We start from the raw sequence: 288,358 nt of genomic DNA on the forward strand, positions 1-288,358 counted from the left end.
ACCGCTGTGAGCAACAGCATACTCTTGCACACACTCTCACTTCTCACCAATTCAAAGTTTGCTAAAAATGTTATGAAACTCATTGTCATGCACAATGCCAATAACTCAAACTTTAATGCTGCAAGACCTATTGCATTGTAAATGCTTGTTTATCTTCGTCATCGGATTTCCCCCAGGACTTTTTCAGGCCTTTGCATTGCTTTTTCTCATCACGTACAGCCCATTAAACCACATGCTACGGTGGTGGAGTGTAGCTGAGGAACTGAGTTTGGCTGGCAGGAGAATCCTGGATCCATTTGCCAAGCATGGGTTGATTTTAAATTAGCCTTCTGCACCAGGGTTGGTATCGTTTTCAAGTAGTCAAGTATTGGGAGAAGGGGTATCTAAATTGGACCAGTTCCTGGACATGACTTGAGGTCTGGCTGCCGCCAAAGAGGGTGTTGAGTGAGTCTGAATTTAAAAAGGCACTATAAAGTGGTTCAGCCAGAGGAGCAGCAGGGGAGGGTCCTTGATGAGGCCTTTAATGTTCTAGAAAATGGTATCTAAAAGAAGACCAGCATTATGTGTGGGTGCTAAATTATTTAAATCAAGGTTAAAAGTGATAAGATCCTCTATAATGGGCCGGCCTGAGTTGCACTTGGGATGTTCCACATGAATATTCAAATCCTCAAACAGAATGAAGTTGCCACCCTTGAGAATATAAGGAGGGAGCGAACAAGGAATCCTTGAACACCAATTCCCCACATATCCAGGAGGATAGTAAATCAAGACACCGGATACTGTAAAGTTATGAGTGAGACCAAGTGAAAAAAACAAGGCTTCGCAGGCAGAGATGTGTATCTCCTGTGCTTTACATTGGTAAATCTCCTTTAAAACAATGGCTATCCCGCCTTCTGGCTTGTCCTTGAGATCCATTCTAACAATACAATAGTTATTGGGCAATGCAGCAATAATATAGGGTAAAGAAGCTTCATGTAGCCATGATTCTGTCAGAAACAGGGCATCAGGGGCATTATCCAGTAGGAAATTATAGATATGCTTTTTTTTTATTATTAATATGTTTATTGGTATTTCAAAAATAAACAACCACAACAGACATTAGCAGTAATTGGCGACATTAGATATACAGACATCGTTCAAAAATGAATGTAATGAGACTAATGACAAAAAGCATTACTTGTACATAGTAATAGTTAAGGGCGGCATGGCTTGAGGTCGGGCGACTCACCGAGTTCAAATAATGAAACCTATTTGTCCCTTTCCGGGGTTATTACTGTCCATCCCTCCGTGAACAATCTATCCATCTAGGTTACAATGCGTTAGGGGGACTACTCTACGAAATGGTGTAAGGGTCCCCTGCCAGATCTTCCCCCCCGTGTACGTGTGTCTGCCTCCTCCTTCTCCGCAGTGTCCCGTGTGTACCTCCTATTTATAAACATAGACCAGAAAATCTTAGGTCTATTACGAGGGGGCAATAAATCGCTATAGAGTTCAGTTTGTGAGCTGCAGTAAGTCATCTCCCTGGTCCATTGTGATAGAGTAGGGACCGGGCCTCACATCCATGAGAGCGCTACCCACCTCTTAGCTAGAAGGAAGGCCATGTCAACCAATCTCCTGTGTTCACGTCTCAGAGGCTTAGAGTATCCCAGTATGGCTAATAAAGGATCCGGTACCAACGTTAATTGTGTGATCACGCTCACCTCTTTGTATACTTTGCACCAAAATGCAAAGATGTTCGGACAAGACCAAGCCACGTGCAAAAAGTCCTCCACCTGCGCCCCGCATCTCTAGCAAGTAGGGATTGCACGTAATCCGTATCTATGTAGCCTCTCAGGAGTATAGTACATCCTGTTTAGGTATTTAAAATGCATTAGCCTATTACGGCCGTTCAGAGAAATTATACTCGTACTTGAACAGCAATATTGCCATTTCTCTTCCGGCAGATCAGTATTCAAGTCGGCTTGCCATGCCAGAGGTGGCTTAGCGTAGTCCGCCGTCTTCTCTGGGAGGGCAATTCGGTACAAATTGGTTATTAATTTAGCAGGGGACTTAGCGTTAATGACGTAATCGAAAGCTGTGACCACCGGGGGTTCCGCCATGTTCTCCCCCAAAAGATCCCTAAGGGCGTGCCTCACCCTGTGGAACTGGTAGCGCGTTAAGAGCGGATAGGAAACATCCTCAGTTTCAATCTCTCGTTAAGTGCGTGCAGTGCCCTCTGCAAACAGGTCGCCCATGCTGTGTATATTCAGCGTGCCCAATGCCGCCAATACCCCTTTGTCCTTGTATGGGGTCAACCATGAACACCAGGCGAGAGGGGCCTTCAGGACATACAGTAGATTGCACGCTTGGGCGTCCATCATATGATGCCATGCATGAGTGACTGCATTCAGTGAGTCCAGATACCCGTACGTCGGTTCCGAGGTCGGGCGAGCAGCGCTGGTAAAGGGACCGGATCTGCAACGATTGATTCAATGCGTATATGTGGAATGTCCGCTGGGTCATGTATCCAGTGGTAAGCATGCGCGCATTGCGCAGCACGATAATAAAGTTCTAGATCTGGGGCGTTCAGTCCGCCCGCCGCATACGGACGTATAAGAATTTTCAACGCCACTCTTGGCTGTTTCCCGGCCCAAGCCAAGCGAACCGTTAGTGATTGTAGCTGTTGAAAAAATAGGTTCGATGGCACCATAGGGATGTTACAAAACAAGAACAAAAAGCGCGGCAGCACGATCATTTTCATAAGTGAGATTTGTCCCAACAGCGACAGTGGCAAAGTGATCCACTTTTCAACATCATCCTCCAGTTTGGAGACAGCCACCCCATAGTTCTCCTGGAGGACTATTTCCGAGTCCGTATGGAGTCGGATCCCCAGATACCGTACCGCATCAGTAGTCCACTGAATAGAGTATTGCGGGTCGAGCCTCTTTGTAGCCGGTGTGAGCGGGAACATAAGGGATTTGCTCCAATTAACATGGATGCCCTAAAGAGAATTAAATAAGAGCACTTCGCGCAGCACCGCCGATAAATGCACCTCTGAGTCTCGAACATATAAGAGAGTATCGTCCGCGTACGGGGATACGATCAAATTATATGTGGGGAAACGTGTACCCCTGTGCCCATGGTATTCAGGTAGGGCACAAGCGAGAGGCTCAGCCGAAAGTGCATAGAGAATAGGGGAAAGGGGGCATCCCTGCCTCGTGCCTCTGCCGATCTGTATGGAGTCCGTGACCAGCGATCCAATCCGTATACGAGCTGTAGGGGAGGTATACCGTGTGGCTAGAAGCTGAAGAAGCAGCGCCCCCACACCTATCCGGCTTAGGACATGTCTCAGAAAAGGCCATTCGACAGAGTCGAAGGCCCTTTCCATGTCCAGGAAGACCGCGACAGCCGGGACTTCCGGGCGTGTATGCTGAAACGCTGCAAACACCGTCCTAAGATTATACGTGAGGTTGCGGGTAGGAACAAATCCCGCCTGTTCTGGTGCGACCATCGAAGTGACCATGGGGCTGAGGCGGTTGGCAATCAATTTGGCAAATATCTTCACGTCCACGTTTACTAATGACAAGGGACGATACGAGGCACAGTCCCCCGGGGTCTTTCCAGGTTTAAGAATAGCTACCAATATCGCTTCACGCATAGTGAGAGGTAGGGGTGCCCGTGTCCGCCATGTCCTCAAATAGAGTGAGTAACCGAGGGATCAGGAGGGCTGCGTACGACTTGTAAAAGGCAACTGTGAGGCCGTCACTTCCCGGCGCACTCCCGGCCCTCATGGCAGATAATGCCCATACGATTTCTTCTCGCTCAATCGGTTTGGAATGAGTCGACAGTGCCCACGTTGGTGTAAAAAAACTCTTCAATTGCTGTAGCTAACTCCTCCTTAAAGGGGCCGTCCAGTAGGGAGTAAGGGGGAAAACACCAAGCAAATGGTGGAATGCGTTTCGCCGGTGCGGAAACTGTCAGCAACAAGGGTGAATGATCTGAATATGTACGCGGGAGTATAGTGCAAGCCTGAACTCTGTGAGTTAAATGAGCTGTGACCAGCCAGTAGTCTGTCCTAGTATGTATGTTATATGGATCTGAATAGTGCGTGTAGCCCCCCAAAGTGGGATGTCGGTGTCTCCACACATCGCGCAAGTCCAACCGGGTCATTTGGATCTCCAGCGCCCTAGCAGAAGCCGAGGGACGTCGTTCAGGGCCGTCTGATCTGTCTTTGTTGGGTTGTCTCGTCATATTAAAATCGCCCCCCCCCATAGGACACCATCCCCCGAGTGCTCTAGGATCTTAACCGCTAAATCTGAATAGAAGGCAGGGTGGTCATAGTTAGGACAGTAGGTGTTCCCTATGCATAGCTTCATACCCTTCCCGCAACATTTCGTGATCGTGTACTGTCCATCCCTGTCAGTCTCTAGTGGGGTCATCTTCAGCAGCGTCTTCGGGTTGACCCATGTGAGCACCCCCCTGGCATGCGATGTAAATCCCGCTGCATGTATTTTACCCCTGAATCCCCTATATTGCAAGATGTGGCTATCTGGGTGCAGGTGCGTCTCCTGCAAGAGGGCAATATCAACCCTGTGTCTCGAAAATTATTGCAGGACCTTCCTATGGTCATTAAGACGCCGGACATTCCAAGTTATCAGCGTCAGTGTATCCAAAGATTCCCCTGGTGGAGTCATCCCGTCTGCAACTGTCGGTGTACACGTCTCCGCAGTGTGGTCTGAACATATGTCCTTACATCACATCTTGCTGCGTCTAAGCCTAATGCCCCGTGAAAACCACCCTCAAACTGCAGACAATCCCCCCCAGCCCATGCGACACACCACTGTGTCACCCCTCCCCCCTCCCCACACCCTTCCATGCCTGCCCATCCCAAACTAGGCCGCGAACATCCGCCCACCCCAACAAAACCTCCCACTCTTCCCATCCCATCTCCAAAACCCTGGAACCAAACGGCGAAAGCAAAACCTTCTTTCCGAGTACAGTGGGATTCACGCCGGGGCGAAGGTAACCAGCAGAAAGCAAACTCTATACGAAACAAAGTCATGTAGCCGCCCGCCCCTCCCTCATCCCAGTACCAAGGTATCATGCGTGTAATCACAATCCATACCCAGGAGCTCGCCAGGCATGGCAATATCAAGAATGCACGCAGATAATGTCTTAGTCAACAGTGGTTTCAACCTCAGTGTCCTTTGGACCCCCTCGCCCACAAGAGCCTACGATTACTGCACTTTGCAAACTTTCAATACGTTGGACAGCCACTCATCTAAATTAGAACGGGATACACCTGTATACCATGACCCAACTGTTATCACACCATTGTATCATGTCATTAACATCACTACAAAACGGCGCCCTCCCCCTTAGCCCGCAGCTCACACTGTACAATCCAGCCAAATGGAAGGAGGCACAAAGGGACCCCCATTCCGCACATAATGAGGCATCCCTAGCTCGAGCCACCCCGCCTAGGTTAGTTCAAACTAAGCAACCCAGCTACAAGTAATACGGTTAGTCCTGTTCGTCCAGGGGGCCTCCCATCTCCTCTGCTTCTCTATTCGGGGAGGGGCGCCCCTCTCTGCGCCAATCTCTGAGTTCTTTCTGTAGAGCCTTAGGGTACGTGAAGATCATGGACTTCCACTGCCTGTTGACCCGCTGCTTCACGGGATAAAGCATTGCATAGTCGGTGGCCATCTCTCGTAGTTGTACAAAAGGGGGTGGTGATGGACGGAGCATCTGAATCAATCAAACACTCACACCCAGTCAAAAGATCTGGGTTTAATCCATCACCGTTCTTTAGCCCACTCTGCCACCCCAGTTCAGACATTGCTATATGCAAATCAGTCTGACCCTGTGCCTCATGGGAACAGTCCAGCCCGAACTGCCAAGCCATGTCTTCCCTGGACCGGAAACAAGCTACCGAGGACCGGTTTCTGGCATCCCAGCCGTCTTCAGCCCGGCTTGCATGAATCCAGTGGCAAAGTGAGCAAGGGACTCACGTTTGAGCATACCCTGCCACACTTATGGCGGCCAAAAGCGGTACAAAAGGGGGTGGTGATGGACGGAGCATCTGAATCAATCAAACACTCACACCCAGTCAAAAGATCTGGGTTTAATCCATCACCGTTCTTTAGCCCACTCTGCCACCCCAGTTCAGACATGGCTATATGCTAATCAGTCTAACCATCTCTCATCTCTCGTAGTTGACGTTTCATCGGTACAAACTGCCTCTGGGCCTCTTGTACTTTAGCAGTGAAATCCGGGAACAATGTAAGGACCGATCCCTCGTATTGTAATGGCTATTTCTCTCTCACCAGCTTTAGTGCCACATCGCGGTCCCTGTAATTAAGCAACTTAGTGATTATAGGCCTTGGTGGTGCCCCCGGTTTTGGTCTCGGGCCAAGAGAGCGGTGAGCCCTCTCAACCACAAACATTACAGAAAAGGCCGTTTCACCAAGGAGTTTCTTTAATAGATTTTCAACGAACACCTCCATATTCCCGGTCTGTGTATTTTCTGGCAGGCTTGTAATACGAATATTGCACCTCCGAGAGCGAGCTTCTAAATCCTCCGTCTTGTCCTGTAATATCTGCATCACTCTGCTCACTTGCTTATGGTCGGAGTCCAGGGAAGTCTGTGCCTCTTCTACCTCGGTGAGGCGGCGTTCTGACATGTCTAACCGCTCCGCCTGTTTGTCAAGCCTCTCTGCCATGTGGTCCATCAGATAGGTAAGTGCGTCCATCTTGGTCCCCAATGAGGCAATCCCCCCCTGCAGACTCTTCTCCATGGCTAGTAATAGGCTACAAATATCTTGTTGAGGTAGCTCCTCCGCAACCTCCCGTTCTCCAGGGTCTTCTCCTTATGTAGACTCGCCGACTCTGGTCCTCTTAGGGTCAAATGATAATTTGGGTTGGGTCCTGTCCGTGCGTCCCATCTTGGCGGCTCTATATGGCCTGCTACTACTTGGAGTGAGGGTAAACTCTTGTTAGGTAGCCCCCCGGGTCGCTATGGCTCCACTACCACCGCAGAGGTACCATCGCAGGGGTGTTCCATTGCTTTCAGTGCGGTCCCCTCATGCCTCGGCTCTTCCAAGTGTCCACAGCCGACCAGGCACTCAGACGTGGGTCCAAACCGGCAGGTGCGCCATGTGGTCCCTCAGACAAGCTGTACGATCCAGCACCACTCTCGAGGCAGTTAGCAGGCCTATAGCTGCGGCAATGCCAACGCCCCGGGGAATCCTGCTTCTGCAAGGCTAGGTGGCCAGTCTCTCAGCTCAGGGGGGGCATGCGCCGCCAAACCACTGCATCGTCTGAGGCGGAAGGCAGACCACCAATGCCCCTGGGGGCACCCCCTTTCTACCGCTGCCGGATCTGCACAGGGGGTAAGCTCACCGCCGTCTTTTCTAGCCCCAGAGTGGATGCCACCACCTTCCCGCCTCTCCACCAGTTTCCTCCTCTACTCCTTGGTGCCACTGCGCGAGTATAGGCCCCTAGGTGATTGTAGTTCATGCCGGCCTCAGCGGCGTTCCTCACCTCCAGGGGGACACTCAGCGGACAGATCAGGCCCCCGCTGCCGCAGTGCGTACTCACTGTGAGAGTCCTCGGTCCCTGCCGGGGGAACTGCCCGGGCCTCAGCCGAGCTCGAGTCACCACTGTTGGGCCCGACGATCTCCCAGCACCTCTCCGGGACGCTGGGCCCGCCGACCTCCTAGTGTCTCTCCAGCCACTCTCCCCGCAATCGGACACACGGCCATGGTGAGCGGGGGCACCAGCACAGCTCCCCAGGTCCAGTTACCAGCGCGGTCCCCGCCGCGGCACAAAACACCAAAACACACCCCCCGGCCGCTGGGGGGTCAACCTCAGCTTCCAGACACAGGCGACCCCGTAGGCCACAGCGATACGCTCCGCAGTGCAGGCCCAACAGACCGCCCAGGGGACCGGATCCGAAAGTGCCGCCTCGGAGCTATCTCCGTCCGGGCGGGAGCAACGCAGCAGGCGGGAGGGTGAAGGTGACTCTCTCAAACCCCCCGAACGCAGGCGCGCCCTCCAGGTGGGTCAAGCCGCCGCAGCAGCGGTGTAGGCGGCGGCACCGCCCCTCAACAAAAGCCACTGGTCTCAGTCACGGTCCGTGCAACCAGGTCGTACAGGGCTTTCCAGTAGCAGCAGGTGAGTGTGAAGCTCGGACTGGCACCCACCGAGGTCCGTGACTGTCCAGTGGCGCGGGACTGCAGATATGGGTCACTGGTAGTAGTATCACACGCAGGATAAATTGAGGATAGCACTCGAGACAGGGGAGCTTTCGGCTCAAGCAGCCATCTTGGTTGCGAGCTAGCTCCGCCACCCAGGAAATTATAGATATGCTTTTGATGGCTTGAGAGGGAGGGGAAATTTCCATTACATTGCAGTCATTACATCGCACTGCTTTTACAACGCAACTGTTACAACGCAACTGACTTTACATTGCATGCCATTACAATGCATGCCATTACAACGCATGTAACTACAACGCATGCCATTACAACTCATACCATTACAACGCATGCCATTACAACATATTATAAGGTACGTTAAGGAGATTTTTTAATTTTAGGATTGGTATGGGTTTTGGGGTAGATGGGAATAGTAATTTTTACCCCTACACTATCCAACACTTACCTTACTGTTGCACTCACTGGAATGGGAATAGTAATTTTTACCTCGCCGCTATCCAACACTTTCTCTACTGTTGCACTCACTGGAGTGGGAATAGTAATTTTTACCCCTACACTAACCAGTAATTACCCTACTGTTGCTGTAAAAGTATTGTGCGTTGTCATGGTACGCGTTGTAATGGTATGTGTTCTGATGGAATGTGTTGTAATGCTAGTGTTTAAAATGCATTGTAATGGCATGCATTGTAAAATCATGCAATGTAATGGTGGTTGCTATGTAAAAAACGCGTTGTAAAAGCATGTGTTGAAATTGTTTGCATTGTAACGTTATATATTCGAGAGGGAGCTGCAACTAATGCTGAAAAAGTGGAACATACTATTTAAGGTACTACATAAGGTGGTAGGATCATTGCTCCAAAATCCCGGGGAGTGAGTCATTTCTTTGCTGGAAGATCTGAAAATGTTGTCAATTGGCTACATGAGAAGTTGCAGTGGTTGCAACTTTGTAGGCCAGCTTGAGGATCTATGGAAGACTAAAAGACCTGTCAGCAGGCGGGACATAGTGCCTTGAGTTGGTCAATGGAAAATACTTTTCTAACTGGCTTGAAAGATGCAGGGTTGCAGGCCCCGTTATGGTGCAGGAGGGCTTGCCTTGAGCACGCCTTCAGGGCGCCTGCGAGGCATCCGCTGCGTGCGTCCACTGCGCACCCACACCACGGCCACTCCTAAGTAGAGCTGTGCGTTAAGAAGAGCTAGACCACCAACTAAGCAGTAAAAGCGGGCCAAGCCAATATGGCCCCATATCAGTAAAGAGGTGAGCGGGCTACCATGCTCAACAAACTCTCCCAAAGTAAATAAAAAGTTAAAAAGGGCCCAGGTCCCTCCAACACAATTAGTAACATAATGTGAACGAAGAAAATGATTTTTAAAAAGCCTAACATAGCGGTGCCAGCAGACACCTCCCCTGAGCCTTGAGGATGTCCTGAAAATCAAGTATAGACTGGTCCATTGCTGAGAAACATTGGCACATCTAGACTATTTGTTTTCCAAAGAATAGAACTACAAGTGCCATACATCGTGCTACTACTTTCTTTCCAGGTGACACCTGGTCCTTAATTTGTAAACCCAGAGGTACATAATCACTCCTTTATACCTCGTCAGGCTCAATCATAGTTCACACACAACCAGGGTGACAAATCAGTGCTGGGAGAGGAGGCATGTAGACGATCATGAGAAACTAGCAAAATGCATAGCGTAGGAAGTCAGCCAGAAAACTAGGGGCTAAGTATTCTGTATTCTCCTTGAGATTGTAATCGGTAATCTGTAAACTGTTCTACCCCCCCACCCCCCAGCTCACTCCTCTCCAGAATGCAGAAACAATAACTCGGAGAACGAGTACTGGCAAGTGGCCGCGGGCACGTACAGGTTCTGGATACAGGGAATAAACAGTTTGCAGATTACTGACTCCTTTTTTTTTTTAGAAGAGGAGTAAATTAAACCAGCATTGGCAGAGCCAATTGGTCTCGCTTTTGGGACCTTCTAAGTATTTATTATGCAGCACAATATCCTTGGTGCAACAACATCAACTGTTGCGTGGCTAAACACTTATAAGGTCCCAAAGGCGAGACCTATTGGCTATGCCAATGCTTGTTATTTTTTGTTCTGGGGGGAAACTGGGCTAGTGCCAGGAGGGTCACGGGTGAATGGCAGGGAGGTGAGGAGTGAATGCCAGGAGGGACAAGGGTGACTGTCAGGCCATGGGGGTGAAGGGTGAGTGCCAGAGAGGTGAGGGGTAGCTGCCAGGCCAGGGGGGGTGAAGGGCTAGTGCCACAGAGATGAAGGTTGAGTGCCAGGTCAGGGGATGAAGGGTGAGTGCCAGGTAGATGAAGGTTGAGTGCCATGGAGGTGAGACGTAAGAGTCAGGAGGGTCAAGGGTGAGTGCCATGGAGAGGAAGGGTGAGTGCAAAGGGTGAAGGGTAGCTGCGAGGCTAGGGGGATGAAGGGCTAGTGCATTGGAGGTGAAGGGTGAGTGCCAAGGGGGCGAGTAGTGAATGCCAGGAGGGACATGGGTGAGTGTCAGGGAGGTGAAGGATATGTGCCAGGGAAGGGAAGTATGAGTACCAGGAGGGTCGAGGGTGAGTGTCGGGGAGGTGACAGTTGAGTGTCACAGAGAGTCAATGCTGAGTGCCAGAGAGGGAGTAGGGTGAGTGCCAGGTGCGAGGAGTGACTGCCAGACCTGAGGTAGGAAGGGTGAGTGCCAGGGAGGTGAGGGGTGAGTGCCAGCCTGCAAACAGTAGTGAGCTGGGGTCTAGAAGGAGGTGCGGAGATCATCACCTGGTGTGTGCCAGGCTGGGAAGCACCAGTGCAGGGCCAGGCTTGGGTGGATGCAAGAACCTCTGAAACGCTGGTGCCAGGTCACTCGTAACCTTAGTACAGGAGTGGGGTGCGCAGGAGAGAGTAACATCTTCATACAAGAAACTATTCAAAATCCTGAAAACTCCACTGTATGGTCTTGCAACCTTATGTGGAAAATAATTAGCAAATTAATGGGCTTCCGTAGCGGACTTGCAGCTTGTTACAGCAACTTATTGAGATAAAGTTTGCATTGCAAATAAGCCAAAGCTAACACAATTTTAATTAGTAACGGAAAGATTCGCAATGAACTAGAGACTAGTTAAAAAAGCACCCCAGTATTGAACCGAGGATACAGAATAATAAAAATGGGGCAATATTGGTCTCCTTTTCACAGCAGACAGCCAAAAAAACAGGGTGTTGTGGAGGACTCGGATTCTGGTGGAATCCGAATTTTTAAAAGAGTCAATTTTTCATAAAACTTTATTTTTTAAACAACTCATTTGGACACACTAGCATATAGTGCCATGCGAGTGCTACCGCCCTTCTCCTAAGACACAACCTCTGTGAAACAAACCGATTAGAATAACTGTTTGCTGTTTAAAACTAAGTGGGGGGAGGCGTGGCCAAGATGGCGGGCTGAGAGGACGCTCATGCTGTGAGCGCCCGAGCCCCTAGAAACCCTGCACCGTCTTACGCCGCTGATCTCCCCCGGATCGAGCGGGAAACACGTCCAGTGCACCCCACGGTGTTGTGGAGCGGTCCGCAACCCCAAATTTCATTGCTGCAGCGGCGGTGCCGCAACGGGGGCGGCCCGCGGCGAGAGCAATCTGAGGAGACGCCGAGAGGCCGGAGAACCATCGACCGCAGGCCTCCAGAGGTCCAAGAGGAGGCCTTGAAGCACGGAGAGGTCCGGCGGCATACGGGTGCTCCGACAGCGAGACCCCGGCGTGGCCTGGACGCAGCCATCCCCTGCGGAGCGAAGCCAAATTAGCGGAGAGCAGAGGGGCGGAGCCGGCAGGAAGCAGCTACACAAACCCGGGGATCAGGTAGGCCACGAGGCCTGTGCTGTAGGGCCCGGCCCCGAGCCCCGCCCTGCGCCCCTACCGGGTGACTCCGGACTACCGAACGCTCAGAAACATCCCCGCTGCCTACGGGGCCTGACCCTTCCCCGGTCCCTGCCGCTGGAAAATCTATTTGGTCGGACTTGGGACAAGTTGTGATCGAGCGGGCCCGGACCCCAGATCGTGAGTTGAAGGGACCCCCACCCCTCGCCTTCCCCACGTGGAACTTTGGCTGGCTCGTGTGGACGACGGATAACTGCAGAGAGCCCCAGGAGAAGTGGCTGTCCACAGACGCGGCCCAGACGGGGTCGGAGACCGTGGTGCTGGGCGACGACCGGAAGGGGAGCCGTCCGGTGGCGCCTCTCCCTGTGGCGGAGGGTCTCGGCCTCGACTCCGGCCGGAATGGGACGCCACACATATAGCCCAGAAGACAAGACTGCGCCATAATAACGCTGGCCCTCGAGGACGAGGCGGATCGCCATATTGGACGAGGGCGAATCGCTCACACCGGACCCGTGGAGCAACCATCGCGCCCAGCACTTGGAAGCACCCAGCAGAGCTCCAGTTTGAATCGGCGCTCCGGAGTCCGGAGACCCCACGAGCTGTGAGGATTGCCGCCCTGCGAAAGATAGCTGTACGGGCCCTGGCCCCTTCCTCGCCATAACGCGTGGGCCTTTGTGATACCCCACCCCCACGATGTCGAATGCCAGAGGATCGAAGAAGGGAGACCGGACCTTACCCGACATGCTGGGCAGAGGCACCCCGAGACAGGACAGGAACCAGCCAGCCCCGAACCCCCCGTCCAGCTCTCGGGGTGCGGAAGGCGGGGAACCTCCGGTAACTAGATCCTTTCTGGAGTCGCTGTTCAGCTCTTTGAGGGAGGATTTTCAAGCCTTAAAACAGGAGGTGGCTGGGGAGGTTCGAGAAGTTCGAAGAGAGGTGGACTCCCTGGGAGAGAGAGTGAACACGGTAGAGGCGGCTGGCCACTCCAGGGATGAAGAAATCACGCACTTACAGCAGGAGGTCCTGAGACTAAGAGATCAACAGATCGACCTACAGGCTCATGCCGAGGACCTTGAAAACAGGTCTAGACGCAACAACATCCGGGTCCGAGGCGTTCCATCCAGTGAAGAAGGAGAAGATGTGGCTGCATACCTGGGGGCCCTGTTCCGTGAAATCCTGGGAGAACCCGAAGACTTCACGGTCCGAATTGATAGGGCGCACAGAGTGGGCCGACCCCGGAGGGCCTCGGTGCCTCCTCCAGACATTTTAGCCTTCCTGCCGGACTTCCCTCTGAAGGAGCGGATTCTCCGTGAGGCCAGGCGACAGCAGCCTTTACGTTTCCGAGACCACCAAGTGGCTCTGTACCAGGACTTGTCCGCAATAACGCTGCAGAAACGGAAGGCCTTTAAAATTGCCACGGATTTTTTTGAGGGAACATGACACACAGTACTCTTGGGGTCATCCCTTTCGACTCATCTTTCGCTGGAATGGGGCTCTACACCAGCTCCGATCCCTCCAGGACGTTTGCGGAGTGCTGGGAATCACCGCAACGGACACGGACACTCCAGCGCCTCGTCGTAGGCGAAGCACACGGGACGGCTGGCAGCTAGCCAGAGGACGGCGCTCCCCACCGCCGCCCACGAGGCCCGACTCTCCTACAATTCGGGCGGAAATGACCAGCGCCATACAAGAGACTTCCAGGACCATGGCGGCTGGTGATGTGGCCTTGACGGCTTGAACATACTCCGGGGGAGATTGCAGTAGCCTTATCTTCATTGCAGGTGCGGGGGATCCGGGGGCGGGGGGTGGCCGGAGCACTGGAGGTTGTGGCTGGACGTCCACTTGACTAACTTTCCACGGCCTTGTCCGTTGAGGACCAGACTGGGACAATGAAGTACTATGCATGGTTGGGGATGGAGGGGATGGGTGAGAGAGTTGAATGGGGAAGTTTGAGGTTTGGGGAGTTCACTAGACGGTGGGGAGAATGGGGTGTTGTTGGGCTCCAGAGAGGGAGTTTTCACAGTTGGGGGGGGGGGGAATACGTGGACTGTACTGTGCTATGATGTCATTTACTTTCATTGCGTGCTGCGGCTGCGTTCTTTTGCCTTTGACCTTCGCTATGCGGGCCGAGCCCGACTTGCTGAGCGCTACTGGTACTCTCCTCACTGATGGTCCTTAAGGTTGTCACCCTGAACGTGAAAGGGCTGAATAATCCGATCAAACGAAGGGCTGTACTGTCCCTACTTGATGACACACAGGCGGACATTTGTCTGCTGCAGGAAACCCACCTTTTAGCTAAGGACTGCCACAGACTACGGTCCCCAAAATTCCCCACACAGCTCTTCTCTTCCTGCACTTCCAAAACAGCAGGGGTGGCGATCATGGCGTCTAGAAGGTTCAAGGGGGAGATACTACACAAGGTAGCGGAACAAAAGGGGAGGCTTCTAGCTTACAAGTCAAGGTGGGAGGTCTGGTGTTCACGGTAGGCTCGATGTATAACCCCAACGACCATCAAGAACAGTTTTTGAACAGTGCACTGGAGGAAGTGACAACCACCCCTGACAGACACATTGTTATTGGAGGGGACCTGAATATGGTCTTTGACACGTCCCTAGACAGGTCAGCGCAAAGACGCCTACAATCAGGGGAGCTCTCACACTCGATTAGGTCCCGCTTGGAGGAACTGGACCTGCATGATGTATGGCGCGGCCTCCATCCCACGACTCGTACCTATTCCTACTACTCCCACGCCCACAAATCCTATGCGAGACTGGACCATCTCTTGGTGACGGGTCCGATGTTTGAGCTGGCCTCGGCCGCTGATATAGGGGTTCTGTCCCTCTCTGACCATGCCCCGGTGGAGGGCACTTTCCAACTACCTCCTGTGTCTCCCTCACGAGGGGTCTGGCGTCTCAGGGACACTCTGCTGCACAAACAATCGGTAGTGAAACATATCTGCGAGTCAATTGACGAATACAAGCGTCACAATGATAATGATGTAACCACCCGCGCGACACAATGGGCCGCCTTAAAGGCGGTGCTCCGGGGCGAGTTTATTGCAGTCTCCTCAGCAGAGAATAGAGACCGACAGCTTAAAAAAGACGAACTCACACGCAAGGTGAGGGAGCTGGAACAGGTACATCAGCGGACAGGAGCCCCTCGAGTCTGGAGGCAACTTAAAGCCGCCAGGAAGCTCCTGTCTGCGCTCGACATGGATAGGGCGGAGTACGCAGTACTACGCCTGAAACACAAATACTACACTGGCGGAGACAGGTGTGGCCGGCTCCTTGCGAATAAGCTTCGCATACAACATCAGCAGCATCGGGTGAAGGAACTGTCGGTTCCCGACGGAGGTACAGTCACGGAGGATGGCCAGATTGCGGAAGGCTTTCGTAGATACTACGCCGATCTCTACACGGGTGTCCCCCCCTCAACGCAAGCCGAGATTGACTATCTGGAGTCAGTAACTCTCCCCTCCCTCACGCCGGACCAGGCCCAGCATCTTGAGCGGGAGATTCGGATTGAGGAGGTGATCACGGCCATTTCCCGACTCAAACACGGGAAGGCTCCGGGACCCGATGGTTTCATACCTCTCTTCTACAAAACATTCTGCCAAGACCTGGCGCCACTGCTGACGCGCCTGTTTAACTCGTTCTCTGAACCGGGTGCCATCCCTCCGGAGTTCCTCCAGGCGACAGTGTCAGTGATCCCTAAACCGGGCAAGGACCGGACCGAGTGCGGCTCCTACCGCCCGATCTCGCTCCTGAACGTGGATCTGAAGATATACACCAGTATCCTTGCGGCGCATCTGGTACTCCACCTACCAGGTATGGTTGACCCGGACCAGGCCGGGTTTGTCCCAGGCAGGCAGACAGTTGATAATACTAAACGGGTGACCCACATACTGGAGAAGGCCTCCCGGATTCCCGGGGAACGCATGCTCCTCTCTATAGACGCGGAGAAAGCGTTCGATAGAGTGCACTGGCCTTACCTAGAGAAAGTGTTGTGTAAACTGGGCATAGGAGAGAAGTTTCGGCACCTGATATTCAACTGCTATAGATTCCCGTCCGCAGTGGTGAGAGTGAACGGTTGCAGCTCCCAGAAGTTCGCGATAGAGAGGGGCACCAGGCAGGGGTGCCCGTTGTTGCCGCTGCTCTTTGCCCTTTATATGGAGACGTTCGCTCAGAGGGTTCGCCAGAACCCTGATGTGACAGGCGTCCGCATGGGGGAGTTTGTCCACACCCTTAGTCTCTACACGGACGACGTGATCTTGACGCTCGATGAACCTAGGAGGTCGCTGCCTGCTTGTATTGAGGAGCTGGAAACTTTCACGACTGTGGCGGGATTTAAGGTGAACTTTGGGAAATCAGCAGCCCTCGACATCTCGTTGTCTGCCACCACTAGAGCTGACCTGCAGAGGCTCTTCCCTCTGAGCTGGTCTAAGGACCAAGTGCCCTAACTGGGAATTCTCCTAGCGCCCTTTCTTCCTGCCATGGTCACGGCCAATTACACGGCCTTAAGCAAGAAAATTAAGGAAGAACTGGCCCAGTGGGACAAAGGCACATTGTCTTTGCTGGGCAGAATAGCCGCAGTGAAAATGACCCTTCTGCCGCAAGTCTTGTATCTCTTTCGAGCCCTTCCATTACAACCCCCTAAGGGGTGGCTCAGGCAAACCCAGTCTGATATCGCACGCTTTGTGTGGCAAGGCCGTAAACCTAGGCTCAAAAGAACCTTATCCACACTGGCGCCTGAGTCCGGGGGGCTTGGCATACCGGACTTGCATAAATAATTCCAGGCTGCACAACTACGTTACCTAGTAGAGTGGAGTCGATGGGAATCTGATAAACACTGGTTGTTTCAGGACCAAGCGGTGGCGGGCAGAACGCTGCAGGAAGTGCCCTTCCTACGCAGAGCCCACCGACCTCCCAACCTCTATGCGTCTTTCGTTACAAGGGTTCCGCTCCAAGTGTGGGATGCCGTGTCTTCCAAACATGAACTTACCACTTTTCCTTCTCCGTTTACGCCGATACTCGGAAACCCGGACTTCAGCCCTGGTATGGAGCCTGGAGCCTTCGCGCTCTGGCGTGCGGCCCGGTGCTCTGCCCTATTTCATATGTACGGCCCGGAGGGTGTCGTTTCCTTCCAGGACCTTCGACGGGACTTCGACCTGCCCGAGACGGAACGCATGAGATACATGCAGGCTCGTCACTGGGCGCTCCAGCCGCAGATACGCGCCTTGGCGGACCGGAAGCTCACGCCTTATGAAAGATGGCTAGTTACACGCTCCTCAGATGCCAAGCTTATCTCAGACCTCTATAAACTCTTGCAGCCCCCCCCTTTTCATATCTACAATCCCGGACGGGAACGCTGGGAACGAGAGCTGGGACGATCGCTAAGCCACACTGACTGGGACCACATCTCTTACCGGGCACGACACTCTGCTTATCACTCAGGGCTCACTGAAACATTCACCAAACTATCCACATACTGGTACCCCCTGAGATCTAAGAAGGGTAGGCAGATAGTGATTGCCTTGGGCTCGGCGATTCAGAATATACTCATTCACTGGCGCACTACCACGCTCCCTACTGTTGTTGGTTGGCTACATAGATTGTGGCATGTCCTAGGCATGGAGAAGATGTCCCTGGTGGTGGCGGGAGAGGTGGACACATTTGAAGAGCTGTGGCTGCCATTCCATACATTGTTACAGTCAGAATTTAGGGAAATTACCTGCCCTAGATACCTCAGACTGCTACGGCTGACGTCCCAGTCAGCCCCGTCCACCTGAACTGCCTGAGAGGATAGCTAGAGGGGAAGAATGGATGACTATGCTGCTATGGTGGGGAGAGGAGAGATCGTTAGCACAGTACAGAGGGTGGGGGGAGGGACTCGGGAGGGACGGGGGGGCAGTTGGTTGGGAGGGTGTTGTTTTTCTTTTTTTGGTTTTGTCCCACCCACAGGAGCACTTGCCATAAGGAATTGGAGCGGGGTGTGCCCAACACACTGTACGAGCGGATTGCACATCTTTAACGAACTGTTTGCACTATTTCCGGTGGGGCACCTGTGGTTATTTGTTTGTACTGTTTCCTTTTTCTTTCATTGCTGCAATAAAATACTTTAAACCTAAAACTAAGTGGGACATGAATGTAGTTTAGCATTCTGGTTATTGCTTGAAGGAAGGATAAGAAACCTGGTTACCTTTGTCTGTACCACTGATATGTATGTGTATCGTAGAAAATGCATGGAGTGGAATGGTTGACAGGAGACGTGCAGGCTGCTTAAATATTGTAGGGATTGGATTGTCAAGCACTAGGAAATGAGTGAATGCTGAATAAAACTAGAAACGTGAACACTTTCACGGCGAACCAGGTGATGAATGTGAAACTGATTGCATGAAAGTGAAACTGATTGCGTGAAAGTGAAGCTGATTGTGTGAAAGTGAAACTGATCACGTGAAAGTGAAACTGATCGCGATCGCGCTACCTGGCTGAGAGGAGGCTGAGAGGCAGAGTGGCTGGGGGCAGGGTGTGTGTGTGTGTGGTTGTGTGTGGTTGTGTGTGTGGTTGTGTGTGTGGTTATGTGGCTGTGTGTGTGGTTGTGTGTGTGTGGTTATGTGAGTGTGGTTGGTTGTGTGTGGTTGTGGTTGGTTGTGTGTCGTTGTGGGTGTTGTTGTGTGGTTGTGTGTGTGTGTGTGGTTGTGTGTGTGTGGTTGTGGTTGTGTGTTTGTGTGTGTGTGGTTGTGAGTGTGTGTTTGTGGGTGGTTGTGGTTGTGTGGGTGGTTGTGTGTGTCTTTGTGTGTGGTTGTATGTAGCTGTGTGTGGGTGTAGTTGTGGGTGTGGTTGTGTGTGCGGTTGTGTGGTTGTGTGCGTGGTTGTGTGTGTGGTTGTGTGGTTAGGTGTGGTTGTGTGTGTGGTTGTATGTGTGTGGTTGTGTGTGTGTGGTTGTCTGTGTGTGGTTGTGTGTCTGGTTGGGTGTGTGTGGTTGTGGTTGTGTGTGTGGTTGTGTGTGTGGTTGTGGTTGTGTGTGTGTGGTTGTGGTTGTGTGTGTAGTGGTGTGTGTGTGGTTGTGTGTGTGTGGTTGTGTGAGTGGGTGTGTGTGGTTGTGTGTGTGTGTGGGGGGGGTTGTGTGAGTGGTTGTGGTTGTGTGTGTGGTTGTGTGAGTGTGTGTGTGTTGTGTATGTGTGGTTGTGGTTGTGTGTGTGTGTGGTTGTGTCTGGTTTTGTGTGTGTGTGGTTGGTTGTATGGTTGTGTGTGAGGTTGTGTGTGGCTGTGTGTGTGGTTGTGTGTGTGTGTGGTTGTGTGTGTGGTTGTGTGTGTGTGGTTGTGTGTATGGTTGTGTGGTTGTGTGTGGGTGTGGTTGTGTGTGTGTGGTTGTGTGTAGTTGTGTGTGGTTGTGGGTGTGGTTGTGTGTGGTTGTGTGTGTGTATGATTGTGTGTGTGGTTGTGATTGTGTGTGGGTGTGGTTGTGTGTGTGTGTGTGTTTATGGTTGTATTTGTGTGTGGTTTTGTGGGTGTGGTTGTGTGTGTGGTTGTATGTGTAGTTGTGTGTGTATGTGTGTGGTTGTGGTAGTGTGTGTGGTGTTTGTGGTTGTGTGTGGGTGTGTTTGTGGTTGTGTGTGTGGTTGTGTGTGTGGTTGTGTGTGTGGTTGTGTGGTTGTTGTTGTGGTTGTGGTTGTGGTTGTGTGTGTGTGTGGTTGTGGTTGTGTGTGGTTGGGTGTGTAGTTGTGTGTGTGTGGTTGTGTGTGTGGGTGTGGTTGTGTGTGTGTGTGTTTTTGTATGTGTGTGTGGCTGTGAGTGTGGGTGGTTGTGTGTGTGGTTGTGGTTGTGTCTGTGTGTGGTTGTGGCTGTGTGTGTGGTTGTGTGTGGTTGTGTGGTTGTGATTGTGTCTGTGGTTGTGTGTGTAGTTGTGGTTGTGTGTGGTTGTGTGGTTCTGTGCGTGATTCTGTGTGTGTGGTTGTGGTTGTGTGTGTGGTTGTGGTTGTGTGTGTGTGGTTGTGTGTTGGGGTGTGGTTGTGTGTGTGGTTGTGTGTGTGGTTTTGGTTGTGTGTGTGGGTGTTGTTGTGTGTGGTTGTGGTTGTGTGTGGTTGTGGGTGTGGTTGTGGGTGTGGTGTGTGTGGTTGTGGGTGTGGTTGTGTGTGTGGTTGTGTGTGTGTCTGTGGTTGTGTGGTTGTATGTGGTTGTGGTTGTGTGTGGTTGTGGTTGTGTGTGTGGGTGTGCATGTGTGTGGTTGTGTGTATGGTTGGGTGTGCGTGTGGTTTTAGTTGTGTGGTTGCGGTTGTGGGTGTGGTTGTGGTTGTGGGTGTGGTTGTTGGTGTGAGTGTGGTTGTGTGTGTGGTTGGGTGTGGCTGTGGTTGTGCTTGGTTGTGTGTGTGGTTGTGTGTGTGTGTGGTTGTGTGTGTGGGTTTGGTTGTGTGCATGGTTGTGTGGGGTTGTGTGTGTGGCTGTGTGTTTGTGTGTGTGCTTGTGTGTGGTTGTGTGTGTGGGTGTGGTTGTGTGTTTGGTTGTGGGTGTTGGTGTGGTTGTGTGTGGTTGTGTGTGTGTGGTTGTGGTTGTGTGTGGTTGTGGGTGTGGTTGTGTATGTGGTTGTGTGGGTGTGGTTGTGGGTGTGGTTGTGTATTGTTGTGTGTGGTTTGGGTGGTTGTGTGTGTGGTTGTGTGTGTGTGGTTGTGTGTGTGGTTGTGTGTGTGTGTGTGTTAGACGGGGACCTGGAGGGTCGGCCGAGGACAAGGGGAGAGGCCTCCGGGGAGGGCCGTCTCCAGCGATTGTACAGACAAGTAACTTCCCCCCCACAGATGGACACCACACAAGGATAAGGTTAACGCTTTTTATATGCAGTTCTTGAAGCAAAGTATCACGGTACAGTGAGATCGGGACACGAGGGTCCCCTCAATTCTAGTCTCTGGAAGGGAAAGGGGGTAGCGGGACAGTCTTGATACCGATCTGGTATTGAGGTGGTATGATGGGTAGCTCACAATCCTCGAGCTTGGAGTTCTGGAAGGTCGGGCCGCGGCAGCGCCAGCAGGCTCGGATGACAAGTCTCACTTGAGGAGGGCCGCGGCAGCGCCAGCAGGTCCCGACGAGGAAGAAGGTTGCAGAATGCCGCGGCAGCGCCAGCAGGCAGGACGATGGTTCACAAGGCAGGGCTGCGGCAGCGCCAGCAGTCCGTCAAGGATGAGTTCTTCTAGGTGTCTCTCGACTCCAGGATACAACTGCCTTCCTGCTCTGGAGCTGCCCCAGTTATAGGTCTGGCCCCCTTTGATGTCCGGGCCCTCGCTCTTGGAGGTCGGGAGGTCCGGGATGAGGGAGTCCAGACACCGAGCAGGGGTGGAGCCAGCGCCCGGGGAGGCTGGGGGCGATCGGCACCTGGCGGGGGAGAGCCATCGACACTCCTCTCTCCCATTGACCTGCCAAGTGGTCCGTTCACCTCCTGGGTGGATGGTGGTGCCGGGATGTCGGGGCCTGGCCAGGCCCAGGGTTGGGGTCGAGCTGAGGCCACGCGGCCTCGTGGTGCAGTGTCCAAGATGGCGGCTGGGCCGGGCAATGGTGCTGGCGGTGGCCCGGGCCAGTGATACAGAGATGTCCGGGAGCAGGCGTCCCATAGGGGACGGGTTGCGGGTTGCTTCTGTGGGTCGTCGGGGTTGTTCTTCTGGTGGCACCGGGAGAGCCGGTGTCCAGGCTCTGTCATGTGGGGAGGGAGCGAGTCCTTCACGAGGCCTGTCCAACATGCGTCCCCCGCAGCTGAAGGCGGGGAGAGTCACCCATCCTCTTGGGGACTCTCCTCGTCGAGGCGGAAAAAGCGTGACAGGCCGTCCGCGTTAGCGTGGTCCTGGCCTGGACGATGCTCCACAGTGAAGTTCATCCCCTGCAGGGAGATGGACCATCGCAACAGTTTTGGATTCTCCCCCCGCATCTGCATCAACCATTGCAGGGGTCGATGATCTGTTTGTACCCGGAAGTGGGTACCGAAGAGGTAGGGCCGGAGCTTCTTGAGGGCCCACACTACTGCAAAGGCTTCCCGTTCGATGGTGCTCCAGCGCTGTTCTCGGGCCAGCAGGCGTCGGCTGATGAAGGCCACTGGCTGGTCGACTCCCTCGGGGTTTAGTTGGGAGAGGACTGCCCCAATGCCATGGTCTGAGGCGTCCGTCTGGACGATGAACTCACGGCTGTAGTCGGGGGCCTGGAACACAGGGGCGGTGCACATGGCGGCCTTTAGTTTCTCGAAGGCCGCTTGACAGTCCGGGGTCCAGTTGACGGTTTTGGGGTGTTTCTTGGATGTGAGTACCGTGAGGGGCCCCACAATGCTGCCATAGTCCTTCACAAACCGCCTGTAGTATCCGGTGAGCCCCAAGAAGGCTCGGACCTCGGTTTGGGTGACGGGTGGTTGCCAGGACTGGATGGCAGCGATCTTGAGCTGGAGAGGGGCCACCAGACCGCTCCCCACTTGGTGCCCGAGGTAGGTCACGGACCCCTGGCCAATTTGATACTTGCTGGCCTTGATGGTGAGGCCGGCCTGTTGGAGGGCGTGCAGGACATCTCGGAGGTGGTGAAGGTGGTCTGCCCAGTGGTGGCTGTACACAGCGATATCGTCCAGGTAGGCGGCGCTGAATTCTTCGAGGCCCGCCAATACCTGGTTCACAAGTCGCTGGAAAGTGGCGGGGGCGTTTTTCATGTCGAATGGCATCACTTTGAAATGGTAGTGACCATCCGGGGTGGAGAAGGCGGATCGTTCTTGGGCTCTGGGGGTGAGGCCGATCTGCCAGTAGCCCGCTGTCAGGTCAAAGATGCTCAGGTAGCGGGCAGCCCCCATGCGGTAAACCAGTTCATCTGCTCGAGGAATGGGGTGAGCGTCGGTTCAGGTGACAGCGTTCAGGCCCCGATAGTCGACGCAGAATCGGAGCTCGGGGGTGGTGCCCGGGGCAACAGCTTTGGGGACCAGTACGACTGGGCTGGCCCAGGGGCTGTCGGATGGCTCGATGACTCCGAGTGTGAGCATTTTGGAGACTTCGTCTTGGATGCAGGCGCGCACCCGATCTGGCACTCGGTAGGCCCGGTGTCGGATAGGGGGACTGTCCCCAGTGTCCACGTCGTGAAGGCACCAGGGGGTGACCCCGGGGGTGAGGGAGAACAGGTTTGCAAATTGCAGCAGGAGGGCCCGACAGTCTTGGCGCTGCTCCGGGGTCAGGGCATCGGAGAGTCAGACCCCGTCCACCGAGCCATCTTTCTCACGGGTCCTCAGTAGGTCAGGGAGGGGCTCGGAGTCTTCCTCTGCCCCACTATCTGTGGCCATCAGTAGGCTGAGTTCCGAGCGTACGAAGTGTGGTTTGAGTCTGTTGGCGTGAAGGACCCGGAGGGGGTTCCGGGGGGACTCCATGTCGATTAGATAGGTGACAGGGCCCTTGCGCTCAACCACCTTGAAGGGTCCTGTCCATTTGTCCTGCAAGGCACAAGGCTCGATGGGAGACATTACCCATACTGGCTGACCAGGCTCGAACTCGATGGAGGAGGCATGCTGATCGTACCATTTCTTCATGTCCTCCTGACTGACCTCGAGATTGGCTTTAGCGAGTTCCCTGAATTGCCGGGTCTGGTTGCGGAGGGTCAGGAGGTACTTATACACGTCCGGAGGGGTCTTCTGGGGGGCCATTTCCCATTCTTCTTTAACCAGGCTGAGGGGCCCCCGGACAGGGTGTCCGTACAGGAGCTGGAAGGGGCTGAAACCCAGGGATTTCTGGGGGACTTCTCGGTAGGCGAAGAGGAGGCACGGGAGCAGCACGTCCCACTGGCGACGTAGGGGTTCCTCCAGCCCCATGATCATCCCCTTGAGAGTGCGGTTAAACCGTTCGACCAGTCCGTTTCCTTGCGGATGATAGGGGGTCGTGAACCGGTACGTAACCCCGCACTGCTGCCAGAGAGATTTCATATATTTGGAGATAAAGTTCGTGCCTCTGTTGCTGACCACTTCCCGGGGGAATCCTACTCGAGAGAAGATCCCCATTAGGGCTCGGCCTACCACTGGTGCTGTTACAGTCCGAAGAGGAATGGCCTCGGGATAGCGGGTGGCGTGGTCCACCAGGACCAGGATGAATCGATGCCCTTGTGCTGTTCGGGGGTCCAGGGGCCCCACAATGTCTATTCCCACCCGTTCGAACGGGGTGGTTACGACGGGGAATGGTTGCAAGGGTGCTTTGATTTTTCGGCCGCTCTTCCCGCTGGCCTGGCAGGTGGGGCATGCCCGGCAGTGGTTGGAGACGTCATTTCGCATTTTGGGCCAGTAAAAGTGGGTTACCAGGCGGTTATACGTTTTGTCTTGCCCCAAGTGCCCAGCAAGGGGGACATTGTGTGCCAAGTTCAAAAGGCAGTCTCTGAAGCGGAGGGGCACCACCAGCACCCGACTGGCCCCCAACTCTGCAATTCTTTGCTCGCTGTATAGTAGGTCATTGTCCCAATAGATCCAGTGGGCCCCTGCGGTGTCTCCCGCGCTCTGGGCGAGTGCTTGCTGTCGGAGTCCCTCGAGGGAGGGACAGGTCTTCTGCTCCTGCCGGAATTGTTCCTGGGTGGTACCACCCTCTTGATGCCACTGAGCCAGTTCTGGAAGATCTTGGAGCGGGGTGGGCCCTTCTTGGGTTTGCTCTGGGGGATCAGTACTGAGGGTGTCTTCCTCTGGGGTGAGCGGGGGAGGAGGTGCTGGCCATTCGGGCTCTTCGGGTCTGGGGATGGCACGGGCGGCCATGGACCGGGTTGTTACGCACGCCCAGTCCGGGAGGCCCAACATCCCCAGGTGCTCTCTTCTCTCAACAGCCGCCCACTGGGAACTCTCGAGGTCGTTTCCCAGGAGGCAGTCCACGGGGGCATCATCGCGGACAGTCACTTTTAGCATACCGGACACTCCTCCCCATTCGAAGGGGACGCAGGCCATCCGACACAGGCTCTCTGAATTGTCGGCTGATCGGACGGGGCAAAGAACGTTCGGCAGGATTTGTTCCGGGGTCACCAGGTGACAGCGGACCGCCGTCACACTGGCCCCGATGTCGCGCAGGGCTTCGGCCTTGCGCCCATTTATGTTCACCCACTGGCTGTATTTTCTGGTGTTGGCGGGTAGGGGAGCCCGCAGGATTATGCCTTTTTCCCCCAGGCAGGCCAGGATCATGGCGGCAGGTTCCCACTCGGGCTGTTCCTGCTCGTACTCTTCATACTCTTCGGAGGTTTGCTCCTCTCCTAGCGCGGCGGCAGCGACCTGGCGGGGCACGGGAGTCTGGTTCTTCGGGCAGCTCGGGTCGCTGGCATAGTGTCCGATTCGCTGGCACCGGTGGCAAGTAACGTTGGCTCGGAACCCTGGGCGCATCGGGGGGTTTCCCCGACCGGCCGGGGGCGGGGTGTTGCTGGCGGGAGCTGCCGGGACGGCATCTCTGCCCCGGCCCTGGCCTCCTCCTCCTCCTCGGGGGCGATGGAGACCTTGGTTGTTTCTGTTTTGTTCACTTGGCCCACTCCGGGCCACTCGAGTGCTTTCCCATCGGTCAGCTTCAGCGGCGAGCTGCCGAGGTTCAGTCAATTTACTGTCGAGAAGGTGCTGCCTGAGCTCGACGAAGCAATTGTTGGAGAGGTGCTCCCACACCATGAGGTTAAAGAGTTGCTCGTAGGTGGTTACGTGGCTGCCCTTGATCCACCCCTCGAAGGCTCGGCTGAAATAGTTCACATACTCTACCCAAGTTGTACCCGGGATCCGTTTGCAGTCGCGGAACCTCTGGCGGTACATCTCGGGCGTGAGTCCGTATCGAGTGAGAAGGGCGGCCTTCATGTGGTCATAGGAGGTCATCTGATGGTCCGGGAGCTGTAGCAGGGCATCGCGGCCTTCATTGACGAACCTTCCCCATAGCCCGGCTCCCCAGTCACTCCGATCAATCCTGTGGGAGGTCATGGCGATCTCGTAGGCCTTGAACCACTGCTGTATGTCGTCGTTCCGATAATATTCTCTGACGACATCCTTGGGGATGTGGACCTTTGGTTCGGTAGTGCCGGGGGTGTGTGGCCGCTCGGGCACCCCTAGATCTTTATTCTGTTTCCGCAGTTCTATTTCTGCTAGCTTGCGCTCGTGTTCGTATGCCAGTTTTTTCTCTTCGAGTTCTCTCTGCCTTTGTTTCTCTTCCCGCTCCTCTCGGAGCCGTAAGTGTTCTAAGTTTATCTTTTGTTCCGCCAGTTTCAGCTCTCCGTCCAACCGGAGCCGTGCCAACTCCAATTCATGGAGCCTGCTTTTCTCTCGTTCTTGGATCTCTTCCAGGGAGAGACCCGCTCTCCTTTCTTCCGTCGGAGTGGTGTTTGTTTCGGGTGCCTCGCGGTTTTGGTTCCGGGGTACGGCCGCACCTGTTTCTGCCCAAGATTCTAGAGCGTGTTTGAAGTCCTCTTTCGTGCTCAGCCCGGTGGTAGAAATGCCCAGTTCCATGCAAAATTGCTTTAGCTCTCGATGGTTGTACTCTTCTAGTTTCTCCATCTGGAATTTCTCTGCGGATCCGCTCTCTTTTGTTGTCATTGTGGTTGAGTCGTGGGGTGAGTTACTCTCTGTACGATTACGCGTCAGTTCGGATCGCGCCGCTGGCCACCAATGTTAGACCGGGACCTGGAGGGTCGGCCGAGGACAAGGGGAGAGGCCTCCGGGGAGGGCCGTCTCCAGCGATCGTACAGACAAGTAACTTCCCCCCCACAGATGGACACCACACAAGGATAAGGTTAACGCTTTTTATATGCAGTTCTTGAAGCAAAGTATCACGGTACAGTGAGATCGGGACACGAGGGTCCCCTCAATTCTAGTCTCTGGAAGGGAAAGGGGGTAGCGGGACAGTCTTGATACCGATCTGGTATTGAGGTGGTATGATGGGTAGCTCACAATCCTCGAGCTCGGAGTTCTGGAAGGTCGGGCCGCGGCAGCGCCAGCAGGCTCGGATGACAAGTCTCACTTGAGGAGGGCCGCGGCAGCGCCAGCAGGTCCCGACGATGATGTAGGTTGCAGAGGGCCGCGGCAGCGCCAGCAGGTCCCGAGGACGATGTAGGTTGCAGAGGGCCGCGGCAACGCCAGCAGGTCCCGAGGACGATGTAGGTTGCAGAGGGCCGCGGCAGCGCCAGCAGGTCCCGACGACGATGTAGGTTGCAGAGTGCCGCGGCAGCGCCAGCAGGTCCCGACGAGGAAGAAGGTTGCAGAATGCCGCGGCAGCGCCAGCAGGCAGGACGATGGTTCACAAGGCAGGGCTGCGGCAGCGCCAGCAGTCCGTCAAGGATGAGTTCTTCTAGGTGTCTCTCGACTCCAGGATACACCTGCCTTCCTGCTCTGGAGCTGCCCCAGTTATAGGTCTGGCCCCCTTTGATGTCCGGGCCCTCGCTCTTGGAGGTCGGGAGGTCCGGGATGAGGGAGTCCAGACACCCAGCAGGGGGGTGGATCCAGCGCCCGGGGAGGCTGGGGGCGATCGGCACCTGGCGGGGGAGAGCCATCGACACTCCTCTCTCCCATTGACCTGCCAAGTGGTCTGTTCACCTCCTGGGTGGATGGTGGTGCCGGGATGTCGGGGCCTGGCCAGGCCCAGGATTGGGGTCGAGCTGAGGCCACGCGGCCTCGTGGTGCAGTGTCCAAGATGGCGGCTGGGCCGGGCAATGGTGCTGGCGGTGGCCCGGGCCAGTGATACAGAGATGTCCGGGAGCAGGCGTCCCATAGGGGACGGTTTGCGGGTTGCTTCTGTGGGTCGTCTGGGTTGTTCTTCTGGTGGCACCGGGAGAGCCGGTGTCCAGGCTCTGTCATGCGGGGAGGGAGCGAGTCCTTCACGAGGCCTGTCCAACAGTGTGTTGTGTGTGCGAGTGTGGTTGTAGTTGTGTGTGTGGTTGTGGTTTTGCTTGTGTGGTTGTGGGTGTGGTTGGGTGTGGTTGTGTGTGTGTGATTGTGTGTGTGGTTGTGGTTGTGTGTGGTTGTGTAAGGTTGTGGGTGTGGCTGTGGTTGTGTGTGTGGTTGTGTGTGTGTGTTTGTGTGTGTGTTGTGTGTTTATGCGTTGTTGCTGAGGAAAGGCTAGGCAGGGAAGAGGGTTGCTACAGAGGAGGAGGGCTGCCTGGGAGGGGGTAGTGAGGGCTGCGTGGGAGGGGGTAGTGAGGGCTGAGAGCAAGGGGTGGAGGAGCATGCTGTAAGCCTTAATGAGCCATGAAAGAAAAGAACAAGCAACTTAATGACCCGTGACTGAGGAGACAGATGGCGGCTGTGCACCTGCACGCTCGCGTGAACGCAAGCGCTAGGCCAGCCTGTAGCACTTTGAAAACTCACCTATTAAATGTCTCTCCATGCAGCACTTGCGCTGGCTCAGCGAGACCTAAAAAAATGATTTCTGGTTCAGAAAAAGAAATGGTTACAGAGTACTGGACCCTGCCTTGGAGGAGTTCGAGAATCTTAATTACAGTTTCTCAGAGAAGAGACAGGTCCCAGACCACATATTCCTGGTGGGAACACTTTACATGTGCTGTTCCTAGGCTAGGGACAGAACAGTTTGAGGTCTGTAATTCCACAGGACAGTAAAATAGGTTTGCCCCTGTAAAGAATCTCTTGCTCAAGCACTTTCGCTTGATTTTATGTTCTCTCTATAGACTGTTCGAATAGAGTGACTAACTTGCATTATCTTGTTATCCACAACTGTATGGCGCTAATCACAATCACCATCATACCACATTCAATAGCCGGGTGCCATTTTGTGCACATTAAGGAAGGCCATCATTCAGATAAGAGACAGTGTCTCCTGCTTTGTTGTGCTTCTACGTTATCTGGGTTTCGTGGCTCAATTGACTAATACATCCATTCCAGGAACCTTTGATCGACTTAGTGGTCACATGTTCAAATTCCGGCTGGTCCACTCATCCTTGTGAGGTTGATTAAATAAGTGCTATTGAGTTGGGTAACAAATTAAGTTTTGGTTATGTATAATCAAGAAGTCCCAAGGGGGTGAATGTATGCTTTACAGCTATATAGGTTATGGTTAGGAGAGAGTTTATTTGATTTTAAGTTTCAAAATGGTTTCTGTGAGTTAGTGTGAAAGTAAAATATGTTCAATCTAGGAATATGTTTGTGGCGTTGCGTTCGCACGCCTGGGTACGCTGAAGTACTTCCTTTTTTCTCTTTGTTGAAACTTATGAGATCAATTCTCCATTGCTCACCCCTGAGAATATAGTGCTTTTTATCCATGTATCACAACTTAGATGTGTGCTTTTAATGCGATATTGTGCAAGTGAGAGTTCATGCTAGTATTATCTGTGTTTCTATGATGCATGTTGATGTGGTGCATGATTGTGTTGATGTGGCAGTGCTTTGCAAACTATTTGGCTTTGGTGATATTTTGCAGTCATAATGGTTTGGGGGTTGCTGCAGTCTGTGCGGAGAATGACCACCAGAAAGGTACTTGGGACACCAGAGGTTGTAATTGGGTATAGCACACACCCCAAAGGAGGACTGCAAGACTTCCGGGTGATGTAATACCTTGTGTCTCGGTTGAGCAATCTGTGCCTTAATGTGGAGAAAGTGTTCTTTACCGTGAGTGAAAAAAGCTGTTTCACATAAGCCAGACATCTGAATAATCCTGGTCTAAGCTCCCCTAATATGTTTGGCACTGTGTTTAGTACCCTTGAACTAGTGACGATCGCACCCGAGTTCCTTCTGTAGCAGGGAAGTTTGGGTTTTGATTAAAACATTAGCATTAGAGGTGGGTGAACCAGCGCTTAATTTGAGCCAGTGGTTTCCCGTGCTCGACACCAGCACCTAATTATCAACACTGGCACTTCTAGCAGTGTGTCACATGGTGGCTCTGTTTGACTAATTTTGGGTTGAGTACAACAACAGTTGTTTGATGTCTGAATATACATTAAAAATGACTAATACCTGCAGCCCTAGCCATTCTTATAACTATAGGTGGCTTGGAGTAGCCAGAATTGTCACACATAGAGTGTGAAGGTTAGTAGTTGTGTTGATACTGTCATTTGCAGCGCTGGCAGTGGCAATGGGTACTGTGCTGTTGGCAGGGGTAGGGACCACCTAGGCCGCAGAGTGGGGCCTTACTAGACTGGAGCACAATAAATGAATACAGACACTAGCTAGCATTTAGGGCCGAAGACCCCGAGGTGGTCTCGCGCCCGTTTATTTATACCTGGGGCGTGACCCGCCCTCAGGCTGTGTGCGTGCGTGCGTGCGTATGTGGACGGGCCGGATGGCTTCGTCAGTACATCCCTCCAAACTCACAGTTCTTTAGTCCCGGTTACTTTACAGTCCCAGAGACGCGGAGACCCCATGCATAGTCCTTGAGTCTCTGACTGGGGTTTGGGTTGGGTCGGAGATTGTACCTCTGGCTCCGCGGCTCTGCAACGGACTCCTCATTTTCCGGTTCCACTGGGCTACTTGCTGAGCTTGTCGGACTGTTACCAGGATCCAAGGCCGGTCTGGGCACCGGTGTTTCCCGAACGGACGGCTCCGTCGGCGTCCCAGGGGGCGTTAGGTCTTCGTCGCCTCCCTCTCCGTCCTCGGACTCTCCTCCCCTCTCGATATCTTCTCCAGAGAATCGTTTGAACCATGACACATTCCTGGTCACAGCCCTCCTGCCGTGTATGGCCGATACCATTGTGCCGTGGATGTTCACGACCTCCCATATCTCGGGTTCAAATGTGGTTTGATATTTACAGTTGTGTTGACGAGTCTTCAGTACCACGCGGTCACCGACCACGAGTGGTCTGACCTGGGCACGTCGTGCTCGGCTGGCCCTTTCATTGGTACTTCTCCTGCGGTTCTGGGTTGCTTCGTGGTCTAACCCTTCCATGCAGGGCTCGTCGGTATACAGTCTCGCGGGGTCCTGCGAAACATGACGTGCGCCGGCGCACACTTGGTGGTGCAGTGTGGGGTTTGCCGATATGCGCTTAGGCTCGGTTCATTGTTCTCATAAACCTCTCGACCTCGCCGTTTGCCTGCGGCCACTAAGGAGTGATCTTCCTGTGGTTGATTCCTCTCCTGCTGAGGTATGTCCTGAAATTGCTGCCTTCAAAAGGCGGTCCATTGTCCGATTTAACCTCGTCTGGGAAAACTAGCATGGCAAAGATACGGTCGAGTGCGGGCTTCACGTGGTTGAATGCAGTGGAGGGAATCACCTCAACTACTGGGAACTTGGAGCATGAGTCGATGAGCACCAGGGCCTGTCGCCCATCAGGGAATGATCCGTCCATACTGATCTTTGACCACGGGGTCTCACACAAGTCCTCTGTGATGACGGGGTGTGGTGCTGGTTCTTGGCTGGTGATGGCACACGAATGACAGTTTTGGACTTCTGTTTCCACCGCATTGTCTAGTCCAGGGAACCATACCCGACTACGCAGGTGGGCTTTTGTCTTTGCTACACCTTGATGCCCTTGGTGAGCGAGGCGAACTACTTCCTCCTGCAGGCTCGCTGGTATGACAATGGTGGTGCCTCTCAACACCACGCCATGGGGCCCCATGCTTAGTTCACTCTGAGCTCGCCACATCTGTTGCCGGAAAGTCTGTTCTTCCTGCATGAGCGCGCCGCAGCCCTCTAGAAAACGCTTCCAGGAGTGGCTTTCAAGTGTGGCCTTTACCCTGCTGAGGCATTCATCTATTTCCGTGGCAGCACCTATCTCCTCCAGCGTGAGCGCTTTGGGACAGGCATCCTGGGTCAGTGCCCTGACAAATTCTTCCACGTCTTCTCCGTCTTCTAGCTCTGATGCGGGAGAGGGTTGCCCTGGGTGTCTTGACAAGAAATCCGCCGGGTTATCCGCTCCAGGGCGGAAGATGACTTCGAACCGATATGGCTGAAGCTGGACGGCCCATCTTTCGATCCTGGGTGGTGCCAGCCTGGCAGAGCCCCCGAATAGTGGCACGAGCGGCTTGTGGTCCGTGATGACTTTGAACTCGTGGCCGAACAGGTACAAGTGAAAATGCTGGCACGCCCACTTGATTGCGAGCGCCTCTCTTTCTATTTGCGCATACCTCATCTCGGTCTGTGTCAGTGCTCGGCTCGCATATGCGGTGGGAACCCATTCTTGGCTTTCCGTCCTTTGCAGCAGGACTGCACCTAGCCCCACCGGGCTGGCGTCCACGACAACCTCTGTTTGTCTGTGCGGTCTGAAGTACGCCATGACCTTGTCGTCTATAAGGGCGTCTTTAACTGCTTGGAATGCTTCGTCCTCCTTCCCCGACCATGACCACGGATGCCCGACTTGGTGAGTGTGCGTAAAGTTTCCGACAGGGACGCCAAATTGGGGATGAAGCGACCACAGTAGGTGGCCATCCCTAGGAAGCTGCGGACTTTGGTCGCAGACGTCGGCTTTGGTGCTGCCCGGATGGCGTCCGCCTTCTTCGGGTCTACCTTCAGGCCGTCTCGGGAGAATATGTAACCGAAGAATTCCACCAATTCATTGTAGAAGGAACACTTCTCCCTGTGTAGGGTGAGGCCGTGCTCCGCAAGCCTCCTGAGCGTGGCCCGAAGGTGTCCGTGGTGCTCCTCAAGCGTCTTGGAGAAGACGACGATGTCATCACTCAGGTTGATGATGCCTGGAAGTCCCGACAGTGTCTCCCTGATTGCATTTTGAAATACTTCGGCTGCCGAGGAGACACCGAAGCTCAGTCGCTTGTACCTGTGGAGGCCTACGTGGGTCGAGAAGGTTGTGATGTTCCCACTGTCCGGGTGTAGCTCGAGCTGGTGATATCCAGCATTGAGGTCCAATTTAGAGAACCAGCGGGCTCCATTTAAATCTGCCACTATATCGTCCATCGTTGGCGTGAGGTACCTCTCCCTCTTGATGGCCTTGTTGGGGAGGCGCATATCCACACATGGTCTTATGGCACCTGGTTGCTTTGGCTTGGGGGCCACCACAAGGGGCGACACCCAAGGAGTGGGCCCTGATACTTTCTCTATCACCCGAGTTCCTCTAGTTTCTTCAGCTCAGCTTCCGTCAAAAGGGGAATTAGTCCCTTTCTGTGGTTCCTAAATTAAAGCGCGAAACGCTTTGAGGAATACGACACCAAAAACATTTCTGATCTCAATGATATATATCCTAACATGTTCCACAATTACCTCAAAAAAGCATAATTTTCATTAAAATCAAATTTATTAAAAACTTAATCAAAAACAGCATGATATATAATCAACAGTTTTGCATATAAAAACAATCACAATCCATCGACATTCAGCACATATACATATTAACTATGGTTAAAAGTAGCCAAGTTGTCGACGCGTTTCGGTGTTTAAGATTGATAATACACCTTCCTCAGGACTACAGTAAAATTCTTCAATTCAATTCGCAGTATTCAATTTGCGGTGTCAGTCTAAATCCTGGGGATAGATAAATCTTATCCACTATTATAATTCTGGTTTATTCCTTTGAAAGACTTTATATTTTATGGTAGGAGCGTTGGGGTTTCGTTCTCTGTGTTGATTTCAACCATATGGAAAAATTCTTGTCCACTGTTATAAATCAGGTTGGTTCCTTAAAATAACTATATAACTAGTAGTGGGAGTGTTGGATTTCATTCGTTATACTGAAGACTCAAGGTAATCATCGGGTTGGCGTCTTTTACTCCTCGCTCTTGCTTTAGCGTGATGGAGATGGAGTGCTTCTTTTTTATAATTGAAGAGAGTTCCTTTTGTCTCCGTAGTTAGAGCTCCACGCCGCCTGCCTGGTAACCCGGTCTCCAGCATCAGTTCAACGCTGGAGACCGGGTTACCAGGCAGGCGGCGTGGAGCTCTAACTACGGAGACAAAAGGAACTCTCTTCAATTATAAAAAAGAAGCACTCCATCTCCATCACGCTAAAGCAAGAGCGAGGAGTAAAAGACGCCAACCCGATGATTACCTTGAGTCTTCAGTATAACGAATGAAATCCAATGCTCCCACTACTAGTTATATAGTTATTTTAAGGAACCAACCTGATTTATAACAGTGGACAAGAATTTTTCCATATGGTTGAAATCAACACAGAGAACGAAACCCCAACGCTCCTACCATAAAATATAAAGTCTTTCAAAGGAATAAACCAGAATTATAATAGTGGATAAGATTTATCTATCCCCAGGATTTAGACTGACACCGCAAATTGAATACTGCGAATTGAATTGAAGAATTTTACTGTAGTCCTGAGGAAGGTGTATTATCAATCTTAAACACCGAAACGCGTCGACAACTTGGCTACTTTTAACCATTGTTAATATGTATATGTGCTGAATGTCAATGGATTGTGATTGTTTTTATATGCAAAACTGTTGATTATATATCATGCTGTTTTTGATTAAGTTTTTAATAAATTTGATTTTAATGAAAATTATGCTTTTTTGAGGTAATTGTGGAACATGTTAGGATATATATCATTGAGATCAGAAATGTTTTTGGTGTCGTATTCCTCAAAGCGTTTCGCGCTTTAATTTAGGAACCACAGAAAGGAACTAATTCCCCTTTTGACTGTTGCTATATTTCCCAGTCCTTTCTGGGTTTGTTAGGGAAAACTCTCTCTTTTGTTCAATTCAGCTCAGCTTCCACCTGCGGCCGCAGGTGAAAAGGAACCCTTCGATGTCGCAGTGCAGTTGGCTTCACAGTGTGGTCGATGTGCAACTTGAACATCTTCCCCTTCAGGCAGCCTAACCCTTGAAAGAGCGCTGGGAACTCGTCTAGCATGGCATCCGCGTGTCGTTCATGTATCTGGTTAGCGAAGAACACCAGTTGCAGGTCCTCCGCCGTGTGGCAGCTGAGGAGCGTGCCGCGCTTGCCACCAGTGACATGGAACTTGGTGTTTACTTCCTGGCCATTGCAAGCAACTGTTACGTCAATTACACCTCGCAGGGGTAGTGGATCATTGCTGTCATACGTGTATATTCTTGCCTTTGAGGGTGACAGTGGTGGTCGAGGGGACAGTTGCTCATACTGCACGTTGTCCATCACATTTACCGATACGCCGGTATCGATTAGTGCCTTCACCGGGGATCCGTCAATCTGAACCTCGCACATGGGCCGGGGCCTCCTCCTCGAACCTTCTCGTCCCACAAATGAGACAAAGAACACCTCGTCATCTTCGTCGTCTATTCTGCATGCCGACTGGGCGGCGTCACCATCGGGGCCAGGATCCTCCAGCGATAGTTGGCGCACCCCTTGGGTGACGCTTCTCCCCCTTTGGCCAGTCCTTCGATTGCCATTGCTGCGACACACCTTCGCGAAGTGGTTCAGTTTACCGCAGTTTGAACAAGTCTTCCCTCTCGCAAAACACCGACCATGCGATGGGTGATCCATCCCGCAGTTCCCACAGGCAGAACGCGGTGACGTAGGCTATTGGGTCTTTTGCGTGTTTTGGAAAGGCCTTCTGCGGAGGGCGTCAACGTGTTCCTCCTTCACCGACACGTGTTTGGCTGGAGCGGCAGGCCTGTCAAGCGCAGCTACATCGCCTCTGCCCGGGCATTGGAGAGTTCATGTGACCTTGCTAGGACGAGGATCTCATCAAGACTTATCCGGGGCTGTCGTAGGATGAGGCGTCGCAGTTGGACCGATCTACAGCCTTGTATGAGTTGTGCTCTGATTTCCAGAGTCCAGTCCGGCAGTTCGCAGGAGGTAGCCAGCTTGCGAAGCCTCGCATAATATACATCGATCGACTCGCCTTCCGCTTGACGGGCCTGGCGCAGTTTGAACTATTCGTAATCTGGGTTGGCGCGTGGGTCGAAGTGGCGATTGAGCGCCACGACCGCAGCCGTGTAGTCATCTTCGTCACCCCGGTCCGGCAGGGTCTCGAACAGCTCGTACAGCTCGTCACCTCCATAGCACATGAGTAGGGAGCGCTTCACTTTTGCGTCAGTCTCCCTCACACCTACGAAGTAGTGTTCTAGCCGCCCCAACCATAGGCGCCACCGCGCAGCCGCTGTGGGCGGATCCGCCAGCTCGCTGAAAGGTGGGAGCGGTGCGGCCATGGCATGTCCTGGCAGGGCGGGCGAGGCGTTGGCGACGGGGGCCGGCGCCTGCGCTTTAGGAGGGGCTGCTTGTTGCTGGGCCGGAGCTTGAGGGGCCGGGGCCGGGGCCGGAGGAACCGCGTTGCCGTCCCCTTGCACGTTCATTCTCTATGTGCGGTGGCGCGTGGGCCACGCGCGGACGCGAAGCTCTGCGCGGCGACGTGCGTCTGTCTGAGGCAGTGTATGCGAGCGTGTGCTTCCGCAGCCGCCAAGGGGGGGGTGTCAGGCGTGCATCCTCGCGTAGTAGCTGGTCACAGGTGGCTGTAGAGCCTTGAGGAAGCAGTGTCTGGTCACAGGAGTAGCCCCAATCGCTTCCTGCAGTGGAAAAACGGACCTCCGCGAGATGCGTGAGGAACAGCAGGGCGGGAAACACGTGCCCGCGAGATGCGTGAAACAACGCTGGGGCAGGCAGTGCACATCCGCGAACGTTGAGCGCGGAGGCGGGGCACGCGTCGGGGGCCGATGCTTCCCCCCGGCTGACGCTCTTCAAGCACCCGCGTGGTGTAGCGTCCACAGGCCACGCGCAGCTGCACGGACCCGTTGGGGATGGGGGCGTGAGGTGGGGGCCCCTTCCCAGGACACACGGCGGGCGGCAGCTGACAGCAAGGTGAGGCCCCGAGGATTGAGGGTGGGGGGGGCTCACCTGAGCGCCGAGGCAGGCACGATGCTCACTTCAGCGGTCCGACAGGGCCGACCAGGCCCAGGCAGCAGTGCCACCCACGTGGGTGACGACGTAGGCCACAGCCGCAGGCTCGAGCGCAGGCAGCGCGGGCGCGCGCCCAAAACACCGCGGGGCACAGCAGGCGTGTCCGCGGGGCGAGGCGTGGGCAGGGTACCCGCCTCGTCGCCAGTGTGCTGTTGGCAGGGGTAGGGACCTCCTAGGCCGCAGAGTGGGGCCTTACTAGACTGGAGCACAATAAATGAATACAGACACTAGCTAGCATTTAGGGCCGAAGACCCCGAGGCGGTCTCGCGCCCTTTTATTTATACCTGGGGCGTGACCCGCCCTCAGGCTGTGTGCGTGCGTGCGTGCGTGCATGTGTGGACGGGCCGGGTGGCTCCGTCAGTACAGGTACCACAAGCTCAGTGTCCTTCTGACAAGGGACCTGGCACTTTTTTACAAATGAAACGGTGGGGTGAACCATTGAAAACTCGAGCCAGGCTCGAGCCTAAAGCCTGGCTCTGCTTGAGGTGCTGTTGAAACCTAGAACCCATAACGTGACAAACTCTCATGTGACTTCTGCCTGCCTTCCCCCTTCTACCCTGGATGTGCCAAAATGGGCAGCGCTGCAGACTGTATAGGTGTGGAACCAGGTTGGAGTCTCGGCATCAGTTCAACATCCTGTACCTAATCTCCCCATGCCTACAAACAATGCATGTGACCTTGTGTAATGGAACTGGTGCTCACGTAAAGCCCTCCAGTACCTTCTGGTTGAGTTTGCACTATATTTCTGAAAATGCACTAAGAGGTCAAAAAACACAAAGCCCTAACATAAGGGAAGACAAATAGACATTTACTGGGTGGTTTGCGCAAAACGTAGCTGGACAAATTTGCAGTTTCCTGCCTAAAGTGTGTGATCTTAGCAGAGACGGCTGCTACCAATACCAAGTAATGCAGCAGCACAAGGGAGCGGGGGAATATATATAAAGGGAAAAAAAGGACTATACTGCCGATGTTGGTGTCCAGCTTCTTCCAGGATCATGTACACTGCACAAGCTCCCAGACTCCACGCCCAATCCAGACGCTGCTTTAATGCTATAACACAAACGATGGATTTAGGCCCAGATCTCTGTACTGGGGTGAATGTATGACATTGTTCTGCATTCTGTCCATCACCTGTGGTTTTTGCATTTGTCACCCCGAGTGGGATGGGTATGCTCAGACGTGAGTCCCATGCACTCCACACCACTGGATTCAAGCAAGCCGGGCTGAAGACGGCTGGAATGCCAGAAACCGGTCCTCGGAAGCTTGTTTCCAGTTCAGGGAAGGCAGGGCTTGGCAGTTCGGGCTGGACTGTTCCCATGAGGCACAGGGTCAGACTGATTTGCATAGGGCCATGTCTGAACTGGGGTGGTGTGGATTGCAAAAAAACGATGGATTTAGGCCCAGATCTCTGTACTGGGGTGAATGTATGACATTGTTCTGCATTCTGTCCATCACCTGTGGTTTTTGCATTTGCCACCCCGAATGGGATGGGTATGCTCAGACGTGAGTCCCATGCACTCCACACCACTGGATTCAAGCAAGCCGGGCTGAAGACGGTTGGATTGCCAGAAACCAGTCCTCGGAAGCTTGTTTCCAGTTCAGGGAAGGCATGGCTTGGCAGTTCGGGCTGGACTGTTCCCATGAGGCACAGGGTCAGACTGATTTGCATAGGGCCATGTCTGAACTGGGGTGGTGTGGATTGCAAAAACGATGGATTTAGGCCCAGATCTCTGTACTGGGGTGAATGTATGACATTGTTCTGCATTCTGTCCATCCCCTGTGGTTTATGCATTTGTCACCCCAAGTGGGATGGGTATGCTCAGACGTGAGTCCCATGCACTCCATACCACTGGATTCAAGCAAGCCGGGCTGAAGACGGCTGGAATGCCAGAAACCGGTCCTCGGAAGCTTGTTTCCGGTTCAGGGAAGGCATGGCTTGGCAGTTCGGGCTGGACTGTTCCCATGAGGCACAGGGTCAGACTGATTTGCATAGGGCCATGTCTGAAGGGGTGGTGTGGATTGCAAAAAAATGATGGATTTAGGCCCAGATCTCTGTACTGGGGGAATGTATGACATTGTTCTGCATTCTGTCCATCACCTGTGGTTTTTGCATTTGTCACCCCGAGTGGGATGGGTATGCTCAGACGTGAGTCCCATGCACTCCACACCACTGGATTCAAGAAAGCCGGGCTGAAGACGGCTGGAATGCCAGAAACCGGTCCTCGGAAGCTTGTTTCCGGTTTAGGGAAGGCATGGCTTGGCAGTTCGGGCTGGACTATTCCCATGAGGCACAGGGTCAGAATGATTTGCATAGAGCCAAGTCTGAACTGGGGTGGTGTGGTTTGCAAAAAAACAAGGATTTAGGCCAAGATCTCTGTACTGGGGGAATGTATGACATTGTTCTGCATTCTGTCCATCACCTGTGGTTTTTGCATTTGTCACCCCGAGTGATATGGGTATGCTCAGACGTGAGTCCCATGCACTCCACACCACTGGATTCAAGCAAGCCGGGCTGAAGACGGCTGGAATGCCAGAAACTGGTCCTCTGAAGCTTGTTTCCGGTTCAGGGAAGGCATGGCTTGGCAGTCCGGGCTGGACTGTTCCAATGAGGCACAGGGTCAGACTGATTTGCATAGGGCCATGTCTGAACTGGGGTGGTGTGGATTGCAAAAAAACGATGGATTTAGGCCCAGATCTCTGTACTGGGGTGAATGTATGACATTGTTCTGCATTCTGTCCATCACCTGTGGTTTTTGCATGCTATAACACCCAGCATGAGAGAAGTGCCGGGATAGGTCTAAACGGGCTGAATTGACGCCTGCTCAGAGACAATGATCCTGTGCCTCTTCTCCCACCTGGCTGTGCAAAATAGCTGGGTTGGGGAAATGTATGTGCGCATGTTGGTTTGGCATTCCTAAGACGGCCGTCCTAACCGACATGCAACTCTCTTCCTCTCTGCTCAGCCTGCTATCATCATATATGATGGCCCTGTCCCGTCCTAGACTCTGGCCACTTGGCTCAGCCAGGGAAAATAAAATGATAATAGGTTTTATCATCATTTCAATTTTTTTATCTCCTGACTCTGACCAGTGGGACTACGCTCCTCCGCCATAACGAGGAGTCACTCCTGGATCTTAGGCAAATGTTTTGTTTCACCAAAACTCTCTTTTTCTTCATTATCGCTTATGAAAGCATTTTCAAATATATGAGTTCCGATTATCTGTCGCACAGAACTATCACTTTTAAATGGTAGGTACTTCTCACTGCAGTGCTATAATGTGCCCGATTAATAGTAGAGCTTCAACGTGTTAAAGAAATAGACTTTTTTAAATTTTGAAGAGACTCTATTTTGTTATATGTGATGTTTGTTGTATGATTTACATAGCAAATATTTTCAGGTCACGGCTCATGCCCGACTCTAACATCCAAGCCAGACCCCTGGCTCGGCTCTGGCTCGGCTCTCCCTGTTAATGTGTCGGCTCACCCCCTCTAATTAGCATGACCCCTAGCCAGTTCCTTGACCAGGAGACACATAGCAGAGGCACACTGATACACCTCAACAGTTTGAGAGTTATTGGGGTTGTATGTATGCATGCATAGTTAATTCAAATGCTCGAACCCAGCTGGCTAGCAAAGTAGCACTATACAGAGGCTAGTCTGGGTCATTGGGTGCCGTCCATTTTGTGAACTCGCTCTTGGACTTGCACCTAAGAAGGTGCAGGGCAAGTCACCCACGATGTCAGCCTCCCTCATCAGACACTGTTTCCAGTCCTGCTCTTTCCACCTAAAAGTGATTTCAATCAGGTGAGTAATTATATTCAGCCCAATAGGAGCCAGCCAGGACTGAAACACCCATAATGCATTAGTTTGTCCACGAAAGCCCAAGATTGGAAACAGTGCATATGGTGAAATAGAGCGAGGTAACTGCTTTAAATGGACCAATATAGCCAGGTACTCTGGGCGGGTAAGTGTTGGGTATCACTAGGGGTAAATGATAGTTTAGGGTTCCTTGTTCGCTGGTCCCTGCCTCAGTGAAGGAGCGGGTACAGATGTTACAGAATATCGGGCATTTTATTTATCCGTGGTACTTCTGGAACCACTTTTTCTCGTTCGTTCGGGTACATGTTTCTTTCGAATGTTTTCTTTATTTTGCAGAGAGAATATGGGGGCAGACCTATAGATCATTTGCGGACTGTTGGCATGGGGCGAATGTAGGTGGTTTGCACCACATTTGACCTAGAAAGCCTTCCAGCAGTCATGACAGAACTGAACCGAGCGGGCGCTAGGACCCGGCGTCGGCGAGGGGCCGACCCAGACTGAATGGGAATCAACTGTGCTGGAGGAGCAGAGACAAAACACACACAAAGGAGGGGAGGGAGGTAGGGAGCTGTCCAGGGTAGAGCCGAGGCTGCAAGAGGGCTGCCCGGGGTAGGGAGGCAGCAGCGGGGGAGAGCGGCGCAGGGGCGTCCTCTGCTGGCCGGGCACAGACTGAGGGAGACCGCAGCCGAGGACTGAGAGCGGGGTCTTACACAAGCAAAGATACGGACCCCGTAGGAAATAAAGCATCCCCGAAACCAGCCCCCCGCCTTGAAAACTGCCCCCCCCCATTGAAAACACCATCGTCCCGTGTATGAGAAGGTCGCCTCTATCTCCATCCACCTGGTCCACTGAAAAGAGGGGCCCTCTTCTGTAAGAGACGGCGCGCGGGGGGAGCAGCAATCCGACCCCCCAACCCCGGCCCCCTCCAGCCCGGCGGAGGATGGCGCCCAGAACAAAGAGGCGGCGGTAGCGGAGCCCCTGCGGGGGGCGCTGAGGCGGCGAGCCTCTGAGGCGAGGAGACACCCCCCCTCTCAGGTAAGACCCTCTCAGGCAGCGACAGCGGATATAAATAGCATCGACCCTGGGAAACAGCGTGCACCTGCACCGACCGTGGCTGGGGGAGGGGGCTGTGTGCGGCAGGGGCCCGGTGAGTGAGCCCTTCATGTGTATGTGAAGAGCACGGGGTAGCCATCCCCATCCTGTGTGTGATATGACACACAGGTACCCCCAGCGGGCACTTCGTAGAGGACATCATACCATGACGGCCTTTGATAACCCTTTCCTATGTGTGAGGGTTCCGTGCAGTAATGTCAGTATGTGGGGGCCTTTGAGGACCATGTCCTATCTCTCGTGAGGGAGAGCGCGCGCCACCAGTGAAGGCATCTCCCGGAGAGAGATCCGTCCTTTGTGATGGGCCTCTGTGGTGAGAGACGGTGCTGTATGTGTGAGGGCCCCCGGTACGAGAACAATGCCTCGTGTGTGTGTGTGTGCGCGCGTGTTTACCTGCTGGTCAATGTCTGATACACACATCTCTGATTCGAGCAACGGTGTGAGATTCACATCCCATGTTGTGAGAACGCTCCTGTGTGAGATTCACGTCATATCTTGCGATGACACCTCTTTGGGAGATTTACATCCAATGGTGTATGGATCCCTGTTGCATTCATGGCCATATTGTGAGAGCACTCCAGCGTGAGAGTCACGTCCCATGTTAGGATGTCACCCATGTGTGATACTCACATTCAATGATGCGAGGCCCTCTTTGGGAGACTCGCGTTCCATGACATGCGAACAACCCCGTGTGAGATTCACGTTCAAAGTAGTGAGCCCCATTGTCTGCTATTCACGTTCTGTGCTGCAGGGGCCTGTTGGAAATGCACATCCCCTGTTGTGAGAACACCTCCATGTTAGCTTCACATCCCATGTAGAGAGGATCCTTCTGTGAGATTCATGTTCTGAGGGTCTTATGTGAGATGCACGTCCTATGTTGTGAGAGTCCGAGTGTGGGTTGTATTTGAGATTCACACCCCATGTTGAGATTGTCCTGTGTAAAATGCACGTCCTGTGGTGCGAGGGCCCTGTGTGAGAGTCACATCCCACATTTTGAAGGTCCTGTGAGATTCACGTCTCATGTTGTGAGGATCCGTGAGGAGAATTCACATCCTAAACTGAGAGGCCCTGAGTGAGATTGACGAAATAAGAGGACCGAGTGTGAGATGCACGTCCCATGTTGTGAGGGCCCGAGTGTGAGATGCGAGTCCCATGTTGTGAGGGCCCGTGTGTGAGATACACGTCACATGTTGTGGGGACCCTGTGGGAGACTCACATCCTAGATTTTGAAGGTGCTGTGAGATTCACGTCCCATGTTGCGAAGACCCGTATGGGAGACTGAAATCCCAAACTGAGTGAGAGTGACGTCTCATAGCACGAGGGCCCCTTTGTGCGAGTCACATCCCAGGTTCTGAGGCCCCAGAGTGAGGGGCCTGAGTCGTCGGGTCCCTGGATGTGAGACCCTTCCTGTGATACGAGGATCCACAGCTCTGTCCCGTGGGCCCGAGTGTGTTGTGGGCACGCGTGACGGGAGCTATCTGTTGGTAGTAAGAACCAAAAGAATCGAATGTGTTAGTGTTTTTTGCGGCAGAAATTGAGGAAGAGGTTCCTCTAGCGGAAGGTGGGTGTGAAAAGCAGTTGCCCATCTCTAAACCACAACCGTGGGCGCCATGACTGACCCCACTCTGAAACAAGAGAAAGCAGTATTCTCTGAAGTGGACCAAACAAAGGTTACAGATATTTGTAACAAATTACTTGGAAAAAATCAATTTACAGAGGCCTGGGGCTCGATCACATTTAGATTAGCAGATTTAAAGCATTCCTAAATGCAAGCTGCACGTAGTATGTATGCAGGGCCGAATGAAGAGGCTTATTAGAAAATGTTTGGTCCAAGACGTCCCTTCCTCTTTCTGCCTTCTAGTTCTCAGCAATCTGCAACCCTGTGTCCATGGCCTGCCCTCACTCACCCGCCGTGACAGTTTCCTGTATCCTGGGATAGCCACAGTGTTGTAGGGCATGCTGTGAGATTCCCTATCTAGCCTTGCAGTGATAGGTCATTGCTGAGACACCCGTCGTTTCAAAAGAGGTTTGTGTGGAGAAATGATGTAATATGACAGCACCATCCTGTGCTGAAAGGATCTTGGATGAGAGGCCTAACCATTGCGTAAGGGCAACGGTGTCCGATTCTTCCAATCTTGGTGGTTGCGCATCCTTGAGCCCTGTCTTCCTGCTCTGGAGACTGTCGTGGAACGCATCGCGCGCCAGTGAAGCAGCGAGGCAGCGCAGCCCTGCCGCCCTGTGTGTTTACATGCTCACCCCTGCGGCCTGCGCTGTACTCCGGGCTGTCCAATCCCGACGGAGGTCAGCGGGGGGCATGTGGACGTGAGTCTGTTCATTGCCGAGGTCCCTTCGCAGTCCTCTGGCAGATGCGGCGCCAAGGGCCCGCTGTCGATGCAGGCCACATGCACCTGTCACAGAAGAAGGGCAATGTTAAGCGCAAAAATATAGCGCCCACGGGGGTCTTCGAGATCACTTGAACGAAAATAGTGCGTGCCCGGCCGTCTGACGGCGTGGATGACAGGTCTGCTGAGACCTTTGTGCGGATCTCGCAGCTTTGTGTAAGTTAGTGTGATGGTCGCCTGTTGTGACCTCTGCGGGCATCTATAGGGGTTGTTGTTTGCTGATCGTTATTCAGCTCTATGACTTTTTTCTGACAGAGTTGAAAGTCTTCTGGGCGCTGTCGGAGGCATCTGTTTCAAAGGAGCCATGTGTCTCAGCACGGCAAGGTCACATTGACGGTAGATGCCAAGACCGAAAAGATAACAATAGCTGGGCGTCTAATACCGCATCTTTGTGAGCATGTTCATTGGTGATTGCTGATGGTGGCCAAAGAGGCCAAGCACTGGATGGGCAGTGGAGACTGTATATCTCCCATAGCTTCTGGGCCTTCTTTACCGGGACCTGATAAGGACTTGTCTCATGTACAGGGTTCTATACCGAAGTTTTGAGGTCTGCAAGTCTTGCAAACGACAGGCGTCACTGTTAATCCAGTTTAATGAAAGGATTAGTACCGATCTCAGAACGATTAAAGTGTAAGTTTGCCGTGGCGTGAATCGAACACGTCGCACACAGGGCACATAGCAGATATCAGCAGTGGGTGTTTAATTTGATGGAAGGCAGGACAAATGTGTAAGTAGCTTTTTCCGTATTCTATGTTTTGTTCGTGAGAGTTGCTTGCCATCCGTTGCCCATACTATACACTTATTAGGGCTGGCCAGTTGGCACGGGCAACCTGGACCCACTCTCGGGGCGACAATATTCAGAGGGTCGCGTGGAGCTGTCTGCATTAAGGTCACGCAGCACTCTCCCTCTGACCCAAGGCTTTAAGTGGGATAAAAAAATGTGTGTGTGTGTGTAGGTCTCTAAAAGGGGCACGGCCTATGTAATTAAAGGTGAGGCTTAAGCACATAAGCTACATTTCTGTGAACCCTGTAATGTGTCACCTGGCCGGTAGTTTGGTGCAAGATGAAGTCAAACATGTAAAATATAAACAGAAACTAAGTCACTGACCTGAAACACCTAATTTATATTAATTGTTCAGAAATCAGTCAGTGTTACTTCCCTGTACAGTTAAGGACATGAATTTAGGGCCTGATAAGGACCCGCTTTATTGTACATTTCTAAATACTAACAGATCGGATATCCAGAGGGACTGGGCCCAATTATAGCCCGGTGATCCAGTGGATCCAGGGGTTTAGCCTTCCCTGCCTTTAAGTTTTACCACAGGCACCAGGCATCAGTTTTAATGCCTACTCCAGCCCCTACCTTCCCCTCCCCCGCCCATCTTCTCACTCCCTACCATCTGTTCCAAGCCACCACCACCCGACCCTCACCAACACATTGGCACCAGTGTAGAGAAGCATGGTGAGGGGGGAATAATTTGAGATGGGGCACAGCATGGGGTTGTATGACGGAGCACGCATGGCTGAACCATGCGTGCCTCTGCAGCGCAGTCTCAACCACAAATGTGTCTTAACCACACATTCCTTTACCACGCATACCTTTACCATGCCATTTTGTTGTAAAGGCATGATTTGTAATGGGATACGCGTGGTAAAGATCACGTCTACCCTGACCCCTCATCCTAAGCCCTTAAATCCTATCCCCCACCTTCCCCCCCTCCCTGGGGCCTACATCCTACCCCACCCTACCATTAAATTGCCCCTTCCCCTCCCTGAGGTCTAAAACCCTGCTCCTTCCAAAAACTACCCTGACCCCCCTGCCCTGAGCTCTGCATACCCAAAGCTTCCCTTAAAATGACCCCATCCCAGCTCAAAACCCTTAAAACTAACGATCTTCCTCCCCCCCGCCCTGAGCCCTAAAACCCATCCACCTTTCTAAAAAATTGCCTGACACCCCCACCCTGAACCCTAAAACCACCCTTATCCCCTAAAAACGAGGCCCTCAAATCCGTCCCCAGCCCTTAAAACTACCTGACCCCCCCCCCCCACTCTGAGCCCTAAAACCGACCCCCCACTCCTAAAAACTACCCCTCCAAACCCGGCCCCAGCCCTACTTACCTGTGTGCGCCCAGAGCTTCCTGTTCCGATGATTTCTCTTCCGCTCCCGGCCCATCTGGACACCAGAGCACTATCTGCCTTCTCCACACATATGCGTGCTTAAGGCATGCGTGGTAACGCTTGCGGGGAAACGGCACGCGTGGCTCAGCCCGCGTTTCCCGCTGCGTGGATATTAGTGCTCCGAGTCCAGTCCCTGCTCTGGTGTGATCAGCGAGGCACCTGTGAACACCAAAGGCCCCCTGTTGCCTGATGATACCCAGCTGGAGCTTTCAGGGCACCAAATGGGGTGCCCCCAGAGCGTTGTCTGAGCAAAGGTGGCCGTGACTGCTACTGTCCTGTCTGCTTGTGCTGCACATCCAGTGTGCCTCTGCCTGCGCCGCTGCTGCCTGTGCTCTACCTGATACATGTGTGAGGGAAGCTTGCGCTGGTGGGTAGCTGATGGTTTATGTAAAGCCAGTTCTGTTTGTGTGTGTCGTGGAGGGGCTCACCCTGATGCTGCCGGCTGTGCACGTGAAGGGTGGGCACGAGTGTGTGTTGGAAGGGGGTGCCTGTGTGGAGTTGGGTCTATAATTGAAATAGCATTGCACTTCTGCTGCGGTTAGCCCTACCCTATCAGAAGGGCCACTGGCATTAAGGGACTGTGAGGCCGTGGCGTTTTCTGCATATTTATAGATGTGTTGCCTTTGCCCCATTATCCATCATGTGTGGCTTGATCTGCAGATTTTAACAAAACAAAATGTTTGTAGCTCAAACAGATCAAACGCTACTAAAAACCCTCCGCAAAGGTTAACTGGTCAGATTTCAATTGCTTTTTGCTGTCTGTGGGTATTTAGCGCCTTGAGACCCTCTGGGTGAGTAGTGTGCTATATATATGCTTTGATTGATTAAACAGGGACTAATGGGGTGAAAGCTTTGCCCAGTGTTTACGGGTAAAAATGACACAGTAATGAAGTAATACCATCACAAAATAGACAGCATAATGGTGCATATGCATGCATCATACAACCCTACCGCATAATTTGGTCCTCCCCTGTCACATAACTTCAGTGGCCCTTCATATCGGTAAGGGTCCCAGTGCTGACATGGTGGCGAGGGCTCTCCCAGGGGCCGCTGTTGGACTGGTTTATCGGGGCCAACCGCGGGCCCTTGGCACAGTCCAGTGGCAGACGAGTGACAAGGAGGTACCACAAGAGGCGGGGGCAGGGGACGCTTCGCTATTTTTACCGTGAGATGGTGGAACGAGGGGCGGCTGGCGGCCTGACAGATCCGGAGCAGGGAGACGGATGGCAGGAGCCCAGCCACATCGCGCCGGGAAGCGGATGGAGAGATTAATTACAAAGCGTGAAAAGGGCGCTACACGGTTAAAACGAAGACGTAACCTTCCTTGAAGAATCCGTCGGCGGGGGGGCGTCGTGTCTGCTCTGTACATTGCCTCACTGACTCCCGGCCCAAGATCGCCACCCATTATGGTTAGAGGGACCAGGCCACGAAAACCCAAAAACCGAGATGTTTTACAAACACAAAAGAAGGACTGAAATTTGGCATCGACTGCAGAGCACAGAATGAGTTAAAAGCCAGCGCATATCTCGATAGAACAAAGGCAACGAGGTAATATCAAGAAATTAAACGCAATTTTTACACATATCATCTGAGTTAACGAAACTGCTTTCTGCTAGGAGCTGCTACATAATCTGTACTGGACAGCGCTTGAAATGGAAAAATAGAAGTGCAGGTACTCTGGGACAGAGTACCTGCCTGTTTCTGAGAATTGCTAGTACTCCCTAATTAAAAGTATTACGTTTTTCTTGAGAAGTGCAGGTACTGTCCTTCTCAAATAAAAAGGACCCAGTGCTCAGTACCGGACAATACCGGCCCATTTAAAGCACTGGACTACTGGAAATATGAAAACGTGCCTTCCTGTGTATTCTGTTGACTCTCTTTGAAAACCGTAGACGTGCTGAATATACTGAAATCTGCGAGGTCAAGTGCGTCCCACCTGAGAGATGTTCTCTCCTATCTTTATTTTTGTTGTTGCCTCTGTTTCCACGGTGTGCCTCCTTTAGTGGTGCATAGACAGGATCGCTGGAATTATGTAGCAGGGGAGGACCAAATTATGCGGCCAGGTTGACTAAATTATGTGGCAAGAAAAGACAATTTATGCCACTGCAGCATTTTTGTGATAGTATCACTTACTTTTTTTCTTATTTACACATAGTTACACTGGCCAAATTATCACCTTATAAGTACCAGTTTAACACCCAAATACAACAATAAGCAATCCAAAATCAACCTTTGTAAATTACTTTCCACTATGGGGATGTGTGTGTGTGTGTGGGGTGGGGGGGGGGGGGGGGGAGAACACACGTCACCACATTTTAGTAACTTTTGATGTTTGAGGCAGGAACATTTTTTTGTAAAATCAGAAGATTATGCAGCAGATGATGGATTATGTGACAAATGCTGAAAATCCATAATTATGGAGAAAATGCCGCAGCTGCAGAATCTCATTATTCCAGTGGTCCTGTTTAGAGCGGGTGCTTATTTATATGGATTTTTCAACAAATGTATTAGAGACCTTTCCATAAAAACAGAAGTCATGAATTACAACAAATTGATAATTTCAGTTGTTCTGACATGAGAAAAAAGGTATGCACGTATGACGCTGTTGGGGACGTTAGAGTAGATTAAGTGCGGGGCACGGCCAGGAAAGTCCTAAATGGTGGTGGTGCATGTTAAGTACAGATGTTAGCGTGTAATCCCAGTGGGTGGGTTTCAGCGGTGTGCAACCAGTATGTGGACCCTACGGGTGGCAAGACATTGTTGGAAGCAGGTAGAGAAGTCCATCAGGGTTTGGTCTACAGTGTCAGGAGTTGGTGGTTTTCAGCTATTTCTTGAAGGACATAAAGTATTGGTCAGCTATAATATTTAAGGGGATATCATTCCTGACCTTTGGAGCAAAACCTGAAAAGGATTGTCTAGGGGTGGGGGCTTTGTTACTCCAGGTGGAAATGCTGGTGCTGGGCTAGTCTCTCCATCTGCCTGGCAGTATTCATGTATTTCTCTTAGGAGGGGGATGTTTAGTTTGATAAAACTTTGAATATACATAATGATTTGAAGGTGTAGAGGACTTGGAGTGGCAGTCAGTAGAGTTTACTAAGTGCAGACGTGATGTGGTGATATTGTTTTGTGTCTGTGTCCACGCTTACAGCTGAATGGAAGGTTGCTTTTAATGGGGCTATCTCAATAGCCAGGAGCCGCCCAGCTTCTCACCCGGCCTTTGCCACTGGCTGCAAGGGGCATCACTGTTCCGTTGTCAGGTGCAATTGTCTCTGCTCCAGATACTGTTTCTGTGGCCGCAGAGGTACTTTAGAGAGATTTCCTCCCACCCTCTACACCAAATGTCACTACCTGCTTATATTACGCCACTCTCCGATTTCATGTCAGACAACAGGGTCATCCCCTTTTGTGCTATGATTTGATTAATAAATCTGTCTCCAGGGGACACCACTGACACAGGCCATCGGGAAAGGGACAAGAAAGAGGTGGCATTTCCTTGTGGTTATGGTCAGTTTTTAGGTTTCACCTGCACCGTGCTTGCGCTGTGCTTGAGAAATCTTTTGCTCTTAATATAAACTAAAAAAGGACTTTCATCCCACCTCCTCTCTTTCCTGGTTTTTCATTGGTTCTTCTGTGTGCCACTTCCCTTCTCTCCATTTCTATTGACTGTAGCATATTATCATGCATTTACCAATGCTTGTTCCTCATCTGCTTCTCTTATCAATTTCCTGCCGCCGAAATACTGTTAACATACACATTGGTGGAACTATATTTTCATAAAGTTGTGCCTTTTACTCTTGCAGCATATTTATATAACAGTTTATCACCCAGAGAGATTAAGGGATTTGCATAGAATCACAGGATGTTGTATGTGGCGCTGCCGAGAGTCGAAATGGATCTCCAGCTCTCGAGTGAGAAGCTCTGATCACTGCACAACATCCTCTCCACTCCCGTATTCTCAGTCAGGGAGCTCTTTCCTTCTGCCGGATGATGATTAAGGAAAACCGCTCTTTATTCATTGCATACACGAAAGAAATGCATTACGAATGCTTGTTTGTTACTTGCTACAGGCGTGTCGCCCTCATACGTCTCCCAGTGTTGGGGAAGGGTAACTTCCAAAAACGGCCTGTGAATGTAAGCATGGGGGTGCGGGGTTGAGGGGGGATTCGACAGACGACCCCAGGGAAAATGAAAATAAAGAATTAATTTTACCTGGTTTTCGTCTGTTGAAATCCCCCCTTCCCAGCTCCAACACTCTTACCTGCACGGGCCGGTGCTGGTAATTTCACCTGTCCCTACTCCGGCTACTACTTCTGCCTCTGGGGGGTACCACTCAGAAGTATTGGGGGACAGTGTAGGGGGGGGTTCATTCTGTCTGTGCCTTTGTTATTACCTCTGTCAGAAGGGTTACCAGGGGCGTTATAAGGCATGGGTGAAATGTGCAATTCCCCAGGGTATCCTATCCATATTCCAAAGGACCCCCTAGGAAAATGACCTTTCTCCGTACTTCACTTCTATTACCGTGTCTTGGCCATTTGGATAGAGTTTACTATTGTTTTGCATCAAGGGACTTGAATTAGCCGAAAATAGGTAACAGCATTTCGCTGTTCCGACCAGGGACCCCCAAAATATATCCTCCCTGGCCACCAAAATACTTAAGATCACACTGGGGTGCCATTCAAATGGAACGGGCCGAAGGCTTCTATCACCAGCGTGGGATTGGTAAGGCGGGCACTCAGGCAGTGGCTGAAGGGCCGGTATCTGAGTTCCACCTGTGGGATGTTTTTGGGCAGCCTGAGGGCTGTCTGTGCTGTTTGGATGCAGCCAGCGGCCCAGAGGGTGCCTGAGTGACCTTTCAGGAGACAGATGGGCGGAGGTGTCACTCCCTGTCTCTCGCTGGGCTGGCCCATTAATGTATGCTTATTGAGTGGGGGCAGGGGGCCTGAGCAGACCTGGTCTCACTTGCATTCATTTGGGGTTCAGCAGTGTGAACTAATCCATGCATTTTTTTTTTAAATCTAAGTGAAATTAAGAAAAAATCCGCAAATGTGGGCCACTTTTTTTAGCATGCCCGGGCCCATTTTTGATCCCAATCCAACCCGGTCTATCACTGCTCACTCAGACTGCCACCTCTTGACATGGCGAGGCCTGGGTACTACTTCCATTTCTGCCGGGGTTGTTACCTCTGCCTGCAGGGGGCGCGGCCTCAGAAGTCACGGGGCATGGGTCCCATCTCGCGCAGCATCCAGTGCAGACGCCATCAGGCTCTAAGCAGGTTAGACGGATCCAATGGGATGCCCGGATTTCTCGGAGGCCGCTAATCCAAAATGCAGCCACGCTTTCCCGGTAACATCTGTTATCAGCGCTTCGAGACTCGGCGAGTTAACGCTATATGAAAGATCATTATTATTATTCTGTATCCACAGGGAAAAATACCCGAGCAGAGTCTTGCATTATGCACGCGGCGAAAAACTGAGTAGATTGATTCTGCCTCAGCGTTTGGGCCTCTGCCAAGCAGCCACAGACGGAGCGACCGGATTTTGCCCATTTGCAATCCCATATTTTAACTGTAAAAATGGCAAAGAGTCAGCTGGTTCAATTCCCTATTGAGTTTCAGAAAGGGTTCAACAACTAGTCTGAGGCAGCTGCGCCCGTGCAGCTATTGCGCACACCCTCGCGCCTCCACAGGGACCATACTTCGGTGTCTGCAGGGTTTCTCAAGTACAATACCTTAGCAGTTTTACCTGCGTGTCTTCCAAGGACGTCTAATAACCAACATGGCCGACGTAGCGGAAGTGACGCCACACATCTTTTGACACACCGTGACTTTTTTTTTGCAGTTTTAAATAACCCATGAGTTTCAGGGCGCTTTGCCTGGCTAATAGATTAAATAACACCTCTTTTTAAGGCAGCTGGACATTAAGAGATTTGCCCATAGCGGAAACCAGGACTCAAATTCGGTTCTCTAGTTCCAAAGTCAGCAGCTCATGGCGTTTAGCACTTGTCTAACCCTTTAGTGTCCTCCTCATAGGCTGGGAGAAGGCCACAGACAAGACATTGCACAAGCCAAACGCCTGTTAGAGCCCTGTTTACTTTCTGTTCCTGCCATTGCCTTCAGGACTCCTGAGATCTCGGATAAAAAGAGCTGGGTCAGGTTTACCAAAATAAAAGACAACAGAAACAACAGCTAATTCTGGACATCCCTCAAAACGAGTTCGAAGTCCGATTGACCCAGTCCCACGTCACCAATCACAACCCCTCGTTGTCTTAAGGGTCCAAAGTTGGGTAGTATGTAGGGCCTAACCCTGGGTACAGATCTATGGTTGCTGCTCTGCCCTATAATAATGTCTGGGACCTACACCCAACAAAATAAAAGCACAATCCCATTGCCAAGAGCTGTGATGTGGTGGTCTGGCTGGGCGCTTGGAAGTGTCTGTTCTGCCTGGTGCAAGGTACTCTTGGGTTGTGACTTCCTTCTCTGTTATGGTGCAGTGTTTGGGCAGACCCCCTGAGGGGAACAGATCCTGGGGTTTCCTCTGCAACACATGCCTTGTACAGGTCAGTCAAAGTTACTTGAAAAGGTGGCATTTACACACATGGAGAGTTCTGCGTTATATATGCTATGGGGCGGCTGGTGACATTTGAAAGTGATGGGGCGTAAACTAATTTGCATATTGCACCGCAGCGAGCAAGCGCAGCGAGCGAGCCCAAACCACCTTGCTTCCATCCATACATCATTCATGCATCTATCCATCCAAAATCCTGCCACCCACCCATCCTGCATCCATACATCATTCATTCATGCATCCACCCATCCATCCATCCACCCACCCATCCATCCTGCATCCATCATTCAAGCATCCATCCACCCATCATGCATCCACCCGTCATGCATGCATCCATCCATGCACCCATCCACCCAACAATCAATAATGCACCCACCCTGCATCCATCCATCATTCATGTATTTTTATGACCATATAACTTGCACACAGCTTGTCAGTGTTCAATACCAGTCTCGAACCTTGTACTCCAGCACCAATGATACATGATTAATATTAATTGTTTCTAAAACATGTATTTATTCGACACCAATTTCACACCTTAGTCGGAACATAATTTTTATTTGTTTTTTAAAACATCTATTTATTTAACACCAAAGTCATGTATACATTTTTATGGCTCGATAAGAGGCTCAAACCTGGTTTCACAGCACCAAAGTCGGCCGTGCTAACCGTCAGACCACATCCTCTCACCTTTGGTGTGGCCCTGCAGTTTTGATGGTACATATTCACACCAAAGTCATGTATACATTTTTACAACTTCACACCAAAATCGAAACATACATATTGAGCCCAAAGTCATTTATAAATTTCTACAACTTCACACCAAAATCGAAACATACATATTGAGCCCAAAGTCATTTATAAATTTCTACAACTTCACACCAAAATGGGAATCCCCGCTTTCTCCCATGCGAGCTCATTTTGTAATCCGCTGATAGTCACTGAAAAGGGCAGCGTCTGATGCTACTTGGGAGGCAGAAGCGAACCCCCCTCCCCACACACACACAGTCTGACATATGTACTTAATGTATGTTACTGTAGCGGATGGCGCGAAGTCACACAGTGATTGGCCTGCACGTGGACCACTGGACCAGCCAATCCTGGTGCTGCATGCAGCGCCAGGATTGGCTAGGGGGCACCATGACTGCTCGCCCAGTCGCCCTTTAGAACCCCGGGGGCTGCGGCCCGCCCCCTGGTCCTCTCTATAAAGGGGGACTTCAGCAGGGAAACTATCTGCGCATGCTCTGGCTAGTTTCTGCCCAAACATTCACTTGCGCAGTACTTCTGCAGCTGAGTGGACTGTCACTCAAGCTGCAGCCCAGCCCCCCCCCCGCCCCCTGCGCACTCCGGAAAAGTCGGGTGTCTCCCGGATTCCCGGCCGGCGGGTAGCACGATCATTCTATATTTTTATTTTTATTTCAGTGACGGCGCGGTGGGCCCATGGGGCTTAGTGGGGCTACGCCCCAATGGACGCACCGCGCCTGTATATGCTGTCATTATTGTAAGTGTAATATTAAAGCCCTGTGCCATTTTTGGTAGTCGTTGCCACACTGTCTCTGATTAGGCGTGTACTGTGCTCTTGGCAAGGTGCCCACCTCTATCCATTTCACTATGAACACCGGTTCATTTCTGAGATTTCACACAACAATCATTGCTCTCGAATGTTAGTCTAATTAGTTTGAAGGAAACAAAGGAAAGACTACGGCACTGAAAACGATTTAGTTTGTCTAGTCTTCATCTTGGTCTGTTATCTATGTGTTGTTTGTCCTCTGTGCTGCTCCCACAGTTGTGATGTCATGTGTGTTAGAGAGCACGTGCTCCAAGTGGGTCAGTTGGTGAGGTCATTTAGATCAGTAGTCTGAGAACTATAAAATGGATACCGTTGGAATTGGTAATAATTAGCATCTACAGACAAATCAAACGGTATTTTCTTTTCTTTGTTGGCTGAAGTAAAAAAAAAGAAAAAAACAGGACAGCCACCGCCGCCCCCTTTGTGACACAGGAATGAAGTGACTAGGTGGATACTGTCATTTGCCACTGATGTCTCAGAACCTGAGATATAATTTTATTGTAATTCCATCACCAAATTATGGCTTGTTTTAAAATGTACCTTTGTCACGTATTGTATTGCCTATGGTGCCATATAAACCATTAGATAAATATCTTATTGCCTGGTGATTTTGGTTATTTTTTATACAGTTAAACTCTATTTATGATTTTGTTCAGCACAGAATTCTATTTCACTTGCATATGGCCACTCCTTTGGTTACACAGGCCACACCCTTGTTGAGGTTCCATAGATACACTTCTTAGGCCAAGCCTCTTGCATGAAGCCTCTTACCACATAAAACCCTGCCATGAGGCGATTTATAGATCTCAGCATATCACATTCATCTTCTCTAATCAAGAACCTTTAAGTTATGTTATAAAATTGTATACAATACACAAATACTAAGCGGTGTCTTGGCGCTAACAGTCTAGAACAGGCTGGAGCACTATTCATTGAACAGCCAGGTCTTAATGGCTTTCCTGAAAGATGTCAAAGAAGGGAGACTTCTGATGGTGATAGGGAGGGTGTTCCAGAGCTTTGTAGCACCCACTGGGAAGCTTTTTCTGCCCTAATTAGACTTGAAAAATCTTTGAGAGAGTATTAGTTTCGCCCTTTCTGACTGACCGCATCTGTTTGGAGAGTACCAGTGCAGTGACCGCCTCAAAAACTGAGGACCGGTACCGTGTGGTGCCTTATATGTGATACACAAGACCTTGAACTTAATACGGCTCTTGACTGTCAACCAATGCAAACTCCAAAGGTGCTTTCACACTGATTGAAATTTGGGGATCCCCAGGAGGAGCCTTGCAGTCGCATTCTGGATCATCTGAAGCATAGTGATCCTTCAGGTGCTGTCCTGCCCCAGGGTCTCTGATCTTTCAGGAGTCATTGGCGAGGGCTGTTCTGGAGCACTGTACCCAGTTCTGGAGCCTCTCTGCAGATGGCGAGGATGGGTGCTGGACTGCCCAGCGTTGCCTACAGAATTACACAACAAGGCAATCCAGGGATCAGGGCGTAGGCGCTTAAGATTTTTAAATTACTGGCTCTGGGCACGCTGATGCATCAAAAGTTGCTGAGTAGCTATCCTGATGTGGATAAAACATCACAGAAGACGATGGGGAGGCATCGAAGGTACGACAAGGATGAGGTGAGCGGACGCGCTGTGAGGCTCGAGCGATGTTCAAAAGTATGAGAATGGCAGTTGAACTGCCATTGAGAGGTGCACCAGAGGCTATCCAGAAAATGAAAAATAAATAAATAACTCACCCCCAATGTCCCGAACAAGCGAAGAAAAGAGGTCAAAGAGTGCAAATACTGAATAGCTCTTACTGACAGTTCTGATCACGTAAATGGTGGAATAATCTCAGATCAAAGCAGGTACTCTTCCAAGGCACACAAACACGTAGATTTCTTCTCTATGAAGGCGGAAGCAGGGCAGAGGAGATTGGGCAGAGTACGAAACACTGGTCACAGAATCGTGAGACAGAGCAGGTTACTGAGGTCACAAATTCATATGATCTTCCATCAATCTGGGCTCTGTGTGATACACTGTGCAACCCGATCTAGTCCTCATAAGTAGACAGAAACGTTTGTTCATCAAAGCACTCACAAGGGGCAAAATAGTATGCCAAGGCAGCAGTAAAGGCAAGCAGGCAGTAGAAGGGAAAATCAAGCAGAGACAGGCACATCTGGTGTAGAGGGCGACCGGTGGAAGGTCACTGGTGGGGCTCGAGTGGCAGTAATCTTTGAAATGTACAGCTTTAAATATGTAGATAATTCTTTACCTTTGAGCGTGGCGGGCTACAGGTTTCCACAGCTACTTGAAGTTAAATGGTGGCTTGATGCTTGAAGTGGGTTACTTCCCAGACTGAAGTCCAACACTCCTGGTACCAAAATGTAGTATTGAAGAAAGGACGCTCCAAGCCAGGTAGTTTACCACGTAGATTTATTTAAGTGGTAAATTAGATACATAGACAGGTAAAGTAAGTCTTAGTAGGAGCCCACCAGGAGCAGCTTCCCTGCTGCCCAGCCCTTCATCCAACGTATTCACGCACGTACACATTCCAAACACTAACATTCCATCAGGCAGTCATTCTAGCTGAGCAGCAGGATATCACAATTACTGAAGAGGATACGAGCATTACACAAGGTGGACCTTTTCAGCTTCCTGAAATCAGACAGGGGCCAGGAGGAAAGGCTCTAAATCAAGCAAGATTTTGTTTTGGAGCTCGGTCATCAGCTCACTGCACAGAAGTGTTATTCAGATGCCCGGAGAGTGGCTTTGTTATTGAATATATAACACCCCAGTTGTATAAGAGGGTACATTAGGGTCAATCTGAAGACTGAGTAAGGCGTGCAGTGTCTGAGCAGTTAGGAAAGTGGGCAGATAGTCCCTGTTTGGCGCCAGTTTCTAAGTTTTGTGTAGGCTCCTGGTTGAGATGTCTCCAGGGGCACACTTTGTGGGCTTTTAATAGGTTGTGTAGGTGGCTGGCTGAGATGCCCCCAGGTCTACTCCTTATGGGCAGTTAATAGGCCGTGTAGGTGCTTGTGGGTAGTTAATAGGTTGGTGGTTGCTGGCTGAGGTGCCTCGAGGCACACACTGTGTAAGCAGGTAATGGGCACAAAAAGTGAAGAATTAAATGCCTGAATCAATCTCGGTCCCTTGCAACTATTACGGGCTACTTTCCAATCCTTGGCGTTTTATCTTGTCTATACCCTCGTGGGCAGTTGATCACATCTCTCTCTTCATTGGTTGGTTGGTGCTAATGGAACCAGTGTGATTGAGACACGATGCGACAGGGACACTCACTGAAGGGGCACATAGTGATAAGACACTCTCTGATTGGCCGCTGTCACACATGTCACAGTATGAGGTGAACTCATTCTGGCATGACACACTAATATGAAAAAAGTGATGGGTGAACAACCTGATGGGGACGCAAGTGCTACTGTGAATGAGTGAGTTAACAGAAAAGATATGTTTTTAGGCAAAATGTGTTTCTACGGCAAAGCTTCCCTCCCCTCTTGTCTCTATATGCGTTCTCGGTTCAACCTAAGTCTGTATTGATCACGTTAATCAAGGAAACGCGCTATAGTTTATATTGGTACACAATTTCAGCATAAAGCCACAGATCATCTGGTAGTGCTGGCAAAGCTCCTCGCAGATGTGTCATGACAGTGAGCAGAGTCCTGTTTACTCGCCGTCGCCTCGTTTAGCACAAGGGGACCAGCCCACTCCCTTGCCTCCAGCGCCCTCCTGCGAATCGCTGCCAAGAAACCACTTGTGGTGGCGCGCGCTAGAGACATAATTAGCATAACGTAACATAACTTCCTCCGCTGAGTGAGGAATAAAATATTCCATTAAGATGCGCCAGCAATAAAGCTTTTCTGGCATAGCTTGCGATGATTTCCTGGCTTTAGAGATCACTATCTAGCATTTTGTTGGGTGTACCCAGCAACCCCTCGGACCCATCTGTGTAGGCCTGGATGACATTTTAATTATTTTGGCAAAATGTTTACATTTTGTACTACGTGTATCATGTCCTGGCCTTTGTAGCCTCTTGAAACAGCAGCTAATGGGCGGTACGTACGTTCCCTTGGAAAAGTGGCAACCCAAAAGGGTAGAAGTCTGATAAACATGGGTGAACGCAGGACGTCACTCAGCGTGACGCCATTGCGCACTGCCTATGCTAATTAGATCCCTTCACTATTTGTGTTAGGACTTGTGCCCTGTACATACCTGTTAAAAACAGCAGTGGTGCAGGCTGTGCCTGCCAGTGGACATGTGACTCCATTGAGCAGAGGAGGGAGAGGGGGGTGCGGGAAGCCAGATTTTCCAGGAAACATCAAAAGTCTATTCTTGCTGTTCAGACACCCCAGAGACATCTGAAAGCCCGGCCTGAAGGAGTGAGTGCTCGAGAGTGGCGAGCAGCGGAAATAACTAACAGCCCCAGTGGAGAGTTGGCGTTTCATGATATGCGCAAATAAATACCTTTTGTCAGCGGCTGAGCAGGTGAAGTGACCTCTGGAGTCAATTCCAAGCAGTTGCGAGAATGTAGACGTCAGCAAAACTATCATGAGGTTACAAAGGTGGCCAATTGTGCGATCAGAAACTTTTGTCGGCTGGTTTACAGAGTAGTGCTCTGCAGCCCAAGAGTTTAAATCTTGGCAAGACCATCTCCTCTTTAGTCTTTCTCAGGTTGCTAAATTTAGCATCATTTCAATGGGTAAAAATAGCCCTTATACACAGAATGGTAGTATGAAGTAGTGTGTAAACAATAAGTTATTATCATGGTTAGTGGTATTTATTTTGCTAACATACATTAGATAGAATCACTGGTAATCCATTATTTTCGTAGGCCCTCCACTACACACTCTCTGTTGTACCCACTATTGTGGAGGAGGGGCGTGTGGGGTTTGCAGGAGAAGGGGCGCACTACGTAGGTTTGGTAAATGGGTGCTGTGTAGTCGATACTGGCGTCGAAACAGGCAAGACTAGATCCAAACTCAAATACTCACCTTTCCAGTATACTCACATTATGCTACTCTCTGTTTTACCCAGTTTCTGTGTGCGAGGCAAGGGCGTATCACAAGTCCTCGCACCCCCTGCGATAAAAGGGGGTGGGGACCCTTTAGAGGGGTCCGGGCACCCTTCAAGGCGCCCCCTTTCAGTCCAAGGACTTTGAATACCTGTGTGACATGGGAGTTGGTGGGGCCCCCAGGAGTTGGACCATCATTTTGCATTATGCCACTGGTCCAAGAGAAGTGTGCACTGCTCTTGCATGTGCCATCTTAGACGTGTCCTGCCTACCCGTTCTCAGTGCATGAGGTTCCTTGGACCCAGGGGCGAAGCTTCCATTGGTGCAGCAGGTGCGGTGGCATCTGGGCCTAGATACCCAAGGGACCCACTGAGCCCTGATTAATGCTATATTTTATAATACAAACAGAAGCCCGGGGACCATCCCCGTCCTAGCACTAGGGCCCATGACACATTGGTTACACTGCTATTTGGACCACTGCTGTCCGTAATGTACCTAATTTACTTGAGAGAAGTTTGCGCCATGTTTTCCTGGTTGGACCATTTACATGATTGACCGAAGCCTGCAGCGCTGTATAGGACGTTTGTGTTGATGCTCCATACAGTGTTCCTAGTCCATCTAGATAAGGGACCTTGTACTGTCGCTGCCTTGTTGTACCTACTGTGTGTTAAGAAGCTTGCACTGCTGCTGCTGCTGTTTGTACCTGTTCTTTTTGGGAGTGAAGCTTGTGCTGTTGCCCTGTGCTGAGCCTCCTCTTTATGAGTGTTCATGCACTGCTGTGAGAGAAGCTTGCACTGTTGCCCCGCCGTACTGAGCCTCCTCCTTGTGTGGGTTTATGCACTGCTGTGAGTAAAGAGCTTGCCCTATTCTCCAGTGTTGACCTTCCTCTGTGAGAAGGACAATGCAATTCTGTGAGCGAAGCTTGCACTATTGCCTGGTGTTGATCTTCCGATGTGTGAGGGTTCATGCACTGCTGTGAGTAAAGAGCTTGCACTGCTGCCCCGTTTGCCCCATACTGAGCTTCCTCCATATGTGTGATCATGCATTGCTGTGACTGAAGCTTGCTCTGTTGTCCCTTGCTGAGCCTTCTCTGTGTGAGGGATCATGCATTGCTGTGAGTGAAGCTTGCTCTGTTGTCCTGTGCTGAGCCTTCTCTGTGTGAGGGATCATGCATTGCTGTGAGTGAAGCTTGCGCTGTTGTCCCTTGCTGAGCCTCCTCTGTGTGAGGGATCATGCATTGCTGTGAGTGAAGCTTGCTCTGTTGTCCTGTGCTGAGCCTTCTCTGTGTGAGGGATCATGCATTGCTGTGAGTGAAGCTTGCACTCTTGTCCCTTGCTGAGCCTCCTCTGTGTGAGGGATCATGCATTGCTGTGAGTGAAGCTTGCTCTGTTGTCCTGTGCTGAGCCTTCTCTGTGTGAGGGATCATGCATTGCTGTGAGTGAAGCTTGCACTCTTGTCCCTTGCTGAGCCTCCTCTGTGTGAGGGATCATGCATTGCTGTGAGTGAAGCTTGCTTTGTTGTCCTGTGCTGAGCCTCCTCTGTGTGAGGGATCATGCATTGCTGTGAGTGAAGCTTGCGCTGTTGTCCTGTGCTGAGCCTCCTCTGTGTGAGGGATCATGCACTGCTGTGAGTGAAGCTTGCTCTGTTGTCCCGTGCTGAGCCTCCTCTGCGTGAGGGATCATACACTGCAGTGAGTGAAGCTTGCTCTGTTGTCCCTTGCTTAGCCTCCTCTGTGTGAGGGATCATGCACTGCTGTGAGTGAAGCTTGCTCTGTTGTCCTGTGCTGAGCCTTCTCTGTGTGAGGGATCGTGCACTGCTGTGAGTGAAGCTTGCTCTGTTGTGTCTTGCTGAGCCTCCTCTGTGTGAGGGATCATGCATTGCTGTGAGGGAAGCTTGCTCTGTTGTCCTGTGCTGAGCCGCCTCTGTGTGAGGGATCATGCATTGCTGTGAGTGAAGCTTGCTCTGTTGTCCTGTGCTGAGCCTCCTCTGTGTGAGGGATCATGCTCTGCTGTGAGTGAAGCTTGCTCCGTTGTCCTGAGCTGAGCCTCATCTGTGTGAGGGATCATGCATTGCTGTGAGTGAAGCTAGCTCTGCTGTCCTGTGCCGAGCCTCCGAGGTGTGAGGGATCATGCTCTGCTGTGAGTGAAGCTTGCTCTGTTGTACCGAGCTGCGCCTCCAACGTGTGAGGGATCATGCACTGCTGTGAATGAAGCTTGCTCTGTTGTCCTGTGCTGAGCCTCCTCTGTGTGAGGGATCATGCATTGCTGTGAGTGAAGCTTGCTCTGTTGTCCTGTGATGAGCCTCCTCTGTGTGAGGGATCATGCATTGCTGTGAGTGAAGCTTGCTCTGTTGTCCTGTGCTGAGCCTCCTCTGTGTGAGGGATCATGCATTGCTGTGAGTGAAGCTTGCTCTGTTGTCTCTTGCTCAGCCTCCTCTGTGTGAGGGATCATGCATTGCTGTGAGTGAAGCTTGCTCTGTTGTCCTGTGCTGAGCCTCCGACGTGTGAGGGATTATGCACTGCTCTGAGTGAAGCTTGCTCTGTTGTCCTGTGCTGAGCCTTCTCTGTGTGAGGGATCGTGCACTGCTGTGAGTGAAGCTAGCTCTGCTGTCCTGAGCCTCCGACGTCTGAGGGATCATGCACTTCTGTGAGTGAAGCTTGCTCTGTTGTCCCGAGCTGAGCTTCCTCTGTGTGAGGGATCGTGCACTGCTGTGAGTGAAGCTTGCTCTAATGTCTCTTGCTCAGCCTCCTCTGTGTGAGGGATCATGCATTGTTGTGAATGAAGCTAGCTCTGCTGTCCTGTGCCGAGCCTCTGACGTGTGAGGGATTGTGCACTGCTGTGAGTGAAGCTAGCTCTGTTGTCCTGTGCGGAGCCTCCTGTGTGTGAGGGATCATGCACTGCTGTGAGTGAAGCTTGCTCTGTTGCCCTGTGCTGAGCTTCCTCTGTGTGAGGGATCGTGCACTGCTGTGAGTGAAGCTAGCTCTGCTGTCCTGTGCCGAGCCTCCGACGTGTGAGGGATCGTGCACTGCTGTGAGTGAAGCTTGCTCTGTTGTCCTGTGCTGAGCTTCCTCTGTGTGAGGGATCGTGCACTGCTGTGAGTGAAGCTAGCTCTGTTGTCCTGTGCTGAGCCTCCTGTGTGTGAGGGATCATGCACTGCTGTGAGTGAAGCTTGCTCTGTTGTCCTGTGCTGAGCTTCCTCTGTGTGAGGGATCGTGCACTGCTGTGAGTGAAGCTAGCTCTGTTGTCCTGTGCTGAGCCTCCTGTGTGTGAGGGATCATGCACTGCTGTGAGTGAAGCTTGCTCTGTTGTCCTGTGCTGAGCTTCCTCTGTGTGAGGGATCATGCACTGCTGTGAGTAAAGCTTGCTCTGTTGTCCTGTGCTGAGCTTCCTCTGTGTGAGGGATCGTGCACTGCTGTGAGTGAAGCTAGCTCTGCTGTCCTGTGCCGAGCCTCCGACATGTGAGGGATCATGCACTGCTGTGAGTGAAGCTAGCTCTGCTGTCCTGTGTCGAGCCTCGGACGTGTGAGGGATCGTGCACTGCTGTGAGTGAAGCTTGCTCTGTTGTCCTGTGCTCAGCCTCCTCTGTGTGAGGGATTGTGCACTGCAGTGAGTGAAGCTTGCTCTGTTGTCCTGTGCTGAGCCTCCTCTGTGTGAGGGATCATGCACTGCTGTGAGTGAAGCTTGCTCTGTTGTCCTGTGCTCAGCCTCCTCTGTGTGAGGGATCGTGCACTGCTGTGATTGAAGCTTGCTCTGTTGTGTCTTGCTGAGCCTCCTCTGTGTGAGGGATCATGCACTGCTGTGAGTGAAGCTTGCTCTGTTGTCCTGTGCTGAGCCTCCGGCGTGTGAGGGATCATGCACTGCTGTGAGTGAAGCTAGCTCTGTTGTCATGTGCTGAGCCTCCTCTGTGTGAGGGATCGTGCACTGCAGTGAGTGAAGCTAGCTCTGTTGTACTGTGCTGAGCTTTCTCTGTGTGAGGGATCATGCACTGCTGTGAGTGAAGCTAGCTCTGTTGTCCTGTGCTGAGCCTCCTGTGTGTGAGGGATCATGCACTGCTGTGAGTGAAGCTTGCTCTGTTGTCCTGTGCTGAGCTTCCTCTGTGTGAGGGATCGTGCACTGCTGTGAGTGAAGCTAGCTCTGCTGTCTTGTGCCGAGCCTCCGACGTGTGAGGGATCATGCACTGCTGTGAGTGAAGCTAGCTCTGCTGTCCTGTGCAGAGCCTCCGACGTGTGAGGGATCGTGCACTGCTGTGAGTGAAGCTAGCTCTGTTGTCCTGTGCTGAGCCTCCTGTGTGTGAGGGATCATGCACTGCTGTGAGTGAAGCTTGCTCTGTTGTCCTGTGCTCAGCCTCCTCTGTGTGAGGGATCGTGCATTGCAGTGAGTGAAGCTTGCTCTGTTGTCCTGTGCTGAGCCTCCTCTGTGTGAGGGATCATGCACTGCTGTGAGTGAAGCTTGCTCTGTTGTCCTGTGCTGAGCCTCCTCTCTGTGAGGGATCATGCACTGCTGTGAGTGAAGCTTGCTCTGTTGTGTCTTGCTGAGCCTCCTCTCTGTGAGGGATCGTGCATTGCTGTGAGTGAAGCTAGCTCTGCTGTCCTGTACCGAGCCTCCGACGTGTGAGGGATCATGCACTGCTGTGAGTGAAGCTAGCTCTGCTGTCCTGTGCTGAGCCTCCGACGTGTGAGGGATCATGCACTGCTGTGAGTGAAGCTAGCTCTGTTGTCCTGTGCTGAGCCTCCTGTGTGTGAGGGATCATGCACTGCTGTGAGTGAAGCTTGCTCTGTTGTCATGTGCTGAGCGTCCTATGTGTGAGGGATCATGAACTGCTGTTAGTAAAGCTTGCTCTGTTGTCCTGTGCTGAGCCTCCTCTCTGTGAGGGATCATGCACTGCTGTGAGTGAAGCTTGCTCTGTTGTCATGTGCTGAGCTTCCTCTGTGTGAGGGACCGTGCACTGCTGTGAGTGAAGCTAGCTCTGCTGTCCTGTGCCGAGCCTCCGACGTGTGAGGGATCATGCACTGCTGTGAGTGAAGCTAGCTCTGCTGTCCTGTGCCGAGCCTCCGACGTGTGAGGGATCGTGCACTGCTGTGAGTGAAGCTAGCTCTGCTTTCCTGTGCTGAGCTTCCTCTGTGTGAGGGATCGTGCACTGCTGTGAGTGAAGCTAGCTCTGTTGTCCTGTGCTGAGCCTCCTGTGTGTGAGGGATCATGCACTGCTGTGAGTGAAGCTTGCTCTGTTGTCATGTGCTGAGCTTCCTATGTGTGAGGGATCATGCACTGCTGTTAGTAAAGCTTGCTCTGTTGTCCTGTGCTGAGCTTCCTCTGTGTGAGGGACCGTGCACTGCTGTGAGTGAAGCTAGCTCTGCTGTCCTGTGCCGAGCCTCCGACGTGTGAGGGATCATGCACTGCTGTGAGTGAAGCTAGCTCTGCTGTCCTGTGCCGAGCCTCCGACGTGTGAGGGATCATGCACTGCTGTGAGTGAAGCTAGCTCTGCTGTCCTGTGCCGAGCCTCCGACGTGTGAGGGATCGTGCACTGCTGTGAGTGAAGCTAGCTCTGTTGTCCTGTGCTGAGCCTCCTGTGTGTGAGGGATCGTGCACTGCAGTGAGTGAAGCTTGCTCTGTTGGCTCTTTCTCAGCCTCCTCTGTGTGAGGGATCATGCATTGCTGTGAGTGAAGCTTGCTCTGCTTTCCTGTGCTGAGCCTCCTCTGTGTGAGGGATCGTGCACTGCTGTGAGTGAAGCTTGCTCTGTTGTGTCTTGCTGAGCCTCTTCTGTGTGAGGGATCGTGCACTGCTGTGAGTGAAGCTTGCTCTGTTGTCTCTTGCTGAGCCTTCACTGTGTGAGGGATCATGCATTGCTGTGAGTGAAGCTTGCTCTGCTTTCCTGTGCTGAGTCGCCTCTGTGTGAGGGATCATGCACTGCTGTGAGTGAAGCTTGCTCTGCTTTCCTGTGCTCAGCCTCCTATGTGTGAGGGATCGTGCACTGCTGTGAGTAAAGCTTGCTCTGTTGTGTCTTGCTGAGCCTCCTCTGTGTGAGGGATCGTGCACTGCTGTGAGTGAAGCTTGCTCTGTTGTCTCTTGCTGAGCCTCCACAGTGTGAGGGATCATGCATTGCTGTGAGTGAAGCTTACTCTGTTGTCCTGTGCTGAGCCTCCTCTGTGTGAGGGATCATGCATTGCTGTGACTGAAGCTTGCTCTGCTTTCCTGTGCTGAGCCGCCTCTGTGTGAGGGATCATGCATTGCTGTGACTGACGCTTGCTCTGCTTTCCTGTGCTGAGCCGCCTCTGTGTGAGGGATCATGCACTGCTGTGAGTGAAGCTTGCTCTGTTGTCTCTTGCTCAGCCTCCTCTGTGTGAGGGATTGTGCACTGCAGTGAGTGAAGCTTGCTCTGTTGTCTCTTGCCCAGCCTCCTCTGTGTGAGAGATCGTGCACTGCAGTGAGTGAAGCTTGATCTGTTGTCTCTTGCTCAGCCTCCTGTGTGTAAGGGATCGTGCACTGCAGTGAGTGAAGCTTGCTTTGTTGTCCCGTGCTGAGCTTCCACTGTGTGAGGGATCGTGCACTACTGTGAGTGAAGCTTGCTCTGTTGTCCCGTGCTGAGCCTCCACTGTGTGAGGGATCGTGCACTGCAGTGAGTGAAGCTTGCTCTGTTGTCTCTTGCTCAGCCTCCTCTGTGTGAGGGATCGTGCACTGCAGTGAGTGAAGCTTGCTCTGTTGTCCTGTGCTGAGCTTCCTCTGTGTGAGGGATCGTGCACTGCTGTGAGTGAAGCTACCTCTGTTGTCCTGTGCTGAGCCTCCTGTGTGTGAGGGATCATGCACTGCTGTGAGTGAAGCTTGCTCTGTTGTCCTGTGCTCAGTCTCCTCTGTGTGAGGGATCGTGCATTGCAGTGAGTGAAGCTTGCTCTGTTGTCCTGTGCTGAGCCTCCTCTGTGTGAGGGATCATGCATTGCTGTGAGTGAAGCTTGCTCTGTTGTCTCTTGCTCAGCCTCCTCTGTGTGAGGGATTGTGCACTGCAGTGAGTGAAGCTTGCTCTGTTGTCTCTTGCCCAGCCTCCTCTGTGTGAGAGATCGTGCACTGCAGTGAGTGAAGCTTGATCTGTTGTCTCTTGCTCAGCCTCCTGTGTGTAAGGGATCGTGCACTGCAGTGAGTGAAGCTTGCTTTGTTGTCCCGTGCTGAGCTTCCACTGTGTGAGGGATCGTGCACTACTGTGAGTGAAGCTTGCTCTGTTGTCCCGTGCTGAGCCTCCACTGTGTGAGGGATCGTGCACTGCAGTGAGTGAAGCTTGCTCTGTTGTCTCTTGCTCAGCCTCCTCTGTGTGAGGGATCGTGCACTGCAGTGAGTGAAGCTTGCTCTGTTGTCCTGTGCTGAGCCTCCACTGTGTGAGGGATCATGCATTGCTGTGAGTGAAGCTTGCTTTGCTTTCCTGTTCTGAGCCTCCTCTGTGTGAGGGATCATGCACTGCTGTGAGTGAAGCTTGCTCTGCTTTCCTGTGCCGAGCCTCCAACGTGTGAGGGATCATGTATTGCTGTGAGTGAAGCTTGCGCTGTTGTCCTGTGCTGAGCCTCCTCTGTGTGAGGGATCGTACACTGCTGTGAGTGAAGCTTGCTCTGTTGTCTCTTGCTGAGCCTCCTCTGTTTGAGGGATCGTGCACTGCTGTGAGGAAAGCTTGCTCTGTTTTCCTGTGCTGAGCCTCCTCTGTTTGAGTGATCATGCACTGCTGTGAGTGAAGCTAGCTCTGCTTTCCTGTGACGAGCCTCCGACGTGTGAGAGATCATGCTCTGCTGTGAGTGAAGCTTGCTCTGCTTTCCTGTGCTGAGCCGCCTCTGTGTGAGGGATCATGCGCTGCTGTGAGTGAAGCTTGCTCTGTTGTCTCCTGCTCAGCCTCCTCTGTGTGAGGGATTGTGCACTGCAGTGAGTGAACCTTGCTCTGTTGTCTCTTGCTCAGCCTCCTAAGTGTGAGGGATCGTGCACTGCAGTGAGTGAAGCTTCCTCTGTTGTCTCTTGCTCAGCCTCCTCTGTGTGAGGGATCGTGCATTGCTGGGAGTGAAGCTTGCTCTGCTTTCCTGTGCTGAGCCGCCTCTGTGTGAGGGATCATGCACTGCCGTGAGTGAAGCTAGCTCTGCTGTCCTGTGCCGAGCCTCCGACGTGTGAGGGATCATGCACTGCTGTGAGTGAAGCTTGCTCTGTTGTCCTGTGCTGAGCCGCCTCTGTGTGAGGGATCATGCGCTGCTGTGAGTGAAGCTTGCTCTGTTGTCTCTTGCTGAGCCTCCTCTGTTTGAGGGATCGTGCACTGCTGTGAGGAAAGCTTGCTCTGCTTTCCTGTGCTGAGCCGCCTCTGTGTGAGGGATCATGCACTGCCGTGAGTGAAGCTAGCTCTGCTGTCCTGTGCCGAGCCTCCGACGTGTGAGGGATCATGCACTGCTGTGAGTGAAGCTTGCTCTGTTGTCCTGTGCTCAGCCTCCTCTGTGTGAGGGATCGTGCACTGCAGTGAGTGAAGCTTGCTCTGTTGTCTCTTGCTGAGCCTCCTCTGTTTGAGGGATCATGCACTGCTGTGAGTGAAGCTAGCTCTGCTTTCCTGTGACGAGCCTCCGACGTGTGAGAGATCATGCTCTGCTGTGAGTGAAGCTTGCTCTGCTTTCCTGTGCTGAGCCGCCTCTGTGTGAGGGATCATGCGCTGCTGTGAGTGAAGCTTGCTCTGCTGTCTCCTGCTCAGCCTCCTCTGTGTGAGGGATTGTGCACTGCAGTGAGTGAACCTTGCTCTGTTGTCTCTTGCTCAGCCTCCTAAGTGTGAGGGATCGTGCACTGCAGTGAGTGAAGCTTGCTCTGTTGTCTCTTGCTCAGCCTCCTCTGTGTGAGGGATCGTGCACTGCTGTGACTGAAGCTTGCTCTGTTGTCCTGTGCTGAGCCTCCTCTGTGTGAGGGATCGTGCACTGCAGTGAGTGAAGCTTGCTCTGTTGTCTCTTGCTCAGCCTCCTCTGTGTGAGGGGTCATGCATTGCTGTGAGTGAAGCTTGCTCTGCTTTCCTGTGCTGAGCCTCCTCTGTGTGAGGGGTCATGCACTGCCGTGAGTGAAGCTAGCTCTGCTGTCCTGTGCCGAGCCTCCGACGTGTGAGGGATCATGCACTGCTGTGAGTGAAGCTAGCTCTGCTGTCCTGTGCCGAGCCTCCGACGTGTGAGGGATCATGCACTGCAGTGAGTGAAGCTTGCTCTGTTGTCTCTTGCTCAGCCTCCTCTGTGTGAGGGATCATGCATTGCTGTGACTGAAGCTTGCTCTGCTTTCCTGTGCTGAGCCTCCTCTGTGTGAGGGATCATGCTGCTGCTCCCGTATATTCCGTGAATCAGAGAAGCTATGACATACCTTTACACAGCTGTAACGTCTCCTGCTGCTGCTCCCACTGCTGGGCTGTTGCTGTGTGCATGAGGGAGGCTTGCTCCAATGATAACTTGGGTCGTAACTTCACATGTGCAGCGGATTCTTAGCACCAGTACCATGGGTCCTATTCCTAGTTTTGAGAATGGATTCCTAGTCCCCATTGGTGTGTAATAAAAAAAAAATCACAGCTGTACTTGTAATCTTGTATGCCCTTACAATCGGGGGTGTAGGTGCCGTGCTACCACACCTGTTGCACTAGTGATAGCTACGCCATTGGTGTGAATGTGAGCGTGAGGGAAACCATCACTGCTGCTTCTGCTCTCGGGCCCGGTGATCCTTCCGCGCTATCTCCTGCTCCCTTCCTCACCCACAAAATGTAAGAAGCAGACCCCGCCCACCCCGGCTCGTCAGCCCGGAAGATTGATCTGTGAATACTCTGAGCGCTCTCCAGGGCCAATGCCGAGGTCGGAATTAAAAGGCTGCCTGTCTCTTAATGGCCATCATCTCCCTGCTGTGATTGGCAGGCGGCAATGGGGAGCGAGGGAGGAGGGGCCGCACAATGCGAAGATCAGAGGGCTGCCGCGGCGGCTGCCTGCAGCCTGCTCCCGGTGTGCAGGCAGGGAAGGCCGGGCCCGGGGAGGACCACCGCCACCACAGGGCAGAGAAGATAAGAGGTGGGAGGGGTACTGAGCCTGGCTAGGCCCATTCCACCGCATTGACAGAGGGCCGAGCCTGGGGTTCGCAGCAGGCCCAGTTCTAGCGGGTGGGCCAGGCCCACCCAAACATGAGCCTTGGCCCTGGCAGTGAATCTGCCACCAGTGTACAACAATAAAACAAGCATTTACAGTGCAACGGTCTCACCTTGGCAAAAGTTAGAGCTATTGGCATTGTAAATGACAACATTTTTATTTATGTGTTGGTTTTGAAAACAGATAAATAAATGGCATTGTCATTTACAATGCCAATAGCTTAATCTCTTGCAAATGCCACACACAGACCCACACACACATACAGAGCCCCCACACACAAACACACAGAGCCACACACACAGCTTCACAAACACACAGACCCACACACACAGAGCCTCACACACAGACACAGAGCCCCACACAGACACAGAGCCCCACACACACACACACACACAGAGCCACACACACACAGAGCCACACACACAGAGAGCCACAACAATGCACCCACTGTTTCCTCAGGGGCAGAACGCTAAGTTTCAAACCAAATCCTTTTCGTCCCTGCCCACCAACGAGAGTTATCTTCCTGCGAGTAACAAGCACCAGTGTATTAAATAATTGCAGTCACATGAGAAAATTTAACAGTACGCGTGAAAGGTAAAAGAAAAAAAAAGTCCGCTACTGGTCATTGCCGCTGGAGCAACGTTAAAACTGTGAGGAGGTGCAACCACATTAAGTATGAATCGCAAACACAAACCCTCAACAACCACGAGCATGAAGGTGGCTGGAAAACGTAGAGCAAGCTCAACTCTAGTCACCGACTATTTATTCAGTGACTGAGCCTTGTAGTGCTTCAGAGTGCTGTCAGCAAGCGAGGGAGGACAGGGGTCCAACCCATCACAAGCAGCTGCTCACTAGGCATGTATACGTCTTTTAACCAGAACAACTGCCAATTAAAGAGTAGGGAAGCTTCTACTGACCCCATAAAGAATAATAAAAACAGTTACTTAAGAATACTCTCCTGGCTACTACTTTGACAGACGCCTGCCGTCATTTATGGAGAACAGATGCACTTCACTTTATTCGCGCGGTCAAACTGCCATCACAGGGCAAATATTAGCAAGCTAGAAGGCACGGTTGCCACAAATTAAACAGCAGAACAGCAACTACAGGGGATGGCTTCACTGTAAAAATATGCTTTCAGCCAGCAAACACTGATCCTACCAGTCTCGGAAGACGTAGCAACATGGAGATGGACCCAGCAACAGCCGAGAACGCCAAGGAGGGAGGAGAGCTGGGAGGGGGAGGGATAAAGGTCACCTGCCGCTCCAAGGCCCGCAGCTGCTCCCATTGACAGGAAGAGGCGGCCCTTAGACGCAACAACAAACAGTGGCCACGCCCATCACGCGCAGCATCCTAGATGAACTGGTCAGGTTATGCCACCCCTACAGACAGCCACTCTGTTTGCTAACGTGCATTATTAATACCATTATGCCTGGGTTTAATTTTCAAACTCTTATAAACACAGGCGTTTGTAAATGATGTTCAGCTGGGTTGCATGCACCATCACTGTTTATCACATTAAAGCCTGCCTTATTGATTTTGCCAGCGCCGAGGCAAAACAACAAACAGGGTCGGAAACCTCACACTTCACTCGCATTCGAAGAATGTCACCCACGTTTCAATAGTACTAAGCACGCTCCTAAAAAGCAACATGCATCTATGACCCTCCACTAGGTCACTCTTTGGAAAACTTAAGTAATTTCAGGCAGGTTTAAAGGTGGGAGGGGGCGGGATGGAGTAGACGAACCGGAACTCGCCTTTACGAATGAATGCTGAAAGGATGTTGAGACAAGGCCTCGCCATGACGCAGCCTTTTGTCTGTAAGCCCCATCTTTTTCAGATTGACTTCCCCGACTTCCTGCTGGGATAAAAGGTTTCTTATCTTCTTTATGGAGCCATTTGGACCCATAAAGAAGATAAGAAAGCTTTAACGCCAGCAGTAAGTCGGGGAAGTCAATCTGAAAAAGACGGGGCTTAAAGAGAAAGAAGAACATCACTAGGACCTCTTCTCCAATGGCTGGCCACCGTTTAGGAGGCCAGTCAATGGAGAAGAGGGGTGGGGCTTAACCCACGCTAGTGAAGCTCTCCTTAAAACATAAAATCTCGCAAACTTGACTGCGCAAGTGCGCAGTACGCCACGCGAGACTAAAAATGTTCAGATAACTGGTTATTTTTGATCCTGCTGGAGAGCAATCATTTGTCTGTTGGTACTTTTTAAATGCAGAGAAACTGAATTTTATGTGGATAGCTCAGTAGGTTACTGCCTTTGCCACAGAGATCCTTGAGTTACTCAGTTCAGAAGTTGCAATCCTAAAATAGGACAGTGACCTATGAACTGTCATCAAAGACCTCCATACAAGCTTCGCTTTTTTATGTGTTGTGATATAGTTAGAACTAAGAAGAGTTTGTTTGGGCAGTTATATATTTTTATCAGTAAAGCCAACCCCCGACTGCTGGAGTACTCTTTAAATCCTGAGTTTGTGCTTCTCCAGACCAAACCCTCGTAAAATATATTGCCCACCAGCATGGATGACGTGATTCCTACACCTTGTAATCCTTATTGCCTTATGTGTCATTCCCTGTAGACTGATTGATTGTCTCTGTATGTGACATTCCCTGTAGACTGATTGATTCTTTCTGTATAATGTGTGCGTGAACATGTAAAGTATTGTGATCCTCTACATTGATATGAGTAGCGCTATATAACAAACGAAATGCATAAGAGAGAGGGACAACGGAGAGATGAGGGGCACTGGTGGAGGGTGGCAGTGAGGGAATCCAAGGAGGAGGTCATGGGGTGGGGGGGGAGCCATGAAGAGATGAGGGCCACTGGTGGAGGATGGTAGTGAGGGAATCCAAGGAGGAGGTCAAGGGGTGGGGGGCAGCTATGGAGAGATGAGGGGCCCAGTGGAAGGTGGCAGTGAGGAAATCCAAGGAGGAGGTCATGGGGTGGGGGGGGAGCTAAGTAGAGATAAGGGGCACTAGTGGAGGGTGGTAGTGAGGGAATCCGAGGAGGAGGTTATGGGGTGGGGGGGAGCTATGGAGATGTGAAGCACCCTGGTGGAGGGGGGTAGCGAGGGAGTCTGAGGAGGAGGTCATAAGGGTGAGAGATGAGGGGCACTGTTGGAGTTTGGTAGTAAAGGTATCTGCGGAGAAAGAGGACATTAGTAGGGTGCCAAAAAAAAACGTTCAAACCAGCACTAAAGCCGGCCATGTCATGGCCTTTCTGTTTTTGGTTATTTAATTAACAGTCGGGCCTTTCGGGGAACTGTGGAACATACTTTAAAGTGCATGCTAATTACAATTACTGCTATATTCAATGTTCCAAGTTTGAAGGTGATTTTCCTAATGTTTTTTTCCAGGAAGAATGAAAGTGGAGCAGGATGGTGGCTGATAAGGTGGTGGGCCCAAGGTCAGCTATGAGATAAGGTGCACCGGACGGGGTGGTAGAAAAGTGGATCATCAGGCCTGGAAGTGAGTGCGCTGCAGATTCAGGCGTCAGGTGGAGGTAGTAATGAAGAGGGATTCCCCCTGAAGGCTCGCACGGAGGGAGCCTGAGTGGTGTCACTTGCCTGATAATCTCACCTCAGAAACTTCCTCTTCCCATCAAAGGAACATTACAAGGAAAAAAAACACATTTTGAGGGTGATAACAGTTAGAAAGAGATTTGGAAAAGAGTGCGTTTTACTGGGCCTTGTAAGACTAAGAAGAGATAAAGGAGGGCCCGGAAGCAGGCCTGGCTAGACATATAAGAGACAAATAGGACATGCAGTGGCCCACCCGAATGCATCCTTGTCCCTCCCAAATAAAAATTCCTGGAGCCGGGCCTGGGTAGCAGTGACAGCTGGGGATGCCGAGGCTAATAGACCCACCACCACCACCGTGTAGAGCAGGGTGTGTTGCCGAGCCTCTCATAAGACCCAACACAATGACAGAGGAGCAGAGGGAGGGAGACGAGCTTCGGGTGGACTTACCACAATGACAGAAGAGAGCAAGGGGGGACGAGCTTGGGTTAGACCCACAGCCACCACAGTGAGAGAAGCGAGCTGGAAGGAGGGGCGAGCTTGGGGTAGACCCACCACCACAATAACAGAAGAGAGCTGGCGTGGGTGCGAGCTTGGGGAGGACTCACCACCATAGTAACAGAAGATAGCGGGCGAGCTTGGGGTGGATACACCACCACAGTGACAGAAGAGAGCGGGGGAGGTGCAAGCTTGGGGTGGACCGTAGAATCCACCCACCCCACAGTTACAGCGCAGGCCCAGGAGTTGCCTTTCCTGGGGAGACCTCACTACCATGACAGAAAAGAGCAGGAGGACTAGGGTGACCAACTGGCCTGGATGCAAATTCTGGACGGTGAGTTAAAAATCCAGGACAAAGGATCAAAATTCAGGACAAAAATTCAGCACAGAAGGTCAGAATTCAGGACAAAAGTTCATCCAATAAAATGGACTATTCATTACACGTTTACCTTATTTCTAGCAGGAAGTGAGCCTCTTGCCCTCCCCAACACTGTAAAATTGTCTTGTTAAATCCTATCAAGTTTAGGCAATTAATTAGCAGTCAGGTGTACTTCTAAATGCACTATTTATCACCAATGTATGGAGGCGAACGCCCATCCCTCCTGCATGATATCGAATTGTCTGCCATTCCATTGTATTCACCAATGATATAGACCGGACGTGTTTCAAAATTAGCAATTTGCCACTCATGTCCCCAAATCATCGTAGAAAACCCTGCATATTCATGTAAAAATTATATACAATTTTCCAAATTTCTGCTGTCCCAGTTTGCCGTAAAATGCACTGTCTACCACATTATCTGAAATGTGGCACTGTACTACCTACAGAACATTTAGTTAAGCGAGAGTGAGACTAAAAAACAAGCATTGGCATAGCCAATAGGTCTCGCCTTTGGGACCTTATAAGTGTTTAGCCATGCAACAGTTAATGTTTCAGTAAGGATATTGTGCTGCATAACTAAATACTTATAAGGTCCAAAAGGCGAGAGATATTGTCTTTGCCCAGAATATACTGGGAATACACTCCTGGTGGACTGTAGAACTGGCTGTTAGCGCCTTATAGACATTAAGATGTAATAATATGTGCAGTAAACAATACAGGCTGCAGAGAATCCAAATAAAAATACGAGTGCATATTCATTGTTCAAGAGAGGCATTCTGGGTAATTCCCCACCGAAAGTATACAACACGAGGACATAAAAACACAGATCTTCATTGGCAAAGAGCACGTTCAGGGCAATGTGTCTTCCTATATTAACTAAATGTGTTCTCCAGGTCCATACGACTGATCAATAAAGGATTTCCCTCTGTGCTTTAAATGGAAAAATATAAGTGCAGGAAAAATAGAAGCGCTTGTTTCTGAGAAGTGCTGCAACTCTCCAATTAAAAGTATTACGTTTCTATCGAGAAGTGCAGGTACTCTCCCTTAAAACAAAGTACAGATGCACAGTACCATACAGTACCGGCCCATTTAAAGCACTGTCTTTCTATACCAGTGCTTATTTTGTGGTAGTGGGGAGTGCGAGTATTGCTTATGATGGATTTTCTTCCCTTTTCACTGTCAGTTTATTGTGCCATGGCCTCGTTGTATGGGCTCGTTTTAGTTCATTGTTTTTCTTTGAAATATACAATGTTCGGGTTCACGTAGGTTGAATGCTTAGGCTGCCGAGTTTGGGTCCACATTTCTCACACCCAAAAGGGTGTCCACTCCGGATGGGCCGAGCCAGTGTGTGGCGAGCACCTTGGAACGACTAGCAGTTCTGGGAAAAGAAGAGGAAGTAGTTGATAATGTGGCATTCTCCTGTCGCTTGGGGTCACACCACAGGGGCGTTGTGAAAATGTCTGGGTGAGCTGATGTCACTTCCCCTTCAGAGGTGTGTCAATGGCTTGAATAAAGCATATTTCGAGAAAAGGGGAGGGGCGAGCCTACTGGAAATATTGGTAATTACCAATGGAAAACCTGGCGGGTTGGGGTATTTTTAATGTGCCTTGCACCCTACCAAAAACCATCAAGAATAACAAACATTCATGTGCACAGAAACATCATGATAGCCTAGTTAGTTGTTATAATTGTTTTTTTTAGCGAGCAGACTGATTTAGTTGCACCATACACGTTGGTGATGTTGAGAAGCTTGTCTGGAGCAGGAAACAGAGGGGGAGAAAGGGTGGAGAGATTGGGGAAGCAGGGAAAGAGTGAGGCTAGGCACAGACAAATGGGGCAAGAGAGAGGACAAGCAGATAAGACAGAGAGGAGAGACTGACAGAGTCTCTGGAAGTTTAGATGACTGCACTCTGTTTTTATCAAAAGGAAGAAAGCGGAGGGGGTAGAGAGAGGAGAATAAAGAGAGAAAGAGATTGGGTGGAGTATTCTGCAATCAGCTGACAAACTGTTTTTATTACTATATGCCAATTAAAGTTTGTGGCTCTGAGTTTGCGCGTGCACTCGCTTGTGCGCGTGCACTCGCTTGTTTGCGAACCTCGTTGGTGGGAACACGATGTACAATATTAAATGGTGCCTTTTTCCAATTTCAGTACCCACCCCTTCTTGCCTAATTTGTCTGACCAGTTACAATCACCTGGCATACATTATGTGCAACAGTGCATTGTCACAGGAAAGTGCCATATTGGTCCAAACACAAATAGTAGTGGTTAGAGGGAAAACCCCACTTTTATCACGAGGAGATAATTTACTAAAGGACGCGCACTTGAATGGCTCCATTTAATACATTGATGAAATCCCAGCCCACGCCCCCCCCCGAGCTCAGAGGCCACGTGAAGGAAGAAGGGCGTGTGGGGCGACCGTGTCACCTAAGCAGCCTGCAGCTGTACTCCCGGCTAACCCGGGATGGGCTCTGAGCCTGGGCTGACATAAGCGTGCTCTCCGTGTACGTAAACAGATAATGTGCACCCTGCCCCCTCCCCTTCTTGACACAACACACTGAGACTAATCACCCATAACTGAGGGGGCGGGCGGAGGGGTCATCTACTGTGCCTAAAGTGCATCAGCACACAAGGCGTCACTCCCTGCGCTCCTGATGGAGAAAAGGTACCACATGAAAAAAACAGTTTTCTTAAGAAATCTCCAACAAGGTACCTTAGCAGAGGAGTAAGGCGACAATTTTAATATAAATGCAACACTCACATGTCATTTACAAAATACGTTTTGTTGTCAGCTGTTACATTTTTCAAGCGACAAAACTATACGTTATACCAAATTCCAAACACAGCCACTGCAAATTGGTTTGTGAACATTGCAAATATTAGGAAATATAAGAGAAAATCAATTTTACGTAAGCGTTAACGGATTACTCTGATGAAGATCTAATTTGGCCGTTTGTAAATGTTTTACATATAACTCAGGTGAGGCATGCACTGCAAAGTAAAGAAACACCATTCTACTCCTGAGAAAACAAGCATGGCCCCGCAGCGGAAAGTTAATTAGCCCACGAGTCGTGCGCAGGCGCGCGCGATGGGGAGACAGTCTGCTCTTTTTGAAAGCACATATTCGTGCTTGTGGCACGCCGCTGCGCACTCCCGCAAGGCATATGCCGCCACAAGCACGAGTATGTGCCTTGTAAAAAGAGCTGCATAATGGCTAAAGGTCTCCTATGCAGTGCATGCACACTGCGTAGGTGAAACCTACATAATCAGTATGGGGATTGGTGCCATTCTGACCCTACTGTAAGGGGAGAGATTTGGTTGCATGGACTCGGGGTTGGGCTAATGCAGGCTCTTAAGATCACCAAAGGTGCGCAAGCTGTCCCCTGCAGTGAGAGTTAAAGAACACTCAGGCTGCTTCCAGGGCGACAGCTCGCTCTAATGGCTGAAATTACGGACAAAAGGCGTCCGTGAAGAATTCCTCACGGACAAGAGGCCCAAATAACAGGTGGTCGGTGAAATTTACAGACGGTTAGTCACCCTAAGGAGGACATGGGCAGCCAGCTGAGGCAGATTGACCTACCACAATGACTGAACCGGCAGGAGATGCCAGTGCTCGGGTGAGCCTTGGGTACCTCTTCCCCGCAGTGACAGAGGAGCGGCAGCAGAAGCCGACCACGAAGCTGCTCCAGCAAACTCAGTGTCGGAGCCGGTGGGGGGGAGACAAGATCTGGGCTACACCCCCCTTGTGACAGGTCGGATGGGTAGAGGCAGAGCTCCTTCACACGACATCCCCTCCCTCATAACTAGGCAAACAGGAAGGGCAGAGTGCTGGGTACAGCTATCACTCCACAACAAACACACAGGACAGGCAGGTGTGGCAGAGCCCGAGGGCACACAGTGACAATTCAGGGAGGTGAGGCCGAGCCTGTGAGGCCTCACTCACACCCTCTTCACACAGTGACAGGGCTAGCAGGAGGGTCAGGGGCTGTGAGGCACCCTCCCCCTCTTTACACACCGTCTTCACACAGTGACAGGGCTAGCAGGAGGGTCAGGGTCTGTGAGGCACCCTCCCCCTCTTTACACACCCTCTTCACACAGTGACAGGGCTAGCAGGGGGGGTCAGGGGCGGTGAGGCACCCTCCCGCTCTTTACACGCCCTCTTTACACAGTGACAGGGCTAGCAGGGGGGGTCAGGGGCTGTGAGGCTCCCACCGCCTCTTTACACACCCTCTTTACACAGTGACAGGGCTAGCAGGCGGGTCAGGGGCTGTGCAGCTCCCTCCCCCTCTTTACACAGTGACAGGGCTAGCAGGAGGGTCAGGGGCTGTGAGGCACCCTCCCCCTCTTTACACACCCTCTTCACACAGTGACAGGGCTAGCATGGGGGTCAGGGGCAGTGAGGCTCCCTCCCCCTCTTTACACACCCTCTTCACACAGTGACAGGGCTAGCAGGAGGGTCAGGGGCTGTGAGGCTCCCTCCCCCTCTTTACACACCCTCTTCACACAGTGACAGGGCTAGCAGGAGGGTCAGGGGCTGTGAGGCACCCTCCCCCTCTTTACACACCCTCTTCACACAGTGACAGGGCTAGCATGGCGGTCAGGGGCTGTGCGGCTCCCTCCCCCTCTTTACACAGTGACAGGGCTAGCAGGAGGGTCAGGGTCTGTGAGGCACCCTCCCCCTCTTTACACACCCTCTTTACATAGTGACAGGGCTAGCAGGAGGGTCAGGGGCTGTGAGGCTCCCTCCCCTTCTTTACACAGTGACAGGGCTAGCAGGAGGGTCAGGGGCTGTGAGGCACCCCCCCCCCTCTTTACACACCCTCTTCACACAGTGACAGGGCTAGCATTGTAGATAATGAAAATGTTGCTCACTGTTTAATGATTTTTTAACTTAACAATAACTTTGTGATTCTTTTAAACTGTGTATTATGCGAATGAAATGTTCACTGTTTTAACTATGAAAAAATAAAATATGATGTCTTTTTAGTTAGTTGTAGCTATTTGTTTATTATTCTTTATCAAACAAATTTATATAAATTTTGATTGCCTAGGTTGTTACTTTGCACATATAGGGCTAGCATGGGGGTCAGGGGCTGTGAGGCTCCATCCCCCTCGTCACGCAGTGACAGGGCTAGCAGGAGGGCCAGGGTCTGTGAGGCACCCTCCCCCTCTTTACACACCCTCTTCACACAGTGACAGGGCTAGCATGGGGGTCAGGGGCTGTGAGGCTCCCTCCCCCTCGTCACGCAGTGACAGGGCTAACAGGAGGGTCAGGGGCTGTGAGGCTCCCTCCCCCCTCTTCACAAACCCTCTTCACACAGTGACAGGGCTAGCAGGAGGGTCAGGGGATGTGAGGCACCCTCCCCCTCTTCACAAACCCTCTTCACACAGTGACAGGGCTAGCAGGAGGGTCAGGGGCTGTGAGGCACCCTCCCCCTCTTCACAAACCCTCTTCACACAGTGACAGGGCTAGCAGGAGGGTCAGGGGCTGTGAGGCACCCTCCCCCTCTTCACACACCCTCTTTACACAGTGACAGGGCTAGCAGGAGGGTCAGGGGCTGTGAGGCTCCCTCCCCCCTCTTCACACACCCTCTTCACACAGTGACAGGGCTAGCAGGAGGGTCAGGGGCTGTGAGGCACCCTCCCCCTCTTCACACACCCACTTCACACAGTGACAGGGCTAGCAGGAGGGTCAGGGGCTGTGAGGCTCCCTCCCCTCTTCACACAGTGACAGGGCTAGCAGGAGGGTCAGGGGCTGTGAGGCACCCTCCCCCTCTTCACACACCCTCTTCACACAGTGACAGGGCTAGCAGGGGGTTTAGGGGCTGTAAGGCATCCTCCCCCTCTTTACACACCCTCTTTACACAGTGACAGGGCTAGCAGGAGGGTCAGGGGCTGTGAGGCACCCTCCCCCTCTTTACACACCCTCTTTACATAGTGACAGGGCTAGCAGGAGGGTCAGGGGCTGTGAGGCTCCCTCCCCCTCTTTACACAGTGACAGGGCTAGCAGGAGGGTCAGGAGATCTGAGGCACCCTCCCCCTCTTTACACACCCTCTTCACACAGTGACAGGGCTGGCATGTGGGTCAGGGGCTGTGAGGCACCCTCCCCCTCTTTACACACCCTCTTCACACAGTGACAGGGCTAGCAGGAGGGTCAGGGGCTGTGAGGCTCCCTCCCCCCTCTTCACACACCCTCTTCACACAGTGACAGGGCTAGCAGGAGGGTCAGGGGCTGTGAGGCACCCTCCCCCTCTTCACACACCCACTTCACACAGTGACAGGGCTAGCAGGAGGGTCAGGGGCTGTGAGGCTCCCTCCCCTCTTCACACAGTGACAGGGCTAGCAGGAGGGTCAGGGTCTGTGAGGCACCCTCCCCCTCTTTACACACCCTCTTTACATAGTGACAGGGCTAGCAGGAGGGTCAGGGGCTGTGAGGCTCCCTCCCCTTCTTTACACAGTGACAGGGCTAGCAGGAGGGTCAGGGGCTGTGAGGCACCCCCCCCCCCTCTTTACACACCCTCTTCACACAGTGACAGGGCTAGCATTGTAGATAATGAAAATGTTGCTCACTGTTTAATGATTTTTTAACTTAACAATAACTTTGTGATTCTTTTAAACTGTGTATTATGCGAATGAAATGTTCACTGTTTTAACTATGAAAAAATAAAATATGATGTCTTTTTAGTTAGTTGTAGCTATTTGTTTATTATTCTTTATCAAACAAATTTATATAAATTTTGATTGCCTAGGTTGTTACTTTGCACATATAGGGCTAGCATGGGGGTCAGGGGCTGTGAGGCTCCATCCCCCTCGTCACGCAGTGACAGGGCTAGCAGGAGGGCCAGGGTCTGTGAGGCACCCTCCCCCTCTTTACACACCCTCTTCACACAGTGACAGGGCTAGCATGGGGGTCAGGGGCTGTGAGGCTCCCTCCCCCTCGTCACGCAGTGACAGGGCTAACAGGAGGGTCAGGGGCTGTGAGGCTCCCTCCCCCCTCTTCACAAACCCTCTTCACACAGTGACAGGGCTAGCAGGAGGGTCAGGGGATGTGAGGCACCCTCCCCCTCTTCACAAACCCTCTTCACACAGTGACAGGGCTAGCAGGAGGGTCAGGGGCTGTGAGGCACCCTCCCCCTCTTCACAAACCCTCTTCACACAGTGACAGGGCTAGCAGGAGGGTCAGGGGCTGTGAGGCACCCTCCCCCTCTTCACACACCCTCTTTACACAGTGACAGGGCTAGCAGGAGGGTCAGGGGCTGTGAGGCTCCCTCCCCCCTCTTCACACACCCTCTTCACACAGTGACAGGGCTAGCAGGAGGGTCAGGGGCTGTGAGGCACCCTCCCCCTCTTCACACACCCACTTCACACAGTGACAGGGCTAGCAGGAGGGTCAGGGGCTGTGAGGCTCCCTCCCCTCTTCACACAGTGACAGGGCTAGCAGGAGGGTCAGGGGCTGTGAGGCACCCTCCCCCTCTTCACACACCCTCTTCACACAGTGACAGGGCTAGCAGGGGGTTTAGGGGCTGTAAGGCATCCTCCCCCTCTTTACACACCCTCTTTACACAGTGACAGGGCTAGCTGGAGGGACAGGGGCTGTGAGGCACCCTCCCTCTCTTTACACACCCTCTTCACACAGTGACAGGGCTAGCAGGAGGGTCAGGGGCTGTGAGGCTCCCCCCCCCCCTCTTCACACAGTGACAGGGCTAGCAGGAGGGTCAGGGGCTGTGAGGCACCCTCCCACTCTTCACACACCCTCTTCACACAGTGACAGGGCTAGCAGGGGGTTTAGGGGCTGTAAGGCATCCTCCCCCTCTTTACACACCCTCTTTACACAGTGACAGGGCTAGCTGGAGGGACAGGGGCTGTGAGGCACCCTCCCCCTCTTTACACACCCTCTTCACACAGTGACAGGGCTAGCATGGGGGTCAGGGGCTTTGAGGCTCCCTCCCCCTATTCACACAGTGACAGGGCTAGCAGGAGGGTCAGGGGTTGTGAGGCACCCTCCCCCTCTTTACACACCCTCTTCACACAGTGACAGGGCTAGCAGGAGGGTCAGGGGCTGTGAGGCACCCTCCCTCTCTTTACACACCCTCTTTACACAGTGACAGGGCTAGAAGGGGGGTCAGGGACTGTGAGGCAACCTCCACCTCTTTACACACCCTCTTCACACAGTGACAGGGCTAGCAGGATGGTCAGGGTCTGTGAGGCACCCTCCCGCTCTTTACACACCCTCTTCACACAGTGACAGGGCTAGCAGAAGGTCAGGGGCTGTGAGGCACCCTCCCCCTCTTTACACACCCTCTTTACACAGTGACAGGGCTAGAAGGGGGGTCAGGGTCTGTGAGGCTCCCTCCCCCTCTTCACACACCCTCTTCACACAGTGACAGGGCTAGCAGGAGGGTCAGGGGTTGTGAGGCACCCTCCCTCTCTTTACACACCCTCTTTACACAGTGACAGGGCTAGAAGGGGGGTCAGGGACTGTGAGGCAACCTCCACCTCTTTACACACCCTCTTCACACAGTGACAGGGCTAGCAGGAGGGTCAGGGTCTGTGAGGCACCCTCCCGCTCTTTACACACCCTCTTCACACAGTGACAGGGCTAGCAGAAGGTCAGGGGCTGTGAGGCACCCTCCCCCTCTTTACACACCCTCTTCACACAGTGACAGGGCTAGCAGGGGGGGTCAGGGGCTGTGAGGCTCCCTCCGCCTCTTTACACACCCTCTTTACACAGTGACAGGGCTAGCAGGCGGGTCAGGGGCTGTGCGGCTCCCTCCCCCTCTTTACACAGTGACAGGGCTAAAAGGGGGGTCAGGGGCTGTGAGGCACCCTCCCCCTCTTTACGCACCCTCTTCACACAGTGACAGGGCTAGCAGGAGGGTCAGGGGCTGTGAGGCTCCCTCCCCCTCTTAACACACACACTTCACACAGTGACAGGGCTAGCAGGAGGGTCAGGGTCTGTGAGGCACCCTCCCCCTCTTTACACACCCTCTTTACATAGTGACAGGGCTAGCAGGAGGGTCAGGGGCTGTGAGGCTCCCTCCCCCTCTTTACACAGTGACAGGGCTAGCAGGAGGGTCAGGAGATGTGAGGCACCCTCCCCCTCTTTACACACCCTCTTCACACAGTGACAGGGCTAGCATGTGGGTCAGGGGCTGTGAGGCACCCTCCCCCTCTTTACACACCCTCTTCACACAGTGACAGGGCTAGCAGGAGGGTCAGGGTCTGTGAGGCACCCTCCCCCTCTTTACACACCCTCTTCACACAGTGACAGGGCTAGCAGAAGGTCAGGGACTGTGAGGCACCCCCCCCTCTTTACACACCCTCTTTACACAGTGACAGGGCTAGAAGGGGGGTCAGGGTCTGTGAGGCACCCTCCCCCTCTTTACACACCCTCTTCACACAGTGACAGGGCTAGCAGGAGGGTCAGGGGCTGTGAGGCTCCCTCCCCCTCGTCACGCAGTGACAGGGCTAGCAGGAGGGTCAGGGGCTGTGAGGCACCCTCCCCCTCTTTACACACCCTTTTCACACAGTGACAGGGCTAGCAGAAGGTCAGGGGCTGTGAGGCACCCTCCCCCTCTTTACACACCCTCTTTACAGAGTGACAGGGCTAGAAGGGGGTCAGGGTCTGTGAGGCACCCTCCCCCTCTTTACACACCCTCTTCACACAGTGACAGGGCTAGCAGGAGGGTCAGGGGCTGTGAGGCTCCCTCCCCCTCGTCACGCAGTGACAGGGCTAGCAGGAGGGTCAGGGGCTGTGAGGCACCCTCCCCCTCTTTACACACCCTCTTCACACAGTGACAGGGCTAGCAGGAGGGTCAGGGGCTGTGAGGCACCCTCCCCCTCTTTACACACCCTCTTCACACAGTGACAGGGCTAGCATGGGGGTCAGGGGATGTGAGGCTCCCTCCCCCTCGTCACGCAGTGACAGGGCTAGCAGGAGGGTCAGGGGCTGTGAGGCACCCTCCCCCTCTTTACACACCCTCTTCACACAGTGACAGGGCTAGCAGGAGGGTCAGGGTCTGTGAGGCACCCTCCCGCTCTTTACACACCCTCTTCACACAGTGACAGGGCTAGCAGAAGGTCAGGGGCTGTGAGGCTCCCTCCCCCTCTTCACACAGTGACAGGGCTAGCAGGAAGGTCAGGGGCTGTGAGGCACCCTCCCCCTCTTTACACACCCTCTTCACACAGTGACAGGACTAGCAGGAGGGTCAGGGGCTGTAAGGCACCCTCCCCCTCTTTACACACCCTCTTCACACAGTGACAGGGCTAGCATGGGGGTCAGGGGCTGTGAGGCACCCTCCCCCTCTTTACACACCCTCCTCACACAGTGACAGGGCTAGCATGGGGGTCAGGGGCTTTGAGGCACCCTCCCCCTCTTCACACAGTGACAGGGCTAGCATGCGGGTCAGGGGCTGTGAGGCACCCTCCTCCTCTTTACGCACCCTCTTCACACAGTGACAGGGCTAGAATGGGGGTCAGGGGCTGTGAGGCACCCTCCCGCTCTTTACACACCCTCTTCACACAGTGACAGGGCTAGAAGGGGGGTCAGGGTCTGTGAGACTCCCTCCCCCTCTTCACACACCCTCTTCACACAGTGACAGGGCTAGCAGAAGGTCAGGGGCTGTGAGGCACCCTCCCCCTCTTTACACACCCTCTTCACACAGTGACAGGGCTAGAAGGGGGGTCAGGGTCTGTGAGACTCCCTCCCCCTCTTCACACACCCTCTTCACACAGTGACAGGGCTAGCAGGAGGGTCAGGGGCTGTGAGGCTCCCTCCCCCTCTTCACACAGTGACAGGGCTAGCAGGAAGGTCAGGAGCTGTGAGGCACCCTCCCCCTCTTTACACACCCTCTTCACACAGTGACAATGCTAGCAGGAGGGTCAGGGACTGTGAGGCACCCTCCCCCTCTTTACACACCCTCTTCACACAGTGACAGGGCTAGCAGGAGGGTCAGGGTCTGTGAGGCCCCCTCCCGCTCTTTACACACCCTCTTCACACAGTGACAGGGCTAGCAGAAGGTCAGGGGCTGTGAGGCACCCTCCCCCTCTTTACACACCCTCTTTACACAGTGACAGGGCTAGAAGGGGGGTCAGGGGCTGTGAGGCACCCTCCCCCTCTTTACACACTCTCTTCACACAGTGACAGGGCTAGCAGGAGGGTCAGGGTCTGTGAGGCACCCCCCCTCTCTTTACACACCCTCTTCACACAGTGACAGGGCTAGCATGGGGGTCAGGGGCTGTGAGGCACCCTCCCCCTCTTTACGCACCCTCTTCACACAGTGACAGGGCTAGCAGGAGGGTCAGGGGCTATGAGGCTCCTTCCCCCTCTTAACACACACACTTCACACAGTGACAGGGCTAGCAGGAGGGTCAGGGTCTGTGAGGCACCCTCCCCCTCTTTACACACCCTCTTTATATAGTGACAGGGCTAGCAGGAGGGTCAGGAGATGTGAGGCACCCTCCCCCTCTTTACACACCCTCTTCACACAGTGACAGGGCTAGCAGGAGGGTCAGGATCTGTGAGGCACCCTCCCGCTCTTTACACAGTGACAGGGCTAGCAGGAGGGTCAGGAGATGTGAGGCACCCTCCCCCCCTTTACACACCCTCTTCACACAGTGACAGGGCTAGCATGGGGGTCAGGGGCTGTGAGGCTCCATCCCCCTCGTCACACAGTAACAGGGCTAGCAGGAGGGTCAGGGGCTGTGAGGCACCCCACCCCCTCTTTACACACCCTCTTCACACAGTGACAGGGCTAGCAGGAGGGTCAGGATCTGTGAGGCACCCTCCCGCTCTTTACACACCCTCTTCACACAGTGACAGGGCTAGCAGGAGGGTCAGGGGCTGTGAGGCACCCTCCCCCTCTTTACACACCCTCTTCACACAGTGACAGGGCTAGCAGAAGGTCAGGGGCTGTGAGGCACCCTCCCCCTCTTTACACACCCTCTTCACACAGTGACAGGGCTAGCAGGAGGATCAGGGGCTGTGAGGCACCCTCCCCCTCTTTACACACCCTCTTCACACAGTGACAGGGCTAGCAGGAGGGTCAGGGTCTGTGAGGCACCCTCCCGCTCTTTACACACCCTCTTCACACAGTGACAGGGCTAGCAGAAGGTCAGGGGCTGTGAGGCACCCTCCCCCTCTTTACACACCCTCTTCACACAGTGACAGGGCTAGCAGAAGGTCAGGGGCTGTGAGGCACCCTCCCCCTCTTTACACACCCTCTTTACACAGTGACAGGGCTAGAAGGGGGGTCAGGGTCTGTGAGGCACCCTCCCCCTCTTTACACACCCTCTTCACACAGTGACAGGGCTAGCAGGAGGGTCAGGGGCTGTGAGGCACCCTCCCACTCTTCACACACCCTCTTTACACAGTGACAGGGCTAGCAGGAGGGTCAGGGGCTGTGAGGCACCCTCCCCCTCTTCACACACACACTTCACACAGTGACAGGGCTAGCAGGAGGGTCAGGGGCTGTGAGGCACCCTCCCCCTCTTTACACACCCTCTTCACACAGTGACAGGGCTAGCATGGGGGTCAGGGGCTGTGAGGCTCCCTCCCCCTCTTTACACGGTGACAGAGCATAGGGGAGGGACACAGCTTCGAGCAGACCCATTTTCCCCATCATTGCCGATCGGATCTTCTGGCCAGGACTGTACTTTTTCCACTATGAAATTGTGGCACTACCTACCAGGCCCTTCATCCTCACTCGTGTAGTATTTTCATCTTAAGAGTTTCAATTTAAATGACATCTGGGGAATCACAGAGGTAGTCTTCCAGGCACTCTACGTGTGACAACCTGAGAAGTTCACAGAAATCTATGCTCAGCTGGGACAAATAGTTTCGTTTTTTACAGAAATGCACTGGTTGGAATCTTTACATGAGTTGCAGTGTAGACACGGAGCCCGACCCCAGGGTCCCTGGTACCCCCGATGTTTTCGGTAATGGGGTTACCAGGAAAGCAGCCCTGCGAGATCTGCTGCAGCTCTTCAGACCTGTGGGGTTTCACCCGAAGCCTCCACTTTCTTCAAACAGGTGGCTTCTTCGTTTGAAACCCCCCTGGGAAAAATACGAAATTACTCGGCGGGCGAGGTCGGGACTGAAATTACTGATTTCCCCGGTGATTCCTAATTTTTCAGGGATTCATTCCGAATCCCAATACATCCAACCGTGTGAAGTTATCAGTGCCCCTGGCACCTCTAACTCTGGAGGCAGAATTAGCAGAGAATATAGGGAGGAACTCAGAATGAGGCCTCAAATGTTCGAGGTGTCAAAAAACCCTGATCATTTTACCAGATATGCTTTCATTGGTTGGTGTGTGGATCGAGGCTTAAGGGGATAACACCACAACATCTAGCTGGAAATAAAAAGGTTATATAGGAGGTTCTTTTCTCACTAAAGGATGTCACCAGACCTCTAAGGTAATGTTTAAAAAACGTAAAATTATGGCAAAAAAGCGTCTCAAAAAGTAGAAATCATGTTTAAGGCTAAAAATTAGATCTTAATAGACTGACATGTTAAACTTGGTCATGATGGAATTTCTGCCTACGAGACCAGGAGGTTAAATATTCTGCTGGCTCTAACGGCAATGCTTAGACGAGAGGTGTCCAGCATAGAGTTCAGGAGAGTCACATCCATTCCAAGTAAGATTTCCTGCTACCATCTAAAAGTCATTCCATTAGATTGTTAGTAAATATCCAGAAAACTTTGCCTACATCTAGCCCTCCTGGGACTTAATTTGGTCACAATGTACTTCTAGTTTGTTTATCATGCACCTCTTTCCATGTATTCCTTCTTCTTATCCCCGAAATCCTCTTTTTCTGGCCAGTCTCTGTAAATGCGTTGCATTGAGTCGAGGTCATCAGTTGAGAGCAGTGCAAAGATTGTTTTTGATAATTCCTTTGAGTGGACTTGCTTATGCAAAGATGCAGTGTTACTTTTTTTTGCGATGATCGTCAACTGTTTATGCATTAAATAAATACATTAAAAATCCTGGGATGTGTCCCTCAACTCCCTTTCTAAGGTTCTTACTCTTCAGGGGTGGCTTCTCCGTTATTGCCACACAGAAGAAAATAATAATAATGAAACCATTCAATTTTTCTTTCCTAATCCTACAATTGCCAGCCGAGGTTAGGGCGTGGTGGTGCCATCGTGACAGGCGTTACAGTAGGGAGGAGTGGTGGGCCCTTAAAAGTGCGCATGTCAGTTTGACCGGTTGTCGTAGGCTGGCCAAACAGACATGCGCACTTTGGTTTCCCCAACCCAGCTGTGTTGTACAGCCGGGCTGGAGAAAAGCTGCAGGCTCCATGTGCCTGAACGAGCGTCAAGTCAGCCCGGTCAGTCCAATCATAGCGCTGCTTTCATGCTGGTAAATAACATTAACAGCGCTGTGATTGCCCCCTGGGATCCTGTGCAGCTTGACCAGCGTTGGGAGAGGAGCACTGAGAAGCGACTGCAGGTGAAGGTAAGTTGTTTCATTTATTTTTTACCCCCACCCCCTGGTCGTGTTGCCCCACTGCTTCCAGTTTAGAGCAGCCCCACTGTGACTCTTGCAGAGTGAAAGAGCAGGCCAAATAGACGTGGCTGGTGGAGCCCTCCTTCACCTATCTCCCACTCTGGATACTCCTCCATCATTCAAGGACAGAGGGAGCATAGCCAGCAAGTCAGCATCAGTTGGCCCGTTGCATTATGGTAGATGCAGTTCATAGTGTTTTTGCCTTACAAGTAGAATAGTGTTTGCCCCCGGTGGTGGCAGAGTCAGTGCATGCATTTCTGGTGTATTGCCTGTCTTCAGCATCAAGTAGCAGCTGCTTGTAGTATACCAGGCAAAGAGCCTGTCCTTTACCACTGTGCATCTTCCCGTGGTGAATGATTGTTTTTTTGTATACACTGAGGTGTATCTTCGTATGGGAGTACTGGAAGGATTGTTTCCTCAGAGGTGCTTTTCATGTGGTGCGGTATGGGAGCTGTCCCCTCTCATCTGTCTCTGATGGAGGTATGGTGAGTGTGATCTACTATGACTTAGATATTTGCTTGGGTGAGTTTCCTCATCTGATGGTTGTGACCATTGCAGGGTATTTTCATATGTATGGAGGCTGGGGTATTTGTTTCATGTCGTGTCTGCTTCTGGGACTGGCTACTAGAATTATATCTGCAGCCGTAGTGGTTTCTGTAAACATATAGGCTTGGCACATATAACCATATTCTACTTAAACTTCAGATTTCAGACAGAGCTATTTTCTTGCTTTAATGGGGAAGCTGTTACCATGAGTACTTCAAAGGCTGTAGAGTACAGTTCCTGATACTTTCCAAACGTTAAGTGGTTGCTCATTGTTGCATTCAGGCACTAAAGAGGTGAGAATTTCACCCATGTAGTATTAATATCCCTAATGGATGGGTTAGGATAGGCCTTTTCGTAATAGCTGGAAATAAAAACAACCTATTTAATTAAATTTAGTTGAAACAGGACACAAAGGATGATTCATTCTTTGTAATTTGTTCCACAGTGGATGACAATTACTGTTTACATGTTTACTTCTAAAGAGTCCCACGGCATCAGTTGTTTTAAGAGGGCAGTTTAAAGGTTTTTTTGTGAGGTGCTTACCTGATAAATATTTAATGTGGGATGTTTTTCTATATTGCTATTTCTTCTATGAATGAGGTGCTTCCAGAAGTCCAACAAACTGAAGACAGAATAAAAACTACATTGATTTCTAGGAGACAGGTTGTAAACAAGCCCTGGCAAAGCGAATAGTTTTTACCGTTATGACCTATTGTCTTTGTCAATGTTTTTTAGGCATGCTGTACAGCATCCCTGATGCAGAGCAGCATGGTTGAATAAAGAAGAGCCCATTGTGTCATTTTGCAGATGCACTCGCCAACAAAATGACAAAGTACCTTTTTTTTTCTTTTTATTTGCTGAGTCAACTCAGATTTTCTATTATTAACTCCATTGCTGTAATATATTATTAAACACAATTTATGACATAGCATCAATGTCTGATGATTTTCCGACTGCAACATTCTGTTAATACACAAACCACACATCAACAAACAAAAAGACACAGTGGTGGCTGCTCCAGGAAGCCGTAGTGTGGTGGGGTTAAAAAAAAAGATCACTAGCCGGCCTGCCGCCACTCTATCATCCTTTCTGTCCTCCTCCATCTGTGGCAGCACACACCAGCCTCCTCTAAGCAAATCACAACGCTGCAAAGCAGCGTTGCGATTGGTCTGAGCGCCGGACTGGGACTGGGAGCGTGGGCATGTTCTTCACCCAGGCAGTGCAATACATCCTGGTGGAGAACTTGCAAAGTGTGCATGACTGTGTGGCTGGCGAAGATGGCCGGCCAAACAGTCATGCGCACTTAGAGAGTGCCACACTTCTCCTCCCACCCCTCCCCCTTTCGCCCAGCTTTGCCAGACTGCCTCATCACGGAAAAATAAAATGTAATAGCATCGCATTATCATTTTATTTTCCTTTTTTGCAGTGCTGAAAAGCAGTGGGGCAACGCTCCTCTGCCATAGCGGAGGAGACGTCCCTGAGGGGACAATCACTACCTCTTATTGTTTGTCTTTGTTGAGATAATGTAAGACCGCAAACGTTTTTTTCTATTTACTGGATTGACACTTTAAAGTTTTTTTTCGTTTCTAAAGTACTAACGCTCGCCGAACATTCCATCCTTATGAATGATGTTATACTGATCCTCGCAAAAACCACAGTTGATGGACAGAATGAAGAACAATGTCATACATTCACCCCAGTACAGAGATCTGGGCCTAAATCCATTGTTTTTTTTTGCAATCCACACCACCCTAGTTCAGACATGCCATATGCAAATCAGCCTTGACCCTGTGCCTCATGGGAACAGTCCAGCCCGAACTGCCAAGCCATGTCTTTCCTGGACCGGAATCTAGCATCATAGGACCGGTTTCTGGCTATCAGCCGTCTTCAGCCAGGATAGCTTGACTCCAGTGGTGTGGAGAGCACGAGACCCACGTCTGGGCATACCCAGCCCACTTGGGTGACAAATGCAAAAACCACAGTTGATGGACAGAATGCAGAACAATGTGTGGAGTGCAAAAAAACGAGACGTCTCTCCCTGCCCCCTCTGACATCTCCCTATGGGGATTTTACAACATTAAGAAATGTAGGAGTCTATGAAGTTGGTAAAACCCCCTGGCGGTATCCACAGTGACACTGCATGTGTTTCCTAGTAGTCTCTGCTTCCCCAAGCAGTGAAGTCCTCGCTCCTGGGAGGTGGTGTGAGGATTGTGGCGAGGATCAGTATAACGGCAAAAACAACAATTGATGGACAGAATACAGAACAATGTCATACATTCACCCCAGTACAGACGCCTCCTCTTGATTTGTTTCTTCCCAGGCAGAGGCCCGGTGATGTCACGGTGACGTCACACTGCAGCCAATGCCACTCGCACCCCTGACTGGAAAATCAAGTTAGCAAGCAGGCCCGGGCTGCGTGCCAGACTGGCCATTCTGCCCCTTTGAGATTTTCCTGGTGGGTGTGCTGCCATGAAAGACCCCCTCCGCCCGAGTCAGGCAGTGTGGGCCTGGTTTTAACCTCATTGTGAGGGTTCTTGTTGCTTTCTAGCTCAGCCCTACAGACAAACCAACCCCAGAGGCGGCTCGGCCCCAGACCGGCGTGCCGGGGCTTGTCTGCCTGCACGTTTATTGCTTGTCAGTTGTCACTGAATAGGGCTCCAGTGTGGAGTTAAGGGACGTCCATTGGGCATAGTGCAGCAGGTGCAGTGGCACCCAGGCCCAGAGGTCTGATGAGCTCAATCCATCCTTATGAAAGCTGCCTGTTTGCTACCAAACCAGGGTTTGAGAGCAATGCTTAGGAACCACGTGATTTTATTTTACTGTCTAGACACATTGTGTTTGTAGCTCTGGATCAAAGGTTTCAGGAGGGACTATAATTCTTCTAATAATGATGAGACGTATTTTCATGAAAGCGCCTCTTGTCACAGTTCTGCAGTTTCCAAGCTCTGTAAGCAAAGGATGTTGTTTCTGCTGCCTGATTTAATGAACTGTAGTGGGGAACCGGGCCCTAAGCATTCTGCCTCGGCTCAGTAATTTATACAGCGCCCAATAGCGAGGCTGACAGTGGGTTGCATTATATTTCAAAAAGGTTGTCACAGTGCTGAGCCAAGAAAGAATACAATATTTTGTCGGTTGTCATGCCCTTTCCTTTAAGCTATTTACATTAATGTAGAAAGTGTTTCTCCCGCGAAAACCGTGAATAGTGACAAGGTAGTATATCCGGTCCGGGTAGGTGTAATGATTGCACACATCAGTGGTGAATGCGACAATGCATATATATATAATTCAGGTTACAGTCATTTTATATTATATTTTACATGCTTACAGGTCAGGCACAGGGTTGTGAAGTGATTTACCAATGCTCACAGAATGCTCTGTCAAGCACCAGTCAGGATTAGAACCTAGACTACAGTCGCGTAGTAAGGCCGACATGGGCCCTGGTGCAAACAAGCAACGTGGACCCCCTGTGTCCGCTGGATTAGTAGTAAAATATAACCATATGGTGGTCCTCAGTTTGCCTTGGTGCCACTGCACCTGTTGCACTGTTGATAGCTACGCTCCTGCCAGACATGCTGTGTGTTATGGCTACCCCTAAGCCAGGGACACAAAAATTATGCAGCAGGGGACTACCAAAATATGCAAAGGGTAGTGGTTAATTTGTAAAAAAATAAGTGCCGGGGCTCTTGTCAGGAGGCAGGTTGCACAAGCCCATTTCTCTTGTTAGCACGGCCTAAAACAGAACCAACTACTAACCATGAAAGTGGGGAGGGGGTGTGGTGTTATGGCCAGAGTTGGCGACTTTGGAGCTGGGGAACCAGGTTCAAGTCTCAGTGTCGGCTCAAAATCCTGTGATTCTGGGCATATCACTTCATTTCCATGAAAAAGAATGCGCCCTTAACTGGTGCTAACGAAAAGCCCCGTTGTTGATGATTTAGTGCTGGTGCTGAGCAATGGAAACCAACAGTTCAAAATAAGCACTGCAATGGGGTTCACTAAAATATGCAGCAAGAAAAGGCAAATTATGCAACATAATGTGGCCTATTTTGTGATAGTCTTACTTCATATTTCTGTCATTTTGACTAATGTGAATACCGTTTGGACAACGTTTAACCTCATTAGTACCACTTTAGGCAACCAAATTCAGCAATAAGGAACTGAAAATAAACCATTATACCTTGGAATGGGCCCTTTTACTGTGCGAGAACGGGCGTCACAGCAGTTCAGTAACTTTTGATCTGTTTGAGCTAGAAACAAAAATGTTGTTAAAGACTGCCTTTATGCAGCATGCAATTAATTATGTAGAAAAAGTGGAAAATCCATAATTATGCAGACAATTTTACAGGCGCAAAATAGCATAATTCCAGTAGCCCTGCTCTTAGCAGCTGGCCAACTTTGGTTTCTGTCTAAAGTCCACCGTAGCAGATACCTGTAAATTGAATTTTGAGTATTTCATTAGTGCCGCAAGGTACTCATTTTAAAGGGAGTATGTGAGGTGAGCAAGTCAGCAACTTGTAGTGAGACCTGAGCCAGGGATCATCAAGGCACAAGGACAAAAGATTCAACATGTAAAAGACACAGCAAATGTCTTGTAAAAATATGAGAACATCTCTTTCTTCAAATCAAGTTATTTCTTGAAAAGTAGTGTTTCATTTTAGTACAAAAGTTTATTTCATTGGCATCTTCTAACCTTAATACTGTTTAAATATGATATTTTCCAAGTGGCCAAGATTGGGGCCAACAGGCGGAGAAAATGGTTTATCAAAGTAGAGGGTGCCCTGCAAAATGGGAAAAGATTTGGACCTCGTGGGAATAATATAGAAACTAATACTGTAAAGTGGGAGAAGTACTGGTACAAGTGGGACTACAAATCAAGATGCGCCACCACAATGTTGTATGTGCTGAATAATTTCCTTCTGTTTACCGCCACCTGATGCCACCCTGCCTCTGTATTATTGCAAAGGTGTACCCTCAATTCTTTTATAAAAAGTTTTTTTAAAAATTGGATCTTTTCTTCACCCAGAATGCCTGATGACAAATCCATGAGTGAATTAACTCCTGTCACTTTATCCAAATATGGCCAAGATTGTTCCTGCTCCAGGAGCACCAATATTGTCTATTAAATAATTACATGAGTGAGTTTTTATATAGCATTCATCTTGCACTGAATTGCTTCAAGATGGTCTGATATATCGTGTTCTATCAGAATGAGACTCGGTGAACTAAACTGATTTTCTTGGGATCACCTCAGTCCTTAATTTGGGCCAATGGTGTCTGGTGGGACCCTCTGGTACCCATTTTTGGGGACAGGCACTTATTTTACCTCATTAAATGTTAACCCAGAGCAAGAGATAGAGAAAAACACAGAAGGAGAAAAGGAGGAGGAAGAGAAAAACACAAACATGCCAAAGAAAGAATGCAGGAATGAAAGGGAACATGAAAAAAGTGATATAGAGGGATAGGAAGTGCCTGGTGTTGGATAAAAGAGCCATGAGGTCGAACCAAGATTGCACAGCGTGGTATTCAGCACTTCTGACATTCGGTAATCGATAGCACCGTTTGCAGACTTCTGAGCATAACTGTGGGCCCAAACACTAATTGGTCTACAAATTAAGTACAGGATCACACAATTTGGCCTAGTGCGCAGCCAGGATTTGAACAATAGTTTCCAGGTCATCGAAAGTGCAATTCAGCCACTGTATGAATATCTTCTTCTTCTTACCAGCAAACGATAGAGCTGTGTGTCCAATTCTTTCACGAGCGTCAATAAATACTATTACCACATGTTAATTCAGTCAGACAGAATATATGAGAAAAATGTCAAAGGGCATTTCTTTAAAAAAAGACAAAGTTAAGATTCTTAAATAAAAGGCAAAGTTAAGAGTAACGGAAGGCTGTCGGCTGTTTTATGTTAGCTCATTAACTTGCCCTTAATGCAAGTAAAGTAAAGGAGAGAGTCATCAACTCAATTTGTAATACACAGTGATTCTGACTTCAGCGTTTGCTCACCATTTACAGATAGTAAGTGAGACCTGTGGAATTGCAGTATAGCTTGGAACGTTGTCAATTTTCTGAACTCTCCCATCACGGGCCTAGTGTCTTTAAACAGAGCGCATTACAGGATGAGGTGTGGCCAGGGCCCGTGTTTGGCATGGGCGAGCTGGGCCCTGGACCAGTGCACCAATATTAAGGGAAGCAGTGCACGGAGCTGTCTGCATTAAGGTCCTGCAAACAACAGCGCCCCTCTCACTTGGCTCCATGATTACGATTAATCTGCTTTTAATCAGTAGTCGAAGTGCATAAAAAAAGTACAGGAACTGGAATGATGCGTGCAATGGGCGGGGTGAGTGACTGTGGATGAAAAAACAAAATATTATGAAACTTTTTTCGGTCTCTCCGCTTCTGGTAACTGCATATAAAATGACACACATCCTAAATGAAAATTAAATGCAAGTTAAGGTAATCAATGGAAATGCACTATTGTATAGTACGAAAATTATATTAGTTAATGCACTGCAGGGGTCAGTGACAGTGTGTAACCAGAAAGCCACAGAACTGTATCCGGGTTGATGCAGGGGAGAATAGTGATCATTTGTTCCAGTCTGTGACAGGGAGCACTGTGAACATATAATCAATACCTCTCAACAAGAACATGTGTGTCATCAGGAAGCTTCAGATGATTCCATCAATTAAAGCCAATGCCGGCTTCCAGGCAGTTTTTGCGATTGCAGATTAACCAGTTGTGCACATTTTAGGCATGAGCGAATTTTGCGGATCTCGCGTTCGCGAATTTTGCGGATTTGCGGATTCGCAATCCGCAAAATCCGCGAATTCCCGCGAATTTGCGGATTTTTTTTTTTTGTGTTCGCCCGTGTTTCTGCCAGTTCGCGAGGGTTTTGTACACTTTCGCAAATTGCGAACTTACCTGTCGGGTCGCAAGTTTCGCGAACTTGTTGTTTCTACGTGTCCAGCCTGTTTGGGACACTCTTCTTCATCACTGCCACTCTCTGTCACCACTGCCACTCTCTGACTACTCATGCCACCCTCTGGCCCACCCATGCCACCCTCTGTTTCATCACCACACCCTCTGGTTGTCCAGTGTACATTATTTTCGGCAAAGCAAAGCACACCTTCCCTGCCTCAAGTGACCTGAATTAATTTGGGGCTGATTCATGTGTCACAGAATATTTTTTTAGCTGGCACCTGCTTCCTTAGTGCGCCCTGATTAGTGATCTTTTGCACTTGCTAAGTGCTTTCATTGTTGCAAAATTAGTTACAACACCTGCCCTGCCCCAACTGACAATAATGAATTAGGGGCTGATTAATGGATTTTAACTTCCAGCCTGGCTCCTGCTTGTCTCCCTTAGCTGTAATTCAGGACCTTTGTGGCATATGTGTAACTATTCTGAGGTTCAGAGCAGGGTCACATAATAGTTTCAACTGGCAACTGAACTCTGGAGGGGCCCCTCAGGAAGCACTCCAGGAAATGGCTACTAATGATGAGCCTGAACTTTTGAACCTGGTAAGTAGTTACTTTCAGTTTTGCTAAGATCGTATTTCTGCAATTTTGCACTTATTCGCGGGGCGCGAACTCACGCGAACAGTGCGAGCAGTGCGAGCAAAATCCGCTGCTCGCGGATTTGCGGATTTTGCGGGAAATTCGCAAATCTCGCGGATTGCGGATTTCCCGAAAATCCGCAAAATCCGCGAGCGGAACGGATTTTCCGCCCACGCCTAGCACATTTACATTTCTTTCAGGCAAGCAGGCACCCTGGCAAGAACGCTGGTTTAGCTGTCTGCGCCTCCATTGGTTTCACAGCACAGGAGGCTCCCTGCCTTATTCTTCAGCTAAAACATTTCGACAGAATTAACTGTCCTGGGATGGTTGCCTTTTCACAAAAAGTCGGGGGAACTGTCGTACACCTCAGAGCCCCCCCACACTTCGACCACTGCTTTTAATAATTTTTTATTTGCTGCAGGTTCTGTTTTAAGACACTATGGCCCACATGCATCAAGCACTTTTTCATTCGCAAACGGTGCGATTCCTTAAAATCGGCCGTTTGCGAATGCAAAAGTGCTTTTTGGGATGCATGAAGCAATTTTAGAATTCGTAACATGTTTGCGAATTCTAAAATTGCGGGTGCTTTTAAGAAGTCGCAGATGTGCGATTTCTTAAAAGCAATGCATCATTAGTTTAAAAAGTGAAAATTCGCAAATAGGGTGCCAAATTTACCGAGTGGTTGAACCACTCGGTAAATTTGGAAAAAGTGTTTAAAATGTTGAAAATGCTTTTTTTTCAACATTCATGTTACGGACACACATGTCCTTAGGACATGTGTGTGTGCAACATGATGCGAAAAATACATTTCAGGGGTGCATGGGGGGGTCCTTTGGACCCCCCCCTGCACCCATGAATTTTTCTAAGTGCCACTCGCAATTTGCATTGACTCCTATGGGCCTTTTGGCCCATAGGAATCAATGGGAATTGCGAAAATTAACTTAAGAATTCGGTATTTCTTTGGGATTCGGTAAAAATTGCGATTTTTACCGAATCACAAAGAAATACCGAAAAAAATGATGCATAGCATTTTGCACTTCTTAATTTGCGATTCCTTATTTTTCGCAAATTAAGAAATGCAAAATGATGCATGTGGGCCTATCTCTCTTCCTTCCTCTCCCCTCTCCCTCTCACCCACTCCCGACACACACCAATAACTCCATCCACCCCACCAAGACCTTGGCACCAGCAGAGACCTTTTGAGGCATTGGCGAAGTGGGCGCGTGCCCAGGGCCCCAGCCTTTCAGTGGGCCCCTGATAGAGCCTGCTCTGCAGACAGTCCTGACTTGATGATCTTGAATGGTTCTTAAACCTAGATTGTTTCAAATACTGTTTTATTTTAATGTATCTCTAATATGGGTAATGGGTGGGAGTTTTTTACAGACATTTTGCAGAAAGATTTTGTATTTATGTTTTTCAACACCATGCATCATCCATGAAAAAGTTTTTTTTTAGATCGAAACAGGACCTCACATACGAAAAATGGAAGGGGGTCACAGTGATTATTTCTGATAATATTAGTAAGCTGCTACTGCATTATGCTATTGAAAACACGTATTGCAATCCATTAATACTAAATGTAAACACATATAGGGGCCGATTATGATGGTGGATGGACCTGAGTCCGTCCGCCACCATAGAGTGCGGTGCCTGCCGATTTCTGCATACAAATGCAGGGGGGTACCATAGGTACCCCCCATGTGCAACCCCACCCCCCCCTTCTCCCAGGGGACCCGCAACGGGTCCCCGCAGTGAAGTTACACATGCTTTTCCACGGCGGAAAACCCACCGCGGAAAAGCATTTTTCACAGCCCATCCTAATATGGCTGACGGTGTCTGAGAGACACCGTCACCATATTAGAGCTTTTCCGCCGCGGTTGTAAGCTAACTGCGGCGGAAAAGCTGCAGACGGAAACCAGGACCCACCAGCCATCCTAATGTGGCGGTGGGTCTTTGGTGGGTCCCCAGAGGATTTTCCGCATCCTCCGGGCCGGCGGTGATTTCCGCCGGCCCGGAGGATGCGGAAAATCCTCCATCATAATAGGCCCCTTAGTATTTGGACTTGTGTGCCTTTGCACTGTCATTGACCTGGCCAAAGAAGGAGTGACGGAGTCCTAATTGGATCATAACTTCAAAGCTTTTCTGAACAGGTGCCCGAAGATACATTAGACCCAGGGCCCCCAAATCCTTAAAGATGTCTCTGGGCACCAGCCTGATGGAGCTAACCACGGGAGTGAATCTGACGAGTTAGGGGCGGTGCTGAAATGTTTGTTTTCAGGGTCAGTCACTACTTTGATGTAATCACCCTTGTCTCACCCATGAACACAAAATGGGCCGCATGCTGCCTCATTTTATTCACCAGCAGCAGAGAGGGCGACAGATTTCTTTCCAGCCATAGCTCTAGCTGATCAAGGAATGACTCTGGGTATGGCATAGCAGCTAGAACTGCAGACTATGGAAGTGTGGAGCCAGTTTGATCCTCGTTTCTGCTCAGCATCCTGTGATTCTGGTAAATCACTTAAGCGCCCCATGCCCAGGAAAGAAACAAAGTGTGTGTGGTGTGATCTGGTCCATTGGGACGAGTCTGAACTATACAAGTCTGTAAATAAAAATCAGTTGCTTGGCTTGGGTTTTTTTGGGTCGCCAGTCACTGTGGGGCCATTTCCGAGCCAAAGCTAAATGTTCAGGACAAGGCATGTTTGAGCTATGCCTGGCTTGCCCACCTCCAGGTGGGGGTTCACAAACATCACTGTGACACAGGAGACAAAATGGTCCAGAAATGAGGCCCCTAATCTCAATCCAGCAGCCATATCGGAAGCAGGTGCAGCCATGTGCAATTGTAATTTGTAATCGTATAGCACTTACCACCACTGACGAGGAGTTGAAGCTCTTTGCATCGTGTAGCACACTACTCCAGAACCCATGGTTAGAGATAATAGGTAGTAGATTTCTAATATGTGCTTCCATTTTACTTGTGGAATTGTAATGTTGTGGTACGTTACTGAAGTGTTTGAAAAGGGATGAGTTAATAGAATTGGATCGGTTACGAGAACACAGCATTGCTTTTGGCACAGTCATTCATAGTACTGGAGTAGAATTGTGAAAACTGTCCCACTTGTACCTGTAAAATTTTGCTTGGAGTGTGTACCCTTGCTAGTTTTTCATCTTTAAATAAGTCCAGCTATGTGTAAATGTTTGCTCAATACTCCAATGTATAATACAAACTAAACAACATATACCTATGTATGCCATGTTTGTTTTATATTATCTTCTCATGTAAAGCGCTCTGATACCTCTGGGTCTAGCCAGCGCTATATAAAACTTTTAAAAATTATGGGCCATATGTATGAACACATTTTCCCATTGACACAGAATGGGTGAAACCCTTTGATACATCTGGCCCAAGATGTGATTTGGGAGTGGTGGACATATGCGCCAGTTGTGCAATATATTTTTAAAGTGATCTAGTGCAGTGATGTCACTGCTTTCAGTAAGAAGCAGGGGCTAGTGGAAATAAAAAATGGGGTGCACAACAAGTCACCTACAGGTTTACTGGACTGACATTAAATGACGAAAACAGAGCAAGGTGGGGCGGAATATGAGCAGAGATAAAACTGCAGTGCTCTCACCTTACTGTAGGCACTTTAAAACACCCCAGTAAGAATCCACAGAGTAAAATTCCCTCTCGAGAGACATACATCAGGTCACCCAGGATTCAGAAAGAAGCATGACCTGTTTCCTCATGCTCTCAACAGTGCTTAATTTGTCCCGGTGGTTGCACTTTTTTGAGGACCGGTTCTTATTTTTTATCGTCAGACTTTCGCCGAGCAAGAGAGAGGACAGAAAATGGGGAAAGGGGGGAGTGAAAAGTGGGAAAGCTACGACGTGGGGATAACGCTGGGATGGAAAAGAAAAACCTCAGAATGACACAAAGAGACAGGACGAATTATGTGATGGAAGAAGCAAGGGTGAGGTGGAAACAAGATTGGGCGGTCTCCAAAGAAACTATTAAGGCCTGTATGCACTCAGTCATGCATGCTTGTATTTATTTGTTTATTTATTTAGCAAATTTAGCACTGGATGAAGAAGACCCTCAGCGGACCCGAGTCCTCCGAGCCGTTATGGTCCAGTGCGGAAGTTGCTACCCGCCCCATTCCATCATCTGCTGTCCTTCCAAGGTCATCCGAGATGCTGAGCAGCAGTGACCCTCGGTTCACCTCTGCTCAGCAGAGCGAGGCAGGCTGTGCAACGTCAGAGGGCCGATCGAAGCAAGACCACAAGCACATCCTCTGGGGCTCTACATTACCCTTCCGCGGTTCCTGCATCTTTGGACTGGAGCACGGTTTCAGGGGTCCAGCCGTGTCAGCATCTGGGGGACCGCTTCCAATTCCCTGTCTTCTGTGAAGGAGGTTTTTAAAAATAAGAGCGGCTGACCTGGTCAAGGTCAGCGGCTCGTACGGTGCAGGTTATGTCAAAGCAATAACCCGTGCAAAGTAAGGGATTATAAAATAAATATGTTCAAAGGGATGGAGAAAGAAAAACTATTCTCCTTTCCTGCACCCAAATCTAAGGATTATATTACGTTAACCTGGTCTGGCTATAGGACGAGTATTTAAGGGAGTGGGCTAACACTGCTTAGTTTGTGCCGGAGCTTGCAGATGGTGTGCACCAGAGCATGTTTATTTCTGGGCGTATTTTGCAGCTAAACATCGTAAAGGGGAATCCTTTTTTTCTGAGGAACGAAATAGAACTCTTCAGCCTCTCGGCGAGTTTATCCACAACAGTCAAAAACTACCAGTCAGCTTCCATCCGAAAAAAAGGTGGAGTGGCCTGAAAGGCAATTGGGAGATTTCTTAACAGGTCCTACCTTCTGAATCAAGATGGCTGGTACAGTTCCAGTTACTGGTGTCAGGTCATACCCAGTGATCGAAGTGGGGGAAAAAGTAGGGGGAACTGTGGGCAGAGAATTGGAGGGCGGGATTAACCTGAGGATTGAGTCAGAGGGCGGAGTCAGAGGTGTGGCCAGAAAGAGCAAAACATCCCCATTTTTAGTATTTGTTTGGCATTTCACTGACCAGTTACAGCTTATTATGTTATTTAATTCACCAAATGGATTCATATTTTTATTACGGTTTAATGTGAGTTAGTGACATTAAAATACATTCACAAAGTGGGATATATTTCCTACCACAGAATGTCTTAAATACATTTAAAAGTGGAATCACAAGTCATTTGTCACGAGCCATGCAGTTTCATCAGCACTTCTCTCTTTTTCCACAGAGCAGTTCATACATGAAAGGCAACATATCCTAGTCTGCAAGTGTTTGCAACATAATTATGGCTCTGCCATATTTGCCACATGATGCATCATCTGCTGCATAATCAGACGATTTTAACAAAAAATGTGTAGTTCAAACAGATCTAAAGTTACTAAAAAATATGATGTGTTGCTTCAGAGTGGATGGCCCTTTGCAAAAGTTGACTGGTCACCTTTCTCATTGCTGCATTTGATTATTACACCGGTACTAATGAGGCAAAACTCTTTGCAGAGACTGTTAGTATGTGTACAAATGTCAAAATAATCAATCAGAAAATGTACTGCCTTACGGTGCAGCCTTTTTTTGCTGCATAATTTAGTCAACACTGTCACATAATTTTGTCCTCAATTGCTGCATAATTCCAGTTGACCCAAAGCAGGCAGCACATGTTAAAATACTTGTGCATGAAGCAGAGAGAACATAAAGCTTGCAAACTTAGTTTGGTATGCGTGCAAACCCTGCATTGCCGATCCGTGGTGAGTTGCCCTACTACTGCTGATACAATGCCAATGAAGGGTTCAATGGATGAAGCAGGCTGGTCTCAAGGGTCCTGTGACCTCAGTGACAGAATCCCTGTCACTCTACGGTGTGCTGTTTCATGGCCTGGAGGTGAACTTCAGGATGGATTGTGGCGGGCAGGCCTTCAAGGTTCACCCACGCTTGCCACTACTAGGGCCCACCTGCCCGTGCTAAGACACCAGGGATTTTAAGATCTTGCAGGGCCTTCTAAGGTCTAGCAGGGGAATATGCTCCCTCATAAGAGTGGACTGGTCATGAAGGCCGAACCTGGTTCCCCAGTTCTAAATTCGGCAGCTCTGGCCATAGTTCCACATCCTCTGCCCTAATGAACTCCACACTGCCCCACTGAGAGAAACTCACACTGCCTTCAGCTACAACCCAATTGTGCCCCTCTATAAACCCCTGGATGCGGCTCAATTCAAAATATGCACTAGAAAAGAGTAATATAATGCCTGAAAAAAAAAGTAATAACATCCTGGAAAAACCAAACACTCATAGGGAATGCAAGACTAAGTAAAGCAGTAAAGCATGTGCAATGTAAGCAGGAACAACTTGGTTTCCTAAACACTTTTATACTCATTATTTAGAAACCAATTAGTGTTTTTGCCTAAAAAAGTTAAGGACTGGACTACAGGACCCAGAAGGAACCTGTTTCAATGCCCATTGCTTATACCCAGAACTAAACAGTATGGTTTAAAAAGACCACATCCCTGAATACATTTTATAAACTAAAATAAGAAAACTTGCTGATAAAGGTTTTCCATTCCACGTGTCAACCAGGTTTTGCAGTAATACCAGGAATGGTGCACTGCCCCACCCGGGGAAAAAATGGTGTTAAAAAAAAGCACATGAAAACGAAAGTAGCTCCTCATTGGCAACTTTGTTTGTTTGGGTGTGACTAAAACCAATCTGGCTACTTTGTGACCATGCTGTCTTCCTTTCTTAAGTTATTTCGTTTTCGAATTTTGAAACTTATTTCTCTCCGTTCCGAGGCTGCACTAAAGATGACCTTTGCAGCAAAAGTGTTTCTTATTTTTCTGGATCCATTTCACAGGGGAACGAGTGAAGGAAAGGAGAGGAAAGAGAGGGTGAGAGCTGTTTCTTGAAGTTACGGTTTTCAGCAAGTGAGGAGGAGCGAGACACAGACAGAAAGAGAGGCAATAAGAGGGAGGGGCAGCTGCCAGCAGCAGAGCAGGAGCAGTGGGCACTGTCCTTGTCTTCTCTAGGCAGGCAGGAAGAGGAAGACTCCTTTTCCTTCTCTGCCCACCTGCCCGTTCGCGAATGGCCAGGAACGTCCGACTCTTATCTATACGTCTTGGCTGTTTCCAATATCCTGGGACGCATTAAGAAAAAAAGTAGGGGCACAGAATGTATTAAATTGAAAAAGTAGGGGCACGTCGTGCCCTGCCGATCCCAACCACTTCGACCACTGCTCGTATATCACACAATCGACCCGGCCACTATCCTCCCGGCCTTCCGAGGTACAGGCATTGTGGGGATTATATTGGTTCCAGAATTGGCCAGTCCACCCTAAATTCCCGCATCTTCACACAATGGTAGATTTTTCCAGTCATGTCTGGGGCCCATCACAATTGTTTGGACTAGTACTAATTTATCATCCAAGAATGCAGAATAAATAGGATTTTAGCCCCATTGAAGCATTAATTTCTTCAAGACGCACATAATCTTTTTAGTGCCAGTAGGCGCTATTTCAGCATCTCATACCCACGATACGGCCACTCTAGTGCCTATAAGCATAGACTTTTTATTGTGCACTGAAAAAATAAGCCTACAAAAGAGTGGACAGCTGTGAATATTTTTGCAGTACATTTCCAGGAAAGAAATAGGACTACAAACAGTAGGCTTGAGCGGCATGCCATATAATCTGCGTGTGCAGTTTGATCCAGCAATGGGTCACTTTTCCACATCTCACTTCAGTTTTACCTTCCACTTCCTAATAATTGCCATCTGATTCTTCCAAATACATTCTTAATTAAAAAAACATTTGAGAATCAACTCGCAGGATGGAAAATTGAAAAGGTACACAGATCTCACAAGCAACCCTTATGATGTAAAACAAAACTTATAGTATCACATAGCTTAGCTCCTTGGAGGGTTTTTGAGATGTTACAGATGGAGACAGTGATTTGGAGGCTCAGGTCCCAGGCTGTGCTGATGTATATAAAGATAATACTGTCATCCTAAACTATAAATGCCTCCACATTAAATAACCACCGCAGCACCAAGTAATTGACATCTGCCACGAAGCAAACAAGCCATAACTTACTTACTGCGTGCCGACTCTGCTTGAATAATCTCTCAATTATTAACTCGAAGGAACATTTTGGAAATGCAATCATTTTGTCTCCGAGCGTCTGCCTGGGATTTTTAGGCAAAAAATCCATTTTGGCTTCAAGCATCAGCTTGCTGTCTTCTGAAAATAGACCCTCAAATTACACTAAAATGTCAGCATTTCTTTGGATAAACACCTTTTTTCCATCAATATCTCCCCCTAAACAAGCTTGTGATACCAGTATTTCTTTTTGCAGATGAACAATAAGCGCACACTATCATAAGCTCAGAATTTTCGATGATTTCATGTTTAAACGCCAAGTAAAAATGACTTGTGGTTGACACCCACATTCTGACCCCCGCCTCTCTAATTTGACGCACCTATTGCTTTTTAGTACCTCTCTAGTGCTTATGTTTTGCTGGCTGGTCACATTTGAATACTCTAGCCATTCAAAACGTATATTTAGATTTTTTTCCGCAGCTGTTTCATTAGCCTGTGAAATTTTCCATTGTCCTATTTTTTGCCTTGAACAACACAAAGCCTTGTGTTATAGACACGACTTTCCATCTTTCATTGATCTCACCATTAAACCTGCCGGATAGCCCTGATCACCGTCTGCCAGGCTTGTCATTTTCGACCTCTGGTTCTGCGAAAGGACCGTAACGCCCTTGCACTTAGCTTGATTGCTGTGATTCTTACCCAGCTCTTCCTCCGTAGCTTTCTTCACCACCTGCACTCGCTCTGAACTTTACTGTTTTGCGCACCCTGTTATCTTCCTCCATTTTCTCTCTATACTCCTGTCCCTTCTCGCAGCTGGCTGATGATCAGTCTACCCAATGATTTTGTCTAAATGTCCTCGTGAGCTGCTCAGTTCCCAAAGGACCTGATTCAAAGGCCACACATTTGCTCACCCACGATCACTCTTCTGTTTGGAGCAAATTGCTTACTTGTATGGGATTCAAAAGTGTTAAGAAGGCAAGGTCCAGGGGCAGATCTTTCACTCTCCTGGGCCCCTCTCTATGGAATAAACTTCCTCTGGAACTCAGACGCATCGCATCAAGGCTACCCCCTTATTCTGAAAAAAGCTCAAAACTTGGCTTTTTCCTAAATTCTAAGTCCATACCCTCATTCCCCCTCATTTAGGCCTCCTTCTGCATTAGCGTCAGAACACTCCTTGGAGTAACGGTCGTGCTCTAGAAATCATATACATACATACATAGAACCTAAGGGTAACTACTGGAAATATGTGCCAGTTGTAGTCTTCCATGAGTACTCACATGCATAAAGTTTATACATGCAGAGTTTCCATCATCTGGAAAATTCTGTATGTGGAAATTAGAAATGTGTATTTGTACAGTTAGCCCTTTACCCCTCATAGAGAGAAAAAAATCTCCACAGAGGAGTCTCTCGCTATTGGCAGTGCTGGAAACGTATGTTTGAAGAATAACATTTCTTGGGGATTCAACATTATGGGTCCTGTGTATTAATGGATTATATGAAGAATCTTCTATCATGATGGACTTCCTTGCACAATTTGGATACAATTTTAATGGGCTACTGATTGTTTCTGAGATAGTTTGTAGTGCTCCTTTGTGGGTTGGGATTGATTTACAGATGTTCAGGGTATATGAACAGTTAGACCTGCGTTGAAGGGTGACCATTTTAGATTGTTTGACTACTATCAATTGCGCAGTATTGTGGGGCTATTATTGCTCAATTTGGAGTTGTGTCTCCTCATATAATATTTTTGGAGAAATCTCAGCAGCTGTAGCATCTGATGCCATCTAGTTGTATGGCCTTATTTGCTTCCCCATCATTAAACAAGCAGTCTTGCTTTCTATGAATTCATTTTGCAGCAGGAGAACTGGGCCCACATGCCTGCTCTCCCTTACCTTGTGAAGGCTCTATATCTTGGGGGACTTATATACAGTATCAGGACTGGTTAGCTTCTGTGAAGATGTTTAAAACGTCATTTGACATAATCGTCTTTGGTTGATTTTGGAATTGATCATCCTTCTAATTATCTACTGACTCTCTTAAGATTGACCACTTCTACAATGTACAATTTGATCTGAAAGAGACACGTTAGTGATAGATTCCTTACCTTAGAATTACCCCCAGGCGTCTGACTGGTTCTGGAAAGTTTTCGTCAGCAGTACCCCTGCTTTTCGGAAGGTGGCATTGGCGGCTCCGCGCCCATTGTAGGCTTCATGATCGCTGGGATGACGTCGCGGCAGCTACTCAGATATCGACTTAGCGCGCTGACGTCAGTTCTTTCTTTTTCCACGCCAGCAAGTGCCGATCTGGAGAGAGCGGTTCCCCAGTCAATTTTTTACTGAGTTTTTGGGGACTTTTGTCTCTGTTCTTTTGAGTCTTTGACTCCTGGTGTATAGGGATGCTCGGTTTCAAGTCTTGCAAGGCTTGTCCCCGCACGATTTCGGTGACGGACCTGCACCGCGAGTGTCTCTACTGCCTAAGGCGTGACCTCGGCCCCAAGTCGTACCCCGACTGCTGGGCCATGGCTCCGAAAACTTTGCGGGAGCATTCCCGAAAGTTGCTTGAGGCCTGGGAGTCGGTTCCGCGCCGTTCAAGGTCCCGGTCCTGTGGGAGCTCGAGGGACTGGTCACGGAGCCGCCACCTTCGTTCGACGAAGTCTTCGCACTCGGGTTCAGGTAAGACGAAGCACAAGTCGAAGAAGCAACGTCGCTCTTCGCCTTCCCCATGCCTGTCACGTGACACGGCTGAGGTTGCGGGTGGTGCCACTCCAGCGTCCCTGGTTTCCACCGCAACATGGGGACGGTGCCGGACCAGTGTCGATCGAAGCCGATTTCGATGGGGAATTTCTATCCCTTTCTCCATCCTCCTTCTTTTCCCCCTGCCAGGCAGATTACGGAGGACGGAGAAGACTGGGAGGGTCTTCAGACCCTCTCGCAGCCCATTGTGAGTGAGACCCGGACTGGGAAGAGGATTTGGAGGACGCAGGTGGACTGGATTTTTCTCCAGAACCTGGCACACTTTCTCCTTCTACCATGGCTGCGGAGGAGGGTGGTACTTATTCAGTGGTGTTGCGTAGGGCAGCCGAGGCTCTCCACCTCGAGCTCTCTACAGTGGCCGTCAGGACTAACCTCCTGACAGAAGTTCTTCGGCTGGCTGCTTCCTCTGCGGAGCCGCTTCTGCCCTTCAATGACACACTTTTGGGCATTTGGTCCATGCCCAACCCAGGGGCTCCTGTGGATAAGAACATGGCCCGACGCAATCACCCGGCCCCGTTTTCCTCTCCCAACACCCTACCCCTAAGAGCTTGGTTGTCCAAGGCTCTGCATCCCCAAGCGCATTCCCTTCCGCACCTCTGGACAGGGAATCCAAGAAACTGGACACGTTTGGGAAGGAGATTTTCTCTTCCACCAGTTTAGGGTTGCGGTCTGTGAACACTCTTGAGCCGATGTGGGACCTGCCGAGGTGGGTCACAGGGCAAGCGGGCGGGTCAGTCCACCTCCCCTCCTGCCACCACTGCCTCCAAACCTTCCTAGTCTGGTGTTTCAGGCCCGCCAGTGGGCGGCAGGATTCGCCATCACCTGCCCCTCTGGTGCACTACCTCTTCAGACAGGTGGGTTTTACAGATAGTCCGAAGGAGCTACTCCCTACCCTTCTAGTCTACCTCTCCAGCCATGCCACCTCAATTCCACAGCATGTCAGGAGATCACTTGACACTTCTCCGGCAGGAAGTTGCGGCCCTCTTGGCCAAGTGGGGCATCGAGCGCGTTCCGACGCCAGAATTGGGCCGTGGTTGTTATTCCCATTACTTCCTGGTTCCAAAAAGGACAAGGACCTGCGTCTTATCTTAGACCTTCGGAACGTCAATCGCTTCCTCAGGAAGGAGAAGTTCAAGATGCTCACACTCTCTCAGGTCTTGTCTGCCCTAGACCCGCAAGACTGGATGGTAGCGTTGGACTTGCAGGACTCTTATTTTCATATCCCTGTCCTGCTGGCCCACCGGCATTACCTACAGTTCACGGTAGGCCACAAGCACTTTCAGTTCACTGTGCTACCCTCTGGCCTTACCAGCGCAGCTCGGTTGTTAACGAAAGTGATGGCGGTGGTCGCAGCTCATCTGCGCAGATCAGGGGTTTCAGTCTTTCCCTATCTCAACAACTGGTTGTTGAAGGCGGGCTCACCCCAGGCAGTCTTCTCCTACCTCCAGACTACAGCCGACCTCCTGCATTTGCTGGGGTTCTCGATCAGCGTGCCGAAGTCGCACCTGATTCCCTCTCAGAAGCTCCTCTTTATTGGAGTGGTTCTGGACACGGCGCAGTTTCGGGTTTATCCTCCTGAACAGTCCGGGACATTCGTGCTATGATTCCAATCTTTCGGCCCTTGTCCTGGGTTTCGATCAGGATGACCGTGAGGCTGCAGGGCCTCATGGCCACCTGCATCCTGCTGACCAATCATGCCAGGTGGCCTATGAGGGCTCTGCAGTGGGACCTGAAGTTACAGTGGGTGCAGCATCAAGGGGACCTGTCCGAGTACATCCAGATCTCGGAGGGCACTGCAGAACAGCTGCAGTGGTGGCTCACGAACCCGCATTGGGTTAGTGGCAGATCACTCTCCCTGCCCCAACCGGAGCACACTATGGTGATGGATGCGTCCCTCCTGGGATGGGGCGGCCACATGGGAGATGTGGAGATCAGAGGCCTCTGGTCTCCGGCGGAGTCCAGGCTCCATATCAACCTTCTGGAGCTCCGGACGATCCTACTTGCACTGAAGACATTCCTTCCGTCTAACAAGGGGAGCGTAGTCCAGGTGTTCTCAGACAAAACCACCGCCATGTGGTACTGCAACATGCACGGTGGGGTGGGGTTGTGGACCCTATGTCAGGAGGCTCTGCGTCTCTGGACATGGCTGGAACATCAATGCATTTCCTTGGTGGTTCAACACTTGGTAGGTTCTTTGAACGCAAGGGCGGAAACTCAACCGCAGGTGCATCATGGATCACGAATGGCGTCTTCACTTGGAGGTGGCACAAGGTCTCTTTCGACAGTGGGGAGAGCCTTGGTTAGCTCTATTAGCCACCGAAGAGAACGCCCAATGTCCTCAGTTCTGCGCTTTGGAATTTCCAAGGCGGCGCTCGCTCTGCAACACTTTTCGTCATAAGAGGAGTTGCGGTCTATTGTGCACCTTTCCGCCTATACCACTTCTACCCAGAGTGCTGAAGAAGATCAGGCGCACCCGGGCTCAAGTCATTCTTGTGGCTCCGGACTGGGCCCGAAGAGTTTGGTATCCCAAGCTACTCAGTATGAGTGTGGATCCCCCGATCTGACTACCTCTTCGGGAGGATCTTCTGTCGCAGCAGCATGGGACGGTTCTCCACCGAACCTGTCCAGCCTCCACCTCCTTGCATGGAGATTAAGTGGCGACAGTTGATTCCTTTTGACTTGCTTCCTGAATTCTGTGATATCATTCTGGCAGCCAGGCATTCCTTCACTAAATCGGTAAATGCCTGCAGGTGGAACACATTTGTGGCATGGTGCACATCAAAGGCTGTAGATCCACTTTCTGCCCCTCTTTCAGAAGTCCTTTCGTTCCTTCTCTCTTTTGCCCAGCAGAGCTCTGCTTTGGGCACTTGTATGGGCTACCTTTCTGCAATTTCAGCCTTTCTCGGGCTCCCTGATCTGCCTCCTCTTTTCAAGTCCCCTGTTGTAAATAGATTTCTCAAAGATATTATTCACCTTTTCCTTCCTATTCCTTTTGTGATGCAGCAGTGGGACTTGAATCTGGTTCTTACCTATTTGATGTGCACTCCCTTTGAGCCACTGCACAACTGTTCTCTTTGTTTATTAACTTTGAAGACTGCTTTCCTGGTTGCCATCACCTCAGCGAGGCGCGTGAGTGAGCTCCAGGCTCTTTCCTGTAAACCTCCTTTTCTGTCTGTTCATTGGGACAAGGTTGTGCTTCGCACTCGTCTGTCTTTCTTGCCAAAGGTTGTTACTGCCTTCCACATCAGGCAAACTATCACCTTGCCCACTTTCTTTCTGCCTCTGCTCCCTTCCAAAGAGGAAGAGAGGCTCCACTGTCTGGACCCAAAACATGCGCTCTCATTTTTTCTGAATCGCACCCACAGTTCCGGGTGGATGACCAGCTCTTTGTTGGGTACGGAGGAGTCAAGAAAGGCCGAGCTGTACACAAGACGACTATCTCCCGCTGGGTCGTCTTGTATATAAAAGCCTGTTATTCTCTGGCTAAAAAGGAACCTCCGGTGGGGTTGCGCGCCCATTCTGCCAGGGCGACAGCAGCTACTACTGCATTGGGACGTGGTGTCCCCCTGCAAGATATCTCAGGCAGCCACATGGGCTTTGCTGCACACTTTTACTAAGCACTATTGCCTTGACAGTAAAGTCCGGAGAGACGGCTTCTTTGGCCGTTCTGTTCTCTGTGCCTTTCTGGTATGATCTTGGTTCGCAGACCCTCCACCTGGGTTGGTATTGCTGGGGTATCTATTCTAAGGTAAGGAATGTATCACTAACGTGTCTCTTTCAGATGCACAAGTTACTTACCTTCGGTAACTATATATCTGTAAGAGACATTAGTTCGTGATAGATTCCTTAACGCCCCACCCATCTTCCCTGTTCTGCGAACTGATTTCTAGGGTTAAGGTCATCCCTTTCAGGGTCCTAGTTTCAATGCACCAGTGGTCAGTATCTTGCATGGCTCTGCGTTCCTGGCGCTGAAAGTCGTGTACAGAACTGATGTCAGCGCGTGAGGGCGGCATCTAAGTAGCTTCTGCAACGTCATCCAGCGATCATGACTCCTACGATGGACGCAAAGCCACCGACGCCACCTTTCAGCGCGCAGGGATACTGCTGAAGAAAACTTTCCGGATCTAGTCGGACACCTGGGGGTAATTCCAAGGTAAGGAATCTATCACTAACTAATGTCTCTTACAGATATATTGTTACAGGAGGTAAGTAACCTGTGCTTCAGAGCTTTGGACTCTGTTTTTTTTCTTGATCCTTTTTAAGGGGGCAACTAATCAATTGTAGTTGATATATTGTGGTAGAATACATTTAGAGTTACTTTAGGGTTTATCTCTTCCTAGGGTGTTTCGAGGGCAATCGTGTGGAATTTTGGATATTTTGACTTAAACTGTCTAATAAGTTTGGGCCCCAGGTTCGTGTGTTTGAACGGCCTTGTGGTGTGTTTAATTATGTCTAATGAGATTATAGAGTTCTGGTTGTACCATGGGTTTCAGTGCCTTGATGTTATATGTAAAAGCTAAGTCGGAGTCTCGACCTGCATGGTGTAAGGGCCCAGTCTATTTGGTTGGCGCGCATGGCCTACAGATTTTGTATGAATGTCTTCTTTTTTTTTATGAACAGCAAATATAGAAAAATGTGTTACATCATAGAAATTCATTAACAATATAAAATAGGTATGCTTCAACATTAAAATTAAAAAAGAATGTATGGCTTTGGTATAATATTACCTAGTCTCTCTTAGACATAGTAAAGTGCTGAAAATAGCTTTAAGATAGCGTATTCTGACAATAAAGAAAAAACAATATTGTTCAAGGATTCGAGGACAATAACATCCAATCACTCTAAATTACATCAGGTCTGTAACTACTCCCTCTAAATATGTTCAAACCCGCACAAACCTTCTAGTTGCTTCAACCCTTTTTGCGTAAGCTTTTTAAATGTACTTGTGTGAGTCATTTTATTACACCATTGTGTGTATGTAGGTACTCTGGAAGTCCTCCAATTCTGCCGAATCAGAGACCGTGCCACTAAAGAGGCTATTGCAATAATCCCACTCCCCCCTTTTTTTTTTGCTTTAAGACATTTTGACTCAGTTTAGAGATGCCAAAAAGAGCCACGGCGGCCTCATGCTCGAGTTGAATCGGCGGACTATACCCAATGGTGTATCCCAAAACTGGGTCAACATTGGACAAGCAAAAAAAGTAGTGAGCCCGTCGCCTGCTTCCAATTGCTGCCAGCGAAAACATTTGTCCTCCAATTCAGGTAACATTTTGTGGAGAGTTTTGGGGTATAATAAGTCATCCAGGGTGACAAGAATGACATTCGCTTAAAGTTGGCGCCCTCAAAGACTTGTGGCCAAGTTATGAAATCCTCTGCCACTCATCCTCAGTAAAGAAGCAATTTGAGGAGATTTTAACCAAAAAGTTTTTTATTAAGTGACTTACCCCTTGAGTCCACCGAAGTCTATACCAATTAACGACCCCTCTTAATTTTGTTCTAAAGAGACCAGCCGTAAGGGGAGATGACCCTGCACTAGCCACAAGATAACATTTCTTCACTGGACCCGTGATCTGCAAGTATCCAAAGAAAAATAGCATACAGCTATCACTGCACCAAGCTTGGAGTTCCTACCAGGTAATGCATCTCCCTCCCATCAGAAAGTTACCCAATTCTCTGAAACCGTGAATATTCCAAAATCTTAAATGACTAGACTGGATTGCAGCCCCACAAGTTTACATTCCCTGAGCTGCAAGTCTTCATATCCAGCAGACTTAATATTCATGGAGTATAAAGACTGAAGTTGCATCCGTAATTCACGTAGAGTCAATTTTGTATGAATGTCGATGGTAGTAGTTTGTTCACCCATCTGCCCAGTGCTTAATTTGTGCTTGTGTTTGCTGGTGTGCGACACAGGCACATGTTGATGACCATCCACAACAAGGTAGGGCTGTTGGTCTATTTTTAAAAAAGCACATCAGCAAAGTGTTAATAAAGTCAATATATAATTAAAAAAATAATAATCACAAGGGTACTCTGGCCATTCTTCCAGCCTTGGGTCACCTAGTATAGTCCAAATTGTCTGATTTGAACAATTGTAGTGGTACGTGTGTGTCCTTGGCACTGTCAGGGAATTGCAGGTGGTGCAAGCTGAAGTGGCACCTGATAAATATCTTGTGCCTGACACTTATTATTTTACAAATTAAGCACTTGATCTGTTCCTTCTCCCCGATTGATCGAAATCATCCATATCAGTCTCCTCTCTGCCTGAGTCTGAGGTGCAGTGGTAGTTCCAGGGTTTCCTCTAGGAAGGCTGTGTCGTATCCAGGGGTCTGTAGATCAATGCCACGATGACTGATTAATTAGACTGAGTGTGCTTCAAGCATGTGGTGCAAGCGTATAAAGTGTCACAAATCTCAGTGCATGCCATCTCATCTGAATGTATGACTGCCACTGAGTAACGTTGCGGCACGGTACATCACATTATGTGGCCTCGCAGTTCCCGGAGGCTTGAAAGGCAAGAGTGGTGTGAGGTCGCTGGTTAACATGTGTGAACATGAGCATGTAATCATGCAGGCATTGGTATCTGAGCAGGCAGGCATTCTGGTACTGGTGGGGAAGGATGACCAGGGCAAGTCTAGGTACAGTGGTTGTCTTGAAAGAGACACTTTGCCTGTAGGTTGACAGTCGCTTGGGTTGTGGTACATGCGTGCATGAGATTGGTATGGCTGTTGGAGGGGAGAACTGGGAGAGCTCAGGGCATATGGCGAAGGGGGTGGAGCAGGGCCCTCTTAACAGCATTATCGGTCCCTGGGCAAAGCAGAGCACTGGGCCCTGCCTACACAACTACTCACAGGAATAAAAATGTTTAACGGAAAATTTGTGTTAAATTCTGGTCTGCATGGGCCCCCTATGCTCGTGCCTCTCCCCCCCCCCCCCCCCCCCCCCCCCGGCAACAGCCCAGCGTGCCCATGCGTTAAGACGGCACTGGGGTGGAGGCAATGTGAGTGGCCTGCTGAGAGTGACATACTGCCAGGCATTGGCCTCCTGACAGCCTGCAAAATCGAATACAGAGGGTTAGATCTATGCTTGGAGATAGAATCTCATTATGTGAACACTGGGACCTTCAGAGAAAAAAAGGCCTGGCCTCTGATGTGAAATGCCTTTTGTTACTGTAAAAAGACCCTGATAATGCCAGCAGCAGGCGTGTCACTCTTTGGTTGGTGATATGCCCTTCCGCTGGAAGGTAATGCTTTGATGAGTCTGCAGGCTTTGGAAGATAAGGTAAAATAAAGCGTGCAGGTAGCGTTTGTCTTTGAAAGAAAAAGCTCCAAATAACAAGAATGCAGATAGCACCAGCAGGGGCAATATGGTTCTCAAATGACTTGTCTGTGTTGGTAATGTAGCTTGTGAAACACTCCTCAAAAGCGTATTAGCTGGACAGCATTTGTTTACATTACAGTATGGTGTTATATATGGCCATTAAGATGTTGGTTCTAGACGAGTTGCTCCGGCCATATAGCTACCCTATTGTGCGTCTGCTTAGTCTCCAGTCTTTGTTGTTCTACTTTGAGCCTTTGACTCCACTTCGCGCCCATTGTCATCATAGAAATTCTGAAATGTGTTTTGTCCACCGTAGGTGCTGGAAGTAGGGGTGCAGGTTGCGGGGGGTGCTGCAGCATCCCCAAAATAACCCCGCTGGAGATCAGAAGTTGAATGAGCAATAAATGTGCCTTAACATTTTATTTGTATCTTTTCACATTTGAGGTGTTTTCAAAAACAGATGACATATGTCAGGCTGTGTCTTATGACAAATGGCTGCTTTTTCTAACAAAGAGATTGGTGTTTACTTTTCTTCCTCAAGCTACAGGGTTAGAGGAATTTGTAAAGTGAACTGACACTTTTGAAAGGCAGAAGGATATCGGTTTTGTCTAACACACAACATTTAAATACCAGTAAAGTAACTGTGCAAATATTTCTAAATGCATCAGCAGTTAGGAAACCACAAACTAAGCATATTTGTTTGTAATTCTGCAGTGTGATAGAAACAAAGATTTTAAAAGGATCAAAACGATTTAGCGCTTTTCATTTTGTGATATCCAAATGGAAAATATTTGCTGAAAAATTATTTGCACGCATTATAGTTTGTGCACTATATAGTTTTCTCAGTAAAACTGCATGTCAGTGCGATTTGTGTGGGCATTTCAATGGAAATGTGCTGTCTGTAAATCATGGTGCAGTACCACACCATGCTTTCGTAATAGATTTTGAACCACTGTACTCCAAAATCATCACCAGCTCTATACCACACCTTTATCACTCCTGCTAAATGCACGAGACTCGTTTGCTACACATGTTCTATGTGTGACGCTTGGATTTTTCTCACTCCATATGACTTCAGTGATATAACAATGATGACAGCACCCCCACTCTCAAAATTATTCAAGGACCACTAATGGCTACAACCATGCTTGCAGTAGACCCGATTCAGGTGGGAGACTCTTGATTCTTTAAGTCAAAAATGACTTTATTTTGGCTGACTCCCACCTGTAATTGCCTTAACTTTAATAGAAGATAATAGGGGAAATACATTTTTTCAATTGTATATTTTAAATCTCCCACTTTCCTCTTCTAAAATGTTGGCATGTATGGCTACAACACTTTACAGCGTAAACAGCAGTTATGCACCCTCTACTCCAAATCAAGCCCATCAGTGGGAGTAACCAATTAATAGTAGTTTACGCCCTCTGCAAGGAATGTTACATAGCTGCAAAGGTTTCAGACTGTTTTTATGTGTGATATTTTCATAATTGCAGTGTAATTATGAGTAACATTCAATGATTATGAGTGACACTTTGCTCACGAGCAAAAGCTAGCAAAGGAGATCTTTAAACTGCTCAAAAGCACCAGAAAAGACCCCTTGTAACCTGATCGTACTGAAAAACAAAAGTGTAACTATGATATTAAACTTGAACAGCGACTGGCCTCAAGGGCAAAGAAGCGCTCACCAGGGAGGGTGCTAGAGGAGTTTCTTCTATACTTCTTCTATATCGCACAACATCCAGAAATGTAATCCAACATCATAAAAATCCTGCATTATTTGTGGAAGTCTCGTTTGAAAGCAAATTTATCACCTAATACTGCAAATATAGAGAACAGACAAAGATAAACTTCAAAAGTATTATCTCAGAAGACCCCGGCAAGTGTGGGGGGAAGCAATACAACTCCCGCAATTATTTTCCATTGCAGATGTAAATACAACTTACTTTGATCTGTGGTGTATAGGAGGGGCTTGGTTATATTTACCTGCCTCGTCTAACATCATAATTCACAAAAATTATGGAGAATGTTGCTCATCTCTGCCTCCAAAATAAGCCATGTAAAGCACCTCCTGAGGTAACCACAAGATGTAGAGACTTATTTAGGCGTTATTATTCCAACTAAAGAAAAAGCACCAATGTTCTAAAATGTTCACCATGGTAACATCCAGTGCTTAACAACGGCGAGCGCAACTATCACGCTCATTTTTTGTCTTAAAGTTTACAGGTATAGTAGTTCTCTCCAACGATTATGAAATTGGGAATGCAAGTGCCTGTTTAAATCTCAGCTCTGCGAATGATCTGGCTTCTCGACAGTGGTGGAATGCCTAAAAGCATCTGACTTTGACCCTACCATCTTTTTAGTTTCTACCCACTGATGGGCATATCACCCTACATGCTCACCTTTGGCCCCTCTCACTGCTCCAGCAAAAATGTTCTGCTAGGCAACCAAGCAAAGCATGGAGCCCGAGACCAGGTAGCCAACACTGGTATCTGAGGAGGCAGGGGCCGCCATGATAGTACAGAAAGCATGTGAGCGTCACAAGGTCAGCAGTCTGCTGAGCCACTCGCTGTCATATTGGAATAGGCCAATACGTTCAGATTTGGGAGTCTGAGTGGGGCCATTGTCAAGAATGGACACTTAAACGAGCCATGTTTGAGATGGAGCCAAACTCAGATAAATTTGGAAGACATGGAATGCTGATGATTGCCCTGCTATGTGTCCCCTAAAATTTGAAGTTGACTAAGAAAACAGAAAAAAACACCCATGTGCGACATTATGCCCTCTAAATGTTAACACGATCACACGAGTGCATTGCTGCCGCGGTTTCAGATAGCTTGTGTGGCAGCAGGCTACGGCTCTCGGCGCCAACTCTAGGGCTCCGCTCCTGTCATTTAAGAGCCGCCCTGCCGCAGGACCTTGGTGTTAATTTGGCAAAGAAACCAGAGCACACTATATTTTTTCTTTATTTTTCTTTTTTCAAAGTATCTTCTTCATCAAGTTTTCATTCATTCAGGATAGATCACACCAAATGAATATTTTTAAAAGGATTTTATTTGTGAACAGTGTCCACTTCTCAGAAATCACTGTATCAATCACTTAAGCCTACACGTGTTTCATCACAGCATGTGGCTGTGACTCATCAGGGCTGATCAAATGATCAAAACGCGTGGTCGGGGAGCCGGTGATAATTCCAACCCGGTCCTAGTCGGGTAGTTTTTAAGGCACAATTGGTGATTAAGTGTGCCGTCAGGAAACTTTTTTTCGGTGCGCAAATGTTCTTAAATAAATTTAGGCCGTATGCAGCCAAGGTCCAGCTTGCAAAGCTTCTGTCTCCGAGTGCGGAGTTCCCGGGTTGGAATTATCACCGGCTCCCCGACCACGCGTTTTGATCATTTGATCAGCCCTGATGAGTCACAGCCACATGCTGTGATGAAACACGTGTAGGCTTAAGTGATTGATACAGTGATTTCTGAGAAGTGGACACTGTTCACAAATAAAATCCTTTTAAAAATATTCATTTGGTGTGATCTATCCTGAATGAATGAAAACTTGATGAAGAAGATACTTTGAAAAAAGAAAAATAAAGAAAAAATATAGTGTGCTCTGGTTTCTTTGCCAAATTAACACAAGAGGGGGGTGGTTTAACCACTTCTCTCTACAGAGGTTAAGGTTTTCCTCTGACCAAGAAGCACCTACCTCGGTACCACGAATAAGTCAAAACCATACCGTAAGAAGTTGAGCGCCTAAAATTCTGAATACTCAAAAAACCTACCCACAGATATAAGCAGGACCTTGGTGTGCTCCCTGTCACAGCTGCCCCAACCCTTATTGACCACTCGGACACCGCGCTGCTGTAAATGTAGCTGTGACGGTCACAGCCGCTGACCTGCTTCACCCTCAGCGCGCAGGTGGGCAAAAGGCGTGATAAATGCATTTTAATGCAGTGATGCGGCCCACCACATTAAAATGCGCTGGTCTAGCACCTGATGCATGGTACTTGGCAGGGCTGATATTATCCACTGTTAACATCATGATTACCGTACTGTAGAATAAGACACATGCTTCTGTTCTTTCTTTTACACACATAACCTATTTGAAAATCTCTTTATTGCCTTATACCATAAATAATCTTACAAAAATAAATTCAGACATATATTTGTTGCCACAAACAAATCTATAATCACCATAAACTCGAATCTAACTTCTATAAATTAAAGACAGGTGTGGGCCCATTGTCTTTGCCAGGGCTAGTTTCACCTGCAATCTCGTGTTTTATTTAGTGTGTTGTGATGTTTTTAATTGCACTTCTTCGCGTGTGATGTCTGCTGTTAATTTAAAGCGTTCTTTTCAAGAGTCACCGTAACAGCGACAGAAATAGACATTATCACGGGTAGGGAGCCGATTATTTCTATTTCAAACACAGAAAAAAAAGCGTCCCCAAATTGTGCTGAATCTGCTGCCGGCGGCCCCGCACGCGGCTATGAATAACCTCAGAAGCTGCAGCGAGAAACAGCGAAGGCGAACTGACGAATCAGCCGATGGTGGCCCCGTGGCGTGAAGCACGAGCCGCCGGCGTCCACGCATCACGACCAGCACGCAAGCCCACGGGGCCGGACAATTACGGAATCAAAGGGGCTGGTGTCATGTTAGGAACACAGATGATTGCCCAGGCTTGTAGGTTTTTTAAAACGAGGCTCCTTGCATGTGCAGCAGCTGTATTGTATCTGGGATCCTGTGAGACTCAGCACGAGTTGTAGGCCTCACAATTGCCGCTGCAGCACTCTGACTGGTGTTAAAGGCGGTTCATTGTCTTGTAAGGAAGGGGCGGGGGAGGGGTTGGTGGGTGTGCGGTGCTAATGCAGTCGTGATTTTTGTAAGGAGGGTAAGGGTGTCAAGTTTTCAACAATTACAGTTAGTACGAAAGGCGAGGCGAGTGCCGCCTTCCGTGGTATTGCATTTACCATAATTTGAGTTGTGGTCCACGACAAACATGAGGCAAACAACATTGACAAAACAAGTGGGCCTGGTTTTTCCTTTATATGAAAACGCTTTTGTGTTCAGCACGAACTTGTTTTTTTTAAATATTAGGTCGTGTTTGTGGGAGGAAGGAGATGTATCATTCGATACGAAAAAGAAAAACACTACTAAAGATGTAGGTTTTGTATCACATTCAGTCCAACCAAGAGGGAAAACATTTCCCCCAAGAAAACAGCTTGATAACCACTCCGGTAGAAGTCTAGAGGAGATCTAACAACCGCCTCAAATGGAACACAGCAAGAAGAGTGCAGGGAGCATTAAAGGATAGCGTAATACGGAGAACACTACAAAAACCTATCATTAATTATGACAGTTGGCCTTACATGGGCTTTGCATGGGTAAGAAAGCTTCGGAATAAATATCAGTAAAATACAAAGTTCATGGGTGCCCTGTGACCTAGCTAACCAGATTACATAGAAAACAAGCATTGCCACAGTCACTGTTTTACAATTCTCTACGTTAGCCATAAAGTTGTGCATGTTTGTTAGAGATGGGTGAGCCAACAAATTAATGGGGCAACCCGAGCTGGAGCCAAGCCAAGGGGGCTCGACTCGCCATGGCACAACCCAAACCCAGAAAATGTTTGCAGTGTAAATCATAAAACAAATATTACCTAAAATATGATAGACTCAAGATGTCCTGAACAGGATGCTGATCTGTTACACATTCTCTGATCCTGCCCCAGGCTAGGGAAATATTGGGGTGGCATAACTACTATACAGTAGATACATGTGTCCCTGGTCTATATAGAAGGCGTAAAGAGTGCAAAGTACAGGCCAAATTCGCAGATCTGGCTTTGCTCCTTGCTAAGTGAGGTTTCACTAGGAGGTGGGAATCCTCCGTAGCTCCAAAACTGCTCAGCTGGACGGAAGAGGTGGAGAAGTGGGGACTGGCTGAAAGCGTATAGCTATCTGGCGAGAGGAGAAGAGAGGCCTAAGAAAGGAACCGATCGCTGTGAGTTGGGACCTCTTGCTGGAAGCTTTCAAAGCGGCAAACGCACTCCTTCCATGAAGCTTTGAAGGAGTCTCAACACTTTGCCACCACGCTCCTGCATGGATGAGGGCCTCTACTAATGTAGTTGCACTACAAGAATTAACGAGCTTGGGATCTAGTTTCGCCCCCCTATTCTTTCTTCCCCCTATTCACAATGTACTCACCCACCCACTGGGACAGACGCCCCACTTTCAGTTTCTTATAAGCTAGGTTTGAGCTACAGCCTTATAGATTTCGGTTTTCGAAGGACAGGTGTGGCCCGTCAGCAGGGAAGGGGGGTGGGGAGTTTTAAAAAATGTGTAATACTTGTTAAACTTTGAATTCAGAAACTGGTACACTTGATATGGTGGCAGGATGAGAAGAGTGAGCATATAAGGATGCAGGCTGTTTAGCCGGGTCCCAAATGAGACGCGCATACCAAGGTGGTACACAGTCAAGTTGTGAAGTTATTGTTTGCAATTTATTTTTAGCACCAGGTATATATGTGCTATCCTGCTACAAAGATCTAATTATTTGAATTTTCTTCTTGCTTGTACTGTGTAATTGGAGAAACTGAATACTATTTGTTTAAAAACACAAATTTGATAGGCTCTTCAAAATTCAATAACTTGTTTTTAACCTTTGATAGCTCTTATATCAATACGTCACATTACAGCACTGAAGTGAATATTGAAAGTAATCAATTTTAATCATGATATTAGAACCATTCTATCTTTGCTCCCTACCTTGGTGACAGTTCCATTAGTAAACTATGAGGTAAGATGGTTGTTGTGTGAACCCTGTATGTGGCCCAGATTTTCTAAATAGAGCAACATTATAGTCTATTAATTCATGCACAATAGGTTTTTCTACATCTGTTTTTCCGAACTAACATATTTGAAGGTGGTTTCATTTCATGGGGAGAGGAGATGGGTTAATGGCTAGGGCGGTTTCACCTCGAATTTGGGGCACACAGGTTCGAGTCTCGGCAATGAGGCTGAACATCCTGTGATTCTGGGCAAATCACTTAAACTCCCTGTGCCTAACAAAAAATGAATGTGTCCTCATGTAATACAACTGGTACTATGTAAAGCGCTCTGATAACCTATACCTTCGGGTCAAGTTTGCGGTATATAAAACACCGTAAAATAAACGTGCAATCGTGAAGGATTAGTAAAATCAAACAATTGCCTAGGATCACACAATTTTGTTAAGATTGGAAGTCATGATTATTGCAGGTTTTCTAATTTCATTTTTTTTCACTGCGTCACTTCTACGAGGCTTTTTTGCTTTGGAAAGTTCATCCTGCATAAATTATACCTGACGCAGGTATAATGTGACGCAGGGCCTTACAACGTGACGCATCTCCTTAGATGCGACACGTTGTAATTGGGCTGCATTTTTATACTGTTTCTGCGTCACAAAAAGTAACGCAACTGCGGCGCAAAAATGACGCAAGGGGCTTGTAAATCCCCCATAGTGTATTGAAGAAAATTGTTCCGTTTTCATGCCATCCATACTTTTATCTATTTGAAGCCAGACCATTCCCTAGATACCATTTCTGTTCTTGTTTCTATAGCAATAGATCAGCCTGAGGAGGAATGGCCAGTATGGCTTTTTGAAGCGCATGGACATGAAAAGTGAATTTTTGTCTTGTGCTTATACCTTTCAACAAATAGTAAGCTGCCCTGATGGGAGACAACTGAGAAAGATGAAAAAATCATTATTGGTAAATGCACTGTAATACGGGTGATAATGCTCTCTATAAGTCTATATTAACATAACATAACGTGTGTAATCTGTAATACTTTTTTTGTACTTTTTATGTATCTTCTTGTTCAAAAATATTTTGTTGATAAATAGAATCTGGTATGTATTATAGTGCAGCTATGTACTTATTTAGATGACGTTTTGATAATACGTTTATCAATTGAAATGTGTTGCTTTCATTTGGTATTGGAAGCTGTCTTTTGAAAATGGCAACTGCTTTCAGAAAACAGTCTCTACCAGATACTGAAAACAATACAGCATTCCCTACATTGGAAGCACTTTTCAGGAGTTGAAATAATATACATCTGAAAGCGAATAGCTTGGGGTTGAGATAGAAATTCTCCTTTAAGCAAGATGTTATTCAGAATGTCTTGGAGCAGTGCCTGCAGTGGTCTCACCCTAAACAATCACTGGCTAAAGCGAACTGACCCAAAGCCTGTTCTCTGTGCAGTTTTTAATACAAAGGGGCAGATTTACAAGCCTTTTGCATCACTTTTTCCATGTTAATAGTGGCGCAAAAGTGTCACAAGGGGCTTGTAAATCGGCCCCAAAGTGTTTTGGTCACCATGGCTCTAAAAAGAAAACTATGAAAAAAGTAAAAAAGAATTGCTATGAGTGACAGTTGCATAATTTCAGTGAAAATATGAGTGACATTTCAGGGACTATGAGTGACACTTTCCAGCATAAAGATGAGGGAAGCACATAAACACCAGAAAATACACTAATTTCAGCATGGAGAAACTCTAAGAAGATCATAAGCGTACTGCAGGGGACCAGAAATTGAAGGGCGCTAATCTAGTACTCTGACAGAGACTCGAGTGGGGGTGGCAAGTGGTAACTACTTTAATTACTTAACTCGGTTCTTGGTGATCCGATCTTCATCCAGGAAGTCGCAGCACTGGCCTCGGCGATTGACTCTGGAGCAGGCTAAAGACTGCCTCGTGCCATCCGTCCCCTCCCAGGCAATCATTATCGGTTTGCCGCCGGTGCCCGGAGAATTCAGGCAGCCTGTACGAGTCCTCTCCTGACAGCTGCTGCAAACGAACCAGATGTGTGACGGTAGTTCAGAGGTCATCAATCCGACCACACTCTACAATGCACTTTCCCGATCGGCCTCCCCAATACTGAGGTGTCTGTGGTGGTCCGGCCTGTGATAGCACTATACTCAGCACTGCCACACTCCTCGTACCCCCCGCTTGGCCGCAGTTTGGTTTGCGCCGCCGCCCGCGATCCCCAATGCCTCTCTTCTTGCGTGGCCATAAGTCAATACTTCAGTGTCTGTGTGTCCTGGCACTGTTGTGTCGCTGCGCCGCCACCGGTGAAATTTACTCGGGGTCATCAATTTACATCATCTGCATTTGACTCAGCCTATGCTGAACAAAACGAATATTAGATGTGTATGCCAGGCTCACCTGTGATAGCATCTTGAAAATCCAAAACTGATAGTGTTTCACATGCCCTGCTGCTTGTCGTCCAGTAGCACCCAGACTCTGTCCTGGCGGCCGCTGCTACCCGGTTGGGTTGCTCACTCCTCGAGTCGGACACTCTCAGGTCTGGCATTGTTGAATTTAGCGTGTTAAGTAAAACTGCTGAGTACAGCGCACAGCAGTGCCAGTGCGGAGCTGCTTGCAGCAGACAGCGCAACACTGCAAGTTCCATATTTGAACAAATTTGTGGAGCCGCACAAAACCCTAGGTAGATGGCACTTTCGTTTACAAACTTCCCGGACCGGTTATGGCAGCACGATGCGACGTCCCTCATGCGCCGTCCTGAAGCACACAACCTGATTGTCCGGCTGCTCCCCGGGGATTCAGGAAGGTGACACATTGTATCGGTGTGAGTCACCTTGTGAGCAGCCTTAATTTAGCTCAATTTAAGCCTGTGAGAGCAGTGGGGACACAGCGCGCTGCCACACTAAACAGTTGTTACAGCCAGCCAGCGCTTCAGTGTCCGCTGTTAGACACATGTATTATGCGTGACAACGCATTTCAGTGAGGTGATGCGGAACACCACACTGAAATGCGTTAGTGTCACACATGATGCGTGATACTTGACAGGCCTGGACATGGAGATGGGTAGGCTACACGGGTTGCAGGTCCTTATCTTCCCTTAAAATAATTTGGCTTTATTCAGCCTTTTATGAAAGGGGCCCAACTCCACGTAGGCATGCCAGACACTTAGAGCTTCATTTTGGTAATGGTTACAATTACTGATTATCTGAGTTTTAAAGGTGGTATTAGATATAAGGGACCTCATTACGATTTGTAGGGAACTGGCTACGTGAAAACACCCCACCATAACAAAAGAAACACTAACAGTGCCACAATGCTATTAGCCAATGCCAGACCTATTAACTTTGTAAATATTTGTCCTGCTTGAGTGTATTCAAACTGGCCACCTTACCCGCACCACCATTAGTTTTACTTGATCCAGCCTGATTGTCATAGATAAAAGCCCATTTTCTTTTGAAGTTCTAACATTAAACTGTGATTTCGCAGTTTTCTAAAAATGTCAGCAGAATTATTTTTCAACATTATCCCTTTTAACTCTTAATTCCACCATTGCACTTTTTCTTATAGCTAATGTAGCCCAAAAATATTTTATCTCCGTTTTCCATGTATTACTTTTCGCATTCTTTTTAGATCTTCGTTCTCCTACACTCATATTCAGTCGGTGTAGACATCTGGTCCATTGACTCTGTAATGCCACTATGCAACATTTTAGAGAGATTGCATAACATGTATTTGTTTAATAGTTGGTAGTTGCTTTACATTTTACAACATCTTTTATTCCAAAATAGTGAATACAATTTATGTTAGGTGGACAGCCATTCTATTTGAACATTAGCTTTTTACTCTAATATTCACTATTTACAGATTATTTTGTAGGAAGTCTTTAGCTCCACAATTGTATTGTATTGTGGCATACTTGTATAGCGCGACCTGTCACCACCGAGGGCATCCTGGCGCTTTGACCCATAATCCAGCGAAAACAGTAGCTCAGCCTATCCTGGGAAAAAGGTGAGTTTTCAGAGCCTTTCTAAAAGCTAAGAGATCTTCAAGGCTTCTCAAGGATATAGGCAGAGAGTTCCAGAGTCTGGCTGCCGCTACTCTGAACGAGCGGCCACCCATCCTCACTCTCTGGAATCGCGGGACTACCAGTAGCTTGGACGACGAGGAGCGTAGAGCTCTAGATGGACGATACCAGGCAAACATTCGCCGCAAAGGGATAGGGCCCAGGCCATGAATAGCCCTGAACACAATACACGCTGCTTTGTAGCGCACCCGCAGATGGACTGGCAGCCAATGAAGTTCGCGCAGCGCTGCCGTAGAAGAGCTATGGTAGGGGCGAGAGAGGGCGAGTTTGGCAGCAATATTTTGCACCCTTTGCAGCTTGCCCAGAAGTGTTACCGGGGCCTCCAGAAGTAGTGCGTTACAATAGTCAAGTCGACTTAGGATGGTACAACGCACTACTTCTGGTCTGGCTTGCTCAGGGAGAAGAGGTAGGACCTTGCGCAGCATACGAATCAGCATCATACATGTAGAGGTGGTCTTGTTTACATGTAGATCCAGCTGCAGGTTAGGCCCAAAAGTAACGCCTAGGTTGCGCGCTGATTGTGCAGCAGACACCGTCTCTGAGAAGGACGGAGGCCAGAAGTCAACTGGGAGATCTCGAGGAACTCGATCGGTGGAACAATGCAAGACCTCTGTCTTTGTTCCGTTGAACTGTAACGAGTTCAAACGGAGCCATTCCGCTGTCGCCTGCATGCACCGGTGAAAAGTCTCCAGTGTGACTGCATCCTGTCCCTCCAGGGAGAAGACCAGCTGGGTATCATCCGCATAATTAAATGCGGAGATACCAAAGGATTTAATGAGCTGGACTAGAGGGCGGAGGTAGATATTAAAGAGTATAGGGCTGATGGCTGAGCCCTGGGGTACTCCTTGTCCCACTCTCCGCTCCTCTGAACTGAAGGGGGGTAACGAAACCCGTTGTTGACGGCAGTCCAAATAGGAGATTAACCAATCCCTGGCCTTGTCTTTGACCCCGCATTCTTCCAGCCTAGAGATCAAGGTGGGATGGCTGACCGTGTCGAACGCGGCCGACATGTCGAGCAGCACCAAGAATGCTGCCCGACCACTGTCGACTCGCGCCCGTAGATTGTCTAGCACGGTCACCAGCGCGGATTCCGTCCCATGCGCTGGGCGAAAGCCGAATTGCGTCTCATCCAACCAGGTGTTCCCTTCTAAGAAGCCGGACAGAGCGCGGGTAACCAACTTTTCCATGATTTTAACCGGAAAAGGAAGCAGGGAGATTGGCCGGTAATTAGAAAGGCAAGCAGGGTCGAGCGTAGGTTTTTTTAAAAGCGGAGATACCACTGCCTTCTTCCAGCAACTTGGTACAATAGCTGTCTCAAATGACTGGCAGCAGATGGCATGCAGGGGCTGGAAGAGGTCCTCTTGAAACACCTTCCATAGTTTTGGAGGAAGAGGATCCAAAGGCGAACCAGATGAAATCGTCAGGGCTAAGTCGCCGAACTCCTTCAGGGAGGGAAGGGGGAAACTACTCAGCTGGGGTCGACTGGCCTCGCTCGCCGGAGCTCCCAAGCTGAGAGCCGGCTCCAGAGAAGAAGAAAAAGGACTACTCTGCTGGGGTCGACTGGCTACACTCGCCGGAGCTCCCAGGCAGAGAGCCTGAACCAAAATGGGAGAGGGGGAGCTACTCAGCTGGGGTCAACTGGCCTCACTCGCCGGAGCTCCCAAGCTGAGAGCTGGCTCCACAGAAGAAGGAAGAGGACTACTCTGCTGAGGTCGACTGGCTACAATCGCCGGAGCTCCCAAGCAGAGGGCCGAATCCAGGGCTGAAAGGGAAGAGCTACTCAGCTGGGGTCGACTGGCCTCAGTCGCCGGAGCTCCCAAGCTGAGGGCCTGATCTAAAAGAAGGGAAGGAGAGCTACTCAGCTGGGGTCGACTGGCTTCCGCCGCCGGAGCTCCCGAGCTGGGGGGCTGCTCATCTGGTCGGGGTCGACTAGAGCTTGTATTAAGCCTGACACCAGGAAGGCTGCCAGGGCTCTAAGGTGCACAACATAAAACTGAGCAAGCTCTTAATTCGTTTGACTTTTTCGTTTATATTTCAACCATTATTTCATCATGTTAAACACATTTCTTGAACATGCTTTCTTTCAATAAATCACAGTATGCATTTTACAAATCATTGAGAGTCATCAACTAAACATAAGGATAACACAAAATAATGATGCTTAATATGAACACATAAGAACCCAATGCATTTCGGGACCTTTCGTGGCCCCTTCGTCAGGGGTCTGTTGAAGAAAAGAAAAGAATCGAATGAAAGAAAAAATTAGTATAAAGCAAACTATTGCTTTGATGTTTACAAGTTGCTCAGCCATTTCTAATTACTTGATAATTTCTGTATCTCCAAATTTGAGATTCGAGTCTTTTTAAATTTCAATGGAATTATGTTCCTTTCTGCTTTTATGTTATTCTCTGTGCAAAACGGTCTATTCATTAAATGTATTTCAGATAGTTGTTTTGAATTCATTATTCATTTAAATTGTAACTGAACCTACCTACCGTGACTAGCAGGTTGTTTGGAACAAAAAAACGATGTTCCTACGTACAAAAGGGATGACATTGAACGAGATATTTAAAAATACCTTATGTCTAAACTTTGCTACAGCATATTTATCAGGTCTTAGAAAAAAGGAAGAATGGAATGGTTAAAAATGGTTACCTGCGAGCCGATGCGTGATGCGTTGGTCTCGCTCTTATAGCCAGTTAAATTGAGTTAATACTGAAAAGCAAAAAAATAAGATTGCAGTCTAGTTTCCTAAAATAACAGGAATATTGTCTATTTAGCGTTTACATGTGACAAATTCTTGTTGTACCTGTTGCGTATGGTGTTTCGGAATCCTTCTTGTTATTAGGCAGCCCTCACCAACCTATTAAAAGGTTGAGAGTGTTGTTTTAATATTATGATCGTTTTACTAGTCAACAAGTATTCTCGCAAAAAGGGTTAAAGTTTACCTGCGGTCCTAGGCTGTGGCGCTTCGGTTCTGCAGTGTCAGTCTTTTTAATGTTTTAGCTGTGGGAAAACCACAGAATTAGTTAATCCGATTTTCGTTTTAAAATCCCTTTCAATTTAAGCGTTTTCGAAAAAACGCATTGCGAGGCTTACCTGGAATACAAGTTTTACTGGCCTTCCAATGTTCCACTCTGGCGTGTTCTCAGTCGCCATTAAAGTTTTGGTCCTTCTTCTAGTTTTGGTTTTGAGGTTTTCCCTAACACTAAAAACGGACTTTAGTAGTTCTGCGCTATTTAGTTGTGAGCGGATTGGGGCAGCCATATTAGAGTGTTTTGTAAAATCGATCCAATATAATCTATATTTTTACACTTTGTGTAATATTGAGTATGACTTCAAACTATTATTTATAAGAGAATAATTATTTGAAACCTTTGGCTGTATTAATGCTGATTCCCTTAACACATAAAAATGGAAAATAACAGTACTAATGTATAACATTTGTATCTAAGAAAACATTTTGGAACATGTATCATCCAATAGATATTTACAATCCCTTTGTATTTTAAATCGATGCCTGCCTATTTACAATCTTCTGTTTAGTGTGTTAGAGTATGTAGAATAATGTGAATTATTGTCGCTTTGAATTTATGTGTAGGGTTATAACTAGAACGCGTGCTAGAATTCACGGGGGTTTATGTATAGATTTGTAACTAGAACGCGTATCAGAATTCACGGGGGTACCAGGACCGTCCATCAGTATTGGTTGTTTAAAGAAAACATACCATCTCAATTTTATCGTTGAGCCCAAATGGGACCAGAGTCTGCAATTTGCGTATCCAGAAGGCTTCTCTCTGGAGAAGAATCTTTGCATTATCGAATCCCAACCTTTGTGGTACCTGCTCAACTATTTGGAATCTTAGTTGCGCTATCGTATGCCTTGCTTCTGTCCAGTGTTGCGCTAGAGGTGATGTGATGTTTTTTAATCGTATCCTGCTCTTGTGTTCCGTTAGTCTCACTTTTAGTTTTCTGTCTGTTTTTCCTATGTAGAGGAGTCCACACGGGCATTTGATAGCGTATATCACGTGTTCGGAATTGCATGTTGTATTGTGCTTAAGTTGAATTTTCTCCCCTGTTCTTGGGTGTAGTATTATATTTCCCAAAATAATGTTATTGCAATTTTTGCAGTTATGGCATTTCATTGTCCCTTTAAATGACGCTTGATCTTCAATGGTGGTTACCGACTTGCTCGGTTTGTTAAGCATTTCCTTGAGATTTTGTGCCCTTTTGTAGGCGAACAAAGGTTGCTCGTGAAACAATGAACCGAAGTCCTTTTCTATTTGCAATATCTCCCATCTTTTTTTAATTATTTTCTTGATCTCCCAGGATGATGTGGAGTACTTCGATACAAATACCATTCTTTTGTTTGTATTCTTCAACTTTTTTACTAGTAGTTCACTTCTGGGAATAGTCTTGATCTTCTCTACATGTGCCTCCAAGAGTTTTTTTGGATAACCTCTGTCCAAATACTTTTGTTTTTGTTCATTGATGCTTTTATCACAAATTTCTGGATTTGATGTGATTCTCTTAATTCGCATGAATTGCGACACTGGCAAGTTGTTGATCAAATTGGCTGGGTGGAAACTGCCAAAAAGCAGGGCATTATTCTTGTCAGTTGGTTTTTTGTATACACTTGCAGGCATCAATCAAAGGTAGCACACTATTTTGATTAAACGCCCTCAAACTTGATTACTGTGTGCAGTACCCACACACATACATTTTCACATATCATTCTGCAAAACGGTGGGCACTAGCACCATAGAAAATGTCTTTTGATTCGATATCTGGAATCACGGAAAATAGAGCAAACATAAAAATATACACCACGGATGAAGCTGATCAAATATATCAATTGATAAAGGAAACGAAAACCTTTGATGCGAAAAGTGGCTCAGTTACGCAACAGCTCAAACAACTGGAATATTTGACAAAACGAGAATTGAACCAACGATTACACGCCTCAACACTAATTCAATATCACCGCGTAAGACGGATTCCAAGAGGCCTCAGGCTCGCCATCAGACCAATGTTATACAGATTGAATAACAATCCTCAATTTATGGAAAAATGGTACTGTATCCTTAATAAATGCTCGCTTGATTTGATTTTGTTACTAGTGGAAGAGCTCTCGAGAATCATCAAAGAGTTAGAAGAAGAAATATTCAATGTCAAGAAAGATTTGTCATCCAGAATGGAGTTAGAACCATGGAATAAATTCCTAGCAGATTTGGATATCAAATTAGACAAGTATGGCAAGGAAATACAGGAGACAAAATTGCGAAAATTTAAACGCGATACAATCGACTACAAGCTCAACGAAGCTTACACTTGGGCTGAAGTTTACGCCAAAAGGAGATACACAAATAAGAAACAACAACCTACAACATCAGATGAAAGTGGTGTATCTGATAGCGATACCAGTACTACAAGGCAACCCTTACATAAACAGCAAGCAACTCCTTCAACATCCACAGAAGGTGCAAGCGGCACCAACTTAAGCTCGGATTCTTTTTTAGCGGAGGGCCAATTGCCCAGCAAACCACCAGACCAAACAACTACATCACAAGTGGAAAGAAAACGAGAAGAGGAAAAGGAAAAGGAAAGGGTAAGGAAAGCAAGCCTCAGGAGCCAAGCCAAAGCCTCGTGATCAATATATCTAAATATCCTTTGACACAATTTGAAACAGATTTACTTAACAAAGGAACAACTTTCGTGAGGACATATCAAACGAACGAGCTAGAAACTGAGATAGCATTTTTCAAGTTCATGCGCCTGTTAAGGCTTAAGCATTTCTTCACTGTAGTAAATCCAATTCAAACTGAGGAAAACGATGACACTAAATTCAAACCTAAGAGTACTTTTGTAGCCCCAATATCGCACAAGACATTGGATACTTTTGAGATACTAGTCAAGGCTGACTTAAGCAAAATTCATTGTTAAAAAAACTCTTGGAGGCACATGTAGAGAAGATCAAGACTATTCCCAGAAGTGAACTACTAGTAAAAAAGTTGAAGAATACAAACAAAAGAATGGTATTTGTATCGAAGTACTCCACATCATCCTGGGAGATCAAGAAAATAATTAAAAAAAGATGGGAGATATTGCAAATAGAAAAGGACTTCGGTTCATTGTTTCACGAGCAACCTTTGTTCGCCTACAAAAGGGCACAAAATCTCAAGGAAATGCTTAACAAACCGAGCAAGTCGGTAACCACCATTGAAGATCAAGCGTCATTTAAAGGGACAATGAAATGCCATAACTGCAAAAATTGCAATAACATTATTTTGGGAAATATAATACTACACCCAAGAACAGGGGAGAAAATTCAACTTAAGCACAATACAACATGCAATTCCGAACACGTGATATACGCTATCAAATGCCCGTGTGGACTCCTCTACATAGGAAAAACAGACAGAAAACTAAAAGTGAGACTAACGGAACACAAGAGCAGGATACGATTAAAAAACATCACATCACCTCTAGCGCAACACTGGACAGAAGCAAGGCATACGATAGCGCAACTAAGATTCCAAATAGTTGAGCAGGTACCACAAAGGTTGGGATTCGATAATGCAAAGATTCTTCTCCAGAGAGAAGCCTTCTGGATACGCAAATTGCAGACTCTGGTCCCATTTGGGCTCAACGATAAAATTGAGATGGTATGTTTTCTTTAAACAACCAATACTGATGGACGGTCCTGGTACCCCCGTGAATTCTGATACGCGTTCTAGTTACAAATCTATACATAAACCCCCGTGAATTCTAGCACGCGTTCTAGTTATAACCCTACACATAAATTCAAAGCGACAATAATTCACATTATTCTACATACTCTAACACACTAAACAGAAGATTGTAAATAGGCAGGCATCGATTTAAAATACAAAGGGATTGTAAATATCTATTGGATGATACATGTTCCGAAATGTTTTCTTAGATACAAATGTTATACATTAGTACTGTTATTTTCCATTTTTATGTGTTAAGGGAATCAGCATTAATACAGCCAAAGGTTTCAAATAATTATTCTCTTATAAATAATAGTTTGAAGTCATACTCAATATTACACAAAGTGTAAAAATATAGATTATATTGGATCGATTTTACAAAACACTCTAATATGGCTGCCCCAATCCGCTCACAACTAAATAGCGCAGAACTACTAAAGTCCGTTTTTAGTGTTAGGGAAAACCTCAAAACCAAAACTAGAAGAAGGACCAAAACTTTAATGGCGACTGAGAACACGCCAGAGTGGAACATTGGAAGGCCAGTAAAACTTGTATTCCAGGTAAGCCTCGCAATGCGTTTTTTCGAAAACGCTTAAATTGAAAGGGATTTTAAAACGAAAATCGGATTAACTAATTCTGTGGTTTTCCCACAGCTAAAACATTAAAAAGACTGACACTGCGGAACCGAAGCGCCACAGCCTAGGACCGCAGGTAAACTTTAACCCTTTTTGCGAGAATACTTGTTGACTAGTAAAACGATCATAATATTAAAACAACACTCTCAACCTTTTAATAGGTTGGTGAGGGCTGCCTAATAACAAGAAGGATTCCGAAACACCATACGCAACAGGTACAACAAGAATTTGTCACATGTAAACGCTAAATAGACAATATTCCTGTTATTTTAGGAAACTAGACTGCAATCTTATTTTTTTGCTTTTCAGTATTAACTCAATTTAACTGGCTATAAGAGCGAGACCAACGCATCACGCATCGGCTCGCAGGTAACCATTTTTAACCATTCCATTCTTCCTTTTTTCTAAGACCTGATAAATATGCTGTAGCAAAGTTTAGACATAAGGTATTTTTAAATATCTCGTTCAATGTCATCCCTTTTGTACGTAGGAACATCGTTTTTTTGTTCCAAACAACCTGCTAGTCACGGTAGGTAGGTTCAGTTACAATTTAAATGAATAATGAATTCAAAACAACTATCTGAAATACATTTAATGAATAGACCGTTTTGCACAGAGAATAACATAAAAGCAGAAAGGAACATAATTCCATTGAAATTTAAAAAGACTCGAATCTCAAATTTGGAGATACAGAAATTATCAAGTAATTAGAAATGGCTGAGCAACTTGTAAACATCAAAGCAATAGTTTGCTTTATACTAATTTTTTCTTTCATTCGATTCTTTTCTTTTCTTCAACAGACCCCTGACGAAGGGGCCACGAAAGGTCCCGAAATGCATTGGGTTCTTATGTGTTCATATTAAGCATCATTATTTTGTGTTATCCTTATGTTTAGTTGATGACTCTGAATGATTTGTAAAATGCATACTGTGATTTATTGAAAGAAAGCATGTTCAAGAAATGTGTTTAACATGATGAAATAATGGTTGAAATATAAACGAAAAAGTCAAACGAATTAAGAGCTTGCTCAGTTTTATGTTGTGCACCTTAGAGCCCTGGCAGCCTTCCTGGTGTCAGGCTTAATACAAGTTTCATATGGTGTGGCAGGCATCAATCAAAGGTAGCACACTATTTTGATTAAACACCCTCAAACTTGATTACTGTGTGCAGTACCCACACACATACATTTTCACATATCATTCTGCAAAACGGTGGGCACTAGCACCATAGAAAATGTCTTTTGATTCGATATCTGGAATCACGGAAAATAGAGCAAACATAAAAATATACACCACGGATGAAGCTGATCAAATATATCAATTGATAAAGGAAATGAAAACCTTTGATGCGAAAAGTGGCTCAGTTACGCAACAGCTCAAACAACTGGAATATTTGACAAAACGAGAATTGAACCAACGATTACACGCCTCAACACTAATTCAATATCACCGCGTAAGACGGATTCCAAGAGGCCTCAGGCTCGCCATCAGACCAATGTTATACAGATTGAATAACAATCCTCAATTTATGGAAAAATGGTACTGTATCCTTAATAAATGCTCGCTTGATTTGATTTTGTTACTAGTGGAAGAGCTCTCGAGAATCATCAAAGAGTTAGAAGAAGAAATATTCAATGTCAAGAAAGATTTGTCATTCAGAATGGAGTTAGAACCATGGAATAAATTCCTAGCAGATTTGGATATCAAATTAGACAAGTATGGCAAGGAAATACAGGAGACAAAATTGCGAAAATTTAAACGCGATACAATCGACTACAAGCTCAACGAAGCTTACACTTGGGCTGAAGTTTACGCCAAAAGGAGATACACAAATAAGAAACAACAACCTACAACATCAGATGAAAGTGGTGTATCTGATAGCGATACCAGTACTACAAGGCAACCCTTACATAAACAGCAAGCAACTCCTTCAACATCCACAGAAGGTGCAAGCGGCACCAACTTAAGCTCGGATTCTTTTTTAGCGGAGGGCCAATTGCCCAGCAAACCACCAGACCAAACAACTACATCACAAGTGGAAAGAAAACGAGAAGAGGAAAAGGAAAAGGAAAGGGTAAGGAAAGCAAGCCTCAGGAGCCAAGCCAAAGCCTCGTGATCAATATATCTAAATATCCTTTGACACAATTTGAAACAGATTTACTTAACAAAGGAACAACTTTCGTGAGGACATATCAAACGAACGAGCTAGAAACTGAGATAGCATTTTTCAAGTTCATGCGCCTGTTAAGGCTTAAGCATTTCTTCACTGTAGTAAATCCAATTCAAACTGAGGAAAACGATGACACTAAATTCAAACCTAAGAGTACTTTTGTAGCCCCAATATCGCACAAGACATTGGATACTTTTGAGATACTAGTCAAGGCTGACTTAAGCAAAATTCATTTTAAGAGCAAACTAAAGAATCTGACTAAAGCTGAATACAGTGCACTGCAATCCCTAGCGAAAAATCCAACTATCGTAATCCAGAAGGCGGACAAAGGAGGGGGTCTAGTCATTATGGACTCCACGTTCTATTTACAAAAAGGTACAGAGCATGTAAGTGACACAGCTACATACGCAAAACTTGACAAAGATCCCACAATGGAAATAGCACATGCTTTGGATGAAATACTAAATAAAGCGGAAGAGTTGTGCTGGATCAATACAAGAACAAAACGCTATTTGAGACAACTGTATCCAAGGAGACCGCGGATATATTTTTTACCTAAAATTCATAAAAGTCTCCAAAATCCACCATTCAGACCAATAGTTTCAGGGTGCTCCTCAATTTTCGAAAATCTGGGAATATTCATCGACACCCACATGCAGTCATTCATACAGAACTGGTCAACGTATTTGGAAGATACTTCAGATTTCCTAAGGAACCTTCAAATAATCGACGCACAAGGTGCAACACAATGGATTATTTGTACTATAGATGTTACATCTCTATATACTTCAATACCACACCAGCAAGGCCTAGAAGCCATGGAATGGGCGCTTCTAAAAGGGGAAAAATCAGAAGAAGTCAAATGCATGACCCTTAAGCTACTGGAATTTTGCTTAGAAAATAGCTATTTTACATGGCAAAATGACTTTTACATACAACTGAACGGCACAGCAACGGGTTTTCCCGGAGCCTGTATTTACGCCAATATTTTTATGGCTAAATTCGAAGATGACCACATTTTGACAAAACCTGAATGGCAACAAGGACTAGTTCATTACAAAAGATATATAGATGATATCTTTATACTTTGGAGAGATTCGCAAAAGAAACTATTGGAGAACATTCAAAATCTCAATAGCATTGATGCTCGCATCCAGTTCACACACAGCATAAGCACTGAAGCACTGCCTTTCCTCGATGTTCTAGTGGAAATTAAAGAAGACTCCATACACACAAGTGTATACAAAAAACCAACTGACAAGAATAATGCCCTGCTTTTTGGCAGTTTCCACCCAGCCAATTTGATCAACAACTTGCCAGTGTCGCAATTCATGCGAATTAAGAGAATCACATCAAATCCAGAAATTTGTGATAAAAGCATCAATGAACAAAAACAAAAGTATTTGGACAGAGGTTATCCAAAAAAACTCTTGGAGGCACATGTAGAGAAGATCAAGACTATTCCCAGAAGTGAACTACTAGTAAAAAAGTTGAAGAATACAAACAAAAGAATGGTATTTGTATCGAAGTACTCCACATCATCCTGGGAGATCAAGAAAATAATTAAAAAAAGATGGGAGATATTGCAAATAGAAAAGGACTTCGGTTCATTGTTTCACGAGCAACCTTTGTTCGCCTACAAAAGGGCACAAAATCTCAAGGAAATGCTTAACAAACCGAGCAAGTCGGTAACCACCATTGAAGATCAAGCGTCATTTAAAGGGACAATGAAATGCCATAACTGCAAAAATTGCAATAACATTATTTTGGGAAATATAATACTACACCCAAGAACAGGGGAGAAAATTCAACTTAAGCACAATACAACATGCAATTCCGAACACGTGATATACGCTATCAAATGCCCGTGTGGACTCCTCTACATAGGAAAAACAGACAGAAAACTAAAAGTGAGACTAACGGAACACAAGAGCAGGATACGATTAAAAAACATCACATCACCTCTAGTGCAACACTGGACAGAAGCAAGGCATACGATAGCGCAACTAAGATTCCAAATAGTTGAGCAGGTACCACAAAGGTTGGGATTCGATAATGCAAAGATTCTTCTCCAGAGAGAAGCCTTCTGGATACGCAAATTGCAGACTCTGGTCCCATTTGGGCTCAACGATAAAATTGAGATGGTATGTTTTCTTTAAACAACCAATACTGATGGACGGTCCTGGTACCCCCGTGAATTCTGATACGCGTTCTAGTTACAAATCTATACATAAACCCCCGTGAATTCTAGCACGCGTTCTAGTTATAACCCTACACATAAATTCAAAGCGACAATAATTCACATTATTCTACATACTCTAACACACTAAACAGAAGATTGTAAATAGGCAGGCATCGATTTAAAATACAAAGGGATTGTAAATATCTATTGGATGATACATGTTCCGAAATGTTTTCTTAGATACAAATGTTATACATTAGTACTGTTATTTTCCATTTTTATGTGTTAAGGGAATCAGCATTAATACAGCCAAAGGTTTCAAATAATTATTCTCTTATAAATAATAGTTTGAAGTCATACTCAATATTACACAAAGTGTAAAAATATAGATTATATTGGATCGATTTTACAAAACACTCTAATATGGCTGCCCCAATCCGCTCACAACTAAATAGCGCAGAACTACTAAAGTCCGTTTTTAGTGTTAGGGAAAACCTCAAAACCAAAACTAGAAGAAGGACCAAAACTTTAATGGCGACTGAGAACACGCCAGAGTGGAACATTGGAAGGCCAGTAAAACTTGTATTCCAGGTAAGCCTCGCAATGCGTTTTTTCGAAAACGCTTAAATTGAAAGGGATTTTAAAACGAAAATCGGATTAACTAATTCTGTGGTTTTCCCACAGCTAAAACATTAAAAAGACTGACACTGCGGAACCGAAGCGCCACAGCCTAGGACCGCAGGTAAACTTTAACCCTTTTTGCGAGAATACTTGTTGACTAGTAAAACGATCATAATATTAAAACAACACTCTCAACCTTTTAATAGGTTGGTGAGGGCTGCCTAATAACAAGAAGGATTCCGAAACACCATACGCAACAGGTACAACAAGAATTTGTCACATGTAAACGCTAAATAGACAATATTCCTGTTATTTTAGGAAACTAGACTGCAATCTTATTTTTTTGCTTTTCAGTATTAACTCAATTTAACTGGCTATAAGAGCGAGACCAACGCATCACGCATCGGCTCGCAGGTAACCATTTTTAACCATTCCATTCTTCCTTTTTTCTAAGACCTGATAAATATGCTGTAGCAAAGTTTAGACATAAGGTATTTTTAAATATCTCGTTCAATGTCATCCCTTTTGTACGTAGGAACATCGTTTTTTTGTTCCAAACAACCTGCTAGTCACGGTAGGTAGGTTCAGTTACAATTTAAATGAATAATGAATTCAAAACAACTATCTGAAATACATTTAATGAATAGACCGTTTTGCACAGAGAATAACATAAAAGCAGAAAGGAACATAATTCCATTGAAATTTAAAAAGACTCGAATCTCAAATTTGGAGATACAGAAATTATCAAGTAATTAGAAATGGCTGAGCAACTTGTAAACATCAAAGCAATAGTTTGCTTTATACTAATTTTTTCTTTCATTCGATTCTTTTCTTTTCTTCAACAGACCCCTGACGAAGGGGCCACGAAAGGTCCCGAAATGCATTGGGTTCTTATGTGTTCATATTAAGCATCATTATTTTGTGTTATCCTTATGTTTAGTTGATGACTCTCAATGATTTGTAAAATGCATACTGTGATTTATTGAAAGAAAGCATGTTCAAGAAATGTGTTTAACATGATGAAATAATGGTTGAAATATAAACGAAAAAGTCAAACGAATTAAGAGCTTGCTCAGTTTTATGTTGTGCACCTTAGAGCCCTGGCAGCCTTCCTGGTGTCAGGCTTAATACAAGTTTCATATGGTGTGGCAGGCATCAATCAAAGGTAGCACACTATTTTGATTAAACGCCCTCAAACTTGATTACTGTGTGCAGTACCCACACACATACATTTTCACATATCGGGGTCAACTAGAGGGCATGGCCGGAGCTTCCTGACAGAGGTAAGTAACCCTCTGCAGGGGTCGACTGGCCGTCTCCTCCGGAGCTCCCTCCTTAGTGGTGGAATTCCGTGGGTCCTGCAGACCTGCTAGGATTTTACGGATTTTTTCCTCAAAGGCGTCCGCAAGAGAGTCACAAAGAGCTTGCGATGAGGGGACTGCACTCGCCACACACGTGGGGTGAGCAAGGTCCTTAACGATTTTAAAAAGGGCCTGTGCCTTGTTTGGGGCCTGATTTAGAGTGAGTTCAAGAAAGGTCGCTTTCGCTATCTTGATTTGAGCTTTATATTTATGCATAGCAGACCTAAATGCGATTTTCTCAGAGTCTAGGTACTGTTTCCTCCAGACCCTTTCTGCGCGTTTACAGTCAAGTTTGAGCTGGCGTAGTTCGCTCGTGTACCAAGGACTGGCTCGGTTCACCCTCCCTCGTGACTTCCGAAGGGGCGCCAACTTGTCCAGCGAGCTAGATATGGACTGGCAGAAGAGGGTATAACTTTCTTCGACTGTATTGCCAAGCTTAAAGTCCTCACCTAAAATGTTCGGCAATGGAGCGATGTTAAGGATACGGGACCAAGGTCTCTCTAGCTTAGCTAGAGGTAGTCCAGCCTTACGCGAAGTAGGGTCCTCCGAACAAAGGGAAAACCTAATCAGAGAGTGGTCCGTCCAGTATTGGCACTTGATGTCCACTAATGATATCCATTGAGGGTCCGCAAACACCAGGTCCAAAGTATGGCCTTTCCGATGCGTGGAAGCGTTCACCAGCTGTACTAAGTTGATATCTATACAAGCTTGGCTGAGAGAGAAAAACGCATTGTCCAGCGAGCTGCCTGCCCACAGATTAAAATCTCCAAGAACCAATAGCTTGGAGTGGGAGCTAGCAAGTTCATAAATCAGGTCAATGAGAAGAGGAATGGATGGTGCTGGTCCCGGGGGACGGTAACAAAGGACACCCGAACAGCAGATCGACTCCTGCTGTTTGACTGTAAAACCCATCAGTTCAAATCCCGGTACCTCTTGAATCTTTAGCTGGGAGAGGGTAAGCGAGTCTCTATAAATGTATCCGATTCCCCCTCCTCGATTAAGTGGGCGCGGTGAGTGGCTGATTTTGAATTCTGAGGGGCAGGCTAGGCCCAGCTCGACCTCACAGTCCTCCCGAGTCCACGTTTCAGTGAGAAAGAGGACATCGAGCTGTTCAGACTCAATGAGGAAGGCTATTTCCGTGTGGTGCTTGCAGAGGGATCTAACATTAAGCAAACCACAGGAGATTGGCCTAGAGGTTGGAGGCCTGACCGGGTCCTGACCAGGTCTGAGTCTAAGTAGCTCAGCCCGAGTATAAGCTATACGAATTGAACCGGAAGGGCCAGAGGTAGCGGCCCTAAGCGCGTCCGTTGCGCGAACGGGCGCAAACGGGCTCACCTCTGGCCAATGTGATGTATGTTATGCTAAAAGCAGATGCTATAGTGGAGAGGATGAACCCGCCATCTGCAAATTTACAAAGGCTGAAGGAAAGCCTAATGCAATGTTCCCTTGGGATGGTGGTATAAATGTGATGTATATTTCTTTACAGAGAGTCTCAAGTGTGGTTGTTTGCCGGGACATAATGCACTTTAAAGCTCTACATCTAAAAGATACACTCTATCTATCTTCCTCACTCTATCTTACCTTTGCCTCAAATTGTAAAGCGCTCTGATATCCTCCGGGATCACGTTCGCGCTATATAAAACTTTATAAATAAATAAATATATACATTTCAGTGTACTCAAGTCAGCTTGTGGAGAAGTTCGACTACTGGCATCTAATGGGGCTGAGTCTGCCTGGCAGAGGGCCTGAAAGAAAAATGTTTCCTAGGTAGGTTCTTGGATCTGTTTCAGTTATTAATTTTGCGTGTAGTTCTACATTGTTTGGTGAGTAGTAGTAATCTAATTCTTATTTGAAAGTTTTAAAAGAGAAGGTGTGGTGATTGGTAACTTTATACGTAAAGAATCTGGCTGTTGCCAGAAAGAAATGTCTTTCCGTAGCACGCCAGGCAAGGGATCTGAGGGTGATGTAGCCATACTTCTGAGTAATAGAGATCAGTCGTTCTTTTCCTCAATCTACGGATATTTCTTTCACTTTATAAACGCCTTTGTTTCAACACAGATTTTGCTACTTTTGATGCAACATTTTGTAATTTATTTGACTTGTCTTATCTGTTTTTCTTTGATGTATTACCCATTTCATAAAAAGATAATTTTACTAAGTTCTAGTAACTTTGTCTTCCTACAAACTGCCTCTATATTTGTGGGTAGATTACTGTTTGTGAGTTTATAGTATTTGTGGGGTTTTTCATTCCAGTGTCAATTGTACCAAGATAGGAATGAAGCGTTGGTGTTGCAATAAAGTCACTTCAGGCAGCTGCCTTATGGTTCCAATGAAAACTCTTCTTGACCGCTAGTATCAAGGGCAGAAGCAACTAGATGTTTCCAAGAGAAATGCATGTAAAGTGCAATTAATACCAACAATTGTCAAGCACAGAAACAACACACAAACTATAAAGACACGTTTATTGAGCAAAAAGACAACAAAATAATTACAATTGTAACGAAAGGTATGATTTTTTCAAATTTTAAGCCAAAAAAAGTGCCTAGAACTTTAAACGTTTGCACTATATTGATTAGGTCTTCTCCCTTTGTCAAAGTCAAGAACTGTTTTTTGCATTTGGGACAGGAGCTAGAAAGTGTAAGAGCGGCCTGGAAATGTATGGGAGCAGATCATGATTCCAATTTGGCACCTCTAAGTCAAAAGAGGTAGCATTATGGCTGTCATTTGTTGTGCCAACTGCTCCTTTTCCCCTCCCTGATGGCCAGTCCTTGTTACATGGGCCTACAGACTGGGCTACTGTCTTGTGAGAGCAGGATATTTAACTCCAGTCAGGAATATGTATTAAGCCTCTGGAGGTGAGTAGTAAAACTAGTTCGAAGTCGGTTTTAGTTTGGGCAGCCCAAAGTACATTGTTATAAAGCTGCTTTTCCAGAAAAAAATTAAATATCTTTCTTTCGCTTGAAATTGGTAGTTTAAAATTAGGTGGAAAATAACTTGGCTAGCATTTTCTCAGGTGAAAGGGGAGTAATGAAGGGTTTTAATTTTACTTAGGAGTGTTCATGCAGAATCTAGCTGAACCTACCCAGTGAAAACAGATGTTGGACATTTAGTCACTGTGTGGGCACAGTATTCCAAATATTTTGTGTGCCTCTTTTATATATATGAATTAGTAAGCACTATTGACTGAGGGCTTACAAGAAAGGGTGGACGTAACTCCCGTAATTTGGTGTAGTTTAATCACACGAAGTTACCTAAGATTTCCATGAAATTACGAGAGAGGAGTAATTCTGCCTTAAGTGCTATTTCTTAGTGCAAAAATGCCCCTTTTGCGTCCAGAATTGAGATGAGGATGCATTTTGTGCTAAGAAATAGCGCTAAATGCAACAGAAAAGGAATAGCAAGCACAAGTCGTCGCTTGCATTCGCTAAATGGGCTCTTAGGGTAGGATTTTTCCCCAACATACTCCCTGCATTTAGCTCTAATTTGTTAGTGCAAAATGCACCCTCACGTCCAAAATAGGCACGAGGATGTATTGTTGAGCTACGAAATGTAGCTAAGTGCAGCAAGACATAAATAGCAAGTGGGCTGCTCGTGAAATGTTCCCTTGCGGTAGGATTTCCCCCCAAAATTATGCAAGCATGAGTAATCGCGTGATTATCAGTAATTTTGCATCAAAGAGTAACGCAGAATTACTCCAATTACTCAGGTGTGTATGAAATTCCGCCCACACTTACTTAGAAGGCACCCTTCACGGGTGTGGTAAAATATACAAATTGTGTTTTGTACATGCACAGCTACTTCACATGGTATCCTGCAGTGCTTTTAAACTGCAGCCAAGCCAGAGCAAAGTGGTTCTGCAGGCCGTGATATTGTATTTTCATATTTGTGTTTGGTGTAAATACACACTGCAGCCCACATTTGACATTAAACTCCCATGGCACTGGTGCATTTTATAAGCGCCATCTACAGTGGCTTTACTGGAAGTTAAATAGACCAATTTACTGAAACAAATTTTATCTGTACCATTTTAGGCCCAAAGCACAAACACTGAGACTCTGAACAGGTGGGTCGTAGGACATGGAGTCCTAATACATTCAAAAAAGACAACTCACCTACAATGACCATAAAAATACCTGGTTGTTTGGAGAAAAGGAAAGCATGGAAACTTCAAAATCCTTATACAGGAGCATCAGTCTGGATGAAATGTCCCAAAATGCAGCCTTAACACTTGTTTCCTATCTTACAAATGTATTCTTTTTTCTATTTTTTGCCTCCCCGTGAAGATGACAGTAAGGTGACTTCTAAGTAGAGAAGAAATGCTCCAGCATACAGTCATTATCCTCTTGTGACATGCCAGAATTAGGCATTTGTCGAACAATTTACTTCTGCTGCAGGACTTGTGGTTGGCAGTGCAGTACTCAGCGGGCGGGATGTAATCATGCTGATTATAGAGTAAACCAGTGCTTTTTCCTTGAAAAGCTCTCTGTCTCTGTTGTATTGTGCTGGTAGTTAAGTCATGACCGCCTGCACCAGGCTGACTTTAAGTGGATTCCCCTACCCTTCTTACAAAGTTACGCTTCTATTTTTACTTATAGTACTATTACTGTCACCATTGTAAATCTTTCTGCATTCTACTTACTTTCTGATGTGCCGATTCATTACATTTTCTATTTTCCCCCATCATGGCCCAGCATTTCCTTGCCCTTCGTCTGCCTGTATCTTCTTTATCAATGTTTGCGGCTCGCCATCGTATTATTCCTGCTGCACTGCATCCCTGCAATTACTTCTTCTTTTCCCTTATCCTGCAGTCAGTTCCAATGGTGCATTGTCGTTGCAGACACATGCTTTTAGGTCAAGCCTACAGCGAAAGACATTGTGGGCTTACCAAGATCACACAATGACTCAGAGCCTGCCCATTGCTTACTATTGGTTGGCTTTCCTGTCTCTCTCCTTTCCCTGCTCGTTATTCATGCCCCAGCTTGTCAGCCTTGTGTATGTCCCTCCCGTAGTATAGCCTCTTTACTGTCTCTTTTGATTTGCTGGTTTAAATGTTTCCACTGCTTATTTTTCAAGTGCATGTGGTTTTCAGTGGTAATTTTCACCCGTGCGCCTCTCCCAAACCCCATGTTATAGTTGACTCTCTTGTCGTACCCCGTTGCTTTCTTGTCTGTGTACATCTCCACTGCCCCCTCCACGTTGGTATCTCACCCACTGTTTCTTTTCCAGACCCTGGCCCTCTCTGGTGTTTACCCCACCTGTTCACTCCCCTTCTTTGTCGCTGTTGCCTCTCCCCACGTCAAGTGTTGTTTCTCCCCACCTGTGCCCTCCATGTTACTTCCCACATCCATGCTGTAAAAGAACGCTTTTGCACATATTTTCTTTTTATTTCGTAACCTCACTCGAATCAGCAAATAGAAAGAAAAAAAAGTGGCCACACATTTTGTTTGCATGATGTGCACACATACAAAATGATGCAGCCAGCCGCGTGATATGCTTTTTTTCTTATTTAGCCATGCTGCTCAGCATGATAAAGCCGATTAGTCTTAAAGGTGAGCAGTAATGACTTTGACTAATTTTTGCTTGGCCGTACGATAAGCAGGACTTGGCACATGTTTGAAATATTTTGTACTGAGAATATTTGATTTTGATTTAGAGTGGAAAAAGCAGAATCCTTATGAAAAAATTAAAGTTCTGATGGGTTGGCCAGAGTCTCTCACACAACAAATGCAAATTTCAAAGGTACATTGCTTTGCAGCGTAAACCAATTTGGCATTGTGAACCAGAAGTAGTATTAACATGATCAGTTGGACTTCCAGTGGAATTCAAGTTTGCCAAATAAGATTACTGCATTCAAAACTTGTGCAGTCTTAGCAATCATTTCATTTGGTTGCTTCAGTTTTGTTACCCATGACAATAAATCACAATGAGTATGGCCAAGTAGTTTACAATTGTGACCAGTTCTGCGAGATGACACTATTGAGTTATTATACACGCTATCCATTCTGTACTCTTGTTTTTCCAGAAGGGTAATGAATATAGAAAGCAGTACCAGCAAATAATGTAGTAGACAAAACTAGGCTTCCCATTGGTGGAAATTTGTTATTCATTTGAATGAACACATATCTGTGTGTTATTGAAAATAATTCACAGACTTGATACTACTTTGTTGAATATATGATTTGAACCTATTGGTGTTTGTTCACTAATAATAACCAACCATGAGCGAAGTGTCTAACTTCCACAAACATAGACAATTTTTCTACACCAAAAATTTAAAGAATTTTGTTTATTTTGTTCTTTTAGTTTTGATGTAGAACCAACAAGGGTTAGCTGGGTGTCCGAGTGCTTTACATAGCAGTTTAGCATTTGAGCAGTGCAGTGATAAATAGAATTATTTCTCAACAGTATACCATTTAAAGTTTCGCATAAAAGTTTCAGGGATGACAGTAGCAGTAATACACCCGTTTGTACAGCATTACATTTGAAAGATAAGCATACCCCATTCTGTACTACAACAAAGGACAGGATGTTTACCACGACATCCATAGGCAGTAAAGAAATGGCGTCTGAGTGGCAGCTTTATATGATCCTAGTGAGGGAGTTGGAAGAATTTGATGTGTGGGTGATGGCAAATCAAACACCATGTGGCTATAGGGTCATGTACTCATTTATGAAAGTTCTTCTACAATGTATATTCGAGTACCTAGGGGTTCCTTTCATGGCATTGTTTGAGGGACCACTCGAAGGTGGTGAAGGAAGTAGTTATTCGGATATGCTGAGGGAAGGCATTTGTTACATACCGAGTATCCCATGTCTCAAGTATTGGGCATATATATGTAGGCGCTAAAATTGCATTGTGCCATTTGGCATTTACCATGGAATCCTGTGTGGTGTTATTGTAAAAGGCACACTTTGCAACAATGTAGAAGGACTTTACAAATGGTAAAGGTAGTGGAAGATGTGTGAAAATGTTCAAGTGTTTTTAGAGATTAATGATGATGAACAACATAAACGAAGACCAATACCAAATAAGATTGAACATGAAAAGTACAGACAAATTGAGTAAACCACCCAATGTGGTTTAAGTATTGGAGGGAATATAAAAATGTTAGCCGAATCAGGCAGCTTGTACACATTAATATGTGGGGAATCGTATATTGGAAATTTAAAAGGAAAGTCATTTAGTATTGCCAGATATGAAAATGGGGGGGTAAGGCGGGTAACAAATGAGTTGTTAGGAATGACATGATCTTACATAAAGTATAAGGAAGGAAATGTATATAAAAGAGAGTATGTCAAAAGTTTTAGGTTGGAGACACCAGAAAGATTTTCGTGTAATCTTGGATTTCAGTCCAAGGGACCCTGCCATAGTAATTGACAGTAATAGGGAAGTTGAAGCAACTGACTGGATTGTTACGAAATACCCTGAAGTATTCACCAGTAAGTTAGGACTATTCAATAGTTTATTCATAAGATAATATTTAAAAAAACGAGCTCATCTGTAGCCCACAAGGCAAGATACGTACCGAACTCGGAGAATGCACCATTGCAAAACTATATTGATAGATCATTGCAGGAGGACGTAATTTGGAGGACTGAATCTTTTGCATGGGTTGCCTACATGGTTTTGGACCTCAAATAATGGGGCAAGATGCTCTTATGTGTAAACTTATGTTGACGTGGTTCTCAGAAAAGAGCACATCTGAGTCTGAGTTGCTTGAATAAAAATTGGGTGCTCAACCCAATATGGATAAAGGCGAGAAAAGATGAAAACCCACATGGTTTCTTATGCACTTCCAAATCATATTGGGGTAGATGCTTAAAAAGGACACTTACAATAGTAGCATTACCACCCAAATTACTATCATGGTACACTTATCGCGTAAGCTGCACTGCCAAATCAGTAGGGACTAGTGTGACTGAAATCTGGCTTGTTTAGAGCAGGAGGCTTCTTTTGAACTGGTATCTTGAAATTACTTGATGATTTAAGATCAAAATACAATATTCAGGTATGGCAGTTCCTAGATTATGGCTGTACAGTGTGAGCACAATTAATTTAACAGAAGGCTGTGACTGAACTGCCGACCCATGAAGCTATGGAACAAGCATTCTTGATCGGTAAAGGGAAAAATTAATATCTTTACAGTACCACACATTGGTGGGAATGTCAAAAAGTGACCTACTGCATCATAGATCTAAATGGCAAATACATCTAGATAAAGAACGCACAGACCTTCAATGGAATTTTGTGACTGGATTTCCAGGAAGACAAAGATTTATCAAAATAGGACGCACTTAGTATGCCCGAGATGTCGTTATAATAATGATGTACATTTTAAACATATTGTCTGGAGTTGCACAGTTATTGAAGAATATTGAAATGTAATCACCAACTACAGGACTGACAGGGCAAGAAAGCAAGCCTAATTGTATAAAAGACTTACCTGCTGGACCACATGAATAAGAATAAGAAAGCAAACGCTAGATGTAAATGTATAGGTTTAATATTGTTACCAGCAGAAAGATCAATTGCTATGCAATGGACATACACCGAGATGGTTAGATTTGAACAGTGGTTGGCATGTCTACTGAAATGGGCAGAAACTGAAAACACTGTAATAAATAACCTGCAGAATATAAAGGGGGTGATAAGAAGAGCGTACAGAATTTGGATGAGCCTATACTGCTACTAGCAGGAAAAAACTCTAATGGCAGGCCACTAAAGTGCACACATAGATGAATGCACATAATGTAAGTCACCAGATCCAAGTGAGTGTAATTATGAAGACTGACCTATGCCCAATGGTTGAATGGCGTACATGGAGTATAGACATACAAGCACAGGGCCACCCATCTCAAGATTACGAAGATGTCACACAATTGTGTCATTTGATTCACAGATTTCACAAGAGTTTCAAAATTTAACAGATCGGGAATAAACTACTAACACACTAATTATGTATACCCATTTTAGGACAAACATGAGATGTCTCCGTTATGATTTTTTTTGTCAAATGTGTTTATTGGCATTTATGTTATTTAAGCAATACAACTAGTGCAACATTTCAAACATTAGATTTTTGTAGCTATGCTAAATGTGCAGTGCATGCACAGAATAAAATGCCACTCAGCGTTGCAACAGTACGCATGAACAATACAAAGAGCAGGGTAGGCTCCTAAGCACACCTTTTTTGCAAGGGAACCTAAGCATCCCAGTCCTGTGTACAGAAGTGATTTTTATAGAACAACTGTAAAGTCTGTTGTAACAAAGCAGAACCAGCAGACTGCGGCCTGTTCGCAATTATACAGCACATTCCGATTCCCTCCCCGTCCCGTCTCCCCCCATTGACCCTCCCCCCGCATTCCTGTGAAGTAGTGTGGCTCACTGGTTAGAGGCGGCAGACCCGAGAGCAGAGGACGGCCCAGGACCAGGGTTCGATTCCCGAAGCGGCAGGTTTCTGGACCAGGGTCAGCGGACTCGATAATTCTCTCGCCTCGGTGCCCACTCTGATCAGCGATCACACTCGGCAACTCTGGGCATTAGCTTGCCTCATCTTCACTAACGGCCCCACCAGACCGCCGGGGATGCCTGGTCTCACCCTGGAGATACCCATTAAGGGACCATCTCTCAGGGAAGCCAGGAAGGGTTTCGCAGCGGTCGAAGCGCGGAGATACTCCTCCGGGAGTCGATCCTAGCGCTATATAAACTTGCAATTAATTAATCCTTCTCCCGAGCACTCATGTCTCCAACCTCCTTGGCGCCTATGTTACAGTATTTTGTTTGTGTACCAACCTAGGTGTCCGGTGCACCGCTCGCCGCGCACCCCCCTTGTCGCCTAGTGTACATAACTAATCCCTCGCTGCCTCCCCGCCCATAGCGCTACCCGCTGATGTCTCCGTTATGATGGTAATATGTATATAATTAAAATGTTACCCAAATAAGTTGCTTTATGTTTCAGCAGCGGTGTTTAACACACTAAACATACAGCTTGTTGGGAAACATCAAGAAAAAAACACTGACTGTTTTAAAATAACAGTGTCTCCTTTTTAAAATGTTAATGAGACCATGAAATGTATTGGCCAGATGTTGAGTATTAATAAACAATATTTAAAAATGTCTTGATTTTATGTTATTATATTGAATATAAAAATAATCTCGTACATAAATATTGTTAACAAAAATATCACCATATTGAGTGTATACTTGTTATTAGTAAATCTAAAGAGGCCATATTTCTTTTGAATTATATTTAGGACACAATATTTATGTTAGAAAATATTCACAATGATATTCTAGAACTGCACCATAGTTGTATGCTATGTGGTCAAATCCAAAAAATTGTATTTATAGCTGTGGCACAACACCTCAGAGATGTTGCATTTCAAGAGTCAGGGCAAGGTTTTCAGGTTACTAAATCTGTTATCAGCATACCACAGAGTGAACCTACATGAAATTCTTAGCTCTTGGCATTGATTATTACTCTGGTTGGGCATAGCGCTACTGCATGATGTAACTTGGGTTACAATCTGTGACATTGGTATTCTAATGTTTAATGCAAGATATTTTTTAAAGGGATGAATGAACAATGTCTGTATTCCAAGGTTATGGGCCATTGAAAATGGATTCAGAATATGAACATGACTTCATTAATAAAGGTGATGGGATGGTTGGAAGAAAGGGAAAAGATGGGATAAATAATGACTGTATTTCCAAGGTTATGGGCTATTGCAAATGGATTCAGAATATGAACATTACTTCATTAATAAAGGTGATGAGATTGTTGAAAGAATGGGAAAAGATGGTAAAGAAAGAGAAATGCAATGGATTGGGAGAATACAATCCAAGATGTGTGGACAAGTATGCCAATGTGTTAGAAGCCACGAGGGAAGTAATGCATGAGAGAGAGCATTATTAATGAGACGATAAATTAAGTGTTTAAGGATCTAAAATGCTCCTAAAATGGAAATGTTTGCTCAAAATGTCATACCATTGCTACTACTGATGCCAGCGATGTAGGGATAGTAGCAGCTTTATCGAAATGGTGGATAGCCTGGGAAATATTGGTACAATTGCTGTAGGCAGACAGAATATGAATTACATTTTTTCGTTATTGAAAAAATAGCACTACTTTCTGCTAGCCATATTATTACAAGATTCTAGGTGTCTGGGAGAAAGTGATTTCAAGGTATGGAATACAGTTTTTCGATGCAGCGTATGAAAGTGTTGAAAATGTGGTTCACGTCTGCATCAGGTTGTCTAGTGATGGAGAAGGGTGAGATGAAGTGGGGATAATAGTCTGGTTGACGATGATGGTTGTGAAAGAGTTGGCTTTAAAAGAGAGTGGAAGGGCTTCATGGAAAATATGTGACAATGAAGAGAGTGTAGCAACAAATATTTGAATAGATAGGTGGATCGTGAGAATTTATATTGTGAAAGGGAGGAGTTTTAAAGAGCGAGATATGATTTAACACATGTGAAGTATGCAGAAGAGATCATATCATACTGATTACGAGTTTAAAAGATAGTGTCATTTTTTTAGCTGATGAAGAATATCCTGGTCGCAGCGCGCCTAAAAGGAGAATAGGAAAATCATGATTTGGGTGGTTGGACATGGATGAGCAAACAGGAGACATTGAAGTATTGTTAATGATATGCAAAAAGTGAGTTAGTCCTCAGTCACCTACCTTTGTCTCAGGGGATTGGTGCGTACTTTGGGTAAACAAAATAAATATATAATTTGTTTGCCTAGTTATCATTCTCTAATGGATTACCTTGAAAACCCAAGTCGTGTGACAATGGAAGGAGTAAATGGGTTTATTACTTAAGATTTTAAAGATGAGGGCTCTTCTGAAGGGATTTTGGCAGACAACGTGTTGCAATTCACCTCAAGACAAATATGTGATTTTATGGACAAACAGGAAATAGGCGTGCCCAACACAGACTATAGGCATCTAGTGGAAAGGGTAATTAGATTTGTCATTACAAGTAGTTGTCTGTAGCAAATGTGATGTCATACACGAATAATTTCAAAGATTTCTTGTGGGAATATCGAAATAAGTCAAATTTCAACACTGAAATGTATCTTTTTGTGTCCAAAGAGAGAAGGTTGCAAATTCTAAGTTGATGACTCCATGGTTTGTTAACAGTGGACCTATGTGGGTGGACAGAAGAACTACAGACCAAATGCAAGGGAAACAAAGATTGTACATAGAGAGGTAAATTAAGAGAAAAGGGATGACATTTATTGAGGTAGATGATCGTAACTGGATAATTGTGCAGAAAACTAATATGGCGGAAAAAGAGGATTCTAAATCAAACATTGTAAACTAGTGGAGAGGAAAACCAAATGTGGTTAAACTGGAGAATGGACAAACGTAGTTTAGGAGATGTGTATAAGATACCAACGAAGTCAAATTTTATTTTATGTTGCAAATACGTTTTGTTAAGAGGTAGGGCCTCTCAGTACTTGGGCATAGAGTTGCAAAATTTAGAAATAAACCATGCTGTTTGGAATGTAATGTGAAATCCCTCAGTGTGTGTGACTATAGATGGGGAAATTTGTGAGTCCTGTGGTATACCAAAATCTGATTGTCTGCTCATCTAAAAAATATAGCTAAAGATAATTTACAATAGTGTCGGGGGATCTTATCAGCTATCAATAGGCTATGGTCATTCCCTGAGAAGGTCTGAGGAAGTGAAGTTAGTCCACTCATTTATTTTTGGCAATTGGAGTAATTCATTTCTCTTGGTCAAAGCTTCATTTGGAAACTGGTCACTATTTTCCTTTCAATGTTGGGTCAGGATTAAAGCATTTCAAGATCTTGATTTGGTTCCTAGGGGGGTTCGCAAGGAAGGGGGCGTGGGGGGGTCTAGTTTTTATCCACATTTGAATCGGATGCTTCACTTCTGCATCACTATACTATGAATATGCATATAAGCAACAGTTTTATAACAAGTCATGATACTGAATTGTGTACCATGATGTATACTGATATAAAAGAGGGAAATTTCCTCAGCATGCATGAACATCAAATTCCTCTGATTGTAGTTTTATTCATGAAGGTTCTACGGACTACATTCACTTACAGGCAATGAGTCAACACCTGCAATGAACAATTGGTTCTCAAGCATATGCTTGCTATTCTTATTTGTGAGCGTTGTGGGTGTTTTCACTTGGATAATTGCTTGCTGTCATTTTTTTGCTGGCTCATTTGGTGACTATGTATGTATCTGAATAATTCTGTGAGGCTGCTGTAAGTCAGCAGAACAAGTCATTACTCATCCAGCGTCACTCTATGCCATCTTCTCTTTACAGTGGCAAGATGAACGTGGGCTCCATGGAGCAGGAGCCAACCCGGAAGCTGGCCTGTTGTGGAGTGCCCCTCATCACCGAGGACATGCAGTCTCTGGCTATCCGCACCCTGTCTGGTGCCGACATCTACAAGCATTATGACCTCATCCGGGAGCTTGGGAAAGGCACCTATGGGAAGGTGGACCTTGTATCCCACAAAGGCACAGGTAATGTGAGAAGCTAGCTGCCATTGCCTTATTAGTTTCCTCTGTTATTTTCACATGTCCACTGTTGGAAATATGTTTCTTCATACTAGCGTTGTGGGCACAGCTAGACATTTTAAGTCCTCTTATATTGTTTTCCGTGAGCAAGACCCCATATCCATTGGTCTTGATTGATTGGGAATACTTGTGTTCTAATATTAGTTCAGTTATGAAGTGAGAATTAAGGGCCTGATCTAAAATTTGGCAAATACCATAGTCTGTCAAAAATGCAACCTATATCCTGTCTGCCGTATTACAAGTACATTATATGCTATGGCACTTGTAATATGGCTAATAGGATGTACTTCATGCTTGAGACAGAGTATCCCATCTCCCCAATTCTAAATCAGGCCCTAAGTCTTGAAAAGGGATTTATTCTTTGCCTGCTTTCTAATCTTCGCTAGTTAAAAAGGTACGCAATTATATAGGGTCTAAAAAGTTCTCATTTGAGTGTTGTTTTATTATGGTGGCGGGTGGTCACTGCTTTAAGGCAATTGTTACTTTCTACCCATTATTAGTGACTACAGGAAAAAAGGTTACTATGTTGCGTCAAATTGATTCCTATTGGAAGGTGGTATTTTACTACGGCCTGTTGTTGGGCAACAGCAGAGGAACATATTTTTACTCTATCCGTAATTTATTAAAAATATTTATTTATCTGTGCTTTTATAAAGTGCTTAAACTATTAGGAATCTGTGAACCAGGATGAGAAGGCAGACTGAGGTGAGGTTATAGATATGGCTATTCACCAAGGTGCTGCAGCCAGCTTTCAATGATTGTTTTGAAGGTTTGAGGTTGCTGATGTTTTTGAGGTAGTGTGATAAAGAGCTCAATTTCCTGGGTCCCACATGTGTGATGGGTTCTCACCAGCTGTCTTCTTGTTGATCCTAGAAATAATAAGGCCCCGAATATTACTTTTGGTGGTGCAGGGGCGGATAGCCTGCCACCGCCAGGCCCCCCCTCCGCCAAGAGTCACTGCGCCTGCCCACCAGATTACAAGTAATTTTGTGGCCTGGCAAGCAGACGGCATGGCGGTTCCCGCATCGGTGCCTCTTTCAGAGGTGGAGATGCCTTAAAAAAAAGCATTGCATTCGGAACACCACACAGGTTCCTGTACAGCATGGACTTAAAGGTCCATGCCATGCAGGAACTAGGGTGTATGCATACAGAAGAACACATGTAGTGCCCCCCTGCATGCATCACTAGGCTGACGGGGCACAGGGGGCACTGTAGTGGTCCCTCCATTTCAGCATTGCCAGCTGGTCTATGAAAACGCTGGTGGTCCTAAACTTGTAATATGCATGGCAGTGCTGCAGCGTCACCACCTGCATCTTACAATGGCCTTGTCCGCTGCACCACCACCAGGAAGAAGCGGTTCCCTGGCGGAGCCAGTGGTCCAATAAGGTTCCGACAGTCCAACTCGTAATAGGGCGGTCAGATCGCCGGTGCAGTGCTGGTTCGACTTCCACAGACACACCGCCATGAGCCTGGCAGTCATCGGACCTCCATACTTATAATTAGGCCCTGAGTGTGTTTCTATTGGAATGGTGAAGATAGATGCCTAGAATATATTTGGCAAATTGGATGAAAGGATAGGATGGCACATGACCACAAATAATCTTTGGATTGGGGTGTGAAGTTTGAAAGAAATATCTGTCCGTAGTAGTAAAACACTGCACCTTGGCGTGGAGTTATTAGTTCATTTGTAGCACTTCAATGAAGGGAATTGCAAAAGACAAGTTTGAATTGCTCAACAAGGGCAGTTTTAGCCAGGAATTGCTATGACAGAAAAGGTTGAATTTATATAAAATGATGCGGAGATCTGTTGTTTGACTGGGCGTTCAATCAAACTGGCCATCTATTGACAACGTTCTGTTCAGATGACTAAGACATTTGAGTGGCCTTAAATATGAAGGACGCATATTCTGGTGAATAACCATGGAGACTGTGCCTTGACTGGGGAGTAAGAATTGAATTTGTACATGTTTAGTCTGATACAGTTTTCTTGTATACACCTTTCCACAACATTACGTTATCTACTGGAATTCACGTGCCAGCTTCCAAACAGTTACAGGATAATTATGATCACCACTGAGATTACATGTCCGACATTAGAGCGCCTTGCCACTGTCTCTTTTTGGGAGGGAGGCCCTCTTCAAAATGATGGCCCTGCCCCACTTTTTCTATGTGCTCCTTAACTCACCACACCTGATACCCGTGTCCTGCTTCCGGATCATTGACTCTGAGATATGCAGTCTCCTGTGCGACGGGGGCCCCCACGTATTGCCCTCTAAAATCTGACTTGGAGCTGGTTTGAAGGAGGTATAGCCTTCCGGCCATCCAAAAGTACTACTGGGTGGCACAACTAACGCTGATAAATGATTTGGTTCATCTATTAAGGGAATATCCATCATTCAAAACAGACAAGGATAACATAGGCCAGTTTAGAGCCCTTTACCGAGGCCCAAGAGCTGCACCTGTTCTTAGCCCCACTGCTGCAAAATAGCCCTCTGGCACACTGCACTTCACAACTTAGGATGGGTGATAAAATTGCACAAGCCCCCTCCCCCGTGGGTCAGTTTCAGTTGGGTACCCTGGCCACATGTGGTGGGTTTGACAAATGGGATTTGATAGGGATATCAAAGGTTGGCGATTTGTGGAAGGGTGGGGACGTACATTCTTTTCCTGAACTTTAGAAAGAATGCCAGTTGGCTCCCACTGAACTCTTCCTATATTTGCCAGTTAGAAGTGAACTGCGGAGAGCGATCTCTAGAGGGATGGACCTTCCAGAGTCCTTTCCGCTTGGGGATATATTATTGGATGAATATATGCCACAAGAAGCCATCTCATTTACCTATCACAAATTGATTATTAATGCCCCTGATTAGGCTTTGTGTGCATTGGGTGAATGATCTGGGCTAATTGGAAGATGACGAATGGCAAGAGGCCTTGGGCCTCCCCTGGAGAGTTGGCCATACGTTCTAGATTCAGCATGCACTACCCTGGTTAAAATGGGCAAATCGGACCATGCTGGGTGCCCTAGAAACGAAGGCCGGGAGGGTTCCTTTTTCCATATGGTATGGAGCTGCCCCATGCTTCAGGACTATTGGAGTGGGGTGCTCGACTGCCTCGGCGAGGTGGTGGGGAGGTGCTTTGACATTGTCTGGCAAATGGTGCCAACTTAATTTGTGGGAAGAATCGGACTTTACCAATATGGAACGGCTTTGGGCCGCCTTGGGACTAATGGTGGCCAAGTTAAATAGGGAAACATCCTTTAAAGAGCATGCGTTACATGGCATGTCATTACCCTGCATTTTTTACTCAGCAAAAACTTTTACTACGCAAGGCTCTACATTGTAAACCATTAAAACGCATTCCCCATTACAAGACCCCAGTGGAGTTTGAATAGTAACTTGTGTTGTAAAGGACAATGTGTTGTAATGGATTGCGTTGTAAAGCCCTGTGTTGGAAACGTTTTTGCGGAGTAAAAAACGCGGGGTAATGGCACACGTTGTAAATGCGTGCGGAGTAAAGGGTCCTATTCGGCGAAATATAGACCGCATGTGGAGGGCTGTGGTGCATCCAAGCTTGAAGGATTGGAAGAAAGTTATGGACTGGTGCATTCTGGCAGAGAGAGTGGTGTACGTGGATAGGGGCTGCCCGAATAAGTGGAACAAATATGGAGTGGTTGGAATGGATACAGGGGTGGCCTGTGTGAACATCTGACTGCTGCCGTGGATGCCAGGTTGGACTGCTGTCCCTGAAACTTCTGTGTCACGGTTTGCTCAGATACGTTGTTTGTCAATTTGATCCCTGTCGAGGGCTAAGGCTGTCTGTTTCTTTGGCTTTATACCTGAAATGCGACAAGTACAGGATGCCAGGTTGGACTGCTGTCCCTGAAACTTCTGTGTCACGGTTTGCTCAGATACGTTGTTTGTCAATTTGATCCCTGTCGAGGGCTAAGGCTGTCTGTTTCTTTGGCTTTATACCTGAAATGCGACAAGTACAGCGTCACTGGTGTTTATTTTGTATGATTGTTAAATAAGAATAATTTAAAAAGAAAAAGAAAAAGAAAATGCTGAGCGCCAAGACTGCAGAATTGTGTGGATCTGCCCTCTTTTAGTAAATAGTGGTCTTCTTGAGAGAAAGGAATTGAACCAGAAATCTGCTTACTTCCAACACAGGCAATGTTGATGCTCTGTAAGAGAACACAGTGACCAGGAGTGCTGGAAACAGCTGAAAGGTATCATAAGATAAGTAATACTTATTTGTTCAATTAAAACTAAGATGAATGTTCTCTTCTCTAGTAAGTGCATCTGAGGTCCATGGCCTTACTGTTCTCACTTAGCTAGTTTTTTTGTCCTGGTTGAGGTCATGCATTTTGTGCCACTAGCAATTTGCAAAACCTGGGCTTCACCAGTATTGCTTATCTTGTATGTGGAACAACCATCAGTGGAAGCCTGCTCATTTTGTACAACCATCACAACTCTGAATCATTTATCAAGGGTTTTGTGGGTGCTCAGGCAGCACGTTGCCATTTGCACAGCGCCTGCTGGCTTTTATAATAGCAACTAAGCAGATGCAATGCTTATCGTCTTTATGGCCCCACCTACAAAATACCTTCGTAAATAACACCCACTGTCTTTTAAAAAGAAATCCCCTTTACTTATGCAGATCGATAGTGACCGTATTTCATATTTGCTTTGCAGTCTGAGGAAGAAGTGGCGCAATGTAAGTTTAGGAGCTTAGAAACCGTATACAGGAGGCTCATCGTCTTCCAGTGCAGTAATAAAGCAATCCATCCAGGGAACATATTCTTGGGTCAAATGTATCTTTTGATATTAATCAACATTTCGAAAGCATTGGGTTGCAACACCGTCTTTCCCTTAGTACCGGACATCTTCTAGCTGGATCGTGTCTCTGATGACCAGTGAGTTAGACTTCAAGGAGTTAGTAGACCTTTGGACTTCAAAGAGTCAGTAGACCTTTGGTGACTGTCGTTCCTGACCCCTGAAACTCTGTCCCTCCTTTGGACGAGTCCATCTCCCTGTCTAGGTACCATAGCCCTGTTCTGCCACGAGACTTCCTGGTTCCTTGAGCTGTCTCCATTGAACGCCACGAGAACCCGTGTATGCAGGCACATTTTGTTTACTAAGACCACGATCCAATGATAGCGATCCCGACCTGCGACCTGAGTTTAACTTCGAGGTAATCCTGACTCAACCGGATGGCCACCTTATCGGTCCTCCTTCCTAAAGGAGGTTTGCCCACCATCCCTCTGTCCTGATGAAGACCCGTTTTGTAAGGGCGAAATACCCTACACTTTTATAGGGTCGAAACGTAGACTATCCCCTTGATCTTACTCCTACGGTGAATCAGGATCCGTACAGCCTAATAAAGGAGATACTGCTCTTTGTGATTAAAAACATTGACGAATGAATTTTGCTAAGTGGCTCCTAAACTACGGAGACCAACTCAATATGTATATAATGTAAATTGTTTATTGTTTATAAAACGTCACTCTTGTGCACTCAACTTCCTCACATCACTTCCCTCCCTTCCCTATGTGGGCACTTGACATTTTGATAAAGCAAAAGAAAAATTTCTCAAAAAATTGCATAACCATGTAATGGTTGACATAGGTACTTTGTGAATTAAAACATCGTAACCTCATTTGTTTGCTTCTTGTCTCAACTATTCTATTCTACTCTATATTGTATATAAATCAACCCTTTCAGTCCGGGACCCCTCTGTTCATGACTGCCATGAGTTTCAGCAGGTGCAAAGTCTAACTCCAGTGACATCAGAAGACAATGCAGAATTTGTTCTAGCTATCTTAATAAATCTATTTCAGTAAATGTCAGTGCGGCTTGTTCTTCTCTCTTTTGTCACACTATATGTACACACAGGTTGGGAATAAGAAAGAGCTGAAGGAGTAGGATAAACGTAATAGTCACTTCATTATTTCTTCTCCTGGGCTCTTCCATTTTCCCAAACCTTATTCAGAAGTCTTACACATGTGAATTCTTTATTAATGTAAGAATTAATGGAAGATGGAAGAGAACATGGCCGCAAGGGGATTGATTAAGCACGTATGCTTGAATATGCATGTGGTTCTTGGCTACATAAACCTCTAATTTTACCAGCCTTGAGAAGTAGTTTTCTGTTGCACTACTAAGTGACAGGAAACTCATTTGCTGGGAAATACAAGAAAGCCAATAATCTGGAAGTCGGGACATCACTTTACAGATAACATTCTGCTAGGAAGTAGTGAATTACCTTCCTGATGGTTTGGACTTTGTTCAAGAAGGATTGATGACTCTTCTGGCACTTAGTTTGAGAGGTTGTGTGCAATGCCTGGGAATTAGGGATTTATTGTGTCTATCTTTCAACATTTTGCAGATTTATTCAGTTGCGATATCAGCATTTTATATTGTGTTGCTAGTGTAGCTTTTCTTAGTTGCCATGCTGGCTTTATTGTAGGTTTGCCTGGTGCAAATGGATGCCAGCTTGGATCTTAACATGTGCCATCTTTTTTGCATAATTTCTTAAGGTGAAACCAGAGTGAGAATTAGTATTAAGAACTGCTAACGAAAAGTGTTCTTTTAAATATTCGAGGGAAGACGGATGTGTCACTTTGGTTACTAATGGAAGGCATTTGTGCAGAGATAAATTAAAAATATTGGGTAGTAGATTTTCAAGGTGTAGTGTTGTTAAAAACGCAAATTGAAATCGTTTTTAAATACTGCATCACCAGGAAGAACACATATTATTTCCTGAAAGGGTATGCCCACTCATCAGTTGAATAGAAAAATCCCATTGATCTTCTTCAAATACACACTTCCAAGCTTAGATCTAAATTTCACATATGTATTCTGGTAAGAAAAAAAGTGCTGCATTTTTCCATTAAGTAATCAGGAAGTCATGTGAAAGTGCTTTTAAAAACTCATAACGATTCATTTATAGGGAGCCTTGGCAGCTTGTTGTTTCTACATAGCATGTCCCACTCAGAATTGTTTTCTCGTCCAATCACAGCACACTTTAAGGCTAAAAGAACATTTATGAGTAGGAACACGAAGCCTCCTGGAGCATGGTCCCTGCAGTCCTTGAGATGAATGGTACCGTGCATGCCTGCCAAGGATAATCCACCCAAAAAGCATGTCTCCTAGAGATCCACTTTATCAAGATTATATCGCTTAAGAATTCGTATTCCTGATGCCTTTACATCATTTAATACCCAGTGCGTTAGGTTTCAATGTACTGAGCTGAGGATACCCCAGTCTGTCAGTCATTGTGAAACACGTGACAAGACCATCTCACCTACTCTGGTCCCTGCGGGTTCTACTGCAGGAACTATCGCTCACTCGTGATACCAGAATCCTACATTCTACCCTCACAGGTGCCCTGTCACCAACCATTCAGGACCGAGTCACTAACTACGTGCAACCTACACGCCCAAAACTATAGGCCTGTTCAGCACTCCAGCTCACAGCCTGAACCAGTACAGGATCATGGGCAGTCGGTAAAATACACCCGTAAGTGAAGGGGTATTCCAAAATTGCTTTAACTAACCTCACTGGCAGATGTAAACACCAGTGTACGTATGGTCCCAAATGGGCTGAGCTGCAAAAGAGACACATTGGGGCTGCTTAACTAAAGATTTGTACTGGTAGTTTTTTTTATTTTTTAAACATGTTTTTATTGTCATTTAAGAAAGATAATTCAATAATGCAAGTTTTAGCAGGAGCAGGTTTTTGACCTTACAATAAACACAGGTTCACAAGAGTAGCATTACATCATGAATATAGCATCGGCATTCTGATGGTCAAATAGCACATGAAGGCATTATACAGTTAAGATTTATCATCAATGTACTTACAACCTTTAACTATCCCTTCAACCAATGACGGTGCGCTCCATATTAGACGTGCCATGTTCGCATCTGTCGCACTTCAGGATCCTACAGCCACTTACATTCGCATGCCCAGTTGTCTTTAACATCCTGGTCCTCAGGGAGTCATGACTGCAGATACACGTCTAGTAAAGTCAATATAGTAAAAGATGCAATCAATGCCAGTAAAACAAGAAATTAAATGAAACCACAACTTCACCTGGTGGGCATGGGGGGGGGGGTGGGTGGGGGAGTCCGACAATAGAGTGCTACTTAACAGGAGGATTACCAATACGAGAAAGCTTTTTGCTGGGGAAAGGAGTGTAGTGAGGGGGAAATAGTTTGTTACATCAAATCATTCCTTTCTCCATCCTAAACAGACCACTCAAGGAGATGATGCCACAACCATGTCTGCCACTTGTATGTCCATTATCTATCCATTCACCACAGCAGCCCGTCGTGAGTCCCAGGCACGGAGCATCTCTGTCCAGAATTCCGCCAAGGGGCAACGCCCGAATCCATGAGCATCCTCCCTCATTAGTGCCCTCTCCTCTGCCCTGGACCATGCATCCATATGCAGCTCCCAAGCGGCAACGGTGGGGCCCGCTTTGGACATCCACTTCAGGGATATATATAAATACCCTGTTTCGCCAGGATCAAAGCAAGGTATATAAATTTAGTGCCAACCTTACGCTTCTTAGGCCTGGGGAATAGGGCAAGGTGACAAACCTCTGTGTTACATGGGAGAGAGCGTTCCAGAACTCAGTTCAGTGTAGCGATGAGCACCTCCCAGAAATTCCATAGTCTCGGGCAGTCCCACGTCATATGAGCAAATCCAACATTGAGTTTCCCACACCTCGAGCAAGCCCGGGACTCCCCCTCCATGAACAACTTGGAGTCGGTGGAGGGGTCAAGTATGTCATATGTATATAATTGAACTGGTATTCCTAGAAACACAACCAGGTCTCTTGACGGATTTGCACAGGTACTTGTGTGGCGCAAACCAACTCGAAGCATTGAATTGCTTTACTTGCTTTTCTAAAGCCTTGCAGGACCAGTTCAAAGTTATGTAGTGCAGCACAAGTGCCCACTCAACCTTTAATAAATCAAGGGCTTTGAATAGAATATGTATGGCCAGTAAATCTCCAAATATTTGGTTATTTAGTACCTTGTTGTGTAGCAAGGTCCCTCTATTTGTACTTTCCAAGTGTTCCTACTCAGGAGAGACAGTGACCATTCTCATCCTAGAATTAGCCGTTTTCATCCTAGAATTGCCCATTTTCAAATCTTTTTCTTCTGTACTCCTCTAAAAATTCAATTTTCGCTGTGCATTTTACTTGGAAGAAGACTTTTTTTCTAACCCTCAATGCACCGTTTTTTCTTTCTACTGCGGGGAGTTATCATTTGCAGAGAGCAAGAAATATGTCACAGAATGTTTTAGTCAGCTCACAGTCATCGTGGAAATTAGCAACCGTCTTGGATGGAGGCCCTGAAATGGTCAAAATAGCAACAACATCTAACAGAAACTGGCAAACTGAGTCATGAATTTGAGCAGCTGCTTCTGGGCTCCGATCCTACAGGAGGATGCAATACGCGTGCACATCCTTAAATCCCTAAAAACTACAAACAAGGACAAATAAACGAAATTGGTGCACACAAGCAGCGTAGAGATGTGCAGCACTGATCCACTGTAACCGATAGTGAATAAAAGTGCTAGAAAGATTGGCAGGGAACATGCCATGGACAATTTTGAATAGTAGTGTCAGTGCTGTGTGGAGAGTCCCAATTTGAGTAACTCACTGTGCTCTCCCATCCGTCTCCCCTTTCCTGATATTGCACCCCTTGCCTTTTGCCTCTTCTCATGTTACACCCATTCAGCCCTTTCCGTCCACCTTTCACATTTTTCGTTTGTTGTTCTTTCCCACACCTTCCTTAATGTGCCTTTTCCCTTCCATCTTTATTCTCCTTTCCCCCTTCTATGGCTACTGATTCAGGGTCCTTTTTGTCACTCCTTCCCATTTTGGATTTCCACCTTTTCCAAGCAAATAAAAACACTTCTAATTTATCTGAATTTGTGAGTTAAAAATTCAAAAAGATTACAGATATTCGCAGACAATAAACATTCCTACGTATCACTTTCATTACCATAGTCATTTAAATGCTAAGAATGGGAAAACAAACTCTCAAAGTGGATGTTTATTCTTGTAAAGCAGAAAAATGATCCCAAGACATAGGGAGTTTCCTCCATGACTGAGGAGGACATTGAGTGATGGTCCTATCCGGGGCCGCCATGCTTATCCGAGGCAAGGAGGAGTAGTGGCTTTCACCCTGACCTAAATGGGCCAGACAGATTTTTCTGTAACCTGACAAACCTTTGGCAGGTGTGCCGTCAATGCAGAGGTTTCTGATGGTGCACCCAGTAAACATCCTTTACGACTGTGTTACAACGCAGTCCATTACCCCGCATTTTTTACTCCTCAAAATCTTTTACAACGCAGGGCTTTACAGCGGAAACCATTACAACGCATTTCCCATTACAACGCCCCGGTGGAGTTAGAATAGTAAATTGTGTTGTAATGGATAATGCGCTGTAATGGAATGCACGGTAAAGCCCTGCGTTGTAAAGTAAAAAATGTGGGGTAATGGCACGCGTTGTAAACGTGTGCTGAGTAAAGTGACATATTCTGTGCAGCCAGCGGAGTTTCCGTTTCCAGAAAACAAATTTAATAGAGTGGGAGAACAACATGTTTTGCCGGATGGGAGCACCAATATACAGCAGGCCTCCTGCTCCACCAAACAACCAGAATATCATTGTTTACTACCTATTGTTATTTTCTTGTAAAAGCACAGATACTGAAGGAGTAGAAGGAATCATGCATTAAGAGTACTACCTTCCTCAATCCCAGGACCAAAAGTACCCGGTCTTAATTTTCTGTTAAAAATGACTCATTTTACAACTCATTTTTAAAACATTTGCCGGTTAATCTGCTTCCAAAAAATTGATAATTTTTATTTTTCGCTTTCTATTCCCAAAGCATCAATTTTTTGTTTGTACCTATCGTTTAATAAGAAAAGAAAATAAGCTATTGTTTATAATGGCACATGATTTAGCATTTGTATTCCCAAATAAAATAGGTATCTTCATGATCCCTATGCAGAACTGGGCTTTGGCTTCCAACCTGTAAAGACTACAAACAGAATTTGTATTTTGAAACAGAATCTTTTTAGAATTAACTGGTGGGACACACAGACGTGCTCAATCAATCATGAGCAAATGGATATACACCAAGGGAGCAAATACATGAAAATCTACTTCTGCTTTTATGTTCTATGCTCCCCTTTACACCAGTACCAACAGCATAGTCACAGATCACTTCAGGCGATTCCTTCATTAACCACACCTTTAAGATGGCATGGTAAGCATCTCATTTGACTCCAAACTGAAAATGCACAAACAAGTACAAAAAACCAAAAACATCTGGCTCCTAAACAAAATACAAAGATTCTTCGTAGGTCAATAAAGACACACAATTGTTTGAGCAATCATTGCAGCCAAGATCGACTTAAGAAATATATACTACCTGTCTATATAGTAAACATATACACTGGCTGCAAAAGACAGCGAATGCTGCTGCAGTGGTTGTTATAGGCAGTATCAAATTTTTTTGATTTCTACCCATATCTTGAGGAAATTTCACTGGATCTAAATCCTGACAGGAATTAAGTTTAAATACACAGTACTGCTGCATGAATCTAGATCTTCTCAAAAAGCGAAACACGAGGGATGCTTGTGAGTGCTGTTTTCCCCATTAGTAGCTATTTTTTGTTTATTGCCAAGTGTGCTCACCTTTCTCATTCCCTTTCACTGCCCTTCATATGCATACTGTTGTATATTTATACTTACTTCAATACCTTTTTTTAATTCCTCTGCCACCCTTTCTGCACGAACGTTTGTTTAGTGTATGGAACAGCGCCTCACATAATGTGTGTTGGGGTAAAATGTGCAGGCCTTGCAGTCTTGGAGGCGGTCCTAAAACAGGGCAACAAAGATGCTTAAAGCCTCTTGGACCACCTTCATGATACAGCTTCATGCTATCTTGATCTTAACCCATATATATTATCAGAGTCCACTCAACACTCCACGAGTATCTAGGTTTACGTTCGGTTGTAGGTGCAGTGACTATAAAAGTCTTGAAATCACAATGAAGCCCTGCACCTGACAGCCTCACCTGCTTGAAGTGTCATATGCGGAGGCTTAAGTGCTACGTTCCTGATTGGGAGAGTTTTGCATTTCTCAGGGTCGAAGGTTTTTCTGTCCTCAGATCTCTGTCAAAGATAAATGGTTGTTTTAGCAAATCAGAAATGTTTTCCCAACTTTGGAATGGCGATGTGCTTGCGGGCTTTAGTCTGTAAAGATATTATCACCCACAGTCAAACAATGGCATTTTAATCCTATATTTCAATCCAGTCCATTCCAAACTCAATAAATGATTTATTTATTAAAAGAATTGTTTACATAGTTGTGTATGACCCTCAATAGGTGTTATTCTCTCCACTTCAAAGTCTCCTATAGTTAGTCGGCTGTATTCGGAATCAGGACCTTACGTTGATCTAAAGTTGTTTAGAGCATTGTCTAGTTGCCCTTAGATGGGGCAGTTAGTCAGAAAATGTATTGTAATTACCAGTGCTGTATGTGACAACTATAACCAAATCCAGTTTGAGGTCTGTCGTCCATTAGGCCTTCCTTGATGATTGCAGGCAACATTTGTGCCAAGATGTAATGTTACTTCATTGTGTTATAATTCGACACAGTTGGGGAGCTGGATCCTAATCCCTTATTCTACCAACCTGCAGCCAGTGGATCTGTTGGTTATCAATGGGCTTTGGACGATTGACACAAGATGGTCATGTGAGGCATTCCAAGGCGATGCTGTGGGCCGGTTCTGCTTCTGCCACTAATGGGCTAAGTGACCTTGGTGATCAAGATTCGAGGTTAGTCAAAAGGGTATCTAAATTGTTGAGTTTTCAGCAGTAAATGATTGGACCTGCTCTCATTATTGGATGCAGAGCATTCGAGTGCTCTGTACCCAAAAACGGAACTACAGGAAATCTGATCTATGTTTCTGCTAGAGGTGCACAGTGTGGAGGTAGTTTCTCTAGTGTTTTGGACCTCTTTTTCTTCTCTGGAACACACCACAATTTTGCTTTCTGAGTGTTTTTACAGGACTTCCCAGCATCACCAGTTAGCATCAATATCTGAGCAATATCCTCAGCGTCAAATGTACCATTAACTCCCTATCGAATAAAACTTTGCCTCTTCTCTGAGATCAGTTTGTTGAAGTGGAGAATCAAAATGAACAGCAGAGGGTCTCCATCAACTCAAAAATTGCCTTCATTATCTGCATGAAATATATGGTCAACACTTCCTGTCCCTAGCTATGCCCATTCCAATATGACTTCCGTGAAATCTCCCCATAATTACTGTTTGGTGATAGTGATAACTGCATTCAACTCCCAATTTGACTACACAAACTCAGTCGAGGTTGGGCTACCCATACACCAAATCGTCCTTTGGATGTGATTCAGAGTAGCAAGACCTGCAGCTGCAGAGAAACCTGAGATTTCATCACTACAACCTTGAAATCCCTAGATGACCGCAAATACTTAAGAACCACCTTCAAGCTCTCTTCATCAACCACAAGAGCATCCACTGGGAGGTCCTGAAAATACCCCAGTAACATAACACATTCAAGGACGCGGCCTGTGCTTATCCATCAAAAGCCATTTCCAAGTCCTCAGAGTTCACTGCTGCTCAAAAGGATATAGGTGCTTCAGGGTCTTAAGACTCCAGCTGAGGAGCACGCGCCTTTCCCCTTCCACAACAAAGCCAACTACAGCGCCTTGAGAAAAAGAATTAAACAAATTCTCTTGTCAGAATCATTCATAGATCCATCCCTCCTATTAAAAAATACATTGCAGTGATTTTGTTTGCAGAGTTTCACTGTAAATATATTTGATTAAGACTGATGAATTACTGCATTTAACATACCACCTTAACCTGAGACGGAGGTCTCCGGGCTGATGTGCTGAGGCACTTTTAATTTAAGGCTGACTTTTAACCACTGACGCTGCGCGCTGATTACGAGCGTGTTGGTGCTTTTTCTGTTCACTTTTAACTTTTGTGTTAGAGCTGATTACTAGCGCGCCTTTTTAGTCTTTATTTCTAGATTGCTTGTGGAACTTCCCACCGCGCTGACTGCTAGCGCTTTATCTTGTTGCCCTCCCTCAGCTTTGCGCTGACTACTAGCGCGTCCTCTCCCTGCCTCTATTTGGGGTCGCTTTTGGTTACCGCTACAACGCGCTGACTGCTAGCGCTTCACTCTATATTTCTGGCCGCTTTTGGGACAGGCTGTATTTCATCTTGGGTCAGTCCTACCTTGCTGTGCTTCTTGCCTGCTTTTCCCTCTGCTTCCTGCCTGCTTCCTCTCCTGTTTGTTCGCCAGAGGTGGAAAGCTGGGCGTTCTTGTTCTTTTACTCTGCCCTGCATTTCTTCTCTCCGTGTGTTTTGGGTGGCAACAGCACCGCGGGGGAACTCCTTCTTCTCTTTCTTTGCCCAGGACGGCTGTAGAGGTGCCGCTGGGTAGCTAGGGATCCTTGTGGCGGCCATATTGGGAGGAGGCTTGACACGCTGGTCGGCTGACCAGTGGTGCAGCTCCTCAGTCACTCCCCCTGCGCGTCCATAATACTGAGCCTGGGTAAGTGCAGGGTTTACTGCATTTAACATACCACCTTAACCTGATACGGAGGTCTCCGGGCTGATGTGCTGAGGCACTTTTAATTTAAGGCTGACTTTTAACCACTGACGCTGCGCGCTGACTACGAGCGTGTTGGTGCTTTTTCTGTTCACTTTTAACTTTTGTGTTAGCGCTGATTACTAGCGCGCCTTTTTAGTCTTTATTTCTAGATTGCTTGTGGAACTTCCCACTGCGCTGACTACTAGCGCGTCCTCTCCCTGCCTCTATTTGGGGTCGCTTTTGGTTACCGCTACAACGCACTGACTGCTAGCGCTTCACTCTATTTTTCTGGCCGCTTTTGGGACAGGCTGTATTTCATCTTGGGTCAGTCCTACCTTGCTGTGCTTCTTGCCTGCTTTTCCCTCTGCTTCCTGCCTGCTTCCTCTCCTGTTTCTTCGCTGGAGGTGGAAGGCTGGGCGTTCTTGTTCTTTTACTCTGCCCCGCATTTCTTCTCTCCGTGTGTGTTGGGTGGCAACAGCACCGCGGTGGGACTCCTTCTTCTCTTTCTTTGCCCAGGACAGCTGTAGAGGTGCCGCTGGGTAGCTAGGGATCCTTGTGGCGGCCATATTGGGAGGAGGTTTGACACGCTGGTCGGCTGACCAGTGGTGCGGCTCCTCAGTCACTCCCCCTGCGCGTCCATAATACTAGAGGTCCTTTCTATGCGCAGCGTACGCGCTGGGCGGTCGCTCCGAAGAAGCGCCAAAGAAAAGCCCGTGTGCGCCCGTCAGCGTCCCGGAGGCGGACGGAGCGACGGGTGGGGCTGGGCTATTTTGACACCTTCCCCGGCCGATATCATGATTCGGTATACGGCGGCGGAGCTTCTGTCACTTCAAAAGGGAGCGTGCTCTTGTCACAGGGTCTTTCCAGGTCGGTATAAGGGTAAGAGGCGGTGTCCTGGCTGTGGGTGGTTGCCAGGCAATGCCCCGGCCACTATCTCTAACAGTGGGGTCGACAGGGTGAAGCATTTATGTCTGCTCCTAAATACAAGATCATTGAGCAGACATGCTCCGGATATTTACGATCTCCTGGTCACGGAAAAGCCTTTGTGTCTGATGCTGACAGAGACGTGGTTAGGGGAGTCTTCTAACCCGGATATTGCCATGGCAATTCCCCCTGACTATAACATCTTTTGGCAGGATAGATTGAAGGGAAGGGGCGGGGGTGTGGCACTTGTGGTGAATAAACTGGTCGCGTGCTCTATTATTCCTATGGATGTAATTACTGGATGTGAATCTTTGGCCTTCTCCATAGCGTTATCGCCTCACCAATCTTTTAAAGGGCTCCTAGTTTACAGGCCCCCTGGATCGGTGGGCTCTTTCTGTGAAGAGCTCCAGTCGGTAGTCTCAGCATTGGTGTTGAGATCCGAGCATTGTGTATTGGCGGGGGACTTTAATTTCCATAAGGATAAGTGTGGCTCAGTGGTTAGAGGCGGCAGACCCGGAGGCTGAGAGGGGCCGTGGACCAGGGTTCGATTCCCGACGCGGCAGGGTCTGGGGCTCAAAAATTCCACGGACTCGTTAATTCTCGCGCCGGTGCCTACTCAACTCACGGGGTCACACTCTGCGACTCTGGGCAATAGCTTGCTTAATCTCCACTACGGCCCCTCGCGGCGGGATGCCTGGCTTTCACCTTGTGGATACCCTGCCGGGGGTATCTCACAAGGGAATACCAGGACGGGTTCCCTAAGCAAGTGCCCTGAGACCTTCTGGTGATTTGTGCGCTATATAAGTCAAATTACATTACATTTACAAGGATGATGGGTTGGATGCGGACACAATCAAAATGATTGATGTTACGGCTCCATTAGGCCTCTTTCCTTATCTCTTTGGGCCGACTCATGAAAAAGGCCACACCCTGGATCAGGTCTTTTCCACTACCCTCGTTGAGATGTCGGCACCTTTGCCGGTGCTCTGGTCGGATCACTGGCTGGTCAAATTTCATGTGTTGTGTGCAAAAAAACCATCTAGTGCTGCTCTCCTGCGGCCTTGTCAAGCACCGAGGGCGTATCATCGGGTGACCCCGGAAATGCTGGCACAGGCATGTCTGGATCATCCCTGTCCTATGTCCCTATGTCAGGTGACCTGGAAAGGGATTTAGAGTCTCTGCAAGCATGGCTGACGGATAGGCTTGACGACCTTGCCCCTGTGGTGGCCCCCCGAAAAACAGCTAAACGGGTCTCTGCCCCTTGGTTCACTGAAGCACTGGCGACATCGCGACGGCAGTGAAAGGTGGCAGAGAGGGCCTGGCGCTCACAGTATGATTCCGCGGCCAAGCTTGCTTACAGGACATCTGTCAAAGCTTACCATCGTGATAGCCTCCTTGAAAAGAAAGGTTATTTCGCAAGGAGGATTGAGACTGCTGCCAACTCGTGTAAAGAGATTTTTACTATTGTGAGAGAATTTACAGCCCCACGCATGAATTTCGACCCAGGCAGCTCCTTCGGAGCCGTGGGTAAGTGCACTAGCTAATTTTTTTACCACCAAGATAAAATTGATCCAGGACTCTTTTCCCCTGAGTGCGGCTGGAGTATCTCCCAGCACTGAGGATGGGTTAGATTTAATAGCTAGATCGGATCCGGTTTTGGTAGAATTTCCGCCGCTCTCAGTTTCCACGTCCTTGGAACTTCTGGCCAAATTAAAATCCGGGTCGCCTCTTGACCCGTGCCCTGCCAAATTTCTGGCGAAAGTGGCGGAGGTCATTAATCCTTTGGTGAATCCTCTTTTGAATCTTTCCTTGGGTGAGGGGGTGGTCCTGCATGCTTGGAAGCAGGCGATGATCATTCCTCTACTCAAGAAGCCTGGTTTAGATCCTGAGGTTCTTGCTAACTACAGGCCCATCTCTCTCCTGCCTGCTTTTGTTAAGATCTTGGAGAAGCATGTGCACACTGTGCTCTCCAATTTCCTGGAATCCCACAATTTGCTTCATTCCACCCAATCCGGCTTCCGTACCAACTTAAGCACCGAAACGGCGCTATTGGAAGTCTCGGAGGCAATAAAGGAGGTGCTGGATTCAGGAGGCAAGGCTATGCTTGTGATGCTTGATTTGTCGGCGGCTTTTGACACCGTCCCCCATGAGGGTCTCCTCGCCAGACTTTATGAGATCGGTCTGAGGGGGACGGTGCTCAGCTGGTTTAGATCTTTTTTGGCTGGCCGCCGACAAACGGTCTGGGCCCCCCCTTGCTCTGCGGTAGTACCGCCACTGGCGGTCGGAGTCCCGCCCGGCTCAGTGTTGAGCCAGACTCCCTTTAACATCTTTATGACCCCTTTGGCGGCACTGGCGGAGTCTTTTGGGGCCCAGATCGTATCCTATGCCGCTGATACCCAGCTCCTCTTTACGTGTGGGAAGGGAGCAGATTTTGACGGAGAGAGTATCCGTGGGTGCCTTGGGGCTGTTTTTAATTGGTTCCAGCTAAACAGCCTCAAGTGCAACTCAGATAAATCTGAGGTACTCTTCTTCGGTTGTCGGTCTGATCCAGTTTGGCAGGAATGGTGGCCTGTTAACATGTTCCCTCCAGCAGGTTCTTCCCAGCTAGCCAAGAATCTGGGGGTGAAGATCGATAACGGCTTGACGTTAAGATCCCAGATTCTGGGCCTAACGGGAACATGCTTTGGCCTCCTCAGGATGCTTCGCAAGTTTCTTCCGTTGCTCCCGGCAGAGCATAGGAAGATCACGGTTCAGGCCTTAATTGGCTCGAGATTGGACTATTCCAATGTCCTTTATCTCGGCCTGCAGGAGTATCTTTTGCAATGGCTGCAGGTGGTCCAGAACTCGGCGGCACGGGCCTTTTTTGGCCTACACGGGCGAGCCAGAACATCTGACCTCCTGCAGTCACTCCACTGGCTACCTATCCGGAAGCGGATAGTTTTTAAGGCCTTGACGTTGGCTCATAAGGCTCTCTATGCCTCTGGAGCGAAATATCTTCAAAAGAGGCTAGCTTTCTACCATCCTGCCCGAACCCTGAGATCCGAGTCTTTGTCCCTGGCCGTGGTTCCTCGGGTAAAAAAGGCACGTATTAGGGGCCGGTCTTTTAGGCTGTTGGCTCCACAGTTGTGGAACACTCTGCCCGTGTCACTGCGCAGCACTTCCAACCTGCTAGCATTTAGGAAGGGCCTTAAAACTTGGCTTTTTGTTCTCTAGATTTGCTCTTTCTTTTGATTTCTGGTTTCTTTTTCATTTGCCCCGTTGTGTTTTCTGTTACAGGTTATAAATAAAAGCGCCGGGACACTCCGCGGAGTAGCCGAGCGCTATAAAAGACACAGTTAACATAACATTACATAACATGAATGAATTCATTCATTCAACACTTGCAGATTATGTTATGCACCAAACTGAAGTCCAACGTGCATGCCTCTGTGTTCTTTGTCTGACAAACATTTGTTTACTAACCTTTTTATAGCTATTAATAAAATTAAGATTGTAACAAGTAATTATTCCACATTGCATTCGAAGAGGTTTATCTGATTTATCCAAGACTTTATCAGACAGTATGCATTTTAGTCTGATAGACTGTATCCTAGTTTAAAAGAAGATGCAGGCTCAGTCTCATACCAGTCCTATGTTTTGTTATGCATGGCAGCATCTGTGTATAGACACACTATCTTTTTATAGATTGCACCATCTATTTCTAGATCGCCCATTTTTTATAAATCACACTTTCTTTATATAGATGGCACCATTTCTCAATAGATACTTTTATAGACCACATCTTTTTATAGTTTGCACCCTTTCTATACACAACACCATCTTTTTATAGATTGTGCCACATTTATACTTTGCACCTTCCTGTATAAACCAATGCATTTTTAAATAGAATGCCACATTTCCATCCATTTGGAATTTAAGTCTGTTTTTACCCTTTAAATTGCTGGCCTCCCCTCCTTTTTTGTGTTTCCTGTCACTCCTGTTGGAATCTTTTGTACCTTCTCAGCATGTCTTTCATTGCCCACCTTATGCATTACTTCAGTTTCCTTTCTCAGTCCACTTCTCCTTTCCCTTTTCTGTTTTCGGACAATCACCCATCATTTTATTCCCTCCATTATCTCTCCCGTCTTCTGTTGTAGCCTTAGAGCCTAATGTATCATGCTCGACCGGCCATTAACGGCCCGCTCCTGTGTTAAAGACCCGAACCAAAGGCAAGGGCCTTTAACAAGGGAGTGGGCCTTTAATGTTCGTTACAGCCCGCTACGGAGGGCTCTAAGGCTACTAGAACACTCTGCCCCTAGAGGACAGAATGTTCTAATTTGGAAAACTAGGCCTCACGGAGCCCGAAGGGCTTGAAATCCCCTTGGTTTCCATGAGGCCTTTGTTCACAGCAACAGTTGTGCCAAACATTGGAATGTTGATGCTCCGGACTTCTACCAGCCAATGGAAGCCCGGAGCACTCCATTGTCTTTAACACCTTGGATGCTTGAGAGATTCCTCTCCTGTGCTGGGCCCTAATAGAAATGGGTGTGGTCATGACGAGCTCAGCTCGTCATGAGCACACGAGCACTGTGCCTCATGACGAGCTGAGCTCGTCATGAGCACCGAAGGAGTTAATGGAGCGCTCAACATTCCAAGGTTCTAATGAAAGAATTCACTCTTATGTCTCCCTTCTCTATCTCTCTTTTTCTTCCATAAGTGATTACCCATGCCCTTGGCAACACCACAGTGAGCCCTTATGTTTCATTTGGCTGTTTATCGCCGTCCCAGAGAATGCTTTTTGTGCCATGCTTCACCTATATACCTTATTAATTTAGTCCGTTCCTTCTCTCAATCGCTAGACCACGTCATCCATCACGTCCCAAAGAATAACAACATTTATTCTGCTTCTCTGCCTGGTACTTCCAAGCTTCCAGGGGGCGAACATTTCCTTGATCACTCACTATTCCAGCTCCCTTTTACACTTTGTTGTTACTCTTTCACGCCTCCCCTCAGGCCTCCTCATCTACCTTCATCTTTAAATTTAAAACAAACCCTTGCATGCCATAGAAATAACATTGAACTTTTCTGTTTCCCTCTTCTCAAAATAGAATGCACCATCTGTCTGCAGTACTATATTACCGACCACTTCAACACCATTCTACCTCACTACAATCTAACAGGAGACATGGATCGGCCGGAAGGACAAGTCATACCAGCTAGCAATGTTTTGCCACACACCCCAGAGTAATTGCAAGGGAGGATGGAATGAGTCTCCTACTTTCAAAGCACTTTCAACCATCAACCACCTCATGCCAGATTCCCCTCTCTTATCCCATGAATACTACACTAGCACTGTTATTTCGTCGTTCAACAGAAAGGTCTTTTTCTTCGGGATTTATTGGGTGCTTCTTGAGGACTTCTAAGCCATAGTGGAATAATTTCCCCAATCTACCCCACCTGATTATTATTGGCGATCTTAACCTCAACCTAAAAAATCACAAGCAAAACCTAATTCTGCTACCTCCAGCTTTCTTTGCAGAAATTCTTCTGTTGCTCAATAAATACAACTTCAAGTAGACACAACAGTACATCTCATGTTTACCAGCCTCATTATTATGTCATATGTTCACCAAGTTAATGTTTCATAACAGGTACAATGTTTCTGAACAGGCCCAATCATTAGCAGGAAAAACTGATTACAACAGAAGGCATTCTTTCTTTTAGAAGTCTACTAGTCAGATTGCTTAAAGCAAATTTGAATTTGTCAATGCGGATACCCATTGGAAATCGGCCATTAATGTAGTATTTGCAGCCCATAGCAGCCATTAAATCTCTTTAACTTACCAGTGCCTCGTCCTCCCTTTCCCATTATCCTGATTATATTTTCATTAGACGGCATTACACTGCTCAACCTAATTAGGGCGGACCGTGTGATGTCTTTGTTTTTCTGTCTGGTGAGGAACAAAAAAATAAAATAAAATAATAACCACTACACCCAGGGAAAAAACTTTCAGGCTGTGGGTAGTCATTAGTTTTTTTTGTTTTTTTTTCAAAAACAAACTCACACTTCAGTAGACAGTTTCTGAAAAACAAAAAAATTGTTAGAGTTTGGTGGATAGCCATCCAAACCGATGTCAGCTACACACCAAACTTTTTGTCGTTTCTGTCAAGGTACGTGGAGAAGTGTGGCTCAATGGTTAGAGCGGCAGACCCTGATGCAGAGGTCTGGCCCGGGACCAGGGTTCAATACCCACCTCGGCGGGTCTTGGGCTCAATTTCCTTGGACCTGATCATTCTCGCCTCGTGCCTATTCTAATCATGGGTCCCACTCTGTAACTCTGGGCAATCGCTTACTTAATCGCCCCAACAGCGCTGGGTTGCCTGGCTTCACCTTGGGGGTGCCCAGGAGTGGATATTTCACAGTGAAAAGCCAGGAAGGGTTCCTAAGCGGTATACGGACAGCGCCGGGACACTTCTGTTGGAGGTAGCTGTGCGGTCTACAAATGCTGGCATTTACATTTACAGAGATCACTGCTGGGACAGCGGTTATCTCTAAATTTGGCAGATGGACCTCAGGGTGGCAGACGTAATGTCCTCTTCCACCACATAGAGTACCATACGCAAAACTGTAGATATGGCCCCTTATCTCCTTGCAGTGGGCGTAATTTCTGTGAAAGTGAGTGTTTTTTTCTATTGAGTTCACCACCTGCACAGATCCATTCTGGAATGGACAAAGTATATTGTGAATTGGGTTGTGGTGGACCACTGTAAAGCTATAATTGGTATTTCGAACACAGACTTTCTGCTAATCAGATCCCCTAGTACACTATCCATCATCATGGCAGTCAATACAGCTCTCTTTCTCCAGGATCATACGGTGCAAAGGATTGCACACTTGAGGGCCCATTCTGAGTCAGAGGCAGCGGTGTTGGTGATAGGCCTGGTGGTGGTGGATGTGTGTGTGTTGGGGGGGTAGGGGAAGGGGGGTGCGGGTGATCAGAACCATACAGCTATTCCAAGTTTTAGCTGTAACGGAACGCACCTGACAAAAGTCAGGGAAAACATTTGAAACCTGACCCGGTTCAGCATATTATTCCCATTCTGTGCTTGATAGTGAGAAATACCTGGTAATTGGAATGGAGATACTGACGGGTCACCAGTATCTCCCCGTCTAATTACTGTCCAAATTTGAAGAGGGCCTTGTTCACAGTGTGCAAATGCTACATGCCCGAGATCCCTCTTTGGTTTCTGCTGTTTTCAGACCTTCATAATTGTTTTTCCTTCCTTGCTATATTTACCCCTCTAATCATTTATTTTGAACGCCACATGCAAAGAGTTGCGTCAAAGCGTTGCCTCTGCCCAAAAAGCATGTTGTGGGGGCTGCTGAGCTGCCGAGCCACCAGCAGCTATTTGGATTGCTTGTTCTGTTTTTTCCTAATTATACACACATCCCAGATCTTGGTCGGCTTACCGCCTGCAAGCGCACTGGCATACTGCATGCAGAGGCCTGCGTCCGCTTGGTCTTCTTGCGTGAGGATTGATTGGTCAGATACAGCACTGGCAGCGCGCGCCACTGTGTCCCTGTGGTGACAGCTTAGAAGGTCAGACCTTGTGTAAGTGTCAAACCCTTGTACAGACTACCTCATCCTTCGTGACCGCGGCCCCACGGACACAAAGTGCGTGCTATTATGTGGGTACTGCATAAACAGGCTGGCTTCTGTTTCTTTAATTGTGAATTTAAAGTTTGAATGTTATTCATAGCGCCTTGAGACCCTCCCGGGTGAGTAAGCGCACTTACAATTCCCTGATTGATTGATTGATTGATTACGCATTGCAGAAGACCCCTGTTTATCCTTCAAACAAGTTTTACATTAAATTGGCGGTGCAGGCTTTAGCCCCAAATCATTGTGTCTTAATATAGTCGGATCCGTTTGCCCTTCTCCGTAGAGCATCACAACCAGCAAGATGGAAGTGGAGCCTGAGCTGAATGCTTGTAGCTAGTGGTGTGATGTGTGACATATGCCTTTGTATGCATTCAGTCATTGAGCTCACTCTTAGGAGAAATCCACTATCAGGGGGGTGAAGACGAGTTTCAAAGCCCGCACACTACTTAACCATGGATCACTTGTAGAGGTAGAAGCGAGGCCATTCATCTTATGTAGCTGATCCTCTCCTGCTTGGCCTATTGACTGGCCCACCAGCAAAGAAGGTAGAGCACTCGGCCTTTTTGCCTACTGTTCAGTTGCAGATGCAGTTCTCAATACTCATTGCATCAGTGACCTCCCAGAGTGATTGCCTCTCATTATAGGAGGGAAGAATAGGAGCCGTTTAGATTTGCTCCGAAGTCACAAGTGCCATTGAATCTCTCTGGCATCAAAACAAACTGAAGATGCTGAAAGCTGCCCTTGCTGTGTCTGTTAGATATTTCAGGCTGCCACCTGACACACGCTTATTTTCTGAATGGTTGTGTTTACCAGCACCTGTTTTCGTTTACCCAGTGCAACTGCTGAATGCTCCTTAAAGTTTTTGCATGAAGGGTTTGAGTGTACCCTGGGAGTCGACTGTCGAGCTTAGCGTCCACAGAGAAGACTCAGAGCAAAAGCATAAACATGTTGGTGATGCAATGCATTGTAACACAGAAACAACAACCAGAGGGCTCGAAAGCAAGTCACAGGCAGACACTGCATTAAAAAACACAATGCATGCAGACAATGAAACCCCTGTCCCTCGCTGCGCGTGCCATTGAGCTCTGCGTAACCTTCATGCACTTCAGAACACTGCTGCTCCAGCCCTTCATTTTAGAAGACACCGCTATGCTTGTTGTCCAGAGATCCATTCGGTGTCATAGAGGAAATAATACACTGCTTGCTCTAGACATCCACGACTGAAAGACCACATTCAAAAGAATTGGGCCTAAAGTAGCAGCGGTTCCTCCATGGGGAGGAGGAATGACCCCCCACCCGCTGCAGAAAGCTGGAAAGATAGCATAGTAATACAATGATTTTATTACTATTTTATTTTTCTGGCTTTCTGCCAAACGGAGTGGGCAGGGCAGGGCTAGTGTGTCATTGCTGCTGATTGGCAGCAATGACGAGTGGCCCCTTCAGTATGAATTGCGCATGTCGGTTTTGCTGGCTACCTTGCTGTGGCCAAAATGTAAATGTTTATTTGTATGTTTTTTAATTTTAATTATGTCGACCCACAATACTTGTAGGTCACCAACCGCCACTGGCCTAAAGAGATGACAGAAAAAAAAGAGAATTGCGAGGGACCCTTTATTCACCAAAGGAATAGGGTGCCGTGTTCAACTAAGAAGAGAAATATTTTCTTTGGCAGACCATTTATCCTTTCATATTGAAGTCAAAATTGCTTCATTGACACACAACTCTAATTCAAACGCCACCTACCTCTCCAACAGTCAAAAAAAGAGAAAAAAGTATATCCGTATGGTTGTCCTCATTTGTGAATATGAGGACCTCTTAAATCATATAGAGGTTCCTTATAGAGATATTTTTCCCAGTTGTAGATAAAACCAATGAAATTCAATGATTTCTTTTTACAGGCCCTTTTACTAGATGGGGTGTTTTTCATTTATTCCCAGTGTCATAAAATTTCCATGATTGTGGAATTATGCCACACTCTTGTTGGGCCTCCGTCTAGAGTTAACAGCGTTTCTTCATGTCTAGCTGAAACAGAGTGGATTTGAAAATCAGTGTTAACTCTATATAGTTATTGGTGAGTTGAAGGTGTTTGCCAGTGTAACTCATTATTTTCCATAGAAAGGGATGTACACTCAGCATGCCAAGCTGAAAGAAGGGCTCGAGCCGTAGTGGTGAGATTTTATTCAAGAAGTAGTTTCTTTATCTTGCAGAAACGTTTTAGGAGACCATATAATGTGTTTATGACCTGTATTGCCCAAATGAAAGAGATGGGTAAAAGTGGACACCACATCCCAACTCTTTTTTCATACAAGCACACTTCCCCTGAACTACCCTCTTCCGCCTTTACAATTTGTAATACCCATTGGGCTGCTATCTCCATTACTAAAAGTAAGAGTTTAATTTTTAAAGTATTTGTTAAGTAGTTGTGTAATGCTGGGTTTATGTGAAGCACGTAATGTCAAAAATTCCAGGATGTGGGCACACAGCCCACTTTTCAGTTTAGAAGTATTAAATGGAAAGAAAGAAAATTACATTTTTTCCAATGCTAACTTTGCATTTGGCCAAAACTCTGCACCCAGGAAGAATACAAGTCAGTCACTGGTTGATCAATAACTGCATCCATCCATCATCCTAGCGCTTTATTTTACAATAGCTTTCAACTGCTCACAAATCTCTGTACAATGGTAATACACATACATGTTCAGATAAATGGCTTGAAAGATATTATATAACCTTTAGCATTTGTGACTGTTTCTAAAACTCATTTCTCAACCTTAGTTGTTCGCAGGACATCCACACTCTCTTGCTGTTTTAGAGCACGGACCTTAAATTAATCTTTCTTTTTTCTCATTCCTTTCTCTCCAGGGACCAAAATGGCACTGAAGTTTGTGAACAAGAACAAAACCAAGCTGAAGAACTTCCTGCGGGAGTTCAGCATCACCAACACCCTCTCTGCCAGCCCCTTCATCATCAAGGTGTTTGACGTGGTCTTCGAGACAGAGGACTGCTATGTCTTTGCACAGGAGTATGCCCCGGGTGGTGACCTGTTCGACATCATTCCTCCTCAGGTACAGCCATGCTACCCAGACCTGCTGGAGTAATTGTAGCCGCCTCAGATACCGCTAACTCTTGAGACTCTGCTACTAAGCTCCTCCCTGTTTCACACCACACCCTATTGACATATACAAGAGTATTTTCAATGAGGTCAAGGGCGCTTTTCTTCAAAACTGCACACACTCGTGAACACATGATAACGCTGTAGCTCTACTTGAATGGCTCACCTCATTGACTAAGGCTCGATCATTGATACTGAGATACGTTTGATTTCTGCTTCCATTTTGGGGAGAACTCCACATATACGTACCTTAAAGATAGATATATATAAGTTCGAGGCATGTGGGCTGCTGAATTCATATCTTGTGCATAGATCGCCGCCTAGTGTTGGGTCCGGATGATTGCACCTTGTTGTCCTGGAAGAGTTAGTTAATGTTAATGTTATGTAATATTTATAGAGCGCGACACTGTCGGTCCGAAAGGAGCATCCTGGTGCTGTGGAAAAAAGGTAGAGCAGCACTGTGGGGGGCGGGCGCTAGATGATGGTCAATACATAGGAGTCAGTCAAGTTGTATAGCCAAGTTTTAAGCCCTTTTCTGAAAACGGCCTCAGTGGTCTGCATCCTAAGATCATTTGGCATCAGATTCCAGGCCTTAGAGGCCAAAACACCTAGTGTTTTGCCTCCTTTCGTTTTGAGAAGAAATTTTGGAATGTTAGCGAGATTATGCCCTGCTGACCTCAAAGCTCTGATTGGATTGTAACAGGTGCATCTATTTATTAGATACCTTGGTCTGATGTCATTTAGAGCTCTAAAATGGTCAATAAAATCTTTAAAAGAATTCTTTTTTGGATTGGGAGCCAATGCAGAGTTCTAAGAGCTGCAGATGCAGAGGCTTTTCTAGGAAGTTTGAGCACCAGCCGAGCTGCTGCATGCTGGACGCTCTGTAGCTTCTTTATCGTTTGTTTCTTTACCCCTGCCATCAGCCCATTGCAATAATCGAGGCGAGAAAGTATAAGTGAGACTGCAACCGACTTTCTGGCTTCAGTAGGAAGAAAATCAAAACATTTCTTCAAAGATTTTATGATAATATAGCAGCAGCCTGCCATGTTTCTTACATGGAGGTCAAAAGATAGAGAGGAATCATAGAGAATATCTAGATTCCGTGCCGACTCCACCAAGACAGGGGGCGGAGTGGTGCCATCAGGCCACCATTTGCTGGGGCAGAACTCACTAGTTTTTCCAATAGGCAGGATTTCCGTTTTGCTTGAATTGCATTTTAGGTGGTTGTTTTCCATCCACTGGAAAATCTCTGTCAGGCAGATTTGGAAATTTTGTTCAGCTCTAATTGATTTTTTTTCCAGGGAAACAATCAGTTGCGCATCAGCGGCGTATGAAGTAACGCATATACCATGTGATTCAATGAGGGTAATGAGGGGCGCCATATATATGTTAAAAAGAAGGGGACTCAACATCGAGCCCTGAGGGACTCCCACAGTAATTTGTTTCTCCTTTGAGGAAAAAGATCCTAATGATATAGTTTGGGTTCTCTCTGAGAGGAAGGACCCGATCCAATCGAGAGCTCTGTCCGTTATACCATTTCCTTTCAATCTATCAATAAGTATGTTGTGGGAGATGGTATCGAACGCCGCCGATTAGTCAAGCAATTTCAAGACGGCATTCTTTCCTTCATCTTGAATGAATTTGATAGAATCAGTTAATTCCATGAGAGCCGTTTCCGTGGAATGCTTAGGCCGGAAGCCAGATTGTTGAGGATGAAGGATGTTGTGGGTTTCCACGAAATTAGAAAATTCTTGATGGACCATGGCTTCAGTTATCTTACCAAGTATTGGTAAGAGGGAAATGGGACGTAGATTGGAGAAGTCGGTCGGATTTTTATTAGATTTTTTCATTAAAGGTTTAACTATGGCTTTTTCCAATCTCTGGGTACGGAGCCTGAACTCAATGAATCATTAACTATTCTGTTAATGCAAGGATTTACTATGTCCACGATTTGATGGAGAATAAACGGCAGACAGGCATCTGAAGGTGATCCCGATTTACAGGATATAATGGCCTCCCTTGTAAGGGCAAGAGTGGCAGGCCTAAACCTCCTAAGGGGTTCATGCATCAAGGCAGAGGTGTCTTTGAATTCCTTTAGATTAGACAAGGTTATTTGAGGAAAGACCTTCTGAATGAGGTTTATTTTCTCCTCAAGGTAATCCGCGATCTGGTCGCAGAGCCCCTGAGACCTCCCCTGACTACTCCCCTGGACTACAGTGCGCATGGGCATCTTCTCCATCCTCCGATTGTTTTTTTTTCGCCATTGGGTTCGGATGTTATTCCTCTACCCCAAATTCGGAACCAAAACTAAACTTCATTAAAAGGCCTTCGACTTTGACGGTATTGTTCTCGCTCGGTACTTCTTGACTCGACCAAACTTTCCATCTTGATCCGGTCGTTGACGCGGGCCGTTGGACCTTTCGATGCCACGTGGGCCTGCTGTCGATGGAAAGGAGCCCATTTAAAAGGAGCCCACAATGCCACTCCAAATTCCTCCATACTGACAAACATACAGTATGCAACAAGTGCTTATCACCGGAGCACAACAAAGAAAATTGCCCAGCTTGTGCCCAATTCCGTTCGAAGAAGACCATCCGGATTTGACGGGCTGCTAGGCAAGAGATGCAGCGACCAGCACCGGAACCAGAGAACATCTTCGATGATGAACACAACCTCCCAGAAGCGGCGGACTCGGATCTAGAGATCGTCACCATCGAGGACCAGTTGGACTCCGATGACCAGATCCCGCCAGGGCAAACCGTGAGTACACAGCCCCCAACACCGCTTATCCCGAAACTGAAGGCTCTGGTAGAAGTACCGCCTAAAGGCCTTAGCCGAGATCGACATGCTCCTTCAAAAGCCAAAAACAAAGCCATCTGATAGCCCAGGTCCAAGTAACGTTATCCCCAAGAAGGTTGTCGAACCCAAGAGGGTTGTCGAACTGAAGGTCGTCGAACCAAAGAAGGCCATAGAGCCAAAGGTTCGCCGAACGGAAGAAAGACGTCGAGCCAAAAGTCGTCGAGCCAAAGAAGGTGGTCGAACCAAAGAAGGCCGCCCAACCCAAAAAGGTTATTGAGTCAAAGGCTATCTAGCCAAAGAAAAGCCTCGAACCAAAGCGGGTCGTCGATCCAAAAGGAACACACAACCCAAAAAAGGGGCCATCCATCCTAAAAGGAGGGAGGATCAACAAAAACAGGATCACACCACAAAACCCGTCGAACCGAAAAAAGTCATTGAGTTGACGAAAAACATTGAGCCTAAGAAAGCCGTCGAGCATAAAAAGCGTATCGAACCAAAAGCTCCGATCAATCCGAAACAGGTTGTCGACCCAAAGAAAGCCGGCGAGCCAAAAAAGACGGCTAAACCAATAAAAGACGTAGAACCGAAAAAGGTTACTGACCCCAAAGCAACAGTCAAGCCAAAATAGACTCCACAACCAAAGGCCCTCGAGCCAAAAAGTCACAAACAAGTCAGTAAGCCAAAAACATCGGCGCCAAAGACATGGACAGTGGAAGAAGAACTCTTCCATCCCGATCCGGAATCAGAGGAACAATCTAAACTGTATATAAACCCTGAGACTGGCAAAGTTACAGTTTATTACCGGAAAAAGAGACCATTGGACACAGACACTCCTTCCCATGCTCCTCCGCAGAGAAAGGACTTCGGGACTTCTCCCTCTAGGCCTTTTACTCCTCCTCCTTTCTATCCCAATATACCTTTTGTGCCCTATGCCCCTACACATTCATACTATAATGATGAGGATAACATGGAGGAAGATCCTCAAGATGACTTTAACAAACCAGAGGATCCACATTCACAGGATGACACATGGGAGGATCAGAATGATCCATATGACACACAACCCATCCCTGATACCTCCCCATACCCTACAAAGCCGTCGCCTACCGACGATACCATTGTGTTTAACCAACTGCTAGATAGGGCAGCAAAGTACCACAAGGTCGACATGCACACTGACTTAATAGAAGAAGATTTTCTATTTGACACTTTTCCTACCTCTGAGAAAAATGTCAGGACACTTCCTATGCTGAAAGGGGTACTAAAACACGCGCCAGATGTATTCAAAGATCCAGCCAGATCACGTGTACTCAATCCCAGGATTGAAAAGAAATATAAGGCGGCCCCTACAGACCCTGCTTACATTAAAGGCCAGTTGCCTTTAGACTCACTGGTAGTAGCAAACGCTCGAAAAAGAGCAAACTCGCAAATGACAGGAGATGCTCCACCTCCTGACAAAGAAGCTAAGATATTGGAAGCCTCAGGCAAAAGAGTTACCTCACAGGTTTCTAATTCATGGAGGATTGCAAACACACAGGCTCTAGTAACTCGCCACGATAGAGCACATCATGACCAGCTTGAGGGTTTAATGCAACACCTGCAAGAACCTTACAAAGCTCAGACGAACGACCTCATACAAGAAGGCAAATTTATTACCAATGCATCCATTAAATGTGCGCTTAACGCAGCCGACACAGCAGCCAGGTCCATTAATACTAGCGTATTACTACGCAGACACGCGTGGCTACGCATCTCTGGTTTTAAGAATGAGGTGCAATCCACCATCCTCAACCAACCAGTTAAACAAGACTTCCTGTTTGGCCCTGCAGTAGATACCATTTTAGATAAAATGAAAAAAGATACCAAAACTTCTAAATCTATGGGCACACTGCAGTTTCAACAACACAGAGGTTCCTTTCGTCGCTCCTCCTACAGAGGCACCGTACGAGGCAACACTTCACAGACTTCCTCTACATATAAAAGCAACACCCAAAGTTCCTTTAACAAAAGCTCTAACAGGGGAGGTTATAGGGGCAATAATAACAAGGGCAGAAGACGTGGCGGCAATAACACCAGAGCCTCCACTGCCACCAAACAGTGACTTCATCACACTCCCTCCAGACCATCTAACACCAGTCGGAAGCAGAGTCAAACAATTCCTACCAGTCTGGAATGCAATTACCACAGACAGGTGGGTGAGACAAATTATCCATTATGGTTATTGCCTGGAACTCACTTCTACTCCACCCAACATACCACCCAAACACCGTCCTATGTCCAAAGAACACATCACCCTGTTACAAGAAGAGGTGAAATCCATGCTAGAAAAGGGGGCCATAGAGCCAGTCCCTATTCAACTCCAAGGGACAGGAGTATACTCACTATACTTCCTTATTCCCAAAAAGTACGGGTCCCTCAGACCAATATTGGACCTCAGACCGCTGAACCAATACATACTCTCGGAGCACTTCCATAGGATCACTCTATAACAAGTACTCCAATTACTCCAGCAAGGCGACTTCCTAGCAACATTAGACCTCAAGGACGCATATTCTCACATACCTATACATCCAGCTCACAGGAAATACCTCAGGTTCACAATAGAAGGTCAATATTATCAGTTCAAGGTTCTCCCCTTCGGGGTAACCACAGCCCCAATAGTATTCACACAATGTTTAGCTGTAGCAGCTGCACATGAGAAGGCAACACATCCACGTGTTTCCAACCCTGGACGATTGGCTCATAAAAGCAAACTCATACGCGCAGTGTGCACGCCATACATCTCAGACACTCCAGCTGCTACATAGCCTGGGTTTTTCCATAAACTACCCAAAATCGCATCTACAGCCCTCCCACATACAGCAATATCTGGGAGCTACAATAGATACCTCAGTAGCAAAGGCATATCCAAATTCAGCCAGGATAGCCATATGCAGACTCTCATTCAAAGATTTCAGCCGCAACACTCTTTGCCAGCTCGAGTGTTCATGCAGCTCATAGGCATGATGGCCTCCTGCATATTCATTGTCCCTCATGCCAGACTTCAAATGCGTCCACTGCAAGAATGCCTAGCACGGCAGTGGAACCAAGCTCAAGGACAACTGAAGGACCTAGTGTTGGTAGACAGTCGCGCTTACGACTCTCTGCAGTGGTGGAACCCACCAAACCTTTCCAAGGGGCGACTGTTTCAAGAGCCGGTTTCACAACTAGTACTAACAGCGGACGCATCACTGACAGGCTGGAGAGGCCACTTACTTCAATACACAGTCCAAAGGGCTCTGGACAATCAAACAAAAGAAACTGCATATCATCCTTCTAGAGTTGCTAGCAATATTTCTGGCATTAAAAGCATTCCAGAAATACTTGTACAACAAAGCTGTGTTGATCCGGACGGACAACATGACAGCCATGTACTACATCCAGAAACAAGGAGGGACACACTCTCCACAGCTGTCCAAATTAGCACAGAGCATATGGAGGTGGACAATTCCAAGAAACATTTTTCTCCTAGCAGAACACCTGCCAGGGAAAGACAATCAAGTAGCGGATCTACTAAGCAGACACAGCCAACAGCTACACAAATGGGAGATTCACCCCCAAGTTCTCCAACCATTCTTCCAGAAATGGGGGCACCCAGAGATAGATCTTTTTGCCACAAACGAAAACTCAAAATGCCAGTACTTTGCCGCCAGGTTCCCACATCCATTGTCACAGTGCAATGCGATATGGATGAACTGGTCAGGCAGATTTGCGTACGCTTTTCCACCAGCTCCACTGATTCCGCTGGTGGCACGCAAACTACGTCAGCAGTCATTCACAATGATCCTGGTTGCTCCCACATGGGCAAGACAGCCATGGTACACAACGTTCCTGGAACTTTCAGTAGTTCCCCATCAAAAACTGCGCATCTCGCCCCATCTTTTAACTCAGAACCATGGAGAAATCGAACACCCAGATCCCAATCAGATGAACCTAGCGATCTGGCTCCTGAGGTCTTAGAGTTTGGATACCTTAACTTACCTCCTGATTGCATGAACATTATGAAGGAGGCAAGACGGACAACTACTAGAGCATGCTATGCAGCTAAATGGAAAAGATTTGTAATTTATTGCAACATTAACCAAATCAATCCATTAGATGCTTCCATCCAAAACATTATCTGTTACCTCTTGCATCTTCAAAGATGCAATCTAGCATACTCTTCTATAGGGCTACATCTTGCTGCTATAGCATCATATCTCCAAAACAGGCAACACCTTTCCCTGTTTAGGGTACCACCAATCAAGGCTTTTATGGAGGGTCTTAAAAGGATAATCCCTCCAAAGCACCCACCTTCACCAGTCTGGAACTTAAATTTGGTACTTACCAGACTTATGGGACCTCTTTTTGAACCACTCCACTCATGTGAATTGCAATTTCTAACATGGAAGGTGGCATTCTTGATTGCCATTACCTCCCTCAGGCGAGTAAGTGAACTTCAGGCACTAACAATTCAAGAACCCTTCATGCAAGTACATGCAAATTGGGTAGTACTTAGGACCAACCCTAAGTTTATGCCAAAAGTCATATCATCTTTCCATATCAATCAATCAATAGAACTGCCATTTTTCTTCCGAAACCCGCAGTCAGTAGCCGAAAGAGCCCTACACACACTAGATGTAAGGAGAGCTCTGCTATATTATGTTGATAGGACTAAATCATTTCGGAAAACAAAGCAACTATTTGTTGCTTTTTCACCGCAACATAAAGGTAATCCCATCTCAAAATCAGGAATAGCCAGATGGATAGTTAAATACATTCAGATATGCTATCAAAAAGCTAAACGCATTCTAACAGTTCCCCCAAGAGCACACTCTACACGTAAAATGGGGGCATCCATGGATTTCGTAGGGAATATTCCCCTTGAAGACATATGTAGGGTAGCAACATGGTCTACCATTCACACTTTCACTAAACACTATTGTGTAGACGTGCAATCAAAGCAGAAAGCTGCTGTAGGCCAGGCTGTCCATAAAACTCTTTTTCAGACTGCTGCAGCTGGTACAGGTGACCCCCGCTAGAGGAGATACTGCTATATAGTGTATGCACAAGATATGAATTCAGCAGACCACATGCCTCAAACGGAATATGCTACTTACCAGTATGCATATGTTCTTGGCATGTAGGGCTGCTGACATTCATATCGCCCACCCTCCTCCCCGGTGCCTGTTGCAGCTGCAGTATTCTCTCTTACAGTATTCTCTTTTGCATGGCCATCTCTTACTTTGCTATACTCCATCTCTGCCACAATGGCGAAAAACAATCTGAGGATGGAGAAGATGCCCATGCGCACTGTAGTCCAGGGGAGGAGTCACCTATCTCGTGATACTTCGAAAACTCTTCCAGGACAACAAGGTGCAATCATCCGGACCCAACACTAGGCGGCGATCTATGTACAAGATATGAATGTCAGCAGCCCTACATGCCCAGAACAGATGCATACTGGTAAGTAGCATATTTCATGTCAGTCGAGGAAGTTGAATAAACCAGGTCCTTTCACCTCTGTTAGAGTGCGGTCCCTTAATTTCTTTAAAGTACTGAGCTGGCTATGAATCCGTGGATCCACTGCCAGGTATAGGCCCGGCACCCGTTCCCAAGTGCTCAGAAACGCGTTTGTTGGTGGACCAGAGCTGCAATATATATATATGAAATTGCTAAAGTCGTACACAAAGGACACAGAAGACTTTCTGCTAAAAATTGATGGCCTGAACTGGAATGATGACATGGTAATGATGACACTTGATATTTCAAGCCTGTACACGAGTATAGACCATTTCCAAGGGGTAGAAGCGATCAGATGGTATTTGGAGACCCAGCCCATGAACGTAGCTGCACATAATGAGATGATATTGGAATTTATAACCTTCTGTTTGAGCAACAACATATTTCTGTTCCAGGACCAACTTTTTAAACAGATGTGTGGCACGGCTATGGGCACCTGCTTCGCCCCCAGCTATGCAAATCTTTTCGTGGGCTGGTGGGAGGAGCAGGTGGCCTGGACGGAAGGGAATGCCGAATGGACACAGAGAGTGGTATCCTGGAACAGGTACATAGATGATTTATTTATCATCTATCAAGGTACAGAGGAGTCAGCCAGGGCATACGTTGATGTACTCAACAAGAATTATCTCAATCTCAGGTTTACAGGCGAAATAAGCACAGTGACAGTTAACTTTTTAAACCTTAGAGTGTTCATTGATGAAGGGAAAATCTGCACTGCATTACACAGAAAACCCACAGCAGGAAACTCTGTGCTACACGCCAGTAGTTGCATCCAGGGAAAACAGTATCAAGTATACCATATGGTGAACTCCTGAGAATAAAAACGAATTGTACACAACAGTGTGATTATGAAACAGCGGCCAGGCAGAGCATTAAAAGGTTTGAAGCCAAAGGCTATAGTGAATCAGTACTCACTGAGGCAAAATTGAAAGCTGACCGGAAACCAAGATCAGAACTAGTGTCTAAAGTCAGCACAGGGAATTCTCAGAAGAAAACGACGGATAAGAACAGCTTGAGAATGATCGTTGAATATTCCAGCGATGCCCAAGAAGCCAGGCAGAAGTGCGTTAAGAACTGGCACATACTTAGATCCGATCCTATTATTGGAAAAGATCTTCCTAAGTCTCCCCTTATTACATATAGGAGAGCAAGGTCATTGAGATCCAGTGTTGTTCAAAGTCATTGTGGGAAAGATGAGAAAATGTCGCAATTTGGAAAATTGGCGGGATTCTACTGAAGGACTGGGTTCTTTAAGACCCAGCGGTGCCAGGGCACAACACCTGAAACCTTCGTGGGTAACCTGCTCCGGCGTACGAGTGACAGAGACACGGGACACTTCCTTCGGCGTCAAAGATTCAAGGTTTATTTGCTGCAGGGAACACAGATATCACAGGAAGTACATCGAGTGTAGTTCGGGGAGACTGCTTCAAATTGGTTCTGTGGATCGCTCCTTTTATACAGTTTTTACCCATAGAGTTACATTGAACACAAAAGTTTACAACCCGGTTCCCACCATTATCCCCCAGAGGGGTCGCTTTGGTCACTTTGAAACACATCAGGTCCGGAACATAAGTGCGGAAACATTTGGCGGTTCCCAACTGTAAAAACCCATCTTCCCAACATTAGTGCATTCCAATCGGCAGTAAAACAGATCGAAATAGGAACAAAGACAGGTGCAGAGGAAGACGGAAACAGTGGGGAGATCGGAAAGGGTGTAAAAGGGGAGGTATCGGGAAACACGAGATACAGGCATCAAAGGGACGTGCCTAATGAGATGCACGGCTGAGACAATAAGTCCGTGCGGCAAGATGAACCTCCAGCGGCGCCATCTGCCTTACAGTAGCATCCCCCTCGTCATAAAGACACTTACAAAGAACATGTGTCTTCCGCAAATATCTTGGGAGTCCCAGGGTCGCGAAGCGGACAACGTCCGTTCGCTGGCTACTTGAGGGCAAGAGACAAAATGGATGCCGTATCTAAGATGGAACCCGTGGGTACAGATGAAAAACCCACATAACAAACGAACGGTTTAAGTTAGTACAGCGAAACTGCGCACACTTACTAAACTCGTCATTTGCGGTTCATAGATACCAGACTCGACCATATTCGTGCGAGTCCAATGCACCACTTACAATTGTCACGGAACCTCAGACGCTCCTTTTGCCCTCATGTAGGCAAGCACTAGTCGGAATCATATTCAATATTCATCAGACCATCGAGATGTTGCTGTAGCATAGCTCTGTCCAACCGAGTCCCCTTGGTAGCAGGTGGTTGTCTCATACACGTTGTAGCACAGAGGCCACATAAGGCAGGACCACACTGCACACAAAGGCAACACGTGAACAGGAACACCACAACGACTCCGATGATCATCAGAATCTTCCAACCCCAAGTCGACATCAGGCCCCAAAACCATCCAAGTAGCGTCCAATCCCCTACATCCACGTGTATGGATTCGGAGATCTTATGCAACCTCGAAATGGCTTGATAGACAGTCGGAGCATTATCTGGAATGAAAATGCAGCAGCTCGAATGGATCACCTTACATACCCCACCTCGATCTGCTAAGATGACATCTAAAACCATACGGTTTTGTAACGTCATAAGTCTATCCGCCTGAAGTTCAGTGGTGATATTACCAAGGGCACTGGCAGTAATATTAGCTGTCGATTCTACCACTCGAGTCAACTGTCTCAGGTTCCTACTATTAACCATAGGTCCCCAAAACGGGAGGAAACCCTTGAAAAAGTCTCCTGCCTCTTGACCGGCAGTATCCTCTTCGCTAATTACGCCTCGCACAACTCTAGTCTTATGATAATCGGCATCTACAGTAAACGTCGGAGGCAACAGATTTGCAATGAAACATGAGCCCATGAAGTCAGCGGGCAACCATGCATATGCACGATCATAACAGATAAAGTATGTACCCTTGGCAGCCAGAAACACAGGGGACGAGACCATCGGCAGAATGTAATTTTCAGTGCAAGCACTTGCTCCAAGTCGGGCTTGCGATCTTCGGCCATGACCCATGAGACAAAAATTACCAGTGTGGGGTACGACCCATATCGGAGGCGAGCTTTTAAGCTGTTTTTCACTAGTGAACGCACTATATTCACCTCTACTTAGGACCCTATAAGCCTGTACCTCTTCTTCGGGAATAAGCGAGGGATCATAGATATCACTATCTAAATCCTCTATTGCTATCGACAAAGGTTTTTGATACGAGGTAGGACCAGAGTAGGGGGAACGTGGTTCTCGAATGGGGTGGAAACCCAGTGCGCTTCGAAACATTGTTTGAAATGCTCGAGCTGACCCTTGGGAACTATACGGTAACACCAGATATGGAATTCCCTTATCCGTAGTATGTGGCATCAACCCACACACCCAACAATTAGTAGTGTTAACCACTAACTGATGTTGATGAAGGAGCTGAATAAAGGAATTATTGCGGAATTCTACACGTCTAGCCTGTTCGTGTTCGGGTAACATATGAAAGGAATGAGGAGAAACAGTGGAGGTAAGTTTAGGGTCAGGAGTAGGAGTAGGTGTAGCAGAAAGTAAGAAGTAAGACATTGTATAATACACCCCACCCGCCAATAATGCAGAAGCAGTCAAAAACAATACAAACAGTTGGAATATAAAACATTTGGTACGACTGAGTTGCTGCAGCTTAAATCTATGAGCCTGAGCTCCTTCCAAATCACTCAGCTTCGAGAATGCCATTCCCTATGACCGTCCGCAACGTTTCTTGACGCACTTCGTTCTGTGTAGCAATAGTCAATCCCTAGGAGTTCCCAGGAACCGACGGCCTTTAACCTAACGTCAAGACCTACTATCCAGAAGGAAGTACGCGCGCGGCCCTACGGCCTTTAATGCACAATATATATTTATGCAAAAACAAAGTCTCTCAGCTGTGAAAACAAAAGTATAAGGAATGAAGCTCAATATGTGTACGAAATAATTACAGTAAGATGAATGTTCAAACTGATCACGGAAAACGGGATAATGCAGTTGTCAATACAACAAAACAGGATCTTTTATTAGTCTTTAGTGCTAGATCGTAGAAAGTATCGAGTTTTCCCAGGACGTGTCTGCTCGTCAAACAAAGGATCCGTTAAGGGGACAGCGTCCTGTTGATCAGCTGAGTGTTTTGATCTTGAGTCTTTTGCTGGCAATTGTTCGACAGTGTCTCTCTGCTGCACTGAGGATTCTCCGATAGGCTGTGCGTCGCTAAAAGGCACAAACGCCGGCAATACTTCGGTTTCAGTTGATGCAATGCCTTTCCTCACCCACGAGTCTGCTGGCAACGGAATGGGGACTTTCTTGGTGTGCGTGGCATGCACCCAATTCTTCCGCCCCTCAAGACGAACTGCAGTTCTCGTGGCAAGGAGGACCTGGTAGGGTCCGGTAAACCTCGGGTCCAGGTTATTCTTGCGTGAAAAATTTCTCGTCACCACCCAGTCTCCGGGCTGGAGCTGGTGGCCTGGACCCTCCGTCTGCGTCGGCAATGCTTTGTGAACCTGTTGGTGAATTAACCTCAGTTTAGCAGTCAAGTCATGAAGATAATCGATCAACATTGGGTACTCAAGATCACAGAACATTCCTGGCCTAGGAACCCCCCACACATTCGCAGGACGGCCGAACACTATTTCATAGGGACTAAGCCCTACTCGGGAGTGTACAGTCGCCCTAGTTGACAGTAATGCTAAAGGTAAAGCGTCAGGCCACGAAAGACCAGTCGTAGCCTGAATCTTCGCTAGCTTTAGTTTGAGGGTGCCGTTATACCCTTCAACCAATCCAGCTGACTGGGGATGATTGGCGCTGTGGAATTTCTGATTAATTCCAAGGCCCTTACACACACTCTTCATCACACTACCCACAAACTCACTTCCGTTATCTGACCACACGACTCTAGGCATTCCATACCGAGGAAAATATTCCTTCAGCAGGATTTTCGCAGTAGACAAAGCAGTATTGTCTTTGAGAGGATAGGCCTCAATCCATCGGGAGAATGCGCAAACCACAACTAAAACGTATTTCAGGTTATTGCATCTCTCCATATGGATGAAGTCCAATTGAATCACCTCAAAGGGGCATGAAGGGGGAGCAAAACTGCCAGGAGGAGTTGGGGTTCCTTTGCCAGGATTATACATCATGCACACCATACAATTCTTCACCAGACGTTCAGCACATTTCGTGATACCATCATTCTTCCATACAGGGGAAAGCAACTTACAAATACCTTTCGCGCTAATATGTGCTAACCCATGCGCCATTGTCACAACGGCCAGCACATACGCATCCGGTAACATCCATCTTTTCTGATCAGACAAATCAATCCAACAACCATTCGCATCCAACTTTCCCGTACTTTCTTTCCACTTCGTCTTTTCAGTGTCGGTGGCTTCATTCTGAATTGCTTTCACACTCTCGATAGTGTCCTCACACATACTCGATTCTGTAGGCCACCTAACTGGACTCGTCACATACATTCGAGTGCTAAGGTTCCGGGCAGTCTCCTTAGCAGTCTCGTCCGCAAACGCATTACCACGACCAACATCATCCGTCACCTTACGATGCGCTCTACATTTAACAATCGCAACTTGCTTAGGCAGCGTCAGTGCATCCAAAAGATCATTCACAAGCTGGCCATGCTGAATCTTTGCACCATGCGACGTCAAGAAACCTCTCTCTCTCCACAATCGTCCAAAACTGTGAGCGACGCCAAATGCGTATTGGCTGTCGGTAAACACATTCACACGTTTCCCTTTCGCTAACACACACGCTCTAGTGAGAGCAATCAATTCTGCAGCTTGGGCAGAATTCTGATTTAATCTTGCAGTCTCAACAACAGTATTCAACGTTACAACAGCATAAGCAGTAGTCACATCGCCATTCGGCAACTTAAAACAAGACCCATCCACATATAGTGTACCATCCGGATCTTCCAATGGGGTGTTTTTAAGGTCCACTCGACCTTTTGTTTCCTCTTCAGTCCTCAAATAGCAATCATGTTCTGCTACTTCATCTGACTCTGTGCTAATTGGTAACAAAGTTGCCGGGTTCAGAACATTACAACGTTTTATTTGAATGTGGCTTGCCAATAACGTCAACTCGTACCCAGACAACCTCGCACTCGTCAAGTGCTGAGTTTTCGTCCGATTCAAAAGAGTATCGACTGCATGCGGAACCATCACCGTAAGCATATTATCCATGACCAATCCTGCTGATTGTCGTATGGAGACCGCGGCTGCCGCAGTTGCTCTCAAACAACTCGGCAATGCTCTAGCTACCGGGTCCAAGGTCGAGGAAAAATATGCACATGGACGTTGCTTTCCACCGAAAGGTTGCGTTAAAACACTCAAAGCACAACCTTCCCTCTCGTGAACATATAACGTAAACGGCTTACTGTAGTCAGGGGTACCTAACACAGGAGCCGAACACAATGAATCACGCAGTTCAGAAAAACTTTTCTGACATTCTTCCGTCCATGGTAAAGGAGATGAAACATCCTTGCACGTAAGAGCCACTAATGGTTTCGCTAGTAATGAAAAATTAGGAATCCATTGCCTGCAGTACGACGTGATACCTAGAAAGGCACGCACATCTCTTTGGGTTTTTGGCACAGCCATTCGCGCAATTGCTGCAATTCTCTCTGGGGTCAACCTCCTTCCCTCCTTTGACAATAAGTGACCTAGATAGGTTACTTCTTGACATCAATATTGGAGTTTAGTAGGTGACACCTTGTGATTTAACTCACAGAGATGTTGCAGCAACGACACCGTAGCAATTTTGCAAATGTCCTGAGTATCTGCAGCTACCAATAAGTCGTCGACGTATTGGATTAAGGCCGCACCAGCCGGCAACCGAAACGCATCTAGTTGACCCTTCAAGGCTTGGCTGTAAATAGATGGACTTTCACAGTAGCCCTGAGGAGCGCGTTTGAACCGGAAGCTGCGTCCACCAAGAGAGAAACCGAAAAGGTCTCTGCTTTCCTCGGCAATCGGGATGCTGAAAAACGCATTTTTCAAGTCAATCACCGAAAACCATGATGCAGAAGCTGGAATCAGAGTCAGTAGCGCCGTGATGTCAGGCACAACGGGAAATTGAGGAACCACAATTTTATTCACCTCCCGTAAATCGATAACAAAGCGATAAACAGGCGGTTTCGAAGGATCAGTACGTTTAAGAATGGGCAGCACGGGGCTGTTGCACACGTTTCCCCGAGTCTCCTCAATGACATCCTTCTCGATCAGATCATAAATGATCGCTAACAGTGCTCGTTCACCATCAAGGGAGATACGATATTGGGGAATACGTGGCAATCGCACATTAGATTTCAACTGAACAACATATGGGGAGATATCAAGTAGGCCCACATCATTTGGACCCGTTGCCCACAAAGACGCAGGAAGAGAACTCAATTCCGGTGGGAGCTTATCAAGGGACAAGTACATGGGAGAGACAACCCTCTCTCCTAACGTAAGCTTTACACCCGCAGGAGAACAATACAAAGTCGCGTACAAACGTTTAAGCAAATCCAGGCCCAGTAGATTTTCACCACAACCTGTGGTTAGAATCAATGGAGCTTCTAGCTCACGTGGCCCAATTTGAAGGGGCAAAGGGCGCGAAACTGGATTGCTAACGGGGGCGCCAGAGAATCCAACGGAAACATTTGTTAAGCCAGACAAAGGTGCGCCAGGGAGTTTCGAATGCATGATAGAACTTTTCGCTGCACCAGTGTCCAACAGAAAAGGCTCAACGACGCCCGATGTAGCAACTGCGACGTAAGGCCCTCTCTGATCAACCGGAACTGATACCACTCCCTCTCCTTGTCTATGGCTGTCCTAGTAATTACAGTCGTCAGTTCCCTGATCGACGTAATAATCATCTACATTATACTGCGCAGATCGTCCTTGCGATGATCCACGTTGATCGAAACAATTATTAGAATTGGATGAGTTATCTGAGCGATCATTCTGAGCACCACGACCTCTACCACGTGATGCCTGCTGCGAACCACCACGACCTCCTCTAGATGAGTTACCATTGTTACGTTCATTCAAAACAGGGCAATTGAATTTAATGTGTCCCTCCTGTCTACAATAAGCACATTGATTGTACCCTAACGAGGATCTTTGGGAGGAGGAGTCATTACGAGTTTGGGATCTGTTCGATTGCGGCTGCGATCTATTCTGTTGTGAATTATTTTGATTAGAGCGTGGAGGATACGCTTGCTGAAGCAGCACTTTAGTTTTTAGCTCTTTCGTCTTTTTATCAGCACGGTCATTCTCTTCTTTCTCTCTGTTCTCATAATATTGTGCCGTAGCCAATATCTGAGCTGAAGTAGAAACGGCCCATGCACTTTCTGAATTCCTCAATTTATTGCTCAAATCGGGCAGTAAGTTCGAAACAAATTTATCCACGAACAACCTTTGACCACCCTCAGTGCTCATATCCTGACCACTATGATCAATAAATGCTTCCTCGAACCTCGTAAAGTAGTCGGAAACACTCTCGTCCTTCTTTTGCTTACAAGCTGACAATTTGTCCCAGTTCACCTTCATAGCTGGCATAAGAGTTTTCATTAGCGTTATAATTCTTTGGGGAAGATCAGTAATCAGCTGGTCGGGTTTAGCACCACCAACTTGTCCGGCATCTGCCGCTACAATGGCAGCCCAAGCACCACCTAATTCATTTGGATGGTTTTCATGGCGAATCTTAGCCCATACCGGCTGCGGTACGACATTGCCAAACAACATGTCGATATCGGCAAGATTCATTATCGTAGCATCTACGAGCTGCGATAATTCTTTGTAATACCCTGCAGGATTTTTGCGTGGATCAGGCAAAGATTGCTTCACCTGTAACACTTCCGATCGCTTCCACGGGAGATGTATCCATACTCTCTGGAAGAACGGCAAGATCGGAGGAGCAGCTGCGGGGTTACCTGGCATCCAAACTGGCGGAACTTCCCGCATAGGATACTGACCAGACTCATCTGGCTGTTTTTCAATATCCTCAACGAACAATGCATGAGGGATTGGAGCGGGACGAAAAGATAGCAATCGCTCAACAGCACGTCGAACGTTGGTATCCACTATCAGCCCATTTGCGAACTGAAGCTGAAGATCAGACAGAGCGGTGAGCACCTCGTCAGGCGCATCGGCCGCTATCTGATCATGAAGGAACTTACACATTTCGTTGAACACATATCTCTGGGTAGGTATATTAAATTGACAAAATGTCTCGAGGACAACACGGGGTGGACTTCTAAGAGGATTTACCATCCAACCCATCGCCATATTATATAGCGCAACACGTTCTCTGTTTCCAGGAAGCTGACTACGTCTCTGAGGACCATCGGAACCAGCGGACCCATGAACAGGTCCGAGCGAATGAAAGAAGCTAGCCGCAAGAGGAGAATTGCGACTACGAATAGAGGGAGAGGAATAAGACACAGGACTAACAAGAGAAGGAGTAGAAACAGTAGCAACAGCAGGAGTTAGCAAAACAGGAGCAGTAGCAGGAGCAGTAGCGGGAGCAGGAGTATGTGGAAGCGGAGGAGCAGTAGGGATAGCAACAGGCAAAGGAGCAGGAACAGTCGGAAGGGCAGGTGCAGGTTGAGGAACAGGCGGAGGAAGAATAGGCGGAAGAATAGGTACGGCAGGAACCACAGGAGCTGCAGTACCCTGTACATACGGAGGTGGCGACTTCATAAGATAAGACATTAAAGGATCCTCAACTGGCTCTTCCTTCTTTTCCGACTCCGTAGGCAAAACGGGATAACATTTATCTACGGTCATACGCTGTAGTCTGTCAAACACTTCCTTATCCTTAACCTCCTTATCTCGCTGAAATTGCTCTGCTTTCTTCACTATGGTAGCAACATTGTCTCGCTGATTACGTTTAGTCTGTCTGATTTCTTTCTGTCGGGCTTCTTTACGCCACAACCGAAAGGCATCAAACATGGCCGGCCTTGACTTTCTTTCAAACAATTTAATCTCTAGATTATCTAAGATCGGTGCCTCGAAGCTACCATGTGGTGGCCAGCGAAGGTCACCATCTTTCTTTGTATATTTGATCCAGTAATCATTAAAAGTAATCGGGCCTAGCCCATGTTTACTATAGAGCTCATACGTGGGAGTTCCAACCGGAGGTATCGGACACGAGTCCTCCAGTCGGGAATCCGTACCACAAGGCCTGAAACAACTAAACAAAGTACTACGACCAGGCATCTTGCACACTAGCCGAGTTTCACAAACTTCAAGGGTTACGGGATTTACCAAGTCCCAGCAAAGAACAAAACCCTCGGTTTTTGGCGGCTGCAGTCGTCAAACAATACAACAAAGTACGCTAGCAAAGTGTCACCGACAAAAACACTCACACAGCGTTAACAACAAAAACACTCGCTAAAGTGTCAACAACCAAGAACTCTGGGAGCGACCCACAAATACTTAACTCAAAGATCGATGGCGTCACCAGGAAGGCCCGTCAATCGTCTCGCTATACCAAGGTCTACGCCAGGCGCCAAAACAGGTCTACAGTCAGGGCAGCAGTCCGTCGCAGCCGTCAGAAGGCGGGAATCTTCGCGGGAAAAGTCTTCGGGCCACTTATTTCGACAACAGGATCGATGAAGCGGAGTGCACCTTCCCTTGGAGATTTCACACGAAGTTCCTCACGATCGTCGGGCTTGGACCGGTACCACTGATGCAGCCCCACGTTGGTCGCCAACTGAAGGACTGGGTTCTTTAAGACCCAGCGGTGCCAGGGCACAACACCTGAAACCTTCGTGGGTAACCTGCTCCGGCGTACGAGTGACAGAGACACGGGACACTTCCTTCGGCGTCAAAGATTCAAGGTTTATTTGCTGCAGGGAACACAGATATCACAGGAAGTACATCGAGTGTAGTTCGGGGAGACTGCTTCAAATTGGTTCTGTGGATCGCTCCTTTTATACAGTTTTTACCCATAGAGTTACATTGAACACAAAAGTTTACAACCCGGTTCCCACCATTATCCCCCAGAGGGGTCGCTTTGGTCACTTTGAAACACATCAGGTCCGGAACATAAGTGCGGAAACATTTGGCGGTTCCCAACTGTAAAAACCCATCTTCCCAACATTAGTGCATTCCAATCGGCAGTAAAACAGATCGAAATAGGAACAAAGACTGGTGCAGAGGAAGACGGAAACAGTGGGGAGATCGGAAAGGGTGTAAAAGGGGAGGTATCGGGAAACACGAGATACAGGCATCAAAGGGACGTGCCTAATGAGATGCACGGCTGAGACAATAAGTCCGTGCGGCAAGATGAACCTCCAGCGGCGCCATCTGCCTTACAGTAGCATCCCCCTCGTCATAAAGACACTTACAAAGAACATGTGTCTTCCGCAAATATCTTGGGAGTCCCAGGGTCGCGAAGCGGACAACGTCCGTTCGCTGGCTACTTGAGGGCAAGAGACAAAATGGATGCCGTATCTAAGATGGAACCCGTGGGTACAGATGAAAAACCCACATAACAAACGAACGGTTTAAGTTAGTACAGCGAAACTGCGCACACTTACTAAACTCGTCATTTGCGGTTCATAGATACCAGACTCGACCATATTCGTGCGAGTCCAATGCACCACTTACAATTGTCACGGAACCTCACTACCCATGCCTCAAGTGTAAAGCCTGTAGGAATAGCAGAAAAGTGTCTAGTTACCAAGTACCAGGGATGAAGGAACCTAAGAAGATCAAAAGTTTAATGAACTGTAACACAAGCCACACGGTGTACTGTCTTGTATGCCCATGTGGCCTGCGTTACATTGGGAGCACCACACATCCAACTAAGATTAGGATTTTGGAACATCTCAGGGCCATTCAGAACAAGGACCCTACATATCCAGTGGCGAGACACTTTGAGGTGTTTCACCAAATCAACAGAGATCTTCTCAGTTTCTACTGTATGGACCAGGTGCCTGCAGATATAAGAGGAGGGAACAGGTTACTCAAATTACGAAAGTTGGAATCGCGACACATAATTGAGAACCAAACCAAAAGACCAGGAGGTTTGAATAGCGGAGAGGAGTTAGCTTTCCATTTATGAATCTCCCTGTCATTGAGTGTAATACTGTGCGTAATGAACATATTCTGGGTTTAAGCTCATCCAGGGCTGAATTATTTTTGTTTGTTTTGAAAATGTATATATTTTTAAGACGCTTGCAACTGTTATTTGTGTTTGCCCATCCAGGGCGCAATGTCAAACAGTGAACTGGATTTACCACTTAGTAATGGTGGCTTCTTGGAAGGAAGAAATGTGTCCTTTATTTATGTTAATGAATGGATGTATTTAAACTCTGCCTAATGGTGGCGCCTGCCTCTATTGACAAAGGCGGTAGCCGAAACGAGTCTATGCGTGTGTTAGCCCAATAAAGATTATTGGACTCGTCCCTGCGAGTGCTGTGTACTTTCTGTACAAAATATAGCTTAGGTCTGGTGGACCAGTGTGGTGTCCGTCACCCCACCTGAACAGCGCTGGTCGCGAGTGAGGGGAAGTTGACGGAGAACGAGCCTGCAATATATATATATATATATATATATATATATATATATATATATATATATATATATATATATTGCGTAGTTTCCGTATCCAAACCAAAACCACAATCCAAGTATTCAAAGACACGGACACAGACCACAGTTCTAGTGCTTCTTGTTTAATTCAGTGCATGGACATCATGACGCGTTTCGGTCCCGCCTTGGACCTTGATCACATGACACAGTGAAACCGATTACATTGGTTTAAATACTTTACATGGATTGATGACGTCAGTAAAGTATGATTCAAAGACATTCATAGACATGGAAGAGTTCTTTTAAACCACATCATAGCAATAGGTTCATTTAAATATACTGAAACCCATTAACAATTAATAAATAAGTCATAATTCACATTTGTAGAATAAAACCAATGTTTAAAAGTATTTGGTGTAGTGTAATAAATAAATAAATAAACTAAAATAAAGTGCAAGTGCGAAGTGCAAAAACATTACTTTTTATGCAGCGTAACAGTCAGGGAAGATTGGTCCCAATCTTATGACTTCGATGAAGTATTCATTTGGTGTATAATATTATAAAGGAAGAATGACGGTATAAATACCCGAAAATTCAGCATTTCTTGTGAGATCTATATATTTACATAAGTGATTGGGGCCCCAATACAATTAACATTATATGTCGGATGAGGAGTGATCGGCCATGACAGTGGAATAGTACCCGGGGAACAGGGCACAATTAGTGATTGGATGTTAGATATAGTGCCCCTAGTGACCCAACCAGATCAGTTGTTATGCATGTAATATTGTCATGTAGTGACAGATCCGACTTACAACGGTATATGTGGTTATTTTCAAGCATCATAAATATTAAATATTAAATATAAAGATGTCAACAGAAGTATATATATGTGTTCAAAACAATAATATAATAATTTGTAGAAAAATATCAAATGCCAGATAAAATTCATGTTATACATCCTACAATTCATATAGATATAAATATAAATATAAATAGATAGGATAAAATTGCATACATATTATATAAATAACCATAAATACGTCATAAATACCGATTGAGATCATTGCCACATAGATAAAAGTACATATTTAAAATACATCTGTTTTCTGGAGCTGTCACTATAAGAGGTGTACATTTTTGTTTGGAACAATTGAAATCAGACAAAACAGTGTAACCTGAAGACCTATAATAGGGGGGACTAGAGGCATGTGGACAAATCCTCTGTCATATTCAAGCCGGCTGGTTGTTTAGTATTAAGCTCCAAGATATATCTAGTTTCTAATTGACGTAGCTTTTCTTCTCGATTGCCTCCCCTTCTACTTGCTAATACTGAGTCAATTACATAGAATCTGAGCTCCCTGCTGTTGGATTTGTGTGTGGATTTAAAATGCCTGGCTACTGGATATGTGTTGTCCTGATTAGAGATTGCTCTTAGATGTTGTAATATACGTTTGTGTACCTGGAGTTTTGTACTTCCAACGTACAGAAGATTGCAGGGACAGGACAACACGTAAACAGCGAATTCAGTCTTACAGGTTAACAACTGTTTGATTTTGTGTTCCTTTTGGTCAAAGGGTGAAATATACGTTTTAGTGTTCACACCTTGTTTACAGGCTTTGCATACTTTGCAATTATAGAATCCACTGTGAGTTTTTAACCAATCTGTGGATTCAATTACCTCAGGGCTAGTTTTTATCAGCTCGTCTCTCATTGAGCGTCCTCTACTGTAGGTGATTGACGGTCTCTTGGGTAGATTAGAACCTATTACTGGGTCACTCAATACCAGTGGCCAATGTTTTTTTATTATAGATTCAATCTTCCTATGCTGTTGGCTGTATTGGATCACTAGTCTAAAAGAGTTGTCCTTTTTAGATAGTATGTTCACAGTAGTTTCATTGCTGTTGGATATTTCCAAATTGCCCTGATTGTTCCTGCCTGTTAAGAGCAGAGTGGAACGCTGTTTAACCATGGACTTCCTGATGGCAATATCAATGTGTTTGTCACTATAGCCTCGTTCTAGAAATCTAGTTTTGCTCTCTAGTTGTGCTTTCAGTAAGTCCTCATCTTTACTATGTATCCGCCTTAACCTGAGCATCTCCCCATAGGGGATGCTGGTAATTAGGTGGTGTACATGTGAGCTTGTGGCATGGAGTGTCGAGTTTACTGCTGTGGTTTTCCGATGTAATTTGGTTTCTATTCTGTTTTGTTCTGTATAAACCTCTGTGTCTAGAAATGTTATTGATGTTGGACTTATGTTTGCTGTGAAATTTAGATTTAATTCATTTGTGTTAATACAGTGCACAAATTCATTTGCAGTCTGCATATCACCATTCCAGATAACAAACAAGTCATCAATAAACCTGAACAAGGTTACTACATGAGTAGTCATAGCCTCCTGATGTTCCACCCGGAGAACCAGCTCCTCCCACCAGCCCATGTGAAGACACGCATAGCTGGGGGAGAAGCTGGCTCCCATGGCGACACCTCTAAGCTGTTTAAAAAGTAGGTTATTGAACATGAATATATTGTTGTTGAGACAGAATTCTACCATTCAATTAGCATATTTTTATGCTTTTGCATGTTACCCATCGATTGTTCCAAGTAGTAGTCAAGTGCCTTCAAACCGTCAGTGTGGACAATACTAGTGTATAGGGAACTGACATCAAGCGCCATTAACAAATACCCTGGTTCCTATTTTAGATCTTTAAGTTTCCATAGAAAGTCACTAGTGTCACCAATGTATGACGGTAAAGCCTTGAAATGTGTCTGTGGAAAGAAGTCCACATAATGAGACACATGTTCCAAGCAACCCTTCCTGGCTGAAATAATTGGTCGCCCTGGGGGGTTGCTTGGATCCTTATGGAGTTTGGGTAAAAAGTAAATGGTAGACACCACAGGGAAAGTGTTTTTCAAAAATTTAAACTCCTGATTTGTTATGAGGCCATCGGATTTCCAATGTAAGAGTTTCTTGTTGAATATTTCATACATTTTTTTCAAATCAGTAGAATTATACCTCATGTAACAGTTTCTGTCATTGAGCTGGCTGAAAGCCTCCTTGGTGTACATCTCCTTAGTTAATAGTACAATGTTGCCACCTTTATCTGATGGTCTGATGACGATCTTGTTGTTCTTTTTGAGTTTGGACATGAGAGAAAAGTATTCAGTTTGTTCTTTTTTATATCTTTTTTTCTTTTTGTGTATATTGACATTTAGGGCTTTTATTTGATCTGTGACCTGATCATAAAACAGGTCGATAGAGTCCTTCATCATAATGGGATTGAACGTGGATTTGGGTCAAAAGGAGTTAGGGGACCTCTGATGTTGATACTCTGTGTTAGGTAACTCGCTGTTATCCACAGGGTCAAATTCACTCCTTCCTGGCATTATCCCAATTGAACCATCATCCCATAGGTCCTGAATTTCCTGTTGTAAGCTACTCCCTATTTGGGTATCAGTTTCGGAGGTTGGAATGTCTGTGCTTGCAGAGATCGGAATATTTAAGTCACTCTTTTTGTTTAGAAGGTGATATTTTTGCAATTTCAGTTTCCTCGTGCCCTTAAAAATGTCAAGACGTGTTTTTGCATGATTAAAATCATTTGCAGGGCAGTATGTTAGGCCTAGACTCAATATATTCTTTTCATTATCACTAAGTGGTATTTGGGATAGGTTTACGATAGTTTTGTTGTTACTCCCGGCCACACTGTTGTTTATTTGCCCTTCCCTCTCCAGCTTCCTCTTTTGTTGTAAGTTGCTTTTGTTGCGTTTGGCTTTGCGTCTTTGTTTGCGTTTCCAGTTCTTGTTTGGTTGTAGTTCACCCGTTTTGTGCGGGGTCTCAGTGTTAATTTGCGGGCCTCGCATAAAAAAGCCAATTCAGCGTCCAGAGTGCAGATTGGGTCAGTTACATCAGCGTTACCCCTTGGTTCTGGGTCGCTTTCTGCCCCCGAGCTGCGACTGGTGAGTGAGGTGCTTGATGACCCTGTTTCATCTCTTCCAGGTCTTGCGGTGGCTTGAACATCTTTTCCTGTTTTTTAATTTTTTCTTAGTGCTTCATATTTATGGGAGAAGGTAAAAATTTGGCAGGTTTCGTAATTGGTTTTATCCCGAAAGAACTTGTATGTTTTGCACTCCTTTATTTTTTCTTCCTCCTTTTTGAGTCTTGACTTCATTTCTGATCGTAATTTTGTTTCGTCATCGGGTTGATTCAGGGCTTCAATTTCCTCATGTATTTGATCAATCTCCTCAAGTAGTTTAGCACGATCGATTTCTGCATATTCAATCAAGATTTTCATAAGACGTTTGGATGAGTCGAGGTTACATTCCGCCCAAGCACGCATCATTAGAGGGTTTGGCTCCTCATAGCTTGGCGCCAAAAGTATTCTAAGTCCCAGAGGGACTCTGTCCACATCTAAGTACATTTTAAGTGATCGTGCTTCCCACCATTTGCTTTGCTCACTGCTGCTTTTTTTCTCAAGTATTTAAAATTTTTCTTTTAAATTTGTATTAATTGTCGATTCTGTTGTTGTCGGGTTCCCCCGTTTGTTACGCACTGCAGGGTCTTGTTTAAACATTAACAATGCTGCCTGTTCTCTTTCGTTCACTGTGTCAGACGCCATAGCACTAATAGTTATTCAATCACAGTGCTCGCGAAGTTCTGCGGAGGTGGTCAATACTCTCCCTTCCTTCGCTCGTTGCACTCCTCTCACCCCTTATTCCGCTAAACAGTTAGTACCTGGGTCTCCTTTGGAAGTTCCCGACTCCTTCGAATCTGGTTCCCTCCAAATGGCCCACTGCACGTCGCTGTTGTCCGCGGTTCACCCGGTGGGGCTGTTGCGTTGCTCCTTCCGGAGTACAATCAGGGTTCTTCCCCAGAGGGAAGAGCAGGTTTCTTCCATTTGCTGCAGCCCAAATCGAGAGGGGGTCCGTGGATCGCCGTAGAGAAACTATCACCGGCTTTAGGATATCGCGAAGTTTCCGTATCCAAACCAAAACCACAATCCAAGTATTCAAAGACACGGACACTGACCACAGTTCTAGTGCTTCTTGTTTAATTCAGTGCATGGACATAAACAAAAAAGTTGTCCCATGAAGATGCCGCACACGGAAGGGATTTCGCACACGCTGCCGCTGGCAGCAGCTCTCACAGCATTTCTGTTGCTTATCCAAAAGGCCATATGCGTTGTAAATTCACCAGGAACATATATTATTTATACCAGTTAATTTATACCAGTATACTAGTTTTATGTAAACCCACTTCCCCCATTCCCATTTTCTACTCTATATCTTTTTCTTTATAGGTATCTAGCGACCTTCAAGGAGCTTGAATAAATGACGCTTCCTTTTTGAAAAAAATGGCATACTAGGAAATACCTATATTGCTCATTACACAAAGAGACGTCCAAGGTCTCTCCCCACCCTACACTTTGGTCCTGAAGAAAGCCCGATTGACCTACTGGCAACCAAGGGCTGAAACATGTCGACCTATATCACGTACTACAATGTGAGAGAATCATAATCACTCTCAGTCACTTAACTTTGTTTTATTGTCTCTAAAAACCAGAATCAATAAACACTCAAATCTGGGAAGAAGAGATTTTTAAACCTATTCACCTCACCAAATCACGAACACATCACTGATCACTACTGCTCTTAACTAAGGGTATAACCTCCTGGTGGAGGGTGCAAAAACAACTTAACCCAATGATTATGCACACACGTGTGAGGGAAAGCGGAGAACCAAGATATACCGCTTGAGCTGCCATCTAAAACGTGCATGAGGGTTTTTTATTGGGACTAGTAAGAACGAACGCTGCATACCCTAGTTATGCAGGACAAGTGATCCTTTTTTATTGATTATATGATCTGAAACCTAAGGAAACTGAAAGGATCATGTTTTCCTTCTCCCCCCCACATTGATTATTGAACATTGTTGAATACAACCTATTTGTACTTGACACTGTTTTATATATGCCATTCAGGTCTATATTCTTAACCTCAGTATGGTGACATATTGTTGCTTGTGTTGGTGGTTGTTTGGTGTGCTCAGTGTATCCTCTTGCTGAACAAGCATTTGTGCTTTATGCTCATTTGTACTTGGACTTTTTCTACAGCATGATATTGGATGAATACTGTTGATTTTCTACATGTAATTTGATTGGATTTGCATACGCGCAAATGACATTGAGCAAAATTGGTCACAGTTTCTAACGTTATTTGCATAATGCTATACTGTTGCTCGGTGCAGGATATTGCACTTAGGGACCATTCAAATCACAATGAATCATCTTCTCTCCACCATACCCGTACAAATGCGGATCAGGAACGATGTGAGTCAGATGCATCATCCTCCACGGGCTCCAAGTAAGCAGCCATGCTAATGCATACCCTGTCCAAGACAACGCTCTTGCCCGATAAACATGACCATGCCAGATACCTTGCCAACCTGACTGACTGTTGCACAGGTGGCCAGAGGAATCTCTTGAGCCGAATACCCAACAATAAGCTTCCAAAGAAAAGCATCTGCCCCATGCTATGTTTTGAGTGAACATTCAAGAGCAAGACACAAACAAACTGAGCACCTGCCTATTCATTAGAGAGCGAAAGATACAAATTATGTGTGCCACTCATGCACACACGCGCAGACAAACAAAACACGCTACCCATCAGCTTTGGGGATCACAGGCTGCATGGGTATTGTGATGTGTGCTTATCTGGGATTAATGTCTTACTTGTCTTCTGTTCTAACGTCCGGATATCTAATGGATTAGGGCACTGAAAAATGCTTTCTTCAAACAGCGTGTTTGTTTGTTTTTGGGCGGCCCTGTGAATAAGGCAGGGTGGTTGTTATTTCTATGGATGGATATTTCTTGTGTGTGGTGGAGGTGGTTCATTTTGTCTTTTATTGGTTAGTGTTAATAGCTTGTACTTAATGGAGTTTAGTATACTATGATTCTTGTACCTTATAATTTGATGCACGCAGTTGCTTTTTCCTGTTTTTGGGTACGTGCGGTACATCGATTGATGTATTCACTTCTACTAGATCTTGTTGCATGCCGTTACCTTCACTTCTGATTCTTTGTTATGTGTGGTTGTTATACTCGAATGTGTTTGCACTATTTGTCGTTTGTGTCTCCTTGTACTATTTGTGGTTGTATGTAACAATATCAAGAACAAGAATATAAACCTACTGATAAACTGAATCCACAATATCAGCTACCAAAATATCGTTAAGGTAATCATGCAACTAGAAGTATAGAATTGCGTATTTTAAACCCACATCTACATGCCTCGAAAGTAAGTTGGCAGTCAATATTGTGGAGTTGAAATAAGTGCATCTCATTTTGAAACGATTATGTTATGTTAATACATCATTGTTGGTTGGTGTGTGTGTGTTTTTTTTTTACTCTTGTGAGTTTTATGTTGATATTTGGTTGCGCCTATGTGGTAACTGCACCCACAGTTGATTTTAGAAGGCAGTGCTTTTGCCTAGAATTGTTTTCTGTACTCATTGACTTCTAACAGTGTCTTTTTGGGCTATGTTGGGTATGTTGGGCCAGTTATTTTCCCCTGATGTTGTTTGGTGTAGTAGTTATTTGTTCCTGTGGCTGTGGGATACACTGGGATTGGCCTATGATTTTGTGCAGCTATTAACTGAAGAACAATGTTTTCATGTACAGTTTCTTTAAGTTAACAAAGATTTACCGTCATACTAAAAAGCTTTGTTTTCTTCTCATTTTGCAGGTGGGTCTTTCTGAGGACATGGTGAAACGTTGCGTTCAGCAGCTGGGGTTGGCACTGGATTACATGCACAGCAAAAACCTGGTGCATCGGGACATCAAACCAGAGAACGTACTCTTGTTTGACCGGGACTGCCGCCGGGTCAAACTGGCAGACTTTGGCATGACCCGTAAGGTGGGCTGTCGAGTAAAGCGCATCAGCGGCACCATTCCATACACAGCTCCTGAGGTTTGCCAAGCTGGCAGGGCAGAGGGCTTCACTGTGGACACCAGCATCGATGTGTGGGCATTTGGAGTGCTCATATTTTGTGTTCTTACAGGTAATTTTCCCTGGGAAGCAGCCACACCCTCAGACACCTTCTACGAAGAGTTTGTGCGTTGGCAGAAGGGGCGTTTGGTGGGGTTGCCGTCCCAATGGAGGCGCTTCACAGACAACGCCTTGCGCATGTTCCAGCGTCTCTTGGCACTGGAACCTGAAAAGCGATGCCCCATCAAAGAAGCCTTCTACTTCATGAAGTATGACCTGATGTCTGAGGTGCGGAGGCGGCCATCCTATAGATCGCGAAAACACACAGGTGACAAGATGTCTACTACGTCTCACCGCCATGAGACTCCCACCTCCTGTGCTCCCACCCCATTGAAAAGGACCATCCTTACAGAGGGCAGCGGGCTTAGGTTATCACCCGCCACTTCCGATGTGGGCCTTCCTTCCCCAGGACCTAGCAGAACTGATGGGCGGCAGGACAAGGGTAAAGGCCAAATGGTCCTGGCTACAGCAATAGAGATTTGCGTTTAGCCTGAAAGTAGCAACAATATGGATTCTAGTAACATTCACCAAGGTTGACTGTGACTTTTCAGAGCACATAGGAAGTGATGTCACACGCAACTTGGCATCATGTTGCGCATGTCCACATGTGGATGTCAGTTGGGGCCAGTATGCCTGCCCACAAGCAAAAAATGAGATTTCTAAAAGCAAATTGAAGGAATGTGTAATAATAATGAAAACATTGCCGTGCTTTTAAAAATGGAATTCAAGTGAACATGTATGAATGGATTTTGGATCTGTAGATTATATTTCAGTAGCATTGTAAGGTTGCTAGATAAGAACTAAGATTTTAGGGTAACCGCATTGATTATTAATGTAGTAGGAATTTAGTGCTGGTGTAATGCACAATACTGATAAAGTTATAATGGAAATACCACACTCGTCCCCAGAGCCAGTAGCACACAGGATCTGGCAGTGCCAGCACCCCACGGTAGGTCACCCATGTGCCTCAATCTTGTCTCACAGGGATCAGCCTGTCTCAAGAAGATCTTACTCTCTTTGCCATTCCCTTCATCGTTTTGTCTTCTCAACCTCGAGGCAGCAGCTCTGAGAAAAATGAATGTTTCTTTGGAGCTGTATGTCACTGTATGACGGTCAACAATAGAGACATACAAAAATATTACATCTATTACATAGCTGATCCCTACATTGTCAATGTAAGTAGATAAAGGAAAATATACATTTACTATTCTTATATCTCCATCTACTTAAAATGACAATATAGTGGTAGACAATATAATGGATGCACTATTTTTGTAATGGGATACATCTCTTGTAATATAGTGTCCCCCACCATGTACGGCCAAGCTTTGACCAAACCCTCAAGGATGATCCTGTCTTGAAATAATGAAGGAAATCTAACCCGCCTCACCCTTTACAATCCATTTCTGATTAAGCTCTTCTTGAATGGCCCTTCCCATACTGGCATTTGATCCAAAGGGATCTCAGCAGCCATGAAAACTGTTTTAACGCATTCATTTGGTTACATTCTGGTGATCGTCTCTATAGAGGTGACCCTCCTCTTTTGGGCACTACAGATTGGCAAAGCCTTTTCTTTGGCTACTCGAAATTTCATCTGCCCACAGAATGCAAATGTGAGAATATATGTTTGTGGAGCAGAAAAGGCTTAAAAAAAGGCTTGTATCTATCTTCCTCCCTCTCGCACAACCTTAAATAAGCTTTCCTAAACTGTACACCTTTTGAATTTGGCAGATATCTGTTGTGAGACCAATAAAGATTCCTTTCTCGCAGCCGAATGAATTTAGACTAAGTTGAGCTATTCCCCATGAGATATAGGCGTTTGTGGTGAACTGTTTTTATAGAATTCAGTTTTGGTGGTATGCTGGGACTCGTCAATCAAATGAGAACCCAAAGTTCACAAAGATTCCCTAAAAAAAAGGAAATATGGCATTGTATTTGATACTGATACTATGAGTAGACAGGTTTATCATTTTCTAAAGGTTATGTGGGAACTCATACAACATAACACAGTTGAGTACTGCGCATGCAGGCCTGTACAGCAGTAAATGAGTTGTGTTGGATCAGAAACCACACATAGTCTTAGTAAATGTGGGACACAATGTGGTATTGTTTTGTGGAGTATTGTTAGCTGCCACTGTATGACTGACCGCGAAAGCTATAGAACTCTCATTGCAACCCCTGATTGTGGGAAGAATCTCTTGTCCTAACACAACTAGATTCCGTGGCCAGGCAATAAGCGACCTTCACCCATGCATACAAAATGTATATAAAACATTTGTATCAGTTTTCTGAACCCACTTTCATTGGAAGAATAAGTCTCTGACATATACATCCCAAAAAATGAAACTGGCACCAATTGCCAAGAGCCTTGTTAAGTATAGGCCATTGTGCCACTGATGTCAAATTAAAACAAACTAAAGCAATTTGTAAACCAAGCTCTCTACATTTGGGAGATATCTTCTAGTAAGTGTTTGCTGAAGCTCACAGTCTTCCCCTGAAATACAAGCTATACAGAGCAAACATTGTTTTTAATATTTGCAGATTCTGTCAGGGAATCCAGTTGTTCATAAGAAATTTGTGGACGCGATGAGATGTGCACCAAGGAAGGTCCACCCAGGTGCTGTTGCCAGAGAAAGGGATGCCATAAATACTGATTGCCATTTTCACCAAACTCGTGCACACTTTCTCAACAAATATTTTTGTCTGTCTCTTCACTGCCCCTATTTGGGGTTCATTATAAGGTTGTCTTGAAGGGCTCGTTAAAAGATAATGGCCTTTTCTCCAACTGTAAAGTTGATTTATATCCCCTACTCTTGAAAAAAAGCTATTTATTTTGTGTTTACAGGAAAGGAAAACCTCTGAACATGACAATTATTTCATACACATTATCAAAACATATTTGATTGTCCATTTGTTTTCAGGCCTAATCTGAAAAATAGGGGATCGGAAACATCCCCCCTTAACATGGAGAGAGCTATTACAGAACTAGCATTACGAAAGTTGTTAAAGTAGGTGCTATGTTACCTGTAGTGATGTATGGCCACATGGGTCACTGGCTGCCTGTCTTTGGTGTAATCACAAATCTGTCATAAAAAGCAATAGCAGTTAGCTCCAGTTGTCATCCCAGACTGAAAATTTATGTTATCAATTGATTCATGAGTGTGTACATACAGAAATGGATTACCGTTCAAGCAGTTTCACAATTTATATTGAATTATTTGTTGTGTTCGATTGAAATTTTGGGAATGATGGAAATAATCTAGAATTATTTTTGGGGGATAGATCACCAGTGACAATACATGTGTGGTCGATGAAAATAACCTAGAATCATTTTGGGGGGATAGATCACCTGTGACAAACAATGTGTGGTTTTGTGGTGCTTTCCTTCCGACTTGCTTTTAGTGTCCTTAGGATTTACCATCATAACTTGACTTTATTTATCCTTTTCAGTGGGAGTTTGTTTGAGATCACATCTTGAAGTGTCTCGATTAGACAATTTACTGAAGATCGCAGGCATTCTGCTCTTTATAGACCAAACTTCTCATATTTCTTGTTCTACAGCCCTGTCAGGGTCAGTGGTAACATGAATGGACTGGTGCCTGAATGCTTTTCACCAGCTCTTATCCGTAGTGATACTGGGATTGATCCAGGTTTGAGAGCAATGGGACAACCCATTGACTATCAACAAAGGCAAGGCTGAAAAATGTGTCACACAGCCAGCCAATCCTTGACCAAGGCAGTGGATAACAAATAATATGGCAGAATGAGAATACTTAAGGTCAACAATCATGCCTAAGTCTTAGTTTTTTTATAAATGTATTTATTTTGATTCCATGTAATTTATTTTTGTGTTACTGTGTATTCTCTGTGTCTGTGATGTTTTGTCATTTGTGAGTGTAGATGCTAATCCCTTGTAGCCACTATTTTAGAGTTAAAAACTTGAAATCAGGCATTTAGTCTCTTTTATAAGGTAGACTTTGACATGATGCATCTACTTTTGTCTGAACACCAGTTAAATGCTTAACTTATGTGGTAAACCTGTGCTAGGTCTACCACATAACATTTCTTATACTGGAGCCTAGAGATACATAATGTATGTAGTCTTAGGAAGAGAGCTCCTTGCCCATCAATACCTGTCACTTACTTTGATAAACCATTGCAATTTAAATGCCTCATTTAAACGTAGTTGTCTTGTTCGTCCATCCCATAGCCATGACAGACATAACTCTGGCAATGTATTTTTAATGTTTACATCCATCCATCTAAATTCACTGGTCAAATGTGTGATAAGCTTCAACAGCACACTTCCTTGACCCTTTGGTATCTGTTAAATATTGTGGCGCCTCAAACTTGTGAGCCAAAAATGTCATATGGAATCAAGGTTTTCTCACTTGAGAATCCATGAAGAGAGGACCGTGATACAATTTTCTGTTCATGCCCTTATTCACAGCTTGTAAATCACTCCATAGGACATGAGTAGCAAAATGTATTCAAGGATTTAATTACAATTTAGTGAAACCAATAGTAATCTGATTCTTACCAGGTAGTTTTATGCAAAACCTCCTGCATTCAAATATTATGTTTATATGTTCGCTACTGATTTACAGAATGGTGCTCAGGTTGTCAGTCCTGGGACATCGAAAGATGTAGCTAGGATTTGAACCTGTAACTTTCAGGTTTCTTCACATCCCTCATCTGATGCTCACATTGATATGATTCTGATAGCAATAGCAGATAAAACAACATTGAAGTCATTGACAAGACTGCTATAAGGACCAGCAGGAACCAAAACAAGTGTTAAGAAATGAAGGAGAAATGTCTATAAGTTACTACGGCTGGTACTATCCAAATCACCACACACTAATACAGCGACTCTTATATCTTTTGCTCTCCATCAGTCTTATATCTTTTGCTCTCCATCATTCTTTAACAGTTTTGACATATATATTTTTCAAAATCTGATCGGCCTTCCCCTAAAGTTTTATGATGACTCACACAGAGTTTAAACAAGAAATACAATAATGTTCAAATGGATTGTGAGTAAATGCGGGTGACCAAGAGAAAATTACTGCACAACCTAAGACCGGGCACAAATCTCTGGGACTCCAAACCTTTAGTGTTTCAAGGTACAATGAAATATGAACGAGTGAGAAGTCTTCAAAGTGGATAGTAATTGAGGTTGTGTTAGAAGTGTATGATGTCAGTGATGTGAGGACAAATGAGTTGAAATTGTTAAAAATGCAATTGATTACTTTATCATCAAATCAAACAAAAGCTGGCATGATTGGTTTTCTACAATACCACCTCACCCTTCCTGCTAATGCGAGGTGAGGATGAATCGTGGCATGTGAAACTCAACAAATTAATCCGGTAAGGTTGCCTCTTTGGAAGCACTATAAGCAAATATGTAATCCCAACATTTAATCTGGATATGTTAGGTCCCAGGACCATTTGTAGCACAACATTAACTCTGGGTAGATGTCCTCCTTAACGCCATTTTCCAGTGTGGATGTCTCCAACCCTAGGGCAGCCAGAGTGCTGACGATGAACGCATGGCCTCAGACAATAAATGGTGGTTGGTTGTACAGCATATCTGTTTCAGATGCTGACTGAATTAACTTGCACTATTGTCAGTAAAGGAAGAATTTCTGTGATTGGTGTGGTTAATGCTAACATAACAGAAAGGCAGATGTGAGGGTCAGTTAAATACTCAGCTTGTCAGAAGTGCCCACTGGCAATCTAGTCTTGCATCACAATGGGAAAGGGGTATCCCAATCTGCTGCTCTAATACTGCTAGAACTTTTGGGAACATGCAGAAAGATTTTCTGTATTTGAATAAGGAGATTGACCACAATGTGGTAGGTGAACTCTTGCTTTCGCCTGGGTAAGAGTCGAGAGCCGAGCCTAGCTCTGCCGATCATATAGCATAAAGGGCTACATTGTTCTAAAGCGAAGGTGGCTTACAGCTACCGTGGTTAGACTGTTCTCGCTGTTCAACAATAACTGATCTAACAGTGTGTAAAAATGAGAGATCGGCTGCCAAAACAACATCACCAGCCTCCCAACATGCCCGGACATAGACAGCTAACTGTCAACAAGGTGGGTAAAAGCCAAGGGAGAACCTATCTCCTTTATATCGCCTTCTCCCACCCCAAAGGTTCAACTCATTGGAGAGCCAGAAGAGCTCTGAGAACTCATGCCTGCAAGAGACAAGATTCCCCGTCACTCGAAGCAACCAAATTGCTTCGTACCTGGGTAGGAAGCAGGATCAACACTAACTATCTTCGATATCAACATTCCCTGTGCAGTGGTATAGTGTTGTCCAACACCCCAACTCCACTCTCAACTTAGGGCCAGTCAGTTCCTCACCCATGGACCAAAAGCTCCACACACTGCTGCAGAACTGAATACCAGACCTTCTGAGTGGCTTGAAGATGTTGGGGAATCTGTGTAGGCCACTGCCCTGCTGTTCTCTAAACAAGGACCCAGAATTTGCAGTTTTAGAATTGTAGGCGTTGCACTGATGTAGACATTTAAGCAGTGGCTTCTCCTTTGCCTTAGGCCCCTTATGTCCTTGATCTCTTAGTGCAATAATGTAGAGCCGGAGAAGTAATAAAACTTGTATTGCTGTTGTTTTCCAAACCTTCCTGTATGAGAGGGTTCTTGTCACAGATGTTACCTCAGTTTTAGTTGAACTGTTGAAAAACCAAGAAATAGTAAAAAAAAAAAATGCAAAAAATATACATAATTGAAGATTTTACTAGTTTCTTTCTTAAAAGAGTGGTTTAATGTCATATGGATGCAGTGGTCTTTTTGTCATGTCTGTTTTAAGTATTAATAAAGAGAGTGGAAGACTACTTCAGTGACTTAATGTTTGTTATACAGTGTGTTTGTTGAAATAAAATGCATGTAACAATTTTGTTTCAGAAAGAGACTCCAACATAGTTTGCAAAACCAAAGAGGTTTGTCAGGATGTCATCGCCACAAATGTCCTCACCTGAGATTTCTCCAACTCAAATACAGTTTTTTGCCTTGTTACCAACCTCTGGAATATTGTGGGTCCAGAGTAGTTTGGCCTGTCCACTCCAACTGTATATAAATAAGTAGTGTTTTACAAATAGGCGGTTTTGCATAAGTAGTGGTCCATCTACGGACATCCATCTTGGAACCTCTTTTGATTATTTCTCAAACTCCATCTTTAAACATTGCTAGTATTTATCGAAACTCCATCTTAGAACTTTGGTTCGTTTTGTCCCAGACTCAATCCTAGGACTTTTCTTTGTGTTATCCAAAAGACAGAGTGTCCTCTGTGAAGACACTTTTGGGTAACACATACAAAAGTCCCTTCACATGGGACTTATAAATAATATTGAGTCTCATCCGTAACTTCACCTGTCCCATATGTTATTGGGATTGCCTTCAAGGAGTACCATTGAGTGCATAGGAATTCTTAATTTCCTACATACTCTGCTTGAGGGCTTGGTATGTAACAATCCCTTCCTCAGTCCTACCAGTATTTCGGGGGCGCTGGCATGGCGGAATCTGTCCGAAAGGCAAACCCACCTGTGCATGAAGGCATTTTCAGAAAAAATCACGACCACCTTGCGCCTCTTCCTTGTCACAGGATGACTCTTAACCAGAAAATTCATTCCATTGTCTTAAATTGAGAATGTTATGAACGTCTCACTATCCATAAGGATGGCTTAAGAAGAGTAGCAAGGTCCCTATGAATCATGGGTTTCCCTTTTTCTCACACAGAGTAAGGAACGTTGTGTGCCTCTGCACTTTCCTTCACAGAGTTCTTTCCTTGTAAGTAGAGGTAAGTAAGAGATACTCATTTTGTCCCAATTATTTTTTACAGTTTAGGGGACTATGGCATTAAAGGTCTAATTGTATCTCCTGTAGGCAGTCCCTACTGCTTAGCAGCCTTTTGGCAGGGGCACACAATAACATTTTATAAGTATGTAACATGCATGCCGTATGGATGCTACCTGTCCACGGTTCACCACTGTTTCACCCTCCCCTCACTAGCACTTCAACTATCCATGAAAGCAGATCTAGGGATTCTGAGAAGTTTGCTGTGGCCCTTGGGAATTCGTAGGAGCTGCCAATGATTCTATTAATTCATCCTCTCCTTATCCACCAGAGAGTGGAAAACTGAAAGTGCCTGTCATGTCAGTACTTGAGACAGAACCCACAAGGGGATTGGGGGGGGGGTGACTGGTGCAGCAGGATGGTGCTTAATAAAAAGTGGCGGGGTAAGATATTTTGGAGATAATCGCTAGTGTATGCTGCGTTATTATCTTGGAAATAATCTGTATTTTACTCTGTATTATTATATTTGCATCTTAGGATACAAAAGTGGATTTCTGTCCTTGAGACCTGCTGCCTCAGCACCCCCTGGATCATAAGCAGGAACAAATACAAAGATTGACAGTGCTGCTGGAGAAGTTGTACTGCTTCCCTTCCTGCAGGGCATTCCTGCTCAGAATTCCAGTTCAGAACTCAGTGGTTCCTCTGTTAGTACTGGTGTTTCCACAACCCTGCCAAGATCCCTGTTATTCTGGCCCAAGTAGTCGTTGCTCCTATGCTGCCAGATATGGGGCAGTAATACCAGTGCCGCCTGATGGCTCAATGACTGACGAGCAGACTGAGGTGGCTTGTCAATCCTCAACAAATATTTGCCTGGAGTACCTGCCAATAAGCATTCCACTTTGTGTTGAGATTCCTGCTGGATTCAAGTTCAGACGACTAAGAGGAAGAAAAAACTAAGCAAGTTGATGAAGAGGAAGGTCTTTGAAGAAAAGTTTGGAATCGAACGTCTGCCTTTCCCTCCTCTGAGTAGGAGACTTAGGGATCATACGAAAGGGGAAACCTCACTTAAGAAGTCTTATGTAGCAGCTTCACCCACCAGGATACGAAAAGCTTTTAATAGGGGAGGGGGGGGGGCTTCTCCTCTATCTAAATAGGAACAGGTGACAAGTCATCTTGGAGTGAGTACCATCACCTCTACCATATATCATAGCTACACCCAACCTTGTAGCTATGATATATGGTAGCGGTGATGGTACTCACTCCAAGATGACTTGTCACCTGTTCCTATTTAGATAGAGGAGAAGCCCCCCTCCCCTATTAAAAGCTTTTCGTATCCTGGTGGCGAATAATGAGATGGCAGGCTCCCTGAGCAGGACGTTTCCCTGCTTTGTGAATTTGCTGTGGATGTGGGCAAGGTCTCACAGGTCTGGCAGTATTTTGACTCAACAATTCTTATTCTCTACTTCAACTCCTGAACATATGCTCCAGATTGAGGGAGTCCGTAAGCCTGTGAAGTTGACACAATATCTTTCTCCTTGCTTGTGGGCCTTCTATTTTTCCCCATGACAGCAGGGGTTTCAGCTGAGTTTCGGAGGTAGACGACTGGCAGGTTTGACTGTGCCCTTTAACTGAGAGAATAGGAGCCCTAACCCAATACAATAGAACAGGAGCACCACTTAAAGAAACCCCGCCCAGTCACTATAAGTAGAGGGGTAAAAATTACAATTTCTTTGAAATAAGAGCAAGAACAAACAGTACTCCCAAGTTACATCCGTGGATGCTCCATGGGAAAATGGCAGTTTTGTGGGCATCACTTCTGAGATGTACTCAGGATGGATATTCGGTCAGTAGTCACCTCTCCTTTTTTAATGCATTTGTTTCACACTTTCAACTTTAGGCTGAGCCTTCAATTAAAATCATCGATACGCCAATTCTCAGATTAGCTTTTGTGTTTCTCTTGTTCAGGGCACATGACTGTAGCATTATCCTCTGCTCTGTTTTTTTTTTAATGAACAAGATAGACCTATTGCCTGCCATCAGGAGATGAAGTAGTAATGTCTAGATTTCTTACTCTTAATCTTCATTACATCAGTTTCTATTTTTCCTAGTCACAGTCGATAAACCCTTCTAAATGCTTTATTCTTTTTAGAGTTTTATATAGCACGAACTAGACCAGAGGAGATCAGGTATCAGAGCGCTTTACATGAGCACCAGTTTAGTTACACAAGGACACATTCATTTTTGTTAGGCATGGGGAGATTAAGTGAATTGCTCAGAATCACAGGATGTTGAGTGTCGTTGCCGAAACTTGAACCTGGTTATCCAGCTTCAAGGTCGACCCTTCTAACCGTAAGGCTACATTATCTCCCCTACATCCTCTCCCCTATGTCTATAGAAGGCCACATGAATGACTTCTTAACGTCTTATCCCTTCACCTGACAGGGAAGAGTTTAAAGAAACTGTGGTCAAGTGCAACAAAAAAAGCTGATAGCCTCCCGAGGTGCCTTAAAGACTGTGACAAGGCAAAGTGGGACTCAGTTTAATGAAGATTATCAGTAGGTAATCGAGCATTGGCAGTTCTGATGATATATAAATTCAACATTCTGATGATTACCATATAAATAACTCCCCAGAAGTAATCGTATTCTACCATGGGCAGGCCCAGGTCTTTGTATATTATTAAAGCATCTGCTTTAGAGTTGAGTGGTGATTTAAAAACTTAAGAGTTTTGTAGAAAATATGAATCCTATAGGCGACCTCACTGGTGGAACATCCACCACTATTTTAGTCCCAGCACATTCAACAGAATTCATAGGGTTTTCATTTATCCCCCACAACTCTCCATTGGGCTGTGAAAAAAAGGAAAATGGACCCACTAGAAATAGCTTGTGTATTTGTTGATTAGCAGTGGCTGAAAGTGAAAACAGGTTGTCAGAAGAAAGAGGCAATCACAAAGCGAGTGCACGATTTCATCTCAGTTGTCTGAAGTAACCTTCATACAATTCTATAAGTCCTTTGTTTCAGTTCATAACAACTAGTTCTTCCAAGAGTAGAGGAGCTGCCACAATGTCTAGTTTTTGTGGCATTCTGCCACTCACCCCTTTAATAATGGACTCCAAAATGTTATTGAAAGAATAACCACACATTGTTGGAATCCCAAAGGACCCCAAAATAGAGAAGACTCGAGCTAAAATCTAACTTGAAATAAATGCAGAGAGTTGCACAGTAATCAAAAAATCTTCCACCACCGATGCTCTACTTCGCATTGCTAAGTTATTACTGCACTGTTCACTCGTACAGGATCTCCTGTTCCAAACACAGATCACCCAGAAGATTGCAATTGGACCAAGAATGACAGCTTTCTTTAAAACAGACATTGGGAAAGACCACTGCATCTTTTCGCCGTATTGTGTATTAGCTGTGTGAGGTTGGTTAGCTTATAATGTACTTGCACTGTACTCCTGGGGAGGGACTCGACCTCCTCCTCCCACCCTGTTCTTCCACCCTCCCCAAATACAAAGACATCTGTAAATAGTTTAAAATCTCCGATTGTGTCAAGGAGCTTTTTAAATGTCTTATTTAATTATATATTGATGACGATTGCTAACAAATAAAATGATAATAAAAAAATTAATATGACAGTCCGGTCCATTTATTTAATGTTCCAAGCAACTGATTATATCAAGACTTTAAAATGACCCACGAGATTGAACCCTCAAGGAGAATATAGAATTTTGCAAAATTCGATAATGTAAAGCGAAATTGTGTTTTTAGAGTAATGTTTGATTTGCTGGGGTCTCATTAACTTTATTCATGCAAGCACACACTTTGGGTAGAAAAAAGTCTTGCGAGTCCCATCAGAAAACTGGTTTGAGCAAAAAATGTTTCTTGCCGAACAATTCCCCTGTTTGAGAAAGATCACACAAAATTGCTGAATGAAAAATGTGGAGAAAAATTCATGAGTTTCGTATAATCCAACATTCAGAAATGCCACATGTTTAGTTGGGGGTATTTAAATTGTGCACGCTCCTAATCTACATAAATTATATTCAGAGGCTATTCCATGCATCTAAAGTTTCTGCCTAATATTCCTGAGGCTGTTATCTTCCTTAATATATTAGTTCACCTTTGTACATACAGGCTGATTTATATTTGCAATTTGTGATTGTTTTTCTTTGCTGAGCATCTCTAACAGAAATATGGTACACATTTCACATTATATTGTAAACAGAAACATTGTATGGATGGAAATTAAAACCAGTATTCTTCTTGGCGCTTGAGACAGTATAGAGTAGGGAAAGTGTTCAGAATATTTGCTGTGGAAGAAAACTGGACCACAAGATGCTGTGGCGATGAGGCAATTCTTCAAATTACGGAAGTGGTCCTCGAAGGCTATTTTGAAGATGCTTAGGGTTACAGCTGCTTTTAGTCATACATAAATAGGATTCAAGTAGAAATTTGTTAGAAGAAATTAAGTCTCGAATTTTGAGGTGTACAGTGTTAGAGAAGTAGCAGTGTGTAATATATGAATAAAGGGGACATCTAAGGGAGCAGAGAGAAACGACCGGTGTTCGGTGGATATGAGGCAGGGACAGGTGGTGGACAAATCCTAATACTCTAAGGTGTGGACTTGGGGCATATTCCAAGACATCCTGCTAGATATTTGTTGAGTAAGGTGGCTGTAGATGGTCTCAGAGGTTCATTGTCAAGTTGCTCATCAAGGAGCTCAAGAAATTCGACCCCCAAATCTTATACCATATGACCAAGCCAAGTGAAGGAAGTCTGGTTCCATTTCGCCGCAGCAAATGCATTGTACATCCGTGTGGAGTCCATACTTTTGCAATTAGAGGGGAGAGTAATTCATTTGTTGTAGGTACTTAAAATGAATGAGTCTTAAATTACAGTTAAATGTTATTGTACAGGTTAAGGCACAACAAAATTCCCAATCCGCTAGTGATAGTGGGTCGTCTGATCCACCTATCAAGTGCAGTGGCCAGGTCTATTGTTCTGTTTTTCTGGGAGGCATTGTATAATCTGGTAATAAGACTCTTACGTGTATTGCAGGTGAGTAGTACCTGCAGCACACCTAGTGTTGTCGGCTCATTGGGGAACTACTGGTAAAAGGCCTTCATGGCCTCACGGAGACGATAATACATAAAGGTCAAGAGTGGGGGGTCTGTCTCTGTGTGTTCAAGAATACCTCAAGTGTTATGAAACTCCCTCCCAGGTATGTATCTCCCATTGTTGCCATCCTCGCCTCCTCTAGTACGTACAGTGCCCTGAGTTTCTTTGTGACCGAAAGTGCTGGGTGGTAGAGCAACAGCAATGCTGGGGCATACAACAGGGACGTGCCTGCTAGAGTGCTAAGTGTTTGCCAAGCCCTTGTAGTGCTTTGCATGGTGTTTATTTCTGCTGGTGTCACACCATTGCATATATCGGGTGGTATGGTCTTGAGTGGTATGAGATGTACATAGTCACTTTCTATCGTTAGGTGTGGCTTATATTTAGGGAGTTAGTTCTAGTAGTGTGCAAATTGCACTTGTGTTCAGAGAATATAGAGGTATCGATCTGGGGTTATAAACCCACCCAGCGCACGTGGACGGGTGAACGTTCTCTAGCTAATTCTAGGCTGTTTACCCGCCCAGGCGAGGATTATCATGTAGGATCTGACGGTTTTAAAGAAGGCCTGCGTTCGATTGAGGGAGAGATATTAATGAACATGTACAGGAACTTGGGACACCTGGTTGTCCAGTATCGAAACTGGAGTCCCTACGCCATTCTAGAGAGAAAACCAGGTATGCGGTTTGATGCTCCGATTTAAGGAAAGAATGGTCGGCTTGGTTCAATTGATACTCATCCCAGAGTACCACTCATATCTAACATACTCGCAAATAACCAATGCCAAATGTACAGATAGGTTATGTACATAGAGCGCCATATCATCGGCATGCAGGGATATGGCCAGTGGGCGCTGGCAAAATCGCAGGGCTTGGTGAACATGCCGCTGTCATATCACACAGACTAAGGGTACCAGTGCCAGGACAAATAACATTGGCAACAGTGGGCCCCCCATCATGTTTCCCTGTATATTTTAAGCACGTCTTAAGGTTTACAGCAGAGATTTCCAAACTGTGTGTCCCGACACAGTACTGTGTCGCCTGCAAAGGGTGGGTGTGTCGCGGGATGACACCGGTATTAATGGTCACTTAGCACATAACTGCTTCTAATTAAGAGGCATTCATTTGAAAGAGTGTCAGCAAACACCGCCGCAGCAGCGCAGACTCCCTGACACTCTGCTCTTTGGGGGCCGGGGGATTCACATCAAAGCAGTAAATGGTCTTTTAAAGACCTGCAAAGTACTGGGTTGTGGCTGTGTGTGTCCAGGAAGCTGTCTCTGCCCATGTTGAAACACACGGGGTGAGAGGACAGAGGATGGAGGACAGAGGGTGGTGGACAGAGGGTGACGGACAGAAGGTGACGGACAGAGGGTGATGGACAGAGGGGGACAGACAGAGGGTGATAGAGGGAGGAAGACAGAGGGAGATAGAGGGAGGGAGACAGAGGTACAGAGGGAGGGGACAGAGGGACAGAGGGAGGGAGACAGAGGGACAGAGGGAGACAGAGAGAGAGAGACAGAGGGTGACAGACAGAGAGAGAGGGAGACAGAGACAGAGGGAGCCAGAGGGCGAGAGAGAGGGAGACAGAGGGAGGAAGACAAAGGGAGACAGACAGAGTGAGACAAAAGGAGAGATAGAGAGGGAGACAGACAGAGAGAGGGAGACAGACAGAGGGAGAGAGAGGGAGACAGACAGAGGAAGAGAGAGAGGGAGTCAGACAGGGAGACAGACGGGGAGAGAGAGACAGGGACAGAGGGCGATGGAGACAGAGGGCGACGGAGACAGACAGCGACGGAGACAGATGGCGACGGAGACAGAGGGCGACAGAGACAAGGCGAGAGGGAGAGGGAGGAGACAGAGAGAGGGAGGAGACAGCGAGAGGGAGAGGAAGGAGATAGCGAGAGGGAAAGGAAGGGAGACCGACAGACAGTGACAGACAGAGACAGGGACAGGAACAGACAGATAGAGGCAGAGACAGACAGACAGAGAGGGAGATAGGGACAGACAGAGACAGGAACGGACAGACCGATAGAGGCAGAGAGTGAGACAGAGATGCAGAGAGACAGAGAGGGAAAGAGAGGGAGACAGAGAGAGAGAGGGAGACGGAGAGAGAGGGAGAGGGAGACAGTCAGGGAGTGCCAGAGGGAAGGCGAGGGAGCCAGACAGAAGGAGACAGCGGGAGAGATAGAGGGAGGAAGACAGGGAGACAGACGGGGAGAGAGAGACGGGGACAGAGGGCGATGGAGACAGAGGGCGACGGAGACAGACAGCGACGGAGACAGATGGCGACGGAGACAGAGGGCGACAGAGACAAGGCGAGAGGGAGAGGGAGGAGACAGAGAGAGGGAGGAGACAGCGAGAGGGAGAAGAAGGAGATAGCGAGAGGGAAAGGAAGGGAGACCGACAGACAGTGACAGACAGAGACAGGGACAGGAACAGGAACAGACAGATAGAGGCAGAGACAGACAGACAGAGAGGGAGATAGGGACAGACAGAGACAGGAACGGACAGACCGATAGAGGCAGAGAGTGAGACAGAGATGCAGAGAGACAGAGAGGGAAAGAGAGGGAGACAGAGAGAGAGAGGGAGACGGAGAGAGAGGGAGAGGGAGACAGTCAGGGAGTGCCAGAGGGAAGGCGAGGGAGCCAGACAGAAGGAGACAGCGGGAGAGATAGAGGGAGGAAGACAGAGGAACGGAGGCAGAGGAACGGAGACAGGGAGGGAGACAGAGGGCGACAGAAAGAGGGCGACAGAGGGAGGGAGACAGACGGAGGGAGACAGAGACAGAGGAAGACAGAGAGGGAGGTAGACAGACAGAGGAAAACAGAGGGAGGGAGACAGGGAAGGAGACCGAGGGAGAGGGGCCGTGGGGGACAGTCAGGGGGAGGCAGAGGGAGGGAGACAGAGAGAGACAGAGAGAGGTAGAGGGAGACAGAGAGAGCGATAGAGGGAGCGTGACAGATGGAGGGAGACAGAGGGAGGGAAGGGAGGGTGACAGAGGGAGGGAGACAGAGGAACGGAGACAGAGGGAGGGAGGGAGAGATGGAGGGAGACAGAGGGAGACGGAGGGAGAGGGAGATGGAGCCAGAGGGAGAGGGAGACAGAGGGAGAGGGAGGGTGACAGAGGGAGGGAGACAGAGGAACGGAGACAGAGGGAGGGAGACAGAGGGACAGAAACAGAGTGAGACATAGAGAGGGAGACAGGGGGAGACAGACAGAGGGAGGATGGCGACAGGGAGGGAGACAGACAGACAGAGGGAGACAGACAGAGGGAGGGAGACAGATGGAGGGAGACAGATGGAGGGAGACAGAAAGGCAGACAGAGAGAGAGAGAGGGAGACAGACAGAGTGAGTGAGAACCCCCGAACCCTCTTAGGTGGTTTGGGCTCGCTCGCTACGATCGCTCGCTACACTGCCTTACTGTGTCCCAAAGTGATGCATCTCCAAAAAGTGTGTCACCATCATGAAAAGTTTGGAAAGCTGTGTGTTACAGTTTATACGCGCCCGCGCCGCAGGTCCATGAACAGCAAGTGGATCCATTGCAGAAATGCCTATGACATACCTATCTGGTACAATACCGTAAACATGGTAGTCCATTGTGTGGAAGCAAACACCTTTGCAGCGTCTAATAGATCCGCAGCCTCTTGGATGAGGAGTCCAATTTGTGGAATACCGCTAACAGATTCTGTGCATTGGAGCCTGGCTGGTCTGGCGGTACCAGCGTGGGGTGGGGAGCAGTGGCTGGAGGCTAGCAGCCAGGATCTTCTTCAGAATCTTGACATCTGTGTTGGTAAATAGCAGTGGCCGATAGGAGTCCCACCTCATTGGCATTTTATTGGACTTCAGGAGCGCTATTATTAGAGTTTCCCTTAAGGTAGGCAGCAGTATTTGTCTTTCATAAGCGCATAGGCTACAGAGACTTGTACCCCACCTCCAAGACATGTACACAGGTACATGTCTTGGAGGTGGGGTACAAGTAGGTCTACATACGCTTTGTAGAACTCATTTAGATGCTCTTCGCTCCCTGATGTTTTCCCATTTGGGAGTGTACTTATAGCGTCTCTTATCTCGTCCTTTGTACTAAAAATTCCCTTTGCCCTGGCGAGAGCCATGCAAGTGGCACATTGTTCTAAGTATGATGCTGTGTCTGCTGCAGAATCACGAGCCCCATATAACTGCGTGCAGAATTCCACAAACTGCACCATGATAGTCGGTTTGTCATGGCAGACGTTCCCTCCCTGATTTTGGCAGCTAAACTATGGCCAGGACAGCCTCCCTCTCCCTACACCCTTGCGACCTCTCATCTGGATAAGGGCCTCCCCGCCTGTGCTACAGTGTTGTTCTATTCTGTGATCTGCAGCCCAGTGTATGCTAGGATTGCAGGGTTCAGGCGGGCTTCATACTCCTGTTCTAGAGTAGTTTCTATGGGCTGTAAGTGAGAGCGGATGGAGTTTAGTACACCGGCCTGCAGCCCAATACAGGCACTCTTGATAGTAATTTCGAATGCTTCCCACAGCCTCCTCTACAGAGACCTTATTTTCTATTGCACGATTGCCATGCGTAATCCATCTCGAAATATTACATCTAACAGGGCTGCGGTCTGTAGCCTCTACTGAAACTGCGGGGGCATGTGGGTGGGGATGGAAACCTCCAATAACACCGGGGCATGATCTGATAGTGTTCTCTGCATATTTTTGACGGCTGTTGGGCATGTGCTCACCTCCCTCGCTCATCACCAGCCAGAAGTAAAGTCTGGACCATGTGTTATGTACTGAACATGTGAAAGGTGCCTTCTGTGTGCCCCGGGTGTCGTGTTCTCCGTACGTCTTTGAGTCCATAATCTTCCATACCCTCTCCGAGTATCATGGCAGTTTCTGTACCCTGCCAGTCTGCTGTAGCATGCAAACAACACCATATCAGAGTATAGAATTCAGAATCATGTACATTGGACCATACAAGTTTATAAGCATAACAGCGGGCCACACAGCCTCTCCTGCACAATAACATAGGTCCCTGATGATCCGTTTCAGAATGTGTGATCGTGAATGGCATTCCTGCAGCAGGATGAATAGGAGGAAACCATCCGGACTCCTGCCCTGTTAGTCCCCACAGCCTGTACTGTATAAGTTGTGTTACTTGTAGTAGTGTGACTTGCACTCAGTGTCAGTCCAGATTGGTGAATACTTGCCTGTTCTTTTTGGGATTATTAAGACCTCAGAAACTCCATGTGAGGAAATGAAAGGGACCTGTACCTTGGGTCATTGTGACTGGGAGCTCTTATGGATTTGGACACACAGTAAAATCGAGCAAGTGAGAAGCCACAACATATACACAATGGCTTTGGTACACTGATGAAGTTGAAAACAATGAACCAAATTCCCTCACCCCACCCACATCACATCCTAACTATGCTAAAGGCATCCCTGTAGTTAAGAAAGAAGAAAATAAAGAAAACCAATCAATCAATCAATCAACAGTATTTGTAAAGCGTGCTATTCACCCGCCAGGGTCTCAAGGCGCCGGGGGGGGGGGGGGGGGGGGGGGGCACTGCTACTGCTCGAAAAGCCAGGTCTTGAGTTGCTTCCTGATGGAGAGATGGTCCTGGGTGAGTCGTAAAAAAAAACCTAATAGTGCAGTATATAAAGATACATAGCATCATTTTGAACAATCATGTGAGGTGCAACCTCGTGGGGCAGCTAGAGGCCCTCGTATCCTCCAGGTGGCCGAGAACTAGACTGTGAACAGTCAAGTGGTTCGGTAGTTCATCTTCTATTAATGAGGGCCCAGCTCTGCGAGCCAGTCAGCAGTCAGGTAGCCTCCAAGCCAAAGAACAAGAGAATGGGCCAGTTGTGACGGGCAAGGCCCACTGAACTCAGTCCAGGGTTATTTCGCAGCCCAACAGCAGTGTATTTTGTGTTCATTACTGGGAGTACCAGGAACAAACAGCAAATATGGTTCCTCAGTGGGACGGCAGAAGCACAACCTACATACCATCAGCTAGTCTTTACTCCCACCATCAGGCATCCAAGGTACCTGATTCAGATCTCCAAGGACTTCACCATGTTTGTGACACTGACTTAGCGAAGTCCGTGGCTGCTTTTGGCGTGGTGACTATTTTCTGTCCACTACCGTGCTCAATGCAAAGGTGGGTGGGGTTGAGCATGGCATTTAGCACCCCTGCTGCTTGTAGCTACTTTTTCACCTGTAAGAATTCCCCCTAGAGCAGACTGTACAGCTATCATGAAGTCCGGTTAGAACGCGACATCATACCCTTGATATAGTATTGTTCGTTTCTCCCTGGAAAGATGGAGGACAGTGCAGCAAATGTGATAATTTAACAGTTTGGCCATTATTGTTCGCGGAGTAGTCACAGGAGGCAGACCATAGTTTCACAGACTTCCAATAAAACAGAATTCGTGGAGGACTCAGGTCTGAAGCCGGATTGGCAGACATGAAGTGAGTCAGAACTCTCAAGAAATGAAGTGAGCTGGCCATTCACGATTTTCTTCAGAATAGTGCCCAGCCCAGGAAGCAGCAAAATGGGCCTGAAGTTGGCTGGAATTGAAGGGTCTGCCAGAGGCTTTTTTAGTAGAAGTTTGACCACTGCCACTTTCCAAGCTTATGGAAGGGGAGGCATTTAGTATCTGATTGCTAATTTGATTTACAGTATCAGTATCCTTATGTGAAATGGCCAGTGGGCAAGGGTCTCAGGGAGAGTCCGATTTGTTTGAAAGAATAGCTTGACGAGATCATGATGACGAAATCTCCTGGAAGCATAGCATTGGCCGGCTTACGATGTAGCTGGTTGAGTTCGGAACAGGAGGTTATGAAGCCACATTGTAAAGTTTGTAAAATTTCTTTAAAGAAAGTGGAGATCATATTACAGAGGCCTGTTAGGGGGAGATATCTCTTGATATGGCTTTGATCTGTAGAAAAGATTTAGATAGTTGAAAAATCTTTTTTGGGTCAAAGTTGGCTTGCTCAGTTTGACTAGTGAAGTAGACTTTGTAGGCCTCCCTAATCAGATTATGCTATGATTTCTGGGCCAGTCTAAAACTGGTCAGGTCCTTTGATTTGTAGTCAATATATATAAAAGACCTGATTGTACTAGGATACACAAACTTTTTTAAGGATCCTAGGGACAGTATAACAAATATCTCTGCCCAAACGCTGGCTTCTGAAAAATGACACCTGTGACCGCAGGCTCAGCTTGAAGTACCAGTGAGGTGAAGACTGGTCCATAGCCCTGATGAAATTGCCGCAAGGCTACTTTCTGACCTTCTCACATTTTTTCTTCTTGAATACACTAACAAGAAGGTTTACAAGGGTGGTAGACTGGCAAACATTAAAATAAAAATTGGACACCTGGGTCCGGCTGCTATTGGCATTTTTCAGAAGCCAGCGTTTGGGAAGAGATATTATTATACTGTCCCTAGGATACTTAAAAAGGTTTTTGTGTCCTAGTACTATCAGGTCTTAAATATATATCGAAGTTTATGATTGGAGGGCAACCTGATTGGTAATTCCCTCTGATGCTCCTTATAGTGGATGACCTTGGATTGTAGGCCTGGCGCCATTTACGATTGTGCTGCTTACAGCAGAGCTTTCCTCCTACTAGAGTAAGGGAATGCCAGGGAGTCAATGGGTTTGGGAGACATTTGCCAGGGTAGACTAAGGGCCCTAATATGTTAGCTCAATTCATAATCCACTGATTGAAAAGATTTAGATTGGCTGAAAGCCTTCCCTTAAGGGGAGGGAGGTAATGGTCAGCTGAGTTGTAAGATTAGGGTTTGTCATTTTACCCCATTTACGAAGGTTAGGACTGTGGTCTGATTGAGGCTTGGGTAGGCCACTAACTTCTGTCATCTTATCACCAGTCTGTGATATGACCATGGTTGAATTACCGTTTTCCTGAGACCAATAGAGGAAAGTTGGTACAGATCCCATCCAAGGTATGCCCAGCTGAATGAGTAGATGCTACCACTAGCTGGTAGAGGCCTCAAATTGTTAGAGTCTCTCTGAGGCCAATTGCATCGGAATTACCCATATCTTCAAAGTGGTAGTTAAAATATCCTAATAAGGTGAAATTCACACATTGAAGCAGTAAAGGCGATAAGACCTCACCAAGAGTGACCATAAAGTTGGAACCCGAACAAGGCGGGCGATAGACTAAACACCCAGCAAAGGACTGGGAGGGGCTAATTTTAAGACAGAAGCCTAGACTTTCAGCCCACTTCCAAGTTGCCCACCTCAAAAAAGCTGAATTGAAGAGAGTCGCAAAAGATAATGACTGGACCGCCAGAAAGCCTAGTTCTGGTAGCAAATGCATCAAACGTAATAAATATAATCTTCAAGCAGTATTATTCCTCCGAAACAAATCTACGACTATATATATATATATATATATATTCACTGAAAAAACCATAGGTTTCACACCAGTTACAGTTACCTGGAAATTTTACTGACATAAAACCATTGAAATTCCCACGTTATAGTTAGTTGGACTCACTATAACTTGCGCGTGTAATGCACTGCTGATGACATCACATATTGCATCACTCATGACATGGTCAGTGACATCACTCATGACATCACTGATGACACCATCCAGTGAATGTGTGTATTTCTGAAAAATAAATAAATATTTTTTATATATGTATATGTAAAGGTCAATGGAAGAATAAATGATTAAATAAGTGTCTAAATGGATGTTTTTTTAAAAAAAAATGATTGGTTAACTAGCTTATTAAGTGTATCTTAGTGAATACATGTATTAGCGAGTAATGTTTAAATATTTAAATATATGTATCAGTGTTTCACTTTGTGTATAAGTGGCTGCATGGGTTGGTGAGTAACTACATGTGTGTGTATATGGGTTATTAGATGTTTTTTTTTAGTATCTGTATAATTGTCTGTTTGATTTGGTGGGGGTGTTACTTAGCACATAGATGCATCAATGACTGACTCACTGTTTGTATGTGTTTTGAAGACAGCATATGTGTAGGATTGTAAGGGTGAATGAGTGTGTATATGTATGTGTTAGTAAGTGAATGACTGTCTCACTAGTGTCTTTATCAGTAACTACATATGTTTTAATCTAGTATATTGAGTATTGGTGTATATAATTGAGTATATGTGAGAGTGAGATATTCAAAGAGTTCTTGTTTAAATAAGTATGTGTTTCTATAAGTGTTTGTTTAAGAGAGTATGTATGTGTAAGTTTCCTTAGAAGTAAGGTGGTAGTGTGTGTATAGCTGTATATGCAAATAAATGGATGTTCAATAGTTTATTTGCATGTGTGAGTATGTGTGTGAGCAACTTTTGGAAGACTGTCGGTGTGTTAACGGATGTATAGGTGTCTCACTACATATGATGAGTGAGTATATGTATGAGTGACTATATAGAAGTGTTGGTGAGTGAGTGGATATGTATATAAATGGTGGAATTACTGAATTGGTTGTTGTATCTGGTATAGGTATGTCCACTTTTTTTTAAAATGTTATTTTTTATTTTTCAAAATGTGTTTCAAGGGTTACTTTACAGTGAAAGTAGGTCAGTCTCTCTGTCACAAGGATGGTGTCATCAGTGATGTCATGAGTGATGTCACTGACCATGTCATGAGTGATGTAATATGTGATGTCATCAGCAGTGCATTACACGCGCAAGTTATAGTGAGTCCAACTAACTATAACGTGGGAATTTCAATGGTTTTATGTCAGTAAAATTTCCAGGTAACTGTAACTGGTGTGAAACCTATGGTTTTTTCAGTGAATTTCAAAGGTTTTTTAAATGCTAATTCCTTTCTATATGGAGTTTCTAACCTTTTTATTTTTTTTACAATTTGCTGTTTTGTGTAAGTATTCTTTTTTTTTTTTTATATAATTTTTTTCTTTTGCGCTCTGGGTGCGCGCTCCAGTAAGCTCTCCGGTATGCTCTCCGGTAAGCTTTACGGTAAGCTAACCGGTAAGCTCACCGGAAAGCGCACCCAGAGCGCTACTTTCGTTCGTGAAAAAAATATGAATGAAAAGTTAATAATAATGCAAAACATTTCGTACCATACAAATAAAATCAGTTTTTTTTATAAGGAAAATGATTATGCATTTCCGTAAAAGTTTGATGACGTCACTTTTGCGCGCAATGTAAGTGCCCTCGGAAGCGCCTACGTTCGCGCCGGGTAAACGCACCCGGAAGCGCCTACGTTCGCGCTACGTAGCGCCCCGGAAGCGCCTACGTTCGCACCGCGTAAACGCACCCGGAAGCGCTCCGGAGCGCGCAGCGTAAGCGCGTCGGGTCATGTGACCTTAAAATAACACTTTTCATTGGTTGCTAACAGTTTTTTTTTTACAAAGAATGAAATCCCCACCCATTTCCTTCACTTCTTCTTTCACTTTTGTGACTGAAAGACCTGCCTTTATGCTCCAGGATATTTCTTGGTTTTACAATGGCTGCCAGACAATCCAGCAGTGAGGATGACCCAGAATTCATTAATGAAGAGCCTCCTCAACGAAAAGTTAAGGAACATTTCATTTGGAATTTTTTTGAAATCCCACCTGGACAAAAAAAGGTAAATGCTCCAAAAGTGCAGTGCAGGATCTGCAAAGAAGAGCTGTCACGAGGTAACCCTTTGAAAAAGTACTCTTTTGGGAACTTCACAATGATCCGCCATGTCCAGAGGAAGCACCCCCAGAATTTTGCCCGGGAAAGTGTCAGGGCTCTGGCACAAGAGGTTCCCAGTGATGGGGCCTCTACATCCACCGGAGGAGCAACTTCTTCTGGGAGGGGGCAATCACAGGAGCAGGTGCCAAACATTCAACCTGCATTTAACCATGGTATCGTCAGATGCAGATACTGCAATCAACTCCTCACCTATGGGGAGCAAAGTGTCCAGCTCATGGTTCGAGCATTGGAGAACCATCACTGCCCTTCCCACCCCTAATTTGTTTTGTTTTTTTTGCTCCTGTTGAGCAGTTTCCATTCCCTGTTTTTGTTCCTGTTTTGAAAAAAGAAGAAAACCAAAAGTTCTTTTCAGAACTACCTCCAATTCTCCTCAAAGAGCTATATTCTTAAAAAAATGAAAAAGAGTAAGTGAAATAGAGTGCATTGATAATTGAAAGCAGAATGAGTAAGAAAGAACAGAAAGGTATGAGAGTAAAAAAGAAGTGAAGTAGGAGGCCTGAAAGAAGGTGAGTGTTAGGAAAGAAAGTTATGAGAAGAAGAGTGAATATGGGGAATGTTGATATTCAATGAAAATGTTGAAAAAGAACAGGAGTGTTGAAGGATAAGAAAAGATGCATTGCTGGAGTTGAAAGTAGAAGGCCTCATTTATGAAGCCATGTGTCACTTTAACGCCACCAAAGCATCACTTTTTGTGACACAACATTCCAATAAAAAATGCACCTTATTTATTCATATTTACAAAGTGGCGTTTCTAGGTAAATACATCCCTTTGTAAACCCCTATGCCACATTATTCCTACGTCAGGTGTAATGTATGCAAAAGGGACGTATTGACGCAAGAAAGGGTCGTAGAGGTGACACAGTGAATAAACTGGAGGCCTCATTTCTGAAAAGTGACGCATCGCTACGTGAAAACAGCGATTCGTCACTTTTCTGGACACACTCCTTATGACATTCCAGATATGTCATATTTAATTTATGACTAATCAATTCGCAAGGAGTTACAGATACGTCAGTATTTCTGACGTATCTGTAAACACAAAATTGACACAATGCTGGAGTGCGTCACAAAAGTGACGCAACTCCATTAATGCGTCCTTTCACATGGGAAAAGCACCATGTGAAAGGTCTTGCATCAGTCTTACACCTGCTGTGAGGCAGGCGCAAGATTTTGATGCAACAGCATCCTAAAAGTGACGCAGTAAAATCTCATAGATTTCACTGCGTCGCTATTACAAAGCTTTTTGCGGGGGAACGCCCCCTCTGCATACATTATACCTGACGCAGATATAATGTGGCGCAGGGTTTTAAAAAGTGACCCATCTACCTAGATGCGTCACTTTTTAAATATAGCGCAACGAGGCGCATTTTTTTACACCGCTGGTGCGATGCGTTACTTTTCTGTGCGCACTCCTTACGACATTCCAGATGTGTCATATTTAATGTATGACGAATCATGTCGCAAGGAGTTACAGATACGTCAGTATTTCTGACGTATTTGTAAACACAAAAGTAACGCATTGCTGGAGTGCGTCACAAAAGTGACGCAACTCCAGTAATGCGTCCTTTCACATGGGGAAAGCACCATGTGAACGGTTTTGCGTCAGTCTTACACCTGCTGTGAGGCAGGCGCAAGATTTTGACGCAACAGCATCCTAAAAGTGACGCAGTGAAATCTCATAGATTTCACTGCGTCGCTATTACCAAGCTTTATGCGGGGGAACGCCCCCTCTGCATACATTATACCTGACGCAGATATAATGTGGCGCAGGGTTTTAAAAAGTGACCCATCTACCTAGATGCGTCACTTTTTAAATATAGCGCAACGAGACGCATTTATTTACACCGCTGGTGCGATGGTGCTTTGCCCTTGTGAAAGGACACATTACTGGAGTTGCGTCACTTTTGTGACGCACTCCAGCAATGCGTCACTTTTTTATGTTTACAGATATGTCAGAAATACTGACGTATCTGTAGCTCCTTGCGACATGATTCGTCATACATTAAATATGACACATCTGGAATGTCGTAAGGAGTGCGCACAGAAAAGTGACGCATCGCACCAGCAGTGTAAAAAAATGCACCTCGTTGCGCTATATTTAAAAAGTGACGCATCTAGGTACATGGGTCACTTTTTAAAACCCTGCGCCACATTATATCTGCGTCAGGTATAATGTATGCAGAGGGGGCGTTCCCCCGCAAAAAGCTTGGTAATAGCGACGCAGTGAAATCTATGAGATTTCACTGCGTCACTTTTAGGATGCTGTTGCGTCAAAATCTTGCGCCTGCCTCACAGCAGGTGTAAGACTGACGCAAGACCTTTCACATGGTGCTTTCCCCATGTGAAAGGACGCATTACTGGAGTTGCGTCACTTTTGTGACGCACTCCAGCAATGCGTCACTTTTATGTTTACAGATATGTCAGAAATACTGACGTATCTGTAACTCCTTGCGACATGATTCGTCATACATTAAATATGACACATCTGGAATGTCGTAAGGAGTGCGCACAGAAAAGTGATGCATCGCACCAGCGGTGTAAAAAAATGTGCCTCGTTGCGCTATATTTAAAAAGTGACGCATCTAGGTAGATGCGTCACATTTTAAATATAGCGTAACAAGGCGCATTTTTTTACACCGCTGGTGCGTCACAAAAAGTGACGCACAGGCGGCGCAAAACTGGCAGCGCAAGGCCTTCATAAATATGGTCCTGGATGTTCCCCGTGCTTCGCTCCCCGGTGCACTTCCCGGTGCGCGTACCGGACGCTCCCCCCGCGCAAATCGATTTTTTTTTTAAATGCCCCGCAGGACCCTATTTTAGCCCCCACATTAAACCTAGGGGACAGGAGGGGGTCTACCCTGCCCCTTATGGTCAATTCCCCCCTTTGTTTTTGCCACCTCTTGTGTCTCGATTTTACCGAGACACAAGATGGCGGCCGCTCCAGACTGTTTAGAATGTTTACAGACACCCAAGAGCCAATCAGCTTTCTGCGCGCAAGTCGCGTGGTGCGCCCGGTGCGCTCCCCGGAGCGCGTACCGGGGCGCGCCTATAAATATATATATTTGTTTGAACCTAAATTACTCAAAATCCACTGGAGCACATATCTTGAGACATAGCAAAGCACATCGGGCTACTAGTCCCTACAATTTAGCCAAGTTTGGTGTAAATCCATTTAGCCGTTCGAGCTAAAAGTGAAATCGACCGCCCTATAGAAATTAACATGGGGAAAACGCGTTTTGGGACCCCCTTTTATCTCGGCCCCCACTTGACAAATCCCCCCCAAACTTTCAGGGAAAGACCGGAACTCGACAAGGCCATTTTGAGGAAATTTTCAGGCAGATTCGTCAACTGGTGCCAAAGTTATTCCAAATAGAATTTTGAGATTTAACATTGAAAAAAATCCTAACTATAACTACCAGTAGGTAATATATATATATGCAATGATGTTCCTGTTCCGCCAGTACTCGGCGAAGGGAAACCAGGCGAGGACCTCAAACTCGCCTTCACGCTTGCAGCAAACAAGACACCAAATCCGGATTTTCAGGTGAAGAGCAGAGTGAATTTATTCAATACAAAAATGAAGGGAAGAATGCCCATCCATGACGCGTTTCGCTCCCCGAAAGAGCTTGGTCACATATATATATATATATATATATTACCTACTGGCTCTCTTCTGCAATCACTGACACAAGCACACACTCATCCATACAGCTACCCTCACAATCACTCACTCTCACATATAATCATTTATATACTCTAACACTCACATATACTACCTTTCACATATGTAGTTACTCACACATGTACCACTGAGACATCCATTCACTCACCAACACAGCTATATACACACTCACCCACCCATATAGCCCCTCACAGATACACTCTTGAACCCCTACATCAAGTAAATCCCCCACTCACACATCCATACAGGGAGTCACACACACACCACCCAGACACCCATTTACGTACTCAGACAACAAATCAAAAAGCCATATATAGCTCATATAGCTAATCACCAACCCAAGTAGCCACTTACACACCAAATGACAGACGAATACAGACATTCATACAGATTAGTCAGTCACCCATGTATTAGTAAGACACGTTTAATAACTCACATATACAGTCAGTGATGCACCTATTAAATCATTCATTAAGACACTCATATACCCACTCATTCTTTAATATACCTTGGCATATATATGTACGAAACATATTTAAACTTTTTAGAAACACTCAGTCACTGGATGATGTAATCAGTAATGTCATTTGAGATGTCATCAGTGATGTCACTGACCGTGTCATGAGTGATGAAATATGTGACATCATCAGCAGTGCATTGCAGAGGCTCAACTAACTATAATGGCCAAATTTCTCTGGTTTTGTACGAGTGAAATGTCCAACTAACTATAACGACCATGAAACCTATGTTTTTTCAGTGAATATATATATATATATATATATATATATATATATACATACATACACATATATACACACACACACACATATATATATATATATATATTTATATATATATATTTATATATATATATATACATATATCCAGCACTCGTTTTCACGAAGAACCAAAGCCGCTCAGCAATGGCGGGCAGGGGCGGGGTTGCGAGCCCCTACAGATTTACAACAGCGTAATTTTCCAAATCACGTGAAACAACACACCGTGGCCCAAACTTCGTTAAGCGTGAATATTTATTATGCAATGCCACTCTACGTGTTTCGGAATTTCCGCTCACGAGTAACGCGAATGCACTGACATGGTGTTTTTAATTAATCATGTGACACACCTCCGTGTAGACAATGACAACAGATTTCACATTATTAAACAAGACAATCTTTTCCATTAAATAGTAATATTTGCTATATGCTCCTGCAATAATATACTATAAAAATGTGTTCTGTTTCACAGTGTTCAGAAGATTTTTTGCAACTGCGGTACAATATGTCAAATTCAAAAAGGATTCAGTTTACCATCGTACAGTCCGGTGGATTTTGATTTTTGTTCTTCACCTCTTGTGAACAATAAAGCTCATTTTTGAATTTACAACAAAAGCTTTATTGAAAAAATGGTGGTGTGCATAATATAAATGCTGAGTCCACCACTGCGGTACTGTTCCATCACTTGAGCCTGAGTTAAAGTGCACTGTTTCCCCTGTGTGTTGGAGGAGAAATCGCTGTTGTTAACACCAGCCCACGGGGGCAGTACTGCGTGTAATCGTTGTAGATTAGAACTCCAGGTGTTCACCCACTAGGGTGAAATCTATGCCCATATTATTAAACATTACTATTTAATGGAAAAGATTGTCTTGTTTAATATTGTGAAGTCTGTTGCGATTGTCTACACGGAGGTGTGTCACATGCTTAATTAAAAACACCATCTTAGTGCATTCCTGTTACTCGTGAGCGAGGAGCAGACACTCCGAAATGCATAGAGTGGCATTGCATAATAAATAGTCTCGTTTAAAGAAGTTTGGGCCACGGTGTGTTGTTTCGTGTGATTTGGAAAAGGACACTGTTGTGGATATATATATATATATATATATATATATATATATATATATATATATATATATATATATATATATATATATATATATATATATATATATGTAGTATCCTGCATATTATTGTGTAAGGTGTTTTACCAGCCCTGCTCTGCCAGTGCCTGTGCTCTGACTCATTAGAATGTTGGAGTCTGATGATGCCTCGGAATGTTGGGACTGAGAGAGGCAGAGTGACAGTTGGTCATGGGCTGAGCAGCTGACAGGCAGCTCCTGGTGGGGCTCTGATATACCATCTGATCTACCACATATCTACATGATGTCCTGTATCTTACAACTTGTCGTCTTTATGAATAAAGCATCTTGAAATACAATCTTCCTGAGTGGACCTCCTTCACTACATATTTTGGCGACGAGGGTGGGATACGAACCCACGCGTGCAAAGCACAATGGATTGCTTACATAGGTAACATTGTCGTCTTTATGAATACATATTTTGGCGACGTGGTGACGAAGAACCCACAGCTACAAGAAAATATCAGGTACCTGACTTTCAAGTGAACCTGGAGATGGCGCAACTTACAGAAACTACAGTGGCAACAACCACAATTTACAGAAGAAGAGGTAACCACAAGAAGGAATTAACTACGAAGAAGAAAAATGTGTTTTCTACACAGTACAATGAAGACACCTGCAAGGAAGAAACAAAAACTTCAAAGAAAAGAAAAAGAAGACAACAAGAAACAAGTAAGCACAAAATATTACGCCTTTTAGCCCCACCAGTGGCCTCACCACCGGCCAGCCCTAGCCCAGGCGTGCTGTGCTTATCATCTCTACTCTTCATGTACTTTGGCTTTACCATATCAGTCTGCTACACTACTACGCGCTTTCCTAAAAATGACAGACACCTCTTTGTTTCATTTTGTTTACCAAAAGTGGTAAGATGTGGCTACTGAACTATATGCCTTTTCAATTCATTATGCTGTGTGATTCTCTGCACCTTATTCCTGCATGGTGTGATCCTGTGCACATAGAAGCACTGGGTGGCTACATCTACATTTAAAAGATTAACTTTTCACCTCATCCATCATGTTGGCCTTGTGCTTGTAAAGGCATCTCTGTAAAATACTGTTAGGGTCAACGTTTGAGGTTATCTGTTCTTGACATTTGCTGTGATGGACTGCCTACAGCTTCATGAAATGTCCCTTCATCGGTTTAACTGCCTCTTCAAAAAAATAAATGAGTTTTTTTTTTACACATATGCCCCCAGTGCGCACTATTCACTTTTCCTCACATTGCCACAGAGAATAAATATGCCGAGGTGAATCTCTCTACAGTTTATTTTTTAATCAGTGACATTCTTTGCAGCCTGCTCTGTGACAGTTTAACTGTCATAAAATGCTCGTTTTTCTTTCGCGCGCATCTCACCTCTTTCAGAAGAGCTGCGCATTTCTCTTCCTCTCTGTGAAGCCTCTGTGACGTCATCCGAGGTTCTAGGGCACAGTTTGAGAGCAGGGACGTGCTGCGAGCCATCCGGTGCTAGGTCCAGTGCGTGCCGCCATTTTCATCTTTGAAGAATCTTTCACCTTAAGTCCTGGAGCTCAATTTAACTTTTTTGAGGAATGGCTTTGTCAGCTCTTGCCGGAAAGAAATAACAGCCTAATTCCTTTCGCTCTTCATGCTACAGATCGAGCAATGATTTATCTTCTACTGTGGCATCATCTTTACATGCAGTGGACGTTGGCAGAACACTGTGGAGCTCATCGTTGTATTCATGCTTCATTTTAGTTGCAGAGACACTTTAGGAGCATTGGTGAGCTGTTTAATTTTGCACAATTAACTATTTAACATGGGGATTTTTCCAAGAGTGCTGTTCTTATTCTGGCACATTCAAGGAGCAAAGAAAAAGATGTTAAACACACGGTTAAATTGTATTATGCCTGTGACTTTCCAGTTAGTATCACAGGACGAAGGTGAAACACACACCTATTTTCTAAAATGTTTAAAAATATGTTTAGTGAAAAATGATGGCACATTATTTTATATTGAAAGATGACAGCTATGGGTTCTAGCCCCATTAGCATCCTCAAAAAAAAATAAGAGGAAAAAACTGTGCATTATTTGCATCTTTATTTATGTCAAGATATTTCTCTACACAGGAGTGGGAATGGGTGGTTCCCCCTTTTGCCAACACACATATGTGCCTGTTCACATTATTTTTACCCTATAAAGGGATGGGAATGGGTTATAGCCCCATTTGCCCATATACATTTGCCTACATAGGTTACAATTTTACCCTATAAAGGGATGGGAATGGGTTATAGCCCCATTTGCCCATATACATTTGCCTACATAGGTAACATACTAATTTTAGCCTTACTAGGGCACTGTAGCTAGGGTCACAGCCCTTTCTACTTTTACACGAGTATCCTCACACAGGGAACAGTATTATGGGTTACAGTCCCATGTATATTTACATTTTACCCTCACATAGGGCTTATTATGGGTCACAGTCCCATTTACATTTTACCCTCACACAGGGCTTATTATGGGTTACAGTCCCATTTACATTTAGATGGTCACCCTACATAGGGCGTCACATGGGTTTCAGTCCCATATACAGTGCTCCTCACACTCTTACATAGGAGTAGAGGACGGTCATGGGTTTTAGTCCTTATGACTGATATTGTCTTCTTACATTTTGTAATTTTGCTGTTTTGAATAACACAATGTTACTCTTACATCGCATTTATATTGTTTATTGAAAACGGAGGGAAGTTGTAGTTATACTGTTTGTATCTACTTTGCCTCTTCTCTGTTTTCCTATTCGTCCAGCTTTCCTCGTGGTGTCATTCTCATTGCCATCCCTGGTTTCTGGATCTACACGTCTTGTTGTCGTCTTTTGCCTCCTAGCTTTCTTTCGTTCTTTTTTTACTCTTTCCTTCCCTGTTTCGGAGGAAATCTGTTACTCCCTCTTTCCTGTGTCTGTGTGGAGGCTGGTGTAAGTTTTCCATCGTGCCTTGTTCTTTCTTCCCTTCCTGCCTGCCTGGCCAGTGGGTGTGTTTGGGGTTTAGTCCTTGGTGCGTGTGAGTTCTTCTGCCCCTTGTTGTTTCCATGTTCTGATTACTCATCTTACCCTCATCTTTTCTATGTCCGTGAGTCTGTGTTATCTCCATCGGTTTCCGCTTTACTCTTCTCTTCCTACTCCTCATTTCCTTCCACATGTCTCTTCACGCTGCTTTGCTTACACCTTTCTTTGTCGTTGTTTCTGTTTCCTCTGCTATTCTTCCTTGTTATCTCTTCCTTGGTTCTCTCTCGCTAGTTGTTATTCACGTAGTGGTTTAATGCTTCTGTTAGAACGAAAGGGGATATGTAGTATCCTGCATAATATTGTGTAAGGTGTTTTACCAGCCCTGCTCTGCCAGTGCCTGTGCTCTGACTCATTAGAATGTTGGAGTCTGATGATGCCTCGGAATGTTGGGACTGAGAGAGGCAGAGTGACAGTTGGTCATGGGCTGAGCAGCTGACAGGCAGCTCCTGGTGGGGCTCTGATATACCATCTGATCTACCACATATCTACATGATGTCCTGTATCTTACAACTTGTCGTCTTTATGAATAAAGCATCTTGAAATACAATCTTCCTGAGTGGACCTCCTTCACTACAATATATATATATATTACCTACTGGCGCTCGCCAGTAGGTATATATAGCTAGAATTTTTTCTCTATAGGACTTTTGAAAATTCTATGTCTAATAACTTTGGCGTTTGTGGACAGAATCGGCTGAAATTTTCAGGAAAATGGCACATTTTGTTTCTGAGCAGCCCCTGAAAATTTTGGGGGGGGGGGTTTGTCAGGGGGGGCCGAGAAAAAAGGGGGGTCCCAAAACGCGTTTTTCCCATTCATTTTTCCATAGGCGGTTGGCCTCACTTTTAGCTCGAACGGCTGAATGGATTTGCACGAAACTTGGCAAAATTGTAGGGACTGTTAGCCCGATGTGCCTTTGCTAGGTCTCAATATATGTGCTCCAGTGGATTTTGAGAAATTAACGTTTTAAAAAACAGATATATCTGTGACAGCGTCCCGGGTAGCGCTCCGGTTCGCGTACTTTTCGCGTAACGGAACTTTGCGAAGCGAAGCTGATTGGCTCTCCGGTGTCTGTCAACATTCTAAACAGTCCGGAACGGCCGCCATCTTGTCTCTCGGTAGGATCGAGAGACAAGAGGAGGAGAAAAACGAAGGGGGAATTTAATGAAAGGGGGCATGGTAGACCCCTCTTGAACCCTAGGAATGATGTTGGGGTTATTAAAGGGTCCCGTGGGGCAAATAAAAAAAATTTGATTTTTCGCGGTAGAAGCGCTTCCCGGTTCGCGAACCGGGTCGCGAACTAGTAGCGAAACGGGAATTTGACATTTTGTGTTTCGTTTTAATTAAATTACAAGATGGAGGAAAAACAATGTGGGAAATGGGTATAAGGGGGTACGGGAGACGTATCCTGACCCCCTATGTTTTCTGAGGGTGGCTGAGGATGCTCATATATGTTGATACATGTCTTCCAGCGGATGCGCGTGAGCAGATCTTTCCAGAGGCGGCGCGAACGGGCCTCCCCCGCCTCCCCAGGTGGAGGCTCCTCTGCTGCAGTGGGGCGCCCCTTAGCGTTTCAGTCGCCATTCAGCTGAGTTGCGCCCGCTCTTGCGGCTACAGCGTCTCGCCCACCATCCAGTTGAATTGCGCCCACTCTTGCGGTGCAGCGATAGGCAGCTGCCACAGGACTCTTAAAATGGCGGCCGGCTCTTAGGATCTGGGCCTGGTCCACTAAAATGGCCCTGGGACACATTTGAACTCGGACATTTGCCTGCTAGGGCTTGGGCCCAATTCCCGAAAGCGGCCCTTCAGCCTTGCAGATTCTACAAAAGTGATCGGGGCCCCCGACTCCCGCAGGCTTCCGGTGGGGAGCGGCTGCCATGATTGCTTGCGGAATGGCCACGACGGAGCCACGAGATGGTGGTGCTCTCATGCTGACGCCAGCTTCAGTCCGAAACATCCAGAAACACTGTAGACTACCAATTCGATGACTTCCGGTGGAGCCCCAACGTGACCCGGTAGGGAAGAACTTGCCCTCCCCTCTTTTGACTGATGGTTCTTGTTGCCTGTCCCCTCTGTTGTCATCTAACGGAACCTTTTTGGACTGCTGAGTGAGAAAAAAAAAGGTGGGGCTATCATCATTTGGGGAAAAAAAAATGTTTCAATCCAATGAAAAGTATTATTTTTAGGTCATATGATCAAGCCTTCCATCATTAGGAAACCAAAAGTAAAATGAACCGATGAAAAGTTTTATAAACAAGTCACATGACCTGTTATGCGGCTTTGGGCTATAAAAAGCCTACAAAATCCGTTGGCCTGTGAGGCGGCGTCAGTAGCGGACCGATGTGCGAATAGGTCGAAGGCAGCACAACGCGCCGAGATCCGGATGGCACCGAGGTGGTGTCCAGCAAGTTGCCGCACTGGTGTGGCCATCCTACAATGCTGCGCAGAAAGACGGCGTGGGGTGCCCGGGGGGGGGGAGGCGGCGCGAACGGGCCTCTCCCGCCTCCCCAGGTGGAGGCACCTCATCTGCAGTGGGGCGCCCCTTAGCGTTTCACTCACTGTCCAGCTGAGTTGCGCCTGCACTTGCTGCTACAGTAGGCCGAAGGCAGCACAACGCGCCGAGATCCGGATGGCACCGAGGTGGTGTCCAGCAAGTTGCCGCACTGGTGTGGCCATCCTACAATGCTGCGCCGAAAGACGGCGTGGGGTGCCTCGGGGGGGGGGGGAGGCTTCGGAGGTGGCGCAAACGGGCCTCTCCCGCCTCCCCAGGTGGAGGCACCTCATCTGCAGTGGGGCGCCCCTTAGCGTTTCACTCGTTATCCAGCTGAGTTCCGCCCGCTCTTGCGGCACAGTGCCTCACCCGCCATCCAGCTGAGTTGCGCCCGCTGTTGCGGCTACAGCGTCTCGCCCACCATCCAGCTGAATTGCGCCCACTCTTGCGGTGCAGCGATAGGCGGCTGCAACAGGACTCTCAAAATGGTGGCCGGCTCTTTGGATTTGGGCCTGGTCCACTAAAATGGCCCTGGGACACCTTGGAACTCGGACGCTTGCCTGCTAGGGCATGGGCCCCATTCCCGAAAGCGTCCCCTCTTTTGACTGATTGTTCTTGTTGCCTATCTCTTCTGTTGTCATTTAACGGAACCTTTTCGGACTGCCGAAAGGGGTTCTGGTCCGACCGCTGGTTGGTGGAGACATTTTGACTATATCCTTGACCTGCCTGGCCTCGCCCAAAATGGCGCCGGTATAAATGGGACTCGTAACTCCTTGTTGTGTACTGGTTGCCCAACCTTGATATCACGAGATACGTATGCAGTTTTGAAGCACATGGCGGGCGGGGACGAGTACTGATTGAACATTTGGACATCCCTATTGATATTAAGTTCTGATGTGTTATTGATTACTGTACTATTGAAAGTTCGAATTAATGTCACCCATGGTACTTGCCCGCAAATGTATATCTAGATAATTTTATTGTAACTGGCCCTGTCGTACTTTAATTATAAAATATACGTCCACCGATTCCGCAACTGTTAGACACCTTAGTTCTTGCAACCTAATGGCCCGCCCGTTACGTTCTTCTACAGTGTAAATGTCCCTTCATCATATACGATTACAGTTTGCTCCGTGGCCGGCCCACGTGGTTATAGGCCCGTATTTGTATACTGACATTTTCACAATAAAGGTTTTTTAAACAAAACATGGTAGTAGTACCTAGATTGGTAAAGTTTTGAATAATAGCCACTGTTTTCGAATCAGTAAAAGGCAAGTGAAACAAAGCAGCCCGATTACATGACGGTTAAAAGGTATAATACGCAGGAAAGCAGTAAAGATAAATGGTCAAGGGCTGTTGTGTTTTCCACTCCTGCAACATAAAGTGATCGATAAGAATCCGATATTCATGCTTATCAGCGACTAAGACAGCAGGTCGAGCCTCTTTTGTTCCACGGCTCCCTCATGGGACGAAGAAACGCCCTTTTTCTCGAAATAGGAATATTTTACTTGCAGGACAGTTGTAAATTTCCCGGGAAAATACATTAGCCTGGAACATTGTTAGTGATAAACTGTAAATGCATCTGGGTCCTTTGCTTTACAAGTCAGAGTGAGAAAAAAAAGGTGGGGCTTTCATCATTTGGGAAAAAAAAATGTTTGAAACCAATGAAAAGTGTTATTTTTAGGTCATATGACCAAGCCTTCCATCATTAGAAAAACAAAAGTAAAATGAACCAATGAAAAGTTTTATTAACAAGTCACATGACCTGTTATGCTTACGTTACGCGCTGCGCGCCGTGCCCTGGATCGCTTCCGGGAAGCTGCGCCTCGCGCACCGGAGCACTTCCGGGTGCGCTAACGTGGCGCGTCATATGACGCATTACGCGAGAACGCAGGTCCAGAATATAGTCAAAATGTCTCCACCAACCAGCGGTCGGAACACAACCCCTTTCAGCAGTCCAAAAAGTTCTGTTAAATGACAACAGAAGGGACAGGCAACAAGAACCATCAGTCAAAGAGGGGAGGGCAAGTTATTCTCTACCGGGTCACGTTGGGGCTCCACAGGAACTGATCGAATTGGTAGTCTACAGTGTTTCTGTATGTTTCAGACTGAAGCTGGCGTCAGCATGAGAGCACCACCATCTCGTGGCTACGTCGTGGCCATTCCGCGAGCAATCATGGCAGTCGCTCCCCACCGGAAGTCTTCGGGAGTCGGGGGTCCCGGTGACTGTTGTAGAATCTTCAAGGCTGAGGGGACTCTTTTGGGAATGGGGCCCATGCCCTAGCAGTCAAGCGTCCTAGTTCCACGGTTGCCCAGAGCCATCCTTGCAGGCCAGGCCCAAGTCTGTGGAGCCGACCGCCATTTCGTGAGCTCCGTAGCAGCCGCCTGTCGCTGTACCGCAAGATTGGGTGCAATTCCGTTGGATGGCGGGTGAGACGTTGTAATAGCAAGAGCAGGCGCAATTCAGCTGGCCGAGCGAGGCACTGTGTCGCAAGAGTGGGCGCAAGTCAGCTGCTCGAGTGAAGCGCTGGGGTGTAGCTGAGAAACCTCCACCTGGGGAGGTGGGGGAGGCTCGTTCGCGCCGCCTCTCCCTTCTAGTGCACCCCACACCGTCTCCTGGCGCAGGTATATGTGATGGTCGGACCAGGGCACCGCAGGACGTGTTTTCAGGTCAAACAGATTGTGGGACAAGGTGTGGAGCAGGCGCAATTATCTCAGGGGCCTCCGTCAAGCGGTTCAGGGAGGCACCGCATCACATTGTTTTCCAATGCAGTCAGGTCCACAAACAGCCCCCACTTACTTTGAGAATAGTGAAGCTGCAGCAGGTGGAAATAAGCTTCAGACAGTGTTACAAGCGCTGCTCGGAACCCTCAACTATGGCACCCAACATCCAGGACTTATGCCATTTGTGCAAGGCAGTGACATCGAAGCATCTCAGGGACCAAGCAACATACCATATCCAGAGTCCTTCCCACAACCTCTGCCTTCCTTCTTACCTAGTTATTGTTCTTTCACTCCCACTCCAGGCTTTTAGTCTGTGGATGGAAAACCATGAACCTACACTCACCCATGAAAATCTTACTATTGATGGTTGATTTTGAGCCACAAACACAAAGGCTTGTTTGGATCGATGTTGCAGCAGGCTGCCATGTAAATAGATATTTAATAAAACGTTTTACCCTGTTACTTGTTGATTTTGAGCCCCAAATACAAAGGCTTGTTTGGATCGATGTTGCAGCAGGCTGCCATGTAAATAGTTATTTAATAAAACGTTTTACCCTGTTACTTTGCTGGTGTGCTGTATATATTTATAATATTTGCATAGGGTTTGTCGTTATTTTGGGTGGGGTGGGCGGCGGAGCCGAGCTGTCTTGCAGCCATCATGGTGTCGAGCTCAGTTCCTCTCACTAGTTTCGTATTTCTCATGAGGGGTTGTTCATAATGTTTCTATTTTAGCGAGGTCAAAAAGAGATCCCATTAGTGGCCTACTGATTTTGCTTGATTCCTTTTGTTTTTTTAACGATTTTTAACTATCTGCAAAGACTAAACAGAGTATTGCGACTCTGTGCTTGTTTGTAAATAGAGAATGAACCAAAGAGAACCAATTCCAAAACAATAAATGCTAGGATAACAATCAATCAAATGGAGAGGGAAGCAGGCACGATGGATTACAACGGGGGCAAAGGCCTGCGTTACCTACCCTTCACTATCTGCAAAGAGAGAATACTCCTAAAAGAAAAGAGGAGGGGGGGGGCAGCGTTCAAAGCACATCGGCGTGCATAAACACGAAAATGTTTTTACCTACCACGTACATGACATTTTAAAGCTTTTGATATTTGCTATTAAAAAACCATTGAAATTCACTGAAAAAACCATAGGTTATAGACCATATATAGTTAGGAATTAGCATTTACAAAACCTTGAAAATTCACTGAAAAAAAACAACGGTTATAGACCATATATAGTTAGGAATTAGCATTTACAAAACCTTATTTTACTCACAGAAAACCATTGAAATTTCATATATAGTTAGTTGCACTAACTATATATCGTGCACCCGCAATCCACTGCTGATCATGTCACATATTACATCATTCATGACATGATCAGTGACATCACTGATGACATCACTGATGACATCTCAAATGACATCACTGATGACATCACTGATGACATCTCATTTGACATTACTGATCACATCACTGATGACATCATTCATGTGATAATACGGTGAACCTCTTCCGACTCTAATATAATCTTAGATACACTCAGAGTAAATAGACACTCACAGACTGTCACTCATCCATGGAGTTACTCACACACCTAGTCAGTCATGCAAAGAATCAATCACACTTCCATTTCCTCAACTATACAGTTATACACACCTTACTTATTCAAACATATACTAACACATATTTACTCTCTTATACAATCCCTGATACAAGTTCACAATGATCCATACAGCCACTCACAAATTCACTGGCTCTTATGCACAGTTATTTATATATGTCAACTCTCACATGTACTGTGTTTTACATATGTACTTACTTTGACATGTAGCACCAGTGGCGGCTGGTGGAATTTGAAACTGATGGGGCGTATGCAGCGCTGTCCCAAGCGTAGTGTCCCCTGTGATGTGTGGTACTAATACATTATTGCAAACTACCCCCTTTCTTTGGAAGAAACCGATCGGTCACATGATGTTTAACTTGCTTCTAACTTGTTATAGTATTGGCAAGACGGAAGTAATGAAACTAACTGGTCAATGTAGTGATCTGTCCAGGATCACAGATTCTGCTTAAACTGTAAGCATCGGATTAGGTGCTGAGGTATTTGCGGCTGTGCCGACTTGAAGCCAGCGGGTTGAAATAGGTGGCCAGGTACAATTGTGAAGCTTGAGTGGATAGTTTCAGGTCTGTGGTGCCGGTGAGCAGCGTCCACCTATGTTTTTTTGCTCAACCCCCCACACCTCACCCTTCCTGGATTCCTCTGCAGCTGTCACTGTCCTGCCCGCCCTTGTTTAAAGCCCCGGAGCAAAACCGTTTTGCTTTGCACTTAAGGGCCTGTCACATACTTGCACCGACAACTCTCACTTCTTCCCCCCCTTTGATTTAAGGACCAGGGATGTTCTAACCCTCTTGTCGCCGGCACTGTCTGCTTGCAATGTGCGTTGTGCTGCAGGGAGGTAGTGAATGGCTGTTTATGTAGCTAGCTCTGCTTCCTAGACTGGATCGCATCTAAGCGCTTACAAGCAAATGGAAAAGTCAAAAGTATGAATTTAAATGAAATAGGAACGGGTAATAAAAAAAAATAAACTCACCGTCCGGAGAGACTCTTTCCCGACTCCCGCCTTCCTCTTTTCAAGTCCTGCAGCACGTCATCACAGGAAGGCGGCGCAGCAGGCAGCCTCCCTCCCACCACCACGTTTTTGATTGGGGCGGCCGGCTGCCCCAGGCCACGTCATTTTCTCTCTGTATGCTGCTGCAGCAGCATACAGAGAGAAAAGGGAGACTGAGTGTGTGGTGTTACGCGAGGGCAGGGGGGGAGTGGCTTGGGGGAGTGGCTTTCCCACTGTAGTTAATACTGTCTGTTTGGGCGGCCTCAGGCAGCCCAAACAATCAGTATTAACAACAGTGGGCAAGCCACTCCCCCAAGCCACTCCCCCCTGCCCTCGAGTAACACACCGCCCACTCTGACTCTAAACCAGGAAGGAAGTTCTGCTTTCAGTTTCTCGCCGTGCGAGAATGCAGAAACAAATCACAAATGGTAGTTATATTAAGGCAATAACTACCATTTGTTTCTGCCTTCTCGCACGGTGAGAAAGCAGGGGGGGCGGCGCCCAAACGCCCCCATGCAGGAACCGCCACTGTGTAGCACTGAGATATCCATTCACTCACCAATACACTCATGCACACAGTCAACCGCCCATACAGCTGTTTCCACATGCACTTTTGAACCCATACATCTAGTGAATCAACTGCTCACACATCTATGCACAGAGTCATACACCTCCCAGCCACCTACACACACACTCAGTCTCTCATACAAATACTTGGGCAACCAATCAATAACCCATATACTTAATCATAAAGCTACTGATCAACACATGCAGCAGTTTACAGAACAACAGACATAATGATGCACAAATTAAGACAGTTTAGTCACTAACCCATGCACACAGTGAGACACATTTAATAACTCACTCATACAGTCAGTCATGCACCTACTAAATCCTTCATCCAGACACTTATACATCCACTCATTCTTCAATATGTAAGACATATTTTGACTTTTCAGAAACATACAGTCACTGGATGTTGTCATCAGTGATGTCATCAGTGATGTCATTTGAGATGTCATCAGTGATGTCATCAGTGATGTCATTGATAATGTCATGAATGATGTAATATGTGACATGATCAGCAGTGGATTGCGGGTGCGCGATATATAGTTAGTGCAACTAACTATATATGAAATTTCAATGGTTTTGTGTGAATAAAATAAGGTTTTGTAAATGCTAATTCCTAACTATATATGGTCTATAACCCATGGTTTTTTCAGTGAATTTTCAAGGTTTTGTAAATGCTAATTCCTAACTATATATGGTCTATAACCTATGGTTTTTTCAGTGAATATATATATATACACACACACCACTCCACTCCCACGAGATGGTTGCTTGCGCTTTCTCTCCCGGAAAGAACGTGGAGCACAGACTCAGGTTAGTGCCAGAAATACTTATTTATTCAACTGTTATTCTGTCGGCCATATATATACTTATTCATATGTACATATTTCTTTATTTCGATTTCACATATACATTCCACGGTAGATAAAGCAAAACGTTGCAAACAGGAAAGATGACTGTGTCGATGAATCACCTCATACGTTCTGAAAGTATACCCATGGATCTCAAATTGGTCTAGTCATGTCTTGCCCACCCCTATAGTAATACGCTCATCCTCTTCTACAGTTCTGATATCAAAATACCATACATATTCCTTCCATTGCTTGAAGATATCCCAGTACATCTCGTCCGTAAGTGGTGCTCTGTCCCTGCATCTAACCCCCGCCTGCTCAAAAAAGCTTATTTACTCCCCTCCTCATGTTGTAATGGAGAGGATGGTTCTTCTCTCTCTCCATTCCTCTCCATGAAAGCAGTAAGCATTTCTGCCCATGTATCGAGGTCTTCTGCTACTTTATTGTCCCAAAGGGACATCCAAATCTGAGCTTTCCCTGCTAGCGCCCATTTCATTGTGTCCCTTGCCTAGAGTGTAGTTGCCGGGGCCCTGGGTGACAGCCATCCCATGGCTATGCGCTGTTTCGCTAATAACAGTGCAAGGTGTAGGAATTTGTATTGCATCTTCCCTTATTCTAGCTTTTTGAGGATTGCAAATAGGCAATGTTGTGGAGTGAATTAGCTCCTGGAAGACGAAGCACAACCATCTGCCTATATGTCATCATCTCAGGACAAACCCAATCTAATTAAAGGAAGCCTACATCCCCTAATCCACATCTCAGGCAGGCTGCCTTGTGACCGACATATATTCTGCTCAATTTAATCGGGATAAGGTAGGTATGTACTATATATTTCATTTGAATCCAGCGTTGCTAGACGTTCTCTTGACAAATGCACATGTTGTTTCCAGTCAGCATCATTAAGCTGTTCCCGTAAGGTCTGTGCTCCAAGTGGCTCTAGCTGCTAGGTTCTTCCTAGGCCCGTCTGCCTTTAGGGCCTTATACAGCTGTGATATTGATTTCCACCCTCTCCTGTGTTGAGCATTATTTGTAGAGTCTCAGCTCAGGGAGGTGCATTGGGGAAGTCTATCTAGATGTCCCTGGCAGTCCTTGATAATTTTTCTTATCTTATATATTGTCCACCCCCTGTCCCCACCCCCGCCACCCTCCCATTCCCCCAGCCACCAAAGATGTGCCTCTGGCCTCGTGAGAGGAGATAAAATGCTCTCCGGGATATATGTTACCCAATAGTCGGCATCTCCTCGTCTGCCATTGTACGGTAGACATGATGTTACTTATGTCGCAGAATGGCTTTAAGACCAGACTTCCAGATCCCCAGAGAAAGGGGGCTGCCATAGAATCCTCGCCTCCACTCATTCCCACACGTGTGTACTTGAGTGGTATGCTGCACCAGGTATGGGTACCCCCCTCAACTACAGATTCCCGCATCAATAGTGCCATCAAGGGTGTAGCCGCCATTTTTGGCAATTGTCTCAGTGGCTCATCTTACCGTATCTTGTAGGTGTGCTGCAAGACTATATATATTAAACTGATTCAGGCAGCCAGATGACCAGAGATAGACCTCCAACTTCACACTTATCGTCATCAGTAAACATTAACATGTCGTGGTCCGAGGCCCTTCACATAAGCCAAGGAATTTCAGCCAAAAGGGCCTTAAATTAGCTCAATCACCAAGGTCACTTTTTCATGTTCAAAGGAAACAGTTTTCTAATTTTAAAGAGATATTTTCACATGGTATTTCTTGTATGATTTAGATGCCAACTATTTTCAGGGCTCTCTTCGAGCCAAGCCAGCCAAGCCAGACCCTTTGCTCTGGCTTGGCTCAACCTGTTAATTTGTTGGTTCCCCCACGTCTAACTGAGACTTGGCAAAAAGCTCACTGTTCAAAAGGTTAATAAATTAATCAACATCAAACACAGGCGAGTGCCAGAGGAGGCAGTCTGTATTGCCACCAAGTTCCCATACCAGTCCCTCTTTTTTGCTGAAGCTCTTAGAAGATGTAAGAGCCCCACATCTGTAACATCAGCATGGCTGGATTGGAGGCTAAAGGCTTGATTTTGTGGTGAGAAGTAACGGTGCAGCCACTTTTAGTTGCCGTGTATTCTATCTCATGCACCCGCTTCAATTGTAGGTGTGAATGTTATAGGTGTGAATGGCTGTTTAACCCCTAGGGTTGCCCCCCCTTGCCAAATACTGCCCCGAAACCTTGCCCCCACATCCCCACCCCCTCCCGCCACACACTGGCAAAACCTTTTAAGAGGGGCGGCACTGGTGAACACACCAGCTTTTCTCCCCCTGTTCAGCTCCACTGTGTTCAGTACACCATAGAAGTATCAGGCAGGAAAAATGTCATTATTACTCCACGTGCAGTCAGAAAACTTCCATTGCGTCAGTGGCATGGCTTGCTCATAAAAATCCTCACCTGGAATCCCTGGGCCTAGATTTACAAAGGTTTTGCACTGGTGCTATTACAAAAGCAACGCACAGTGCTGCGGTTGACTATGCACCACAAATGGTGGTTTGTTCTGGAACCGCGATCTTTCACAGCACCAAAAATGCTTTGTGTCAAGTGTTTGTTACTTGGGCAGATCAGCACAAATACCCAACAGTCCAATCTACCTAGAAAGGCAGACTGGGCTTGGCATCAAGTAATAAAGCCAATGTGAGGCAGGCACAATATTGGGAAATCTGTTCATTTAAAAAAACAAAAAACGAAGATCCTGATTTAGATATCGGTGGACGGGTTACTCAGTCACAACAGTGACGGATATCATGTATACAGAAATATAAATAAATATAAATATAAATCCTATGTTGTTGTAGTACTTTATTCGATAAAAAACATTTATCATAAACGTAAAAACCACTTTCAAGTACCAACAACCCTTAAAAATCATACAAAACAGGATACAGATTTATGTACATTAAAAACATATATACAGTTAAAATTGGATGAACCAGTAAAACCATTAAAAATAGGATAGCAGCATGTTCAGACACAGTTAACCTGAGATATCATTTAGCACCCTCATTTGAAATCATCTTTAGCTGCTTAGATCTTATCTGCCACACTCTTCACAAATATTTTGCGACCCCACACACCAAAGCCAATGATGAAACATCTGTTGTAAGAATGCGCAGGGCATTAAGGTGCTGTCTGAAGCCCAGCTCACTACAAATTGGCCTAAGCCACCGTCTTCTTACACCTCTATAGGCTCTACAAGCGAATATAAAATGTGCTAAAGACTCTTTGGGGCATGGGCAACATGGACATGAGGTATGATCAGGCCGGGAAGGTCTCCACTTTCCAGTAAAAGAATTTAATGGTAGGCTTCCATATCTGAATTTTAAGAAAAGTGTTCTGTCGCCAGGTGATTGAATGAAATCCTGAAATGGCTCGAACTTTCTGGCAGACTTATTGTTCAGAAATTGATCGGTCAGAGGTCCCCACCTATGTCCCTCTAGTTCCTCCTTCAGAACCCAGTCCCAATACAACTTCTTAACAACATTTTTTGGTGGGGGGGACTGAGTCAGCCAAAGCTCGCCCAATTCCAACCACGTGACCAACTCCTACAGCTTGCTCAGCCATCGAATCTTGGCACAGCCGCCCAAGCCGATGAGTTCATCAAATGCTGCAGCGTAATTGACTAGATCCGCTGGTCTTCGCAAGCGCACAAAGAATAATAAAGGGCGCAGGCGGACTATATCCTTGATTGAGCGTCTGCCCAAATCAAGAAAAAGTGGTTTTAGAGGGGTTGAGGCTGGGAGCGAGAACAAATCTCGAAAAAACTTGTTCTCTGCCATAACTAGTTCCGGGATGTCCTATGTCATTTAAATGGCCGCGGTCGGGATATCCATCACAGTTGTGACGGAGTGAACCGTCCATCGAAATATAAATGAGGCCCTACTTGTTGCATGTGTGCGCAGTTCTCAGCATACATGCCATGCATGGGAACCTTCCTAGTTTGTCCACGCATACGAATTTGTAGTGAAAGGGGATGCTTTCAATAGAAATGCTATTACTTCCCACATTTACCACAATGCCAGGCTGTGCTTTGCACAAGGCAGTCTTGTTTGAGCACCGGTGCAGGGAATGATAACAAAAACAGACCAAAATGTGTAGTATAGTGCTGGTCAGTGTTTCTCCCCTTGAACAACACAGCAAAGCAAGTAAATCAGGATATCTATGTGAATACAGTGGACCATATTTAGTCTTTAACACCAGGTGGCACCTGGTCCCATCCCAGCAATTTTGCAGTCAGCCTAAAAAAGATCAAATGGAGTCTGCCAGTTCCTTGGTCATACAATAATAAATCCTACTAAGTGCCTGCCTCCACCACCAGATGTACACATTGTAGGGTTCGATATAAAAATGTGGAAATGCCATGTCGCCTTTGTTCCTAATTTTCACAAAGTCCCTGAAAAGCTGCATCACTTGCCAGCTGTTCAGGCACACCACTGGGATAATCATGTGACTTCTGCTATTTCTTAAATGTAGAGTTGTTCATAGGGTACAAAAATTCACTAGAGAAAGACAATTCAATGCATAAATGCACATTTGTTGCTCTTTTTTTTCTCCACATGGTTAACAAAAAAATCCCCTAGAAAAAATACGTTCCCCCAAAACCCCACAAATGGGGTGTTCCATTTCACTTCCTACTCTGGCATGGGAGCTAGTCCAGCTCTTTGCTGGAGCAAACTTCCAAAGACCTCCAGGATAGTAAAGTGGTGTAGATGAGCTTGTGAATGCCAATAAACTCAATCCATGTGGGGTTCACAAACTCAGAAGACAAACCTAATCCTCCCACTCCTCACTCCTTGCATGCGGTTTACAATTGTATTGTAATGTTTGTATTGCAACATTTATATAGCACTTTGACAGCATTCTATACAGTGGAGGGTGGTTGGTTGGAAGTGTGCTGTCTTTGTTTTTGATCCAATGTGGAAAGGACTTCCCTGTTACCCGTGGTGACAACCAAGGTCCAGTTATCGCGCTAGGGGATGCAGCACATAGTATTGTGTTGGATGAGATACACATGTTCAGTTTGTGGCTGTCAGTAAGCTGATAGCTTTGAATAGCTCTGCAGCTCCTTATATTCTTATGCTCAAAGTCCCCTTTGCTGGTTACTGCAGGGGTTGTCCTTTCTGAGATTTTAGGTTTAAAGTTTACTGTCCTGAGCAGGTAAAGATGGAAGGAGAAATGTAATGCAGTTCTGCGGTACAATTGCTCTACAGTAAATCTGTGTAAGTATTTTTAGGTCTCACCTACCAGACAGCGCAGGCTGTCTAGTTGTGAAAGATCTATTGTGGGCTTACAACAATCTTACAGTGGGCTTAGACCCACCCATTAAGTATCATTGGCTAGCTTTACTGTCAATCTCATGTGCTTGCTTCTTATTCAACTGCTTGCCTTCCCGTTCTTATTTTTGTCAGTCCCCTGCAGCATAGTCTCTTTACCCTCCTTTTGATTGGATGGATAGTGTTCTTCCACTGCTCAGATTTTCGTAACAACTCTTTTTTTTGCAGCCCTCCATTAGATTGCTTGTGGTTTCTAGAACTATGACTCTTGTGCTGCCTCCCTCACCCAAACATCACCCACCCAATGCATGCTTCCTTTTGCTCTCTCCATCAAGGGCTGTTCTCTCTCTCATGTGTTCTCCCTTCCACCCTTCATGTTTTGTCCCACCTCCTGCCACCGGATTTATTTTTATGGTGTGCCCCCGTTGCTTCCCTCTTATCGACACTCCATGGATCCTATTCCCCTTGCAGGCATTTCTATATATATTTTTTGCACTTTTTTGGAGGCCCTGATGTGTATTTGCTGCAGGGTGCTCTGCTCCATCAAAAGAACTTTCATGCACTTACTATTTGTGTATTTTTATTGACCTATCTAAGTGGCATCTGTCATCTTGTATCGGTCAATAAAAAAGGAAAATGACAGCCGTGTGTTGAGGCATGCACGTGCCTACAGAATACAGAACCCGACAGCAGCAGCTGTGTCATTGCACCCTTTTTCTTCTTTTCTGTTTTTGGCAACACAACATCAGCAAACAGCACTGGCAAAGCCAATCGGTGAAAAAGGCATGCTCAATTGCCTTTGCCAGTGTTTGTTTGTGGACAGCTGACAGTCCTAAATGAAGCCATTTTCTTATTTTTTTGAACATGCTTCATTACTGATTTTATCGTCAACCAACAAACCATAAAGTACATACTACACATTAATTGTATGCGCCTCCGTGATGGCATAATAATGCCCTTTCGTACCTTCACCCTTCATAGAGGCGTCCGAGTACAAATCTCTTCTAATTTGCATCTCATGCCCAAATGAGAAGTCCAGGAAACCCCATACTTTATTGTCCTTGCGTGGGCAGCCTTGTACCTTCTACACCGCTCTCTCCATCACTTCACATCTGTCCATTCCACAAATCTATTCCTTCAACGATGGAGCCCCAAAACAGCCAGTGCTTGGCAATGTCCCGCTTTGCCACTTAGCAACTCTACTTGATTAGTTTATCAGCCCCGTGTGGAAATCCCGCCTCCTCCATTATTCCCAGTATGGCGAGTTGTGGTGACATGTCATTGGGGATGTGTAGGCCTTCGGACAACATGCTTATGATTTTGGACCAATATTTTTGTATTACTAGGCAGGATCATGTGATGTGAATGAAATCCCCAATCACTTGCTTACATCTGAGACAGTTTGAGGATGCGATTTTACCAATCTTCAAGAGCCATTGTGGTGTGTAGTTAACTCTGCGTGTGTATCAAAGTTGGATGAGTTTAAGTTTAACTGGGAATGCGAGTTTAAGGGCTGCCATCCTTGCCAGTCGCTTTCATCCATGGGCCCAACTCCCGCCTTCTAGGTTTTTGTAACTTTTAATAAAGTGCCTGGGGTATTATTTACCAGACTTTTGTACACATGAGAGATTTGTTTCCCTTTCTCTAGTGGTCCCCGGGTCAGTTTCGCCCCCAGTAGTCTATACTTTGGGACTTCATTGTTTATTATTGTTTATTAAAGGGGGAAGATGTGTTATGTTTACATTTCACATGTATTTCTGGTGCTTGCATGCACAAGCTTGTATGTTAAGTCTTGATTCATGTCACGATCAGTATGTTCTAGACTAGAACATATGATCGGTCCTGGAATCAAGACTGGCAGTCGTCTGCAGTCGGCCGGAGCTTAAAGTCCTGTAACCCGTGGTGCTTCCTTATTATTTGGATTAAACTTCTTCAAATACAATCCTGAGTTATGAGTCCTTCATAACATTTATGAAGCCTCACTCTTGATATGCCAACAGGATTCCATCCGGAAAACCCCTTCAACCGGGTTACCTCTGTAAGCATAGTGCAATGTCATACAGCTATCTTGTTTGTCACCTATCTGAGCCATCCTATCCATCAGATCGTCTTGCTCCAACAGCCCAGTATGACCGTGGTCACCTGGAGTAAAGTGACTGGTACTGGGCTTCCATAGAGCCAGTTTAACATCACTGATTTGGTAGGTTCTGGCTCTTCAACCCACATCAATGGGTTGTCGCTGTTCTTGTGTAGTCCAGGCAGGTTTTAGGGCTGGTACAGGGACCATTGAACAATCATTTCGCTTATTGTTGCTATATTGGAAGATGGTTCAGTTGGGCAAAGGCAGTCTGTATCTCGCCTTCATAGACCTACGGACTGCCTTTGACCTTATGCCCCGCAGCCGTTTATGGATGATCCTATCTGATTTGGGTATGCCACGGTACCTATTATCCTTGATAATTAAGTTCCACAAGGATAATTTTGCCCAGGTTCGGTGGGGAAATCAGGGCCAAAAGACTGCCAGAATATCTGTAAATAGAGGGGTCCGCCAGGGCTGTGTTTAGCCCCCACACTGTTTTCCTTATATTTTAACGGTGTGGTGGAGCACCTTTTACAATATCCTGCAGATGCTCCATCCCTGGCGGGCAGAAAAATACCTACGCTCTTATTTGCAGATGATACCCTCCTGATTTCGAAGACCCCGGTTGGGCTGCAGAGCCTCCTTGATAGGTTTCAGTCTTTTTGTGATGCGAGGGGGTTAGAAATCAACACGGGGAAGACCAAATATATGATCCTGAATCCCCCAAAGAAGATAGTGCGGCGTTGTATGGGGCGGAGCTCTGGGGGGCGCAGAATGTGGACCAGTTAACCTGTTCAGAACACAAATTCTTGAAGGACTTGATGGGCCCCCTTATAGTACCCCCTCTGTTCCCCTACTCCTTGATATGGGCTGTCGCTCTATCAAGGATCAGGCAAGGTTACGCCCTCTTCTCCTCTGGGCGCGCCTATGGAGAGTCCCAGAACTTGCCAGCTATGCGGAGGGGTTAAAAGAGGTTTTATCAATGCCTGGTTGGCACAGAATTGGATGGCTAAGAGATGTGAAGTGTTTACTTGGAGAAGTGGGCCTTGGAAATATTTGGCAGTCTAGGACTGCACTTCCTAAGTCTGTCTTGAAAAACTTTTATTGGAAATGGGTAAGGGATTCAAGGAACTTAGGGGCATATTACCAACAACTAGCGATAATTTTTGTCTCTAACTTGTTTAGAGACAAAAATTATCGCCGCACACCGGCGATTTTTATCGCAGATAAACCTTGCTATTAACAAGGTTTATCGCAAATGCGATAAAAAACGGCCGAAATGCATGAATATCGCTGAAAAGTCAGCGATATTCATGCATTATCGAGCAAATGCTCTTAGCCATGTTATCCACCTCCCATTGGATAACATGGCTAAGAACTGCTCAGGGCAGGTGTTAGCTTTTGGAGATATTCCCGCTTAGCGCGAATATCTCCAAAAGTTGGTAATAGGAGATAGCGATGTTAGCGACTGTTTTCAGTCTCTAACATCTTGGCACGCCCACTTTGCATCTCATTAGTGATAAATATCACTGACATGCAAAGTGGGGCCCAAGATGGTCGCTATCTCCTACTAGCTGTCGCTAACTGGTGTTAGCGACAGCTTGGTAATAGGGAGATAATTTTATCTCCGCTTTCTTGGCTTTTAAAGCCAAAAAAGCGGAGATAAACCCCCTTGATAATATGCCGCTTAAATTCTAATGTAGGTAGATCTACTGTTGAATTCCTACTACAAAAAGAGGTGGCATTCCGTGAGCCCTATCTCGATATTATCACAAAACCGAGAGATAGGGCTCTATTTTTTAAATTCAGAGTCGGAGTGCTGCCTGTCCACGAACTGACTACCAGATGGAAGCCCCCTGCACAGACCACTCCTTTCTGCCCATTCTGTGAGACCATGATTGAGACAGTACCTCATCTTCTTTTTGTATGCCCTGCATACAATGTCCCTCGCACTAGGTGGTTGAAACCCCTCTGCCAAGAATTAGGTACCAGACATTGTGGTGAGGCCCTACGCATTCTGAAATCAGACACACAGCCCCTGCTTGTCTGTGGCTTAGCGAAGTTTTTAAACTGGGCTAGGTTGATCAGGTCCAAAAGGCTTTCTTACATTGTTTAATTGAGATTTTATGGCTATTTTATGTATTTTTATTGCCGCCATGTGTATTTCATACTTCAATTTTTGTATAACTGTATTTTATGAAATAAGGCTTCTTATGTATTTTAATAAGGCTTCTTATGTATTTTAAAACTGTACTGTGTTGCTTTTAAAGATATATTCATATCGAAATAATGCCTACTTTGACTGACTGACTGTGTAGCCAGTCATTGATTGCTGTCATGTAAATAAGGGTCAAATGCTACTCTGGGGGCCTTATATGACTTTGTGCCTATAGGAACATGCCAGCTTATTCCCTCAGTTACACGAAGAAGCGCTAAGGGATATCATACTGATAGGTCTAAAAGACATATAGCAGCCTATGGAGTAAGACCTATTTAGACAGTGCTACTCTAAGTGCAATTGAGATTGGCGGCGAGGTCCATTGCAATAGTTTAGCACAGGGACTTTATGGAGCAATGGGGTTAGGTTCAGCTCCCATGCTAGTTGTGCGTTCGCAATCACCTGCATTCTGAGGTATCTGTAATCATCTTACGCTAATAGCAGATGGGACGGCAGTTTTGGGGACTGTTACCCCCGCTCATTGGGTACATCCCTGATTTGTGTCAGTTCACCACTAGGCTTGACATTACACTGAACGTATGTAGTTTTCCAATCAAATGTGGCTCTGACCATTTTGGTTATCTTATAGACATTAGAAGGTTGCCCAGATATAACAGTATGCAATCGTCCCTGCCCCCTCCAATCCAGACCCTTAACCAATCCAGCATTCTGAATCTAGACTGCTAACGCTTTATTGATAGGGCAAATGAGAAACGGGGAAGAGGACACCCCTGGCGTGTGCCCAACCTGATGCAGAGGGCTGGGACATCACACCGTAAAGTCCAATCTGTGCCATTGGCTTTGTATGTAGAAGCATGACCTATTTTATGAAATTGCCCCCTAATTTGTATTGTTCCAACACCTGAAACTAGTATGGCGAATTTAAGGTTTGAAGGCTTTCTCAAAAGTTGATAAGGACAATGAATGAATGAATGAATGAATGAATACACTCTTTCATAGCGCATGGCTGCCCTGAGGCATCCCAGCGCTGTGAGACCTGAGAACTAAATGAAGAACTCAATGAAACAAGAATGTCTTCAATCGCTTCCTGAAGGCCAGATGGTTTGTCTCAAGCCTGATGTTGTCTGGGAGAAGATTCCAGGACTTGGCTACTTGGAGGGAAATCTGGCGGCCGCCCATGCGTGCCCGCTTCACCCTAGGTACTACCAGTAGGTTACGCTGATTAGATCTTAAAGGTCTAAGAGATTGATGTCGCTGGAACAGAGGGAGCAGGATAGTGGGGCCGGTGTTCGAGATGGACTTGTGTGCCATGCACATGGTTTTAAATAAAATCCTTTCCTGAATCGGCAGCCAATGAAGGGACCGGAGTGCGGCCTTCGCCGAGCTGCGTCTGGGTACGTTCATAAGAAGCCGGGCAGCACAGTTCTGTACGGCTTACAGTATTTGGATGGAACCTGCAGTGGCCCCAAGATAGACAGCGTTTGCATAATCCAACCGTGAGAGGATCAACGATTGGACCAGCAAGCATCTGGCCTCGAAAGGGAGAAGAATCAGGACCTTCCTGAGGACCCTAAGCAGCCCATAGCAAGTCGCAGCAACCTTTTTGGTCTGAAAATGAAATCTCAAAGTGGAATCAAGCCAGACCCCCAGACTCTTAATCTGGTTCTTGGGGATGGGAGGGGAGCCCAGACACGTTGGCCACCAGGGGTCAAGGTTGATGGGGGCTTTATATCCCACAAGCATGATGTCAGTTTTAGACCCATTTAACTTGAGGAAAGAGGCAGTCATCCACTCTAGGACCTTGGTGAGGCAGGGAGAAAGATTATTAATCCCCAGATCTATATTATTCTCCCTCGCCAAGGAAACAACCAACTGCGTATCATCAGTGTAGGTGACCAGCTGAATTCCCCAGGGAAGAACCACCTCAGCCAGTGGTCTCTTGTAGATGTTAAACATGGTAGGACTGAGAGAGGATCCCTGGGGCATGCTGTGATGCAGTGGGAGTTGTTCGGATGACACCTCCTCCTCAAAGACAGAGAAAGATCTCCCTGACAGAAAGGACCAGAGCCACTTAAGGGCCATTCCGGCCACTCCCACCCAGCCGTTGTAACAGGGGATGATTCACAGTGTCGAAGGCTGCGCTGAGGTCCAATAGGACCACTGCGGCGCAGCCTCCGGCATCTACGATCCTCCTGGTCACCTCCACCACTGCCACAAGGGCAGTCTCTGTCCCTTGTTTGGCTATAAATCCCGTCTGAGTGGAATGAAGGGCTCCCTTGGACTCTATGAAGGAGGATAATACCTGATTTACATGTTTTTCAGCTATTTTACTTATCCTGGGTAACAGCGAGATGGGCCTATAGTTGGCTAAATCTTCAGGATCATGGTTAGGCTTTTTTAAGAGCGCCTTGACTCTGGCCAACTTCCAGGCCTGAGGCACCACACCTGCCACCAGGGAGGAGTTTATGACCTGCATAATAACAGGGCAGGCCATCCCCGAAACCTGTCTGAGAGCCCAGGGTGGAGCCACATCTAACAGGGAACCCGATTTAAGATTGTCAACCAATTTCTCAACCGTGGCCAGGTCGAGCAATGGGAAGGAGTCGAGGGTTCCAGAGGGGTCAAGGGCGACGGTAGAAGGTACCAAGTCCTCGCCTATGGTTGCGCCAGGGGGATGGACACATGGCATAAAGCCAGAATAGATGTTAGTCACCTTAGAGGCAAAGAAAGAGGCAAGGTTGTCACATCGTTTCTGGGAATCAGGGGCTGCACTGCTGGAACAGGGAGGGTTGACCAGTGCTTGAAAAATTTTAAAAATTTCTCTAGGCTTATTGGCTGTGTCCGGTATCTAGCCACTTATTAAAAGCTGCGTTAGTGGTTTCAGGGTTGTCATAATGAGCTGGAGTAGACATCTTCAGTGCATCCACCCATGCCTCCCGGGATAGCTTAGACCAAGTCCGGTTCAGTTTCCTAGATAGACTCACTATGTGATTTTGGTCATATGGGTCCAGACAAAGGAGGGTAGGGCATGATCAGACCAAGGAACGAACATGGGCTGATCACCTTTAATATTTTCCAAATGAGTAAAAAAATGGTCGATTAAATGCCCTGCAAGATGCGTAGAACCTGACACAATTTGTTTCAATCGGACTACCCCAAGGGTGTCCATTAGAGCTTGCGCTGAAGGGGCCTCAGAATTTTCAAGGTGGATATTGAGATCACCTAGGATGGTAAAATTGGCGTTACAGCTAATGGAATGGGTGATTTTGTCAAGAAGGTTGGTACAAAAACTGTTATGAGCTCCCGGTGGCCTATAGACAAGAATGCCCGAAAAAGTACAGGTGGGAGAGAATGACATAGAAAACCCTAAGCTCTCACATTCCAAGAGGGGGTTCTCGGAAGGTCGACACTCGAATGAGTTCTTATAAATAATAGCCAGTCCTCCACCTCAACCCGTTTGGCGGTCACGCCTACAGATTAAGTAACTGGGTGGGAGGGCACAAACTATATCAGAGTCCAACGTTTCCGTTAACCACGTCTCGGTCAAGTAAAGAACGTCAGGATCTCGCTCCTCAAGAAGCATGCCAATTTCCAACGCATGCCTCGGAAGGGAGCGACAATTCATCAGGGCCAAAGAATATGATTTGCTTTTACCGTTCAGTGGGCCATTAGAACTACATAGTGGGCAAGAGACCCTCACCTCCTCTAGCGGTATACAGCTGGGGCAGCAGAAGGAAGATCTACATCTCAAAGACCGCAGCTGATCGCCACTGTAGCAGACCTTCTCCGGTATCGGTGTTCCCATATCCCACGTCCCTGGCCACGTCCTAGCCCGGCCTGGCAAGAACGGGCACCGACGGGCTTTCCTTGGGCACTCCTTAGGCGCTATAGGGCGTGTCCGCAAGCGCGTAGGCTGCGCGTAAGAAGAGCCATCTTAATTTATGCGCATTAGCACGGCGGGCCGAGCACTTCCTCCAACAACTAGCGCGGCAACCTAGTCCACCCCCAATATGGCCGCTATGAATGATCGGCCCCTCCCAGCCCCGAAAAACAAGTAGCCCTAATCGGCACTAGGGAAACAGAACGTGAAGTCCCTATTGCGGCGCAGAGAAGGTGAGCCTGATTGCTCACAAGTGGGACAGATTAGCAAGTGAGTAAAATGGACGGTATTAATTTTATTAAAAACAGTGCAAGAATCTGTCTTAACCCGCGCAAGTCCACCCTATGGGTGCTGGGTGACGGGGCAGGTGCGGGCTCTTGGGCGTCGGCCTTGCAGGAGGCGCCGGGGGCATGATGTATCTTGGCGTGTTCCTGTCCGAGTACCCGGCGATCTCATGGGAGCGCAACGTGATACCGGTATGGGAGAAGGTCCAGACGGACATTAAAACATGGTCCCGGATGCCTCTTACTATATATGGTAGGTCTGCGATCTTTAACCCCTTCGGAGCTGATGACGAGCTGGGCTCCTCATCACGTAGCCCGCTCGCACGCTGATGCCGAGCCCAGCTCGTCACGCAAAGTGCGATTTTCGAATTCTCAGCGCGCGAGCGGAATTCCGCTAGCGCGCATGAGGTTAAAATGGTCGCACTTCCGCGCCTTTTATATCAGCTGCAGAACCATCCGCACCGGATCGCACCTCAGTGGTTCCAGCAGGTCAATTCTGTCCTAGGCCGCTTCTTGTGGGCTGGGGGTGCCGCCAGGGTGGCGCTGCGTACATGCTTCCTATCCACATATTGTGGTGGTCTTGCTACGTCAGACTTACTGTCGTATTATCAGGCCTCCCATTTGTTAGTACTGAATGAATGGTGGTACGGAGATGGAGGAGACCCGGCCTACCCTCTAGAGCGCTCGTTGATGGGTGACAACACGCTGCACACAATCTTATACTCGGCTAGACTGAGGAGGCGGCTGCCATGTGCCACACAAGTGGTTTTTGCGATTTGGCGACAAGCACTGAGTCGCATGGGCTGGTGGGGTAGATTGACGGCAGAGACCCCGTTGTGGAATAACGGGCGGCTCCCCGCGCTGGCCTCGCTAGCGGGGTTTGGCGGATGGGATTCTATTGGGATCTCTTCGCTGGGAAATGTTATGACCGGTGTAGCTCTCAAGTCATTCCAGGAGCTTAGGAACGAATTCCATATGCCCAAGACCCAATTTTTCAGATACCTGCAGTTTCGTCACGCGCTCGCGCCTAGTCTAGTTGGTTTGGAGTCGCTGCCGGAGTTCAGCCCCATGGAAGCGAAAGTTTTCATGGGAGACCTTGGGGATAAGAAGGTGTCCCGTATCTACCAAACACTAGTCACTCACTGTTCCTCTTCCCTACTTCCATTAAAAGAAACCTGGGAAAGGGACGTCGGACCCCTGGATGAGGATGATTGGAGGGAGGCCTTGGAGTCCCTGCGTGGAACTGCTATCGCGGTACGACTCCGATTAGTCCAATTTAAATATTTGCATAGGGCTTACTATACACGGGAGCGACTGTGGAAAGCGGGCCTGATTGTGTCCCCGGAGTGCCTGCGATGTGGAGCTGAGATGGGTACTCTGTTGCATACTGTATGGTCTTGTGCTGGCCTGACTAGGTTCTGGAATGGTGTATGGAGCTGCCTGTCGGAGGTACTGGGATGGGATCTTCCCCGTACCCATCGTTTGGGCCTTCTCCATGTGCTGGAGGGCGTGGGAGGGAATATCTACAAACGTCACCTTTTGTTACTGGGTCTGGTGGTGGCCAAACGGGACTTGGCATGAGCATGGAAGAATGAGCGAGCCCCGACACTGAGCGCATGGAAGGCAGGACTGGACTATTTTATGGGGATGGAGCGCCCAGTGTTTGAGGCCAGAGGATGCCCCCAAAAACATTACAAAATTTGGAAAAGGTGGGCCGACTATAGGGGTTTAACTCTGGAGCCTCCAGCAGAACCTGAAGATGGTCCGGATCTAGACGATGGACTTCAGGCCTAGGGAGGCGCATGGTGCCTGGCATGATACAAACAGTTACTGGAGGCTTACTGTGATCACGTGCACTGGGTTAGGGAGGGATAAGGGGTGGGTAGGGGGTTGTTGGGTGGCTGTGGGAGGTGGGGGAGGATAGGGGGGGTCGTTCCATTTTTAATGATTGGGTTTGCAAGATATTGAGACATGTGTTGATATTTGGCAGCGATCTCCTGACTGTGACGAGCTGTGTATATGCCTTTACCTGATCAATCAATAAAATTTGTTGTGAAAAAAAAAACCAGTGCAAGAACAAAAGACATTTAAAATTATTAGCACACAACAAGTGGCTCCCGGCTTTCCGCCTCAGGAGCAAAGAGAGTCCCTAGACTAGCGACAATGAGTGTGAACTCATTCCATGTCTAGTTGTGCTCTCCTAAGGTTGTGTCTCGTCCCCTATTTGGGCATAAAACCTTGTGGTCCATGTGGACCAGAGGCATGATTGCCTTTGTTAGTCGATAGGCCAGGGCCTTAGCAATGATCTTTGTTTCAGCATTTATAAGGGATATAGGCCGATACGATCTTCACCTATCTAATGGGCGACCAGGTTTCTAGACAATTATGGGATTTACTGCTCTCAGATCATCAACCAACTGCCCCAAATGATCTGCCTCCTCCAGCACCTCTAACAGATGGGGCAGCGTGAGGAAAGAGTCTTGTCCACAGCTCTGACCAGAGGAAATTAGAGCCATATGTTTTACCACTGCTCAGGATCTTCAGGGCCTCAGAAACTCCTGCAGCGCCAGGGATATGTCCAGTTTCTTCCACGCAATCAATGGAAGGCAGAGGGTTGGCAGGTCTGTCATATTCTCTTCCCACTTTTGTCTGGTTTTTCATCGGACTCTTTGTTTATAACTTCTGATAACAATCTTAAATTAAGCCATTTTGATTTCATCCACAAATGGCTAATTGAATCCGGTCCCTATTACCCAATCCTAGTATGCCAGAGTTGATTGGGTCAGCCTCCATCTACTCTCAGCAGAGAAAGAAGATATGGTATCAAAGGCACACAATAAGGAAATGCAGGAGTGAGGTCATCAGGGCACACCACTCACCAACAGAGCTGAATTAAAAATCCATTTGTCGCTCATTACAGATGTCTCATATATTCATTTATATAGAAGAAGGAAACAAATAACCCTAGAAATCAAAGATATCAATGTAATAGATCTAAAGAGACTACAGTATTAATTTTTCCAGACACATACCAGTGCACTCTACCTGGGGCAATTCAGTTGGAGTCCACTACATGTCTGTCCTCTGAGCACACATCATCCAACTGACTGAAAACCACCCACATCAGCTCTGTCCCAGTACTCCCGGATCATCTGTGCAATTGGAGGCTTTACCCATGGCTTTTAGTAAATACCCATCTTTCCTTTGTATTTTGCGGGAACCCAATGATCAAACTCATTGTAAGTCCTTTTGGTCCACTTGCAAGAGTGTTTGAGGACCCCTGTCAGAACCATTTTTAGAGGGCCATGGGCAACTGGGCATTACTGGGCACAATTGTGGGAGTTGAGTAGTTTTACTCCTGATGAATGCAGCCTGACTTACTATGGAGTCTGAGTAATTGGGCCAAGTACACCTTCTGCACTTGACTCTCAGGGTATGCGTGGTCCACACAGTCCATAGCTCCCTCGGAGAGAAGGTGTGGACACAGGACAATAACACAGGCTCACAACTCAAAATATGCACAGCAGCAGCAATAAATAATTGTCCAGCCAAATACTCACTTTTATGAAAAAAGTGAAGTATTTTATTTCTACCGCCTATCATACAAAGGGAAAATACAACATTCACAAACAATTACAGTCCCCAAAGAGGTCAGGGCTCTAGTGTTTCTTTGCCGATTCCCTGTCCCACTCCCTCTTCGCTTTAGCCATAGTGGTTATTCATCATTCACTATTGGTAGCATCCAGGGTACGCCCCACTAGCAGTGTGAGTTTCAAGAGCTCACTTTGACTCTAATTGCACTAACTGACAGTAAGTTACCCCAGGGCCGACAGGCCCAAAATCAGTCTCATCTGCACAGACAGACCTGGACTGTCTTGAGTTCCTGAGCACACCCCATCCATGTGTGAACGAAGCCACTGTGGCTAAATTTAGGTAAATTTGCCACATGTGGCCCAAGCAAATGCCCTCAGGGGGTGTTGAGTCCCTCACTTGTGGTCACGCTCCCGAGGTGACCGGTGGTTCTCTGCAGCTCATCCTGCAGGGAAAGTGTCTAGTTTGTCTTCAGGGGGGTGGTTACGATGATTCTGTTACAGGTCCCTTACCTGGGTGATGATGTGCTGGGGCTACTTTGGCATCCTCACTTCTCCAGCAGAGGGTTGCAGTACGGGTTTCAGTTAATGTTGCTCCTGTGACACCCTCTGGCATATAGGGTCACTGTGTCTCACAGTACATCCGCTTCTGCCTAATCAGCATGGTAAAGTCTTTAGCAGCGGCCCCTCTGACATACTGGGATACAGCCCGCTACTGCACAAGGCTGCGGCCCTTACCGAATGGCAGTCTTTTTCACAGCAGCCCCCACTGGCATACGGGGACACCAGCTGGGCATTACACAAGGGCTCCCGCCCAATCTGCGCAGTGCGGCCCACAGTTCTCTTCACTGTGGCTATCCGAGGGCATACGCAGGTCATCAACTCTGTCCTGTACACAGTCAATGACCCAATTGGTACAGAAGCTATTTCCTCACACCTCGCAGAGGGAGTCCACTCGACAGGGTGCCCACTGGACTCACTTCCTCCAATGCTCTTCTCTTCCTCACATGCACATTGGGCTGGTGCTCCAGGCTCCAGGGCAGATGGTCTTGGATACCCTGGGTGATGTCCCCTCACCAAGCAGGGAGACTAGCCGGGCTTGGCCTCCAGTCCTGGTCACAGGAAGAAGTCTTGCAGAGCTTCCCCTATTCACACAGCCCGACGTGCGGCTTGGCAGATGACAATTTTTAGGGTCTAAAACTCTCTTTCTTATGGTCCACTTCCAGACATCAAATGTGATTTAGGGTCTAAGTCTTTTGAAGTTTTTATGTTGGGGGTCTGTTTCTTTTGAAGGTCCACTTCTCTGCTCTCTCTTCCGCTTGAAAGCAGGAGCGACTCCAGAGCTGATATTTTCACAACACAGGCCATGGGAGTGACTAGAGGTCACACCTGGATGTTAGCCGCAAGGATAGGTTCATGAAAAGGTTAGCCCAGGTCCCCAGCTCTACTATTTATGATTCCATTATCAGCTCCAACTCAATCCTGGGATGTACCCAGGTGCCTTCCTTGTGGCCGTTCACTGCATCACAGAACAGCTGTTAAAGTGTACAAGGGAAGCCTGACTTTCCGCTCTCCAGTGTGTACCCCACCCTGTTCACAGGAATGCAGCAATACACAAATATGTCTGAGGGGATCTCTCTACCTCCTCTCCATATTTCGCCATGCAGGCCTGGGTCTCCCAAAATGGAACCCAGGGCCCTCCATGTATTCTACCATCCACAGGCACACATACTCCGAGTGCATGTATACAGCCACACACACTGCACAGTACTGTATCCACCATGTACTCTACTGTTCCCAGGCACACATACATAAAAACATAAAACACATAAATTCACCATGCATGCACTAACCATTTCTACATCCTTCATGTACTGTACACCTCGTAGGTACACTTACATCCAACACATGCATTCACCATGCACACACTGCACAGCCCTGCATTATCCCTGCACACATAAACCCAGTGCAGATACACCATTTCTGAGCTGTGCAGCACTTCACAACAAACCAATGTAGGCCAAGGCTGAGCTGAGCTGATAGCAGCAGAATTTTTAAAATGAGTGAGCCTTTAGACCTCACTCTAGTGACAGTGACACAGGTTAACAAGCATTTTCAATACAATAGGTCTCGCATTTGCGAGAGTTTGAGTTATTGCATTGTAAATGACTATGCCTTTTATTTATACGTTTTGCGAACCTGCAAGCAGTGCGTGAACGTGCACATTTTACTTATAGTACTTGTTTACGAGAAGCAAGGCTGGCAGTAAAAGAGGTGCACTTACAGCCAGCCCTGCTTCTCGTAAGTAAGGACTATAATAAGAACAAAGTGCATGTTTATGCACCTCTTGCAGGTTTTCAAAACACATAAAAAGACTTTACAAGACTCCTTAATTCGAGTATAAGAACTTGACCTCTGTGGACGGTAGCTACTAAGCTGCTGCTGCATGTATGTATATTAAGACTTTATCAATGATGTTTAAACCTTAATTAAAATCCAAAGAGCATTCATTTTTTTTTGATAACCAAAACATTTATTCTGTTATGATTCACAGAAACTACATGTTCAATATTCAGTTTCATTCAAAAAGACAGTTTCAGTGGTGTCTTATTCCATTTCCTTCATGAAGACAAATCTTGTTATTGCCCTATGCATTTCGGGCCTGTGTGGCCCTTCCTCAGGGGCTTGATTCTTTGAAGAATACAAACAAGAGTTTTTTCAAAACAATATGCAAGGAAGAGATATGCAAATACTTCCAATAATTTATATCTAAATATATTGAATCCTTAATGTGTCTGGATCACTTATGCTTGTAGATATAAATTCACCGACTACCACATTAAAAACGCCAAACCTAGTGAAGTGCAAAATAGAGACTGCCCCTCCAGAATCCAAATTAAAAAAACACTCACAGATGCTGCGGTCCTTGAAAATGACCATGTAATAGTACTCCTGCTGATTAAATAAATGAACAGCACATTGATAAAAACTTTCATTGCTACTGGTAATCACCATTTATATCGCCCTGCCGAGATACAAGAAAAAATGAAACATAAACCGACCTTTCTAAGTGCTGTCCTAAAAATGAAGCTCCCGATCACCAACTCTGTCCAATTTCCTGAAATGACAAAAAACGAACATTCATCCTCCCATTCGTAATCCAACCATAGAACCAAACACCATATCCCACGCAGTTGACCTCACCTCTCTAGCTCCTTTCCAAAAAACTTCCAAACCCGTTCATCAATGGTGCAACTTTTCTTTACTTTCCGTCAGGAGAAACGCCATGCAACACTATGGCGGGTGACGTCTAATGTAGTTGACTGAAACATGACAATCATCAAAGGACTAATGTCTTTTGTCCTGAGGAATAGAAACATGCAATCTTGGTAATGGAAAAATCTGAAACCCTATGGAACGATTCCCAATTATGCTACCATCCAATCACCGCTCTCAGATAACGCTGAACTCAGTAGATGCAGATCATTGCCGGAACACTCTTACAAATAAAGAACTGCATTCAATCCTATTCTAACCATCCCAGACAACCACCTTCTAGTAGTGGTAATGACAATCCCTACTCTACAAATAACCCAAACAAAACTGTGCATAAAAGAAAAAAGAAAAAGAGACCTCATTAATAAAGAAGAAAACAAGAAATAAAATAGAGATACAGTACAATATGCCTACACTTATGTGCAATAGTGAATTCATAGAACACACAATATTATTCCTTGATACAAACTTTGTAACTCTGCGTCTCTACACGCTCCCATTATATGGTGCTTTACAAAAATCAGCCAAGATCTTCTTTATTATTAATCCCTTTAGGATCCTGAGTGTCCAGTTTTCTAATCCAATAAATTTCCCTTTGTAACAATGTTTTTGTCAAATCTCTACCTGGTGTTGGGTCTACCTTCTCAATAACCTGGAATGGAATTTGGGCTATAGTATGCCGTGCTTTCATCCAGTGTACAGCTAGACTGCTTTTAGTATTACAGTTTCTTATAGTACTTTTGTGTTTCGAGATGCAAGTTTTTATCTTTCTTTCGGTTTTGCCTACATAAAGTAGTCCGCACGGACACTTTATACCGTAAATTACATTTTTAGAGTTACAGTCCTCATTGTGTTTCAATTTAATTGTTTCCCCTGTAAGAGGATGCTGGATACCATCTCCACGAATCACATTACAATGCACACAGTTCAAACACCTTCTGGTGCCCTTGAATTCTTTGGTAGTTGTCGTAGGATTCTGTGCATTTCTTTAATATTCCTTGATCGTTTAGGTAAGTAACTAAGTCAATTTATGGTATTTAATTTTTGCGTAGTATAATTCTGGAGCGGGTTGTGGGTTTATAGGGGAATAGGGTGGGAAGTAATTTAATTATAATTATTTAAATATTTTATTTATTGCTATTTATGTAAAATGAATTGTTAATTAATTTTAAATTGGCAATTAATTAAAATATAATTGGTAATTAATTTTTATTAATTGATTAATTGATAATTATGTGAATTCTATTTATTTATTTTCTGGAACGGGTTGTGGGTTTATAGGGGAATAGGGTGGGAAGTAATTTAATTATATTTGATTAAATATTTTAATGTATTGGTATTTATGTACAATTAATTGTTAACTAATTATTGATTAGAAATTAATAAAAAAATAATTGTAATTAATTTTTATTAATTGATTGATAATTATGTGAATTTTATTTATTTATTTTCTGGAGCGGGTTGTGGGTTTATAGGGGAATATGGTGGGAAGTAATTTAATTATAATTAAATAAATATATTAATTTATTTGTATTTATTTACAATTAATTGTTTATTATTTTTAAATTGGCAACTAATTAAAATATAATTGGTAATTAATTTTTATTAATTGACAGTTATGTTAATTGTATTCATTTATTTTCTGAAGTGGGTTGTGGGTTTATAGGGGAATATGGTGGGAAGTAATTTAATTATAAATAATTGAATAATTTTGTTTGTATTAGTATTTATTTAGATTTCATTGTAATTTAATTTGTAATTGGTAATTATTTATTTTAATTGGTAAATAATTGTTTTAAATTCATTAATTGATAATTATGTTAATTTTATGTATTTAATTTTTGTAGTGAGTTGTGGGTTTATAGGGGAATTGGGTGGGAAGTCATTTAATTGTAATTAATTAAATTTATAAATATATAAATTGGTATTTAATTTGAATTAATTGTTAATAATTTTAAATGTTCTAATAATTTATTGTTATTTGTAAATATTTTGTATTAATAGGTAATTATTTTTTAGTAAATAAATTAATTTTATTATTTTAAATTTAATAATTATTATAATACCTTAAATTGGGAATTCATTTTAATTAATTTGTAGTTGGTATTAATATTTAATTTATTTTAAAAAATATATGAAGTATTTACTTTCCCTACTTTTGCACTCACTGGAGTGGGAATAGTAATTTTTACCCCTACGCTATCCAATGTTTTCTCTACTGTTGCACACTCTGGAGTGGGAATAGTAATTTTAACCACTACGCTATCCAACGCTTTTCCTACTGTTGCACTCTCTGGAGTGGGAATAGTCATTTTTACCCTCCCACTATCCAACGCTTTCCCTACTGTTGCACTCACTGGAGTGGGAATAGTAATTTTTACCCCTACGCGATCCAACGCTTTCCCTACTGTTGCGCTCTCTGGAGTGGGAATAGTAATTTTTACCCTCCCACTATCCAAAGCTTTCCCTACTGTTGCACTGTCTGGAGTTGGAGTAGTAATTTTTACCCCTACGCTATCCAACGTTTTCCCTACTGTTGCGCTCTCAGGAGTGGGAATAGTAATTTTTATTCTCCCACTATCCAACGCTTTCCCTACTGTTGCACTCTCTGGAGTTGGAATAGTAATTTTTACCCCTACGCTATCCCTACTGTTGCACTCACTTGAGTGGGAATAGTAATTTTTACGCCTACGGTATCTAACGCTTTCCCTACTGTTGCACTCACTGGAGTGGGAATAGTAATTTTTTACCCCTAAGCTATCCAAAGCTTTCGGTACTGTTGCACTCTTTAGAGTGGGAATAGTAATTTTTACCCCTACGCTATCCAACGTTTTCCCTACTGTTGCGCTCTTTAGAGTTGGAATAGTAATTTTTATCTCTACGCTATCCAATGTTTTCCCTACTGTTGCACTCACTGGAGTGGTTATATTAAATTGCACCCTCTCGCTATCCTATGGTAAAAATATTGTATATGTTTTGTTAATAATATGTTAATAATATGTGTATATATATGTATATATATATATATATATATATATATATATATATATCTATTACATATTTGTATTTTTATTTTAAAGTTACATTAATTATTTAATAAGTTTACATTTATTTGATTATTTTAAGTATGTTTAAATTAATTATATTTATGATTATATTACTTTTAAATTAATTTTAAGACATTCGATGTTTTGACAGTCTATATTTTTTACAATCGATATTTTGGAGTCGATATTTTTGTACTTACCTGTTTGTAGATAGGCAGTCGATATTCTGGCATTCTATATTTTTACCTCAATATTTTGGTAAGTCAAAATTTTGTCTGTCGATATTATGTCAGTGATCCGGCAACCGCGCAGGATAGGGTGTTTGGTTCTATGGTTGGATTACGACCGGGAGGAATAATTTTTGTTTTTGTCATTTCAGGAAATTGGACAGAGTTGGTGATCTGGAGCTTCATATGTAAGACATTATCTAAAATGTGGTGACCCAAAATGAAAAACAATGGTCCTAGACCTAGATATAAATTGATTAAAGCAAACCCACAATCATTATTTGTGAGCACTTATTAGAGCCTTGGCATTTGTGGCTCACTGTATTAATACATTAATTGAGCTAGAAGTGCAACAACCAAGAGCAATATATTTGGGAACAAAGAATTTTTAATTCCAACGTACCGGCCGGTTTTTTAAGCGCGGACTCTGGATGAACGCCTTATTCTTACGGAGACGAGTAGCGGCAGTAAAAGCACCTTGAAGGAAGGACCAAACGCTACCGTTCTAACTGGGATGAGGACACCCCGTTCCCTGATCACAACTGATGTGAGGCCCTTGACAAAGCATAGAAACCTCTGGAGAAATTAAACATAATGATATACATTTTGTATTGACTGCACCCACTACCCTGATTTACACACGGGCATATGATTTTGACACAACCCCGGTACCAAGTTGCCCTCCCGTCCTGAAGAAGTCCCCCAGGCTGAAGCCCACACCTACCCCTGAGCACTAAGTCGGGTCGAAACGTCGACGCCCATCAATACCCCACATGGACCAAGAATTCCGCCCATTGTGAAAACGTGCTACACAAGAATTTTTATTGTGTTCTGTATGAAAAACAACTAAGATTGGATACTAAATGTAGCCAGGCTGTAAAAATGACTGAGATCGTACGACCAGTCTAACCAAAAGCACCAACTCTTGCTTCTTCCATTCACCTATTCATCACTTGAGCACCCTTTTCTTGCACGCCCTTAGGAGTAACCTCCTCTGTGTACCTAAAGGGCTCCATTAGGATGACAGGTGGACTTTGCCCGCCCGTCATCCCATCGTAAATCGGGACCGCCCGCCATAAGGGCGGGGGTCCCAGGGGTGCCATTAGGATGTGCCCGCCACAGTGGCGGGCAGATCCTGTATTTTCAGCATTGTGGCGGGCGGTGCTCTCTGCACCGCCCGCCACAATGCTGAAAATGCACTTTAACATTGTCATATGCAAAGCTGCAGGCACCGCGCGGTGCCTGCCGCTTTGCAAATGACAATGAAGGGGGGTACCACAGGTATCCCCCACGTGCACCCCCCACCTGTACTTCACTCTGGGGGCCCGCAGGAGGCCCCCAGAGGGAAGACCGCATGCCTTTCTGTGGCGGCATCGCCGCCGCGGAAAGGCACTTCACACCACTCATCATAATATGTCTGACGGTGTCTATTAGACACCGCCACCATATTATTCCATTTCCGCCCCGGCCGAAAGGCGACCGGGGCGGAAAAGTGGCGGGCGGTGTTTCCCTCCGTTGCGGTCCCCTCCGCCATTGGAATGTGGCGGGGGGGAAAAGGGTGGCGGGCGGGCATTTCTGTCGGGTTGATCGCCACCGCCACCATGGCGGTGGCGATCCGCCCGACATCGTAATGGAGCCCTAAGTGTCTAAACGTAAATGAAGTAACAATTTACTGTTGTAATACGTTGGGATTGAAAATTCTTTGTTCTCATATTTAAGACAGCTCTTAGAAAGGTCGGTTTATGTTTAAGTTCTTCTTGTATCTCGGCAGGGTGATATAAATGGTGATTACCATTAGCAATGAAGGTTTTTTTCAATGTACTGTTCATTTATTTCATCAGCAGGAGTACTATTACATGATCATTTTTAAGGACCTCAGCATAAGCGAGTGGTTTTTTGATTTTTATTCTGGAGGGGCAGTCTCTATTTTGCACTTCACTAGGTTTTACGTATTTAACTTGGTAGTCGGTTCATGTTCTTTTCACTTTTCTTTCACATTTATGTTACACTATCCTGTTGGTCTTTTCCTTTTTACTTTTTTTCTAAGAGATCAAGTTGATGCTTATTTTGTAATGTAATAATTTTCATGTTGTGAAATTATATGTACAAGCATAAGTGATCCAGGCACATTAAGGAGTCGATATATTTAGATATTAATTATTTGAAGTATTTGCATATCGCTTCCTTGCATATTGTTTTAAAAAAAGTCTTGTTTGCATTCTTCACAGAATCAAGCCCCTGAGGTAGGGCCACAAAGGCCCGAAATGCATTGGGCAATAAGAAGATTTGTCTTCGTAAAGGAAATGGAATAAGAGACCAGTGAAACTGTCTTTATGAATGAAACTGAATATTGAACATGTATTTTCTGTGAATCATAACAGAATAAATGTTTTGGTTATCAAGAAAAAATGAATGCTCTTTGCATTTTAATTAAGGTTTAAACATCATTGATAAAGTATTAATGTATATATATATATGCAGCAGCAGCTTAGTAGCTACAGTGCACAGAGGTCAAGTTCTTAGACTTGAAATATGAAGTGATGTAAAATAGACATGACCAGACAGCATGTCAGCCCCTGTAGCACGCTTGGTTTAAAATTAGGTTAATAGGTCCTACAAAAGAGTTGAACTACGGAGTTCTCCTCTTGTTTCTATTGATGTATAGTCATTGACAAAACCTATTTGAGTCATTGATCAAATTGCCAAGTCGTCTGCATATACCAAGTTATTTACTCTTACTTTAGCAGTTTCAGAGAGGAGCCATTTTCTTGACCAAAAAATCTGCAAAGTCTGCTATATATATTGAGAATAAAAGAGAGCCAAAATACAACTTTGCTCAAACTATTACCAAGACTAATTATAGGGGTGAGTCACTTTCCACTAGATAATTTTATTTGAACCCAAGTGTTTTGGAAAAAGCTATCTTTGCTTGTAAAAGAAATGACAGTTTAAGAAAGTCACTAGTCCATACCTATAGAGAAATCAAATCCATGCAACAGGGCACACTGCAAATGGAGAAAGCTGCGGGCAACAATAAGTATGGGAGTTGCTTAATATGTGCACATTGTATGGTGGGAAAGACCCTCAAGTGTAATGGTCATAATATAACAATTAGGAGATTAAACAACTGCAGAAGCTCAAATGTAGTGTATTTACTGCTCTGCCCGTGTGGGTTGGCCTATATAGGTGAAAAGGGGAGAGAATTATGGCTGAGATTGTTGGAACATAAGTCAGCCTTCTAGACGAATAAGGTAAGTGCCCCGTTAGTAGAACACTATTTTAATTTGAAACATAAACACACTGACTTCCAATTGTTCATCCTGGAAAGATAACAGGAAACAAAAGGGGAGGTAACATAAAGTTAAAACATACAAGCAGGGAACAATGTTATATATCCAAGTTTGATACTGTCCAAAAGGGTCTCAACACAAAGAGCACTGGATGAGGTTAATCAAATAGATATCCTCCTCGGACTTTATCTCACAGTGGATATTACTGATTGAACATACTCTTTGTTATGAAATAAGGATCAGGAATGAACATGAGGAACTTGGGCAAGAAGATCATTGCAAACAAATTATTTTTTGGGGGTGATTTAATTGTAGAAATGCTTTAATTATGGTAGTCATTGAAATAGAAAAAGACCTATATAGAGTAGGCGGGTTGTAATGACCTACTTCTCTGTATGTTTTGGTGCTTCTGTCAGTCACCAGGCCATTACTTACCGCATCCGTTCTCAGGATCCAGAAAGACACCACATTTCACAATACTTACCCAAGAAAGGAATAAACACTGACAACATATAAGACCATTGCAGAGGAACTTGCAAATACCAACAAGTCATAACACCTCCCCATCCGAGAGGGTACGCAGCAATTCACAACACCTCCCCATCTGAGAGGGTACACAACGCATGCTCCTCCTAGCAATGTATTGGATAGAATAATAAGAATTTAGACATACCTGATGGGAGCCGATTTCCCTCCCGTATCAACAATTACCCATTAGAGGGGAATCGCCCATCCCTCTGTAAGTACTTGGTAACAAAGGGTCCCGACCTTCCCTCACAAGGAATAAAGACAAATTATATTCTCCAAGGGTTCTTTATTACATGATAATAGGATGACAAAAGAAAGAAATAACTAGACATCACAATAGACATTTGTAGCAATCACCAACACATACATATACATAGAGCCTGAAAATAAAAGACATAGTTAGATACAATAAGTACACATTGAACACCTCACCATGATCTTAGGCGTCTTGACATCTGAAGAAGGGTCCGTCTCCCTTTACCTCTCTGGTTGGGTCAGGATTCTCTGTTGCACAAACACGACTGCAAGCCTGCACCGTGAAGTATCACCAGACCGCCAAACCACCAGACCAGCATCTCAGCATCTCAGCATCTCTCCCTCTCTCGGACCCCTATTCTCTGATATAGAACTCTATCCTCTATTGAAGCTTCTGGGAAAACCCGCCTACCTTTCTCACAAGATTCCTGTACCTTTCAACACCAGGCACCCAACAGCAGCTGGCCAAGCGTTTTGTTATGACTCCAATGCGAAGAAGGCACATTCCTCTTGATAAGAACTGGTCTGCTCTGGTTCACTGCCGGTGACCAACACATGTAATCTCAAATATAACCTCTCACCTACAGAGGCTCAGAAGATGGCTGCAGTTTAGAATATGGAGTTGCTCAAGCATAGGCCTCTAATACTTGGAAAGCAGAATGATATTAGACCACGTCAAAGCCAATAGGCTAAAGTCATAATTCACCTAACTCAAATAACATTATGCACTTAATCCCTCAATATCCACTATGGAACACATGTGTGCACCATCACCAACAACACTGCACCTCGACATCCAATACCTTCTATTCTTTGGCAAGATTATTGTAATGCAAGACCGATCCTACATTAAGGCTAAGGTAACATAGCACACTAAAGTCAGTACACAATAGTGGTGATCTAGGGTCATCACAGAGCATCAGACCACTAAAGTGGCTGCTTCACTACAGCGGGTGCAGTACAATAATGTATCAACGGTACTTTAAATGTATGCTGTAATTCGACATTGAGATGGAAGCTCTAAATGAGGTGATCACCTAAAAATGGTGCCTACTCAAGTCAGACTAGGGAATTAAGGGCGTAGTTTACTTCAATTCATATTCCAGAAAGTATCGGTATCAATATGTGAGTTAGGTAAATTACTATGTGAATTTTATGACATCTGTAGCCAAAGGTTAGCGGAGATTGATTTTTAAGTGTGACAAATCATTTACAATAAAATTTAAACATCATCTGATTCGCCCGATGTACAATCACTATATCATTCAAAGATAGCTGCCATGAGTACGGGGTGTGACCTGAATACTTTAGGACCATGTGGTGTAGCATGTACTCATGTTATGCGATGAACCTGGAAGTTAAAAAGAGGTCCCTGTATTAGAGATCTGTTTGCTACATTGAATATACGCAGACCGGGGATTGAAGGGCTATACTAAACAATTAGCCTTTGGGATTATTTGGATTAGGAATAAATAAAATAGTAAACTGTATAGATAAAGGAAGGGGAGGTAGAACTTAGTACTCTCCTTATCTTTCAGGTTTCAATGACAAATGTGATTTTAAATCCCTTTCTGAATGCTTTTAAAACATGAATTGTGTATTATTCATGTTTTTTAGCGAAGGTTTGATATAGGTGTGAATAAGAACTTTCATTAAATGGTATTTATAAATGTTTTGATACTCGGTTCACTTGTGTGCCTGTGAATTGTGGTGGGATATAGTGAATATAGGTGGAATACTTGTGTCTAGGTGTACCAAAAGGGAGTTATATATTTGACCTTGAGTCATATGTGGTGCCTTGTCCCTGTTGGGTTGTGAGTCCCCTCTCACTGTATCTTTGCATCTTGAGGGCGACAGAGCCGTTCATATCACAGCCTTCTCCGAATACCACTACCTCTCCGTTCCAGATGTTTCAACACTAATTTACTGTTTGTCTCGATTGTTTGTGCAAAGCTGCAAATTCATCATCGCTTTCCCTTTTTGTAAACCATTTACCAAGACAACAGATGATTTTCCCCATTCCTCCTCTTGTCTCCTACCCACCTTTCTCTTACCAAAGTGTCAAATGCTAAATCTGATCAGGGATAATCATCATAAGTGCCCTTCCCAATAGTCTTAATGTAGTCTAGCCCCCTCACTGCATTACATATCTGGTGCTTAACTAACAGGAGGGGCCCCCTGCTGGTGCAATGACAAGGAAGGAGAACAGCTGTGTCCCCAACCACTGCAGGATGATCGCTCATTTGCCACACTCCCTGCCCTTGCTTGGGATTAAATTAAAGACTCAGCTCATTTAAATATCCAACCTGTATTAATTAGACCACATATGGAGCCACCACTTGATATCTCAGCGCTTCCCAACACCTCACCTCATAACCGTTATGCTCCACCTCCTTCAAGTTTGTACTAGTAGCCCACCTTGCATAAAATGTGGAAGTGTTGCTGTATTTAACGTGGAAGATAAAAAGATTACGCTTGGATTCCCTATCCAATTAGTATGCAACGCAGAGTACAGAATTTCCAAGGTTCCAACCTCCTACATAAGTATTAATAGCTACAGTCATGTTCTCGGTGTGTGCATTGCTTAGAAGAGTTTCCACGAATCTGAGGCGAAAAGAGAAAACAAACAGAATACCATGTATGGTGGGAAAATGATCAAATTGCACATTTGTAGATAAGCAATAAATAGGTCCCAGGATTTTCATAACACATGGGAATGAGCTGGATATTCCAGGAAAGGAAACTGCGTGTGTAAAGAGCGCTCTTTATCACACACAAAACAAGAGCTGGTCATAGGTGTGTCTGACTTGGCACTTAGTCCATACCAAAGTGCATTCAAACACACATCACAATGAATGGTTTGAGTAACACCAGGCACAGAAAACAAAAGTTACCGACAGCCTCAAACTAACTGATAAATCTCACTGCTGTCCCCACATTCCTCTAGAGGACAAAAATCCTATGATTTCCAGACTCCAAAGGCAGGAAACCATCAAATCACCATTTGGTGGCTTCACAACTTTCAGTGTCACATGACCTCATAAAAGCAGATAGGCCACTGTATGGTTAAAAAACAAAAACACAGGCCCAGCCCACTACCTCTACCATCAGATCAAGTCGCCGCTGATGATGAGGCCAGTCATGGCGCAGCTCTGTGTTCATCTGCTGCCTACCAGCCCTCATTCCTGCCTCCCCATGCTAAAGACCCACCAGGATGTTCTCGAGAGAACTGCGTGACCTCCTCCACTCATGAAGGTGCCTGAGGCACGATCGGAGGATTGCCTTTACCGATGCCCCAGTGGTCCCGAACCGGCACGCTCTGTCTCCATTCCACCCGCCTATGTGACCGGTGAATCCGTTTCTTGATTGTGGGTACGGGTGACACGACCAGCCGACTGCATTTTATCGATGCCCCAGTCCTGGCCTGCACTCTTCTTATACCTTTCACCTGCTTCTGTTTTTGGAACTGTGCCCCCCCTTTTTTGTGACTTTGACTTTCCTTGCTCTTTCATCCTGCTCCCTGGCTTCACATACACAGACTGTTTGACTCTTTGAATTTTGCTCTGCCCGCCATTTTGTTACTGGCCAACATCAATTCCCAGGACCCTGACCCACCATCTTGTTTTCGACCTCTGTCCTTTCCCACTTGCCTCCATTCTCCCCCTGACGATCCTCTATCGTTTTTTCTCCCGCCTTCCAGTGTTTGAATTGTCATCTTTTTTCATCTGCCTGCTTTAACTTATTCCCCCCCTCAGATTCCCTTCTCCCCCACCTATTCTTTTACTCCTCTTCCTGACCCCTTTCCCTCTCTGCCTCTTAAGAGTTGTCATTTACGTTATATTTCCTGTGAAAAATGTTTATTTATTTTTCGTGTTACTCGCGGTTGTTCTGTTTTCATTGACATCTTTGATGCCTTTTCTGTTTGGTTTCCCTCATTCCTCCCTGTCCTTACCTGCTTCCCTCACCCTTTCCTCTCTGCGCTCCCCCTCTTTCATCCCCTGTCCTCGGACTGTTTCTTGCCGCCGCTTAAACCTATACTTTACTGTTATTCCTCTTGTTGCCTCTTCATCAGTCTTCTTTTTGCCATCCTCGAGTATTCCCAGATTGTTAACACATATTTCTGCTTCTTTTTTTTATTATGTAATGTTGTGTAATTGTTTTGTAACTTTGTCGTACTGATACTCTGTAAAGCGCTCTGATACCTCTGGGTCTAGCCAGCGCTATATAAAACTCTTAATCAATAAATAAATAAATAACTAAGCAGGGCTGAGCTGGGCAATAATCACTATGGGTAATCTGCCAGGCTGCCCCGGGCCACTGCAGGGGGCCACCTAAGAGGGCGGCCGCCCTTAGTGCCACAGGATGGCCCAGACCCATTTGAGCGGTCTAGTGTGGGGACCGGGTGTTTCCAGTGACGTACTTCCAGCGGGGGAGGGGCTGTCCGCGGCTGTATGGCCTGGGGTCGCGGGCCTGGCGCCCTCTTTGCCCCACGCGGACAGGAACCTCTCCCCCTTGACCAGACGGTCGTTGCTGCCCGTACGCTGTTTTTCTCGTGGGAGGGTCGACCACAGCCCGTCTCACTGTTTTAGGCTGTGTTGCGTCGTGGCGTTCCCGGGACCAGGTGTTGACCGTCGCGGTGAGTTTTGGGGATGGCCCTTATCCTTCTTTTGGGCGTGGGACTCCTGTCGCCGCAGTTGTGTTCATGGCAGGGTGTTTTGGGCATCTGTCCCGTGTCTGGATCTGCTCTGTAGCACATGCAGTTTGTTGTCGGGGTGGTCTGTCCTTTGGTCCCGGGATGGAGTGGGTGTTCGGAGCGGCACGCCGGGTCTCCTGCTCTTGTTGGGGGCGCTCACCTACCTCAACGGGGACTAGTCTGAATGTGGTCCGTGGTGAGGGGATGTGGATTGGCCTCCTCATTGGCATTCCGGTGCAGCCGCGGCGTGGGCATTCCGCAGCGGCCAGTCCGGGTTTTGTAGAGTCATCTCCGGTGCCCTTTGGGTGGACTGATGCTGGCTGATCCAACGGCAAGCCACGTTTGGTGGTGGTGGACACTGTTGTGCATCTTGAAGGTGCTTGAGATGCGCTGTGGTGAGTGGTCGGAACGGCAGTAGAGAGATTGCTGAGCATTCATTTCCACTTGCAGTCATTTCAGTGAACTGAGCGTAAACTGGGAGAGGAGGGAATGCAATGTATATGGGGCTTTTCCTTGTTTGTTGCTCGGAGAGGTTTCGTACAATCTGTGTGTGTTTTTGGCATTCATTTGGAGCTCTATATCTGGGGTGACACTAATTCTGAAGTGGTGTGTGTGATAGATGTTTGAACCATTGGTGGACTGATAGGTGAGGGTCACTATTGCCCCGGAGGGGTGTGGGCAGCATTTGGGTGCCTTTCTGTGGGTCCGGGGAGCGCGCCGGGGCTCTGATTGCCACTCTTACAATGGACCCGTGGTCATCGATTATTACCCAGGTGGCAAAGTGGCTAGTGAAATCCGAATCGCAACTGCGAATGGGAGATGGAACATGGCCGGATTCGTGCACACATTGTTTGGGGGTTGTGAACGGGGGTGCCATTGTGTTCTCGGTTTTCTGTGAGAGGGGGGAGGCTGCTCCGTTTCGCTATTGTCACGTGTCGGATTTTGTGCCGTCTTGAGCGAGCTGCGTGCTGCTGATGCCTGTCTTTGCTGGAGCCCTTCTTGGGTTTCGGCTTTCGGTGCTCATCTGCCTTTCGGGCGCTAGTCAGGGCGTCACCTTCTGGGGTCGCACACATCGGTTTTCAGTGGTTAAGGCCGGGTCGGGCAAAGTTTTATGGCGGCAATAAAGGGGGGACAAGGGTGGGGGGCGACCTTCTCACTGCGAAAAACACGCAAGTGTTAGGTCTGCTCCCCGCCCCCAGGCCTCGACAACAGTGGTCCTCCGTCCACCCCCGAACAAACGAGCGGGGGCCTAGCTAATGCACGATAAGGGGGAGAGGGTACTTGACTTTTGTTCCCCAGTGTCCGTGGCTTAAGCAGGGCCTGCACCCGGGCGGCGAGCTGGCGGTTTATGGCTCCCACGTGACCGAGCTCTCCCCCACACCCCTAGGAGGCAGGTGCCTCGCAGGATGCAGGACCATCTCGCAGTGTGGGGGCAGGGACAGGGGGTGCATCGGCGCGCTCCCGTGCACGCCCGCGGAGTGCCAGTAGCGCTAAGATTTGGCCCTCACGAGCCACAGTCGGTTATAGCGCTAAGACTGCTAAGGTATCCTCAGAGGCCCGTACCTGACCCCGGTAAGGAAGTAACCGATTCCTAGAATGAAGTGTAGCTGTTGTGCTCCGAGGAACGCTATATTGGCATTCATGATCTACTCCCCTGTAAGTGGCATGACGTGCCCCATGTGTGCTGATGAATTACCGTTTCATTGACGCTGCAGAGATACAACTTTTATCTTTGTTAGGGAATTGCCGCGTCTCGAGCTGACCATGAGCTCATGCCTGCACCATTGTGGGAGTTCGGAGGCCCCTTGTGCGCCCCTTTTCCGGCCGCAGGGACCCAGCCAGGCTCGGCTGCACTCCCGGCCGGGCCTGTCTTCGATGCTGGACACCTTTTGGAAACAATATGGTGGGGTGCCCATAGAGGGAGACCTATCATAAAGGAGGGAGTAAAACCGGAGTCCAGTTTTAAGAACGTGGTCAATGGGCGCTTTCACCATTCTCCAGTTGCTGTTTTTTGTGGGTTGTGAGGTGTCCAAAGTAGTAAATCGTTTGCGGTGCATGACTTTGTTATTGCAATTAATTTATCGTGAAGGTTCTGTAGTAGGGGATCTCTGTGCATAGTCATAATCTAGTGAATAGTCCCGCTCATGAGCGTGGACCCCGGAGCAATCAAAAATAATCTCTTAAGGTGTCTAAAAATGCAGTACTGCACAGACACTTAAGAGAGGTTTTAAAGACAGATAATGCAGCCTATATCCACAGGCTACACTGTCCAGTACTTCAACTAGACATTCCACCAAAACCACAAACAGCACAGCCTGCCAAGTTTTCTTCATAGAGAAAAACTTCCCCTTTTACCAACAAAGCCTCTGGAATGATAGCGAGGAAGGGGAGGACAGACAATCCCCATAGGCTGCCATTATGTGGCTCAAAAAGGGATACTGTGCCTTTAAGAAAACTTTCTAGAACGTTCTCAGTATCCCAAAATGCCCAGCAGGTCCCATTTACTTTCAGTTCTTTTTTCCGGCTCCTGCTAGCAGGACCCTGGAGCATTGAGCTCTCCCTTTTTTGGGTTTATTGTAAGAATTTTGCACTTTTAAAGTGTGTGAGTGTTTACACTCGACGTGTTTTGGTGCCCTCTTCCTTCTCTAGTATTCTGAGCACTTCTTTTTTGTCTAAAATGCCAGCATTGTTTGATAAATGCCCGGAGGGCTCAAGGAAGAAGGCCAAGTCGGACCCACACCCTGTGTGTATCCTGTGCCTCCCTTCTACACATCTGCCTGAGAAGTGTGAGATTTGCCAGACCTTCTCCTCCAGGACCCTGAGAGACAGAAAGAAGATCAGGCTCCAAGGACTGGAAGAAAGAAGGCTGCAGAGTCAAGGTGGGTCTGGGCATGCTGGATCTGCTTCCTCTGCCCATGCTGAGACCTCTGGGGGGCTCCTCAGCGTCAAGAAGGCCAAAAAGCGTTGCCGTTCTCCGTCGACGTCGATGGCATAGACGACGGCGTCGAGAGGCATGACGGCAATCTGCTCCCCGTCTCCCTAGGGCTCTGGGTCGAGGCGACGTCGACGTTCGTCGTCGAGGGGACTGACGAGACCGCCGTCGAGGTCGCCGCCAAAGACGTCATCATCATCGTTGTCGTCATCTTCGTTGTCGTCAACGGCACTTCGACGTCGTGAGGATTCCAGACGGTGTCGGCGCTCGCCGTCGAGGCAACACCGCCGTTCGCCCTCGACTTCGACTCGACATTCGGCGTCGAGAAGGAGGTCATCACATTCGACGTCAAGGCGCAGATCATCAGCGTCGAGGCGGCGAAGCCCGCTGTCGAGGCATAGGTCATCGACGCCGAGACGATGTTCGTCGGTGTCGAGAAGGCGTTCTTCGACGCCGAAGAGGCGCTCGGCGCCTAAGAGGAAGAGATCATCCTCCAGGAGGCGTTCTGGAGCCAGGAGTCCTTCCAGATCCTCTGGGGCACGACGGCGACGTCGGTCACCGACAGGGGGTGCTGCCTCTCGATCGCCTACACCCAGGAAGAAGATAAGGGAGTCACCGGGCTCGGTGTACTCTGTGGTGTACTCGCCCCCCAAGCCGAAGTCACCTCCTCCTCCTCCTACACTGCTTAAGGAGCCATCGCCGCGTACTCCTTTGCCACCTCCTCCTCCTGTTCCTCCCCATGGACCGCCACGGGCTCCGAGGTCGGTCTCACTGACGCACCTCCCTACACCGCCTAAGGGGGCACCTCGGCCGAGGTCCCCGGTCAGGCCACCACCGCAGGCTCCGCCGTAAGCACCTGCGGAACGCCCAAGGCCTAGAAGAACTAGATTTCGCTCCGAACAGAGAGGCAGATCAAGGAGTCGCCGTCGTTCATCGACGAGATCCAGACGACAGCGCAAGAGGGGTCGATCTAGGTACACCACGGATTCGTCCAGCGCAGGGAACTATTTACCAACTCTAGCAGAATCCCCTCAGACGAGGGTATCCCCTGTGGACGACGTTGTCTCCTTTTAGGAAGTCTTGTTGAGGGGTGCAGGCAAGCTGGGCATCCAACTGACTGTGCCCACGCCTACGACCTCCGTAATATTTGAGACTCTCCACAAGAAGCACCTATCTAGGCCTCTGTTGCCCTTGGTGCCTGGATTAGTGGAACCCGCCATGGAGCTCTTCCTCACTCCGGCGGTGACGAAGGCAGCCCCCTCCAGGCTGCAAAAGAAATACAAGGCTCCTGATGCGGGCCTGCTGCTGCTGCTGTTGCTGTCCAGACTGTTGACCTCGCCCTCTGCCCTGCGCCCCGTACCGTCTCTGGAACGGGCGGTAGTTCTTCTTCTGGTCCTTGGGCTTCTCCAAGCCCACAGCCGTCAGAGTCTCAGCCTCTGACTTCATGCGGGCCATCTCATCGTCGGCGTATTTCCCGAATAGGGTCTCGACCGAGAAGGGCAGGTTGGCCACCCTCTGCTGGGCTTCAGGCTTCAGTGATGTCAATCTGAGCCAAGCGTGGCGCCTCTGATTAACTCCATGGCAGTACCCGTGGGCTGCCAAGAGCGAAGAGTCTGCAGCTGCGCTGATCAGCTGGTTCGACACCAGCAATCCCTCATTCAGGATTTCCATAAAATCCTCCTTCTTCTCCCATGGAAGGAGGTCGGCGAACTGTTGGAGGGACTCCCACAGCACCCGATCATAGCACCCCAACAGCGCAGATGCACTGGCAGCCTTCATGGAGGTAGCGGCCGTCCCGCATACCTTCCTGCCCGCTTAGTCCAACCAGCGACTCTCCTTGTCCGGAGGCACACTTGAGGACGGGGTGGTGGCGTGTTGCTTCCTCGCCGCCGTCACAATTATGGAATACGGAACTGGGTCCACTCGGAGGAAAACCGGTTCCAGAGGAAGCCCTTCCAGAAACGTCAGAGGGGCAGGGCTGGTCAGCAGTCTGCCACCGCGACCAAAGGCCCGGCCGGGTCTAGGCCCTGAGCGATTACTTCTCCGTCATCCATTACCCACTCCCATGGGGGGAAGCGTTCAATATTTTCTGGCAGAGAGGAGAAAAATTTCTCAGGACAAGTGGGTGCTGAATATTGTTTGCAATGCATACAGTCTTCGGTTCACCAGCCCGCCTCCAGCAATTCCACAGTTTTGCTCGCAGTTTCAGCTGCACGAGCTCCAGGCGGAGGCCGATACCCTGTTAAGGAAAAGGGCGATAGAAGATGACCCTCTGTCTCAAAGGGGAAAAGGTCTGTACTCACGATTCTTTCTGGTCCGAAAAAAGGACAAGAACGAGTTCAGGCCTATTCTGGATTTGCGGCAAGCAAACAAGTGGATTCACAGAGAAAAATTTTGCATGCTGTCTTTGCACCAGATTTACCCTCAACTGCAAAGGGGAGACTGGCTGTGCGCGATAGACCTACAGGATGCATACTTCCACGTGCCCATTGCACAGAAACACCGGAAGTTCCTGCGATTCCAAGTCGGCGCCAATCACTATCAATACACAGTGTTACCGTTCGGGCTGAATCTGCGCCCAGGACCTTTTCCAAATGCATGGCAGTGGTAGCGGCACACCTGAGAAAGAACAATGTGTTTGTCTACCCGTACCTGGACGATTGGTTGATCAAGGCATCCTCCTTCTCGGAAGCTCAAGCGCACTTCCAGAAGATGTCCGTTCTCTTGAACAAGCTGGGGTTGCACATCAACATGTCCAAGTCTGTCCCGACTCTGGTCCAATGCCTACAGTACTTGGGAGCCTCCATCAATATGCTGTCAGCAAGCGTGTCTCCTTCGGAGGAAAGACGGTTATCACTCCTTCGGAAGGCTCAGGCTCTTATGACCGCTCCATCTACGACAGTGAGGACGGTATCTTCTCTACTAGGGTCGATGGCCTCTTGTATCTTCCTCACGCCGCACGCACAGCTACACATGAGACCGCTGCAGGAGTGTCTGGAGGATCAGTGGGACCAGAGGAGAGGAAACTGGGACAACAAGATACGACTGTCTCTGCATGCTCTACAGTCTCTGAAATGATGGTGTTCAGCAGAGAATCTCCTCAAGGGGGTTCCCTTCCACAAGGACTTTCCCACTCAGACTATCGTGACAGA

The 288,358-nt window shown here is 46.6% G+C and overlaps 1 protein-coding gene across 2 annotated transcripts; it reads left to right on the forward strand.

The window, feature by feature from the left end:
- Positions 1 to 41,342: 41,342 nt before the first annotated feature.
- SBK1 (SH3 domain binding kinase 1) lies at positions 41,343 to 217,116 on the forward strand. 2 transcript variants are annotated; one of them, XM_086941194.1, is made up of 4 exons: positions 41,343 to 41,612; positions 152,632 to 152,834; positions 178,985 to 179,187; positions 207,875 to 217,116. In XM_086941194.1, the coding sequence occupies exons 2-4, from the start codon at positions 152,639 to 152,641 to the stop codon at positions 208,664 to 208,666; spliced, it is 1,191 nt and encodes a 396-aa protein (XP_086797320.1). In that variant the 5' UTR covers positions 41,343 to 41,612; positions 152,632 to 152,638; the 3' UTR covers positions 208,667 to 217,116. The 2 variants fall into 2 exon arrangements, with proteins under 2 accessions (XP_086797320.1, XP_086797319.1); XM_086941193.1 differs by lacking the exon at positions 41,343 to 41,612 and having other exon boundaries at positions 152,612 to 152,834.
- The last annotated feature ends 71,242 nt before the right edge of the window (positions 217,117 to 288,358 follow it).

The sequence above is a fragment of the Lissotriton vulgaris genome, chromosome 10 (assembly GCF_964263255.1).
Source record: "Lissotriton vulgaris chromosome 10, aLisVul1.2, whole genome shotgun sequence".
NCBI classification, from domain to species: domain Eukaryota; kingdom Metazoa; phylum Chordata; class Amphibia; order Caudata; family Salamandridae; genus Lissotriton; species Lissotriton vulgaris.

Coding starts and splice junctions, on each gene's coding strand:
- SBK1 (XM_086941193.1), top strand. CDS start 152,612: ATGCCATCTTCTCTTTACAGTGGCAAGATGAACGTGGGCTCCATGGAG. Junction 152,835..178,984: donor TGTATCCCACAAAGGCACAG/GTAATGTGAGAA, acceptor CTTTCTCTCCAG/GGACCAAAATGGCACTGAAG. Junction 179,188..207,874: donor TCGACATCATTCCTCCTCAG/GTACAGCCATGC, acceptor CTCATTTTGCAG/GTGGGTCTTTCTGAGGACAT.